Source organism: Pimephales promelas, chromosome 12, assembly GCF_988280905.1.
Source record: "Pimephales promelas chromosome 12, fPimPro1.hap1.1, whole genome shotgun sequence".
Lineage (NCBI taxonomy): Eukaryota > Metazoa > Chordata > Actinopteri > Cypriniformes > Leuciscidae > Pimephales > Pimephales promelas.
In genome coordinates, this window is record NC_142780.1 from 23,192,719 (window position 1) to 23,456,850 (window position 264,132).

The 264,132-nt window shown below is 36.9% G+C and overlaps 20 protein-coding genes and 2 long non-coding RNA genes across 40 annotated transcripts; 11 read left to right on the top strand and 11 right to left on the bottom strand.

Moving 5' to 3' along the window:
* Positions 1–14,930: 14,930 nt before the first annotated feature.
* On the top strand, positions 14,931–20,655 carry hapln2 (hyaluronan and proteoglycan link protein 2). Of its 3 annotated transcripts, XM_089117739.1 has the most exons (7): positions 14,931–15,042; positions 15,121–15,218; positions 15,353–15,712; positions 16,462–16,578; positions 16,970–17,152; positions 17,723–17,996; positions 20,561–20,655. In XM_089117739.1, the coding sequence occupies exons 2-7, from the start codon at positions 15,125–15,127 to the stop codon at positions 20,571–20,573; spliced, it is 1,041 nt and encodes a 346-aa protein (XP_088973865.1). In that variant the 5' UTR covers positions 14,931–15,042; positions 15,121–15,124; the 3' UTR covers positions 20,574–20,655. The 3 variants fall into 3 exon arrangements, with proteins under 3 accessions (XP_088973865.1, XP_088973864.1, XP_039535680.2); XM_089117738.1 differs by lacking the exon at positions 14,931–15,042 and having other exon boundaries at positions 15,110–15,218; XM_039679746.2 differs by lacking the exons at positions 14,931–15,042; positions 20,561–20,655 and having other exon boundaries at positions 15,110–15,218; positions 17,723–18,000.
* bcan (brevican) lies at positions 19,310–40,041 on the bottom strand. Of its 3 annotated transcripts, none has more exons than XM_039679741.2 (14): positions 38,708–40,041; positions 31,661–31,743; positions 29,228–29,605; positions 28,390–28,564; positions 27,483–27,610; positions 27,018–27,311; positions 25,431–26,411; positions 23,290–24,264; positions 22,207–22,314; positions 21,905–22,063; positions 20,580–20,662; positions 20,230–20,374; positions 19,969–20,151; positions 19,310–19,841 (listed from the first exon to the last, which is right to left on the bottom strand). In XM_039679741.2, exons 1-14 carry the CDS (start codon positions 38,710–38,712, stop codon positions 19,717–19,719), a joined length of 3,822 nt encoding a protein of 1,273 aa, XP_039535675.2. In that variant the 5' UTR covers positions 38,713–40,041; the 3' UTR covers positions 19,310–19,716. The 3 variants fall into 3 exon arrangements, with proteins under 3 accessions (XP_039535675.2, XP_088973859.1, XP_039535677.2); XM_089117733.1 differs by having other exon boundaries at positions 19,969–20,154; XM_039679743.2 differs by lacking the exons at positions 31,661–31,743; positions 38,708–40,041 and having other exon boundaries at positions 19,969–20,154; positions 29,228–29,325; positions 29,397–29,436; positions 29,523–29,603.
* A 3,162-nt stretch (positions 40,042–43,203) lies between these two features.
* Positions 43,204–46,338, bottom strand: isg20l2 (interferon stimulated exonuclease gene 20-like 2). The gene is made up of 4 exons (XM_039679373.2): positions 46,180–46,338; positions 44,782–45,456; positions 43,837–44,037; positions 43,204–43,603 (listed from the first exon to the last, which is right to left on the bottom strand). Exons 2-4 carry the CDS (start codon positions 45,400–45,402, stop codon positions 43,460–43,462), a joined length of 966 nt encoding a protein of 321 aa, XP_039535307.2. The 5' UTR covers positions 45,403–45,456; positions 46,180–46,338; the 3' UTR covers positions 43,204–43,459.
* A 546-nt stretch (positions 46,339–46,884) lies between these two features.
* mettl25b (methyltransferase like 25B) lies at positions 46,885–50,911 on the top strand. Its single transcript, XM_089117737.1, has 8 exons — positions 46,885–47,164; positions 47,373–47,491; positions 48,272–48,476; positions 48,612–48,674; positions 48,773–48,906; positions 49,149–49,961; positions 50,153–50,337; positions 50,514–50,911. The coding sequence occupies exons 1-8, from the start codon at positions 47,039–47,041 to the stop codon at positions 50,606–50,608; spliced, it is 1,740 nt and encodes a 579-aa protein (XP_088973863.1). The 5' UTR covers positions 46,885–47,038; the 3' UTR covers positions 50,609–50,911.
* A 713-nt stretch (positions 50,912–51,624) lies between these two features.
* On the bottom strand, positions 51,625–53,067 carry s100a1 (S100 calcium binding protein A1). Its single transcript, XM_089117740.1, has 3 exons — positions 52,909–53,067; positions 51,948–52,115; positions 51,625–51,848 (listed from the first exon to the last, which is right to left on the bottom strand). The coding sequence occupies exons 2-3, from the start codon at positions 52,086–52,088 to the stop codon at positions 51,699–51,701; spliced, it is 291 nt and encodes a 96-aa protein (XP_088973866.1). The 5' UTR covers positions 52,089–52,115; positions 52,909–53,067; the 3' UTR covers positions 51,625–51,698.
* Positions 53,068–54,003: 936 nt separating this feature from the next.
* Positions 54,004–62,004, bottom strand: tlr18 (toll-like receptor 18). 4 transcript variants are annotated; one of them, XM_089117735.1, is made up of 5 exons: positions 61,845–62,004; positions 59,464–59,918; positions 58,132–59,102; positions 56,037–57,213; positions 54,004–55,355 (listed from the first exon to the last, which is right to left on the bottom strand). In XM_089117735.1, exons 3-5 carry the CDS (start codon positions 59,079–59,081, stop codon positions 54,912–54,914), a joined length of 2,571 nt encoding a protein of 856 aa, XP_088973861.1. In that variant the 5' UTR covers positions 59,082–59,102; positions 59,464–59,918; positions 61,845–62,004; the 3' UTR covers positions 54,004–54,911. The 4 variants fall into 4 exon arrangements, with proteins under 4 accessions (XP_088973861.1, XP_088973860.1, XP_039535837.2 ...); XM_089117734.1 differs by having other exon boundaries at positions 59,302–59,918; XM_039679903.2 differs by lacking the exon at positions 59,464–59,918.
* Positions 62,005–63,846: 1,842 nt separating this feature from the next.
* LOC120484286 (semaphorin-7A) lies at positions 63,847–79,982 on the bottom strand. Its single transcript, XM_039679368.2, has 14 exons — positions 79,749–79,982; positions 77,558–77,697; positions 77,159–77,215; positions 76,467–76,562; positions 73,826–73,922; positions 73,181–73,288; positions 72,115–72,254; positions 71,862–72,037; positions 70,928–71,036; positions 70,546–70,747; positions 68,674–68,789; positions 68,279–68,451; positions 68,125–68,180; positions 63,847–66,958 (listed from the first exon to the last, which is right to left on the bottom strand). The coding sequence occupies exons 1-14, from the start codon at positions 79,825–79,827 to the stop codon at positions 66,612–66,614; spliced, it is 1,896 nt and encodes a 631-aa protein (XP_039535302.2). The 5' UTR covers positions 79,828–79,982; the 3' UTR covers positions 63,847–66,611.
* A 2,381-nt stretch (positions 79,983–82,363) lies between these two features.
* lingo4b (leucine rich repeat and Ig domain containing 4b) lies at positions 82,364–95,879 on the bottom strand. Its single transcript, XM_039679369.2, has 3 exons — positions 95,383–95,879; positions 87,194–87,317; positions 82,364–86,622 (listed from the first exon to the last, which is right to left on the bottom strand). The coding sequence occupies exon 3, from the start codon at positions 86,608–86,610 to the stop codon at positions 84,796–84,798; it is 1,815 nt and encodes a 604-aa protein (XP_039535303.2). The 5' UTR covers positions 86,611–86,622; positions 87,194–87,317; positions 95,383–95,879; the 3' UTR covers positions 82,364–84,795.
* Positions 95,880–102,452: 6,573 nt separating this feature from the next.
* On the top strand, positions 102,453–116,929 carry LOC120484668 (cathepsin K). Of its 3 annotated transcripts, XM_089117741.1 has the most exons (12): positions 102,453–102,593; positions 102,997–103,134; positions 103,747–103,869; positions 104,519–104,671; positions 104,971–105,189; positions 111,428–111,553; positions 111,794–111,916; positions 112,508–112,660; positions 115,592–115,816; positions 116,060–116,225; positions 116,302–116,404; positions 116,556–116,929. In XM_089117741.1, the coding sequence occupies exons 2-12, from the start codon at positions 103,003–103,005 to the stop codon at positions 116,653–116,655; spliced, it is 1,623 nt and encodes a 540-aa protein (XP_088973867.1). In that variant the 5' UTR covers positions 102,453–102,593; positions 102,997–103,002; the 3' UTR covers positions 116,656–116,929. The 3 variants fall into 3 exon arrangements, with proteins under 3 accessions (XP_088973867.1, XP_039535920.1, XP_039535921.1); XM_039679986.2 differs by lacking the exons at positions 111,428–111,553; positions 111,794–111,916; positions 112,508–112,660; ... (2 more) ...; positions 116,302–116,404; positions 116,556–116,929 and adding exons at positions 105,716–105,881; positions 106,001–106,109; positions 106,315–106,794; XM_039679987.2 differs by lacking the exons at positions 102,453–102,593; positions 102,997–103,134; positions 103,747–103,869; positions 104,519–104,671; positions 104,971–105,189 and adding an exon at positions 108,857–108,997.
* Positions 108,945–123,072, top strand: LOC120484670 (cathepsin S). Of its 2 annotated transcripts, none has more exons than XM_039679989.2 (8): positions 108,945–108,997; positions 119,729–119,854; positions 120,130–120,252; positions 121,167–121,319; positions 121,545–121,769; positions 122,004–122,169; positions 122,302–122,404; positions 122,800–123,072. In XM_039679989.2, the coding sequence occupies exons 2-8, from the start codon at positions 119,732–119,734 to the stop codon at positions 122,897–122,899; spliced, it is 993 nt and encodes a 330-aa protein (XP_039535923.2). In that variant the 5' UTR covers positions 108,945–108,997; positions 119,729–119,731; the 3' UTR covers positions 122,900–123,072. The 2 variants fall into 2 exon arrangements, with proteins under 2 accessions (XP_039535923.2, XP_039535922.2); XM_039679988.2 differs by lacking the exon at positions 108,945–108,997 and adding an exon at positions 117,667–117,799.
* A 2,954-nt stretch (positions 123,073–126,026) lies between these two features.
* Positions 126,027–131,024, bottom strand: onecutl (one cut domain, family member, like). Its single transcript, XM_039679985.2, has 2 exons — positions 129,882–131,024; positions 126,027–126,464 (listed from the first exon to the last, which is right to left on the bottom strand). Exons 1-2 carry the CDS (start codon positions 130,927–130,929, stop codon positions 126,154–126,156), a joined length of 1,359 nt encoding a protein of 452 aa, XP_039535919.2. The 5' UTR covers positions 130,930–131,024; the 3' UTR covers positions 126,027–126,153.
* Positions 131,025–146,232: 15,208 nt separating this feature from the next.
* Positions 146,233–159,654, bottom strand: hormad1 (HORMA domain containing 1). 4 transcript variants are annotated; one of them, XM_039679355.2, is made up of 16 exons: positions 159,500–159,654; positions 152,376–152,471; positions 152,178–152,239; positions 151,381–151,525; positions 151,230–151,290; positions 151,029–151,065; positions 150,895–150,915; positions 150,723–150,749; positions 150,504–150,571; positions 150,175–150,326; positions 148,943–149,100; positions 148,742–148,834; positions 148,585–148,636; positions 148,405–148,469; positions 148,236–148,316; positions 146,233–146,619 (listed from the first exon to the last, which is right to left on the bottom strand). In XM_039679355.2, the coding sequence occupies exons 3-16, from the start codon at positions 152,214–152,216 to the stop codon at positions 146,539–146,541; spliced, it is 1,080 nt and encodes a 359-aa protein (XP_039535289.2). In that variant the 5' UTR covers positions 152,217–152,239; positions 152,376–152,471; positions 159,500–159,654; the 3' UTR covers positions 146,233–146,538. The 4 variants fall into 4 exon arrangements, with proteins under 4 accessions (XP_039535289.2, XP_088973872.1, XP_088973871.1 ...); XM_089117746.1 differs by having other exon boundaries at positions 152,178–152,245; XM_089117745.1 differs by lacking the exon at positions 159,500–159,654 and adding an exon at positions 152,756–153,157 and having other exon boundaries at positions 152,178–152,245.
* ensab (endosulfine alpha b) lies at positions 153,214–158,864 on the top strand. Its single transcript, XM_039679362.2, has 3 exons — positions 153,214–153,372; positions 156,008–156,127; positions 156,310–158,864. The coding sequence occupies exons 1-3, from the start codon at positions 153,325–153,327 to the stop codon at positions 156,481–156,483; spliced, it is 342 nt and encodes a 113-aa protein (XP_039535296.1). The 5' UTR covers positions 153,214–153,324; the 3' UTR covers positions 156,484–158,864.
* Positions 159,655–159,962: 308 nt separating the features above from the next.
* Positions 159,963–162,065, top strand: mcl1b (MCL1 apoptosis regulator, BCL2 family member b). Its single transcript, XM_039679361.2, has 3 exons — positions 159,963–160,428; positions 160,649–160,899; positions 160,997–162,065. Exons 1-3 carry the CDS (start codon positions 160,089–160,091, stop codon positions 161,111–161,113), a joined length of 708 nt encoding a protein of 235 aa, XP_039535295.2. The 5' UTR covers positions 159,963–160,088; the 3' UTR covers positions 161,114–162,065.
* Positions 162,066–162,217: 152 nt separating this feature from the next.
* On the top strand, positions 162,218–181,942 carry vps72b (vacuolar protein sorting 72 homolog b). 3 transcript variants are annotated; one of them, XM_089117743.1, is made up of 9 exons: positions 162,218–163,845; positions 174,269–174,569; positions 174,671–174,763; positions 175,015–177,778; positions 178,339–178,491; positions 178,690–178,813; positions 179,541–179,717; positions 179,809–179,953; positions 180,688–181,942. In XM_089117743.1, the coding sequence occupies exons 4-9, from the start codon at positions 177,662–177,664 to the stop codon at positions 181,109–181,111; spliced, it is 1,140 nt and encodes a 379-aa protein (XP_088973869.1). In that variant the 5' UTR covers positions 162,218–163,845; positions 174,269–174,569; positions 174,671–174,763; positions 175,015–177,661; the 3' UTR covers positions 181,112–181,942. The 3 variants fall into 3 exon arrangements, with proteins under 3 accessions (XP_088973869.1, XP_088973868.1, XP_039535684.2); XM_089117742.1 differs by having other exon boundaries at positions 174,671–177,778; XM_039679750.2 differs by lacking the exons at positions 174,269–174,569; positions 174,671–174,763.
* Positions 181,943–181,957: 15 nt separating this feature from the next.
* Positions 181,958–195,549, top strand: tmod4 (tropomodulin 4 (muscle)). The gene is made up of 10 exons (XM_039679322.2): positions 181,958–182,068; positions 185,505–185,667; positions 186,762–186,918; positions 187,137–187,259; positions 193,035–193,127; positions 193,269–193,399; positions 193,612–193,719; positions 194,675–194,818; positions 194,892–195,036; positions 195,162–195,549. Exons 2-10 carry the CDS (start codon positions 185,560–185,562, stop codon positions 195,182–195,184), a joined length of 1,032 nt encoding a protein of 343 aa, XP_039535256.1. The 5' UTR covers positions 181,958–182,068; positions 185,505–185,559; the 3' UTR covers positions 195,185–195,549.
* A 1,306-nt stretch (positions 195,550–196,855) lies between these two features.
* On the bottom strand, positions 196,856–199,385 carry scnm1 (sodium channel modifier 1). Of its 4 annotated transcripts, none has more exons than XM_089117748.1 (8): positions 199,185–199,385; positions 199,018–199,088; positions 198,846–198,934; positions 198,636–198,769; positions 198,297–198,397; positions 197,703–197,824; positions 197,490–197,607; positions 196,856–197,270 (listed from the first exon to the last, which is right to left on the bottom strand). In XM_089117748.1, the coding sequence occupies exons 1-8, from the start codon at positions 199,233–199,235 to the stop codon at positions 197,165–197,167; spliced, it is 792 nt and encodes a 263-aa protein (XP_088973874.1). In that variant the 5' UTR covers positions 199,236–199,385; the 3' UTR covers positions 196,856–197,164. The 4 variants fall into 4 exon arrangements, with proteins under 4 accessions (XP_088973874.1, XP_088973873.1, XP_039536155.2 ...); XM_089117747.1 differs by having other exon boundaries at positions 197,490–197,616; positions 199,185–199,383; XM_039680221.2 differs by having other exon boundaries at positions 197,490–197,616; positions 198,672–198,769; positions 199,185–199,382.
* Positions 199,386–199,857: 472 nt separating this feature from the next.
* Positions 199,858–201,952, top strand: lysmd1 (LysM, putative peptidoglycan-binding, domain containing 1). Its single transcript, XM_039680240.2, has 3 exons — positions 199,858–200,580; positions 200,689–200,999; positions 201,286–201,952. The coding sequence occupies exons 1-3, from the start codon at positions 200,401–200,403 to the stop codon at positions 201,431–201,433; spliced, it is 639 nt and encodes a 212-aa protein (XP_039536174.2). The 5' UTR covers positions 199,858–200,400; the 3' UTR covers positions 201,434–201,952.
* Positions 201,953–202,492: 540 nt separating this feature from the next.
* LOC148977020 (uncharacterized) lies at positions 202,493–262,035 on the top strand. Its single transcript, XR_016145747.1, has 4 exons — positions 202,493–203,059; positions 203,141–203,268; positions 261,469–261,639; positions 261,732–262,035. It is a non-coding gene; the product is annotated as an uncharacterized LOC148977020 (long non-coding RNA).
* tnfaip8l2b (tumor necrosis factor, alpha-induced protein 8-like 2b) lies at positions 205,325–214,393 on the bottom strand. The gene is made up of 3 exons (XM_039679924.2): positions 214,188–214,393; positions 208,540–208,859; positions 205,325–206,178 (listed from the first exon to the last, which is right to left on the bottom strand). Exons 2-3 carry the CDS (start codon positions 208,855–208,857, stop codon positions 205,936–205,938), a joined length of 561 nt encoding a protein of 186 aa, XP_039535858.1. The 5' UTR covers positions 208,858–208,859; positions 214,188–214,393; the 3' UTR covers positions 205,325–205,935.
* Positions 217,804–228,906, bottom strand: LOC120484632 (soluble guanylate cyclase 88E-like). Its single transcript, XM_039679923.2, has 16 exons — positions 228,718–228,906; positions 228,495–228,627; positions 227,292–227,466; positions 226,092–226,183; positions 225,730–225,987; positions 225,425–225,566; positions 223,475–223,600; positions 222,667–222,787; positions 222,126–222,255; positions 221,781–221,927; positions 221,433–221,579; positions 220,522–220,678; positions 220,259–220,368; positions 220,008–220,097; positions 219,053–219,165; positions 217,804–218,629 (listed from the first exon to the last, which is right to left on the bottom strand). Exons 1-16 carry the CDS (start codon positions 228,843–228,845, stop codon positions 218,275–218,277), a joined length of 2,424 nt encoding a protein of 807 aa, XP_039535857.2. The 5' UTR covers positions 228,846–228,906; the 3' UTR covers positions 217,804–218,274.
* Positions 262,036–262,231: 196 nt separating the features above from the next.
* Positions 262,232–263,358, top strand: LOC148977021 (uncharacterized). The gene is made up of 2 exons (XR_016145748.1): positions 262,232–262,484; positions 262,583–263,358. It is a non-coding gene; the product is annotated as an uncharacterized LOC148977021 (long non-coding RNA).
* The last annotated feature ends 774 nt before the right edge of the window (positions 263,359–264,132 follow it).

The following is a 264,132-nucleotide window of genomic DNA, read 5'->3' on the forward strand; positions in this document are numbered from 1 at the left end:
GATGTGGGCTGTAAATAGAAATCTAAAGGTAAGGCCGTGTCTTAGTCATTTTCAAACATAGTGGTGTATGTTTTATCCACATTTAAAGCTGTTAATTACTAAGTTTTTTCTTTTTCAAATTCACTTTCAAATACATTCCACACTACACACATATTCACAATTACAATTTAAAATAAATGTTTTTTTATTTTTATATATTTTAGAATATAATTTATTCCTGTCCTGTGATGGCAAAAGCTGAATTTTCAGTGCCATTATACTCTTCAGTGTCATATGACATGATACCGGTACTTCTGAAGTCTAATATGCTGATTTGGTTTTTATTAGTATCAATATTAAAAACTTTTGCTCTGCTTAACATCTTATTGATCCCTAACTTCTGAGAATTTGTTTCTATATGTATTAAACATTAATAATGCAAACAGTGCTATGGACTATACATTTTGTCAACTCTCACCATTACAAGGTGTAGTAAAAACCTTGGATCTTGTATACACATACATATGTGCATGCGTAGACAGGAGAAACACTAGACAATGTCACAAATTGTTGACATTGTCGAATCCAACAAGAATCCCATTGGCTGGTTTAAACTGTCTCTAGATTCACAGAAATCATTTACACTGTGATGTTTATACAACACAACTGATAAAGGCCTACAAAGAAAAGCTACTAATCCGGCTCTCTGACTGACAAGGGCAACTTAAAGAAAAGAAAAAAAAAGGATTTCATTGCACTCCTAAGTATGATGAAGTATGATAAGAGGATGAGAGGTAATTCTACATGCTTTGGAAACAAAATAAACAAACAAGAAATTGAGATTTACCTTTTCGTGAAAATTAGATACAACATCATAACCTCAGGGAAAAAGAACTACATGATGTGAGGCAGGTCTGAATCAAATTTTACATTAAAGGACATGACTATTCTTGGCAAATATACTGCATATTACTAGTTCTAAACAATGATTTAGTCAGAAGTTTAAAGTTCATCGTGAACTGGAAGTTGCGAAGTACTTTGCTTCAGTCTTATTTTAGACATTTAAAATGGAAAACTGAATGAGGAAAATTAGGGGAGTGGCTAATGATGTTCTGCCCACACCAGCAAACTGATGTCATCAGGGAAGAGGAATGCCATTTCAGAGGTGAAGAATTTTTTTTCTGTGAATTAACTTGTACAGATTAATTGTTCACCACAAGAGTAAGTAAATATGCCGAATTGTGATATTATGCAGATTTTAACAAGCTGAAAAAATGTTAAAACAACTTTTAGGACTAACCTTAAAGCTAAACCCATCAAGTGTCAAATTGACGAATCTGGCCAACAATGCTTGACCTTTGATCTCTTTCACCTCTGCTTTATGAGGTGCTGAAGAGTGCTGGGCTTACAAACAACTTTGCATGTGTGTACAAGTCCTTTCTCAAATCTCAATTTTTTCTTTCAGCCTTAGGTAATGGGTTGGACAGAAAGTATTAAAAAGGAGATGGATACATTTTTCTAAGACATGATCCTGGGATATGTGTGCACTCTCCTATCTAAAGTGCTTTTGAAAGAAAGTGAGAAAAATATACTATGACAATGACAATAAAAAAGAAACATAGCTCTTATGAACAGCAGTTTTAGCAAAACAACTGCTCTCTGTGTGAACCAGCACAATGTACACCAGAGGGAAATTCATGGTGCAGAAAAAATCAAGTCAAACCTGTGCTCCCACTAAAGTCTGTCACTGCTTTGAATTATTCTTGAGGGTTCTAAGAGGTAAACTTGGTAAAAAGCCCGTAGATAGATCTGTATGAGATAATGCTACTTCCAAGACTTCGCCATCAACAAAGCTACTGCCCAGTGGGGTCTGTTGAAAGATCTCAAGATTAAAAATTCCAGAATACCTTTACATGCAGCTACAGGTCCTGACACACACATCCATCATCTGATATTGAACAGGAGGGGAAACACTTAACTTAAACTATAAGCAGTGAACCACTAACTGTTTTTGAGGCACTGCATGCCATGTACCATTTTATGTTACTTGCATGAAGAAATGCCAAGTCTTTTCTTTCTAATAAGGGAACTGTAAGAAAACAGTTTTACATTGTATATCAAATGATGAAAAAATGCAGTAACAGTTAAGAATAAAAAAGAAAGCAAACATTATAAATTATTTTGTTGTGTCACTGCAGGACAATAGTCAAAATCCTGTAAAGGCGAGACAAGGCAGGCAAAAACATAGATTTTTCATGCAGTGATCATTTTGAGATTTTGGGCTAGTTTAATCCTTCAATATGTGTTATTTCAAGCTGCTATAAAGAAAATGTTGAAAATATACATTAAGATGTCTATTTTATTACATTTTATTTACTTGCAGCCAAATTGCGACCAAGAAGTTAGCATTCCAACACATCATGCCGAGCTTCGCTTGTTTACTGAAGTCTCTCATGACCGGTCTCGTTGTAAAGCTCTGAATCTCATGCACAGCACAAAGCTATGTTACCCAAATATGGGCATTTCTTTTCTATCTGTAACCAATCGTGAATGTCAAAAGGGTGATTTAAAGCTAATGACGAAATCTCATTGGCTACTGCTAGTTTCTTCTAACGTGATTCGCTCAGACATATCACGTGGTGTACTCTGCCAATGTTAAGTCATTGAGTTACTGTTACTGCAGTTGTAGGCATAGACAGTAAAAGAAATGGACACAGCGACCCCATTGATCTCAGCAGAGAAAATTGAAGCCTGTTAAAAGCTGATCACCAGGTGTACTGCGCAAGCTCAAACTGAGCCTGTCACGTGAGCAACCTGTATGTCTTCTAGTAGCTGTGCTGAGTGAAATCTGAATAATTCGTTTCCGAATCTCACAGAGACGGAGAGAGTGAGTATTAGCTGTCCATGAGCTAGCAGCAGGATCAACTTTATTAATCTCTATGGGCTTCTCCCTAGACTTCATGTCTCCACGACCCACCGATTGCCTGCAAACTTCTCCTCCTGTCTATACGGTGATTTCTCTTCTGTGCAATGGAGAGTCGATTCGTTAGGACACAATCGTTAGCCTATTTTTACAAAAACTGCTTCTATGGGGCCATAACGTAAGATACATGGTAATGGAGCCTTTTATACATTGTCACGTTTCTTTAGAAATAAATAATGGACAAATGGAGTCTTTGAACGCCTCAGATGTAAAGTTATTCGCTGTCAAAGTGACGCCAAAATGAATGGGAGTCAATGGAATGCTAACAGCAGGTGAAGTTCTTCTACAACGGCGGCTCCCGCAAGGCTTCAACTTCCGGCTGATGGATTACCCCCTTGGTTGTAGGCCTTATATGCCTGCCATGTTATTAAATAATCAGTTTTCATGAGCTTCAAATATTATATATTATTATTATTATTATTACTAAGGGCCTAAGCATTTATTCTATTTTTGTAGCAATTTTTTTCCTGATAAAACTGAATTAAATTCCCTTTTATTTTATCTTTATATGTCTTTTTCTCAAAATAAGTTTTTGTAATTCTCCAGTACTAATATGTCAGCCTATGTAGCACCTATGTCCACCAAACTTTCAAGTTATAAACTTACCAGTATTCTGAAGATATTTTAAGATTTTCTTTCCTGGCCTCATTTATGTGACATTTTAATAATAAAAAAAAAAATTGTTGGAAATTTATATTTTAAGGCTACAGACATTACATTTTGATGTAATAAAAGCATATATCCTGAAATCCCTCTGAACTTTTTTTTTAACTTTTAAATTTCCAAAACTTATAATACATTTTGTATATACTTGTGCTATAATCAACTGAAGAAGTTTCATGGTGACATATATTATTTAAAAGTTTTACCCAATTTACCTGTAGTGTCTCGCCTTAGTCAAATTATTTTACTGACAGAAAGATCTACCAGTATATTATATTTTTTAATATATTAAATATATCATCTATATATATATATATATATATATATATATATATACTGAACCCATTATTCCGAGTGTAATAACTGGAGTAAGTGACCTCGTAAAAGTATTTGGAAACATCAACAAATATCATATATTGACAGTAAACAAACAAAGGCCTAAGTGCCCCTCTTTTTCTCAAAGAGCAGCCTGAGGGTGAGGACAGAACTGTTACCGGGGCATGGCAAGTCATTATTATATACAGAGATTTTGGAAGTTTTACCTTTCACTGTGAAGATCTAAACATATTTAGACATATCAAAATCATCTTCCATTGTGATTTCCTGTCATCTACTTATGTTTAGATCTTCACAGTGAAAGGTAAAACTTCCGAAATCTCTGTGTAAACAATGAGTGACGTACTGTACACACGCAAGAGATCACTTCCGGCGCATGCGCAGACCAAAGCGCCAACAGTAACGTGTCATTCATCCTCCATTAATTCATCTCATTTCATATCAAATCAAATCACGTAACAGTTACAAATGAACGTGTTCTCGACACCTACTGGTGGACAAAATATACTAAATGCTATACGGTAAATGATGTAAATTACTATCTACCAGTATGAAAATCAATTTTTTAAAGATGGCTATTCATCTTATCACGTTAACCATATACTAAGCATTTATCATTCAAATAATCAATATTTAAACTGTTTGATTCTGACCAGCCATGAAAACAAAGTAGAAGTTGTCTCTAATTGGTCAGGTAGGATGGGTCTGACTCTGCATAATGAATTTCATGTTTTTAATTTTTACTGCACATTTTTGTGGACATTAAAGCTTTAGACTGGCATTAGATGCATATTTTTTATATTATAGTTTTTTTTATAATTTACTGTTCACACCAAGGATGATAATAATAATTATAACTATAAAGGTTTGAAAGAATAATCGTTGTTATTTTATTAGAATAGCAATGTCTACACCACAAATATAACGATAACACACAACAGGAACAATATCATTGGAATCACTTTGAAAATTTTCTTCCAGCTGATGAAGGATAAAAGCATTTACAACCAATCAGAATACACCTGACTTTAAAGTCGGTATGAAATAGAAACTGCTATAGTATTTTGTTCCCTATTGTGACATACAGTATGTAAAACGGTTTCTTGAACAAGACAAAATGTAGGGTGGCCTGATTTTGTCCATGAGGAATTGATTGGATTGTTGGATCATTTATTTTAGATTATGAGGGCAAATAAAAAAATAAAACAATGATGTATGTTTAAATCATTTAGAATGAATACTGCAATTTTCCACAAAACAATAAGAATAGTAAATCGAATTTCATGATGATTATTAAAGAGCTTGAGCTTTTACAGTGGCAGATGACAGCAGCACATGCTTGTAAAAAACACAGCGGTATTAACTGATTATGTATATACTGTAATAGTTATAATATAGTTATCTTCGTTCTTGATGTGAACAGGCCTTCTGTTATATTTCTGTGTGCTGATAGGATAGTCTCCCTTTTTCTCATTATTCATTTTATAGAAATTGCTAGGGCACATAAATAATAAATTAATTAATGCACATTAATTTTATACAAATATGCCCTATAAGCAGGCCTAGATTAAAATCTGAAGAAACACAATAGGGTTTGAAAGTAAAAATCCCATTAATTTTCTCACCTTTGTCTTTTTCCAGAAATGTATTATTCGGTTTATTCAATAGAGTTTGTAATGTTAACTTACATCTCAGAGCGGGTTATTTGGGGTAGCAGTAGCTTTGTAGTCTTTAGTGAAGTATTTTTGACATTCCTATGGAGAAAATGAATGGAAAAATTATTCCGGAGTAATACGGCAGCTGAAAAAGTAAAAACCACCACAACGTTAAGCGCTAGCACTAGCTAACTTACAGTAATTAGCAATGAACGAAAACAGAACAATCCATGGCAAACCACAAGATGTTAACTGTACTTGTGTACACAATTTGCTTAAAATAAATAAGTAAAAGGACTAGACTCCATCCTGGTGCAATAATATAGGCTAACGTTAGATTGGATAAATAAGTTAACGTTACAGTGAGGGAGATTTTCAACTTTAAAACTCAGAATTCTAAATGAAATGTACAATATAAGGTTTACGTAGGCCTACAGTATATTTTACACACTATTTTATTTATTTTACATCAGTGTTACAGTTTACTTGCCTGACTGGAAAGGTAGAAAAGGTTAGCGTTCGTGTCGTGATATTTAATGGGGGAGGGGCGCGCACTAATCTAACGTAAATCTAATTTTAAAAAAATCTAACCATTTTTTCTCAGCATAGCCTAAATGTGTTCATTTTTATTTCTCATTCTCTGATGGACACTTTCGTATAGGTGCTTAAATGTGCAGTGATGAGTAACTGATTTAAATTCAGCATGAAATCGAAATTCTTATTTTTAATGCTATATTGGTGTTCTAATTTTAAATAATTTATCCGCGTACACATCACTATCATTATTATTTTTTAATTAATCTGCCCCTGTAATGTTGACATTTTTTAGTGCAAGGGTGGAGCCAACCTGTCCCTAAAATGAGATCACTGCAGTGCTGCAGGGATGGCATATTTTGACAGATTCTTCTAATCTACTACAAATAAATACATCAGTAATGCTACCCCCTTGTGATTTTTTAAAACGCTTTTGCAAATAAGTGGCTAAATGGGACAGAGGTTGTCGGGGACATTAAACGTCATCACAATGAACAGGTAAACTCATAACGTTACACTAGTTCACAAATACTAGCAACCTTGCAAACTCTTCGCAAAATTGTTGGGAACATGTTTTTAAAGGAGCATTTCCCCCATTTCATCATTAATCTTTATTGAAAGTGGATCAAATATGTAGCCGAAATGTGAAAGAATTTTTGAATTTGGTGCCCTCTTGACCAAGAAAAGACAGAAAATAACCGAGGGGCACATTTGTAGCCTATAGGCTAATGCATAATGGTTTCTGACTCTATTTGGGTCAAGACATTTAAATGTACATTTATTACTTTTACCTTCAAATTCAAGATGGCCGCCAAACAATTGGCTCTTTAAGGTGAGACACCACAGGATAAAAATTTTAACTGATATCACCATGAAACCTTACCAGTTGATTACACACATGAATAAGAGAGAAAAAAAATGTATTGCAAGTTTTCTGTAATTTTATGTTTAAATATTCTAATCAGACTATATCTAATTAAATATGCACTAATTTGCATATATTTTGAAGTGACGAAACTCACCATTGAAAAAACAAGGTTCAAAATTATTATGTTGATATATTCAATGAAAAGACATTACCAGAGGGGATTATCAATATTTCTTTGTCATCCATAAGTGAAACAAGTAATGTAATTATAAGTCAGTCTTTATTTTTGTGAAATAGTCTAACTTGCTTTAGACTAGTCTATGAGCAAATTTTAGACTTTTCTAACACTATAGACCGGTCTAAAATAGCTTCGTGAAACCGGCTCCAGAGGTAGGACCCATGTTAACATCGGAGAAGCTTTCCAGCACTGGAGAGACCAGCCTGAAGGCCTGAATACGGACGTGGAGGTTGCTTTATTTCTTCTCGATACGTGAGTAACTTTTTTTGAAGTAAGATATATTTTGCTTGAATATTCTCTTGTGTTATTTTTTGCTTGTTTTTTCATTTGCATTTATATTGGTAACCCTAGAACGTCTAAACCTCCAACACCTGTTTGCATCGGCTCCCAAAGTGTGTCTGAACAGTGAGATTTTTTTTTCATTTGGTTCCCTTTTTAGTGAATGTTATAATCTCTTAATCTTTGCACATTTGTAATAGACCTATATTGGGTACTTTGACTATTGTGTTGGGTAGGGAGCTGTTCATGAAAACTGCTTGTTATTTGGGTTGAATGTATTGAAGGAGTAGCTAGAGAAAAATTAGTCATTTAACCTGAATTATGACACTGATTTCACTTATGGATGACATTATACCCTCGGGCAGCAGGCACCTCAGACTGCGCCATAGTTGTTGCCTGTGTTATGTTGTGTTGCATACGTGAATGTGGGGGCGGAGGCATCAAGATAGTGGAGTGGAGTGATCCTTTTGGGTATAGGGGCTTGTTTGTTTTGGTGATTTCAAATAACAACATCGTTTACGAGAAATCGCTTCTGCACCTTTAAATTTTTGTCGAGGGAACCAGGGTGCTAACTTTGGGATGCTAACTTTTGGATTGGCCTATATATCACTGCAGCATCTCTAGCAAATTACAACAATCCAATAGATTCCTGATGGAAAAATCAAGTCAATTCTTTCTTGTTAGAGAAGCCGTTTTATATGTCACAACAGGGAAGAAAAGACTACCAAATTTTATTTTTGTTGAATTATTTTAAAGAACGTGTTTTAAGTGAATATTTGAAAGAATTGAAATATCCTAATAAAACCTGTTTATTTTACTTGTAGCCAGTTACCTCACTGCATGAAATTTTCACTTGTGGAAAAAAAATCAATAGTTCTATATGTCTATGATATTGTAACAGTTTTGCATGATATGTGTTTAGTTGTGTGTCCTGTGCAAGTAAATACATTGTCATTCCAAAACCACAGTGAAGCTTAAAAACGTGATAATCACTGAGTTCTTAAAATCCTGACCTTTTTACTGACTATATATATCTCACAAATGTATTTAAGTAAATTATTTTAGTTAATTTCTCCAAAAGGGAGATTTCCACTCTATAGCACGTAGATGGGCAACTTCAGTCCTGAAGGGCGGGCCATTGTCCGACAGAGTTCAGCTTCAACCCTAATCAAACACACCTGAACAAGCTACTCAAGGTCTTCAGGATTACAAGTTACAGGCAGGTGATTTTTTCAGGGTTGGAGCTAAACTCTGTAGGACAGTGGCCCTCCAGGACCAACATTGTCAATACCTATATAGCACAATGAGGAATGTTCAAGCATTGCATAAGACCCCCTTCCCCTGCCCTGTCCCAAAAAAACAAATTCCTGCCAAAACTGCTTCAAGCATGCCATGTATGCAGTTTGCTGTGAAGTGTGAGTGTGTGTCACCTGATCTTTTCACTTCATCTTGTGAGATAACAAAATCAAATGATAAGTGAGGGGGGGTATATATGGGAACATATAGGTAACAGGAACAGCTTCATGAGACGCCAGCCAAGATCCCACAAGATAGGACATGACAAGACCTGCCTGTTACATAACAGATACATACATAGCTTCTAGTTGAAATAAACAGCAGGATATACAGCAAAAGGAGAGAAAGAGAGTTCAGTTATTATATGTTAAATTATAAATAATCTAAGACTTTCCCCTCTGTTCTCTTTTTCAAAGTTGCGCAATCCTCCACTCATCATGTGCATTCTGCTGGCACTCTGAAGGAAAATTGCTTCAAGGAGCTATAAGTGAGCGTTTTAGTGAGATTCCTTTCATGTGTGAGCGAGAGAGAAAGAGATGTCTATCTAGATGTGTGACTGTCACGTGGAAACGCACTGCCAAAAATTTCTCCGCAAAAATGTCAGCCATCAGCAAGTTTACAATCAGAGGTTTGACATCAGGACAGAGAAGATAGGCTACTAAAAGAATTTACACCATTATAACTATGATAATTGCAACTCTGGAATCATAATTAAAGTTTATGAAAGTGTGCTACTTGGCAGAATCATTAGATGTACAGTAGATGTGGGCCAAAGCACAGCAGGTGCTGTTTTAGTGCTGGCAAGAAACTTCAAACTGTGATATGATATAATCCCAGTCCAGCAGGTGGTTTTTGCAGCAATGACATAGAAGAACCAGTTGTGGTTCTCCAAAAAACCTTGTGAGCATTTGTTAAAAGAACATTTTCTTTTCCTTAGTGAGGAAAACAATTTTCCATTAAACATTTTGTGCAATGGAAATATTCCATGGATGTTAAAGGTTCCTCATAGTACCAAATGCCAATGAAGAACCCTAAACTTTCATGAAATGTCAACAAAACATTTCTAAAATAATTCAATGTTGAAAATAAAATCATCCGAATAAACTTAAAAAAAGAAAAGTAAAAATATTAAAATAAAAATTCTCAAAACCATGAAACCGATTTTTAAAAAGATAATGAAAGATCATCACTAATATGGATTTCATAGATTAAAGTTGAATTTAATTATATTGTAATATTTTTTTTTCCATGAAATTGGTTTCAATTCCAATTTTAAATGTTTTTTTTTAAATATTTTTTTGACTTCATGATTTTATTATTTATTTTGTATTTCTTTTGCTTATAATTTAATGTGCTTTAAATAGTGGGGGTGGTGATGGTGCAGTGGCTAAGGCACATGCCTTTGGTGTGAGGGACTCGGGTTCGAATCCACTGTGAGACACCAATGTGTCCCTGCAAGACACTTAACCCCTAGTTGCTCCAGAGGCGTGCAACCTCTGACATATAGCAATTGTAAGTCGCTTTGGATAAAAGGGTCAGCTAAATGAATAAATGTAAAATGTAAATGCTTGTAGATGAGCACATGCAGAAAAAAAAAAACTCCAATTCGTCCAAGGTGTTCAGAGCATTATAAATCAGTGATGCAGTACGTTTGGTGCTGTAAAACCTGAGCAGGTGTGTTCTTAAACTGCATATTTTGCATGTGAGTGAATGACACAGTCACTCTCCAGAACTTTATCTGATCAGTAAGTGCCAATCTGCTCTGAGAATCTCAAACTAGCGGCAGACAATGAACATATGACCAAACAGAGAATGAAATGGCTATTCACAGAGGAATGTGTAAAGACAGCCAGTCTTATCAGTCAGCCCATCAGCAGGGACTGCAGACTCGATTGCAAAGAATAGAATTCCTACTGATAAAAGGGGAGTAAAACTGCCCAGAGATGTTCCTGTCAGGAGTTGTCAACGGCTGTAACTCAAACAAAGTTCTGTTATTTCTATTATTCATGTGTTTAACTATGTACACAAAAGACACACATACGTGAAAAAGGAACATAACATGCAATGAAAAGAGAATTCTTTCTCTCTTATCAACATTTCTGAAAAGGTCAGTAAATACAGTAAAATATAGTTTACTTTAATAAAGAGGCATAAAAACACATGATGGAAATCCAGTTCTCTTACAGAGTTTTCTGAATTTTTACATTGCTTTGGACACCTGAAAAGCTCTTCTATCATCTTATTGAATCAGTAGTGTTTGACTTCAGTCTGACTCCAGATAAAGTGAACCTGGTCTGCACTGTGTCACATGTACACATTGTCACGCTTCATGTTGGTTAAAGCTCGATTAACCTGCTACTGTCCATACAGAGAGAGTAACGTGTTTGGTTATACATAACTGATCTGCCTTGGTGTTGATCATAACACCTAGACGACACACCTCTTAGTCTACAATTACACTCATTAATCTATATAGAGCTGTCTAAACTTATCATTAGTTTGTCTAAATTAAAAAAAAAATCATTATAAGCCTCATGTCAAATTTTTTCATGGAACGCACAAAAACACAATAAAAGTAGTCCATACTTTAACTCTGTTCAAAAATGTAAGGGCCGGTATAGATTAAAAAAAATCTCAAATGCTCACCAAATGCTCAAAAAATCTGTATCTCTGTAAAAGTAGTATCAGTGTGGAAAACTGATACAGTATGAAATAAAATTTATATTTTAATATATTTTACAAATGTTAAGTTAAATTGAAGTTCATTCCAGTAACGCTTCACTTGAAGGGGTGTGCATAAGACTAACATGACGCCTTCATAATCCTGACATGACACATGTTATGAATATGAAGGAAGTTTTATGCATGTTTATGACAACTGTCATTAAGTGTAATTCACTCAATTATGACACTTTTAATGCAAATATGACATTGTTTGAGATGTCATGACACCTTGACATAAACCAATACATCATAACCTGTCATTGTCTTTGTCATGACGACTTGACATTACTAAGACAACACAACCTGTCATAAACATGACATACATAGCAGATTAATTATCAAACTTAAGAAACCACTTAGCTTTATTGGTTAACATTACATTAAAATGTCAGTTGGTTGGTTTTGAAATTGGCTGTTATGAAGCCATTATAACATTTTAATGACAAATTCAATTTGTACCACTGTATTTGAGGTCACGAAAAATATTCATGACACAGTTATGACAGCCAATGTCAAAACCAACCATGACAGTTTAACTTAATTTAATGTCAAGTTGTCATAACAAAGACACTGACTTGCTATGGTATATTGGTTTATGTCAAGATGTCAGACCAAAGACATCTTAAACAATGTCATATTTGGATTCAAAATTACATTATTGAGCGAAAGACACTTCATGACAGTTGTCATAAACATGCATAAACCCTATTTCATATTCATGACATAATGTCATGGTTATGAAGGTGTCTTATGCACACCCCTTCAAGTAAAGTGTTACTTTATTCCTGTAATAGAAAAGCTTAATTAGATGCCATTACTTTTCAGTGTCATATGATATTTCAGAAACCTTTGTGGTATATTGATTTGGTGCTGATAATATTCTTATCAACGGTGAAAACAGATGTGCTGCTAAAAATTATTTGTGCAAACCGTGGCACGTTTTTCGTTTCAGGATTCTTTAAATAAAGAACAGCATTAACTTGAAATAGAATGCTTTTTGCAATAATTTTATAGATCTTAACTGTCACTTTTGATCAGTTAAAAGAATCCTTGCTCAATAAAAGAATTCATTTCAAAAATCGTACTAACCACAAACTTTTGAACAGTACACACGAAACCTAACCTCTTTTGAATAATCAGATTTCCATGAACACACAGTCGTACACTGCTGCTAGAACTTGTTTGGTGGTTCAAAAGATATGGGATCCAAAGCAAAACGATATATGAAGATGGAAGTGGGGGTGCTGAGTCACAATATATCAAGCCTGGGCTTGACATCAGAGTTAGGGAAGACGGTTATTCTCTGGGGCGAGTCTATCATTTGTCAACCACTGTCTCTTGCAACTGATAGCGAATGCATCATTGGAACTACACAACCTTGACTCAAACCTTTCCCAGGGGCTGGGTTAACATTAGGGTAAATGGTGAGCCTGCGTGTCAGTTTGTACAGTTCAGGGGTGAGAGAGGGGTGAGAATTGTTTTAAGACAGGTGTGTAGTGTATCTGCATGCATGCATGCATGGTAGATTTAAATAAATAACAATAAATGAAATGGAAGTTGCGATAGTTTAGTCACTATTGTGATGTGCATATCCGAGTGAAACGGCTTTCTTGAACAAGGCAAAATGTAGGGCTGGACTTGATTATGCCCATAAGGAATTGATGTGATTTGCAGTGTGATCGCATAAGGGATAGGTTGCCCTGCTCTTATACCAGTAAACACGTCACCAGGAGATGCCGCTGCAAGAGGAGGGGGACTATTTTTTTTTTAATATAAGATTATGAAGGTACATGAATATTCATTTTTAAGTAATGATGTTCAAATAAATATTCAAATAAAAACAAAAATAAAAAATCGTCTTGATTTCATGGTGATTTACGAGTGTTTGAAATTAGAACTAATTTAGAAGACTGCAGTGAATGAATTTAGATTATAGTCAGAGTGAGACAAAGGTCACCTAGACATGCTTTTGTGAACACACAGTTGTGGATGACAGAAAGAGCCATTGATGGAGAAGCACAATGCAAAGTACACTGACAAATGCTTGAATTCCATTATAGGGCTTCTCCTCCAACTGCTTGTTTCCTTTTCGTGTTTGCATGCTCACGCTGCCCGTGGGTCAGTGCTGGGGGAGTTTAGTGACAAAGCTGTCATTGTGCTCCCAGGTTAGAGAGAGAGAAAGATTGCACAAACTATGCCTCATTCCACTTCCTCTTTCTTTTCCGGCCATGCAAACTGGTCAGCTTAGTTTATAAGACTAAAACTGACTGGTCATTTTTCACTGAGAGCACAACCTAAGTAGTCTAGTCAGATTTAAATAACCATGTAGCGTAACAGGGTTATTATAATGAACTGAAACCATTAAAAAAGTATCTGAAAGGAGATTAAACTATACAAAACTTATTTTATTTAACCCATTCGCCAAAGAAATATTTATCATTTTTATTTAGTTTGACTCGAGTTACTAAAATAACTGAAAGATATTAAAAGACAAAAAAACTAATTCAAATTAAAATATATAAAAAATATAAACTAATTAAAAGCATTAAGAAAAAATGGTTATTAAATGGTTTCTGGTTATTAAACATTAGTGGATCATGTTCATTGATGTAAATGTAATAAAGTACACACGATGGTTGAGAAAAGAGCTCTGTCATCATACAGAAGGTTTGCAGGTGCCTTTTAGTTTGAAAGGATATTTTCTATCTAGTGCAATGAAATATAAAGTTATCGAGTCTACATATCACGTCCATTGACTGGTTCCTGGGAGACATCAAATGAGCATCTTAAAGGGATACTCCACTTTTTTTGGAAATAGGCTCATTTTACAACTCTCCCAGAGTTAAACAGTTGGGTTTTACTGTTTTCGATTCCATCCGGCTGATTTTCTGATATTTAGAAGAATATCAGTAACCAGACAGTTTCTGGTCTCATTGACTACCATAGTATATATTTTTTTCCTACTATGGAAGTCAATGAGACCAGAAACTGTCTGGTTACTGATATTCTTCTAAATCTCAGAAAATCAGCTGAATGGATTCGAAAACGGTAAAACTCAAATGTTTAACCCTGAGGGAGTTGTAAAATGAGCCTATTTCCCAAAAAAGTGGAGTGTCCCTTTAATTCATCTGCTTCATCAACAAAAACACACTGTGTGGGTTGGAAAATGATATTTTTTCACCTCAAGGCCTTTTATGACCACACAAAAATGTGAAGTTGCCTTCATCATCTGAGGTTTACTGGTTTCGGGCATTCCTGGTCTGTCCTTCAGAGGAAGGAACAATGAGAGTCTGTGTGATACTCATTAACATCTGGAGCAGAGGAGAGAAAAGGCCTGCGTCCACATCCAACACTTGTCAGATGACCCTGATCTGTGTGTTTCTCCACTGCAGCCAGAGCATCTGCGACTCTAGAAGAAAAGAAGACGAATGTTATGGACTTTCTCTGGATGTCCTTTTTCAATTAAGTATGAAGGTTGAAGACTAAGGTGAGACTTGTCTTTTCCTCGACGGCTTTCAGTTTTAATATCAAATATCAATTCAACTTTAACCATCATGTTGTTTAGGGAAATGATGGAATCCACAATGAACTACTTTGCTCTGCTAGTGATTTCAGCTTGTTTCATCTTGTGTACCTCTGCAAAATACCACCATCATAATCAAGGTATTGCAGTTGATATTAGAGATGTTGTGATTACAATGTAAACATGATTTGAAAGCTATTACAAGACGAAAAATTACAAAAATATATCTTTACACATTTTAACAATATTACATTACTCAATGATCTTTTTCTAGACAAGGGCAAAGAGCTAAAATACCTCATGGAGCCTCTGGTATATGCTGAGGTCACTGCTCGTCGTGGACACACAGCTGTTTTGCCCTGCATGATGAGGCTCAAACCACAGCAGTACAGATTAAAGTGGACTAAAATCGACCCCCCTAGTCAAGGAGTGGAAAACATAGTGTTTATAACAAATGGACATGCAGATAAGCAGTATGGCTCACTGGGGCCTCGAGCGTCTCTCCTGCGTGCGCATGACCTGGATGTTTCCCTCCGTTTGACCGATTCAAAGCTTGAAGATGATGGCAGCTACCGCTGTGAACTGATCAACGGCATTGAGGATGAAAGTGTTACTATTACGCTGAGGATTGAAGGTAGGACAGGGCGATAATCGGTAATAATCTTGATTTTTATAACAACCGTAAATAATAATAATAACAAAAGTTATAAAAACATGACTACTACTACAACTACTATACTAATTTATGATTATTATTATTATTAGTAGTAGTAGTAGTAGTCTTCCTGTCGTTTTCCTGTTATAATTAGGTTTTTATTAGGATAATAATAATCAATAATAAAATGTATATAAATATTTTAGATAATTTATAACACTTAAAGCTGCAGTTTTTCCTCTTTGTCGCCATCTCTGTTCGAAATCTGCAATTGCAGTGATTCGTGGAAGTATCAACTTTACATGAGTTGTACTTCGACATGGCACAGCGTGGATGAACACAATGTTTGAGGAGACTGTGAGGCTGTTAGTCACCACGCCGTTGTGGATACTGTCATTCAGAATCACAGATTATTCATTTTGGATGTATGACCAATATAATCATTTTCACCGGAAAATGCCATCTGAACTAGTAAGAAACATCCGCTTTTTTTCTGAGCAATTAAGGGGAAAAAAGCATTCGAAAAATCGCTTATCATATCACGCAAAACCGTGCAAATTATCTTTGTTCTCAAATTGTTAATGTTAACAACGTCAGCATTGCGCGACTACATGTAATGTCCTTCCGATATGTGTCCTTGTTTTCGCATGGGCCAGTTATGCGTATATATTGAAATATATTGTAATATATTCATTATGATGTAATTATTAATTTGCCATGTATTTCAGGGGTTGTATTTCCTTATCAGAGTCACCATGGTCGGTACAGATTCACTTTCTTTGAAGCTCAAAAGGCCTGTGCTGAACAGGATGCAACACTGGCCTCTTACAAGCAGCTTTACCGGGGTAATAATAACATTTACACATTTTGATTGTTTACTTTTATGAGCACTTTTTTCACTTTTGAGCAATATTGTCCAAAGTTTCATTAAAAAGATAGTTCGAGTAAAAATTCTGTCATCATTTAATATTTTTTCGTACTATGGAAGAAAATATCTTCTTTTGTTTTCAACAGAACTCATTCAAGTTTAGAAAAACTTAAGGGTGAGTAAATGATGACAGAATTTTCAGTAAATCTTTAATTTAGGGTCCTATTCTCATTATTTGCCAGTTTCTTATTGGCATTCATATTACTGGGATATTGGCTATTTTGCCTAAATTTAAATATATTGGCCTAAATCCATTTAAGTTGACTGTTATGTGTTTACCTGTATCCATGTATGATCCTACTTTTCAGCCTGGACTGAAGGGTTGGACTGGTGCAATGCTGGATGGCTGAGCGATGGAACTGTCAATTACCCAGTCCTGCACCCACGGCCGGCTTGTGGAGGGGATCTTCTATCAGGCATCCGAAGTTATGGACCTCGTCACAAAACACGGGACCACTATGATGCTTTCTGTTTCACCTCTACCACTAAGGGTCAGTGAATAGGGAATCTGCTGTGCCTGGAATTACAATTGTATTCAGATGATGAGAACATATTTATTACCAACCCCAAACCTTTAAACAGTGGTGTATATCATTTTTTCCCAACATCTGTGTGTCTAGATCTGTGATCCTTTCCTGAAACAATAATTGTTACAATTTTCGGATAAACTGAATCAGCTTGAAGGCGTCTTTTATGGGAGAGATCTTAAACTGTTTCTGTTTAAAACAAATGGCCATTATAAACAGTTGCTGTTTGTTTCCCCAATAGACAAAAGAGACACACCCGATCAGATCTCTTGTTTTTGTCTTTAGGAAAGACTAAGTCTGTTACTCTGTAGAAAGACATTTGAGCTTTCACTATGCCCACATGAGACTGTTGAATATGGCACTGGAGACTTGAATGTCACTAATGACAGATATAGGAATTGCACCGAGAACCGACCACAGTTGTTCACTAACACATGGGGTTATTATTTCTATTTTCATCTTATAAATGTAAAAATGTGAAAATAAAAGATAAATTAAAACAAACAAAAAAAACTAACTTTTTTGCTTCCCCAGGCTCTGTTTTCTTCATTCCTGGGCAGTTGGATTTTGTCGAGGCTGAACATGCCTGCAGACGGGAGGGTGCCGGTCTAGCGAGGACTGGTCAGATCTTCTCATCTTGGAAGTTTCAGCAGCTGGACCGCTGTGATGGAGGCTGGCTGCAGGATGGTAGTGTACGATTCCCCATCATCAACCCGAGGGAGCGTTGTGGAGGGATTGCAGAGCCAGGGGTTCGGAGCTTTGGGTATCCCAGCAAAAGTTTGCGTCTTTATGGGGCTTATTGCTACAGGTAACTGGTCCAGATTTTCTTGCCAGGTAAATTTTGTGTACTTACGGCACACACCTAAATGTGAGGTCCCTAAAAGGTGCCGAACGTATCCTTCATATGTACGCATTTGTACGCATTTGTACGCACCACTAGAGGCTCTCTGGACTGTTGAGCTGCAGGAAAGAAAATGTATGCACTATACAGTACATAGCATAGCATACTGGGTTACAGCTAGCACAGGGTTATATACAGTAATAGTTCATTTAATAAGCTTGTTTTAAAGCAGGAAATATTAGATCCTTCTGTGAAAACTTCAAACTTCTGGAATGACACAGAAAGTCTTTAGCCTATGCTTGAATAGCTGCTAGTTTGAAATGTTAACTCTTTAGCTCTGACTAAGGCTGTGCAGCATATTTCAGTGGCAACATGTATTAAATATATAGCACCTAAATGTTATATTGTGTAGCACCATATACTGGATGGTACCTGACGGTTGGATTTTCATTTATTTATTTATTTTAACAGTCAATGAGCAAAATAGTAAGATTGCAAGATCAAATATTAAAATTTGAAATATATCTGCTAGATTAGGTTTTTTTTTTGTAACAGTCCTAATGCGTCATTTATAAATTACATGCACATAGTGTTTTATATTCTTCACAAATCTCAACCTCGACGCTAGTTAGAATATGAACCAAAGAGTTTTTAATTCTTAATCAATACTAATCAAGAAAATTCATAAACATATTTCTCATTGTAATAACTTTTTTTATTGTGATTGCTCTTTTTGCTTGGAATGTAATTCATCCATTCAGTTTCTAGAGTGATGAAATACGCCCTGTTATCAGGCTATCAAACACTAAAATATGATTTTGTTAGTGATGCATCTTCTGAAACAAAATGAGTAGTCCACTAAAAATGGCCATCCTTCAGAGTAGCCTACAGTACAGACCTGAATAACTGAGCACCAAGTTTAATGTTTTCCCATAATTAGACTCCACGTAGGTCTTGAAATCACAAACATTTGTGGATTGCATATCTACCCTGCTTTATAGAGGTATGCTGACCCAATAACTTTTTTTGTATATATTTTTTTTTGTAGAAAAAGTTGACATTTTCATGCATTTCACTTCTAGAATATTCTAAAACCAACGTCATGAATCAGAATATTCCTGTTTATTAAGTTAGGTCACTGTTAGTCAATGAGTTGTTGATCTCAAGTTGAATCTTGGTTGGCAAGGAAAATCGAGGAAAAACACAGGAACCTCTTGTGTTTAAGAATTGATAAGCAATGCTAAAGTGCAACAACATAAAACAAAGTAATTCAGACCAGCTGATGTTAGACAGCACGTGTTCATAGGTTTATCTTATAATTTATTTAAAAAAAAAACACAAACAAAAAGTAATGGGAGCCTGGTCCAACAGTTACGAGCTTTGTTTGGATGTTGCTTTTTATCAAGTGTGCTTTGATCTTAGAATTACAAAATGTAATTCAGTGTCATGGTCTACACAGAAAAAAAAAAAACATTAATGAGACTTAAGTCGTCGGTTACAGATATTTGCCGTACTTAAACTGTTATCCGATTTTACCATTAAAAAAAAAAGTTAAGTGGGACAGATTTCTATATATAACATTGAACTTTGTAGAGTTGGTCGATGAACGCCTTAAAAGATGATAAAAGAAGAACAACATAAACAGGAGAATAAAAGAAATAATGAAATGCTATGCAGTGTGCTTGTTTCAAAAGTTCCATTTTATATCCTTATATTCAGGTGTTGTTTTTATTACGGTGTCTTCTACGACTATTTCCTTGTCCTGACCTGTGGGCCATGTTACCAGTTCTCCATTTAAGTATGCTGGTCCCACTGTGAACAAAATACATGAAATAAACACGGCACGAAAAACTTTTGGGATTCATCCTTTAATTTTGCAACACCAGTGATGCTTAGAATAATATAATATAATATAATATAATATAAAACAAATTTTCACCTGGTGTACAAGTGATCTTAGGTTCCTCCCACTGTCCGTTGCTCTGACATGTGATGACAGGATTCTGTCTCTGGAAAAAGCCGGGCTCACAGTAGTAGCGCACCTGTGAGTTCGCCCTGTACTTTAGTTGACGACGTCCAAACATTTTAGCGTGCAGCACAAGAGGGGGCTGGCCACAGAACGCTGCTAAAGAGAAACAAACAACGATGATCTTTTGCTCTTTCTGGGCCAACGCACCCCTGCAGAAGGTGATGTACTCACCAATGCCCTTCTTGCAGGTGTAGGAAAGCTGGTAGTTACAAGGGATATCACTCCAGCGGCCATCATCATACCACACCATGACAACACAATCCTCCCCTGACAGGAAGTAGCTGTCTGGTTGTCCACGATACCAGTTCTCAAACAGCTGAGAGAGAGAGAGAGAGAGAGAGAGAGAGAGAGAGAGGAAAAACAGGGGAACAAAAATAAATAAATTGAATTAAATATTGGAACTTGCAGTTGCAGTCTAGAAAACCCTGCTTAGTGCATGTAATATATTCAACTAGTAAGATACACTTGGTTTTGTCTTTTTTTCTTTCCTTTTTTAATACAGAAAGCCAAAGTAGGCTCACCAGAGGGCTCCCATCTGACCAACGGAAATCTCCCTCGATGGTTTTGTCATTGAGACCGGTCCACTGATATTCCCTGTACTTATCTAAGGAAAGAGAAAAGCATAGAAATGCCAAATAACCAGCATACACTGTCAGTAAGACATAACACAGACTCCAGTTTAACACCCGGATGCATCATGTATGACAAAAAAGCATGGGCTTCTTTAACACAACCCTCATTCACTGACATGAATAAGGTTACATGTTCAAAGCCCTTCAACGTTTTGATGATTGTATAGAAAGGCAGAGGAAAATGCTGGGCCCTTCAATGTTATGTCAACAAACTTGGTCCTTTATGAATTCCTATATGTACTGTAAGCTAAACCGCTTCAGCAGCTTGACATACCTTTTTTTGACTCTTTATTTAAAGGGATAGTTCAATCTGAAATTAATTTTTGATATGTTTTAGCTTACCTCAAGGGCATCCAAGATGTAGATGTCTTTGTTTCCACAGTATTTTCAATTTTGATATTTTTAGGTCAAACCGTTCTTGTCTGTCAGTCATATAATGCATGCTCTTTGAGGTGGACCCTATATACCTCCATTATATGACTGACAGACAAGAACGGTTTGACCTAAAAACATCAAAATTGACAATACTGTGGAAACACCTTCATCTTGGATGCCCTTGAGGTAAGCTAAAACATATCAAAAATTAATTTCAAAGTGAACTATCCCTTTAAGCAATATCACTCAGGCAAGAGTGCTGCTTTTCTGATTCAGTCATATGGTCTCGGAAAATATTGCTTTTATGTAACAGTTCAGTAAACAAGAAGTTAGTATAGGCTAACTTACAATATTGGCATTAGCTTAGTTCCTTTTTGCTCATCATGAATATAGCTCCAAACGAAGCCAAAGCAGATTTATCCAGTGCACGTATACAAATAAACAGACTGTAATGTTTCGTTCCTGAATAAATTAGTTTTTTAACAAATTGGCGGAGTAAAAAATGCAATGACTTATAATAGAGACTTAACTTTGTTTATTGCTGATTGAATCAGTGTTTTTGAACAAATTGGTCGAACGAATGATGATTCACTTATCAGTTATCACTCACTATCGCGCCACCTACTGGCAGAAAGAGTTACTGAAAAATCAACACCACTTGTGAAGACTGACATCATCTACAACCTAAAAAATGACACCTGCTTAAACACATTCCATCGGATTCAAATCAGGTCACATCAAGATTAAATTTTTGACATCATATGATGTTAAAGTCAAACTGATAGGATCAACAGGATGGGGCCACCTCTACAAACAGCTGTTCATAGCATGTGACATACCATTGATAAACTCCTGTTCCTCAGGTGACATAACAGAGACCAGGTGACCTCCGCACATGCGACAGTGCTGCTCTGCTACCTCCCATTTCTGCCGTTTCGTGAAATGTTTGTAACAAAACCCTTGGAACTTTTCCCATCCTGGTTCACAGTGCTCTAGATCTTTTTTGGAAGAGAGAGGACAACATTAAGTGCATTAAACGGTCTAATATAAGGCCGTTTTGGTATTAAAAATAAATAAATAAATCCTCCAAATGCTAACTTTTTACAGTGTAAAAGTATAATAAGTCATAAAGGCAACTCACCTGTCTCACAGAAGTCACCTCCATAAGTGGGTAGACAGAGACATCTACGACCTGCTCCACTGTCCACACAAGTCCCTCCATTTTTACATGGGTTCTCCAAACATGCATCTAAAAGGCCATTCATGTTTTTATTGCTGACTAAAAAAATATTGCACACAAGTGAAGGATGTAAAATCATGTATGATTATAACCACAAGGTGGCGTTAATATGCAGTAAAAGCCATATTGAGACCATATATACTGTACACAACTTGTGGAGCACAACTCAAAGAACATGCTACAACTAGATTCCTGATTGGCTCTGTTAATCTCATTCTATCTAAAACATGCCATAGCAGAACCGAATCCATTGCCTTTTCTTTCTGATTTTTCTGTAACTTATCAGTTTCTAGTCATCATGGCCCCACTAAACTTCTCCTTCATGCAACACTGAAACTATTTGTTGTGGTGGGGGTTACACATTTCTGATAAATTCTCTCTATCTATCTGCACTGTAGTCTTTGATGGACGTGCTAATCAGTTGTTACAGATTAAGATTAGTACATGTCAGTTATCAAGTTTCTAGGTATTTTAAAGAGATGTACTGTCTCTGCCAAGGTTTGGAAGATAAACAGCGCCCCCTTTGGAGATGTGTTGCTCAAGTGATTTAAACAACCAATAAAAGGGGTTTTAACTCCCAGCTGGCTTATTTGTTATTTCGTAAAAATTGTTTTAACTGTATTAAACATTATTATTTGAATCCTTAATTGAAATAAAGCCGAAAAAAGTTACTGTAAAAAATTAAATAAGATTCTAAAATGATCAAATATGATCAAATGATCAAATAACAAGTACTAAAATTATCAAATGAAATAATAATAAAATAAAACTGAATATTATTTTTTAAATAAATGTTGTTGTTTTTTTAAATGGCAAAAGCACATAACAAAATGACTAAATCCGAAGCTAAATATAAATATAAATGATCATTCAAAATATTAATAAACACTATAATAGTATAACACTGGTATAAGGGGCCTAGTTTGATATTTTATCATTAAATACCCCCCACCCCACCCACATGCAGTAGAACAATCTGTTTACCTGAAATGTAGCCTGTCATATCCAACACTTTCTGTGTAGGGCTGGCAGATAGAGTGGCAGACTCAGGTGTGATTTTAACATGAGTCTCATCTTCTGTATTGGCTGTGTTTGCTTTAGTCATGAGATCATAATCATTATCATCATCATCATCATCTTCATTGTGAGTTGTCGTAGTGGATGGTTTCTGGGTTTGCTCCATGTGCTCATTGATGGAGTCAGATTCACTTAAGGTTTTGATGTCTGTGGTAAGTGCAGCTTCTCCACTGAATTCAACATCTGCTCTGAACTCTCCTGGGTTTGTGGAAGAGGCCACAGACGGCCAGGTGGGACTTTGGGTCCCATGAGGAAGAAATGTAACCTCCAGACTTGTTGTGGGTCCCACAGTGCTGTTCTGATTATCTTCATTATCACTATTGGTTTCATTATGCTCCTGCATATCTGTCAGGTTAGAGGGAGTGATGGTGGCCACTTTTGTGTATGGAAGCTTAGTAACTGACCAGTTTCCTGGAGGTTCTCCTTCTCCAGAGGACTCATCCTCATCGCTGTCTTCAACGTTGAAAGTTATAGTAGAATTATTAAGCTCAGTGGATGTGGTGATTAGGTGATTAGGTGCTCCTCCAAGCTCTTCCTGTTCCACCTTCTCCAGTTCTTCTTCCACAATCCCAAGGCCAAATGGAGTGGTGCTTTCAGAGAGGACTCCTTCCATTTCCAGTGGAGAACTGATTTCTACTTGTGCAGGCCCATGTGTGGTTGATGTGCCAAACAGATAAGGCATAGGGCTGGTCAGCAGTGTGACTGGGAGGTCATCATCATGATCGCCAGAACCTTCTGACGACTCCGTTTCCTTCAGTGTTGTGCCCACAGTCGAATAATCACTGACATCATCATCATCTGCACCAAGAGACACAGGAACAGCTGAGGTCTCCTCGGTATTGTGATGGTCTGCAGAACTGTTTTCATGAATGGGTTTAAAAGCTGACAGTGAACAAAATCAAAGAATTTTTATGCAATTTACAACCATGATCAATACATGGAAATCAATCAATCAATCAATCAATCAATCAATCAATCAATCAATCAATCAATCAATCAATCAATCAATCAATCAATCAATCAATCAATCTGTTTAACATCCTTCCCTTGTGAATTAAAAAACGCTTATAGTCATTGAGGGGTTGTCCAAGACCCCAGGACTATTGTTTGCCTGAAACACGAATACAGATTTTTTTTTTTTTTTTTATGGATTCAAGGAGTTTTGAGGTTGAAATTTAAAAAAGTAACAAATCCTTTCCTCACAGGTCAATTTAACCAATATAGGAATGAATGGAATGCGAAGAATGCTTCAGTACACATAGAAAAGCCTAAAAATGCTCAATATTCAAACTAAAATTGCTACTTTGCCCAAAAATGATATTATAAATGTCTACAAGTGTATCTAAATGCATACTGAATAAAAACTGACTTTAGGACCCAGAACAGCTCATTTGTTCCAAATAGTGCTATAAGGCCATCTAGTGACTAGAGTCATGAAAGATCATTTTATATATATTTTTTTCCACAAGAGGTCGGCAAAAACAACCAATGTAAGATATTTTGAGGTGAATTAAAAGGTTTATGCATGACATTTTGAGTTATTTTGAATTTAAGTTGCAATTGAAAATAAATTTGAGGAATGTGCTTAAATTACTATTTATTTATTTTTATTAATCAAATATAGTCATTCAAAGGTAAATAAAATAAAAAATTATATATCCCAAAAAATTGCATTAAAAATAGAATATTATCAAAATGAAATAAAATAAGCCTTCTGGACAAAAATAAATTAAGTATAATTTTAGGGCGACCCGCAAGGGAAGGATTTGTTACAGGATGCAAGGGAAGTTTTGTCCATAAAGCCTCTAAACCGTCAGAGTTTAAGGCTTTTTCCAAAAACTTTCCAAACATGGTTTAACGAATGAATGAATAAATAAATAATTCAATTCATTTTAACTAAACAATTAATAGTTAAACAATTTTAAAGGCATTTTCAATTCAGTTCTGAATGGCACACATCCCTGATTTTGGTATATTTTTGGACACAAAAAACATTATTTGCTCATACACTGTGTGAATATTTCTAAACTGTGTTTCTTTTTACTTACTTGTGCTAACAGTGTTCAGATGCGTTAATGAGAACCTCTCAGTCTCAGTCTCAGTTGTCGATGCTCCATATGTCTCTGATATCTCCTTTTCTGTGGATAAAAAGGACAAATCCTCACCGGAACCATCCAACCAATCTTCAGTGCTGGATGTTCTTACTGAGGTGGACTGAGTTGTATGTGTAAAAAGACCTTGGTCTTCATCTGACCCTGGAGCTTCTGTGATATTTCCTGCATTTTCCTCGACTGTAGCACCTTCAGGAAGATATGTTGAGGGACCCGACTGGACTGGCGGATTGTAAGTTGTGGTGTCATTGCTCGAGTCATATTTCATCGTAGTGCCCTCGGTAGTCGTAGAGATCTCGCTAGTCACATGATCTTCATCCTCATTCTCTACGTTGGTGTCAGGCATGGCTTGGAAGTGTTTGGACCCATCTATCTCCTTTGGTTGAGAAGACGGTACCTCTGTGGTCTCAGACTGAGCCTCTGTAAGTGGGACATAGTCAATGGGCTCTCCTGGCTCATAGTTGGCATCTGGCATTGGTTGGTAGTGTCTATGATTGCTGCTCTTAACACCATCAATTGCTGAAGCTTTTATCTCTGGTTCTCCTTCTTGCATGACATTTTTGTGTTTTGGATCCATGTAAATCTCTGGAACAGACTCAACTTTTTGCCAGGTGACCTCAGTGGGCTCAAGATATCGGTCTGTGCTGGCAGGGGAGCTGATGTCTTTTTTGGTGCTAGCAGTGACATCTTCCTGAGAGCTTGGGGTATGGTTGGGTTGCTCAGGTTCTGAAGTAGTCTGTGTACTGTAGATGGAGAAAGACTCAACAGCCCCCATAGCTTCATTTTCGGACTGTTGAGTGACCTGATCCATGCTGTACTCCTCTTGGGGATCTGTTAGAGTCACAATATGCTGCTCCGTGTCCTCTGGCACTGTTGCCATATAATCTTTAGGTGGGACTGTCTGAGAGTTGCTGTTAGCTGCAGAGGAAGAGCAGAAGAGATTTATCCAAGCATTATGATTGTATGGTGATTGAATATGATTAATAGTTTAGGTCATGTGTAATTTGGACTTCTCTGTGCATGCTCTATGAGGTGGACCCCATATAGACCATTTCACAAGATGTAAACAACACTGGTCCAGAAACACTTCCTGTTTGTAACTGTTTTCTTTATTTCACATGTAAAGAAAACATCTTAAAGATGTGCGATTAACTTTTTGATTCAGTTTTAAAATGTTCTGTTGGTTGTATTTTATCCCAGCTTTTATGTAGTGTTAAAAGTGCTTCAGTGCTTCTGGACCAGTGTTGTTTACATCTTGTGAAATGGTCTATACCTGCATTATTTGACTGACAGACAAGAACGGTTTGCCATAAAATTATAAAAATTTAAACTATTGTGGAAACAAAGACACCTATATCTTGGATGCCCTTGAGGTAAGCTAAAACATACCAAAAATTAATTTCAAAGTGAACTATCCCTTTAAATACGGGACGATTCTGTATCATACAGAACAGTGGCAGACTGGTAGCTCTAGTATGTGCAACACTCAAATTTTGACCCGGATTCAAACCCATCTGTCAATACCTCTGAAGCAGTAGGCATCATAGGGAGTATGTGGTTCCGGGAATCCTGTTTGATTGCTAAATCGATAGACTGTCTTGACACCAGGTTCAGAGCCCCCACACCGTTCACGAGGGGTCACAATGGGGTAGCGAACGCTTCCATCAGCAAGCCAGCCAGGACTGCAGTGATTCAGACCATCATTCCATGCGGCATACAGCTGGCCAGTGGTGGCTAACTGAGCTCCCTGCTGTTCACAGTATGTCTTAGCTTCTGACAAGCTGAAACGCTGTGGGGTTGACCCATGAAAAACCTCCCCTAAAAACAGTTACATCAATGAATGAACAAACAATTTTTGCTTTCAAAAGTCATTGTAAACAGGTTGCATTCTTTGAATTGGGACTTCTTGCCAATATCAAGAGCTAATTTGGAGCATAGATAGCATTGTTTGTAAAAGTGAATGTTAGCAATGTTTTGGGATTGGTTTACCATGAATGTTCTCCACATAGCAATACACATCAAAGAGTTCATCATTATCCATCATGCCATAGTTCCGAACGCCTGGTAATCCATCCATGTCTCCAAAACAGCCTTCACGAGGCATTTGGATTGGGTATCTAAGAAGGCATCGCAATAAAAATTTTAATGGACTTTAAAAATGCATGTATTTTTGTCATTAGTCAAAACCATCTAAGCTTAGTCTTGTTGTTACCTAAAATAATTTCACTATTTTATAACATAAATACAGTGGCAGGACAATGTTGCCCTGGTTAGTGTCTGCCCACTTTTTCAGCAGCCAGAAATTTTTCCCAAATAATCTTTCTGATAGAATGTTTTCATGTAAGCCACAAGGCAAAACAATCAGCTATGTGGTGAATAACAATATTATAAACTTTGATTTGAAGAAAAAAAAATTCACAGTCCTTTATAGGAGTGGGAAGACTCCTTGTGCGACTTGCTTGTCATGAATCATTGAGATTTCTTTGCAGAATTATTATGGGTAAAATATAGTTTTTCACAAGAACTTCTTCTGTTAAACATGATTATTTAATAAATAAGTTAAAATATTATGAGTTGATTGTTTTAACAAAAGCATATACCTCTGATTAACAACAGCGTTGTTTGCAGTAGGTCTGTCTTGAACGTTTTTTATGTTGTTGTTTACAATCAATTTCCTTATGAAGAAAATGAATTAGATTGGCTTTTGTTGCACAATATTTGTTCAGAAATCTATTCCAAATATTAAATATATATGGTATATATACGTATATTTTCTTTGCTTTACGTGTTAGACAAATTGCTAGCTAGTCCCTGGAAACTTGTCTGCATTACATTTAGTGCAAGTATACATCTCACAGGATGGCATAATTGGTAATTTGATGTGTCTGTCACTCACCTAACAGAGCGATCTGAAACCCAACCAGCGTCACACTGCTCATAGCCACTGTGGTACGCAGCCACCAGCTGCTCTGGAGAAGCAATCTGAGCACCAATGTCCTCACATGCATCTTTGGCCTCATCAAAAGTGAAAGCATAGCGACTTGAGGTGTGGCGGTAGTGGAAAACAACACCTAAGAACACATATTAGCATATTAGTGCTCTCATTTATCACAGCTTTTGAACTGTTATAAAGTATCAGTAGCCATTTTCTAGAGTGGAAAATATCTGTCTTACTAAAACACTGCATTTGAAGAAAACAGTCACCGTAATTTATTATTAGCTGTAGGAATATTGTGCAGCACAAGTGCTTTCAACACTGATAATAATAAAGATTTTTTCTTAAGCATCAAATCAGCATATAAGAATGATTTCTGAAGGATCATGTGACACTGAAGACTGGAGTAATGGCTGCTGAAAATTCAGTTTTGCTTTCACAGGAATAAATTACTTTTCAAGTTATTTTAATTTGTAAAATAAAATAGGCCTATACATAACTTTTTTACTGTATTTTTTATTTTCTTTTATTTTAAACTATATATACACGTATCTTTACAATAAAATATACTACAGAAGTCTCTTATGTCCAACGAGGCTGCATGTATTTGATTTTTTATTTATATATAATATATATACACGTATAATGAAATGTTCTGTTAAATGTATTTTATATACATTTATTTAATGCATTTAAGCAAGACTTTACATTACAATCTTATGAACTACTTCAAAACACTTCTGATTATCATCAAAATCTAAAGTTTTGTCACAGACAGAGACTTTCAAATAATAATCACCTTTTACTTTGACTTGGGCCTGGTCGTGAGCATCCTCCAAGCCATGCTGGACTTCACAGCGGTAGAAGCCTGTATCATTTTGCATCAGCCCATCCAGTCTGAGGGTAAGATCAGCTGAAGAGGCAGCATAATTCAGCAGTGAAGCCCTGCCTTTATACAACTCACTCACCTTTACCCGCTCACCACGGGCCACTAGGATCTCTGTCTCTCTGTTTGATGAAAGAAAGCTCCATTTGACTCGTGATTGGTTCAGTACGGCATGCCGACCCAAAGACACGGACCGGGAGAGACTCACCAGGCAGGGCAGAGTCAGGGAGCCCCCCAAAATGGCAGACACTGGGCTATCAGGAATGGCCACTTGTAAGAATGTATTCTCATCTGAGGAAAATACATGAATGATTGAGGTACTAAAGAATTGTCAGTTTAATACTGAACTGAATTGGATTTCCATATTAAGTATTTAAAGCTTAAGTCCTATTGCAAGACCTTAGGTCCTATGACTTTTATTCATTCGCAGGATATGAATTCTTGATATCAATAATGACGTCATCACTCGCAGAAATACGAATTCTTGATATCAACAATTCAATTTCAGCTAGTAAAAAATATAATTCTTGATATCTGTAATTGTATTTTTACTAGTTAAATGTAACCATATTTAAATTCAATTGTTGATTATTTCTTATTAGTTGAAATTACAATTTCACAAATCAGAAATACAATTCTTAATAGTAAAAACCATAACTGTTGATATCAAAAATTGTATCTAAGAAATGTGAATTCCTGATATCAAAAATTAAATTGTCACTAGTTGAAATGTTAGTTCTTGATAACTGTAAATGTATTTCAACATGTTACATTTGTTATTTCTGTTATCTGAACATTTATTTATGATCAATATAATTTCAGTTATCTAAAATAGCTTTCTTAAAAGTAAAAATCACATTCATATCAGAAATTAACCATGTGTGGTCAACTAGTGACAAATTACTGATGAACTAGATGTTTACTAAATGTAATTGTTGTTGACATCAAGAATAGACATTTGCACTACTAACAAATTACTATTAATGATGCCCGTAAGAATTATATTTATGATAATGTGAAATTGGAATTTCAACAAGTAAGAAATCAATTATTGATATCAACAATTGAATTTGAATGGCAGCCTATGGTGACATTGCACTGGTGAAAATATAATTACAGATATCAAGAATAAAACATTTTAATAGTTGAGTTGAAATTTAATTTTTGATATCAATAATTAACATTTTTTTTTACTAGATGAAATGTAATTCCTGGTATCAAGAATTAGGATTTTAACTTGTGAAAATTGAATTGTTGATATCAAATATTCATCCTGCGAATGAATAAAAGTCAAAAAGGCTTGTCGGTCCCACTTTACATTAAGTGACTTTAACTATTTAAATGTATCATTTGACAATGCAACAATGACAACAATGCACTTATTATGTTTAGAAGTTTTTACATTGTTAAATAAATAAAAAAATACCTGCATGTTATTTCAGCTTTAATTAATTTAGGTAATTACATCTATAATTACCAGATCACAAAACCTGTTCCTTTAACTTTACCCATATCCCACCTCAAAAGCAGCAAAAGATTTTTGGGTTGCACTTTATTTTACAGTGTCCTTGTTATACATTTAAGTACTGAGTATCATTAATTAAACAATATGTACTTACTATGGCGTATAGGGTTAGGAATATGATTTGGTTTAGGGTTAGCTGCATGTAACTATGAATTAATTACTGTTATTACTACAGTAAATACATGTAACATGTAACAAGGACACTGTAAAATAAAGTGTTAAAGGGATACTCCACTTTTTTTTGGAAATAGGCTCATTTTACAACTCCCCCAGAGTTAAACAGTTGAGTTTTACTGTTTTCGAATCCATTCAGCCGATTTTCTGATATTTAGAAGAATATCAGTAACCAGACAGTTTCTGGTCTCATTGATTTCCATAATATATATATTTTTTCCTACTATGGAAGTCAATGAGACCAGAAACTGTCTGGTTACTGATATTTTTCTAAATATCAGAAAATCAGCTGAATGCATTTGAAAACGGAAACTCAACTGTTTAACTCTGAAGGAGTTGTAAAATGAGCCTATATTTCCAAAAAAGTGGAGTATCCCTTTAACAAATTTTCCAATTCAACATGGGCACAATAAGTATACTGTACCAAACATTAGTACATGGTAGTTACACCAATATAAAGTATAACTAAAGCTTATAATTAAATTGTACTGCGCATTTACAGGCTTTGCATTTCTGGAAAGCAATAAAAGTGTAATAACACACTCTATAACTTGTATCATAGTGTGAATGCTTGACTCCAAGAGCTGTCTGTGACCTGTACTGTTGTTTATCATTGATCATATCCTGTGTCTAGAGGTGAGACAAACCTGCTGCAGGACGTTGGGCGGCCGAAGATGACAAGACAAAGAGGCAGATGGTACGCAGCAGTATATGCAGGAACATCGCTGATCTGAGACCGAACAGAGGGAGAGGGAGAGAGAGAGAGAGAGAGAGAGAGAGAGAGAGAGAGAGAGAGAGAGAGAGAGAGAGAGAGAGAGAGAGAGAGAGAGAGAGAGAGAGAGAGAGAGAGAGAGAGAGAGAGAGAGAGAGAGAGAGAGAGAGAGAGAGCATAAATAGAAACAAAGTCAAAGAACAGAATTATAAAAGTCAAACTGGAACTGTGACATACCACAACAAAAAGTCTTTGAGTTGAAATGAAAGAAGCAAACATTTATTTCCAGTACAGCAATTTAGCTAATTTATGTCATTGAATTGAACTGCATTATGTTTCAGTGTGAGTTCATGGATATTCATATGGGAAAATGACACAATGTCTTGTGTGAGAAAGTGAGAAAATGAGAAAAGAAGGAGAGTAAGTTCTTTGTGTGTCTGCTGTTGCCAGATTGTGTGAATTAACATACTAAATATTTTAATTCACATTCTGAATTCTTGAGTCTTTTGAAATCAGACTGTTTGACTGCAACATTTCAATATATTATTAGCATTAGCATTAAGACTAGATTAGCATTATGTGACTAATTAAAGTGATTTTTAATATGTTCAATTAAGGAAATAAATAAGAGGTTTTCAAACTTTTTAGGACAGGGGATCTCCACCTAGTCACTCAGCAAACCTAGGGACCACTAAAAAACAATAATAATAAAACATATAAATATATAATTAAAAAAAATTATCATCAAGACCATTAACATTATTACGTTATATAATCTATAATGTAAAAAAAAAATCACATTTATATATATTTAAGAATAATATGCTCCCTGAACTACTTACAACTTATACCATATTATAATATGGTATAAAAAAGCCACAAGATTAAAGTTCAAACTGGTGTTTTCATAAACAATAGTAAATAAACATAGATATTGAACAGTGTTATCCATGTGAATTTTCCCATAAGAATATAATTAGGTAATATTATATGTAAACCAATTATATGTAAACAAGAAAATGTTCTATTTTTAATAGTCTTCTCCACAGATCCCCCTTTGATGCCCTTCGGTTTTAAAGTTATGAGCCTGAATAGAACAAAACAGAAAGGCTTGCCTACATTGTCACTGCAGACCCACAGCATAGTCTTTAGAGGGTGTGTTTATTCTTTACACAAAGAGACGCTGCAAACTTATAATTTGTTCTGAATAACATTTTATTTGTTTATTTGGCTTTATGTGTGGCTTTGCATTTTTTAACAAGCCTTTGTGAATCAGAGGTTAGTCGAGAGCTTGCTGGGCAGAGGATTTGGCAACCCTGCGCTATGTCCAGCTGGCATGATTCAGATCTAGAGTCTTTGGAAGCTCTTGTATGTGCCTTGAATTCTGACGAGTCATCGAACAGACTAACTATCCTTTTCTAGACATGAGCATCTCTTTACCAGTACATCCATCACTGCTAATGTCATCTTTATGCACCTGTCTCTGTGCAGCCCTTAAACTACACACAGAGCACAATATAGACTGTGTTTAGTTTAAACGGCCCAGTGAAAGGGGATGTTTTTAGCAGCTAGATGGTTTCTATGTGAGACAGGCCGAAATAAATAAATAAAAGACCACCTGCTAGATCCACTGAAATACTGTTTGTAAAGACTGAATGAATTGAATAGTGTCATGCCTCAAAGAGTGAGCCAGAAAAGCAAGTGGACATAACAGTGGTCTCGTTTATTCTAACAAAGTTTAAATATCTCAATGATTTAAAAAAAAAAAAAAATGCAAATATTCAAATAAGTTTTAGCAACACTAAACAATTTTCAAGTAGGACTCCAGGCACAGTTTAAATGAAGTGGAAGGTAATGAGTTGATTACATCAGTTTCACATGATGACATATTATTGACTTTAACTTATTTTAACAACAGGATGTTTACGGTGATGTTTGTGAAAAATAAGGGGTCATTTAAGTATCTACAGTAATTGTTACTCTTCTCTGTTTACATGAAACCTTTTACAACCAACCAGATGTGAAATTACAGACTACATCCCTAAAGAAAGACCATCATCTCTGATGTGTAATGTTCCCTAATAGAGCGCACGCTGATGTAAAGGACATTTACAGATGCAATGTGAGTTTTAATCAATGAGACAGACATGGAAGAGGAGTTTTTGTCTTCTGAACAATTAATCTCCGATTTACTCCTCTGATTTTGGACAGCAAATTCAGCAAACGTACCTTATGGATTTACAAAACAAACCTTTCAGCTGTGCTGCCATTCTGGATCACAAAAAAAAATAGTATGCAGGAGAAGTTCAACATTCACTCACTTCAGAAAAAAAACCAAATTTAATTTTGTTTATTAGTAAATTTGATTTGGATCATCACAGGTCAGCAGCAAAGACACTGGTTAATAAAATTAGATTAAATAGCAACATTAAGTATATTTGTGATAAAAAAAAGCGATAAATTTTTTTTTCTTTTTACAGAATCCACATTTTAACAGAAAAAATAAACAGTATGATCTTCTTGAAAAAGCAACAATTCCACAGCACACTTCCTTGATATAACCTTTTTCTCCTGTTTTCAATTTAAAAGTTCACCAAAGATATGGCCCATTAAGCTCTCGGATCCAGAGGTTCAACAGAAGTGGTTTACTGTAAGTATAAGACAGGAACTACAAAGCCCAGAAAAAGCTGAATTCTGGGCACAAAAGCCTCAGACGCACCAGAGCAGGAAGTTCTGACGCTATGGTGCATTTTTTAGAGATGTAGAGTAATGGGTACATGGAAACGGTACGCCTGAGAGGAAAAGAGAGAGAGAGATGGATGGAAACTGGCATGAACTGGTTGACCAGTAGCTGGATACACGAATGTGTGTCACCGCCATAGAGGAGGAGTGTGTTTGCAAATTCACTGTACCTTCTCTAAAAGTGCACTTGGGCTTTAATCTCCAGGATTAAAGAGGGAAGCACATAATTTTGTGGCAGTTTCGAGAAAGGAAACGCCAAGGACTGAACAAAGCTGCATTGCTGCTTGAGCAAGAAATAGATCTGTGTATCTTGTAACCTGTTGTTCCCGAGAAAATAATCAAACAGACGCAGCAACATTTCCATATAGGCCAAAAGTAAATCCAGATGGCTGCAAGGGCAAACATGGAGGACAGGGCCCAGCAACCTCAAGAGTGCTTAGGCAAGCATCTGCTGTCTGGAATACAGAATGACTTCATTTATTTCTCTTACACTGATTGTACAGAACGTATAAGAAGCTCACAATTCCCTGCTGAATACTTGGTTTTAGTCATGGACTAGTCTGCCATATTATGCCTATGCTGGATCTTTTGGATCAACTCTCAGACAAGGGATGGTAAAACAAAGCAGACATACTTTCCCTCACACACTTCATTCTCTGTGGAATGCTGCGATTTTTTGCATTTTCCCCATTTTTTTCCTTTACTTTTCCATGTGTTGTCTGTCAGCTTGGTCATGGGCACTATATAGCCTTGCTCTTTCTTCTCTCACAGTGACACACCCACCCTTAAACTCAAGCCATTTCTAACCTCGCATTACTCTCTGTGACTTCGTCCATCACCCCGGGCAACAGCACTGTCCCCAGAAACACAGAATGACCGGAACTCACACAGAGAGAGATAGAGAGAATAACTCTCCCAGGCTGCAGAGGTCTGAGGTGTTTTTAGCCAGCAGGCTGTGGTAGATCTGGCTAGCCAAGCATTCAGCCATTCTCTGAGCTCTGTAAGAATCTACAAGAACAGATCTGAAAAGTGGACTGAGCCTCACTAAACCAGAAAACACTACTGTCACTTTTGAATAATTTAATGCATCCTTCCTGAAGAAGGATAAGTAAAGATAAGGATTGCTGAATAAGGAAGTTTCATTAAAAAACGGGCTTTTGAACAGTTTATTAACTGCTAAATTAGCTAAATTAATAAATGTGTTTCTTTTTAAAAGAAACTACAATATAATATAACATAATACAAAATTATATATTATTATTATATATAATTATTATATTATTATATATAAAATAATAGTTAAATAAATACTAATACTGAAATAAATACCAATACTTAAATAAATGAATGAACGGTAATAATGGATAAAATAAACCTAAAGATAGAAAGACAGAAAGATAGAAAGATAGAAAGACAGCCCGATTTTGTTTTTTTACCAGCTGGAAAAGCTGAATTTGCTTTACATTAAGATTTAAAATAATCTACTCAGACCTGAACATAGTAACATAATTAATATATATATATATATATATATATATATATATATATATATATAGATAGATATATAAAACATTTAAACTGTGACATTAATGTATGAATCAAACGAGGAATCTGCAACAATCCCATCCTGTTTTCCTTTCTCAGTGGTTTATCACAAGTGACCCTTTACTCTTCACATTGGGGTGATCAGGACAGGACATGAGTGCTGTACCGTTAAATTAGGTCAGATGTGTCCTGCAGGGGTTCAGGCGAGTATTTTGGCAATGATGATTGAAAGAGAGAACACCTAAATAATTTGAGAGGGGAAATGACAAAATAATTTATTTTTATTCCAAAGATACTATAAGTGGATGCATAAATGTATATTTTTGTTCACAATGTCTTTAAAGAAAAGCAGCAGTGGAGATGCCTGATTCGACTCAAACAGTTAAACAATCTGACAGATGGTATTCATCCGTTTGACTTGAGCGCTGTTACACCTATTTGAGCGATGGGTTAATAAACAAGCTGAGCCACTGTGTGAAGATTAAAGGCTGAATAAAGTGCTGTAATTTTACATCTGAAAACACACTGCAGACATTCCCACTCACTGTCTCAATAGAATAAAGTTCAAGTAAGCACTGGAATAACTGCAAACCAAACAATTATTCATGAATCATGTCTCTCATGCAACATTTGGCACCTGGATTTCTGCTTATTTTGCTCCACAAAGCAAAATCATCCAGCAGGTGTGCTGCAGATATCTCTTCCCCACTTGTACAACCACCTCATGTATTTACAAAGCCTTTAGTCTCGAGCACAATTTTAAGATCTACTTAAATTTTCTATACAATAAAATCAGCACAATGTTAAAATGGCATTTGACAAGACTGAATTCAACCTTATATCCACTTCCAATAATATAATAGTGCTGGGTAGATTACTTACAAATTGTAGTTCTTTACTGAATCGTATACTTGCTTACTAGAGCCAGACCGATATATCGGCAGGCCGATATTATCGGCCGATATTAGGCATTTTCTAAAATATCGGTATCGGCAGTTATAATGGCCGATAAATGAATATTTCAAAAATAAAATAAAAATGGACGAATCACGCATCAACCATGTCGTGTGTTGTCAAAAAGTGCAGGTAAAGGGATAAGCAAGCTGACATTGTAATTATAAGGTAGCTTATAACTATTAGGCAATGTAGGGACTAATTATTATTTTATTTATCAGAACTTTAATATATTTTGATTTTCCTCTGTTCTGTTGTGACAATAGAAACAAGTTTCTTTTTAAAATGCATTATCATATTATTTTAGTTAAAACTCATAAATAAATAACTAATGTTAGGGAAATCTGTTAATATTTTGTTGCACGTTTCTGAAATAAAAATAATATCGGCCGATATATCGGAATATCGGATTTTAAAGCCAACAAATATTTGTATCGGTATCGGCCTTCAAAATCCTTTATCGGTCTGGCTCTATTGTTTACATTACACATTTTAGGTAATCTGACTACCTTTTGATTACTTTTGTTTTAACTTTGTTTGTAACATTAAAATATGATAACGTTGTACCATTTTGATATAAAAAACAGTAATTTTACCATGTAATTATAACCACCTAGTGGCTGGTCTGTGTCTGTAATTTCACAAAACTAGAAGATTTTGTAAATGTACATAAGCAATATGCTTTTATAGAAAGTTAGATTTAAAACATGAAAAAAGAAAAACATTGTGTACAACACTGACATTGTGTAATTTTTTTAATCTGATGTAATCCAGATTAAATGTAATCTGTTACTATCCAGCACTGTTTATATAGATTTAAATGTATATGTGTCCCAAAACATAACACTTATGTGATCTGATACACAAGAACAAATTTTGTCATGTGATTATATTAGCAGTTCTCAAAAATATTATATGCAGAGTTAAATAACTGACTATTTTTGTGCAGTATTTTTTTTTTTTTACTATGGTTGCTGCAAATTCATTTATCACGACTGCAGGCTCAGTTTATGCTTATGCATATAAGACACTCATTCACTTTGAAATGTCAAGAGCAGGTGTCATCTCTTTGAAGGCTCAGTGAAGAACACTTACACACCTTCCAACACTGACAAGCTTTCAAACACATTCTAAACAAATTCTAAAATTAATTCTCACTACAAGGACTCCAGGAATAGATACATGCTCAAAATTACAGAAATGAAAAGGGCTTTACAGCCTGATGCCATTAAAGAACCTTTTAGTTTCACTCACACACACACAAAACTGTATGGTGTTTTAAAAATACAGATGCAAATAAACTGATCTCAAGAACGAAACATCAAGAATTATAAATCTCAAAGACCCATTTGCAGCCAAAAAAAAAAAAAAATTCATAAAAAGAAAAAAAGGTTCTTATGAAGAACAAGAAAATATTCTAAGACACACTTTATCAATTACTATCTATTAAGTAAAGTTATAACAATATTCTGAAAAGATACCGCTCTGCATAATAGTCTGTACCAGACTAATGTCTAATTCACATGGGATGATGCAACATGCATATTCAGCAAAGTAATGTCCTCTGCTGTGTGCTCAAACTTGAAAACTTGCAAGGCAGAAAATAGTCTGCATAAGCAGAATAGCCTACACCTCCTAATCCTAAAAATGATCATCAAAAAGTCAAAATCCAATTGCCATGAATCCAGTTTTCTAAATTGCAACTGATCACAGAATCATAGTCAATTTAAAAGCCACATACCTCATTCCAAAGGATTCCTCTTGAAAAGCCCCCGTTTAGATGGAGGATTGTATAGTCTCAGAGTGCAGAGACTGGAGATGATGGATGCTGTGAGCTCGACCAGAAGAGGAGAAGAAAGAGAGAGAGAGAGGATCTCAGAGAGATGAATAAAGGCGCAGGGGTATCTCCGATCAACCCACTCTCTTTAACCAACTGGGTTCATTTTCCCATTTGTCTCTTGGCCCGATGAAGAAAGTGGGAAGGGACGGAGAACAAAGTTAAAATGTCCTAAATTAGAATGAGCAGAGAGAGAGCGAGAGCGAGAGAGAGAGAGAGAGAGCTCGTCTCCTAGAGAAAATGAGAAGATGCGTGCCAATTGTTAAACGCACAAAAACGAAAGAAAGGAAAAGGATTCTGTTGGTTTAGAGTTATCTCCAGATGACCGTTGTTGATTTCATAATTGGGAAACCGTTCTCCGTTTAGCCTACTGATTCTGTCAAAGCCTGTTGAGGTGAAGACAACTTCAATTTCTCAATTGTAAAACAAAACCAATTTTTGTTTCAGTATCTCATTATTTGCGTGATTCAATATATTGTTTAAAAGAGTAGGCCTACGCTATAGCCCCATGAATCATAAACGAAATTAAATGTGATAGCTAACACGTTCACGCCATGTTGTAGGCTAATTACCGTAAATGAGAGACGACAACACGTGAAGCTGCAGCATACAACACAAGGGAGCTTTTCACATCCTCGGATTAGGATTTATGTTTCTCTGACTTGCATTAAAAACTCCAAAACAAATCTACAGTAGCCTAGTCGTGTGGTACAGCGGTCACGTGGTACATGTAGCTCTCAGAAAATGACTAGTCTAAAGTTAGCTAACAAGTTTTAGGATCACGTAGCCTACGTTTTACAAATCAGAATATTTACAGTAATTTTACGACGCGCCTTAAGATTGAGAGGTGTTAGTTTTTCATCTAAACGAAACATTTTCATAATCAATTTAGCTGTGGGTCTGTCGCACAATTTCACAATTCATTAATTATGCATAATTTATAATTCAGTCATGAATTAGTCTACAATGTAGTATCTGTTTTTAACTAAAAACTTCAGCTTTCATTTTTGTGTCGTCTTATTTGTTCAAGAGATATTCAACACAGAATGAAGCTGCTTGTGGCAGTTATGAGGAGGGAAATATAGGCTAATTTTTGTTACAGAGATCAACACATTCACTCTCACTGAATCTACACGTTGTTTAAAAGAAGTAGCCAATTCCTATTTAAAGGGATGATCAACTATGTATTGAGCAGTCCAAGAGTGCCACAATGAATGCTTAGGTTCACATTTGCTAAATCACAAGTAGGCATAAATGAGATTCACAGTAAATGGTTCTGTAAGCATTCAGTTCTGCACAAGTCCTGGCTAAATAAATATTGTCATGGCCAAATATAAGCTGCACGATTCTGGACCATGATGCAGTGCAATATCTTAGCATGCACCGTACACCTTCCGTGACTCGCTCAGCTCTCCAAGCGAAGGGAAATTTGTGTCAATATTGGTGAGCTCTAATAACCAGATCACCCAAGTAATGATGAGACAACTGCTTCACAGAAATTACCAGTCTGAAATGGTTTAGAGGCATGAGTCACTGCTGATTCACATCTGTAAGTTTGAATCCGATCCATTTGTGAGTCATGTCTGTGAAGTTAACCGCATTTGCAACAGAACAGTGTCTAGTCTGTTAAAATGGCAACGTTCAGAGATGAGAGGTTGGGTGAGGTGGTGATTTTTTTCTGCACAGAGAAAAGAGAGGGTGAATATGGCAACACAGCATCAACACAGCTGACTGTCACATACTAACTCAGAAGATGAAAAGTCAGGTATCCATCTGAACATATAGGCCTACTGGAAATTACTATATGCAAAAAACAAAACAAAAAGAGTTTACATAAAACTACAGTACATTATTTATTGGCTCTTGCATTATGGTAATCCTTTAGTAATGAGCAAGGGTATTTATTTCTGTACCACAAGATTATCTCAGCCTGCCAACCATTGAGGATTTGAACTTGATCCGTTTTACAGACATTACTACCATCCACATCCAAGCCACAAGTGGGAAAGTATGAAGTCACTGGTTGCCACAGCAGACCATTAACCCCAATTTCATCAATGACAATTTACAATAAAGTTCACATTGTTAAGATAAGTAATGCAATGGGTGTAATAAACTAACAAGAAACAATTTATAGCATTTATTGATATGTAATCATATGATTGTGTAGTATGCCTATTTAAAAAACTTAATATTAAGCTATTATATATTTATTTTTGTTAATTCATATTTGTTTGTGTTACATTAAATAATGTTCATTTATTCCTTCCTTAAACTTCTAATGTAAAAAAAAATATTTGTACATGTAGAATTTAGTTAGAATGAGTTTAATAAATGCTGAAAATGTATTATTTATATAGCCATTGCAATAACTAATATTAATGTAACATTATAAGGTATAACTAATTCATTCCAGATTTACCATTAAATTAGCCTAATTAAAAGACAGATTAGGTATAAAATAAAAATGTTCTCACAGTTATATACAAAATTCTATATATGCAGTTTCCAAAAAAAACAACAACATAATATTTGATGAGATTTTTTTTCTTGAGCACCAAATCATATTAGAATAATTTCTAAAGGAATATGTGATACCGAAGACTGGAGTATAAATGGCTGATGAAAATTCAGCTTTGCCCTCACATCACATATTAAAATTTTATATTGACGCAGATTTATACTGTTATTTTCTTAATTGGAGGGGTTAATTAATTACTAGTCTAAAATAGCCAATTTAAAAGCCACTTACCTCATTCCTGATATTAACACTTTCACCGCATATGAGACTATAGTGGACAGCTATTCAAACCCATTTTTTTTAGTGCTGACACATGGGCTTTGATGGCATAGTTGCCCATCAACTACTACAATGGACACTAATACATCATCCTATACACTGCCACCAAGTGGCAAACTGTTGAATTTGTATTTCTCCAAACAAATGGCCAGTCAGAAATGCCATAATCTTCCACAATATACATCCATTCCTTCTATAGGAGACTCTTGCAGGTAAAAAAAAAAAAAAAAAACTTTTTTTTTTTAAGGCATCATATCATTGTTAAAATTTCTAAGTATTAATATTATTAGTTTGGGAAGAAGTTCTGATTTATCATCTGTCCAATAAATAGGACATCATGCATCACTAGCATCACTATTTTTCATTCATACTATACTGCAACTGTTGTTCTTGAAAATACTTAATCTGCAGTAATTTTTTGGGCCGTACATAAATGTATTTGTTTTTATTAGAATGTAATGTAATGTTTTTTGCAGTTACATTAAAAAAGTAATCTGATTACATAATGTGCATTACTTGCAATGCATTACTCATTACATCAAAAGGTAATTGTGTTATGCATTACTTTAGATAATCAGATTACTTTTTGATGTAATTAGTAATGCTATACCCCCCAACACTGTTCATTTTAGAAGAGAGTTTGAAAACACCTGATCGCTAGTTTATCCAGTCTGAAAACATCAATAGATCAATGTAGATTTCAGTCTGAGGTTTTCACAGAGAGGTGAGGTATAGAAATGTGTCCATTTTTAATATAATCTGAATTACCAGCTAATAATGGTCTAATAAGGTTATATCGACGTACTCTGGTAGACTAGAGGGAGCGTTTTAAAAATAGTCAGAGTTGGATTTCCAGAGTTGTACCTTCATCGGTTGTAGAGGTCTTTTGAGGAAATCACATCCTCATATTTTTGGTATATATTGTAGTTTTCACATGATTTTAAACACACAATATAAAGGTGTTATTACTGTATTATGTTTAATATAAATACCGCACTCAAATCTGAATAACTCTTTGAAAAATGTGTAAAAAAAAAAGTTCTAATTCTTGTTTGTCTTTTTTTCAAGAATACTTATTCTTAATCATGCAAAAACGAGGTTAGTTCATGTATTTTAACTATTGTTCTTGAGTTTTAAGCATGTTAGTTAGAACATTTATGGTTGTGTCACAAATTGACAAAGGCTTGTTACCAAAACATCGGTGTGCAATCACATCTCCTTTATACAAATTTGTTTTATATGACCTGCACCGTGGATGGTGTACGTGCGCTTTAGTGAACTGGGCAAAAGAGAATCCCATATAAGGCTAAATCACAAGCTTGTCAGTCGCTGGGAAACTGGTGGGCAAGGAAGATCTGACTGCTTCCCAAACATTACCAAAGTGGTGCGACCAGATTCTTAAACACAGACTGACTGATAATTGAGTGGGTTTGGAGGGAAAAGAGCTTTGACTAATCTCAAGGATGGCAGACGAGGTACATTTGGACAGTTAAATACAGGAGGAGGAGTAATTCATGTGGTGGTGTTGAATTCAGGAGAAGCAGAATGCTGACTCGTCCTGTTCGTAAGGCTTCAGAAAAACAAGCAAGCAGAGAGGAACTGCGAGAGCAGTTTTTCTTTTTACTTACTGTTAAGATTCAAAACAGAACACAATAATGTGTAGTTAGCATAATATCCCAACTCTTTTGCATTTTAACACTTTTTTTTAAAGCAACTGAACCAATAGTTAACTTAAAATACCTTTTTTTTTAACACAGAAACTATAGAGCCCCCTAGTGGTATTCCAAGCATTGCCAAGAAGTTTCGCTGATATAAAGGTGTCAAGTTAAAAACGTTATCTTTAAAAAAAAATCGAATCATTTTTGATTCAGAGCTAGATCCATTGCTTTAGCTGTAAGACTGAGAGCTGTGAGTTTTTGCTCCCATGTATTCTCCACTACTTTGTACAGTTCCATCGTGGCTTTGGCATCTTCTACTGATGAGTGGCCTCTCTTCCCTGTCTGTAAATGTAAGAAGAGTTTCTCAGTGGAAAAAAACGAAAGCCTGTTCTTATTTTCATATATAAAAATAGTCTGACTCTCAATCCTAGGATTCAAAAGCTGCTTCTGAACTGACTCCAGATTTACTTTGTCTGACAAGTCTGACAGCTGAACTTAAAGAACTCTTTGTGGCACAGGTGAAAATTACATCCACTGTGCCACTTTAAACACGTTCTGTGCCGAGTTAAACCCACCTGTATGTCCCTGTTGAAGATGGCTTTAGTGAGTCTTTTCAGAGACACAGTTTGATCCTCGGGAAATCCAGCTTTCTGGTTTAACAGCGGAATCCGTGCTGTGTCTCGTGTTTGGCAAGCAGGATGGAAATATTTTAAGGCCTTGAAGTCATTATGGATGGCATGGCCCACAACCATTTTCCCTGTTAATATCTTCAAGATCTGTGTGCAAAACATATATAAGACTAATCAGACTATTACTGGTTTGTCAATACTCCATTTGTTTATTTTAAACACTGAATAAATTAAATGCAATGCAGTTAGTTAAGCATTTCAATTAGGCATTAACTGATATGAAAATTTGGGCTGATAATTATTTTCATATTATAGTCGGTAACCAAAACAAGAATATTTTGACTAAATAAATAAAAATAGGTAAATAAAAAAAAAAACACACACAAAAATAAAATAAATCATTTTAAATGCTACTGATGAATTTGGGAATTGCAAAATATTGAGATTTACTAAATATTACATTAAACAGTGTTTAATACATCAGATGATGGCAAATGTGATCTAAATGTAAAAATAGGGGAAATGTACATGAAGAATTAAATAGACAACACCAATCAATCAATTAAAAAATATCTGATATTGGCTGATAACTGACATAGTACTATTACAACAGATATATTGTGGATGCATAATTTTAAATCAGAAAACGATTTTAACCTTTCGATATGTTTTTATGGAGATCATTTTACTGACCCACTAGGAATATAATATGTCCACAACAAATACCATTCTGTGCTTTATAAAAAATCTTTATATAAAGCTTTCATAACCTATAATTGCCTAATTGGTGAGTTGCAATGTTCATGTAGCTCAAAAATGGCTAAAAAATTTTGTCTACTATAAATAAATGTACTGGAACATGATCATTTGAGGAAAGATGTTATTTCATACCTCTCTCTGAGCCTGATAGAAGGGTGTGGCATTGAATAAATCCTGCCTCCTGATCCCACTATAGCGAGTGCGGAAATCTGTCACATGATTGAGGGGTTTGATAAATTTATCAAAAATAACATCACCGTCGTAGGAAACAATACTGCAGCGTGCGAGTTCACCGTTACAACCCTTCGGTCCTGTTCCCACCATCTCACAGTCCAATGCCACGTATTTTAATGGTCCAAGAGTGCGGGGTGCCGCTTGGTGTGTCGGGTCCCTCTTAGATGTGCTGGCAGTGGATGGAAATGAAATTGTGGACTGCTGGGTTGATGTTTTTGCAGAACTAGGCAGCTCATTGGTCTTATTAGGCAGACAAGAGGTAAATTTAGGGAAAATAGCATCTGGGGTTGATCTATCTCCTCTGTTGAGCTGTGCATTTTTTGACTTATTTTGCTTTTTCTTTCTGCTTTGCTTTTTATTTTGTTTCTCTTTTAACAAACCCTTGTGCTCCATGTAATTTCTCCTTCCAAGGAAACGATCATGTCTGGCATTTCCTTTGTATTTCCTTTGTTTGGAATTTCCTTTGAATTTGCCTCCAGGACCAGGCTCACAAACCAGGTTCAACGTAATTGCTGACATTATTATTCACTCTCAATTGTTGATTTTAACAGTTGTCTTTTTGAAGTTGTCACTCTTGAATAAAGAAAAGAACAATGACTGTTAAGACAACAACTAACAATGTTGTAATGGGATCACACAAAATGATTTGATAACATAATTTGTCTGTTTAAGATTTTAAACCAGGGTTTTTTTTAAACTAGGGTCTGTAGAACGGTTCAGAGGAAAAACAGTATATAAAAAAGCATTTAAAATAAATTAAAATAAACATAAGATATAAATAACTAAATATAAAATATTATAATAAATACATTAATAACAAATATTTGAATAAATAACAACATTACTGCACTGAAGCACCGTACTAAATATTTTCCAAAAATATTTTACACAATCATATTTATAATATTATATTTTCACATTATAAACTGGATCATTATACATTAAAATAAATAGCTGCATTTTAAGGATTGGAGGATTGTGGTATCTAAACGATTGAAATCCCCTGTTGTAAACAATGGGTTTTAAGTAACTAGCATCTAAATGGGGAGATATGATATTTTAATAACCAGGTAGATAGACGTGACATTTTCACTTTTGTTCCCACTAATTTCAGTCCGTGTCACTTAATCAAGGTCCACAAGTCTTGTAAATTAAGGGTTGGAAAGGGAAACAGGTTCGTAAAATCTTAAACACATTTCCAAGATCGAGTTAGCTTAGCTGCTAGTTAATTATCACACTGTGTACAACGAAATAAATTGTGTGACTCTATCATGGATAGAATTGCCGGATACATACCATCATTTAGTTTCCACCAAAAAGGCGATCTTTGATATTTTTGTTCAAGCCAAGCACACCGCATGAATACATGTGCACTTCCGGGTCGGAGGGTTATGGGGAGTTCGAATCTTACGGGCAACTCACTTTAAAGAACCGGCTCAAACCTGATTCTGCGATTCTGTGATTCAATTTAAACGATGAAAAAAAGACAAGGGGAAAAAAGCCACGTATAATGGTCCGTTTTTGTAATAAAAGGGGTGTGACCCAGTTCAGTTTGTTGCAGGATTTAACAGGAAGCCTAAATATAACTACCATTTACATTTTATGGTTTTTGCTAAATCCAAACAAACAAACAAACAAACAAACAAACAAACAAACAAACAATTAAAAAACATGTTCGTTACTTGAAATAAAATAAACTTTAAATGAAATCAACTAAATTAAAAAAAAATAACATTTAATTTCAGATAGTGGCCAAGCAAACGTTTATTCATTTTCATGAATTTAATTCACTTTACTAAAATAAGTTAGCTTAAACTTAAAAATAATAAAACATAAATGATATGCATTATGTATTTTTATTTATTATAAAAGAACGAAAAACAACACAATTTTCGAAAAAGTTTTCATAATCAAGAAGATCAAGTATGATTCAACTCTGACTCGCGAACGAATTGTTCAGGCCTGTTTTTTGAATCAGTTCAACCGATTCATTGATTTGTTCACGAATCGGGCATCACTGGTAGGCGGCGCTGTTCGCGAATGAACACATGTTGTCGGATTGCTACATGTAAACAGAAAACTAATTTTATATTCTAATTAAGTTTCTCAATTCAATGACTATTCGTAGTATTGAAGGGCACCCAGTTTAATCTGCATGGTGTTTTCTAATGTTATAAACATGTTTGTGGCGACTTTTTCAGTGCTGGAGCAAAGAGAACTTGCCGAGAAGCTGACATGGCTTCTGTCAACCTACAGACGCATATCAGACTCCTACATAATAGTAATGAATCAATTCATTGCATTTTTGTTTATGCTTTATGCACTTCTATGCTTAGCGTTTGTCCAGGTTCCAAGTGTGAGTGAATAAATGTAACAGTAAACGAATAACCCCCCACATTTAAGCCGTGGGTTTTCTGTCAGCTGAGCATGCGTGAGTATACTGAAATATATATGTGAAAGTGTATCGGTGTTTCTCTCTGTCCACACAGGAGTTCTTCAGTGAGAGTTTGTGGGATACTCTGCCTGTGAGCTGGCAGGAAGCCCTCGGTGATCTTACACCCCCACAGATCGCTGATCTGCTGCTGGATAAAGATATTAAGGACAGACGGTAAAGTTATACTGTGTATCTGTCTGTAGTGCCTTAAGATAACTTTACAAATTCAGAACATTGCTTTGCAATTTATTAAGAGCATTTTCATTTATAAAATGCTTTGAGATTAACAGATGTACACAACAACTAATAAAGATTTGAACATGACTATTTACACATCAGTAAGTCATCAACATAATAATAATAAATGTAGGCCTGAAAATAATAATAAGTTGAAAAGGAAAGTCTCATATTTCAGTGTAGAAAATGCCTTTAGCAACCCCAAGGTCATGGTTTTTTATTATCATGGAATGCATGAAATGATAAAATGTATCTCGAATGAAATGAAAAGTCACTTTGGATGAAAGCATCTGCCAAAATTGGTTTTGTTTTTTATCCCATAGTTTACATTGGACATCAAGTTCTGAACATGATACCTATTTTTTTATGAGTGTTATTTCGTATCATTGATGTACAGTTTTATACTCATTTTAATTCAAATTAAATTTTTTTAAGTTTAGTTTTTAACTTGTCTGTATATTTTTTAATGTTTATTTCAGTTTTAGCTATTTTATTCCATTGTTTATTTTTTTAGATAACTATGATAACCCTGTATTGTACAAATGTAAATTCCCTAAAATGAAACATTAAAAATGAATTGAACTGCATGAGTAAAATTAATAAGTTACTTCTTTTGAAAAGTTCAGCATATAAACTTTTATCAATTTTTTAATACAATTAATTTATAGAGTTAACCCATTAATGGAAGTAATTTCAAAATGTTATTTTGTCTTTTAGGTACCCATCTGTGTGGCCTCTGTCTTTACTGGCACTGCGGACAGCAGCACATGTGCTGTCGTTTCCACGTAAAGCACCAGGTGTGGACGCTGGTGAAGCAGTGCAAGAGTTTCAGTCCAACCAGAGTCAGAGCTCTTTGTTAGGACACATTTTCCGTAAACACGTCAAGCCCAAGAAGCAGCACGAAATCCTCCGCCTAGGCAAGGTATGGGCACAATATAATACAATGTCAATGTGGAAAGATTCTGTTTGTCATTATAAAAGAAACAACACTCCAATAAGATGATTTGATACACTAAAGACTATTTAAAAATGTTTCTTCTGTTGTACTCTCTCCTAGCTGGTTAAGAAGTTGTGTGATCAGGCTAACTGTAACTGTGTGGTTGATGTTGGGTCTGGACAGGTACAGTAACATCTTGCTTCATTTTGTTATTTTAAATATGCCAATTTTTATATTTTGAATATGCAAATGACCTACTTTAATTAGATTCATCCCTCCAGGGCCATTTGACACGGTTTCTGTCTTTTGGACTCGGCCTAGATGTTACTGGAATTGAGGCTGATCCCAACCTTGTTTCTATGGCTAACAAATTTGATAGACAGCTCCTATTGACACTCACCAAAGAGAACCAAAGGATATGACCCACAGAAATATTATATATTAAAAATTACATTTATGTTATATTTAAAAAATATCCTTAAATGATATACATTGTTCTTTTAACCTCTTTAGATATCGATATTACTTCATATTGATATTACATTTCAGCTTGTATGATCACTTACTTTGTTTTGTTTTTTCATGTCTTATTACTGTGACCCACAGTTTGTTTGTTTTTTGGATTTGCTGATATTTCTAATCTGTGTTACTGTTGTAGTCAGGAAAAGCTCAAGGTCTACATACTGAACCTGGTCCTTCTCCTCGTCATGTGGTGGGCTGGGTCAATCCACAGGCTTCATGGGATGTCTTCATTCAGCAACTTGTGACAGCAAGTGATAGTAGTATTGGACCAACCACTGGGCCATATGAAAAGAAACAGAGGGTGGAAGATCTGCATCTGAAGCTGCATTCATGCCAAACCAAAGCAGAGTTACAAAATACTCTTCAGGCTCAAAAAACTCCCATAAATATTTCAGACACTGTAGCCCAAGTAAACATTGGGGCTTTTCCATCAGGAATGGCAACCGGAATTCGTACCTGTGAAAGCATCCCAGTTACTGATTGTGGTGCCAAAGAACTGGGTAGTTTTGTCCTTACAGGTCTTCACGCCTGTGGAGACCTCAGCTCCACACTTCTGCGCCATTTCACCAACTGCCCTTCGGTTCAGGTTATCACATCTGTGGCTTGCTGTTACATGAAAATCTCAACCCAGGAGAACCCAAACCCTCCAGGGGTATTCCGGCCCTCGTTTTCTTCAGACATCCCTGTGGCGGATTCCTGTTCAGAATATGGTTATCCAATGAGCGACTGGGTACGCGGATTACCAGGACACCAATTGTCCTACAAGGCACGAGAGGGAGCGTGTCATGCAATAGAGGACTATCTCCAGCGGTTGAGAGAGGAGAGCGAGTTACTGCGGACACACTGCTATAGAGCCATCTTAGAAAGCATCATCAGAGCGGAGAGGCCGGATATGCGCAGACCTGGAGTTCAGACCGTTAAGAAAGCCCACACACTGTCATTTTCTGAGTTAGTCTTTCTTTATCATGACATTTGATAATATTAATATTTTTACAGAACTGGCAAATCTGTGACTCACTCCTGCACTTCAGTTCCTGGAACAGGAAGAAATAGAGTGTTAAAATTAAAGAGTCAACATCTCAAATACATCTGAGATACTAGACTGTTCCATTATACTAGTGTTTTTTGTTTTATCACAGGTATGCTCGTTTGGCATTGCCACGGGTGGGCCTACCCGCTGATCTCCCATATGACTCTGTCTGTGTGGATACAATGCTAGCGCACCAGGGTAAAGTGGTGGTGTATTTCAGCCTGGTTCTTCTCCTGGCACCTGTGGTGGAGACTCTAGTGTTACTGGACAGAATGATTTTCCTGCAGGAGAGAGGTATGTGTCGCAGAGCCAGTCATTCATACTGTATGAGAAAATGGTCTAATGACCAAACAAGCTTTATTTTATTTTGACACCATTGTTCACATTTTTGGTTACATAATTAAAAATATTGGATTATATTATTTATATTCTTCACATATTGGGTAAAACCTTTGTATTTTCACATTTAGGTTTCATGAGTGAACTCATCCCACTCTTTGATGCTGCTTTTTCCCCACGAAACCTGGTACTGGTTGCAGTCAAGCCAAAAGAAGCACGAAGCTGAGTGAAATAACACACCAAGATATTCAAACCAACGTTCTGTATCAACCACGTAATTTGATTTACAGAAATGAATTGCCACACAAACTGTCAGACATTTGGGAACTGAAATTATTGGTCTGATTTTCCGTTTTTCAGAGAGACCCATTAATGGACCATTGTTCAGTAATTGTTTCCCCTCCCATACTTTTGACTCATAAGCAAAAGTTGTCACATTTTAAATGAGTTTTTCTGAATCACAGAGAGAAATTCTTTCAAATTCTAATCTTTTAATATGTGAATATAATAAAGACATGACTCAAACTTATCTTTTTGTCATAAAGATGTGCTGTACAAGGTTGTTTCTCTAGTTAATGCACATGATTATTTCACACTGGGAAAAGCTGCCATCATCTGGTGTCCACCTCTATTACAAAAGACATTTAAGAATCAGTCGGACAAGTGTATGAATATTATATATAAAATGTCTCTTTAGACAAAATTCAGGACAAAATTTCTGGTACTCCCTGCTGTAATAAAGATGCTCATTTTCAAAAAAAAAAAAAAAAATTATAGAAACTAGAAACGAGTGGCAATGTATTAAAAGTTAAAGTTGCAAATAATAATTATACAACTTAAACCCATAATCCCAAAAGTTTCAACAACTGAATTTTCTTCTGGGTTTATGCTTTTATAAGACCTTCCTAGCAATTTGTGATTGCAGGGTTTAAAATGATTCTTCATATTATTCAAAATATTTAATAAAATATTGAGAACTTGCTTGACCTTTTAGAATTTTACTTCCAGGTCTAGAACTCACTTTTAAAATTCCCTTGTAAATCAAGGTTTTCCTGGGAATCCTGTTGGTAAGATTGACATTCGTAAAAGTTCGAATTAATATAATATATATATGCGCGCGTTTCAGCTTATATTAAAATGGTCATTTCAAGTCATCTTATGCCACACTAGTTGAGAAACACTGCTCTGAGCAAATATTCAATCTTGTATTGATAGTTTGCTTCCATACACATTACATTAGTCTGCAGGTCACCAATATTTATTTTTTGATAAATGACACTTACAAAATGCAGCTGAAGGGAGACATAGAAGAACATTTAATTCTTCATGCTCTCTACAAAGAATTCATTACATGCCACTGTGAGAGCAGCCACCAGCACAACAAACTCCTGAAAGTCCACCTCTCCATCTCGGTTCTCATCCAAATCAGACATGATCTTCTCCACAACCATGGGGTCTTTACTCGCCTGCAACAGGACAGAAACAGACACAGTCATTCACAAAGTTCCTTCAATTATGCATGTCAGCCATAAATGTTAATGCTACTTAATGTGGCTAGAACTTACTGCTAAAAAGTCACTGAGTTCTCCCTGAAGCAAGCTCTTAAGCTCAGCTTTGCTTAGCTTGTACTTGTCTCCTTCTTTGGAAGAGTATGTGTGGAAGACATTAATGAGGCCTTCCATTGCGTTTTCCAGTTTTGAAACCATGTTGTTGTTTGTTTCACAAAGTGTACTCTACAAAAACACACACAAAAATATGCAAACATAAGCATCTAACATTTCACTTTTAAACATCTGAAGATCTACGCAGGTGTGTTAGTGGACTACAAGTTAATTTTAAGTGTATTGTCTATTCATCCAACAAATACATTCAATTACGGTTTTGTGAGATTGCATAGCCCTTTTTGATTGTTAAAATGCATTTGCACTGCAACTGCTGACCCCAGGAGCCCCTTCACCCCCCCCCCACGGGACCCCAAAGACTGGAGTTACACAGCACTGAGGGATCTAATATCGGTGAACAAACAGGCCTTTTGGCACTTGCAGGCTGATGACTATCATTAGAGAGAGGGAAGACAGGTATGCATCAATTATTCAATTAGCTTTTTGTATGAACTAAAGGCTCCGAGGCTGTTAAACCACTATTAAGCCACGAAGACCTTACTTTTTGTGGAATTAGACTGCCATTAAATCTTGCATACAATCTGTCAGTTTTGCAGACATTAACACTAACATGTGAAATTAACATCAGATCACAAGCTAAAACAACTGTAATTTTAAAAAATGCAAAAACGATAAAAACAACCTGTAAAAAACATTGAGAGTTATTTATGTTTTAAGTAATCAATCTTAAATGAAAAAAACTCTCATGACATATTAACATTTGACATCATTAAACAATTATCTTAAGGATTTTAAGCTTGAACGACTCATTTTCAACAATGGCGTATTTAAACAATATTTTCAGAAAGCTATTATAATCAGCATAACATTTGAAGTCTTAAAATAGTTAACGTTATTAACTTACCTAAACAAGAAGAAGTGGTACCTAGCGCTTGAACAGATGTGCTCATTAAATAGCGTCCATTCACCTGTGCGTAGTGTGCGGGGGAATTAGTGAAGGCGGAGGCGGAGCCTCTTTCAACCGCAGCAGCCCGCACGTCTAATGATGTCACCACGCACGCTCATGCAATCGAAGGTCTTCTCATGAGGATCTGTTCAAATAAATCATGTGATATCTCACGTTTATTTAATTAAATCAAGCTGCAACTACGCAAAAATATGATCTTTTTTATTTTATACATTTCAGGTTGATTGGGACACTTTCCCCCAGTCACCTCAATGGTCTCAATCAACCTGAATTTAATAGATAAATAAATAAATAAATAAATAAATAAATAAATAAATAGATAGATAGATAGATAGATAGATAGATAGATAGATAGATAGATAGATAGATAGATAGATAGATAGATAGATAGATAGATAGATAGATAGATAGATAGATAGTAATTGTATTGTTTGACAAAATGCTTTTGACTGGTATTACTATAGAAATATAGCCTATAAATTTCATTCACATTGATTTGGATGATTCGTGACTTGTCAAGGAAGGTATGTGCTGAAACTTGAAACCTGGCTCTCTTGAGGCCAACCATTGGTGAATTCTTGGCATCATCTCTCAATCTCACTTGCGTACAAATGACTCATGTTCATTACAGTCTAGGTTTAATTCATGTGAAATGATATTTGTCAGGCTAAAGGAATTTGCTGTTGTATATTATGAGGTGGAATGAGTTATAGTAGGCTATGTTTGTGGCAGCACAAGCTGGTATTTCATTATCAATTAAATTGTGACTAGAATCAATCTATTAATGATATCTTAAAATTGTATTCAGTTCCAATTTTTTTCTGAAAAAACAAAACAAAAAAAACAGTATAAGGTTTGCAGAGAAAAAAAAAAGGATGATAAAAGCAGTAACAACCACAACACACACACAAAGAAGTGATGAGTAAACATCCGTGACATTTTTTACTGCTCTGAATGTTTCCACTCAATAAAATTTAAAGAATCTAAAAATCACTTGAGAAGCTAGAAATGACGTGCGAGATACGCTGGATGTGTCATAGTTTCTTGTTTATTTGCAAGCATCCATCTGTTCGGTGTTATAATTTTTATGACTAATGCTTTACAACTAGATAGAACAGACATAAAATCATTGTGTGGCGAAATAAATGTATGTGACATGTGTGTAAGAAAATAAATACATTTAAGTGTCTGGCAAAGAAGGGATGAAAATAGAAGAATTAAAACTGAATAAAGTCTATATTTACAAATTCATTTAAATATTTTAATCTTAAAACACGATTTAATGAAATAATATGGACATAGGGGATTGAACAGTGTTGCAGTTCACTACCTTAATTAAGATAAGTACGTTTGCATACTAAAGTAAATAGAACTGTATTGATTATCGGAGTGAGCTTTTTCCGTGTATACCATGGTCAAATGTGCCAGTAAATCACTGTCTAGGACCTATCTGGTTGTTTGTTTTGCTCACTGACTGAATCAATGAGTCAGAATGAACCTTTCCAGTGCTTCTGCCACCAATGAGTCAGACAAACCGGTTTAGACAAACCTTAGCTGAACATCATTGCAGCAGACATTGTTATTATAATACATGTCATATTCTGAATTTATAGGGAAAATAAAACCATTTTCTATCTGTACATCTTAGGCCACCACAGGTAGTGGCTCAGTGGTTCATGTAGGTTGTCTACAAACCGAAAGGTTGGTGGTTCAATCCCCGGTTCCACCTGACCAAGTGTCGAGGTGTCCATGAGCAAGACACCTAACCCCGGCTGCTCCCAACGAGCTGGATGGCGCCTTGTATGGCTGCCGTCGGTGTATGCCATACAAGGCATATGAATGGGTGAATGTGAGGCAAATTGTAAAGCGCTTTGGTGGCCATTGGGTCTATGAAAGCGCTATATAAATGCAGTCCATTTACCATTTACCATTAATGTATTTCAAGGAAGTTCTCTTAAAGTTTGTTGACATCTATTAAAGGGCTGATCGCTGGCATGGTGGTCATCTTCATCTGTGTCATTCTTATCTGCAGAATTCTGGTTCTGCTCCAGCTCCATCAGAGAAACAGACCTCACTGAAGACAGACGGCTATGCTGACTGGTTGTGCGCCGTCTTATTACGTTTGGTTTCCCCAAAACACTCCTCAGCTGGACCCAGAAAAAGCTCTGTTCTGTGGGTTGAAGGGGCCACTCCAGGTAGGTTTTGGTACTGAGCATCTTTTTGAGCTTGCAGAATTTACTGGGAAGAGAAGTGGGATCAATGGGCTCCTTCACGATCAGAATCACATCACTGAACGTCTTTCCAATGGCCCGTTGTTGGGCGAAGTAGAGCTCGTAGTTGCACCACACGCTGTTCACAAAGCTCCGCGATAACACGAAGATTACCTTGATAATGAGAAAACAAATTAGGATGCCGTCTGTGTTGGTCTAACATATTTGACAGTTTTGGGAACTGATCAAATGCTTCAGCACTTCAGATTTGTCTTTTTTATTTCATTAAAAAAATTGTTTATTTTATATGGAAGCCCATTTGCACATCAGAATAAAAAAAAATAAGATGATTTGTTATAAAGTTAGAATAAGTAATACATTCACTTTGTAGATTGTAACAAAAGCTGCAATTGCAAGATAAAGATACACTGCAAAGTAATATCTCAAAATATTAAATATATTTGAATATAGTGTGAAAAACAACAGTTCAAAAGTTTAAAAATAAATAAATAAATAAATGTGTATTTTATTCTGCAAGAATTCATTATTAAATAGATCAAATGTTACAGTATAAAGACTTTGTGTTCAAAGACAAAATGTTCTTTTTAAGTCATTAAGTTATTCCTGAAGGATCATGTGACACTGAAGACTGGAGTAATGGCTGCTGAAAAATATGTCAAAATAGAAAACAGTTCTTTTAAATGATTATATTTCACAATATTTACTGTATTTTTAAACAAACAAATGCATCCTTCTATAAGAATTTCTGGCTTTATTTCAGTTTCATGAAATGTAACTGAATCTATGTATCTTTTGGCATCTTCAAAGAACATAAATATGTGTGTGTGGACGTACCTTGCGACTACTTTCAATGTTCTCAATGATGTTGTCAATGATCCACTTCCCTGGAATGAAGTCTCTTTCATGGATGCAGAGGCGGTACGGAGGCTTAGCATTCTCTAGACAAGGGAGCAGCTGGTCTCGGACCCACTCGGCGTCCGAGTGGCTGTAAGAAATGAAAGCATGAAAGGTGTAGTCCACATTCTGACCTGAACCTTCTTTATGGGCCCTGTACTTGGCTCTGATGATCTGGTATGTGGCTTTAATGTACCACGGACCATTGGAAATGTAGCACAGAAACATGATAGCTAGAACAACAACTGCCGTTGTTGACACGGAGATGATAATAATGAGTGTAATATTACAGGTTAAATGACCAGGGAAGTATTGGGATACCCTTGTGTTGAGGAGGCGCTCGGGGTGGTAACACTTGTAGTTGTCCGGCCAGTCTGTGATGGTCACCTTCCCCTTGCTTGTGGTTTCCTGTATGAAGGTGTAGAGATCACAGATACAGTGGTAAGGGTTGTTGCCTGCGGTCAGGATACGTAGACTAGGCATGTCCTTAAAAGACGTCAAGCTAACAAGTCCAAATGAGTTTCCATCTAAAGCGAGTGTCCTCAAATATGGATTCCTCCAGCCGGATGGGATGAACTTGATCTTGTTGCCGCTGAGAAGAAGCTCTGTTAGGTTGGATGCCTTGTTGAAATAGTCCATGTCCAGCTGGTCTAGGCTGCTGTATGAAAGGTCGAGGAAGATTGCAGAAATGGGGAGGCACTTAAAACAGTCGCTTGTCACACTATTATGATGAGCGATCACTTTGGTTATGGTCTGTCTCCAATAACAGATACGCTTCCCCATGTAGTGCAGCTGGTTGTAGCTCATGTCAATTGTTGTCAGCTTGACAAAATCTTCTGTCAGAGATGCCAAGTCACTTAGGCTGGTAAGTTGATTACGGCTGACGTTAAAGGTTTCGAGCTTGTGCAAAGTGTTTTTAGTGTCGCATAGTGGGTTATAAAGATAACGGTCTCTCAGCTGGTTGTTAGAGATGTCCAGAAGCTCAACATTTTTCATCTCCGGCCACGAGTCGCACGGCACACTGTTGAAGTTTACATTCGATACAATGAATTGGCGTACATGATTAAGCCAGGTAAAGCTCCAGTCGAAGCGCATTATATCTGGATTACTGATGTCCCTGTAGAACAAAACAGCAAGAACATAATTATAGATGAGATGATATTTTTGATACATATAGATTTATAAGTAGGAATGAGAATCGCAAACAATTTAGTGACTCCTGTTCCAATTTCTAAATGATTCTGATTTCTTAACAGGTCCTAGGGATGCCCCTAGTTTTCTAAAATTAATATCATTTTACATTTTTAAATAATTTCTAAGAGCCTGATAACAAAAAAAAAGTCTCACCATTAAAAGCCATGTCCTAAGCACACAATTATAATGCTCTCATTATAATTTTATGTAGCTTAGCTTATATGACAAACTTTATTATATACAAACCATTATTTATCGGCTTTAATATTTCGGATAGATTTTCTTATTGGGCCGATAATGACAAAATTAAAAATGAACATATATTGGCCGATACCAATATGATGGCCGATATATCGTGCACCCCTAAAAGGTTCATTAACAATTTTCATTGTACTTTTTAAGGTATAAATATTTGAAACATATACATATATATATAGATATATATATATTAGGGCTGTCAAACGATTAATCGCATCCAAAATAAAAGTTTGTGTTTATTTTATATATATAAATACATACACATGCTTGTATACAGTATATTTAAGAAATATTGTCATGTATATACTGTATGTAGAATTATATATAATTAATATTATAAATAAATATAAATATTTTATATATAAATAATATTTTTTCTTAAATATACATGCATGTGTGTGTATCATATATATATATATATATATATATATACATACATATATGCACACACACAAAATATTTATACACAGTGCACCCACATATATTATGTAAACACAAACTTTTATTTCGGACGTGATTAATCACGGTTAATCGTTTGACAGCCCTAATATATATATCAACAGGAGTATTAAGTATAACTTACGAGAGAACCAGCTGTTCCAACGTCAAGTTCGTCACACTGGATCCCTGCGTTTTATTCTGTGAACGAGCAAAATCGATGAGCAGCAGGTCCAGGGCTTTGATTGGACTGATTTGCATATTTACCAGAGCCATTCTCATAATTTCCTCATTGAATTTACCTCGATAGAATGTTAGGCGTTGAGTCTTTACATACTGCAGGCCATGAAAAATATCCTGTTTACCCGTATAGTACTGAAATTCAAAAAGGTTTCGAAAACGTAGCACATCAAAAGTCTTGTTTTCTATATCTTTCAATATCTTTAGAAGCACATCTGGGCTTTTGTCGATAGCTATATCGAGCCACAAGTTTTTTGTGTTAAGGTTGCTGAAATACCCAGGTTCATAACTTTTAAAACCAGTACCAGTTTTAATAGCAAATTTGTCCAATGAGATATTTTTCAGCACGAAAATATCTCGGCTTCCTAATCTACTGACCAGAGATCCACCAATGGACAGTACTTTTAACTGGGTGAAATTCAAAAAAGCAACATCCAGAGATGCTTGTGTGTACAAATTATTGGACATTTCTAAAATCTTCAAATTTGTGAGCAACTTGAGAGCTTTAAAGGGAATTTCTCTCATAGAGTTATTAAATAAGCTTAGCTCCTCCAGCAGAGGGTTTCCATGAAAGGCATCATCCATAATCAGAGAGATGTTGTTGAAATTAATCTTGAGGACTCGCAGATGACTAAGTTTGGAAAAATCTTCTTTGCGGATGACCTGTATGGTATTGAAAGACAAGTCAAGCTCTTCCAGTGAGTCAGGCAGTGTTATAGGCACATTATCTAGACGTAAACCTTTACAGTCAGCTACACTGTCTTTAGATGCTATTGTACAGGAATGCTTGGCTTTTGTTGGCTTAATTTGCAGAACTGCCTGGAAGCTGAGAAGTAGAGCCAGTGAAAAAAGCATTCTTACAGTCTTGTCTTAGATCTGCAACAGAGGATAGAGAAAAAAAAATGTTATTGGGATCCTAATCATGGTTTCATTTTTTCAACTTTTGTAAGAATAGAAAGGATGCTTTGCTTAATGACATGGACAAGGTTCAGCAAGCAAATCAAGATGCTAATGCTGTGTTTACATAAAATAATAATCATATGACCATTATATATATCAAAGAAACAAGTATTACTTTTTTTTTTTGGTTCAATGTTTTGCTGTTTGTTTTCTTATTGTAGTAGTTTTTAAAAAGAAGAAAATACAGGGGTTGGACAATGAAACTGAAACACCTGGTTTTACAACACAATAATTAGTTAGAATGGTGAGGGCCTCATTTTGCATCCAAATACAGCACCAATTGACAGATAGAAGTCCTTCACAGTGACCAGAGGGATTATGAGCCGTTCCTCTTCCAGAACAGTGTCCAGGTCACTATATGATGCTGGTGGACTCGCTCCTCCAAAACACCTCAATAATATTCAGATCTGGTGACTGTGCAGACCATGGGAGATGTTCAACGTCACTTTCATCTTCATCAAACCCTTCTGTCACAAGTCTTCCTGTGTGTGTTGGTGCATGATCATGCTGATACACGGTTTGAGCATCAGGTGCTCATGATCCTCCAGAAGGGTTTGGTAGTCCTCGGCAGTGTCGTGTGACTCATGTCCATCAAATACAATCAGGATTGTCGTGATATTGGAGCTCAAACCATCACTGATCCACCCGTGCTTCACTCTGAAGATTGGCCGCCAGGCATATAGATGTGAAACCTCCAACATTGGCCAGTGTTTCAGTTTCATTGTCCAACCCCTGTATGTTTGTAATAATAAATAAATACATTTTACTTGAAAGGAGAAGTTTGTAAACCATATGTAATATGTAAGCATGTTTGACAAAGAGGAAATGGGAAAAGAGTTGTTGGCAGAACATTACAAATTCTTTATCATAGTGTCAGTTTTTTATGTTCTTGGAAAAATGAAAGGATCTTATTTCAGCGCATTTCGACATACTTTTTTTTCCTTCTAAATGTGATCTTCAAAAATCCATCCTGAGATGAAAATGTCAAATATCCTGTTTAATACCTCATAATTATGTACTTTTATTTTATTTACATTATTTCTTTTTGCTATAAAAATATAATTAATATTGTAAAAAATAAATAATAATAATAATAAAAACAATATTGTGTACTACAAATCAATTAGCTTATTTAAGAAGCACATTTTATCTTTTACTTGAGAACTTGCAGTTTTTCAAAGTCTGTGTTAGTGGCAGATGCAGGAATCCACAATGAACCCTCCAATAAGTGCAATAAATATACATATTTTTGTGATTTAATGCTCAAATGAATATTTCTGCCAAAGTCAGATAGAGGAAATGATTAACTTAATGTCATGCCTCCCTGAAGAACAGACCCTTCATTGTTCCCTCAAGTTGCTTGTTGAGTTCCATTATTCAATGTTTCACCATCATAGCAGGATTTTCCTATTTTTTCCTTCAAAAGTTTACATTTGAGTTTTCTTTTCCATGTTCAACAATGTTTTGAGTACTGAATATATTTTCAAAACAAGATAAATAAATAAATAATTTTATGGCATTTTCTTACCAGTGCTCTGTTCTGATTTATTAAATCATCCTAAAACATGTTCCTCAAACCAAGGATATACATTGATTAAAGACCAAAAAAAGTAACAGAAAGAGGTGTAATATAAATGTCCTTTCTAAAAATATTTTTTTTTTCAATAGGCCTACATGTATTTTGTTGCTCCCATGTATTTGAAGAATCCAAACTCTGGTCCAGTATACTATGCTATCCATATATATATATATATATATATATATATATATATATATATACACAGTGGGTTTGCACTCCTTCACAAATGGAATATATATATATATATATATATATATATTCCATTTGTGAAGGAGTGCAAACCCACTGTGCAAAATAAGTGAAAGTTTGAGATAGGTTTTCACTTATAACTATGAGAAACTGTTTCACCAGACGTTTACTTTATCTTAATCCCAGGTTCAATATTATCTCAGAATGCCAAACCAAACTAAATATTTCAAGAATTTCAGGGTAAGCATGTCTCAATTTACACAGTTTGATATAAAAGTAATAATTAAACATTGGTCTAAATTTAAAGATTTGTAAGTACATCATTACACATGTTTAGTAAAGCGGTACGCTAACTGTTTAAAGCTTTAAAACATGTTGACATTCCTTTTAGCTACTCGGCTGTGGGTAGCCTACTCAAGCAAACACGAAGTACAGTTTGGAAGAAAGTAGGCTACACCTGGGCTTTATCCTTGAGCAGTCAATAAGTATTTTGGAGATATTCTGAGATGCCAAGCGTGCAAAAAATAAAAATAAAATAAATAATAATAATAAAATAATAATCGCTGTTCACCCCGGTGTAATATCTCTGATCAAAATTGTGGCAATAAAAACGAGCAGGAGAGACGAGGAGGGGAGAAAAAGATGTTTACTTCCGTTAGTACACGAGTCATAAGATTTGATTAATTTGGTAAACGTTTTAAGACAAACATACCCACATGCTACTATACAAACACAGGTGGTGTGTCCGCCCACAGACTATAGGTTTTTAAATCGGTTGCTAATTTTGCAATAGGCTGTATCATTTTCATCGTTCTGATTTAATGCTTTATGAAAATAATCCTAAAACATGTACAAGTATAGGTCTTATCAAATTAAAGATAGCGGCTTACCTCAGACGTTCCCGCAGTTGACTCCGGAGATATAACAGCTTCTGAGGGAGTTCAAGCACATGCTATCAAATTTCACCGAGTTCCTCGCTTCAATCTTGCTCTGTGCCTGGTTGTACAACCCAGTACAAGTTGGACTGTGGCGATGAACCGCCCAGTTAATGGTTCAGTAGCTGTGCAGATGAAATGATTGTTGGAAATGTATAATTATAGGGACTTTCATTTCACCCAAATATTTTGAAGAATGTTTTGGATACCATTGACTTCCACTTCATAAATTCATTACATATACATTGCAAAAAAAGGGGCATTATTTAAAGATTACAAGGGCTCATTAATTAAAACAATTGATTGAAGGGGTGGTTTAATGCTCCTTTTTACAATATTTTGAATGGAATAAATATCATTTATTTATTATAAATGAAAACTTTCTGTTGTCCCCAGAGTGTGTATGTGAATTTTTAGCTCAAAATACATCAACGATATTTTTAATAGTGCGGATATTACCTCATTGACAGGCGACAAGTGAACAGGGACGAGTCATTATTTAAAATTGAAATGTCTCTGAAACTAAAAATCTTTGGGAACTTTTGGGATATTGTAAGTACAAAACTGCAGGAAATACTAACTATATCACACTGTGCAAGTGATTTTTGGATATTTTTTCACAGAAATCTTACATATTGTTTCTTTAAGCTCTATCCTATTTATGAGTCATAAGACACCTCTCTTTTACAGTGTTGTAACTTGATTGATTACTTTCACTCAACTATCCATGCACTTCTCTGACCTACACCAACTTACTAACACTATTTTCTATCATGTATTCCCAGCCCGTTCTCATCCCAAGGCGTCATATACTGAAGCTTTCCAACGCACATGGCACCCTATAGCGTCAATATGAGACGCAGATATGGGCCAGAAGGCGCCTCCTAGTGGTCTAACCCTAACCCTACCCCAGACCTAAACCTACCATAACCGAAGCCTGTTATATTGACGCTAAAGGGTGCCATGTGGGTTGGATGTAGACACATTGGCAAAAGCGTAATATGCAACGCATTCTCACCCCAAGGCGTCACCTTTGACCATGCTTCAATATTTGACGTTTTAGGCGCCCTTTAGCGTCACTTACATGACGCGATCCTACGGCGTCATCTAACTGACGCTAAAGGAAAGCGTCAGTTAGAGGACGCGGTTAGGTTTAGGTGTGGGGTGGGGGTAGGGTACACGCGATCCTAGGGCGTCATCTAACTGACGCTAAAGGGCGCCTAAAGCGTCAGATATTGAAGCATGTCCAAATGCTTCCCAAGGCGTCAGTTAAGTGACGCCTTGGGGGTGAGAATGGGCTGTAATATGTGACGCCTTGGAATGAGAATTTTCCTATTGAAGATGGATGAGCCAATCAGAGTAAATGCTGGTTGCAGCCAGGTGTACTTGGTTTCAATTCCTAAGCCCTACACAGCCTCATGGGCCTCCGAAAATGTCACTGCAATTAGTGCACTGTCTGCCTTTGCCAAAGACATCTGCTATATTAACAGGTTGAGACATGATGGGTGCTTCTTGCCAAGGTAACTCCCAAATTGATTTGCCTTAGTAGCAGCAAAGTTAACAGCGTTTTTAATAGTTTTAACATGTTTCATAAATCAGAGGGGTATTTTTTTTGTCTGTTTTCCCTGTTTGAACTTATGTGAGTATAAATAAAAAAATATTTAATAAAGAAATACTTAACTTTATACTGTATAAATTTTCTTTTCACAATCGAAAACATCTTGCTATGTTTACCGTTAAAAAAACCCCATTCTGTTTCGTTTTGGTGATTAAACCAATATTTTCATTAGACTACATTTCACAATTTTGAAGGAATGGTTTGGTGAAAAGCAAAATTTACAACCACAATAGCGCAAACTGCACAATTGCAAGTTTGTTCCATGTACTGTACATGTTAAAATAGTAAATACATATATCTTTACAAAAAAAAACATAAATATAGTAGACATTTTTGTTATTTAATGCACATTTTCAGGGAAACATTTAATGTATAATTATACGTTTCTGTATTTTATAATGTCTTCAACCCCTTTAGAAAAAAAATTGCTGACTTTTGTTAACCAGTTATAAATATGAATTATTAAGTGCAAGCTTACACAACTGCAAGATGCTTTGAGCAGTAAACCGTGCTGAGCGTCCCTATGAGAAAACACTCCCTGCCACAAGTCTCGGGCAAAAAACACAATGCATTGCAAATGACAGACAATAAAAACACATTGGCCTCGCAACACTTACAGAGTACAAAAAAATAAAATAAACATGTAACAGTTGTTTACAGTATTTGATTTTGATCTAAATCGAAAGACCCTGTGTCATTTACACTGCCACAAGTGATTTAGTGTGTGTGTGTGTGTGTGTGTGTGTGAGAGAGAGAGAGAGGTAAGGTCTCGGAAAGGTAAACGTTTGGCTTTGAAGCACAGTGGAAAAGTTAGAAAAGCTCTCTGATGAAAATGACACAACATTGGTTTGGCACTACAACGTTCCTGCATTTAGTTTAGTGTAAGCACATTAGGCCAAGAGACAGAGGTACGAGTACACAGAGAGGGCAACAGTACTGTGGCATTCTGCATGCAAACAGAAGGTTAGCACACACTAGCATAAATAATGTGTAAAGCAACATTGCAGTTAGTCCCTGGACTATTTACATGGCTTATAGGAAACTTTAAATATCTTGTGATGCCCAAACATCAACTCAGAGATCCATATGGAAGTACAAAACAAACTTTTGATTAAATTGGCAGATTATGTCACCAATAGAGCAAGAAAATGAATGGCACAATACCTAACAAAAAAAAAAAGTCCATCTTCTGAAAACACAATGCACTTTTGGTTAGTTACTAATCAATTCATTCATAACACCATTGTTTCATCCCTCCTCCCAAAATACAGTGTGGAAAGAACAAGGTTAAAGACAAATTTGGCATTTGGGGTAAGTTGCTTCGAGAGAGAGAGAGAGAGAGAGAGAGAGAGAGAGAGAGGTGCATGTGAAGATTAGAGACGATTATGTGCTAGTTAGAAAGTTCTTGTACGAGTATCTTATTTTTCCCTTTTTGTAACGTGTATAAGATAAAGTTTTATCGCTGAAGTGATGATCAAATAAAATGATATGACGTAATATGGTGACAGATTTACACTCAGAACACCTTAGTGCAGAATGACTGTTTAGATCCATCAGGAATGCTTTCTATTCCCATAGGCAGCAATGGTGAAAAACAGCATATGCAGAGCTTTACAATTAAAACAACATTATAATTAAGCCTCTTTACACTGCAACTACAAAATGCAACTCCATTTCACGTGTACTGAAGCTTACTAGAATGCAAAATGTAATGACATGAGCATGAAAATCACAGGCGTCAAGGATGCAAGAGAGTTCATGTCTGTTACTGTAAACACAGTGGCATACCGAGATAAACTATCTGGTGTTATGGATTCTGGTTATTCTTCCTGTTCACGCTGACCAAAAAAAGTTGAATCTGTATTGGTTTTGTATCGTTTATGCAGTTCACATTCCTAGCAGTGACTGAAAAGTTATTTCAAACATCTTAAACAGGCACAAACAAATCAGCTGTACTTCTGAAATCATGCTGAAATAACATTCTGTGTCAGGTGGAAAGACAAAGCCAGCAGATTCTGCAGGTTCTGCTCAGTTTGCAGGTTGTGCTTAGAATGTGACCCTTACGGACTCATCCTTGTTTTAAGGCTTCAGAAATGTTCTAATGGCACACAATGGAAAAATAAAACGATTTATAACAACAAATTCATGTTTCAGCATGTTCTCACTTTTTTTAACGAATAAATAACACTTTAAAATAAGGTTCAATTTGGTTAAATCATTAGCTAATGTGAATTAGCAATGGTCAGTACACATAATTAATTGAATGTTAATTTCTTACATACGCATACATTTTTAGCATTTTAAGCTGTATAAATGAACACTAGTTCATGTATTATGAACAAACATATATTTACAATTAATAAGGGTGTTTAATGTTAAACAGCAGTAAATTAACATTAACCTAGTTAACAAAATATTGTCAAAAAAATTGTTAGTTCATGATACCCAATGCATCAACTAAAGGTGATGATACAACTTTTTTGAGCAATGTTGCTGCTGGGTTATGTTGCTGTCAACAGGCAACCAGATGAGACACAGGGCCCACAACCAATCTAAATTATCCAGATAGAAATGCATTGCCCATTTTCAATTTTCAAGATTGCCCAGCAAAAAAAGTTGCCTTGTGTATCATCACCTTAAAGTGAATTGAATCTTTCTATAAAGTGTTAACGAGAAACCTAACCAAGTTAAATAACTGATCTGGATTCCATGTCTAAGTGTAGTTAGCAAAGCAGTCTTTTGAAACATCTGAAAGATGGCACTAACATTTTGCAAGCAATGTACACATCTCATGTATTAGATATTTGAATATATAAGTCTAAATGCTTGTTTTTAGGCTGATGGGCATGAAACAGTACACTTAAGTTCATGTAATACATAACACTGGTGTTTGGTATGATAAAGCATTTTGCAAACTGAGACAATTTCAGGCATTTTCTCGGCCCTTCAAAGAAAAGAATTGCTCCGAATAAGAAACAAGAAACACAGTTTATATAGAGACCAGCTGCTCCCCTGCAGTTTAGTAGGACCGGTCTAGGTACTCATGCTCTGCTGACCTTCGCATAAATTTGTTTTTCCTTCCGACCCCTCAGGATTCACTGGATCTACAGGAGCCAGTGTGCCGCGGCAGCCAGCAGCAGAGCCGACCCCAGGGTGGAGGCTAGCGAGGTGGAGAGTGGTCCGCCGTTGAACACTAGCTTGTAGGACACCACCTCCTGTTGCAGGCCATTCTCCTCCGCCAGACAGCGGAACACACCCTCCTTTAGAGGCAGGTCAGGGGTGGGTGCCAGCACACAGGAGGAGCCGGAGATGGTGCAAGGATACTCCTTGACGCAGTTGTCTTTCTCCCAGCGGTAAGTGGCATGGTAGGATCGCACTGGGCACGGTAGCAGGACCGGTCCATCTTTATCCACTAAAACTTGTTTGGGGATGGTGCTACGTGCCTTATGAGCTGTATTCCACAATTATAGGAAACATTTTTAGTTTATTTGAAACCATTTTTAATAAAAAATACTTTTATTTTTAGAGTTTACAGTAGATTTGTAATGTTTTCATGTCTCTCTTGCTTGCCAAGGCTGCAGTTATTTTATCAAAGATACAGTAAGATTGTGAAATATTTGTACAATTCCTACTGTGTTCTATTTTAAAAGATTTAAAAGATAAAAATGTAATTTTTTCCTGCGCTGGCAAAGCTGAATTTTCATCAGTTCTTACTCCAGTGTCACATGATCCTTCGGAAATCAGTCTAATATGCTGATTTGGTGCTCAAGAAACATTTCTTATTATTATCAATGTCAAAAACTGCTGTGCAGATTGATATTTATTTGGAAACGGAAATAAATATTTTTTTATTCATTGATGAGTTGAAAGATTTTTTTGTAAAAATGTAAAAATATGTATTTATTTTATATTATAAATGAATGTACAGTATACAGTATGTGGTGAAGTGCTGTTTAAAGATAGCTCCGCCCCATGATTATTAACCGGGTGTAGTGTATAAAGGGCATCTCCAGAGTTGTGGGATATTGCGTCATTTGCTTTTATTGCTTTTCTTTTTTTTTTTAGATGGTTGACCCAAAGTGGGCAGATTGGCTGTGCTTGGAGGATGTATGGAAACTGTCCTTTTCCAAGAGTGTGCGGTGTAGGTTTTCTGCAGTGGATTTCACTGGAGTGTGTGTGTTTTGAATTTGTTGCATGCGTTGACCACTGCTTAGCCTGCCCAACTACTGGTGCACCACAGTTCAGTGACGAGAGCCTGTTTTTTTCTGTTTCCTCTGACCAATTTGCTCATAAATTGGTGGCCTTGTTTGCGACCACTAATGTTTTACTGTACCAGTAGTCTTTTAAATGATTTTTGAACACATCCACGCCCCTTAATTGGTGTTTCCCCTGCTAGTTCAATGCTAGGGTTGCGTAGTTGTTAATTGCTGTGGCTCTGTTAAAATATTATATGGCAAGTGATTAAAAAAAAAACTATATTTAGAAAAAAATGCAAAAATGGGTTTCATTGGGAAGAAGCTGAAACTGTTTTGAAAACTTTCCAAGGGTTCAGGCCATAAAGGGTTCAGAGATACAACAAGAAAAATGGCACCTTTAAAAGTCTCAAAGACAATTTACCTGGAGCATCGCCGCAGACTGAGGCACTGGAGTGGTCAAGAGTCTGAATAAGGGTCCTGATTTCAAAAAAGAGAATACATTTTTAAACTTAGGTTACTTTGTCAGAAAAAAACAGTAATGCATCATTGTGTGATATGTGTGAGTGCATATGTACCCAGTGCTAATGTTGTGGCCTGCTGGGATAGCAGTACACTTCCTCTTGGACTTGTCCCACGCACAATATGGATCTCGTGAAAGGATGCATTCCCTGCAGCCTACTCCATATCGACCACAGTCAGCCAGGGGGATGCGCTGCACTTCAAGCTCTGTGCCAATGTAGAGATGACCCTGGCAAAAAGCAGAATTCAGAGGTGAAAGGAGCCATCTGGATCCTATCAAAATCTATTTTAAATATCTATGTGAACAGCCTTTGAATGATTTTCTCAGTGCAAATAGTAATTCAAAGCTATATATAATTATATTTCAGTGGAATAAAATGTCCTACCACTGCAGGCTAAAATTATTGGCCTGTTTTAGTGAGTTCACATCATTAAAAATGTGGGTCTGTACCTTTTTAGAGTCAATTGCCATGTTAATGACGGGGCTATCATCGTGGAATAAAGAATACTGTGCTATGATAAAGGCTCCTTCTATGGCATGGAGCACCTTCAGGACTTTCCCCTTTTCTGTACAGGAGACACAGGAAAATAGCATTAGAAAAGATAGAAAAACAATAATAGAATGAGAATAAATTATATGGGTGCAAGATGTTGGTGCAAATTAAATATTTGTCTATCAGAGATTTGTTTTTGTTTACCAGTATCACTCAATATTGGATATTTAATTGTTGTTGTACTTCTACATTTTCAGCCATCTAACACTTAACCTTCAAAAACACTAATAAATGAATATCACTGTTAAATATCATCTTTAGTAATTTCCATTTTCATACTATATAATGTTGTGATGCCTAATTTCACTTGTACCATTTAAAAAGTTTTAGGCGAAATAGTATAGAGTATTAAAGGCAAACAGAGGGGTTAAAGGCTTCAGGGTAATTTTGATGGTAAACAATCTCATAGTAGGGCGAATCATCCTGGTAGTAAAGCTTGGGGGGACGCCGCTGGAAAAACCAGCAATGCAAGTTTGAGAGGAGCGCCCGACAAATGCTGACCGTGTAAGGAACCAGACAAGAGTCCCACTCGGTCAGGCTTTTCCATAGATGGGGCTTTTCACTTGTTGGCATGAGCTAAAAAGCAGCACTGGATGCAACAGTGATGCTGACCTGGTGATCTTGTTGATGGACTAGTAAGTAAATATCTAGTAAATTTCCAAGTTTGTGTGCATTTTATTTTGTGATTTTACCAGAATGAATATAGAGAGTCCGCAACAGCGATAGATAGAAGAGTGCGTCCAAGTGGAGACACACCAGACGTCCAAATCTTGAGTAGTTATTGTCTGATAAAATTTTAAAAACTGTCCGTGGAGGTTGAGTCAGCCCCCGCTGGCGGCTCATTGGCTGCAGTATCTTTTCTTTTTCTTTTTTTAAAGTTCTACAAAGATGTAGGTGTGAATTTAGATATATAGGCTATACATTGATAAGCAAATTTACATTCATTCATTTTGTTGACATGGCTGGCGTACTGAAACCACAACATGCCGTTTTTTAGTGGCAGACTAAAGAATAATGACAAACTGTTGATCTTTGAAAAAAAAATGTTTAGTTCAGGTTTGAAATTCATTATCTTTTATCATAGACCATGATGTAGTCTAATATCATAGTAGGCCTACCCATAAACACCCCCTAGATCTCTTATTTAAAAGCACACTATGCAAGATTTGTACCTTAATATAACAGTTTCAAAGGGGTATTTGGCTGTGAGGGCAGAAGCGCTCTGCGTGAGTGGTATTTACGACAGTAAATGTAAGAACCATTTAGATATTCACCTTTTTTGGATAGGTTAATATTGCTATTACTCATACTTGCCACTTGGTGGGAGTGTTGCACTGGGTGTGACACATCACTGGGAGTTAGATATATTTACAGGCGTGGCAATTAGTTAGGAAAAAGTGTGGATGGTGTGGACTTTCAGTAGCCGTGAGCACCAAAGTTTTTTACCAACAGCACGACAGCACTTAGCACTGGGTGAAGTACCATTTTATGTAAATTATTCCATTTTGTACCTTTATAATAAACGGGAACACAACCCAAAGAGAGCTCAGAATTTTCAGCTACTCGCTGGGAAAACCATGCCGTCTATGCAGAGGCCTATTGAATAGCCTCAACAGTAAAGTTAAATACAAGTACTCCACAGTGACTCTAGGGGTCGCTGTTTGACAAAAACATAATTCCAGCATAGTGTGCCTTTAAAATCGGCCATTTCTAAGTATCAGCCGATGTTACAATATCAGTGCACCCCCCACCCCCATGATTCAGAATACCTGTGCCAAGATAAATGACGCTGTAGTGTTCATCATTGACAGCCAAGACTGTGTCTGCCACAAGATGTGTGAAGTGGTCATGAACAGGCAGTTCCAGAGGAGTTTCATCAACCGGACTGATCATATCCTCAATCTCAGGGTAATCTCTGATCACAGTCAGGATCTTCTGGTTGTGAGCCTGAGTATTGTTCCTGAAAGCACACTGGATAAAGGCGAACCACACAAATGAAAGATCAGGTTGTGCCTTTGTATTATGAAATTGAAGGATAGTATTTTAGGATAGTATTTTATCGATACATTCAAAGTTAATTTAATAAATGTTTTGAATGTAATATGTATTACAAAATGAATCTGCACATAATTCTGCATTTGGTTGATGTACCGTTCCAGGACGAGGGGCCGCTAAAGGTGAGTTGTAGCCCTTCAGTTTGGATGTAGAAAAGGCACTGTCAATGTCTTCAATGGAGTACGCACACACTACAGTGGTGTTCCTGTAGGAAGATATAAACATGGAAAACAAATTTTAATCAAGTATGGATGTTCATTCTGAGATCTGTTAAAGATTGCATTCATCAGAGTAAAGAAATAATGTTTTAAACGATTAGCTTTCAGTAAATGTTAATGTAAAAACAGGAGAAATAGACATGCACAATTAAATATCCAACTGATAAATTAAAAAAATAAATAAATAAATGTAATATTAATCAATATAGTACCAATACGGTACCAATATGGTTTATATAAAAGAAAGCTTGAAGTAAGCACAACTGACAATCTATAGAGATGTATTTATTGTGAATAATGAAGTCTTGCCAAAGGCATTATCCAACTGCATGATGTCAAATGTCTTTCTACTCACTTTTAGACTTCATATATAAACCCCGGACCACAAAACCAGCCACAAGGGTCAATTTTATTTTCAAATTGAGATGTATACTCTCATGAAAGCTGAATAAATAAGATTTCAATTGGTGTATGTATTGTTAGGATAGGACAATATTTTGGCCAAGATACAACTGAATATCTGGAATCTGAGGGTGCAAAAAAATCAAAACATTGAGAAAATCACCTTTAAATTTGTCAATTTATGTTATTGATGGTGCTGCATTCACTCACAAGAAGAGAAATGTTTTATATATTTACGGTAGGGAATTTACCAAAAATCTTCATGGAACATGATATTTACTATATATTCTAATGATTTTTGGCATTAAAAAAATCGATAATTTTAACCCATACATTGTAATGTTGGATATTTCCACAAATATACCCGTGCTGTGACTGGTTTTGTGATCCAGGGTCACATATCTGCTTACCAGGCATTGGAGAAGAGGCCATATATCAACCCAGTGCGGAGATGAGAGGTCAGAACGAAGGCCTGTTTGAAGTTGTTGTACTGCACAGGAGTTCCGGCTTTCCCACACATCACACGTGCCTTCAGGAATGTGGTCCAGGAGTTTTGCAGCACATTCTGAAGCCCACCCTCATCAACCTGAGCCACAGATGCAAAAGGTTATCAGAAACCTACAGCAGGGTATCTGAAGCAGGACTGAATTAAGAGCGTGTTACCATGCAGACTCGTCCTATCCGAGCCCTGTAAGGCTCTTCATCTAGATTGGCTGTAGTGTTGACCTCACTGAAGAAGAAATAGATCTCATCTTTGAGTTTCTCTTTGTGTGGTATCACAGCGGCTCCTGCAAACTGGGGATCTGAGAGACAGGTTGAGAGCAGAATGAATGAATCTTTATTATTGTGTCATGCGTATACATACTGTACACCCAGCCCACATGGGCTTACAAGGCACCACAATAATATACAGAAATATGAGAAAAATTCATAAACAAGATAGCCAAGGGTACATCATATACCTAACTAACCAAATAGACACAAGAATTAGGAACAAAGTGATAATAGTACCTGTATATTCATAGACATACATGTATATAATCATACATAAATGTATATATTGAAATAAACATCAACCTAAACACATAATCCTATATAAGACAAAATTAAATCTAGTTAAACAAACTACCTTGCCTTCTTTGCCACGCCTTCGGAAAAAAAAAGTTTGCAACTTATGCTATTCTGGTTTATTATGTAGAGATTTAAGTAAACCATTCATGAGATATACAGTATAGTGTTTAATTATATAGAGATATATAGTGTTTAATTACAGTAATAATTTGCATGAAGATTTCTACATTATAACAAAAAGTATATACATTTCAAACAAATGTTATTCTTAAAAAAATAATAATAATTCCACAAAAATATTAAGCATTATAACCATTTTCAACATCAATAATAATAAGAAATCAGCAGCTGATTTCAGTATATTTTCAGCATAAAGCAGCAAATCAGCATATTAGACTGATTTCTGAGGGATCATGTGACACTAAAGCTAATGAAAATTCAGCTTTACCATCACAGTCAAGAATAACAGAAAATGTAATAATGTTCCATCATATTACTGTTTACATAAGAGACATGTTTTGAAAACATTTAAAAAAAAAATACATATATATATATTTTTTTACCAGGTTTTTAAACAAACTCTGTTTTAAGCTGACATACATTTGCTCAGTCCATCAAGTCTGCTAATGCACTATATATATAACAACAGTCAACTCACTCAGTAGCCATTTATTCTCTGACTTCAGCTGTTTTTTGGAGCCATATGTGCGACGGATAGAGCCAGGCTGTCCTGCAACCGCTGACAGAGCAGAGTACAGATTCCCATCTAAATAAGGAGAAAGATAAGTATATCCATGAGTCAAACCTTGGTGAGTCCTGTCAAATCAAAGACTTGAAACTTTCTGAAACTTTGATTTAAATGTAACAATGTTTGCAATACTTTGATACTCAAAGTTAAAAAGAGGGCAGCAACACACTGTGATCTACTTCTGACTGACAGATGGAGACATTGTTGAGACATGCAATTTCTTTCAGAATCAATGTTGACCTTTCAGCTCTGCTAACTTACTGTACATGGCATGTGAAATACTCAACTTTGTATCTGACATTTAAAACACTAAAGAAAAGGGCAAGATCTCTTTTTGTCATATGCTACTGGGAGTGTCGATCTTTTTGGAATCAACCTCTGAGATACTGTATTTTATAAAGAGATCTGACAAGATTTGAAGCTTTGAGCATGTCACATTACAGTGCTCTACTTCAGAAACTACCTATTCAACTGAAAGAACTAAATAAAAAAATATGAACAAAACATTCTCTCCTTCCTTATCCCTTCCTCCATTCCTCTCCTTTCTCTATGTACCTGCTGACAGACTGATGGAGCGCTGAGAAGGGAAAGGTGCCAAGATGTTAGAGGCTGCTGTTTCCGCCGGCATTTCTATCAGTATACTGTCATTTACCTGGATGAGAGAGATGATGTGATTATTCAGTAATTCTTAGACTTTAAGGAAACAGCAGTAACACTCTACCACTTGGAGAAATCATACCACTTTTAGCAGAACACTTTTTTTTTTTTACAAAATATTATTCATCTACTAATTGTGTGTCCCACATTTCAGGATGTCGAACTCTCATTTTATTGTACTACTTTCAGTTCTGTCGTTTTAATCTAAGCACTGATGGAACTGTTAAATGATTCGGTTATAAATCACACTCACAGCATAGACACACAAAGGGTATAAAAGTGTTCACAATAATACAGAAGTTAACAGCCTGAATTTTGTCAACGCAGCTGAGCTCAGAAGGAAAACTGATCTTATTTCCTTCGCTTTCTCATGTAACCACAGAAAATCCTAAAGCGTATGAAATATATTATGAGTAATATTGGATAAGTGTCTTCGCAACATAATTTATTATTTTAAATAAACATGAAATGTCTGCATTTAGCAGGTGTGGTGTGCACATCTATTTTTTGTTCGTTTCTGCACTTTTAAGCCCTTTTTTTCCCTCCAAATTTCCCGGTTCTGTTGTCAATCCACGTTTATGAGTCCGCGGTGACGCTGATGATGTTTTATCTGGTGCGCCCGTGTATTCAGGTTCAAATAAATATGGCTGGGCAAAAAAATCCAAGTCTTCCAAATCTTCGTCAAAATCCTTAGACGTGTTTGCAAAGATTGTTTTGTTTACACTGATAACACCCCAGCAGCGTCTTATATCATCAGCATCACTGAAAGCGGCTTGACAACAGAACCGGAAGACAATACATTTCTGAATAAAGTCGTAGTTTTTGTTATTTTTGGACCAAAATGTATTTGTCATTTTAGGTTTCAGTCAATTCTCATGACTTAAAGTCTCTGTCAGAAAAAAAGGTACAAAAGCTGTCACTGGGGTGGTACCTTTTTAAAAAGGTACACTTTTGTACCTAAAGGGTGCACATTGGTACCATAATTGTACAAATATGTACCATGAAGGTGCCAATATACACCCTTTAGGTACAAAAGTGTACCATGAAGGTACCAATATGCACCCTTTAAAAGTGTACCTTGAAAAGGTACCGCCCCAGTGACAGCTTTCGTACCTTTTTTTCTGAGAGTGTTCTGAGTTTGTGACACCACAGAAAAATATGTCATTAGCCACCCAGCCAAATGATAAAAAAGCTGCCAAGCTAATAAAATAAACTATCAAAATCTTAAAAAAAAAAAAAAAGAGCATTATTCTCAGCTCTCAAACGCTCGGGGCGTGTTCGCTGGCGGCACCCACTCGCGGGAAAGCTGCCGATGGTGATATCAGGTGATACTGCTTTCGGAACGGGAGGATGAAGACCGAGGCGGGAGATAGTTGGTTGTTTCGGCCCCATTCAGCAGTAACAGTGGATTATCAGTGAATCCCAGTTGTCTCCGACGAAAGTTTATAAAACTATCCTGTGTAAAATGATCACTACAGAGGCGGGTTTTGGTGGTGGATTAGATTTCCATCAAGGTTGGCCTCTTCGTATAATTATTCCACCTCTTTGATGTGATCATTTTTAGGAAAATGAAATAAGGACACCGATCTACAGTATTTTGTATGTGATCGCATCCAGGTAGTAGCCAAGGTATTTTTTTTGTGACAAAGGCATACCTAGCTAGCAAACTGTAGGCTGTAGTAACTAATAATATTACTACTGACTGTAACTCACGATTTAGCGTCAAACTTATGTGAATGTTCTCTATTGTTAGGGGAGGGGCTCGCCTCAGTGCGTCATCAAGTAGGGGCGTGTCCACGAGCTCAGGGGCTCCAGTGTATGGGCTATATGCACGCATAAGTTCCGCATTTGACGCAAGGATGCTCGTCTATTTCCGGTTGTGGAGATTAAAGCGGAGGAGAACCGAGGAAAACGGGATTATGGCAGAGTCTTCAAAATTTACTGTCCTCCCGTCTTTGAAACGAAACGTACATACGTTTAGATGTAATTTTAGTTATGTTTATTTAATATAATTTTAAAAAGAAGCATAAACACAACGAGGGGTGTCTGTTTTATCTGTTTTTGCGACTAACGTTCATTTAGTATAACGTTCATTTAGTATAATTTTATACATGGAGTATAAAATTTAATATAAATTCTCGTTATTGCATTGGACTCTACGATCGGTGGAAGTTATCGAGCATCCTTACACCTTCACCGGAAATACCACCGTGCATAGAGCCCATTATCGAGCCCCGCCCAAAAAACACAGCAATGGTGAAAAATGTTTAACGGTCTAACTCCACAATTCAGTACTACTTCAGTTCACAGTCTTTGTAATAAGTTTTAGCAATACATTTACAATGTGTTTATTGTTAGAATTGCCTTTAAGTGAGTGTTTAGGGTGCCATTTGGAACAAGGCCTTAGACTGTATCTTGAAGTCTAACAAAGAGGAACATGTCCTAATCTTAAACACTTTTGTGGTTTGCTTACAGATTGAGTTTAAACTGCTTCTGGATTGTGAGAGTTGCATATGCAATGGCGGGTAAGGCATCTTACCAGGAGATGACATTTAGGAGAACCCGCTGTTGTCCCACACACAACGAATGAATCACCGACTTTCTCAATTACTGAGATGAAATTATCACACTCTTCCTAAAGATGAAAAAACACGATAAATGTCAATGCAAAACATACAGACATCACATATTATAAATTATAGAAATAATATAGTTGCTAAATACAGTATGCCATCTAATTGTGGGCTTGGAGAGGCTCTTTCCTTTTCCTTTTTCTATACTAATTGTATTTGCAACTTCAACATGAACACCCCAACAACCTTCTTTTTATTTTATTTTAAAGGAGCCCATCACTCATGTGTTGGCTTTCTGTCTGTGCCATTACCCTTAAAAAATAGCCTCATTCAGTCAACTCTGAGTGATGACCTGCTCATCATGGATGACTATTTCTGTAGATGTTGAACCAGGGCAGTGAATCCAGCCAGGCTGAGGAGCGTCTGGGAAATACGTTCATAAATGTTCTGATTAAAGTCATTTTCAGAATTCACTATTTAACCTGATGTGTGTAATTCACACAGTGGATTTATGAGAAATGGATAACTGGACACATTGTGCAATTCACTTCTTGTGAATGAATTGAATCGCACGGTTTAAATGAGTTAAGATAATCCTTTTCTTCGCTTGAAATGCCAGGTCTGAACTGACTGAATATTGTGGGATTGTCGATCTTACCTTCCATGCTGATGAGACACACTTCGCTTTTGCATTCTCATCCATTCCCACAGGGATCTGTGAGCACATCAACAACATTACTAATCATGCAGCCTTGCATAAAAATGTGGGGATGAATTGTTCTCATCATTTCAGAGCTACTGTATATTCTATAATTACAATGAACATAAAATGTTATGGCTATAGTAAAATGATAAGAAGCTGTAGCTATCCATCATTGCGAAGAAAAGCTTGGTTTTATCCAACCACAAGTATTACCTCCATTATAAGACATTGTTCTGCTCCATAAATAATACCACAGTTTTGATACTTGCCGAGTACCAGCTACAGTATCTAGGTCAGGATTTAGAGCAGTGATAGATCTACTTTAGCTCCAGGTTATGGTGTCATCCCCCCTACCTGTTTGTCATGCACTCCTTTATCACTGAAGCTCAGCTTATAGATGACTCGTTGGCCCCCCACATACAGGACATCTGTTTCCTGTTGGTGGTAAACCGTGGTGTAGTTCTCTGGTTTCATGAAGCGAAACCGAGGGGATTCTAAAGACAAATGAAATGCAGAAATGCAGTGTATAAACAGGGTGGTGTATATGTTCACATCTTGCTCGAATGAATAGTCCACTAAATCAGTGGTTTTTAGATGGTAGGTTGCAATTAAAAAATGGGCCACAGGGAAAACACAATACAAATAACACAAGTAGCCATAAAAATGTGAATAATAAAAAAAATAAACGCTTCTTATATGAGCCCATGTAAATGCAATAAATGCTTCCTTTATCTTTTTTTGTTTAGATCAAAGGCTGTGCATTCAAAATCTATAGTGGTTTGGTCCAAATCATCACTTAGTTTTAACAGTTAAGTATAACATAGTCCAGTCTTGGTCATCACATTTTTGCAGTTGTGTGCATAAACAAAATTGTCAATTTTCCTTTTATACTGCTCTATATATTGTTGGACCTGTGCTTTTGTTAAATGTTGTGGTAAATATTATGTCATATTATTTAAATGCTATCCCTTGATCTTCACAGTAAAAACTGTGTTTTAGAGCAAAACCAGTTGAGAAATACAGATCTTAAATGATTAGCTCAAATGCCGTAGTCTCTATTGTGGGCGTTTTTCATTTGACCTGAATGGAGAATACTGTCAAATTTGGTTGTCAGGTAACCGTAAAATTAAAATTGTTTTGATACAGCATTATATAAATAGGAGCTTCGATATTATTTCATAAAACTACACGTTGCAACAGGCGTTTGTCTCGGTCTGCGCTGGTAGATTTCAGCACAATCAATAACTGGCTATTCGAAGGGGGGGGCTGAAGAGGTCGAAAAAGCCTGCAGACCAGTCTGAGCCGGTTTCTATTTGCATATACATGCAGCTCTCGTTTTCCATAACACTTTATTTCATCAGACAATTTGTCTCCCGATCGCATCCTTGGTGATTCAAGAAGACGTGCGCTGAATTGAAGAGATTGCTGTCCGTGGTGCTGAAGTGCGCGGTTAAAACAAGCTCAATGGTGTCTCATATGCTCTCACGGTTTCTCATTTCTTATTTGTGAGAGGTTTTAGTATCCCGTAACACTGAGGGGATGGCCGTGAGACATGCTGATGTTTTTTAAACAAATACATGATACTGTTTGTATCCATATAGAAGTCTGTGAACGTGCTTGGAATGAATAATAAATGTGGGTTTCGTGGAATTTTCCATGGGCTATTCTACAATGCGAGTGTGTTTTTCTCTGGATCGCATGTTGTACCCCTGTGTTTTGGAAATGTATCAGTTGCTGCAGTGCCATCATTCCCGTTAGCTCACGCACCTGCATTGCAGCTCTGTATATTGCGTCCTGCTTTTCTTAAAACAAACCCACTTGCTGCGTATTCTACGGGAAAATTGCTTCAAAACAGCAATGTCATTCGATGCATTTACAAGTTTAGATAGAAAACGAAAGGTCGTTTTAGAAAAATACGTATAGGCTATAGCCTCCAGGAAGATTCAGGAGTGTGTTTACTACAACCACTCACTCTTGACCAACCCATAAAATATCTTCGGAATCGGGAGTTGTTACTATGACTACACAGGCAAAAATCTTTACAGCATCATTGTATGAACCATCAGTTCTATTTAATAGGCTGCATAAGCTATATGTTGGCATTGGCACTATACGCTTCATTTTTATACAGCGTCAGTTGCAATGCGATGCATTTACTGTATTTTTTCATTGTAGCTAGTCTAGGCTTGTGTACTCTTAACTATGATTAATAGCACACATACGTCATGATGTGAAGTCATGACGTGCATGTGAGCATCAATTGTTATTTGTTTTCAAAACAGCAATGTAAAGCAGTCAGAGCCTCATCTTAGCTTGCCTCATTTTACTAACATTGCAACTGGACTTTTTTTTTTTTTTTTTTTTTTTTTTTTTTTTACTTCCAGGCTTAATACGCAGCATTTTTTCTTGAAGGGAAATTAGATTTGCAATCCCTGCTTTAGTAAGGGTAAACGTAACATCAGAACCCGAGAACGAGAAAATTTTTAGACCTCTCCACAGAATCCGTCGCAGAATTAAAATATTATTGAAGAAAATAAAGCCTTACCCATCACGGTAAATTTTAGCCGGGGTGATTTTTCGGCCAAAACCACAGAGAACAGAGTCGCCAGAATGAGTAGATTCATGTTGTTGAGAGATGTTTAATTAATTTGAGTGACGACACGCTAAAATAAGCCTCGTCTCAGATAAGAATGTTGTTGTTTAGAAGCGGGCGCTGCCTTGTCCCTCAGACCTCTGTGAGAATCTGAGCGGTAATTGCCTTCCCCACGTCACACCTTCTGAAAGAAAGAGAACAGGGCGAACAGACATGCGCTCACGCGGATTGACAACATTTTATTTATTAATTTAAAGCATTTTAATGCTTGTATTGACATCACAATTTAACACAATTCAGTTTGTAGATCTCATAGATATATAAATATTATAATTTACATTTAGACAGTGGTGTTGCTAACATTATAATATTTAAATATTTAGAAATTATTATAGGGCCAATGTCCCTCCATTTCTGGGGAAACATAGGGTTCCCCAATCTAGGTCCTGGAGGGCCATGTCCCTGCAGAGTTTAGCCACCCTGATCAAACACACTCCCTGTGAGTTTCCTGAGGACATTGATTAGCGTGCTCAGGTGTGTTTGATTAGGGTTGGTGCTAAACTCTGCAGGGACAGTGGCCCTCCAGGGCCGAGATTGGAGAACCCTGCGTAACGTTACGCAAATAGCCAGTGTAGCCAAATAGCCAATAACCTTCACAAAAAAATACCCTGAGAGAGATGTGCGTGCAGCGTGTGTGTGTGTGTGTGTGTTTGTACTTCAGTGAAAGCAGCGCATTAATATAGAGGGGTGGTTTGACTGACTGGAACTCCTTGTGCATTACACTATTTGAACGCACACCTTCCAGCCAATCACAATAGAGTATTCTGAAAGACAATGATGCGTATACATATTATAGAATATTTGTAACAATAATCATTATCTTGCAATAATTTCCATTGAATTTGTCACTACACTTGGCTATTTTTTTTATACCAGTTGAATCGGTATACTTTAGACCTATATGTCCCTTAACAACATTTACAACAACCATTTACTCAAAAGATCTTTGCTTACCATCTGATGAAAGCTTCCTGGATTCCATTTTTTCTTGGTCAGTGAAGCTATGTCCTAGTAATGTCTATCTGTAAGATAGTCATATTCATTAGCAATACCATGGCTCTTCCATATTCCTATAAGTGTGGGAACTGTTGTTACAGATTTTTCCAAGATACACTGGAAATTGATTAACTTTCCGAGTGATTAACTTTCCGAGTAATCAATTTTCTGTTTTTCCAGTGAACTGTTAAGTTTGCTGTGTCAGTTTTGACAGAATCAGCTATAGGAATCTTCTCACTCTGCATCTTGTCCATGTTATTGTCCTATTCCTATTCATCAGGTTCAGGCACCATGAAATCTGTTACATTTACACATTTATCACAAGATTAAATTATGTCTGTGTATCAATTCAACTGTATCAACTGACATCAATTTTAAAGCTTCTTATGCAGTTTTGTATAGTCCAGGCTATTGTCTCTTTTATTTATCTTTCTTTGGCTCCAGCTAGTGGCCAAAAGGCATAAGCGACATATTTTGGTCAAAGTGGTGGCACAAATAAGTCCTCACATCTGTGAATACAAAACAGGAAAATTTGAACATACTGTAATAGCTGTAAATGTAGGACTCCAAACACACACACACACACACACACACACACTTTTATATCTGTGCAGTAGGCTATGTGTATTATTTGTTTATTGTGTATATATTACAAAAACATGACAAAATTCTTATCTTAATGAAATGATTATTTAACTGTTAGCTTAGTTGTAGTTTAATTGCAACACATTTTTGGAGAATAAAAAGCATTTTTATTTGATCAGTACGCAGTAGCCAGACAGACCTATATAACAGATTGAGATATCTAGAGGTAATCCTGAAGGGTTTAAACCACTGGTCATACACGTGATTATCATCTTTTTTTCTGGGTTATTCTGGGCAACAGCAGAAATTATTTACTCTCACTCTCTCGCTCTATTTCTCTCTCTCTCTCAGCAGAATCCAGTTAAAGCTTGAGAACTGTCTGTCCAACAAAACGACAGCCTGACTAAAACACCACTGCGAGTTCCCCGTCTCTTCCTGTACTCTCAGACACTAATCCGTCATCAGTGTAATAAAACATAACTATCACGTATCAATTTGACTTTGTTATTAGACTGAATGAATGGCATAAATTCTGTAAAATCAAACATTAATCGTAGGTAATCAGATGAGAGGCAGCAGGAGACAATTATTTCTCCGTTTAACAAACAAGACAATGACGGATGCAAATAATTATACAGATTCTTCTCTCTTACATCTCATGTCATATATCCTCCACAATCAGATGAGCTAAAGAAAAACTGCAGCCACTCAAGGTTATAGGTGTGCCTTGATGAAACAGATGGAGCTTACATCTGGACAATTTCATACTGCATGCACCAGAGTAACAAAGGGATATGATCACAGTATCTAAATTCTTCAGACTTCCAGGACTCGGAAATTAATTTTTACCTAGAAATGTACTTGAATTTTTAATGAGGAGGTTTAAAATGGAACCCCTGTGGAGTAAAAATACTGAGACAAGATGGTTTTCTGAACAGGCAGACTTGCATAGTCTTTAATGATCCAATGCAAAATATTATAACTTACAAATGCATTAGCAAAAACATCAAAATGTAGAAATATAACTTATATACATTACATAAATTCCAAAGCATCTTAAGTAAATAACCATGTACTGTATGTGTTCAATCATGACATTGCCATTTGTGCATAAGACTCACAGGCATGGCATAACATTACTTGATGATGTTTATAAAAAAAAAGATAGGCCTACTGAAAAAAAGAAGAAGCATAAAAGACATTTCTGAATGACCTTCTTACTGCAACCTATAAATATAACATCTGTAATGTACAATATCACACACAATATATAATACAGCAATCCATTTCGATAACTTATCGTCCATTTAAAATCCTTAACTTTCTAAAAATTATTATTAGTTAAATTCATTTATTTCCTGTTGCAATGTTTTAATTTCTACAAACTACAATAGATGTTAATAGGCTGTTAAGAGATATATAGATCTATGTTTTTTTTCAGTCTTTTGCATATATTTTGTGCAACAATATTACAATATCTAAAACTGCATTGTAACTGTTGTCAAATGCATCATCGCATGGCGTGTTCTGGTTTAATTTGGCAGTGAAATGAATATCTCTAAAGGCTAACTGTGCCTGAGCCCTTACAAAGGAAGAGATTTAATTCATTATACTAAGAGCTGTGAGCCTAAAACATTTACAAACCAAATCGAGGGCACACCAAAATAATATCCAGCAGCTGCTTAATTATTTATTAGTCACTATACCATGTATGTATGTATGTACATATGAAGAGATCAGATGCAAAAGCCTCTAAATGCCATTTGAAATTTTCTTCTTTAATGATGATTTTTATCAAACTTGTATATTTAAGTTCAGTAATTTCACTTAAATAACAAATAGCTTATTATCATTGCCATTTAAGTGAAATCACTGAACTTAAATATACAAGCTTGATAAAAATGATCATTCTAGAAGAAAATTTCAAATGGCATTTAGAGGCTTTTGCATCTGAACTCTTCATATATATATATATGTATATATATATATATATATATATATATATACTGTATATACACACACACACTACACACACACACATATATAACATATATATTAGTAAATAAATGTAGTTTACTATTAATAACAGTTAATAGTAAATAAAAGTTATATATAATTTATTATTCATATTTTTCTTAAATTAACTTTTACTATCAAACAGTAAGAACATGTGTTTGCTGTTTATCTTCAGACTTTGGAATTGCTCAAGCTACTAGACTACCTTACTTATATAAAATTTGACTTCTAACTTCTCAGCTAAAATATTATTATAAAGAGAAGTTAAAGCTGCAGTCCGTAGTTTTTCCTCTTTGTCGCCAACTCTGAAATCTGCAATTGCAGTGATTCGCAAAATTATCAACTTCACGCGAGTTGTGCCTCGGCACAGCGTGGATGAACACAATGTTTTGCGGAGAATGTGCTGCTGTCAGTCCCCGCGTCGGTGTGGATGCTGTCATTCGGAATCACAGACTCTACTTTTTGGAAGTATGACCAACATAAGAATTTTCACTGGAAAATGTTGTCTGAACTAGTAAGAAACATCCACTTTTGTTCTGACCAACTAAGGGGAAAAAAGCATTGCTGTAAAGCGTGCTGATTAAATCTAACGATCGCTTATCATATCAGGTCAAATTACACTTTGTTCTCAAATTGTTAATGTTAACAATGTCAGCATTGCGTGACTACATTTAATGCCCTTCAGATATTTATCCCCTGTTTTAGCATGGGCCCGGTTGCAGTCTCTTTTTTTCTGTAGCCACTCCAAAGTCTTTTGCATTTTACAGCGGGTAAATCAGTAGTTGTCACTGGTGATTGTCGTTTGAACCTTTCTGGATCCGCCATCAAATTAATACGTTTAATTCTATCAAGTGCTGTGAGAAAAGGTTATAAATCTGCACCTCCAACATCCTCACACGCAATATAGCCTACTAGCCGAGACTCCTTCTATATATGTACAGATGTGATGTAATGATGCAAAGACATGCTCGAATCTCCCGCGGAAATCCACCAGTACCACTGGAGTTAAAAACATTATTACAAGCTTACCGTTTTGAATCCAGCTAAGGCAAGCAGATAGTTTTGAACACTGGCTGATTAAGTACTTAATCATTTTAACCCCAAAAATTACGGACTGGAGCTTTATACCTACTTAGAATAATGTCAATCAGACCAGCACGATATGAATGAGATTATTACAAAGATAAGTTGCTATGCCTATTTACATAGTCAATCAGGCTTGCAAAATAAGTTATCATAAGGCTTTGTACCTTGCTGTGATGGCAAGTGGCAACTTTAACAGTTACTACAGTTTTAAAGGCTCAACTAATTGTAACCATGACCAATTATTCTCTATTCCAGCTCAAATAAGCTTCATTGTGAATCTCCCAGTGTCCCCACCATCTCCACCTCCACCCATGGATGATCGTGGCACGAAGTCTATAGTGGCAGTGTGTTTTATCTGTCCTTTGCTCTGACTCCAGAAGAACATAAACACGAAACAGATCGCCACAGAGCTGAGGAAAGAGAGAAATCCCATGGTGGTAGCAATGATGAGGGTTTTAGCATCAAACGGGTAAGGATTTGACACCCGTGTGGAGGAGTTGGTAGAAGGAGGCAATGAAGTTTCCATCCATCCCTCGTCTGAGAAATACGATGCGGTGCGGTTTTGTGGGAGCCCCTCAACTTGCAGAGTCATGGAGATGCTGTCGTTCCCCGCTGCATTAGCTGCAGTGCACAGATACGTTCCACTGTCTTGTACTTGGGCATAACGCACTTCTAAACTCCCATTAGCAAGCACTCGTATTCTCCCGACAGAGCTAAGTGCAGTCTGCTGGGCTGACATCCAGGAAATAGAAGGCGACGGATAGCCCTCGGCTCTGCAGTCAAACCGTATGCTCATGCCTTCCACCACACTCGCATCCTGCAGCTGGCGGGTCACAATCTGTGCTTGTCTGCACGTAAATATAACCGGAAGATCAGCCTCCGAAAAGTCACGAAATGCCTTCTTGTGCTGATTCTGAGCCGAACAGCTGGGTTGGCGGCCATCGAAATCCAGTCTTCGACGTCGTCGCACAACCCAGAGTAGCCTGCAGTCACAAGCCAAAGGGTTCCTGTCCAGCCGCAGTGTCTGCAAGTTCCCTACCGAGTGGAAGACACTTTCTTCCAATGTCGTCAGACGATTCGAGGACACGTTGAGCAGACGAAAGTGGACCAGACCCCTGAAGGCAGCTGGCTCAATACGTAACAGGCTCCCACCTACCAGGTGCAACTCTTGCAGCCGCAGAAGCTCCCCCAGCAAGTTGCCTTGGATGGAGGTGATGGGGTTGTAGGACAGGTCGAGGTACCGCAGGTAAGCGAGATGGCGGAGTGGAGCGTAAGGTACAGAGCTAAGGTTACAGTTGCTTAAAACTAAAGTGGTAAGGTTGAGACCAACCAAGCTGTTGCTATTTAACGTCTCTAGAGAAGGCCAGTGGAGGATCTGCAATGTGCGCAGCTGGTGCAGTCGGCGAAAGGCATTGTTGGGCAACGCGCTTATGGTCAGCTTGCGCAGGCGCAGCTTGGTCAAGCTCTGAAGTTGCGACAGAGCCTCAGTGGGGATGGAGGTCAGATTGCTGCGGTCCACGTTCAGCTCCTTCAGCGCCTGCAGCCCAACAAAAGCCCGTTGCGAGATAAACACCAGGTCGTTTTCTCCTGCATCGAGCTGCTGTAAGTTAGTCATGTCCTGGAATGTGTAATCCAGGAAAACCAGGATCTCATTCTCACTGACGTCCAGACGTTGAAGGTTGGCGAGGCCGGAGAAGACCCCGACCGGGAGGATCTTCAGGCGGTTGTTCTTTATCCTCAAGTATCGCAGGTTCTTCAGCCCCTGAAATGTTTCCACCTCAATCATGGAGATGATGTTCTCACTCAGGTCCAGGTCCTCAAGCTTTGACAGGCCAGAGAACTGACGCCTAGCCAGCGTTTTCAGTTGGTTTCTTGAAAGGTCTAAACGTTTGGCATTGCTGAGTAACACCTCAGGCACACCCGTCAGGTGTCTTGAGGAGCAGTTGACCTCCAACGTGTCACGGTAACAAGCGCATTTCTGCGGGCAGGTGAGGTCAGCAGCTGATAGGTTTAGGCACCACAACAGCAGGACTGACCATGCGCCCCGCTGGCCACACAGATCCATGAACATCTTACCTCCTTCCTGCAAAAAAGAAAATTACATATAAGCGTGTCCACAATAAGGAAAAATCTTTTTAAAATCATAATGTCAAGATCTTATAAATGTAATCGGTGTATTCTTGTTGGTTTCGTGGGGTTTTGAAAAACATTTTGAATCACTTTGAAGAAGTTTAGGAAAGGAATACTTGATGGTTACACCAGTCATTAAATAATAATAAAAAAAATAATCATTGATTTGATGTAATAAATTGCTATTTTTAAATATATGTATCAAAGTTAAAAACTATCTTCTTAACCATTAATAAGCATTGAATCAATTTTGTTAAAATATTTTTTCTAAGAATGAATAGGAATATATTATTACAAACTATACACAAGGTGTTTTTTTGTTTTTTTTTGCAAGAATTTCATTATTTTAATTAGGCTTTTTTCCATTATGACATTATTTTCATCAAGTTTTATTACCCTGACATATCAGACTTTATCTCTCCCCGAAATTTCAGGGTTCATTTTAATTTAGAAATTAAAAATATGCTCATCATGTTGTTGCTTTACCCATTACTCATATTTTGTATTTGTCTAGTTATACTTACCAAGGGACTTTTGTAGTGCCAGTTCTCATAACCAGATATTTTCAGGATGGTATATATGTTGGGCTCAGGTTTCCTTGGAGATGCATTTAGTCACATTTAGACGTTACGTCACACTTCCAAAAGCCTAAAGCAGAGAGAAGAGAAAAAAACACCAAAATTTATTGAGACTGATTTATGATTATTTGTGCTAACAATCTCTTTAGACAGAGCGACTGATAAAGACACAAATGAATTTGTAGAACAGCTTTTTATCCATTTCCGATGAAGGACAACAGTGGAACAATCTAGACATGTTTGGGTACGAGACAGCAAAATGTATGCGTGTCATTTAAATTCACACTTATTAGGATAATGTAACGATTAGGTATGGCTTAATGAGATTAAGCCATTCCTAATCGCATGGCACAATGAGATTCAATGATATAGTATTTAATGAACTAAACAATCACTACAGAAAAGCCACAGGAGATATAACAGGTCTAACCACACTTAAACATAAACATAAACGGGACCAAACACTGAACAGAAAGAATTTTGCATAGAAACTAAACTAACTAGGGAACACATGCAGGCAAAATGGTAACAACTGACTGAATATGAAACTAAACAGAACTAAACATAACCCTGACTAAATAAATGATGAGACAGGTGACAGCTGCACGGTAACATGCTTATTTACATCTCTAGAGGGTCTGATGTGAGAGGACAGGTGTGTGCAGGGCACTTTCACTATTGTCAAGCTTCATGTCACAGGGTGCAGGTGCAGAGACCTGAACACAAATTAGGAATTACCCACTCAGCATGGACAGACGTTGACTCTGCTTCAGTTTAATGGACAGAGCTGAGCCAAACGACATCAGAGCCCAGATAAAAACACTGGACTGCACAATAATATATGAATTCAACATGCAGTCTTAATCAAGAGCAATTCATTCTCTGAACTACATCCACTGAATTAAGGTAAAACTGCACAGTAAAAAATCAAAATGAAACAAAATATTATAGCAATGTGGTTTTTGAAAGAATAACACACCTAGGATGTTTAGCTTTGTACTGAAAAAGGACGAGGCAAAAATCAAGGCAATGTGAAGGATTGAGATGTCTGAGAATGAGATTTGTTCTTTCAATAAGTGTAATTATCCTCAGTAATTTAGCCTATTTGGATTTGTCTGTTGGCTGAACGTTGACAAATCTGAAATGTCTCTAGTCAAATGTCAATCAGCAGCACAAGATTTTTTATTTATCTTTATCATGCACAGTTTTTATTTATGAATCACCTCTAAAGGGAAAGAGCTTGCGAGTCTTTGCCTCAGAAAATATTTTGCATCATAAATTTATTTGATCATATACAACCTCAATACTTCACACATTAACCTCAGTAAAGGTGACAATTAACAAACAACTTAAAGGTTAGTTTTGGGTTAGTTTACCCAAAAATGTAAATATTGTCATCATTTTACTCTCCTGTCCTGTATGAGTTTCTTTCTTCTGTTGAACACAAAAGAGAATGTGGGTAACCAAACAGCTGATGGTCCCCATTGACTTCTATGAAAAAAAATATATATACTAAAGAAGTCAATGGGGACCAGAAACTGCTTGTTTTTTCAAAACACCTTCTTTTGTTTTTAACAGAAGAAAGAAACTCTTTAGCAGACCTGTTTTTCAATATATAAAAAGTCTATAAAAATAAACTAAATTGCAATTAAAATGGTTAATATATCATAGTTCTACACAGTATTTGCACACATTTCTGGTATACTTAGCATACGAAGAACTGAATGAAACGGGTAAAACTCCTACCTTGTCGTGACAAAGTCCTAACAGCCTTGCATTACACCTCTCCCACTGCTTGCTTGCTTAATATAGCCTATTCACATGGGTCACTTCTCTTGTTCTCCTGTTTACACACAAAGCTTCTATTTTGAACCTGATCCTGCTAAAAACCACTTAAAATGAGGTTTCCCTGAGTACTCCAGTTCAGTGTTGTCCCCAGTCTCCACACAAAGGCCTTATACTGGCCAATAAGCTGACTCCTAATGCCGTATCTAGCCAAAGGAGGGAGAGAGAAACACTATTGGCTTGGCAGTTTTGACACCATATTGGTTTTCCACACAGCAGAGAGCCTGGCTTACACAAATTAAGGGTGTGAATCCCTCTCTGTCGTCTTGTGAAAGACACAGTGCAGCAGGTGTACGAGATCTGAACATCGAGGTGACAAAATTCTTGCTCTGTGTCTTGCTGCTTGCCTATATGGCATTTTCACACTGTCTGACAACCAAGCTCATCTTGATTGCTATTAATAAGAGCAAGAAAGTGATTTTGATCTCACAATTTTAATGCTGAAACATCTCGACAGCTGGCTTTGAGATTGTGTAAAATATCCATATTTTAATATATATATATATTGTGTGTTTATTTTGCTTTATTCCTACTGTATATTAATATAAAATACATTAAAGTAGTAGTTCACTTTTAAAAAAACGTTTGCTGATAATTTACTCACCCCCATGTCATCCATGTCCACGTCTTTCTTTCTTCAGTTGAAAAGAAATTAAGGTTTTTAATGAAAACATTCCAGGATTTTCTCCATATAATGGACTTCATCGGGAAAAAAACAGTTCAAGGTCCAAATGAGATTTCAGTGCAGCTTCAAAGGGCTTTAAACGACACCAGACAATGAATAAGGCTCTTATCTAGGACCCTTCGAGTCATGACTCGAAAAAAGATTTCTTAAATTTTGATGAACGAGTTTGAACAGGAGAGTCATGAATGCTCATCACTGAACAGAGCAAGGTGAGCATTTGTGCTTATAAAACTTAAACTTTTTTATTTATTTTTTTAACTCTCATTTGGACCTTGAACTGTTTGGTTCCCATTGAAGTCCATTATATGGAGAAAATACTGGAATGTTTTCATCAAAAACCTTAATTTCTTTTCGACTGAAGAAAGAAAGACATGGACATCTTGGATGACATGGGGGTGAGTAAATTATCAGCAAAAGTTTTTTTTAAAAGTGAACTACTACTTTAATATACATTTATATAAAATATAAATATTTTATATTCATTTTAAACCATAGACACAAAATATGTTTATATTTTTTTCATTAAAATTGTTAAAATTAAAACTGCCAAATTTGTGGCCCAAACCCATTAAGATGCCTCAACTTTTGCATAATCACATACAGGACTGTCAACATTCCAGCTTTGGCAATGCTCTTATCTAACAATCAACACTCTGCCAAACATTGAGTGTGCCCTTGTCGATCTGATGCAATGTCATCACAGTTAGACAGCCCTCACTAAGCTGAACACCCCTAAATAATATGTTGTTTATCTCATTTCAGGCCTGACTTTCATACTTTTAACATGAACAATCAAAACTCATCATGGTCAGACAGGCTTCATTAGGTTTCAATAACTGACATGGACGTCTGCCAGATACTAAAAAGGGGGGGGGGGGGGGGGGGCGGCGTGCAAAAGCTTTCCACTGCTGCTGTAGCCTGTAGCTGTTCCCCTGACTCCATTAGTAAACACAACACTTAAAGCCTCTGCAGGCGGACTCCAATTTGCACTTCACTGGCTCTAGGCATGCAGAAGGGCTTATAACAGTAAGAAAATATGTATTATTGAGCTTTAACTGTGTATTTTACTGTGAGAGGTCAAGGGAGGGACGTGCAGAGCAAAAGGATCCAGGCATTTTGAAATTAAAATGAGCTTTCAACATATAGGATATTCACAAAATGTCAGCCAAAACCACAAGATATTTTATATAAAACCACCCTTTATTTTACCTTACAACAGTGTCTAAAATTTCAGGACCTCTTCAGTAACAATATAAGAGGTCTGCAACCTGCATGTTTAGCATGACCTCCTAACCTCCGAGTGCAATGTGGTTCACCTGCCTCTTGGAGCCTGTGCTATTCTCGTCCCAACCGGGGGGGGGGGGGGGGATGGGGGGACTACTCACCAATCCCCAATTAGAATTCCTCGCATCAATTCTTCACAGCAACAATTGCGACAAAGTAAGAAAGAGGCTGGCCCCTGGCCTTCCACCCCCGGGCACAGAATGAAGCCATGGGAATAAACACAAGTATTCAAAGCTTTCAGAAACAGGTGTTGTTTAGCTATGGGATATGATGACAGATCTTCAGGACATGGAGTATCTGTTCCCTTTCGAGTCTGCCCGGGGAATGGAAAAATAAATATTACAGAGAAGGTGAGGTTCACACTTGGATGCACCACAAACCACAGATGCTTCCTCAAAGTGTTTGTATTTCAAACCCACAGTGAATTTACAAGACGCTTCTGCTCATCCTTCTGTAATCAACCTTTGCTGAAAGCCATAAGGAAAAAAACATATCCGTTGTGTGTTTGCATGTATAGCATATAAAACAAGCATTATAGTCTCAGCCTCTGTTGAAGTGTGACTGAATTTGCTGCTTTATTGGCGGTTGTTTGCCAGTGTCTTGCTTTTGTGTATAACGGCATTAACACCTTATCAGATTATAGTTTCCCTGGGAACAGCAAACCACCATCCACGCTACTGATTTAATTATTAAACTATTGACTGAATTATGGTTAACGACTTATAATGTGCCTGCTCATTTGACTTATTTTTACATTTAGATTGCCTTTGCCATCATCTAATGCTCACTTAAGGTTCAACTTTAAAAACATCTAATGACACAGTTTAAAATTAAAAAGTGAAACGTGAAATAAAATATCAGATTTTCATATACTGTATATTATAATTTTGTAATGGCTAAATTTCACAAAAAAAAAAACAAAAAAAAAAATTAAATATCAAATTGTGTTTTGATATTGCAACATTTATCTTTTATCAGCCGTAACATGAAAATGATTATCTCGGTGCATCCCTTGAAATTATTACTTTTGAATTTAAACATTTGTATTGTTATTGTGTATTTTTATGCATATGTCATGTTATTGTAATATATTCATTGTTTAGTTTTGTATCAGAAATACATTTTTTTTATTACTCTAATTGTTATTGGTATTTAGCACAAATATTTTGTGTATATTTTACATGGTCAAACTAATATGAATGTTCATGCTTTCACTGTTTTTCATGATTATGTGGAGCAGCTGAGAGAGGTCACGCTGGGATCACAAACGTCTGAAGGACAGATTATGATAATTCAGCTTTGTGCTGGTCACTTCAGTCAGTGCGTGTACATTGTGTAACCCAAAGACAATCAAATGTGATGCAAAATAAATGAATAAATGTAAATTATGGAAAATTGAACATGAGATCATCATCTCACATGTTACTGCCTGCCAGAAGGGAACACACATACTGTATGTGTTTTAAAATGACTTTAACAGTAACTTTTCAAGGACACACAAAAGAGGTCACCTCAGGCTAAACTGAATGCATTAATGTAACTAGGTCACTGTGCATTGCACAAGTTAATTGTTAATTTTAAGCAAGTTTTTAATAGACAATAGATTACAAACATATGCATTTAATTTTACACTGTGTATGTATAAACCTGTGAAACATGCAGTGCCAAAAGCATCTGAAATTCAGTAGACAGACATGCTGGTGGGATGGAGATAATTTGTTTCTGAAGGCCCAGATTCAGATTTCATTCCATTGATGCAACGTGTCTTGAAGCGGAGTATAAATCAAGTCTGAGTCCATTGATTTTTTTGTGTGATTGTGGAGAGTTCACACATATGGACATGGTTTAAGCTGTGAAAAGCACAGGCTCTGCTTCGCCCATGTGTGTATTAGACATCCATAGATTTTAATCCATCAATTGGCATTAAAACCCAGTAGTGCTGACAGATTGCCTACCGTTCAGGGTCACAGATTCAGAAACATTCTTTACAATAAAACAAAACAGCACAGCTATTGCGTAGTTAAAAGATGGGTCTGGTCTGTTGGGAAATTTCACCAGTGAGATCTCGATTCTCTTCATCTGGCTGTGTGCAGTAATACAGGACACCCACTGGCAGGGTCAAATGGTGGCCTGGATAGTTTACAGTCTAAGCGGTCCTAAATAGGTACGTTTTAGGGCAGCAGGATTACACAAAGATGATCTGATGCTCACAATGTGAGGCGGACCTATCAGGGCCACACATCACAAATTTAGTTCAAAGCTAACTGTGCATTATTAAAAAAACAAAACTGGTCAAAACAGGGCACCTGCACCTGTTCAATGATATTAAACCCTGCTACAAAATGACTTCATAGCGACAGACCTCATAAATCACATACCGATACATATGAGGGCATGATGAGAATGTCAAGTGACCAAGCAAAACAAACCAGTGATCAAGTAAGTGCTTTTACCACTCCGCCCCCATCAACTGGTGATAAATCAAGCCCTGCTGTGCATTACAACTCTTCTGATTAAAGTGCTCGTCTGGACCGGCCCCAAAGCTTGCGCTCCTTCAGCGCTGGCTCACGAGTGCGCAACAGGAATTTGCAGTGCTGCACATCACACGGGATGCTGTTTGAAATCTCATTAGACATAACTTGCTCAGATTGATTAGTTCTAATTAAGACAGCCATGACTGGCAGGGACCTCCGAAACCTCAGTGACCGTGGGGGCTGAGAATGTGAATGCTGCGCACAATGCCAGCTGACCACGGGTGCCTCTGACTGCTATTTTTGGTGTTATGTTTGCCTCCCAACACAAAAAGACTATGATCTTCTTGTCCTAATTGGGCTTAAACAAACTAAGAAACATATCTATCAATCAATCAATCAATCAATCTATCTATCTATCTATCTATCTATCTATCTATCTATCTATCTATCTATCTATCTATCTATCTATCTATCTATCTATCTATCTATCTATCTATCTATCTATCTATCTATCTGTGTCATTGAGTCTAATTGGTCAGTCAAACAATCATCTATCTATCTATCTATCTATCTATCTATCTATCTATCTATCTATCTATCTATCTATCTATCTATCTATCTATCTATCTATCTATCTATCTATCTGTGTCATTGAGTCTAATTGGTCAAACTATCGTTCTATATCTATTGTCATTGAATCTAATTGGTCAGTCAAACAATCATCTATCTATCTATCTATCTATCTATCTATCTATCTATCTATCTATCTATCTATCTATCTATCTGTGTCATTGAATCTAATTGGTCAGTCAAACAATCATCTATCGATCGATCGATCGATCGATCGATCTATCTATCTATCTATCTATCTATCTATCTATCTATCTATCTATCTATCTATCTATCGGTGTCATTGAGTCTAATTGGTCAGTCAAACAATCATCTATCTATCTATCTATCTATCTATCTATCTATCTATCTATCTATCTATCTATCTGTGTCATTGAGTCTAATTGGTCAGTCAAACAATCATCTATCTATCTATCTATCTATCTATCTATCTATCTATCTATCTATCTATCTATCTATCTATGTCATTGAGTCTAATTGGTCAGTCAAACAATCATTTATCTATCTATCTATCTATCTATCTATCTATCTATCTGTGTCATTGATTCTAATTGGTCAGTCAAACAATCATCTATCTATCTATCTATCTATCTATCTGTCATTGAGTCTAATTGGTCAGTCAAACAATCATCTATCTATCTATCTATCTATCTATCTATCTATCTATCTATCTATCTATCTATCTATCTATCTATCTATCCATCCATCCATCCATCCATCCATCCATCCATCCATCCATCCATCCATCCATCCATCCATCCATCCATCCATCCTTCCTTCAATCATCAATCCATCTCTACTCAATTTACTAATCCAGCTTTATACACTACCTGATATTTTAAGAAAATTATTTTGAATCATACTTTTTAGGGGTTTTTTTTAAGAAACGTAAACAGCCTATGTAAGAATACATCAAATTGACCATAAGCTACATCTACAATATCATCTTTACCTTGGAAACCACAGTGTTAGAATGAAACTACCCAGTCACATTGTGATTACCCTCTACAACAAGAGTCGTTTAACTTTAATGTCTGTTGTTCAGGTTAACTTAATAGACAATGCTGGGCTATGTTTTGACGTCCATGAGTAAGAAGTCTGAATGTGACGAAATTAGGAACTTCAAAATTAGTCATAACCTTGAAGAACACCAAACAAAAATCGCTTTGAATATAACCTAAGTAAACTATTACAACAAAACACAAAGCGGAACTCACCCGCTGACCCGCTCCCTTCACATTATCTGCATGGCAGCGATTTCAAAGCTCTCCAAGTCTTTGTCCATTTAGGTTCGCAGTTCCTCACTTCTGCACAATGTCCTCTAACATCGTTCACAGAAAGACGACGAGCCTGTCTTGAGACAAGACCCGAATGTTTTTAATCGCTTTGTTTCTTCATTAATTCCTCCTGTCTACGACACATCCCTCCGGGGTCTAGAAGGATAATTGTAACCTTAATTTAGGTTGGCTGTTCTCCGTATACTGACTGACGCTCCTCTGCACTCGCTCTAACTTCCAACTCCCACCTGCCCGTTTCAATACGAGTGAACATCCAAACCCCAGCGGTTTAGATAGCAGATCGGTGTTTACTGGTCTATTCAGCAGAGCTGATAAAAAATAACACTCGTGAGGGCACTTCGAGTGAATGACAGATATTTGTGAGGCTTGGCCAAATCTCCGGATTTAGGTAAAGCAGCAGATGGTTGCCTGAGTGAGACTCGTGGCTTGGAGATGGTTGAAAACATCTCATGGGACACATGTTTAGTTTAGTCCCTTGATTTATACGATACAAATGTTCACAGTGTGACTTTTTGTGGTAAATTGGTTTTAATTGCTTGGTATTTTGTAGAAAATAGAACAAATCCCAAACTGAAATTAGTAGCCTACTTTAAAAATTAAAAAGAAATAAAAAAATAAAATAAATAAGGCAAAATGCTGGCATCAGTGGTTGACAGAACTTTACTGTAAAAATGTGTCAATATTTCAAGAATTATTGAATGACTCAGATTTAGCCATAAAAATGCTATAAACATCAATTAAAAAACAATAGGGCACAGAAATTGTCAACCAACATTTTAAATAAATACTGTTTGCAGTGCTTGGACAGGGAATTCTGGGAATGCCCATTTCCAAGTGCAATTCACTTGGCTACGTGTAGCATATAGCCTACTTATTTAAAAATGCCTATTATTTATTGCTATTTATTACACTTATATATTGAAATGCTGCACTGTAAAAGTAAGTAGGCCTATTGCCTTGTTACATAACCTACTGTATTGAGTACATTCTCTCTTGTATTTACTTTTAATACATTTCACAAATAGCCTACATTTTACTTTTAGAAAAAAATGCCATTGTCTTTTGAAATATAATATAGGCCTATATTTTTAACTGTATATAGTAATGCTTTTCTTTATTTTTTAATACTTTTGGTTAAAATAACTATATATTTTTTATTGTCTTTGCTAAGTACAGTGCAGATAAGATAATGATAAATCACACTATTTGTTTTCATGAGATTTTAAGTCAGACGTGTCCAAGCCTGCGAACAAGATCCTCTAAACAGGGTCAGATCTCCCAGGGACTAAAATAGATTTTAATTCATGATTCATGAAGACCAGCCATTTACCTTCATTTTATAATAGACAAAGTTTGAAGTTCACCATCTGTGGAGAGACAATTTGCCTTGAAACATCACTGTGGTTAATTTCATGATGAAAAAAACCTGAAAAGCCACATAATGCTAACATTCAGAATGCATTTATTCTTAAATAACTTTGGTGCCTTTTTAATGGACATCACACAACATTAACCAGCACCATTGATGTGAAAAGGACATGTCATCCTTTATTTTATTCTAAATTTTTGAGTGAGGATGACAAGGATTGTACACCCAATGAACCATAAATGTTAATTTTGGCACCAGTGTACAAATGAATAACAGGGGTGTGATATTTAGTCTAAAAAAAAAAAAAAACAATGAATCATGCAGGTCATGCTATTGACATGTGTTCAAGGATTTCCTAAATGGCAACAGGTTTTCACATGGTTTTACTTCTATTACAATGCATAGATAGTGCAAATAAAATAGAAACAGATATCTGCACTGGAATATCAGATAGTGGTTTGGGAGAACAATGACACTCTCCACATTGCCTGTAGGATTTTAATTAAATCTGGCCACTAGAGGGAAAACATTTCAAATGAAAGAAGGGACTGAGTGCAGAAAAGTCTCTAATATATTGGAAGCATTCACCTTTATCCTCATTAAACAGCTCTAAGTTCTTTAAACTTCACGAAAGTAATCCATCACAACAAGACTGGCCTATTTTATTTAAAAAAAATCTAATTGTTTGAATTAAATGCCTCAGACACTGGGACAGATGGTTTAGATTTCAGGTGTGGAGATAAAGGTCTGGGGCGGAATAAGGTTTGAAATGTCTGTGTTTTATGTGTTGCACGTTTGTTTCAGAAAGTTTGTCCTTGCATGTTTGCATGTTCGGCTTAAGCTTGCAGTTCCATGATTGTATTGATTGAAAGATTGAATTTATTTCTGCCATACCTCTACAAAAGTTCTTATTAAGAATTAACATGGTTTAGAAAAAATGAAAATGGTTCATTTGAAGTCACCGTCATGGTGATCAGTGTTATCTTTAATTGGGCTCTTGACCCTTGACTTATTGTTAGACTTTTCTCACTTTTTGTAAAAGTGTGTTTAAGAAAAAATATTAATTGCTGTTGGTTTTCTTTAATTCTGTTGATTTTCAGATTCTCAATGTAGCACTGTTTAGTTTTTTTTCATTCCTTATTTAGTGTATTTGCATTCATTTTAATAGTAATTACTAAAATATTTAATTTAATAAAAATAATTTAATAGTAATAATGCACCCACATTACTAACACAGTATAAATATTAATTTTAACAGACATTGTTTTTTTTTAGCTATCTTTAGATATTTATGTAGATATTTTAGCTTAAAATATTTATGTAGATAGTTTAGCAAAAATTAATGCATATTAATCTTTTAATCTAATATTAAAGTATAACCAAAGATGTTACCACTGTCTAACTGTGAACAGTTTGCTTTGTCAGAAAATACTTAATATTAAGCATTTTCTCCTTTCTAACACTTGGTATTCAGCCAGGAATTGGTATTATTTGATTTTAGGCTTTTTCTTCTTCCATGTTGTAAACAAAAGCCTTACTGCTGTTTATTGTACATTTAAAAAGGATTGTAAAATGATGTTAATCTCCTATCCCAGCACAGCCTTCTGAAATCTACTAGATCATTCCCAGCAGAATCTCTCTCTCTCTCTCTCTCTCTCTCTCTCTCTCTCTCTCTCTCTCTCTCTCTCTCTCTCTCTCTCTCTCTCTCTCTCTCTCTCTCTCTCTCTCTCTCTCTCTCTCTCTCTCTCTCTCTCTATAACCAACAGAACATATAAAACTGAATCAAAAAGTTAAACAACTATCTTTAAGATGTTTTCTTTACATGTGAAATAAAGAAAACAGTTACAAACTGAAACAGGAAGTGTTTCTGGACCAGTGTTGTTTACATCTTGTAAAATGGTCTATATATGTATATTTGTTTTTTGTTTTTAGCTTAGACCTTGGCTTGTCGCACACTGATTTGTATTGGTCAAATCCTGCCATCCCAAACCCTCAAATCCCTGTGCACGTGGCAGATGGTACAGTTGTGAAATTGTGAATGTGCTCTTGCTCTCCATAGACTACTGCAATAATGTATAGTTTTCCAGGCCCACTCAACTTTAATCCCCAGCATGTTGACCTCTATGCATTAATGGTGGTGGCACTGGAAAAACAAAAGCAGGCTCCAACAGTGATGGGATTTATGAATGGAATGCCTCAGCAGCACTTTTCTTATAATATAATATAATATAACATAATATAATATAATATAATATAATATAATATAATATAATATAATATAATATAATATAATATAATATATACACACACACACACACACACACACACACACACACACACACACACACACACACACACACACACACACACACACACACAAGTAAAGATATAATATATATAATATATATATATATATATATATATATATATATATATATATATATATATATATATATATATACACACACATGTAATGGTTATCAGTTGGAGTGCCATTGAGAGCCACCTGAGGGCACTCCACATCAGACTAGCATTGTTCACCACTCACAACTACATTTCCCATAACTCACTGCCCGGACTCATCACCCCTGATTATCACATTCACCTGTCTCTCATTATATTATTTAGTTCACCCCATTCACCTCACCATTTCTAGTCTTTTACGTTATACTACTGCATTTCTGAGCGTTTCCTTTGTTTTCTTTGTTAATAGTTCTTGATCTCTGCCTGTGTCCTGCTCTTCCCGTTCCTGCCTCACGGGCCTCACCCTCTGGATTTGTCTGTTTGGATAGCCTGCCTGTGTATGACCTTTGCCACGATTCTGATTACGATTTGGATTAACTTTTATAAACTGCAGTTGGATCCTCAACATTCTTATCTTTAAGCAGTTCATATGTATATATATATATATATATATATATATATATATATATACTGTACATACACATACACACACATGCGTAATGAAAGTCTGATGTGGTGTGCCCTCAGGTGGCTCTCAAGGGCACTCCAGCTAACCATTAAATATATATATACACATATATATGTGTGTATATGTATATATGTATGCATATATGTGTATGTATATTATATTATATTATATTATTATAAGAAAAGTGCTGCTGAGGCATTCCATTCATAAATCACCATTAATGAATAGAGGTCAACATGCTGGGGATTAGAGTTGAGTGGGCCTGGAAAACAGTATTGCAGTCTATGAAGAGCAAGAGCACATTCAGAATTTCACAACTGTACCGTCTGCCACGTGCACAGGGATCTAAAGGGTTTGTGATAGCAGGATTTGACCAATACAAATCAGTGTGCGACAACTCTAAGCCAGTTGTGATGCTAGAGCTTTTAATATATACACACAGTATGAAGTGCATTCTATAATTCTCTCTCTCTCTCTCTCTCTCTCTCTCTCTCTCTCTCTCTCTCTCTCTCTCTCTCTCTCTCTCTCTCTCTCTCTCTCTCTCTCTCTCTCTCTATATATATATATATATATTAGATATATATTAGATATATATATAGAGAGAATTATAGAATGCACTTCATGAGGTTGGTTGAAAAAAGCCCAGTGTAAAGCTTAACAAAAGTTTACTTCTTCAAGGTAGCTTTGATTTGTTTAACATTTTTCAGTCATATGCATTTCAGTCATTGCTAATTTCATAATTTTGAGGACTTTACTCTTTCTATGAAATGTAAAAAAAAAAAAAAAAAAAAAAAATAGGTATAGCGACTTATGTGCAAACTTTTGTCTGGTAGTGTATAACCCAGTCTATAGAATAGTGTATACAAAAAGGGAAGTTTGATTCATGGTTCTGTTGTTCTCATTCTGAACAATAATCTGTAAAAAAAAAAAAAAAAAAAAAAAACTTTGAATCAAAAGTCTCGTGATAGTCATGGGAACAGACATATGACTGCAGCAAGGCATTCTGGGCTTCTTTAGCTACGTGGTTAGACTGGAATGTTATAGGAAACAGATGTTTTTTGAGTTTTGAACAGATGAGTCTGCTAACAGCTACCTGAGGGAGAGATTTTTGCTGTTTAACATGACTCAACAGTTGTGCTGCTAGAGCTTTGTAATTCAATATTAATACAATATAATGTTTATTGTACATTAAATAATTTCACAACAATTTAATTGTGTTCACATCGACAAAATCTGCACTCACAAAACGTCTAGAAATATAAGGCTTAATCCTTAATCCTTTAGAAAAACGACACTTAAACACGCACACACCACAGGCTCCAATCAGGATCAGATTAACCCCCCCAAAAAAGTCAAAATGTTTGTAACGCACGAATGAGCAGGTGTGTATTACTGAAAAATGCTTCATTGATTTATATCTAGGTCACAGTCAATCCTTCCGGTCAAATTAATAGTCAACAGTGTTTGACCACAGCAATTACATTAAACGAGATGCACAGAAGGATCTGAAAGTTTATTTTTAGTGTACATTCATCTTACTCTGCTTAAATGCAGAAAAAGGTACTGAAAGAGAGTCTTGTTACACTACACTACAAAAAAAGTGTTGAGTTCATAGAAGTGCTGTGTTTTAAAGTTGGGTATTGATCAATTAATTTAAATTAGTAGCAACTACACAAACCATTTGTGCAAATGGTATTGGTAAACTAATGCTAAATGGTAAACTAATCCAGTCAGTTTTTAAAGTGGATTGAATAAATCTAGCACACGTTTTTTGTTCCCCATATACTGTACAAAAGCTGAAATAGTTCTTAGTCTGATCAGTCTTGTCATCATGTCAGCAGGCTATGATGCTTTTGGCCTGTGATATTTATGGATTTGCTTGTATGTTTGTGAGTAATCTGCACATATCATGAGCAACGAACACTAAGGGGACTTTTCTCGACATACATTTGTATTTTAGTGCTGCTGACCGCATGCCTACATCACGGGATAATTTCTATGTAGACCTACACTTACACATTGTGCAGGGAACTCAGGTTGTTGACTAACAAGGGGAAGTGTTCATGACAAGCTAACAGGGCCACAGGAGAATGATGTTCAGAAAGAGGTGCTATTTATTGACACCATCATATCTGTTGAGTTTTAAGTCATATTGTCTTCCAGCTAAAAAAACAAACAAACTGACCTACAGGAAATGTAAGATGAATGAAGATGTAGGTCCTGCTTACTGAAGAAGGTTATGAAGATGAGAAAATGTGCATCCTTTTGCAGGATCCCCAAAAGAAAAGCAATTACATGAAAACCTGGATGTGACGGTTTCTTTTGTTATAAACTAGCATGGCAAAAGTATAAATGCTAATGAAAATCAATGGAAAAAAGTAAAAACTGGCGTCAATATAAGGCTACCCAAAACATTAGGAAACGTTGCACCAAATTCAATATGTAAAACTTCTTATTTGTGCAAAATTATGGATCTATCTGGCAACTGTAGGTTTTAGTTGGTTTAGTTTAGATCTCTATTCAATTATCTTGTTGTGGTGTTAGATAAATGAATTTTAATTTCATATAGAAATCTCTTTTTCCCGACTTTGGTAGGATACACTATTTAGCCTACAACTTCCCACTTTTCCTAAAACTGTAACTCGACACCTGACATCATCATCATCGTTCTTGTCTGATGTTTTAGCGATTCCAGATGGAGAGGGACTTCTCCCCTTTCCTGCAACAACAGTAACTTCCTCAAAACTCCAGCATATAAAAAAGGTCGTCGTCTCGTCGACTAACCAGTTGTAAACCAGCATCTTTTGTTCTGAACTTCTGGACATCCAGGTAAGCGTTCCTCATTGTCACTCTGTAGCTTATTTTTCTATCATATTGAATAGAGTTAACATTGTTAATGTTTTAACATTCGTAAAATAGGCTATTGTCGAAACATTTGACGTAATGTGTGCAGCTTTGCTATACTTTCGCTTTCTTTTCTTTTCTTTTTTTACGAAACGTTTAAAATGAAAACCTTTTAAAGCAATTTTTCTTTGTAGACAGTAATTTTCTTCTTCCTCACTTCGGATACAACCACTCGACCCTTACTTCTCTAAACTGACCTAAATAGTTTACAGTGGGGGTTTCGTTTTTGCAAGTGGTTTACGTTTAACAGGCACGTACTGTAAGTTGCACGAGCATGTTATAGTACGCCTAGTGGGTTTACACCTCTCGCTGTATGTCTGTTTTTCAGGGCATCATGCATACATTTGGTGGAATTCCTCTTCTCGTGGTGGTGTGGTGTGGACTAGCTCACAGTCTGGACAATCTCTCACTGGATGAAGCATGGGAGAGCTGGAAAATCACCCATAGGAGGGAGTACAATGGCCTGGTGAGTACTAAGACTATCAAAATAGTCAAATTTTCTCGGGGTTATAAAAGAGTTAAAGTCCCTTTATAGGCAATAATTGTATCCCTTAAAACTAATCTTTGATCACCAAAATTATATATTTAAATGTTTTTTTTCCTTGAAAAAAAAAAATCCTCATGCCTTAATGCAACTCTACACCCTTGCCTCATTTAGTTCTATGAATATGCAAATGAGTCCGCCTCCACTCACACCAGCTGTTTGTGACCTCAGAAACACCAGCGATTTCAAACTGTTTTTGAGATAGTCTTTAGTTCAATCCAGTTTTAAGCATAAAATACTCAGCAATTATTTTGACTTATGCATTTGTTCACGATTTGTCTTAAAGCATATTAAAAACACCACATAATCATAAAACAGTTTAATTTTCACTACATAGGGACTTGAATTAGGTTGGTGAGCTAGTTTGTATTGTTTTTGTTTTTATGACTACATTGATTGAAATGTACTGGGCTGGCTAAGTCCCTTTCTGATGGGGCTTTGTTTTTACATGCAAATTATTTCTACAGCAATACTTTTATTTGGAGTAGTCATTGTTTGTGTCAAGTATTTACACGTGTGTTTCATGGCGGACAGGATGAAGAGTCTATTCGACGGACGATTTGGGAGAAGAACATGCTGTTTATTGAGGCCCATAACAAAGAGTATGAACTGGGGATTCATACTTATAATCTGGGCATGAACCATTTTGGAGATATGGTATGTATACCGGTATATACTAATATTTGACTGCTGTGAAATGCTTAACCCATATATATATATATATATATATATATATGGGTTTTAACATTCATATATTTGTATATATATATATATATATATATATATATATATATATATATATATATATATATATATATGTGTGTGTGTGTGTGTGTGTGTGTGTGTGTGTGAAACTGCAAACTGTCAGAACTTCAGTAATACATTCAGAATATACATAATACATAGTAAAACATTCCACTATTAGTCCTATAGAATGATAAATAATATTTTATAAAATGTATTTTATTACACATTTGCTAAATGTGAATCAATCACATTTAAGTTCAGTTTGTCTATAGATCATATTTTACATGTGCAGTGCCAAGTGTCAGGCCCAGTTGTCAAGATTAAGGTGTCAAAATTCAACATAATTTAGCTGTTTTGTTATCTTACTTGCTAAACCTGTTTGCAGATAAGGAAGCTTATGGCAACAGGAACATTCCATCAACAAAATATGTTTTTTTAAAAGCCTGTTTACTGAAACTAGATCTAACATTTCAACGTTTTGGAGGATTGGTCAACAATTAGAAGTGAGATCCTTTTTGTCCAATTCTTATCTCTCTGCCCAATTCTTATCTCTCTGCAGACATTAGAAGAAGTGGCAGAGAAGGTGATGGGACTCCAAATGCCCATGTACCGTGACTCATCAAACACATTCGTGCCTGGTGACACAATGGAGAAGTTGCCCAAATCAATTGACTACCGTAAACTGGGATACGTCACTTCTGTCAAGAACCAAGTGAGGAAATAACAAAATATTCCAGTAATATTTCTTGATTCTGAGATCTCTCACATGATTAACCTTATCATCATCCTCACATCAACTCCTGGTTGTAAGAAATGTGCATTCAAATAATTTTCCATAGAATGAGTATTATCATTACAACCATTGGCTTCATCTGTTTAGATTTCAAGCCAACTACAGTTATCATTGTACTTAAGCACCATCTAGTGGTTCAAACGATTAAGCTTGTATTTTTAAATCAGAAGAATAGTCTGCTTCTTAGTAAAGTGCTGTTTTTCTCTTGCTCTCCTCAGGGTTCGTGCGGCTCATGCTGGGCCTTTAGCTCTGTTGGGGCTTTGGAAGGTCAGCTGATGAAGACCAAAGGTCAACTGGTAGACCTCAGTCCTCAGAACCTGGTGGACTGTGTGACTGAAAATGACGGCTGTGGTGGAGGATACATGACAAATGCTTTCCAATACGTCGCAAAGAACCAAGGCATTGATTCAGAAGAGGGCTACCCCTATGTTGGAACGGTACGGGTCAGCCTTAAAGACATTTTTTTTTTTGACAAATCTTATTTTTTTATGGTATATTGCAGTATTTATTTTAAATCCACATGCTCTCATAACATTTATGGATTTTTTAATAGACATTTCAGTTTATGTTTATCTAAAATGTTTAATATATAACAGTTTCTTAAAAATAAGAATTAAAATAAACTAAAAAAAAAATGACAACTAAATTCATAAAATGATCCAAAGATGGGAAACCCTTAAAAATTCTATGAAATGTCTAAAAGAATCCTTTATGGTTCTGTATAGAACCTTTTGTTCTAAGAAAGAAGTGACATAGGCAGCACTGTTCACACACTTTTAAACCAAGCAGTTGGTCAGCACAGCAAATTCACGTAACCAATTTAAACATAATCTGCATTGGGATTTTTTTTTCAATGATTAATTTAAATGATTGGATTAAGGTCACACCCAACCAATGATTTACCTATTGACAGTCTTAATTTTAATTTTTAATTTTTCTTCATCTCACTACTTCCCCCTGCAGGATCAGAATTGTGCCTACAACAGTTCAGCGAGAGCAGCCAGTTGTAAAGGGTATAAAGAGATTCCTCAGGGTAATGAGAGGGTACTGACTACCGCGGTGGCAAAGGTGGGACCTGTGTCAGTGGGTATAGATGCCATGCAGTCCACCTTCCTGTACTACAAAAGCGGTACTTAACATCTATATACCATCTGATTTGTGTTGATTTGCTGAAATCTTTCAAATAAAGGCTACTAATAAGACTAAAAGCTTGACCTTTACTATATCCAAAACCCATTTCTACTGTAGGTGTGTACTATGATCCCAACTGCAACAAGGATGATGTCAACCATGCAGTGCTAGCTGTTGGTTACGGAGTCACACCGAAAGGCAAAAAGTACTGGATTGTGAAGAACAGGTGAGGAAAATCTGTTCTTCAAGAGAGCAGATTTGTTTAAAATAATAAATAAATCATTTAAATAAAATTATTCCATTTAAAATAAAATAAATATGTCATTTATATTTAATTTGGAAATTTAAAGTTAATTTAAAAATAAATTAATAAATGTGCATTTAGTAGTGTCTTCTCCTAATCCATCTGGTTTTTTTTTCTGCTTCTGAAGTTGGGGTGAAGACTGGGGAAAGAAGGGGTATGTCCTGATGGCTCGTAACCGTAACAATGCATGTGGTATTGCCAGCCTGGCCAGTTACCCAATCATGTGAGAGCTGGAAGCATGGAGCTCAAAAGGGACCAAACCAAACTTGTCTGATGCTGACCAATAACAAAAGGGACTCATTATCACTATCAATGACCTCTCAGACACTCTCTAAAAGAAGCAATTCATTTAAAATCACAAGGTTGTGTTTTTTTTTTCTCTTGTGTGTTAGATGTCTTGTTTTTAATCCCATGCAGTTGAAACTGTTTTGTGCAATATTTAAAATTCAAAAGGGAAGTTTTGATATTGTGTATATACAGTCCACTAAGTTTTTTTTTTTCTTACTCCCCTGGTGGGATCTGAGATCTCTGTTTTATATTTTGATTATATAAATTACCAAGGGCTTTTTATTACCATATTAAATAAAACCGTTAATTTTGAGTATCATACTTGGGTGAAGGTCTCTTAGTGTTTACCTCAAAAGGATAATTTTCTAATGTAAAAAAGGTCACACTAACATTCTAATAAATACAAGTCAGTATCACACCTCTGTAAAATTCAGAGAATAAAACATCAGTGCTAACGCCTTTATTTTGAATTCTGAGAACGTTTTTATAAACCATGCAAACGTAAGACGTTCCTGTGTTTATGAAGACTTGGTTTTAGTTTTGCTGAGGAGGAAGAGAAAGCATCAGAGAATTTATTTGGGGAAGTTGAAACCAAGAGAAGCCAAGTCAAGAAATCAAAGACCATAGAATTAAGAGCTAAACTAAATGATGACAGTTATGTTGTGTAGCAAGAAATCATATGACCATAACTGAAGCACTTCCTCATCAGATGAATGACTCATATTTCCCCTTTTGTGTTCACATTCAGTCATTTTAACTTAAAATCTTTTCATTTTGACTTTATTTAAAAACTCAACCTGAAAACAAATAATACAACATCAGAACTTCAGTAATACATTCCCACAATTCTGCAAACTAAGCCTAGCCAACTTTCTGGATGACTGAAATCTTCAGTAATTATTGTTCAAAGAAAATTTCACAATGTTCCATAAAGGTGACCTGAGATGATATTGTTCTTAAAACACCATAACAATATATTAAATTTCTGAGAGACAAATACTAATTAGCCTATCTCTCAGCTTGGATTGTAACTTAAGTTCAGTTATTGTTATAGAAGATGTCACAACACACATTTAATCATTTTAAATATGATTTTTTCATTCCATCGAAATCAGCACCAGTTCAGCACAAATATTGTTGAATCATGATGATGACTCATTAAGTGATCAGCAAATGAATCATGAAAGGAAAGAAATGTCTCATTGTTCCTCTACTCAAAGTGATTATGTAGCTTTTTAACATTTGGGCAAGAAAACATGTTACATTGGGTAAGAAAACATGTTCTTCTAGAACCTATAGCCTACATTTTCTGAAATACGCCAGACAGGTGTTTGTGCTTGTGTGCTCAAATGATGTTGTTTTTAACCACATGAGTTCCTCTGGCTGTCTTCCTGTTTCCTGTGTAATTTCATATATCATGTAATACATGATAATTATGGTTTTAGGCCTCAACTACCACATTGTTATCAAGTATTCTATATCTTGTCTGAAATAATACGGTGCATCAAGAGATTCGATTTTCTTCCGGTGTTTAATAGCCTACTAATTTCGCTAGATGGCGATACAAACACGACATGAGAAAACAGAATAAAAACCTAATTGTTTTCAAAGCGTTGGAAACTCTTAGAACCTATGAGCTGCCTACCTAGATAACATTTTGGTAACAATTTCTTCTACTCAACGTAAATTAGGCCTAGGCTACTTTTCATTTAGCAATTAGCAGCTCAGATGTAAACTGTTGGTATTTCTTTAACAGTTTCAGAGTAAAAGGTGTTCGCTGTTGGAAAACCCCTATCAAATTATTATTAATCAAAGCACATCGCGGGCACATTTTTACAACATAAATCTATATCTAATTCGTCTAATTGTATATAATTAGTTTGATATTTTAAACGTATGTTTATTTAATTTTTTTTTACATAATTCGCCTAAGGATTAATAAATAGTCTAATTAGTTATATATATATATATATATATATATATATATATATATATATATATATATATATATATATATATATATATATATATATATATATATATGAAGAGTTCAGATGCAAAAGCCTCTAAATGCCATTTGAAATTTTCTTCTAAAATGACCATTTTTATCAAGCTTGTATATTTAAGTTCAGTAATTTCACTTAAATGACAATTAATAGGTAATCTTCATTGCCATTTAAGTGAAATTACTGAACTTAAATATACAAGCTTGATAAAAATGATCATTTTAGAAGAAAATTTCAAATGGCACTTAGAGGCTTTTGCATCTGAACTCTTCATATATATATATATATATATATATATATATATATATATATTATAAGCTATAAACGTAAGTTTACTAGCCGATTATTTTTTTATTATTATTTTTTCAACATGTAGGGCGAAGAAAAAAGTAAACTAAGACAACAGTGGTGCCATATGACAATAGATTAGCACGTGATGGAACAAAATAAAAGCAAAGGAACCAGGAAATTACAGACGCTCATCGCTTCCTCGACAAACGACAAAGAAGTGCACAGGTGAGACGAAACTGATCTGAGTAACGTTAACGTTTCAGTGATTTCTTGTTCACTTTCACCTCGTGGGATATATTTTTGATAAAAGTCGTCTTTTTCGGAGGTTTCTCTCAAAATGTTTCTCTTTCGGTTTTAATTAAGGTGGTGACTGCGGTTTTATGAGTGCTTTTCCTGAAATATTTGAAATGTTGTCAGTGTTGTATTAGTCGTCTGTAGTAGCTACTAACTGGTTTAAAGGTAAAACGGTAAAAAACGCCCATAAATTAGAGTTAAATATGTTGTTAAAAGAAGGATCATATGAAGTCGATCAAACCCCGTCTTAGTTTAATTTCCGTTTCTTCCTCAGACTGGTAGCCTTCATGTGTTCTCTTGCTCCGTTATGTGGTTAACTTGTAAAATTGGCTTCCCTAATCTTGCTTAACGTCTTATAGTATTATAATATTCATTGATTTACTTAGATTTGTCTTTCTACCAATTTCTCTTTAACTTCATTTCTGGTCTACTTACGTAATGCGTTTCCTTCCTTTCTAAATCAGGATGTTAAATGGTAAATGGACTGCATTTTCACAGACCCATGGCCACCAAAGCACTTTAAATATCACATTCACTCACTCACTCACTTATACACCGACGGTGTATTCAGGATGACAGCATTTCTTTTAGATCTGAACATTTAAAATAAATAAACAAACAAAACTTTCATAAGTCTGCTTCACTGAACTGATCACTTCTGTGGTTGTCTGGTTGATGTAACATTTAGGCCATGTGTCAACATATTAAAGGGATAGTTCACTTTGAAATTAATTTTTGATATGTTTTAGCTTACCTCAAGGGCATCCAAGATGTAGGTGTCTTTGTTTCCACAGCATTTTCAATTTTGACATTTTTCGGTCAAACTGGTGTTGTCTGTCAGTCGTATGGGGATCTCCTAAAGAGCATGCACAGAGAAGTCCAAATTAAACATGATTTAATGACTGTAAATGTAAGTACACACTGATGGCCGACACGAGCGGTTTGTGTGAGAAAACGAACAGTATTAAATATAGTTTTACCTCTTGTTAACAGCCGTCGAACTGATCTGAATCAGATGTTCAACTGAACCGAACTGAACCGTCTCCAAAGTTACGCCAGAAGTGATCTCTCGCGCGTCTACGTCACGCATTGTTTACACCAAAGCCCGTCTACATTCTCTGTTTACAGGGAGATTTCGGAAGTTTCACCTTTCACTAAACATATTTGGATATACGGGAAACGCAATGGAAGACGATTTTGATATATCTAAATATGTTTAGTGAAAGGTAAAACCAGAGAATGTCTAATTGAAGAGAATAGGCTCTATGCACAACTTACTTCCGCATTCTGTTTGAACAGGTCTCATCGCTTCCGGTCCAGGTCTTTTGCTTCATGAAATTTTTTGCGGTTTTACTCAAGATAACTTGAAAGGAGCGAGCAAAGATTAGCATAACCAATGTCCCTCACATATGCAGATTGATATTTAAACGTTTTATATTTTTCTTCACAGTAACGTTTAGATATTTAAATGGAATAAAACGCCAATAACAAAGTGAACTAGGTAGGTTAGCTGATTACCTTAAAAATCCATAGATATCGTAGTCCGTTCTTACGCTCTAACACTTATGACAAGCGGATGCCATGAGACCTGTTTTCCGGTTTGGTCACGTGACGCTCGGCTGATTACTTCCGGTTTCTGAACTGGCTGCAGTAACACGTCTCTGTCCATGCGGGGGCGCTCGTGGTCGAGTGCAGGATGAATGGGAGTCAATGGGGTTTCACCCCCAGAAATCCACTTTTCTCAGGATATAATTTTTTGTCAAGTAATTTTAAAGTTGCATTCAAAGGGGAGGGCTAAGATAATACACTCAGCTGAAAACTGCATTTTTAAGTTCACTTATCTGTTCTAAAAATCCGTTCAAAACTGTGATGACGTCACACAATAGCAGAATGCTAGCGTGTTCCGGCCAACAATGGCCTAACCTGTAAGAAATCAAAAGGACATAAGTACTCGTACATTTGACTTTTGGCCTATAATCTACAGTATATTGAACTTGCAGAATCAACAATAAAATCTATGTTTATTTAACGACAAGCAGGTGAAAGAGACAGATTTAGCTGTTTAGCCCCATAGACTCCCATTCATTCTGCACTCGCCTGCAATCACCTTTTATGAGATCCCCATAGACCTCCATTATATGACTGACAGACAACAAAGGTTTGACCAAAAAATGTCAAAATTGAAAATGTTGTGGTAACAAAGACGCCTACATCTTGGATGCCCTTGAGGTAAGCTAAAACATATCAAAAATTAATTTCAAAGTGAACTAACTATCCCTTTAATTCATGAGAGTATATTAACAGAAACAATGATGTTTTAATGCATGCCAGTAACTTTTTCATTGACCGTTTTGTTCACAGGCCATGATGTTCGGGAGCTTGCTGTTTGCCGTGTGTTGTAGCGCAGCACTGGCCCATTTTAACTCGAATCTAGACCAGCACTGGGAGTTGTGGAAGAAGACTCATGGCAAGTTTTACTCCACCGAGGTGAGAACATGAGCTTCATAAGCATTGATCTGATGATCCCACAGACAGCTGGTCTTTCAATCTTCTTTAAGATTTCGGCTGATCTTAATTTCACGATTAGCTTAAAATGATGGAGTTACATTGATGTAAATATATTGAAATATTAATGATTTTAAAATGGAAGCATTAACAAGGATAATGCAGTGACCGTTGTCTCACACAAACGCATCACACGTGTGATCCCTGTAATATGTATTGCAGGTTGAGGAACTCGGCAGGAGGGAGTTGTGGGAGAAAAACCTTGAACTTATCACCCTTCATAACCTGGAGGCCTCCATGGGCATGCATTCATATGACCTGGCCATGAACGACATGGGTGACATGGTGTGTGAGTGCGCACACACTCACTGATATGTCTTTTTTCTTCATCTTCCAGTTTTTACAAGAGAAAAAAAATCTCTCCTGGCATGTGATACTGCTTTATTTATCTAGCTAATGAGAGATTTAAAGGAGTAGTTCACCTTGAAATGAAAACACTGTCAGTAATTACTCTCCCTCGTGTTGTTCCAACTCCGTAAGACTTTCGTTCATCTTCAGAACACAAATTAAGATGTTTTTGATTAAATCTGAGAGCTGGATCACTCCTCCATAGGCTTCCAAGGGATTGAAACTTGTCGTCACTAAAAAGTTATTAAAGACATTGTTAAAATGGGTGTCAAGTTTCAATCCCCTAGAAGCCTATGGAGGAGTGATCCAGCTTTCAGATTTAACAGTTGAAATGAACAAAAGTCTTATGGGAAACAACATAAGGGTGAGTAATTACTGACCGAATTTTCATTTTGGTCTGAACTATCCCTTTAAGATTTGTTCACAGATCAACTTTTTTTTTCTTCTGTTTTCCTTACTCAGTTGTACAGCTATAGTGTTACAATTTCCCGTTCAAATATTTCTATTTTGTTTCATATTGATTCACAGACAACAGAGGAGATCCTTCAAACATTAGCCATGACTCGTGTCCCTCCTGGCTTTAAGAGGCAAACCGCGACATTCGTGGGCTCTTCTGGGGCTCCTATTCCAGACTCTCTTGACTGGAGAGATAAGGGATATGTCTCCAGTGTGAAAATGCAGGTATTAATGTATTAGACATTTGATTGTATGATCTCTGCTCAATTTGCTTTGCTTTTGTTTTGTTTTAAATCTATATAAATGTATTATGTAGCATTAAGGCAGTTTATATAGCTTCTGGACTGCCTACATTTTAAGTTTGCCAAAGGAAAATTGTGCTGGGTATTTTTTGATACTGGTGCCAAATCGGTACTTTAAAAACTGTACCGGTTCCTGAATGATACTTTAAATTTGTTTTGAAAAAAACCCCAAAAAACCCCAACATTTTTTCATAATATACGTTTGCACATCACATTTTCAATGATTCTCAAACGACTCATCAGATCAAATCAATCGCATTGAAAACAAAAATGCCAATTCTTGCCATAACGTAAGCTCTGCCTGTCCTGAGGCTTCATACACCATAAACTAAGCACAGTAACGAAAAATGACGTCGATTTTTACCTTATCAATCCGAGCACGAGTCCAATAATAAAAACCCTGGAAGAACTAGTTATTCAACTTGAACCTCCATCGCAAGGACGACTTGAGCAGGGCATATCTCAGTGATGCTCTACTCAGTTTGAGGCACATTATGAGATTTTGCAACTGTAATTCCTCACCATCAGATTTGGCGTTAACAAGTAACAATCTTCATTAACAAACCAATTATTTTACTTGTTCTAATTTCTTTACAATCTTTATCAATAACAGTGCATGTATGCAATCAATGTATGCATTAGCCAAGCTCTAGTGTGAATGACTGATGCATGCAGAGGGAGCATGTGGAACCCGGGGAGCGGTTCTAGCAGACCAATCACATCTTTTGAAGTACACGTAGAATTGATGCGTTGTTATGTTTTTGGAGAGGTGTATGACACGTCAGGGTACGCGCGCTACACACAGCCTACAACTGGAGGTCAACGCAGAAGTATAAATTGGGCTTTAATCTTTCCTCAAAGCAGTGAGAACAGAAAATATGCATTAATAGACACAATTTTAGGTAATGGTGTCCCACAGCTGACGGGCAGAAGTATTTCAGTAAGACAGTAATGCGAGTTAACCAGTTAACAGGAGGTCTATGCAATATAAAACTCAAAACTAAGTATTTTGAACACCACCATCTTTCAAGAGCAAGCGGTTTGCGAATCCTGCATTGAACTCTGAGATTTGAGAAGCAGTCATAAGTAAAATAAAGGGAACACTGTTATACAGTTGTGGAATCATGGTAAATTAATTTTAACAACGGATTTCACATGCTCATTCTTGGGCCGTGAAAAAAAAAAAAACCTGGCTTTACCTTCACATTGTAGAGCACAGCGTCTTCTCGACATGATGCTGTCCAGCATCCACAGGAATCAGCTGCCAGTTTGGGGTTCAAATTTTCCCTGGTGTCTACATGTGCAAAAGTGGGCGGGCAATATGCTAATGTTTCATCTTGACATCACAACAAAGTGGTTTTTGACTCATTTTAAAAACGATTCATTTCATTGATTCAGAGTTGACTCTTTCTTTTGAAAAATAATAACTTTACAGTGCACTTTCTTTGCAGGATGTTTTCATTCACTACATCAGGTGTGCCCAGCCCTGCTCCTGCCGATCGACTGTCCTGCACAGTTTATCTTCAACCCTAATCAAACACACCTGAAGCAACCAATTAAGGTATTCAGGATCACTTGAAAACTAAAAGCAGGTGTGTTTGATTAGAGTTGGACATCATAGATGCACACTAGACCTCACCTTGGCTACGGCAGTTCATTGGAACGAATGCGTCAATAGAGCCGCCATCTTGAAACAGGGGAGCCCCCCCACTTTAATGCATCAGCGTCAATGTAGTAGACGCAGGTCTAACGGAAATAAAATCACCATAAATCATCATTAATGCAATTTTTCTTGTTTTTTTTGGTTTGTTCCAATGGTCAGACATGTTTTTATCATTGATTCCTGAAAGAACTTTTTTTTTTAAAACATTCTTCCTAGTTCAGATTTCATCCGTGAACATCATACGCTGCACAAAAGTCCGCCACCACCAATGAATTCGAAGTAAAGGCAGAGATAGCAGCGTTACCAAGATGGTGGCGGTTTTGACGCATGCTTAGAACCCCAAGGTGAGGTCTAGTGTATATGTCTACGGTTGGACATGAACTGTGCAGTACAGTCGATCGGCAGGAGCAGGGTTGGGCACCCCTGCACTACATTAAAAGGTCATTTTCAAAAATCCATAATGGGGACTCTTTTAAAAAAAACAAGGAGCATTAAAATGATGGTGAATGACATTAAAGAATGCTTTATTGAAAAACGATATATATACATTTTTTTAAAAGTATATTTAAATGTATAAATATTAGTAGCCTAAATGCAAAACAACAAATTTACATAACCTAAGCCACCTAATCACATCAGTGTGTATTTTACACAATATGAAAGCACATTTGAATTTTACATCACACGATCTGAACGTTCTAATCACACCAGTGTGATTGATCGCACACTCAAAGGAGTAACTAGTGATGATACGGTGATCCGTTTGGTAGAACCAGAGGGCAAATATTTCAATCGACAGCTCAGGCATTTAAGTGGAACCAAATATACGTCTTTGATTCGGTCCGGTAACATATAGGTTACATGGGTACCTGTTACATATTGGCACCGGGTTTCGGTACACAACCCTGGGAAAATTGCTGAGACATTGATTGTGGTTTGGCTATTGCTCATGATGTCAAATGAATTGGCCCCATTCTCTGTCAGAGAACATGCATACATACAAAAAAGAAAGTTTCACTTCCTTTGTTTTTCTTAATGTCCTGTCAGTGTCTGAGGACATTTATTTCCCCTTTTTTTTTTTTGTAACTTCCCTGCAGTGAGTTGGAAATTCAAAAATCATCAACTAAATGCATTGTCAGAACGATGTTTCCTGTTTTAGTCGTTTTATCATGTTTTTCTCTCTGCTGTCAGGGTGCATGTGGCTCTTGTTGGGCGTTCAGCTCTGTTGGGGCTCTTGAAGGTCAGCTGATGAAGACCACAGGGAAGCTGGTCGACCTCAGTCCTCAGAACCTGGTAGACTGTTCCTCCAGATATGGAAACAAGGGCTGCGGTGGTGGTTTCATGAGTGCTGCTTTCCAGTATGTCATTGATAATGGTGGAATAGACTCAGATTCATCTTACCCTTATGAAGGAGTGGTAAGTTGTTTGTGTGGATCCACATGAAGAACAATTTACATCTAATAATTACACTTGAAGAAACGTTAAGCACACAAATGTTTGGTTGCGTATTTGAATTGACAGGGCCTGTTACCACAGATTCTGATCCATACATTTACAGTCTCTACATTGCTGGATTTATTTTGTTGGAGCATGCAATATTGTAATCCATTGTCATTTATAGGTCTAATGTGTAATGTAATAAATAAATGTGTCCTACAGCAAGGGCAGTGCAGATACAATCCATCCCAGCATGCAGCAAACTGCACCAAGTACTATTTCGTCCGTCAGGGAGATGAAGAGGCCTTGAAGGAGGCTTTGGCCAGTGTCGGGCCGATTTCAGTGGCTATTGATGCCACCCGTCCTCAGTTTATACTGTACCGCAGTGGTAAATATATATATTTTTATTTTCAGTTCAAATTCTTGTTGTCAGGGCTGTGATGTTATCTCACATCTGTCCGCAGGAGTTTACAATGACCCTACCTGTACCAAAAAAGTAAACCACGCAGTGCTGGCTGTGGGATACGGTTCGATTGCTGGAAAGGACTATTGGCTGGTCAAAAACAGGTATAATCAGAATCATTGAAGGTTTGTGATTTATAAATGGTCTCATTTTGGAAATGTACCCACTAATGAGAGACATTTTTGTAAAAGCAGACCGTCTTTGTCAAAACATTGAAAGGAAGAAATGCAGATACTTATTGTTTTCTTTTAACAGTTGGGGTACCAGATTTGGAGATGGTGGCTACATCCGTATGGCCAGAAACCAGAATAACATGTGTGGCATCGCCTCATACGCCTGCTTCCCGGTTATCTAAGTGAAACCCTGTTGAAATGTGTGAACATATCAAATAAGATATTTACTGTTTTATAGTCTAATTTCTTGTATGTATGTGTGTGCTTTTTTTATTTCCTTTTTATATTGACAAATTTATATCTTTTATAAAATAAATATTGATTTTTTAATGTTTTCTGGCTTGTGAAGCTTTAAAAGAATGTAACTTCATTCAATTCAGTATGTTTTACAAATGGTCATTGGAACATCACAATAGTTTAACTTGAGAGTTATTAAAGGTTTTCTTCATGACTGGATCTTTGTGGTTTGTTATTGCTGTTACTTCATGCTATAATTGATAAATACTGCAAAATTGTATAAACTAAAATTGTCCATTTTGATTTAATGGTGACTTTAATGAGACCTATTTGTCTCAGTGGGTAAGTTGCGCATTTGATCCAGAGATGTATTGCTAATAATTATGTAAAAAGTCATAAATTAAAGTGTGCAACTTATCCACTAGCATGTCTCAATCAATTGTTTTACTGTACAAGTTTGGAATGTTTTGACTTGTTGATGCTGAGTTCACCACCAGATGGTGGTATTGCACGTACATTTAATTTGCTTATGGCTGTTCAGACCGCCTCAAAAATGATAGTCTAGTGTTTTATTAGCGATGTTATTAGTTTACATCACTAATTGATGTGTAGTTTTCGATGTTATTCAGAAACAAATATGCAAGACCATTTGTATATCAATTTATACGAATTGGTTGGTTAAATGGCCGTAACAAATGGATTTGGAGAAAAGCTTGACTTAACTAGACATCAGTTAATGATATTTTAGATTAGTTGAAACAAATCTCTTTTCAAACTACCTTTTCATTTATCTAATCTCAACTATCTCAAGATGGCAAATATGTAGCCTATGGTTTTCTGGGGAGAGCGAATGCTAGCCCATGTGGTGATCCAACAACTATAGCCTATCTTTTTTCCTTTGAGTTAAATCGATTTTTTACTCATGTAACAGGGGTAAGCATAAATTAAGACTGTACCACATGACAATGGACAGAGATTAGCACGTGATGGAACTAAATAAATGCAATGTAACTACCAGGAAATCCAATTCATTATCACTTCCTCTATTGACGACGAAGAAGTCTAGCTTAACGAGACGAGAGTGCACAGGTAAGACGAGACACGTCGGAGTTAATTTCTTCTTCACTTTCATGTGTCGTTTTAATATGTAGCCTATATATTTTGTATCGTATCTTCCTCTCTGATAGTTTTTCTCAAAAGGTTTCTCTTTCAGTTTTAATGTAGCCTATTGACCATGTCTGTATTAGAGAGTTATAAAATGCTGCATGGATTTGATTCCTTTATAGAAAACTCAGGTGTGTTTCACTCCATAGACATCTGTATGTATGTAAATATTACTGTTCAAAAGATTGGGGTTGGTCAGATTTTTTTTAATGTTTTTGAAAGAAAACTGTTAAGATCACCAATACAGCATATATATTATTAATAATACTGAAAAAATAGTAATTGCTTGATTGTGAAATATTACAATTTATTACAGTTTAATTTATCTTTTACTATTGTAATATGTTTTTAAATGTAATTTATTTATGTGATACAAAGCGGGATTTTTTAGCAGTCATTACTCAACTGCAGTCTTCAGTGTCACATGATCCTTCAGAAATCAGAAATGCTCAAGAAAAATGTAGCTATTATTAATGTTGAATGTTTTTTTTTCAGAATTATTCGGTGAATAAAAATATCAATATCAATATATATATATATATATATATATATATATATATATATATAAATACTTAATTTAATAGATACAATATTTCATTAAAGAGACTTATTTTTATACCATTGAATAATATCATAGTATGTACTTATAATCCTTAAAGGGATAGTTCACTTTGAAATTAATTTTTAGTATGTTTTAGCTTACCTCAAGGGCATCCAAGATGTAGGTGTCTTTGTTTCCACAGCATTTTCAATTTTGAAATTTTTTGGTCAAACCGGTGTTGTCTGTCAGTCATACACTGGAGGTTAAGGGGGTCCTCCCTCGGTTCACCTCAAAGAGCATGCAAAGAGAAGTCAAAATTAAACATGATTTAATGAATCGTAAATGTAAGTACACACTGATGGCCTAAGACACGAAACGAGCGGTTTGTGTGAGAAAACGAACAGTATTTATATCGTTTTTACCTCTTGTTAACAGCCGTCGAACTGATCTGAATCAGATGTCCAACTGAACTGGACTGAACCGTCCAGACGTTACGCCGGAAGTGATCTCTCGTGCGTCTACATAACGCATTGTTTACACAGAGATTTCGGAAGTTTTACCTTTCACTGAACATATTTAGATATATCGAAATCGTCTTCCATTGCGATGTCCCGTATATCTAAATATGTTTAGTGAAAGGTAAAACTTCCTAAATTTCCTAAAAAAAACTTCCTCCGTGTAAACAATGCTTTAAGGCAGGAACAAGGCAGGAAGTGCAATAATCAGGCTTCAGTCTTCTCTGTTAAAATCAATGGGATTGCTATGTCTATTTCTTTTACTGTCAATGTGTAGCACACATCTTGTTTTAGATGTGTGCTTTCATGATGTTGTCATGTTCTGTGTGAACAATTGTGGCTCATGAGTGTTCTCATTGTTCTTCATGTCACATTGCTTGTGATTTGTTTTACTGGCCATATGCAGTTTTTTGTCATGTTTGTTGTGAGAGCATGGCTTGTCATGTGTGTTTCTTTGTGTCATCTGCTCACCTGTCGATTGTGTCTCCCATCTTGTTTTCTGATTATTCTGCCTTGTTACCTGCCTTGTTTTCTCCTTGTCTTTGCAGTCCTGTGCTGGTTTGTAGTTTTTGTTTGTATTTTGTTTTATTTTATTATTAAAATAAAGCCCATCAACAGCCTTTCACCATCCCCACACCTGACAGTTGAGTTTTAAAAAAAAGAGCTTCCCCTCTTTGAAAGACCAGCAGTCGCCACTGGATTGTATATTGCATTTCTGTCAATAGATCTTCAAAAATATTTTACATTGCACCTTTAATGCATGCCAGTTACTTTCATGGACCGTTTTGCTCTTGTCAGGCCATGATGTTCGGGAGCTTGCTGTTTGCCGTGTGTTGTAGCGCAGCACTGGCCCAATTCAACTCGCATCTAGACCAGCACTGGGAGTTGTGGAAGAAGACTCATGACAAGTTTTACTCCACCGAGGTGAGAACATGAGCCTCATAAGCATCTATCACAGCTGATCTTTTGCCCACTGCTAGTATCGTATTTTGTTTATCAATGTTCAGTGAGGAAAACAAAACTCTTCCTTGTTACCCAACAAACTGGTAAAGCTTGTTTCATGGGCATTTTTGATAGATAATTTATTTGCATTCATGTGAGACTTAATAAATAGTTATAAATAGTTTTGACAAGTGATGTCAGTAGTTTAATATCTTGCTGCATTAAAATGTTGAATCATCTTTTGTTCATATTGGCAGTTTGAGGACCTCGGCAGGAGGGAGTTGTGGGAGAAAAATCTTGAACTTATCACCCTTCATAACCTGGAGGCCTCCATGGGCATGCATTCATATGACCTGGCCATGAACCACATGGGTGACCTGGTGAGAACATGAGTCCAATTAAACTTTTTGCCTTGTCTTTTTGTTCATGATTTCTGTCAGACAAAAATCTCCTGGCATGCAATACATTTGCATGATTTGAACATTGTTTACTATATTAGAGAACAATATACATCATCCGAATACAATACAGTTAATGTAATTTTTCGTTATGTTTTACTTGCAATAAGTTCTTGATCTAATTTGTCTAGATTTTATACAGTCATAAAGATAAGCATAATAATAATAATTAGTGACATTTATATAGTGTTTTTTTGGGGTACTTAAAGCGCTTTACATATGGGGGGGGGGGGGGTCATCCCACCTGGATGATGTGATGGCAGTCATAGTGCGCCACAGCGCCCACCACATACCAGTTTATCAGCCATTTATTGGTCATTTAGGGGCGTGATCCTCGTCAAGACAATCTCCTGAACTCCAAACTGAATGTCAGAATGGGAAAGAAAGGTGATTTAAGCAATTTTGAGCGTGACATGGTTGTTGGTGCCAGGCGGACCTGTCTGAGTATTTCACAATCTGCTCAGTTACTCACACACAATCATTTCTAGGGTTTACAAAGAATGGTGTGAAAAGGGAAAAACATCCAGTATGTGGAAGTCCTGTGGGTGAAAATGCCTTGTTGATGCTAGAGGTCAGAGGAGAATCGGCCGACTGATTCAAGCTGATAGAAGAGCAACTTAGCTGAAATTTCTTGGCACACTTTAGGCCCATTAGTGCCAATTGGGCATTGTTTAAATGCCACGGCCTACCTGAGCATTGTTTCTGACCATGTCCATCCCTTTATTGCCACCATGTACCCAGCCTCTGAAGGCTGCATAGGCTAAATGCTCTGCAAAGCAAGCAACAAATTGATCATCTGTAACTCACAATTCTCTGTTTGTCATGTTGAATCACAGACAACAGAGGAAATCCTGCAAACATTAGCCACGACTCGTGTTCCTCCTGGCTTTAAGAGGCAAACAGCGACATTCGTGGGCTCTTCTGGGGCTCCTATCCCAGACTCTCTTGACTGGAGAGAGAAGGGATATGTCTCCAGTGTGAAGAACCAGGTATTATACCATACATTTTGAGATAATACTATCTGATATTTAGTCATTTAGATTTGTGTCTACATAGCTTTTCATTTTGTTTCTTTTGATAGACGAGACAAAAGCAATTTTAAAAATGTCAAGTTTCACATTGTAGTATTTCCCATGAATCCAACCTAAAATGCAGGTCATCAGGTCATGTGTTTCCTGTTTTAGTCGTTTTATCACGGTTTTCTCTGCTGTCAGGGTGCATGTGGCTCTTGTTGGGCGTTCAGCTCTGCTGGGGCTCTTGAAGGTCAGCTGATGAAGACCACAGGGAAGCTGGTCGACCTCAGCCCTCAGAACCTGGTGGACTGTTCCTCCAGATATGGAAACATGGGCTGCAATGGTGGTTATATGGACCAGGCTTTCCAGTACGTCATTGATAATGGCGGAATAGATTCAGATTCATCTTACCCTTATGAAGCAGTGGTAAGTTGTTTGTGTGGGTCCAAGTGAAGAAAAAACAAGTGATAATTACAGAAGAATGAATATGAAAAAACAATCCATACTAGAAGTGACTAGAACGGTTGCTGTAAAATTTTAGCAATATATATCAGGTCTCTACATCACTGGATTTGTTAGTGTTTGGTACATTATTTAAAAGCTGCAATCCATCATCATTATCATTATGAGTATAATCTAATAAATAAATGTGTCCTACAGCAAGGGCAGTGCAGATACAATCCTTCCCAGCGTGCAGCAAACTGCACCAAGTACTATTCTGTCCATCAGGGAGATGAAGAGGCCTTGAAGGAGGCTTTGGCCAGTGTCGGGCCGATTTCAGTGGCTATTGATGCCACCCACCCTAAGTTTATATTTTATCACAGTGGTGAGTATTTCTTTTCTACACATTTCAGTCATAGCGATTACCAGATTAGGTTTTTAAGTTGGAAATTGAAGGTCGAAATTCTTTTTCTTTTTCTAAGAAACTATTATGATATTATCTCATATCTGTCCACAGGAGTTTACAATGATCCATCCTGCACCCAACATATAAACCACGCAGTGCTGGCTGTGGGATACGGTGCACTTGAAGGGCAGGACTATTGGCTGCTCAAAAACAGGTGCAATCAGAATGATTGTGAAATTTTGTTGGCATAACCTGACTGGGTCTTTTTTGGAGGAGGGGGGTAGGGGTGGGTGGAAATAGAGGAGTTTCAAAACAAAGTCTTGTAAAAGCAAAACATGACAAAACATTTTCCCTTGGTTTCACAGACCAGGCTTAAGCTAGTCCAAGACTAAAATGCATGTTTGAGCTGTTTTAACTGAAAGCAACTTGCTCTGATATATCATGCCATATAATGTCACAATGGCAAAAAGCATGCTTAAGATGCAAACCAGTCATGTTATTTTCTAAGGCATGTTTATACAAGTCTAAGGCATAATCTAGGCCCTGTCTGTGAAACCCTGCCTTAGATGAATAAATGCAGATGCTGATTGTTTGCTTTTGCTTTAACAGTTGGGGTACCCCATTTGGAGATGGTGGCTACATCCGTATGGCCAGAAACCAAAACAACATGTGTGGCATCGCCTCATATGCCTGCTACCCGGTTATGTAAATGAAACCCTGTTGAAATATATGAATATATCAAAACAAGAAATGAACATTTTTATAATCTACTTTCTTAACATTAAATGTGTTTTTTGTTGTTGTTTTTACATTTTCTTTAAAAAAAAACCCAAATCTAATCTTATGAGTGTCTTACTAAATAAATAATGAATTTTAAATGTTTTCTTTTCCTATTTCTGATGCTTTAAAGGAAATATGCTTTCACTCTATTCAATATGTTTACAAATGACTTGGTTTTATTCAGTGCAACATCACAACAAACAGTTTCACATGAGGTATTAAAGGATTTCTCAAGATCAGCACACAATGTCCAGTTATGATTGACATTTAGATTGCTGTGATTTTTACACCTTTGGTTGATTAGCCACATTCATAAGGTAACACAAGGGAGAGAATGGCATAAAATGACACGGATGATACACCAGCAGAAAGAGATTTCAGATGAGTGATAGGTAAAAGAAAACACTTGCTACCTTTTCAGTCTGCTTATCTGAACTGTCAATAAATGGATCTCCAGATGCAAAAAAAAAAAAAAAGAAAGAAAAGCATTGAGAGTGAATTCTGTCAGCCTATGTTGTGATCCAATCAGGTTTACTAAAATTAGATATTTTTTGGGTGATTCATATGATACAGCTAGAACATACTTGCATCATATTTGTAGAGACAAACATATTTAACATTTATTTTTGTCTATCTTCACTTTTACATGGTAACACTTTGGTTCTTTTTTTTCTTTTTGGAGGGATAAGCAATCATAAGATCAGCAAGATCCCCTTTCTTGCTCCGATTGTCATTCCCATTTGGTCTTTAAATTGATAAATTGTTCTTCAATCGCTCTTTCTCTCTCTCTCTCTCTCTCTCTCTCTCTCTCTCTCTCTCTCTCTCTCTCTCTCTCTCTCTCACACGCACGCACACACACACACACACACACACACACACACGCTCAACACACAAACAAGGTTCTCTCTGCCTGCAGGTAGGGATGTGATTTAGTTGTGTTCACGGATTGATTCCAGCACATTTGGCTATAAAAACTTAGTAACGCACAGACGCTCCCTGAATGGATGGGATCTTTGGTACAGTTACATCTCAGCTACACTACACGACACATCACACACAGTTGAGGTAGATGAAATTAGAGCTGTCGGGTAGAACAAAAAGGGCCAAACGGGTTCCCCTCGTTGGGATAGCGGAATGGAACTATCACTTTAGATTTACACGTTGTATTAACTCTTCCAAATATATCCGAAGAGGTTAAAAACTACGCGAATATGCCGCGATTTATGTGTGCCCCTCTTCGTTGACAATAAGTCTGTGTGAACAGTGTATGCACCAGGAGGCGCCAAACACTAACGTACGTCAACCAGCATCTGCTAAACGTGATTTTTGGGACGCTACAGGTCATCGAGTGACCTCTAACCATCTACCGCTGTAATTTTGCAAATTATAAAAACCTAAATCCTTACATCTCCATGAAAAGAGAGGTCCACCCAGTTAACTACTAGCGCTGCAACAGGGTGACCTGGAGAGTTAAGACGCACAAGCTGACACCCTTTGCCCTATGCACAGCACGCTTACAATTGTCGCTCATTAAACTTTAATTCCCATCCCCAAACTCCAATTCACCACCCCTCCCCTTCCTCTGATCTGCCACCCCTCCTGGTGAACGCCCTAAGCCCATGGGCCTGGCTGAGCGGCGGCCCCAGCCACCGAGAGGACACAGATAAAAAGGGCCTCTTTGAAGTCGGCAAAAGTCGATGGCCTCTTTCATGGGCCCTCTTTCAAGTGCGTGCTGCGAAGGGGCCTCACTACATGCCCTGCAAAGGTTAAACACAGGGGAACGAGAAAGAGCATTGAAAAGGGGACGATCTCTCCCTCTACTGCCCACCCAAGAGACTTCAGCGCAGCATGTATGATCGTCGTACAGTAAATGTGGACTGCGGTGAGGAGATCACAGTTCAACACAGCCTAAATACAGAAGCATCTCGACTTCATAGCCACTTGTGTGCTGCTGTACGATCACGCTGAGTCTCAATCTGTTCAGTCAGGCTGTGGCCTAAAGGGTCTAAACATGCAGCATGAACATGGATGGGTACGGTAGTCTGTCTATCGAGATACTAACACAGCGGTCATGAGACGAGAAACGTTGGACATTCAGGGAGGACAAATATTCATCTTTGGTATTGGGACTCCTATCAGTGACAGGGTCGTTTTTCACGTACAAACAACAAATAAATACTGAAGGTAACTAGCAAATAAATAAAATAAATAGCTAGAAGATTAGAAATAAATACATAAATAATTATAAATACACAAAGTGGTTCTCATTTCATATTCAATTCAAGCTTTTTGTAAGTATTTTTCATCAGGATCATTGAGATTTTGAGCTTTTTACGGTACGAACAGCCATCGGCCAGATTGTGTGCTTGAAATTTGTACAAAATACAAAACAAAAACCAGATTTCTCCATCTCCATATCTATAGAAATCATTTTTGAAATCAGATTTTGCAAGAGAAGAGAGCGTTCTGGATTCTTTTTGCAGCCATTCTGTCAGCAGAAACTCAAACAAGTTTAAAGTCCGTTGCAAAAAGTGTCACGGCTGCACTTTCCCCACCATCTTGTTTTGAGTTCTTCCTAATGTTGTCTGGGTGCGACACCATCCTGTGCATTTTGTAACGAAGGAGTATAAAAAGAAAACAAGCTCTTGAAAAATGTTCATATTTTGGTTTCAGCTTCTTTGTCCAGTAGTTTTTCCCTTTAAAGGAATCTCTGAAATATTCGCTTGCATCCTTCTTGGTTTCTTTGGTCAATAATTGTCCATTTGTTGCAAAATCATCTCTCTCTCTCTCTTTCTCTCTCTCGAGAACCCTAAAAATATCATTTTGCCACTTTCCGTCTGTCACGATCAACAAAGAAAAACCAGAAACGTTTGGACCTTGCACTGATTTTAGACGTTGTAACAAATTACAAAATAAACCGCTTCAATATCTATTCATAACCCTCAATATGTTGATTTGTGAATGATTTCATAAGCCCTAATGTTTTGGGCTCCTCCTTCACGATTAAAGCTAAAATAACCAACGCTAAAACTACAATCAATGCCTGTCTCATCTAGACATTGCGGACATCACCCTCTTAAAGACTTCATCTTTGGTTTCATATGCTGTTGATTTGTATTCAAAAACACCCTTGATTAAAAACTCTAGGAGCTACAGGTAAACCTGTGCCGGCTCGTTTTCCCATCATGCCGTGGAGCAGGTCACAGCTGGAGATGCGGTGCTGGACCCCGACGAGCCGGTGGAGGATGGGCGGCCCTCTTCGGTCCAGCGGTTGACGTTTCTGCGGCGAGCGTTCATGAAGAAGTTGCTTACGGTGGAAAGCTCAAGGCCCAGCTGCTGAGAGATGGTGATCTGCAGGTCTTTGGTCGGTCGGTGGTTCTCTCTAAAAATGGCCAAGAGAGTGCGACGCTGCAGGTCTGTGAAGACTAGCCGTGTGCGTTTGGGCCCCTGGTTGCGCTCTAGCTTGGACTGCTCCTGCTCCTTGCGCTTACAAGCTGAAAAATAAGAGAGAAAAATATTAGTCTAAAAAGACCTGGAAATATAAATAGGGTAGGTCTTTTCAATTATTATTAGCTATTTAAATTTGTTATCTAATCTCTACACTTTCTTAATTGCAGAGAAAATAAAGAGCGCCTGTTTCAGTGTAGATTATTTAACAAGTGGCTTTTGTCTTTAACAATCATATAAATCATTTCAAAACTGAAAAAAAGATAGGGCTGTCAAACGATTAATCGCATCCAAAATAAAAGTTTGTTTACATAATACACACACATGCTTGTATATATTTAAGAAATATTTTCATGTGAATAGATTTATGTAAAATTTATATTATATGAAAATATAAATATTTTATATATATATAAATAAAAATTTTTTTCTTAAATATACATGTATGTGTGTGTATTTATATATATATATACAAAATAATTATACACAGTGCACCCACATACATTATGTAAACACAAACTTTTATTTTGGATGCGATTAATCGCGAGTCCCTAATGGCTGACAGTTTCAGCAAGTGGAAAATCTCACATTTTAAAGAATCTTAAACATTGCAACCAAATTGAGAGATGACGATTAAGGTCTAAAATATGCAAACAAAATCAGGAAATTACAGTCAAAGGCTAAAAAAGGTCTCAAATCTTTGAAATAGAAAACATTGCATGTACAATGAAACTGAATAGTCCTGCACACTCCAAAAAAAGATGGAAAAGATCAGTTAGAGCTAATGTTATCAAGACTCTGCATTTTTATGTTATATTTGTTATCAAATACAGCTATTATTGTTATATAATACACGGCTTAATTAAATACCCCACTGGGTGTTGACCAGACTATTGCCCGAAAACCAGAGAGTCTCTATCAGACAACTGCCAACTTGATAGATAGATAAATGTACTTTATTGATCCCTGAGTGGAAATTCAGGATAAGGGAGATTAAGTGATATGAAGAAAGACTGTAAACGTGCTGAACAATAACCATCTAGCTATATCAAATAGATGGCGAACAAAACAAAAGAAAAAGACTGTTGTCCTCAAAATGCACATTTTAATGTTTCAATTCAGCATTTTAGCCCTTTTAGTCTCCAATTCAAGCAACCCCCGATCCTCTCGATCGGCCCAACCTGCTTTCGGCAGTACAACGGCGACCATTAACTAAATGCTTCTTGATGTTGTAATCATGTGTAAAAGGTAGGAATTACCATGCAATAAATCCACCACACTCTGAGACATAAACCTCCCCCCATAGAGTTCTTATGATCGTGGGAGCAGGCCCTAATCATGATGTATACCACTTGTCTCATGTAGCTGAAACGTGATCGAAAGCCTTTTTCATAAACCACCCCCCCACCCCCCAATTGCCTATCACCCCTCTCTCCCCCCGAAGCCGTACTCCCTGCCTACTCCACCCCCTGCTGATTTTTTTTCGGCCACAGGCTGATAGAAATTATTGATTAAATCTGTGCTGCTCAGACTCCCCGACCTATAGAGGAGCTTTAACCCCTTTAGTGCTGGATGAAAGGGGAGCGTCTGCGTGCCAAACAACATTTGTTGTCAATCTCAGCAGGGCGACAGCAGAGATCTAAACGTAACTATGCAATTTTAAATAAAAATAGTTAGGGGCTAAAAATGTAAAAGTAACAGCATCAGTGAAAGAGCCTCTGCTATTTAAGCCGATTATATCTCTGTGATTCCTTAAGTCAAGAGCTTTAGGCTTCAGTGCCTGTGTTTGAAATCCCAATGCTGTCCGAACACCGAGCTTTAGAGTAATGATCTCTACCCTGCCCTGCGACTGAATTTCTCTCTGTTCGTCTCTCTCTCCCAATCAAAGCTCAGCCAGTTTGCAAAAACACCAGGCACAACAAACAGAACACATCCACACAAAAGACCTGAGGAAAAACTGAGTGAGAGAAAGAGATATCTAGAAAAACCAACCTGGATATGAACTGTAGGTCAATTACGAAACATTGAAAGATGCATTTATTGTACAACAAATGCAGTGTAATCTCAGGCACTGTTTGCAATATGCATGAAAGCCCCTAAAAAATATAATAACATGTATCTGAAAAGTGCTGATGGATTTTAAAAGGATGGGCATTTGTTGTATAAATACTGGTTAAAAATCACTGCATTAAGCTGAATCATCATTAAATGTGTCGGTAAGTTGAACTCGTCCTGGCTCTGAGAGAGGAGGCGTGTAGCCGCATGCATTCTAATGTTTGCTCATGCCGTCTTATTCACAGGAGGTGTGTTCAGGAGCCTTCTGCGTTGCTTTCCCAAGGAAATCAATACCAGCTAGTAATTAAACAAAGGGCATGGTGAGAAAAGTCAACACTCATGGAAAGTGGGTTATATAGGGAAATACAGAGGTGTCCACTTATGCTGTGCTTTTGTACACAGAAGCTGTGAAAAAAAAGCCTCAAGAAAAAAATCCATCCAATAGTAATTGTCTAACAGAAAATTCAGAGTCAATATCAATTCAAATTTAGGAAAAAGAATCAATCCGAGCCTGAATTATGCATGAAAATAAAACAAAAAATGACAAACAACTCAAAAAAAACCTACAAAACACTGTTTACAATTATCATCCTGTATGAACATTTATTGCCAATCACGAAGATTTCCATAATGGCATGTTTAGCGACTACCACAAAAAAACAACAACAGCAGGACATGGTACCACTCAGGCCAACAGGGCATTGATTGATTCCATGTATTTCGTTGCATGGAACACCCCTACGACTGAGGACACAGTGGTCACCAATCAATATCTGTAGTGGTAATGCAAGCAGAATAATTCATTCTGAAGCGTATTTCATGCTTAGGTGATTGATCGCTTGGGATTCGGAAAGATTTCGGGAGAATCTGCGTGTCTGTGTTTGACTCCCACCCCACAATCCTCAGTGGCTGCTGCAGCACGCCAGCCGACATTTTGAAAACCGCCCCATCCCTGCATCGCCAAACGCACCGCCTCCCCCCCCTACCATCGTCCATTCTCATGTTACTGTTTTTCTCTAGATCTCTTTGTGTGCTTTGGACAACAGTTAAAGTTTCATCCTCTTCAATGTCAAAACATTGTAACACGGCAAGATGCACTGGGTTTGAGGTGAAATCTCACAGTAATGTCTCTCAATAATGTTTATTTAGCCTTATTACAACAAATTGATATATCAATTTTAACTGTAATTTGATCAAATGTTGGTCAAAAATACTGTTGTATCTATTTGTGGGTGGTACGTTTTATTCAGTATTGTGACTGAATGAATGTAATGGAAAATTTCACTCATATATGTACCAATTGTCATTGTCTTAAACAATATTCGCCCAGATCAGCTTGTTAATTTGTTTTTTTTTCTGTTTCACAACAACACATTTAAACTACAATTCGACTGAACAAGCTCTTTTACCTTCCAGACGTAAGGAGGCCATCCTCTGAAACTCTGGCTCCTGTAGCCAGCGGGACATCCTCTTGAAGGTTTCGCGGCCAGACTTGAGTTTCCCCCAAGGTTTGGGGTTCCTGAGCAGGTCTGACAGAGTACCCTGAGACCTGCACAGAACCCGCTCTGCAAAAATGGCCTGTGGGATGCTGTACCTCTTCAGTTCAGTGATGATTCTCTGAGCCACGTCTTTAGTGTTGATCTCCTCCCCTCCGCCGCCATTCTGTGAGCCAGCCAGCATGCCCTCTCTTCCCAGGCTGGAGCCGGAGGAGGAAGGGGAAGAAGAAGGGAGCTCCCCGAGCTTGGAGGCCTGTTGGCTGGAGAGGTGGTGCTGATAGCTCTGGTTGTATAAATGGGGGTGGTAGGTGGGAGTGTGCTGGTGGGCATCCATTTTATTTAGCTGGTGGCTGATCCCATGCTCGCCCCCCAAAGAGGGTGGTGACATCTCCCTCACAAAGTCTGCCGCTGTTCGACAGATGTTCCCCCCGTTGCTGCCCATATGGACCTCATGGCCACCTGGAAGCATCTGGCTACTGTGTCCGTTCTGACTTCCCAGGCTACCATAGCCATGCATGGCGGTCTCCAGGCCTGCACTGCCCAGAGGTGGAGACAGACCTTGTCCCAAACCAAAGTCTTTTCCATACGACGTGTAGTAGTTTCCTCCTAGGCCTCGATCTTCTCGCATGAGAGTGAAGCTGCCGATGACGTTGCTGACGGGCAGGCAGGGATGGTGGTGGTGATGATGGTGGAATTTGTCATCAAAGGGTTGTAGGGGTGTTAGTGTGGTGTAGGTGCTACCACAACTGGTTGGTGCCTCCCTACTATACCCCAGAGTTGCCATGCTGTGATCGTAAGTGGAGCTCTGGTGGTCGGACTCCAGGCCCATGGCGGGGCCTCCCAGAGAGGGACGAGGGAAAGCAGCCGCGAGATCGCGAGAGTGCAGCATGGCTCGGCTGTCCTGACTGTGCGCCAGCTCTACGTGGCTGTGCACGGACATCCCACCCATATTACCATCCATGTCGTTACCTTCCTCACTCCGCTTCTTCCTTAAATTCCAGCTGATGTGTTTTTCTAACAGTCTAATGTGTGGTTACTGTAATATAATATAAAAACAGTTCCTGATGCTGTTTATATCTCAAAATCTGATTTCAGTGTACTCTCAGAGACATTTCATCACAGTGGCACCATCTTGGGTCATGCAAGCAAATTCTGTGTTCCATAAATGCACCTGTATTTATCCATGTGAGTCTTGCTTTTGAGTTGGCGACCAATGCTGAAAAAAGAGAGAGGACCATGATCACTGATTTGTTATTGATCATTTATTCAGCTGTATTGATTCGTCACAAATATTAAAATAGCCTAGCTATTTGAACCACCTAATGATTAATTCCGTTATTAAGTAATAAATGTTTTGTCTATTAATACCAAACTTATTTATTATAGCTTATTTAATAAAATTATTTCAGTTCCAAACTAACTTCAACAATCATATCGACGTTTAGGAAAAGGTGGAAAAGAATTAAGTTAGAATTGCTTACCTCACAACGCAGCTTATCCGACTAGATGGAGAGAAGCGAATCAGCCTGTCCAAAACGCAACCAAAAGCCGATAATGGGATGGGATATTCTATAGGCTACACCTGCAGAAATTCCGAATTTACAATCACACAGCAATTGGTTTTGTGTAACAGCGACTTTTGTTTGTCATCAGCACATTTCAGTGTTAAAAAAAGAAGAAAAGAAGCAAAGGCTCGGTCCTGGTCCGTCACCGCCGTTATCCGCTAGATTCTCGCTGGACCACAACTGTCGAGGATGCAACAAAAATGATGCGTAAGGCCGTATGATTTCGCCCGATGTCCGGACTTCGCTATGCAGCAATCGTGTCAAAAATAGGCGCCGATCTATGTCTAAGCATCGCGCTCAGTCGCTGTCATTATCTCTGTGGTTTTGCCCTTCTGTATCCTCATCGATCTCGGCCCCAACTCTTTCTCTCCTCTCTCTCTTCCCCCAGCCCCCCTCCTCTGTACGTCACACTCTTAAAATCTGACAGATGTGGGGTGAATTTACAACCCTCGTTAACTCCTTCCCTCCTGCGGACCTCAAGAAGCCATTGTCTTAGCTCGTGTCAGTGAACGAATCATACAGTTTCAGAGTTAGTTGACTTAAAAAAAAAAAGATTTAAATTAGAACATTTTAGGGCGCAATCTGCTGAGTTTCTCGAGTAGCCTAACCCAAAGTCTTTGTCATACATTTATGTAGGCTATTTAATAAACTGATGGATATCTATGTTTTCTACGGTTACCCCTAAAATCAACGCGATTTTGCAATTGATATTATAAATAGGTGCAACAATAAGTTTGATATAATATTTTGTATTTCGTTCTAGGCTATTAACGTTAACTGTTTTTTTTCTTTTGATAGCCATTTAGATTTCTTTTAAATAAACAGGAGAATATGCTATATCGAACACAGTTTAATCCAATTAAAAGGCCAAAACGTTTATGTAGGCTACTAACTACATTTTTATTTTCCCAAGCAGAAGGCAATTAACTGAAGCAACAAAGCGCATGGACTGAGAGTGGTCCTTATCAGCTGTCAGCTTAGAGAGTGTAGTGGACAATTAAAATAAGAGTTTGCTCCTCAATCACAGAAGTGCTAAACAAGATCAATGCACTTGATCCAACGTGCACCGATGACCTCTTTCATTCTGGGAGTAGCCTATACGCGACCTTTCCTAAAACACGGGACCTAATACACAACAAAATTACACTTCTGTCATATTTCTATTAAAAAATGCATTTAATACCCTGTGAGTTTATGTGTGTCAGGCAGAGAGAGAGATGGGAGTTGATGCGAGTAGGTGTTTGAAACTTGGAATATTAATCATATCTGTCTGTCAGTTTAATTTTTAGAGATGAGCAATTCTAGCGCTTGAAAAAATTTCCAGTGCGATGTGGGACCGCTGTCTTCCCGCAGCAGATGCTGCACTATCGATCCGCGCCGAGCAGGGCTGAGGGAGGGAGGGAGGGAGGGAGGGGTGTGCGTGTGTGTGTGTGCGTGCGTGCGGAGAGTGTGTGGCTGGAGGTAAAATGGTCAGCTCTTACCGCAAAAAAAGGTCTGTTTGAGGGTCGAGGTGAAAGTTCACTCACTGCGGCTGGAGAGCTTGATTGAAGATAGAACACTCGAATGAAAACAACCGGATCCAGAGTGCACTGATAACCCTTTACACCCTTCATAATTTGTAATTTTAATAATTGTAACATACATTTTTCCCTAAAAACCTTTTAATAATGCTATTGTGCATTTTAGGGCATCTAAAAAGCAGCATAGCGTTAGGGTTAAATTGGAAAATTCAGTTGTGTCAGTAGCTGCACTCACGATAGAATATTATTAAAAATAATAATAATAGACTATGCTAAACATTAGTCAATGATCAATAGGCTATTATGTTACAGTGACGTTTCCTCTATTCGTTTTTTATTTTTTATTTTTTACCCTGTGGCACTAAGAAGATTTAGGCTATTAGGCTAATATTATTTTAATATAATTTAATGTAGCAACTCTTAAGATTTTGCATGAATTAGAAAGAGCTTATCTGAGAGCAACATGTTAGGCTTTGTATTATTATTCACCTATTCTTTCCCTTTCTCTGTCTGGGACGCGTATCAATGATCAAACATTGTTCAAAACAAACCGTGGAAATCAAAACAGCGGCCAGCGAGTTAGTAAATTATTTATACCTGTCTATTGAGTTCTTTGAGCCTTTGGTCGAGCCACGTCCTCCTCCCGAGTGGTGTATCAAGAGGCCTGCAGGTTAACACGTACATGAGGCTAAACGTACAGAGCTAAGCAGACAGATACTAACAGTGTGTGTTCTTAGAAAGTTATTGCAGATTTTAACCCCTTCACATTATAATGTTAGGCCTAATCTCTCGTCTTTCAGACGTCATAAATACAGTGTTAACTAGCTCATATCATTCAGTAGGCCTATAACATCAGTTAAAATTTTATTTTGGCCTATATATTATTTTATGTAGCTAGTGGCCTAAATGCGTAAAACTGAATAGCCTATTGGCTACATGATACATCAAATGATGAACATGCGACAGAACCACAATTGTTGCAGAAAAAAAATAAACACACACGCGCACACACGTAGCCAATGTAAAAATATTTGTATTGTTTCTACGGAATAATTTTACAATTCAATGCAACACATGTAATCTGCATAACGAGATTGCCTTTAGGCAGATCAGTTAGCATGCTTGGGATTTTCGGCCTCCTGATTGATAACTCTCATGGAGATAAATGCTATTGATCACATTCGCAAACTGTCTTGTTTGTGTCGTTCTTGAAACCTTTGTGTCAGAATATTAGATTTTTTTTGTTCATTTATTTTGGTAAAAAAAAAAACATACACTATCTGTTGAAACACTATATAACAATACATATTTATATAAACATTTAATAGACATTTGGAGATATGTGTTTATCGCCTGATTGCAGATATCATGGGAAAAAAATTATTTAAATAACATTGTTAAAAACATTCTTTACAGGAGTAGCCTATAATTAGCCAAATCTAGCTTTTCATCTCCGTCTAAGTTTTTCTGTTTGTCCTCGGATTGCAGCACCAATGCACTATAATATAAACCCTGAAAAAAATATTACACTTAATCAAAGCCCTTTTTAAAAACCATAAGCAATCTAACCAATAAAAACAACTAACACAAATCTTTTAATGCACTGTGATGAATGCGTCGTGCAAAACAATACATGAAATTGTGCAACAAGCTTAAAAAAATTAAACAAATATTTTACTACTGTTAACCTACAATTACGTCGCTTATTCTTATAACCAATTTCATTGAGGAGTGTTTAAGTATAGGCCATTAACTTGAGCAATATTATTTACATTTCAGCAATATTTGTTATCATATGTTTTCATCTCCTGTTCATGTTTTATATCAATATAAATATTTTGGCTTCGGAAACACAGGCCAATAGTACAAGAATAAATGAAATAAAACGATCCTACAACCTAAAACGTGCATTCAGATGCGAGGGGGTAAAGAAATTAATTTCGTCCAAAAATAATAGGACGCATGGTGAATAATAAAAAGAACACGATCGATAAAAAAGTCAATAACTCAATTAACATGCTCAACCTCACGGAGAGCAGGCCTTGTGAAACAGAAAAAGAAAATCTTTTGAAAAATAAAACTTTGTGCGTCTGTCTGTAACTTTACAATTACAAACTTCTAACCGGGGATTATTAAAAAAAAAAAAAAAGTTAAACAAATGTAATATTATATCTATAAATATGTGAAACTATATATTTATTTATTTTGTATTATATTTTATTTTCTGGAAGAAAATATTATCAAACTGCGTCAAAATAATAATAATAAAAAAATAAAAAAAAATACAGGAATTTATTAATTATTCTGGGTGTCCAAGAACCTTAGCGCATGGGTACACTTAACTTTCTTTGCTTGAATTTGCGTTTTAAAGTTTAAAATTAAGCTTAAATCTTTATTTTTAACTGTAAAACAAATAAGAAAATGTACAGTCAGTAGCAACATCTTTCATTAAAAATGATCTTACATCTAAGAGCATATTCATAATACCGGTGTTTATGTCCACTGGATGCATTATTTTGTTTTAGGAAAAACATCTGATTATGCATATGCAACCCGATCTTTGTCCCGCAAATCAATAATGAAATTAAATTCTTCACTAGAATTCACAATGAAGAATGCAATAGCCTATATTATAGGCCCACCTAGACCTACATACATGTTGGCCTATTTTATTTATGTAAAGGTATTTATTGTAAAGGTTCAATAGGAGAACCGTTTTCAGTCAAACCCTGAGAGAGATTTATAATTCTCACAAATATGGAGACAAGACTATATTAGGGAAGTCTGCTGAATTATTATTAAGGTCATGCTCATATTCAGCTTTCAGTAACGTTTCACTAGTCACATTCACAAACTCAGCCACAATGTTAAAGGATAATCTTTTCTATGATTTTACGATTTAACCTCTGCGCCACAGCAAGTGTTCAGCCGCATTCAAATGGGCGCGCGCCCGTGTATTTGGTTCTGTTTATCGATTGGTAAACGTGGGCGTGCTGCCAACATGCAGGATGGCAATCTATTATTACCATTGTGAATTATATTAGATCGGTGTATAACAACTGGCCATATATAATAAAGCACGTTTAATATAAATTGTTAAAACATTTTAATTTCTTTTTACACACTACTGCAAAGCGCTTAAATTCAAGTGAACCTATTAAATTATACGCATTAAACAAAGTAGCCTATAGCATTTTAGCCCTTAGACTTTGACGCAACACGATGATGCAATCCAGATTAATCAGAGTGGAATCATTTTTTTTTTTTTTAAATCTAACCACATTAAAATTGAGTTTTATTTTATATAATTATAATAATAACAATAGCGTTAGATTTTAGTTATTCAAATAATTTAAGATGCAAGGCCTCCAAATCAAAGGTAACACCATTAAATAAAGCAGCAGCCATTTCCAAAAAAAGAAAGAAAAAAAAGTCTTGCCTCTGCCTCACAACACTGAACATACAAGCACTTTAACATGATTCTGCAATATTTCCATTGCACTTTCGTTCCAATTAAACAGCAACAGCAGAGTACTTCAAACAAACACCCACATGCATTGCACAATATAAAAACACATCTATGCAAACACAATGATCTGCTTTTTGTCCATGCAGAACAGCCACACATTCTCAGAAGGTCTCACAGCATTGTTTGTGTATTTATAAGATGTGTTCTGCACAAGGGTATATCCAGTCTAATAGATGCTCGGTGGGTGGGTGGAGGGTCTGAAATTGCCTTGCAATCGGTTAGCATCCTTTTCCCTGCCCCTCTGTCTTCCATTTTTTTTTCCTCTTCCCCTTTTTCTGTTTCTCCGTTACTCTCTGCAGATGCTAGCATCCATGCTCTCCGTCACATCTCCAATTTTATCATAAGACAACGTTCTCCGGACCTCAGAAATCCCTCATTTTGCAAGTCCCACTCAGTGTCCATCTATTTCCACACAATTTGTCCTGTATCCATTTTGCTTTCCTGCCCAGCGATGTGGTGTCTTCTCTGTCTCAGTGTGCGTGTGGGTAGATGCGGTTTCTGTTCCTGCTCTTTTTAATCAGCATGTTAATAAGAAAGGTAACTAATCAATACGTTCAATGGCCTGGCGATTGATACCATCTCAGCCTCCCTCCCCTCTCTCTTGGACGTACACACACACATACACACACTACACAAGCGCAGAGGCTACAATCAACAGAAATAAATATAAATACAATGAGAGAATACTTTCTCTAGTTTTAATTCAGTTATCTTCCAGTGATTTGTCTGATAATGTTAATGAATCTGAAGAGCAAAGAGAATTGAAATGGGTATTTCAGAGGGAATTCAAGAACTTGCTTTATTAAATGTGAGGGATCTGCAAACACAAAGGAATGCTTTTTTTCCCTTTATATCAAAGCACAAAGTGATACCCTTGAATCCTAACATCAACACCAAGAGTAAAAATATCTCTTAGTGAGTATGTGTGTTCCTCACCCCAGGGTAAGGTCTTCTACTACAAATGGCCAAATCCAACAGGGCAGAAAGAGAAAAAATGGCAGAGGATAAAGAGAATTCCCTCACAGAAGAACGTGTTTGGAGGGGGGGACATTAAACACACATGCAAACACTGAATGCCCTTTAAAGCTGACATTCTGCAGACCTGCGGTCTTGCTTTTATTTCATGGTAGTTTCTTTGCAGTGTGTACACAGCAAAGTTCTCTTTTATGTTTGCATTTGGTTGACCTTGACTGTTTGCATGTTGTGCTACCAGATCAGAGAACCTAGATTGTACATTCCTCTAAAGATAAAGTGTTTTTCTTGCATTCTAATATAGCATGCATTTTTTTAGATACAGCATAAAAGGCAACGCTTTTTAAAAAGGAATATTCTGTTCAATGCAAGTTACGCACACACAATCTAAAGAAATGCAAACAAATTTTGCCTCACAAATCTGAACTTACACTTTAGCATGATTCTGCCTACTTTTACATTGCACAATCATTCCAAATGAAGCACAAAATTACAACAGCAGAGTACATGTTTGCATTTGGTTGACTTTGACACAGACACACACACAGAAGCAAAGAAGCAAAACTCAAGGTTATTGTAAAACACTTACCTACACAATATAACTGATTAGGGCAAATTTGGAGGATTTACAATAAGAAATGTGAAGCTTATAATATTATAAAAGCATGTAAATTAATTATTCTGGTTAAACGTATGTATTATTTGAGCTGTAAAGTTGTTCTTGTCATTAGGCATTCTGTCATGGCAAAAAAAAAAATATTAATAATATAACTTTAAACTCAAGTTTAGTAACATATAATATACATATTGTGGCTAAACGTTTGAAACAGTGAGTTGTTTTTAATGTTTATGCATTTATGCATGTGTTTTTCTTCTTTCTTTTTTTAAAGAAAAGGAGGAACGAGTCAAAATATATATTTTCTGAAATCCAGAATATTCCTTTAATGTGATATCCGAAAAATTCTGAAAATGAAAATTCTGTCTTTATTAACACACACTCACGTCGCTGTACGACTTTCTTCAATGATTAAGCTTTACCCATCAAATGTGGCTTATTTACATGCTTGGAATTATTAATGACTAATTGAAGAAGCCTAAGTGCCATGTTCCAGAAATCTCTGATATAACAGAAGCCCTATCATATTTCTGGCACTGATGCAAGCTTGTGTTTCAGCTCAAAGCTCTCTCCGAGTTTGACGTGCGTGTGTGTGAGCGTCCCTAGAGAGGTTTAGAGTGACCACTGCCCCCTGACCCCCCCTTTACACTGTCACCCCACAACGCAAACCTCCATCAGAGATGCTCTAGTCACCTAGCAACGCAGGCCTAGTAGTCAGAGGTCAAAGACCAGGGGCTATCGCAGACATTACACGCACTCCAAGAAACGTTAATATAGATCCCCAGAATTACAGTCATCCATTTTAAGAATTATGTCATGGCATCATTTTATACTGCCTCCATTTAAGCATTGTAAATTGACTGTCGTGGTTGCACATGCACAGGAAATATAATGAGCCTCTCAGCATGAACATATAAAAAAATGTTAGGGATAACTAGTGCCCCCGCACACTTTTGACACCAAAATCTTTGTTTCTCACTGAATGACAGCAAAGGGCAACGATGACCATTCCATTTCATCCAATCAAGAAAAGGTCACTGACCTCTGACCCCAGCTGACCACGAGGGGAGGATGGGCACGATCCAATCACCTTAAACAGTCCGAGGCAGCACGTCCAGTGTGGAAGGAGGTAATGAAAAGAAGGGGGGTGGAGAAAGCGACCAAAGAATGGATGGGTGCAGATGCAGCATTAATCTGTGCTTTGATTTGGGCCTGCAGCACCTTGAATGAAGGGATGAAGAAGAAAAAAAGGATGAAAAACAGATCCACCCAAGAGTACATCTGCGCTGTATTTTAATCTGATGGCGATGCGACGAAATTCACTTACCTCACTTTCACGCTGACATCATTCGAGAGGAGTTTAATCATCATTTTCGGCATCACAATATGAGAATTTATGACCCCGATGACCTAATCCGCTTGTTAAGTAGTGACGTAAGGAATACTGTTTCTGAGTCTCATTTAAATTGAGAATGCTATCTCAACAGCAGGTTATGAGCACTAAATATTCATATCATGGCATCATAGACAGCAATGTTTTAATGAGTCATAAAAGATGAATCACCGACTGGCCATCTGAGATTTTGTATGGAGATACATTAGTTTCGGTAGTATCACAGCAAGTGCATATTAACACTGTTTGTTGTTTTGCTTTTGGACTTGGAAATGGTGATGCATGACGTCAGGCCTAAAAAGAGGAATACCGTCACCTTCCAAAGCCCATTCAAACCAACGATAACGATAAAGAGTTATTGCTGTATGATTTATTTTTTTATATTAATTTATTTTATCCAGTTATAATGAAAAATGAAATGCTGATAACTATAACGATAACATTTTCATAATTGTTCTAATTGTACAAGACACATTAACGAATCACTTTCACAATGACTTTTTCCAGCCGATCAGAATCTTTGAGAGCTCGAGCATTCAAAGCAGCAGCATGCGCGTATAACAAACATTATGGTCTGTTGGTGTGTATCCTAATATAGTTTTTGCAGTAAACGGGGCTTAATGTTTCCCTCTGAACGATGACACTAGCAATGCTTTATAGACATTTTATGAAGACCAAACAGGCCAGCTGCTCACAAAAATGCTCCGAGATTAGGCAACTGCCACTCCATTCAAAAAGAAAAGACAGTTCTGTACACACACACACACACAGATGGTTGGTCAGCACGTGCCCGAAGGAGGGCAGAGCAGTGACCCTCAGCTGGACACTATGGCCAGGTCAGTGACACTCAATCCCTTCTTTCAAGCCAGCTGCTACTAGTTCTGTGCTAATGGCACCTCCCCAAACACACACACGCACACACCCTTAGGCCCCCTCAATCTGCCTACACTGACCAGTGAAAAGGCAGGGAATGGGGTGGGGTGTAGGACAGCTGGACACTCGCCACTCTTTTGCCTCCTCAGGGGGTGTCCTAGTGTGTGTGTGGGTACATGTGAGAGAGAGAAAAGCTTAATAGCCTGGTGCGGATGAGAGCAATTGGAAACAAGAAGAGAGAGAGAGAAAAAAAAAGAAGCGGGTCTGGCACACATAGACCCCACAGAGAGGCAATTAGCAAGTTAGCAATGGCTGACTTTGGTTGGCTAGCAAATTTCCTTCTTAGATTTCATTTTCTTGTAAGCACTGTGACAAAATCACCTGATGGCAAACTTAGTGTTGCGACTACTTTGGCAAAAGTACCCTAGCAACCTCAGGTCCAATGATCCACAGCTCCAGGCTGTCCAGTACCATGGACCGGGCTGAGCCAGACAGTCAATAAATCAATAGGTCACTCACTCACGCACACACACACACACACACACACACACACACACACACACACACGCACACACGTCACTGCAGGGCTGAAGGGCCACATGAAACTACCATTGATTGAAGGGGGTAGGGAGAGCGTTGACGGTCAGAACTGTGGATGTGTGTGAGGTTATGGGACTCACCTCAATTCCTAGCACTGCAATAGGGAGTTCAAAATGGCCTCAGTAATGCTTACACACTTAAATACACACACATCAGAAGCGAAAGATCTTGGTGTGCCGGGCCTGGTACCCTTCTATTACACAATTCGAGAAAATGGAACCCTTTGAGTCTATTGTATCTCAGACTACATTTATCCAGGGATATAATATATAAATTATCGGTTAATATTAGTATTTATCTGTGTCATTCACATTAGAAATGTAATTGTGCCCTCACTTAAAGCTAGTCTTTAAAAACACCAACATTTAATAACACTGTCAAAATGTATTCACATGTAGCATTTAAAACAATTTTAGTCTGTGAGAGTTTATTTTTAACACTGCTCTTTATCAGTTATTGGTCATAAAATTAAAATGTTTATCAGCTTATATTGCTACTTTTAAAGATGTAGATTTCTTCCAATGCCTTTTAAAAATAAAGTTTTTTTTTTAATTGGTATTGATATCGGAACCTTTCAAAAGAACAAAAATATCTAGTAGAAAATGGTCCTTTAGATTATTAAAATGTTCTTTAATTGCTTCTTTTAATAACTGTTCACTTTGTGAAACTCAAGGTGGTTCTTCTAAAGCATTGCTGTGAAAACCCCCCTTTTGGAATCTTTATTTTTTAATAAAAGTGTAGGAAGATTATCTTACAGAGTATGTTATTTCAAGTCATCATAAAAACTAATGTTCTATGACTAGTTAAGCTATTTGACTCCTTGAACGTGGCCCACATTCACATAGATTACGTCTAAGAGGATTCTTGTGTTAAGTTGTCTGCTGATCTGCTCTTTGTTGCAGCGTTTTGCTCACTCATGCGCCCATTGAAAAAAAAAGCCTTAGCCTGTTCTTCTTGGCTTTTCTTTTATGACCTCATCAAGTCAACGGCTGCAGCATTGAACATGTTTACTTGACCTGCAAATTGGGGTCAACGCAAAGTAAAGTCCCGTGCAAAGAACAAGGAGAAATAGTAGCCAATGAGACAAAGATATTGAACTCCTATGTTTTTTAGACGAAGCATATGCAAATAGCATTGACGAAAACAAACTGTAAAATACATCAAATGTTAACCCTTTTTAGATGGCACTACGAGGTGGCAGGGAGTAGGAGACAGGTGTAAATAAACGCTGGGGCTCTGTCCTTGCTCTTGTTAGTTGCCATGGCAACGGCTGATAGAGCATCCTATCGATCGCACTGTCCAGTCTGAATTGTGCAGCCCCTGATCCCACATTTTTTCCCTCTGTGTGGTGATTGGTGTGGATCAATACCTGATATTGTATGCCTCTTTTGCCTTGCGTCTCTCATGGCCTCCATAATAGTGGTAATGATAGTGAGAGGGAAGGAAAATTAAAGGAAGAAGCAAGATTGCTTCTATAGAAATAGAAGGCTCTATTTCGTTACAAGTGCAAAGGGGGAAAAAAAAGCATACAGTTCCTTCTAGGTTCGAAGGCACGCTTTTAAAAAAACAACAGAGAGCCATCATGACACTTTTGCCTGTATTATTCACAATCATTGTACGGCACTCCAGAACTGCCGTAAGCTGCACTGTGTGCGGCCCACACAGAATCCGCAGAAATGTCACATCTGATTTTTCCGCACATCTCCCTCTCTCTGCATATGCGAACAGCCGCACGGCATTTACCTAATGTAAGGCCGTTTAGTCCAGCCATTGCTTTGACTGTTATACAAATCAGACTGGCCTGGAAGTCCATACTGCTCCGGTTCAGTAAGAGCTCGAGTAGGGGAGCGAGGCACGGAGGAGGACCTGCGGGAGCTCGTTTAAATCTGGCCTGAGGGATCCCTGCAGCTAGAGGTCACGGTTGGAGCCACCGGCACTGGATTTAAAGGTGGGGCTCCTTAAGGTGCCTCTGTTGCCCTGAGGCACAGCCATCACAATTCCTGCAGTGCTGGAAATGAAAGGCGGTCTAGGACAAAGGCCCTTTCCTTGCTTATGGCCACTGCTCAGAAAAATTACTCAAAATGATTGAGATGTCGGTTCCATCTTTCTTCTTCCATCTGTCCTTCCCAGTAACACCCTAGTGTGAGTTTAAGAATAATTATTAGCGGTATGACATTTTGAGTCAAAATATATTATAGTACTAACCCTGGTTCCTGAACATTTAAACATCTATTAATTTTGTATGCAGCCTACATTCAATTCGTCAGTACAGTTCTATGTGTGTTAAAGCAAATATTTGCTGTGTTTCCAAAAGCCACTGTTTACTGATACTGCAAAAAGATTAGTTTTTTTTTTTTTTTTACACATACACTTCCGTCATCCAGGCTGAGGAGTCCTCGATCTCTAGAGATCTGACTGAAGTCGCTCGAGCTGTTTCTGTGTTTCTATCAGATTTGGCTGTTCGCCTGCAGTACTGAGAAACTGTGCAGCAGTACAAATGTAAATCTGTGTTCCGCGGGGAAGGAGTGTGAGGGGGAGCGGAGTGGCTGCCCTCGCATCCCTGCGAGATGAAAACCCATCCACTCGGAGAGGCACAGCGGCTACCGGGGCAGAAGTCAGGCGCGGTGGGGCCGGGCATGTGGGAGAGAGGAGTGATGGAGGGAAAGTTTTCTCTGCCTCCAGCGCTCTGCATATGTTGTGAGAGTAAGAGCCTGCAGTGAACTTGGCAGCACACTTCAAAACTTTATGGAGCAGACGTGCACGCTGCATCCTAATACGAGCTGTGTCTTGATGCGTGATTCGGGATTCTTGAGATTTGTCAGACGCGGTGCCTTCTTGAATTCTTGGCTCCACGATATGAGATTTTGCTCGCCTACATCTTGTGTAAAGAGTGGCTTCTCATTGGGTATGCTTTGTTCTCAAAGCACACAGATGCATTGCTGCTGAATTAATCATAGTTGATGTTTATCACATTTGGGTACACAGTGTAAATTTAGGTACCAAAGTTTTACCTCAGGCCAAATTACATAACCACTTAGTGGGTCATGTTTAATTTGAAACGAGATACGAATTTTCCATATCATTTACTCCCCTTCATGTCGGTCCAAACCGGTATGACTTTCTTTCTTCTGGAATAAAAAAAGTCACACAGGTTTGGAACAACATGAGAATTTTCATTTTTGTAATAATTTATTAGTATTATTTTTATCAAATCATTGATTAAAAAAATCAAGTGATTTGTTACTGACCCCAAATCAGTTTTGTACTTTCAAATACTGCTTCTAGTCTAATGTAAGACAGATAGCACTGGTCCTGGATCTATGGGTGGGCAGCTCCTGTATTCAATTCGAAGTCCACGTTAGCTAGCCACTCCGTCCTGTCCAGGAGCTCCATTCACTTCACAGTCAATAGTTATTTATCATCCAACATATTAGGGATTGCAGTGTCGATATGAAGTCCAGCACTGAAATTAGTCAGTGCCAAGTCTGTAACTACAGCCCAAGGTCAGACACGCACTCTATTGACAGGAGTGATGGTCCGCAGCTCACAGGCACATACATCCAGCCCAAGGTCAAGTGTACGGCACTGCTATTTCAGAAGGGACACGCGAGTAAAACACTCTGTCATGTTGAGGGATGCCAAGCATGAATTCAGCTTGGTCTAGATGCATTTTATCTCATGTTTTGGATTCTAATCAATATGGTAAAACTGGAAGCCACTCTAAAAGATTATAACTATTGTTATGTTTGGTCAGCGATAAAGTTACAATTTGCATCCATGCGATTTCTCTCAACATATCAGATGATATGCATGATTGCACTGCAAAAAGTGCCTTGATATTTAAATTATACTCTTTCAGATCCGAACAATGGAAAAGCAAAAACAAACACACGACTAAGACTATCAAGATATCAGACTACTTGCTGTATATATTAATTTGAATCAAACTGAACTATCTTCTGTATTTTTATTAAGATGTGAACTTGTTTAAACAGTTTTGTTGGCAATTGGCATCCTTTAAAAAAAATACAATTGCACGTAAAGTTTAGCCAAGCTGCTAAGCTGAAGAATTGCTAATCAGCAGCAAAACATTTTCTACCCTTCTGGCAAGGTCAGGGGATCACAGTCCCCTGCTAAATGTCCAAAGCCCCCCCTACCAGAAGCCCTGAGGGGAGATATCACCCCCCGCACATAGATACACAGCCTGACAGCAGCTAACTTGGTTCGATTGCTTGGTCCAAACTCCAGAATGACTTCCCCTACCCTCCCCCTTCCCTACAGGTCTCTTTTTACATTGTACATTTTAGGTCCAAACTGTGCTGTTTGCATCACCACTGTTAGAGCAAACATGAAGAGGAGATGCTAAACAGACCAAATTCTGATGTCAAAAACCGAAAGCTAGTGGGAAAGCAAAAGGGAGAAGAGGCTTCGGCTGTCTCTGTTCAGAGACAAATCAAGTCACTAACACAGTGTTTCACAGTCAAGCCTGAAACTGCTGATCTGGAATTGGAGTTTGAGACACTTTTGTCTCTAGGCAAATTCTTAGTCCACTTAGGCAATGAGCCAACAAAAATTCTGGAACTAGATATAAAGTAAACACTGTTATCTGGTATTTATTGTTTTCAAAAAATTATGAATGTTTTTTCCCCATGAAAATTCTATTTTTTTTTAATGTTTCAAAACATTCAAAAGTAATATTCCTATAATGTTTTTAAACTATGTTAACTTAATGTTCACACAACCAAGAAAAAATATTTTGAAAAAAACATTAAAAAACCTGGACGATATGAACATTCAGTGGAAATAAATTTAACTTAATGTGAACGTTAGCAAAACATTCTTAGAACACATTTTTGTTAGCAGTGTCCTTTGTATGATGCTAATAATTTTTGTTTAATTTAATTTTAGTTTATATTTTTTGTATTTAATTTACAAATTGTCACAAGAGAGCAAAAAATATTTCTAAATATCAGTGTCTACATGTATAGATTATTTTAGTATGTCACTTTGGTTCTGCAAGTCAAAGTAACCGTGTAGTAAATATCACACACTGAAAAGGAAAATTTGTTGCTGGCCTGTACAGATCAGCATCAGGAAACAAAGCCAAATCTAGCTCACATGTCTACCTGTAGACATATATCCTAAAGTGTATTATTTATCAAATTATATCACTCGAATATCCACAAAACCGTGTGCTTCACCACAAAAAAAACATGTTTTTATTGGAATCACTGTTTTGATGCAATGTGCATGCTGCCATCTAGTGGACTAACTATGCCATCTACTAATTAAAATCAAGTCCTGGCACTGAAAGCAAATTATGACTAATCAAATGCATTTTAACATATATAACAAAATACACAATTTAGAACTGCCCTTGAACCATAAATGTTTTACAAATCATTTCTGCTACTGAATGAATGAAATAAAAATACATTAAACAGCATGGGTAAGTATGTTGCTGTGTGATTCTACTGGAAATATTGTGTCCTAGTCAAAGTGTTATTTGGATACACTGAGTTTGCGCCTCTTTGGGGCACATGGCTGGGGATCTTGGCTTAGCGGGAACTGCAACTGAGAGATCTGCAGAGATACAGGAAGTGCATTTAGTCAAAACTTGAACACTTGAATAACCCATTTTAAAGTGATAAACTCGTCTGGTTACTTAAAGGTCCCCTGACATGAAATTTTCACTTTCTGAGGTTTTTTTAACATTAATATTAGTTCCCCTAGCCTTTATTTGGTCCCCTCGTGTCTAGAATTTTGATCGGTGTAAACCGAGCTTTGGCTATCTTTCTCTTCTCTGCAGCTCAGACGAGCTGATCTTGAATCTCCTCCTTATGACGTCATAAGGAGGAAAGGTAACCTTCCCTTTCTCTACTTTGCCCACACTGAGAATTTGGCCCACCCATGAGAAAATGAGCTAGGAACAGGAAGTACGAACCCGTAGGCGTGATTTGAGTTTTTCCTCGAGAGATATCATGGCTTGCAAACGAGCAAAGCATGGCAGTTGATCAGTGTTCGGATGTACAAATGAACACAAATGACACAAACAATTTTTTAGCTCCTTCATTCAAGCCTCTGAAGAAACAATGGGTTAATTTTATTTTCTCTGGAAATGCGCCAACACAACTTCTCAAAGTTTTGTATGGTCCAAACATTTCACCTACGACTATTTCCTCAACGTGGGCCAATACAGAACTGGCCTCGATGAACGTCCGAAAATAAATCGATCGAGCTAGCCAGCAACAATTTCTGATGTGTAAGTTAGCCCAATTGTTCAAATTCAGACAGGTAATCTCTCTCTCAAAATCATTCAATACTGTTTATGCATCAGTCAAGCCAGTGACTAAAATATCAACTTCATATCATTTCTTTTAGTAGGATGAAAATAATCTTATTTAAATTGTGATCAAATAAATTATACAGAAAGCGATCAAAGAACAATCTTTCCATACAGCGCAAGTTTATCTGGACAACTTGTTCTGAAATCAATGACGCACATTACAATGCACAACGAAGCTCTTTCTGTATGTACATCATCGTGTCTGCATTGGTGAAAGCATTAGAGAGTGCAGAAACTGTGTTACAATGATAAGATCTTCATTCTCGCGATCAACAGACTGTCCTCTGCTTGCTCAATGCTCATCACAGCAACATTTTATGTGAAGGGAATAGATCTAAATACTTCAAAAACTTCTCACGATTCAGTAATCTCAATAGCTGTAAAAGTAAAAATGTATAATAACTGTAGTAAAAGTATTCGAGAGAGTTTCAAATGTAATATGTAGCTATTTCATATGCAAGCATGTCAGCCAATCACAGCAGTAGCCGGTTGCACTGAATCCCACAGCAAACAGAGCATTCAAATCAGAGGCTAAAATCAGGTTAGAAAAAATGCCTTTTATTACTAAATTATGACTATTTTTTTTATCTAAAAATCATACTAACACTATAAGGGCAACCCAGGAAACATTATAAAATAATAAAATAACCCCATGTCAGGGGACCTTTAACAATTTCTGCGATTCTGATTGCATGATAGAGAGAATGAGAAATGTTGCATGAAGCTAAATTTGCATTTAAATTCAACGACTAATAAAAAATACTCACAAAGTTCCAGTTATTATGCTGGTAAATGTGATAAAAGTCCAAAACATGACAACACAAACACAGGCCATGGACATTGTATTTCCCACCTGAGGCTCAAAGATGCGTCCACTTCTGGTCTTCCTGGCGTCCACCTTAAGATCAACAGTTTTCTTTACACGATTGTCCATCTAAAATAAACATCACATAATTAAAAACAACTTCCTCTCATACACAGACCACTAGAGCAGACTGTGATGGGGAATTGTGCAGCGCTACCTTTGCAATTGCTGTAAGATCCTCCTTGCTGTTTCTGTGAGGCTGTTGTGAGTTCTCCTGAGTGTCTGTAAATGTGACAGACCATGAGTAATGGTTGCTGGCCAGGCAGTTAGTGGTGATTACCTTGATTAGGTTCATTCCAATGTCTTTAAACTGGCAAACACAGAGTGTAACAATCACCTGAGATTTCAATGCCAGCATCAGTAATGACATTCTCCTTTGTCATAAACTCCTGTGAGCAAATAAGTCCATCATTTAAGACAAATACTCACATTTTGTAAAGTTAAGGCAGAAAAGGAACTGAGGAAATATCTGATAATTATTAAAAGGACCCCACCTGCTGAACTGAAGTTTCAGACATCGTCCCATCCTCAAACATTTTCAAAGACCATTTCGTACTCACACATACTTCCATATCATCTTCATCAGGCTGTTCACACACATAAATACATGTATAGTATTGATCACATCTTTACAGGACTGATGTTATAATATTTCTGCCAAACATATCAGTAGGCACCTAGCTTCTTTATCTCACCTCATCAACTCTCTTCCGCTCAGTGGTGACGTTCATTCTGAGGCTATGAAAAGGTGTCACCACCTCTCCTATCTTCAGATTTACTGGTTCCCTCTCAAATATCAGTGTCCCGTTGTCATCCTCCTTAAAGCCAGGTGGCTGATAATTCTGGGGAGTCACTGAAACACAAATACACGCTGAATAATAATAAAAAACAATACTAGAGGTGCCCAAAAGATTTCCTAAGAAAAGTTAAAAATCAAACTCCACTGTGGGTTACAAGTAAATGTTTTGCATTCAAATATATTATATTAAAATGCAAATTAAAAAACAAACAAACAAATGAACTTCTCTACATGTTCTCTACATTTCAATGTAAAAATTAAATAAAAAATTTAGAGATGCACCGGTCGACCGGCTATAAGTTTTATTTTGGCCGATCTCTATTCTGGACTTGCACACAAAAAACTGCATTGCAATAATTGAGTAAACAAGACATTAACACAGGCCAGAGATGGAACACACCAAGGACGAACACAAAGCTCGAAAATAAAAAGATAAAATAGAAATATTAAATAGGGGTGGGGGATTATATGAATGAATCTCTGAAGGGAACTGTCTTCAGTGTTCAGAAGCACCACGTTGCTTTGTGTTCAGATGTACCTAAAGAAACTGATGCTGCTTCCGTAAGCGCCTCATACTGTCAGAGAGACAATTTGCATTTTCATTCAGTCAGCCTGCTGTTTTTGTTTTGTAGCATAATTTCATGAAATGATCTACTTCAGGTATCTAATTATCTAAAAATCTAATTCAAATAAAATACTATTGCTCATGCTACATGTGTGTAGCATCTTTGTTTGGATTATGATTAAAATGCAGTAGTTTACTTTAATTTCAAATGGATACATATATTTTTGTTTAAGTCCAGTTTGCAAATAAACAACACATTATTTTGCTTAAACAAAGAGAAAAAAAGGGAAAAATATTGGGCAATGGGCAATTTGCTTGTAAAAAAATAAAAATAAAAATGGAATTGGTCATGAAAAATCATGATCTATACATATCTAAATCACTACAAAAATTTTAAATAATGAAACAAAAAGATAAATTCGAAATTAAGAAATGCTTCGGGGATATGATATGGCCAAATCAAAAGTCATCACTGGCCAACATTGGCCAATGGGAAATAAAATGCAAACAATGCCCTTCATGTGCATGGTACAGTCTGTAGCAGACAGTAAGCGTAGATTTACCCTCATCATAGTAGAAGAGTTTCATGTTGAGGCAGACGTCATCAGGCAGAGGGCCGAGATGTTGCATCAGCATGTAAAGTTTGCGCACCAGCAGCGTACTGGATTTCTGGGTGTTGTCACCGACCATTTTAGTCAGGCTCTGGCCGCTTTTGCTGAAAACAGATATTCATTTTCACAAGAGGAAACATTAATATGTGGTAGTAAGTAATACTGCTTGAAAATTATATTAGGACAGGTTATGCAAGTAATGTATTTGGGCTGTAATATTTAGTATTTTGGGGTTGTAATCCATCATCTAGTTTTGTTAACTACTCAAAAAAACACGGCACCTCTCAAAATCCATCTGAGGTCCATTCTCTGTGTATGTGACTTTGAACTGGTAACATTCAGTCACTTTCTGCAAAAAAGCAAGACATAAAAATGCACATTCAAAGTCTGAAATACAAAACACAAGGTCGACGTGAAATGACTTAATGAGCATTATATAAAAAAATAAATTAAGTAACACTGTATGGCATTCAATCAAAAAAGAGAGAATGTCTGATCACCTCTGGATTGTCTGGATCACAGTAAATCTAGAAGTAAAAAATAGTCTTTTTTATTTATTAAATTAAATTTTTATTTATTATTATAAGCTATATAAACTATTATACTTCTGCATGCAATATATAGTCTTAAATTGATTACTGTTAGTTTTCAAATCAATTAGTAAATACTCACTGATAGAAGAACCATGCGCAGCTGATAAAGCAACAAAGAGGCAAAAAGGTTACTAACAGTGTTGATGATCAGTCATAGAACTGGTTTAGAAATGTAAAAGAAAACTGCATAACCGTATAAAAGCACAGACTTACGTATCTTCTTTGAAGTGCATCAAAGCACCCCTGCAACCTGAAATAGTGGAGGTAGATAGTCTTCATGTAGTTTTGACCAGATGTTCTCTAAACATATTACAGTTACAAACGAATATATATGTAGTTTAACTTTTAATGTTTAAAAAAAAATTTCTTCATGAAGGGAATGTGAAAACATGAGTGTGTCAACAGTCCACTTACCACTGAACAATCTGCTGAGCACCAGGGCAGCTATGCTCTCGCAGGATCAGGACTTTCAGCTCTATGAAAAAGAAAGGAGAAAAAAACACTAAATGTATGTTACACTAGTAATATAAAATCATAAAGGATGTATGACCTGCTCTACTTTTACCTCCAACATATTTGCGTCCATATGCCTTTTCTGGGAAAAGACCCCTGAGGTAAGTGATGCTTGAGACAGCAATGGCTAGAAGTTTTTTCACAAGTACCAGCGACTGCTGTTCGGTGGACACCACATCCGGCAGCATCTGGCAGTTCTGGAAAAACACATTCAGTAAGCAAGATACTTGCTGTGTCTGAAATCACCCACTACTCACTACATAGTGGACTATATAGTGAGCTCCCCATTTTGTAGTGCTGTCCGAATGTATAGTGATGATTATTATACCCTGGCCTATATAGTCAACTCGATGTATCCCAGAATGCATTTTGAAAAGTAGTGTACAACCGATGGTCACTAACCCAAGCCCTACATACCATCATGCATTGCGCTGATCGTAAAAACAAGTTACTTATAATCATGTGTGGAGTAGCGCATTAACAGAAACAGCCAAAAATTACTTTTAGTTTTTAAATTTTGGAGAAATAAGCTCAATATAATGTAATGTATTTATTTAAAAAAATGTATTTAGCCCAGGCTCGGCACCAGCTGACAGATGTTTTAATCAACGGCGCCGAGAGACGATCGAGTAGTGTCCGAAAGTGGTGTTTCTATTATGCTGGTGGTGAGCTCACTATACAGTGCTCTCCTCCCTACCCCCATAATGTTTGAGTGAAGATTTCGGACCAGCGACTGTTAGATTTACAACTTATGGACATACTAGCAAAAGCCTAGACAAGTTAATGCTAAATTCGTTAACATTAGTTGGTGGTATTGTGAGAAAACAAATAATATGTAAGTTACGTTACCTGAACAGCAACAGGGCGCAAGTTCTGTTCACACGCCATGATGGCTCAATGCAGCAAATTTTCTGTTACTCAAAAACATAACCGTAAAAAGTTTTTAATTATCTTTCCAAATAAAGTAGGTAATAAAGATGAGTTTCTAGGACAGTTAAATTGTAAAAAAGAAGAAATGTCCTAAAGATAATAGCAGGCCTGTCTTACCTCAACCGACGTTCTAACTGTCAATCACTCTCGCGCGAACGCGCGCCCTCTCCCGCCATAAACTCCAATGACAACGTCATGAAAATAAAAGAAAAGCTGTCGAAACATTATAAGTACTAGGATAACACCACCATGTGAACTCTCTTATGAATTTCTGTCTAATTATGTCTACGTACCTTATAAAAAGCAATCAAATGCTAAGTTATTTAAACAGAAATATAAAATTATGCAAATAAGTATAGCAAAGCATTATTTTTCATTTGAAAAACAGAAACTCGTACTGATTTATGTAACTTTTTAAAAACTCGCTCTTCTCAAAACTTTAAAAGTATTATTTTAACAAAAATACAGTTATATAAACTATTAAATGTTATGCTTACCTCCGCAGTTGTGCAGGGAAAATACTATAATATTATAATAAATTTAGTGCAGGAGATCATAGCAGATTCAAAGGCATTGGAAATCTAATAAAAAAGTCTATACTTAAAATTACCATTTCAAAAATAGTAATTATATGGTCTCTCCTAGATAACAATACAGTCACAGGCTTTTTCCACATTGAAACCCTATTGGGAATTTTTTATTAACATCCCAGGAGATTTTAATAAACGTTAACTGTTTCAATTGCCTTCTTTAATCTTTAGTAAGATTAAAGCAAGACATACATCTTTAGTGAGATGTATGAGCTCGCAAAGGCATCGTAGCTTACCATTGGTCACTTGTTTATTTTGATATGACTATTGGAAATCTATTGGCTGGTTCTCCGGTCTCTCAAACATCAAACCAGATTCCTATAGGCTGTTTTCGCTACGTGACCGCCCCCCAAAGTGACGTCGCTGCAGCGAACGCCATTTTGATACTGAACACCGTGGGTGGATCGGATCGGGCACGAAGAGACAGCAACATTTACTCTTCAACACATTGATTAAGCAGCAAACCCCGAACAGACATGTCATCAGATAACCAGGACACGGAGACGCAGATGGACGAGAATCAGGTGGGGATTAGATTGGGGCTGCATAGATGAGATGAGACGAGGCATTATTTGCAGTCTCTTACGGTGTCTGTCAATTTAATCCACTATAATGTCATTATATATGCCTTAATTCCTTATCATAAAAATGACTTCTTATTGCTCACTGACAGCTTAAACAGACATTCTCTGATTCTTTTTTATTTGATTGCTAAGCTGTCACCTGCATGAGTTGAAAAAGGTGATAGTCGAACATTTCGCAAGCATGAGCCTCCTTTTGATTGGTTAGTGAGCTCAGACGTCATGAAAATAACAGCGTTTGATTGGTACATTATGTCGGTTTTCAGTTTTGCTACACCTACTCTAACCTGATGGTGTCAGTTGGGTTGTATGCTATGAACAAAATTAACTGCGGCGCCTAATTTTCATATATTTCCGGAAAAGTCAAGCCATACTATAAAAGCAATTGTAGAAAAAAATGATTCTGATATTTTAATTTCTTTGTTGATGTTCAATTTACTAGTATGTTGCTGTTTATTGATAGTGTTGTTGTGCTAAAATGGCATGCACTGACTAGATAAGAAAATGAGATTCAGGATCAGGACATAATTACGAGTATCCAGGTGGTGCTGAATATAGCAGCTCATAACAAGTAACTCATTACTTGTTAAAGATCCCAGTGAATCAGCATATAATGGACCTTATCAGAAGACCTTCTTCTCCAGGGGCCTGTTCAATAAAAAGCTGTTATGTTAAAGGGATACTTCACTTTTTTTTGGAAATAGGCTCATTTTACAACTCCCTCAGAGTTAAACAGTTGAGTTTTACCATTTTCAAATCCATTCAGCCGATTTTCTGATATTTAGAAGCATATCAGTAACCGGACAGTTTCTGGTTCCATAGTGTATATTTTTTCCTACTATGGAAGTCAATGAGACCAGAAACTGTCTGGTTACTGATATGCTTCTAAATATCAGTAAAAACTCAACTGTTTAACTCCGAGGGAGTTGTAAAATGAGCCTATTTCCAAAAAAAAGTGGAGTATCCCTTTAAGGCTCTGTCTTAAGACCTAGAATGGCCAACTAATAAAACTAAGCCAAGGGGCAACAGGGCTTACCTTCCTGTATCAAATTAGACCAATCTATGTTTTTAAGTAACTGACTCAAAAGTTATGAACAGTCTTAAATAAAGAAAGTCTAGCATGTAAGATTTGTCGCTTTATGGTAAACTGAATTTTAAACCCCTTTGATGAAAACCATTGGGGGAAAATGAAATGCCATTTCCTGGGTCCTTGTATAGTGGAATAAACTTATACAGGATTCTGACTTTGTGTTTTCAAATTCTGTTTTATGTAGACTCACAGAGACTCAAAGGGTGTAGCATGTAGAACATATACTTAGTCCTCCTGAGGACTTCCAAACCTGTTTTTCTACAATCTGCCTTTATGCTACAATTGAATGCAAATGTGTCTTTTAGCCAGCGTTATATGCAAGAGTTGCCCCTATTGTATTGACTCACTGTCTAGTTATTTGCAAAATCGTCTTAATCTCAAGTCATGCATTCATAATGGAAGCATGCTTAAATACTGCAGTTTATATCATTATGTGTTTTGTTCTTTACAATTATCCAAGCCTCAGTCTAAACACACCACCACATGATTCCTCAGCTTAGGGCGAAGCAGAGGATGATTCAACATGCAAGCACACCAATAAGAGGGAAAATATATGTTGGTTCTCAAATATTTATCTTTCTGTAACCTACAGTGTCTTTGTACATTTTGCTGTACTATACAATTTACAGATTTAGCTGTTTTACTGATCAAAACAAACCCTTTTTAAACCAAACCAAAACAGAAACGTGAAGATGTTTACAAACCGCCTTGACTCGGATGTTGAATACTTTCATTTATGACAGAATTTCCAAGTCTTTGTTTATTTTAGCTTGCATTCAAATTGAAACCAAAATTCAATTTACATAGCTTTTTTTTTAAGGATGTTTCGATACGCCACTAAGTAGGTGGATTAATAGTGAATTGAGAGAGTTGTTATAAACAACTGGTAATTTGATGGCAAACTAAACAGGCTTGTTGTACCTTGCCCTGAAATGTTTAAAGAGCCACACCTTTAGGGATTTACAGGAAGAATGATATGATGAAAGGGGTTTTGTTTTTATTGTTTTGCTTTTATATTGCTATTATATTGTGAGAATGATATTTATTACTTTGAGTTTTTAATGTTAATTATTAGTTTGTTCTCTCTTCCATCTCCAGTGTTCAATAAAGATTGTGTATTTATTTCTGTTTTGAAATGAGTTAATCAAAAGTAAACACTTTTTACATTATTACAAAAAATACATTTTATACACTGGAGTAATGATGCTGACAAATTCAGCTTTGCCATCTATCACAGGAATATATTACATTTTAAAATGTTTTAAAATAGAAAACGGTTATTTTAAATTGCAATAATATTTCACTATAATACTGTCTACTCTATTTTTGATTAAATAAATGCAGCCCGGTTGAGCATTAGAGCCTTCTTTCAAAAACATGAACATTTTTTACTAACCTCATTGAATGGCTGTGTATATAAGATTTTTTTTCTATGAAAACGTTTAAACTGATGTCTAATAACTACAGATGGCAATAAATGTTTTTCAGGAATCTCAGGACACAAACTCAAACCCAGTGCGGAAAGAGGACAATTTGAAAGTGAAGTATCCCCATTTGGGTCAAAAGCCAGGTGGCTCTGACTTCCTGATGAAGAGACTGCAGAAAGGAGTATGTTTAAAGACTTTTTTACTTCAATTGTTCAAGTAATAAAACACATTTTATACACAAGGCATATTCGTACAGTTCCTTCCAGGTGCTTGCAACATAGCCAAAACAAACAATGCCCTTCATGTACCCTTAATGTAACTTCTAAATTGTGCATTTTTTTTTTTTTTTTTTTTTGTCTCCAGCAAAAGTATTTTGACTCAGGAGATTACAACATGGCAAAGGCAAAGATGAAGAACAAACAGTTGCCTGCCGCAGCCGGTCCAGACAAGAACATCGTTACCGGGGATCACATTCCAACCCCACAAGACCTTCCGCAGAGAAAGTCCTCATTGGTTACAAGTAAACTTGCTGGCTAACATCACCCGGAGGTTTTGAATAAATCCTCTTAGCAAACTTCCAAAACCTCCCCAGCCCCACCAGACCAGCTTCATCAGGACTGGTTATCAATTTATTTTGTTTCATTTGTTTTCATTTGGGTGTTGAGTTTTGCTGTCACTTTCGTGTAACTTCAGTAGGTCTAACCAACCCAGCTCTGTTACCCTCTTCAGTGTCCCACATATGGTAGGGAAAAACTAAACCCTCTGTATTCCAGACCCCAGTTGAGCATGATGCACTTTAATCCGTGTACCCTGTACATCAGTCATATTATGAACAAAACCCTGAAGACTTCACACATCAAAATGATGTTTGATGCTTTTAAAAGTGTCAGATAATTTGAAAATGATTTAAGATTGTTTTAAAAGGCATTATTTTACATAGATGATACTTAGATAATACTTGACTAATAATTAGATAATACTTGACAGCCATTGGCCCCAGATGTACATTGGCAGCCCTCTAATCATTCGCAATGACAAAAGAATGAATGTTTTATGAGAATTTCTTTGAGAAAGTCAGTGAACAAGTGGTTAGAGCAAAAGTTTTAAAGAGTGGCTGGTAGGGTGTGTAGCCTTCATCACCTCTTCTACCTCTCGCTCTCTAAGAATGGCTCAGTTTAACCAAATAACAGCTGCTTATGACTGAATGGTCTTACTATTCTCAGCCTTACCTTCCATGGTAGGATCTGAGCAAGCGGTTCCACTCAGGCTGATTAGATTATTGTAATCATAGCTTTTGGGTGCAAACAGAGAATGTTGTAATTCACTGATAGTAGCCAAGAGCAGAAACGGTCTTTGTATGTGGCATGATAAGGAAAGGGGCTTAAGAAAATTGTTGTCATAGCATATGTTATGCGTCAAACTTTTTGGTATGTTTATAATAAGTAGTGGCTATTTGTGTTAATTAAATCTCACTGGCATCGGGAGTCAATCTGCTTTCATGTACACTATCAGCAGCGTGTTTATTAATGGGATTATTTTGTTATATCCAACACGTATATAGTATGATGCACATGACCCTTTTGATCATCAGAGATGCAATCATCTTGTCCGTCTTAACAATGTGAGTCTATTTGGTCCTAAATATCTATATTTGAAGGATTGAGGTGTAGAAGGAAATTTTCAGAATGGAGCGTCACCATTGGTTCAATATTTGTAAAATATGTCAGATTTAAATAGTAAAATGCTCTATTTAAACTTGGACACAGTAACATGTTTAAACAAAAGAATTGGAAAATATTAGGCCTACCCATATTGCTTTGACATGCAGCTTATTATTGTGGTTCAAACCAACATCAAACCAACAAATGACTGACTATCATATCCTATGACTCATTTTTGTTTGTATTATCTGTGGTTTTTAAAGAGATACCTTTTCTCATCATTTAGCGAAGTGTTCTTCTCCAGAAGGCATGAGTCGATAAACCTCTGTAGTTTCTTCAAAGTTTGTAAATCATTTGGAAACTTTGTAGTGGATCTTAACTGCTCATTTATTCCAGGTTATAACTTATAAGTCATTGTGCACTCTTAATAGAGTCCTAGTATGAATATAGATACCCTTTCAGGGAAATCTAGACTCGACCTAGGCAGTTTTACAGTCCAGGTGTCTAATTCAGGATTTGTCTAATCAAGTTGCCCCTTCTAAAACCATACCTGCCTACACGTGGCCTGAAGACTTCAAAGAAAATGTGTTTAGCCATATGAAGCTAACAATAAAACATGTATATTAATGCATGTTATTCTTGGTACACACACACACACCATATATATATATATATATATATATATATATATATATATATATTGTACCGTCACTATGTAAATTTCACAAATGGTGAATTACATTTAAGGGATTGAATGTGTTTGTTTTTTTTCCATATATGGTTGAGGTGCTGGTGGCAGTTGGCAATACATCAGGGAAATATGATGGTCTTGCACTTAGTATTTGTCACTCAGTGGTATGTGTGGATGTACAATGTTTCCTTTGAGGAATGCATTATTGCACAATGCTAGGAGATAATCTTATTTTGTGCTGCAGCCAAATTGTAAATAGTCAAACTGTGCATCTGGTGTCATATTTGTGCAATTTGTTAATATCATGTGTCTGAATCTCTGCTTTTTAATGCAACATGACAGGAATATCATCCAACTAGTGTGAGACATGTAAATATGGGGGTTAAGGATTCTTGCATTGTAATTAAAGGAATCTTCGTAATTGAATGGATTAGATTCAGACAGGTCTGAACTGAAAACCTTCCACTACTACAATGTGATGTTCATGTAACATTAACTGTAAGCATTTAAGACATCAATTTAAGGCTTTCTCGCTATATAAAAATATATTCATGATTTGCATACTATGAAGCATTTGATGTTTAATTATTTCTATGTTTCATCCCCATATGCATTATTATTTCAGATGTTTTGCTTTAATTAAGTTGTGTTTGATAATGGATTTCCAGAGTCATCAGGTTCCTTATTATATTTACACAGAATGGTGGCTAATAATGAAGCAAAGATAGATGTTTAAATCAATATTGGAGCTGCCTGAACTTCAAATAAAGTTTTACATTAATAGCAAAAACAATGAGTGGTACTTTTTTTCTAACGAAAGGTTTAAAACGTCCACGTGTTGACTTTTATTTAACATAAAACTTAAAGTAAAATCGAATAAATGATCACGGGCTACAGACATCTTTTTTAAGGTCGTGTGAAGGTAACAAATTGTCAATTTCTAAAAGCATTTACGGCAATTCTTGTTTGCTGTGAAAAGAAAGGGCATTGCAAAACTGATGTAATCAAGGAACAGTTTACACAAGTGTGACACTCAGAATCATGAATCATTCACACTTTTTGTGTGTGCAAAATATGTGATGAACATTCTCTGATTAGTTTCCAGTGTATCGATTTTAATCTCGTTTGTAAAATGCAAAATGGAGCTCTCTGAAAAATACACCCTGGACCGTGAGGAATCTGAACATTTTTAGCTACTTACGTGTATTTGGGTGTCCTACACGTTGTAAATTCTAGCAAATTCCCCAAATTCTGTTGTAGCCTACAACTACTCCACTAGGGGGAGCGCCGCTCATTGAAAAGCTGAAATGGGCGGATCTAAGAAAGAACAACAGGGACATTTTTTCAAACCCACACATCTTGTTTTCATAAACATCTCTGGTCGTTCATTTACAGAATGGTCGTTATAATCCTACCACACTCCTAACGGCGAAACATTTTGATACGACATGAAATTATTTTAAATATCGTTCCTGAGAATGTAAATATTCTCAATGTTATATGAGGGGGTGAGACACGAACGTGAGACGGGTTTTACGTGCAGGACGTTTTGGATGTGTTTCGAAACGAAAGCGCAGTTCGGTACGTGTGTCGTCGGTGATTAAAGCCCCGCCCTTTCAGACATGAGTATGGTATAAATTCACAACAGAAATTTCTAGTTCCGCGCTTCCGCCTTGCACATGTACAATGTAGGTTAGTTTTCGGTTTAAATTGAAATCTAGAAAGACGACGTTTCCTCTTAAATGCATCGTCGATTTACTGGATTAAACCATTGATGTAAAGTTGCAAACATGTTACCTGGGAGTAAAGTTTCTTGGCCATGCTTGGGAATAACAGCTCTTAACGTCAACAGTGGGTTTAGTGACAAGCGACTGGTAATGCCAGAGCTGAAAGCTCAGAACCAGTTTACAGAGAACGGTCTCCAAGGCTCGGTCCCATCATCGCCTGGGTCGGATTGCGAGGAAATAGATGATTACACGTCCCTTGAAATGGAAACAAGAGAAACTATTGACATTTTCTTAAAAAACTTTACAGGACTCCCTCATTCTAAAATTGGAAAAAAACAAGTTTTGTCAACGATGAAGCGGGTTGTGGAAACTCTCGTGGTAAAGCACGAAATCGCTTACAAAGGTAACTTCACAACTTCTCACTTTATTTTAGCATGTAGTTTTCCACTGTTCCCCTTTCGCTTCGTTCATAATGCTTGTTGATGATAAGAACAGGTTAAATATTGTTAAAGAGCCTCACCCTCTAACACGCACCTGGCCTGGCAGGTTGCTCCACTTTATGCCACGTATTTTCACATTTATGATTCCGCAGTGATCTGATCTCTAACATTTGACTCTCTTAGGTATGATTGCACGTTTGAATCTGGAGCAGAATGGGGAAGATATGAGTTTCATTACGATTGTGGCAACGGAAATCTTCAGCGATGGCATCACAAACTGGGGCCGTATTGCAAGCTTTCTGACATTTGGGGCAATTGTGTGCAAATATCAGAATGACAGAGGACTTGGCAAGTGTGTGAGTCTGGTGGCGGATAACATCGCTTCCTATCTTCTCACAGCCCAGCGGGACTGGCTGCTCAAAAACAAAGCATGGGTGAGTTTTAATTCCACCCTTCACCGGACCGCATACGTGCTTGTTTTCTTTATTTGTAACCTATAATCACCTTGTGTATGTGTATTCTTTTCCTTAGGATGGCTTTGTGGATTTTTTTCATGTCCCGGATACAGAGGCAGCTGTGAGAAACACACTGGTGGCCATTGGTAGTGTGGCTACATTTGGAGCTGCACTTGCTTATTTGATACGATGAATCGATTCCATATGGACTTTTTGACATCTGTTGAAACAAGAACTCTATAATATATTTTTTGAGAGCGAACGAAAACAGTTTCAATGCACGTTTCCCCCCCCTCCCCCATGTTTTCATTCATCCTGTTTATAAAAGCTATTCCAACTTCTCTTAAAATCTAAACTATTTTTTTATTAAAAATAAAAATGTAAAATAATTTTCAGTGGTCAGATCTGAATTGTAGGTTATACTATCAATGATGGATGATTTTCTATGTGGATTCATATTTGAAATGAGCACTTCCAAGCAGTGTTCTCTGTACAGACATGATTTTCATAAACTTGGCTGAATTGCGACAAAAGCTCCTTTTGTTGCAATTGCTGTATAGTTTTGTGTAATAAGCCTAGCCATTTTAATACGTCACCTTCACATTTTTATGGTTTCACTTCCTGTTTCAGAAATATTCTTTTGCAATATAACACACATATATAATGTCAGGTGCTGGCTATAGCTGATTTAATACGCTTTAAAGCTTTTGTCTAAAAGCTCATAGTTCTGTTTTGAGTCCTATGACAGTAGTTAAAGCGATAGTTCACCCCAATATTTAAATTCTGTTATTTACTCTCCAAGTTGTTTCAAACCTATATGAATTTTTTCTTCTGCTGAAAGCAAAATAATATATTTTGAAGAATGTGAGTAACCAATATGATAGTTGATGGGTCCCATTAATTTCCATAGTATGGAAATAAAATTACAGTGGAAGTCAATGGGGCAGTTTGGTTAGTGCTGTGTTCAGCAGAAGACATTCATATAGGTTTAGAACAACTTGAACTCACAAGGCTGCTAATTGTTTTCTTCACTTGCTGGTTAACCTACACTGAACTGTTTAGAGAAGTTTGAGAACATGTTATGATCATTAAACTTTTTCTGTGAACACTGTTCTCTAAACAGCAAATTAAAACCAAAAAGCTGATACCTGTATTTTCTTTTCTTAGGTGATTGAATTGAAACCTTAACTAGTACAAATAATTTATTAAACACTTATGGCAAGGTCATAACTTAATAAGTATATGTGTTTTATCTGGCCCATTATTATTAGCTTCAAAGATTTTCTAGCTTTTCTTCTTTACATTTTATTGCAGCAGAGTTGTGTAACTTGCTAAAGACTTTACATTTCCTGTGTACTCTTTCATTTCAGCCTGAAATGGTTTAGGAGGTTAGTCAGAGTGAAACTCACTGGTACAATGAAACTCATTGATGAATACCATTCATACATGTATCTTATTTCAAAGAGTTCATTGTGTTCCTTAGTCACCTTGTTGAATCACTACTCAGGGGACCCAAGGATATTAATACTTCATTATACATACAAACCCCTCGCCATCCTTATGGCTGTCATCACGAGTCACTACTGTGACTACTGTAACCAAACCTCTCAGCCAATGTGAATGACTAACTGTAATCTGGTTTTGTCTCAAATTGAATTTAAATTTTTGAACCATAGTCTGACTGAGATTATACTTCGAAATATACATTAGCACAAATTCCTTTTGCTTTTTAACTGTTTAAGGTGTTAAAATTATGACTCTGTATTCGTCATCTTGTTTGCTTTTGCCCAAAGGCACTGGATTTAGCTAGTTTAGCTTGCTTTTTTAATGTGGAAGTAATGTTTGTTTGACTGTCAAACAGTAGAACCGTGTGATTTACTTAACTGGCTTTACACTTCCGTATCCATGAGTCATTTTTTTTTAATGCTGAATGGCCATGGTTTTAAAATCACATGGGGTAAAAACTTTTCTGGATCAAATCTCTGTGAATGAAATCAGATGTTAGTGGTATATCCACTTCCTTAATGAATGACTGACAAAAAGGGCACAGGAAATGTTTCCATAGCGAAATGGAAATCTTAATATTTTTGCATGTGTGTGTCATATATTAGTGATAAGGAAAGGTTAGTTGGAAAAGTCATTAAACCCAAGCAAGGCAATGAGGATCCAATGAGAGGGAAGATGTTATTATGTCTAACATCTGCCAGAGAACATGCTTGGTTTGTATTTCTACAGCAGGGGTGTCCAATCCTGCTTCTACAGGGCCACCATTCTGCAGAGTTTAGCTCTAACACACCTTCCTGGAAGTGTTTAGTGATCTGGAAAACCTAATAAACGGAAATATATTAATGCCTTAAAGCGGTATCATCCAAAACTGAAAATTGATCAGTGATGCCAATGAAAGGCAATGGGGTCCAAATCAACTTGGACCCTATTGAGATTCATGAAAAAAAAAAAAAAAAAACGATACATTTTTTTTCACAGAAGAATGATAGTCAAACCGGTTATTGACATGACAGAATTAGGACTATCCCTTTAACTCAAATAACCAGGAATTTCCTTATCAACGAACATTTTTTTCAAGATCTATGATGGGCCTATCCACTTGCAGGATGTAAAACAATTGTCTACTTAAAAAGTCTTTAACCAATTTAAGAAAGAATTCCCTGACAAGAACACCTGTCCTAAAATCTTTTAGACCTTCATTAGGAAGTCTATAGTTGTTTTTTTCTGGCTAAGCTAAACAATATTTGTGTGAGTGTGCTTATTTGCTCAGATTGGCTTCGTATCTGGTTACAGGCCACCCGTGGAGTCTAATGAGGACTATGGTAATGACACACACAGGGCCTCACCTGATCCTCCAGTTCACCTGCTGTGGTTACGTGAGCCAGGAGGCACATGGCTGTTAAACTCTGTGGAATACAGGTAAAGCCATGTGACAACACATGTACTAATCAGTAGTCTTGTGCTGGTAGTCCTGGACTTGTATTTTTTTTTTTTTTTTAAGTATAACAAAACAGACATCTTTAATAGCCACTCATTTATAGATGTATTTTTGTTTGGCCAGTGTTGGTTCTTTAAAATAACTGAAATTCATTGACAAAGTGATATCAAACTGTAATATGGTCAAGAGTGAAACTACTTAATAGCCATGCTGTTATTTGAAAAATATTGCAACGCCCGTCAGCCAATCAGTATCAAACAAGAATGCAATACAATGGGCTACTTGGTGTGGACAAAAACCCAGTGGAACATACAGTAATATTGCAAAGAATAATGTTCAAATAAATATTGAGTGTCAAAAACAATCTGCATATCCTGACTGCATTTAATAGTAGAAACTGCTTTGTTAGATGTAGGCCTATTGTCTATTTACTTCTGTGAATGTGGAACCATAGGAGGAGGAGCATACATTAGCATGGGTTTTCAAGTAGGGATCATGGAATACTAAGAGGTCCGTGGAAAAGTTTAGAGAAGAGCAGTGTAAAAAAATATTTAAATAAATAAATCATAAAAAGATTAAACTAATTAAGTGGATAAACAAATAAAATTGATTAAAATTCAAAGAATATAGATAAATAAAATATTAAATAAAAACATTTGATTAAAGTAAATAACATTTGTAAAATATATACAATAAAATTGATTTAAATTATACAAATAATAGTACAATAGAAAAATGCATTGTAAACAATAAACACATTTATATACATTTTTTCCACAGTATTAATTGAGTCTTTATACTTATAAATATTTCAATCATGAAAACTCTCTGAAGATTTTTGCATGGTAATAATGGTTATGACAATGTTTGTGTACTTGACATCTGGCTGAATTGCTGCTGCTGTTGATTATTGCTGTTGTTGTGGATTATTTCAGCTGTTGTTGATTATTGCTGTTGTAGATTATTGCTGCTGCTGTTGATTATTGCTGATGTTGTAGATTATTTCGGCTGCTGTTGATTATTGCTGTTGTTGTATTATTGCTGCTGTTGATTATTATTGCTTCCGCAGAGCAATTGTGATTGTGATTATGTTAGACACACTGCTGCTGCACAAATAGCATATTTATACATAAATTACCCATAGCAGATCTATTCAGGTGGAGCTTGGGAAGGTGGATGTTTTGGAGGAACTCTGAAATGCAAACCAGCCATTTTAACATTGTGAGCAGCAAGCTCATTGGCTTGCAGATGTGACATGAACCAATGAACCAATCAGTTTGTGTCAAGTAGTAAATGCAGTAAATATCATCATGAGTCTCTTTAATGGAGTAGTTAGCTTTATAATGAAAATGACCCCATGATTTACTTACCTACCCTCAAGCCATCATATATAGGTGTATATGACTTCTTTCAGATGAATACAATCAGAGTTATATTTATAACTTGACTCTTCCAAGCTTCATGATGGCAGTGAATTGCAACCAACAGTATTATGAAGCTCAAAAAAGTGCATCCATCCAACAAACTCCACATGGCTCCGGGGGTTATTGCCTTCTGAAGCAAAACGATGACTTTGTGTAAGAAAAATATTAATATTTAAAACTTTATAAAGTAAAATAACTAGCTTCCAGTCCGACTTATTCGACTTAAGTGTAAAGTGCAACCTATTCGAGTAAATGCGATGTACTGCTGATATTTACGCTAAAGCATGACGCACTATACTACTTCTGATGTCATAAATTAGCGTAAGGCTTTTATTAATCCCCTGGAACCAGGTGGAGTTTGTTTATAATGGATGGATATATGGATGCTCTTTTTTGAGCATCAACCTGAGAGTTGAGATGGTTTCTCGAAATCCATTGCCATTATAAACCATGGTGTTTGTAATATAACTCAGATTGTATTCGTCTGAAAACAGAAAGTTGTATACACCTAGGATGGCTTGAGGGTGAGTAAATCATGGGGTAATTTTCATTTTGAAGTGCCTGTTCCAGCTGATCTAAACTATGCAGCCTAACATTGAATTAGAAGACTGTGTTATGCTAGGACAAAGAAATGTGTTTTTAGTCTAGATTTGAACTGACAGACTGTGTCTGCTTCCCGGACAATGTTAGGAAGATTGTTCCAAGGTTTTGGTGCTGAAAAGGATCTACCGCCAGCAGTCGATTTTGGTATTATCAGCTGACCGGAATTTTGAGATCGAAATAGACGTAAAGGACTATAATGTGTTAAGAGCTCGCTCAATACTGGGGAGCTAAACCATTTAGTGCTTTGTAATCAGCAATTTTTAAAAATGTATACGATGTTTAATAGGTAGCCAATGCAGTGTTAAACATCTAAATATCTATAGATGGGATCCCTTGCATGAGGATGATCATAAATGCTGGTTCGTGGCATTCAAAAACTCTAAAAGCCATTGTATAAAATTAAGCAGGCAGAAAATACCTATAGTAGCACTTAATGGAAAACATTTGGGTGTATAAATAAAAGTTATTTTATCTTAAGCAATTATTGTATAATCTTTATTGTCATCTTTGATTCATATTGTAGTTTGAGATCTAATTACTGTAAATTATTATTTTTTCTGTGTTTATTGTGTGAAGCATAGTGTTTCCTCAAGAACACTTATTTCAGTCATTAAATATCATGCATCTTCAAAACTTTGGCAATAAATCACATGTTGTACAGGGAAGCAGTGGCCCTGCTTGATAATTTACCCTGCTGTTTAACTTTATCAAGGTTTTCCTCTTTTTTTTTTTTTTTTTTTTTTTTTTTTTTGTATCAAGTTCCCAATGTAGCTTAGCTTTCATGGTAATCTTGGTAAAAGAACAATTCTGCTAGTCATGGTTGTTGCTGATTCATCAGGTCTCTGACCTTTCCCCTAAAACACGTCACTTCCACAATCTATCATAAAAGATAACTAAAAAATCAAAAAGTGTGTGCCAACCTCTGACCCCTCAGGTGACTATTTTTAATGCGTAATAAATGTATTTAATAAATATTTCAAATAATTCATCTTCAGGATAAATGGTTAAACAATTCCCAGTGTAGTCTATATTAGGTAACATGGAAAAAAGATTGTCCTGACTCACTTTTGCCTTTGAGTCGCCTGACTTGCATCTTGCAATTAGTGCTTCATACACAAACAAAGGAGCAAAGATTCACAAGTCACATGTAGAAGGCTGCCGACTAGCATTCATCATGTAAATAAAATCTCCTTATCTGATCTGATCTTATTCCGGCCCTCTCACGTTTTTCCTCTTTATGGAGGCTTCCGTCCTGGATCATTAATTCCAAGCACATGTAAATGCATAATTCAAAAGATCTTACTCTGTTTGGGAGGGCTTATAGCAAAGATGATACAATATAGTGATTCCATTTGAGAAGAAACTGATTTTGAACATATGGAACTGTTGCATTTTGCACTTTGTGGTAATGCTGTTGTAATGCAACTTTTAAATAAGCTATCTGTGGTCTTCATGTGTTAGTATTGAGAACTCCAGTGATAGTGGTTAAAACAACTGTTTACATAGAACAGTATTGAGAAATACTGAGAGTGAGTGTCAGGTATTGCCATCATGGAAGGCCACTTCTTGGATTCAGACACCAGTATGTTTGTGTAGAGATTTTACTCTAGTCACCATGTTTACAGTCATGGGGATTTATTCAATGGCGTGTGGTCAACAGGTCCAGACTAGTTTTAAGTGGCAATGTGGTCTGTTTTGATGTTTAGACTTTGTTGAACAAAGGCCAGAGGGTAATTGACCTATGACACACATTCATTGTCAAAATTATTTAATGGTTCCAACTATATATGACACTGACTGGTGTTGTGAAAACGTTGTGGTCCAAAATGTTGTGCAATCGGTATGATTTTTTTTTTTTAGAACATAGAAATTCCTGCGGTATGACAGTTACATGAGTCAAGTCCAGCTGTTTTATACCAGTTGTATGTCTCAATTCCAGCTGTATGACACCAGTTGTATGTCTCGAGTCATGCTGAATTTTGTATACCATCAGGTTTGAGAAAAAGTCACATATATAGAGCACATTAGCATAGCAATTATGAAAAAAGGAGTTCAAATACTTTTGTTGTTATACCATAAGTGTGATTTCTGCAGTCTATGAATTAATAGTTTTTCTATAAAAAATCACCATATCACTGTAAAAAAAAATTCAAGATTTGTTATCACGGCATTTTTTCTTTTGTCAAATCAACTTAAATAATTTATTTGGTTGAGATAACTTATTATTTTGAGTTTCTGATGATTAATTTAATCTCCTTCATTGTATTAACTCACTTTTCTCAGTTCAATCAACTTAAAATTTTAAGGCTACCAGGTTACTTACTTTTTTAAGTTAAACCAACAATATTTTTTTACAGTGATGCTACAATATCCTTATAATATGCCGCTTTATCATTCCATAGTCTGTATATTTTGTACGAGTCTGCTTTTATCAATTTTTAATATTCTGTATAAGCTCACGTTTTCTAGTTTTTTTTTCTTAAAACAATAGTATAGTGTCCAGTCCCTTTTTCTTATAGCTTTTATGTTACATTTCAGTTCCTACAATGATCTTAGGTAAATTCCTTCACCCAAGTAGAAATGGACTACGTTACTTTCACTTTTTTTTATTCTGGTAAGGGATTATTAACTTCTTGGTACTTTTGCCACTAAACAAACAAACTGCATCAGACCTGCAAATGCAAAAGAAAGTTTACAAAGGATTGTATTAGTAAGTTTAAACAGGTTTCTTTTTGAGAGTATAATTTTTATTTATTTTGTTCTCCTACACAAGAATATTCAAAGAAATAAAAAAGATGAATTGCAGATTAAGATAGGCCTATAGAGCAGATTGCTTCAATACGATTGACCAAACGATAAAAAAGATGATTGAATGCCCTACAACAGAAATAGACGTCATAGAGATGTGACGTTTAAGAATGGTCCATTGACTGAACACACTCTGAATGTGGCTTGTACTTTGATCTGTCTATAGGGTTGATCTTTTTAAATCTTACTACCCAAACTGTCCAATCAGGAATCAAATGATTAGACAGTGACTTGCCTGGTTAAATAAAGGTTAATTAATTATTACAAGTCATCAAATCAAAAACAGTTGGTAATCACGAAGTACTGGAATTTTTTTTTTGTTTTAAGGGGAAATAGAGTCTGTCCTTTGGAATTTCTCTATCAGTGGAGTTCTTCTTTCTACTGTTTTAAAGGTTGAACATTTCTGGAGTTGTCACATGCTTTCATTTAAAAATAGAGAAACAGATCCCTACAGTAACATTCTCAGAATTTTAGTTTACTTTCAAAGTTATGAAACATTAAAAGAATGTTGATTCAAAGGTATATATATATTTAATAAGGTTTGCAGAATATTAGCACGAGAACATCTGTTACAAGATGAAGGCATTCAAAATATAAAGGTTTAATGTAACAGACACACAAACAATAACCAACTGAGGAGAGAACGGAATTTAAGTGCAGATTCAAACAAGGTAATTCATCAAACACAGCTGAACCCAACCAACTAATAATCTGTATATAAACAAAAGGAGAAGCAGGAAAATTAAACAAAGGAACGGAAGGAAATGAAAACAAACTAGCCTAAAAGTCCATGGAAACCGAAACTAACTGAACATAAGCGTGACGACATCGGGAGCATTTTTTCTAAAACGTTGTGCAGTAGTTGGGTGCCCATTTAACGTTTTTCTTTTAATCCTAAATGTACTTAAAATGTAGCATTCCAATAATATTTGCAAATGATAGCATGGAATGTTCCCTTAAGGTTTGCATAAGTAAGACATTTTTTTTTTAAAACATAAAAAAAAAACCCTGGAAGATGGAACATTCAGATATAATATATTTTTTATAACTTAATGGGAATATTAGCAAAGTGCTCTTAGAACAAATTTTGTTAGCTGGGATGTCATTTTTCGTGGAAAATCATGTTTCTTTATTAATTAATCATGACTAATGTATGCAAAATAGAAAGATTGTTGATTCTCTTTGCAGCTTATTACATATCTGTAGCTTTTAGGAATGTGTAGGAAACAGTCAAAACCACACCCATTTATATCCAGGAAGTTATTTATTTATATCAGGAAAAATTTGCAATTATTTTGTATAATGCATCCCTGTTGGGAGAGATTTTTATTTTTTATTTGTTAATTTTCTTTTGTGTCTATACATTTATACTTCTTGTATCATGAATGTCAAAATACCCACACATGTCTGTATGCAGCCAAAATGCAAAGTGTCATGAAAAGTGTCTTGCTGCAGCATGTTTCTTCCTGGGTGTGGAAAACTTTCCCTGAGAAGAATTGTAAATGAAGGAACTTTTCACGTTGACTAACTCCTTTTAGGTTTTATGTTGATTATGAAGATTAAGGTTTTATGTTGCAGATAATAAAATGTAAACACATGCACAACACAGTATAAAGGGATCATTTTTCACCTGTCTGCTGTTTTGCATGCTGTATTTGTAAATAGGCCAAAGATTCTATGCAATTTGCAGGTGTCCATGTTTTTACTCATTCATATATCAAGATACAACATTGTATTGAACATTTCTGTTGCAAAAACACTTCCATCAAATAGGGGTTTTGTACATTCCAAAAACTTGCTATTGCAGGTTTGAATACCTACGCAAATTCCAAAAATGTTCCAGAGAACTGCTGTCAGACACTAAATATTCTGCATACAGAAATATATAATCCACAAGTACTTATATAACATATTCAAAACACTTGTTTTTTATTGATCCCCTTATCGACGTGATTGGAGGAGTGTCAGATAACATTAGAGTCTCAGATGCACTGTTGGCAAATCAGATTAAAGAGGTTAAATGTTCATGCTGTAATATGATCTCATTATGATTTATGTTAGGTGTGGTAAAAAATCTTTAGTATATAGTAACTAAAATTATATACATTTGCTGTAAATGTATCTGCCTGTTGCATTGTTTTATATCATTGAGGAACGGTTATGTTTAGGATTGGGTTAGGCTTAGGGGCTCAACAGTACAGTGAACTCATTGTTATGTTCAAGAAACCAATTTGAAATGATTCGAGCTTTGTGACATCATGGTGCATTTTCCTGCTGGAAGTAGTCATCAGAGGATGAGTACATGGTGGCCATAAAGGGTTGGACATGGTCAGAAACAATGCTCAGGTAGGCTGTGGCATTTAAACGATGCCCAATTGGCACAAAGGGGCCTAAAGTGTGCCAAGAAAACATCCCCTATACCATTACACCACCACCGCAACCTGCACAGTGGTAACAAGGCATGATGGATCCATGTTCTCATCCTGTTTACGCCAAATTCTGACTTTACCATCTGAGTGTCTCAACAGAAATCGAGACTAATCAGACCAGACAACATTTTTCCAGTCTTCTACTGTCCAATTTTGGTGAGCTCTTGCAAATTGTAGCCTCTTTTTCTCATTTGTAGTGGAGATGAGTGGTACCCGGTGGGGTCTTCTGCTGTTGTAGCCCATCCGCCTCGAGGTTGTGCGTGTTGTGGCTTCACAAATGCTTTGCTGAATACCTCGGTTGTAACGAGTGGTTATTTCAGTCAAAGTTGCTCTTCTATCAGCTTGAATCAGTCGGCCCATTCTCCTCAGACCTCGAGCATCAACAAGGCATTTTCATCCACAGGACTGCCGCATACTGGATGTTTTCCCCTTTTCACACCATTCTTTGTAAACCTTAAAAATGGTTGTGTGAGAAAATCCCAGTAATTGAGCAGATTGTGAAATAATCAGACCGGCCCGTCTGGCACCAACAACCATGCCACGCTCAAAATTTCTTAAATCACCTTTCTTTCCCATTCTGACATTCGGTTTGAGTTCAGGAGATTGTCTTTACCAGGACCTCACCCCTAAATACATTGAAGCAAGTGCCATGTAATTGGTTGATTAGGTCATTTCATTAATGAGAACAGGTGTTCCTAATAATCCTTTAGGTGAGTGTATATCCAAATGACATTTCTTGTTCTTTCAGTTCTTGCCCTCAAATGCATAGAAAAAAGATGGATTCTCAAATAGTCATGGTTTAAATACGTCTTGTAAGAACGGCCAAATAGCATTGAGTACAAGTTATTTATACTCTGATAGGACATTGACCTTGACCTTGACAGCGAACTTGACAGTAACTATAAACACATGAGAACTTGTCACAGTTCTGTTCCCACGACCGACTCTTATTTCAGCTGATCTCTCTGAACTCTTTTTCCCATGTAGGCTCAGTTACTTAGAAACACATTTCAAGTTTCAATTGTCATTTTCACCTTAAACATCTCAATATCTTTCAAAGTTTCAAACTCTTAAACCCCACAGAAATGTACAATGTACACAGTGCAGACACACGGCTGTAGCTACAGTGGCTGTTATGTCACCTACGGCATGACACAGCTTGTCATGTTTGTTTTTGAGCATACCATATGGCATAGTCTGATCCGTTGGCAGCAATACCTGATCTTTTGATGTCATCATGTATGGCATTCATTGATCTTGTTCCCACACCTTTCTGGGAAATAAAAGCTAGTTGCTTCAACTGGGGGTTTTTTGCCAAACAATATCTTGGCAGTGACATGCTAAAACTACAAAAAATCTTGTTTTCGTTTCATTGCGTAAGTTTGCTATAGTATCGATTTTTATTTTTAAGAAATAGGATGTACTTCCTGTGTGACTCCACCATTCGTTCTTTTGTCTTGTTGTTCGTCATCATTATTGTCAAACACATTGCTAAATAGCTTGGCTCTAAATAGATTCTTTGGTGTAAAGCTTTTTATAGAATGCAAATGTATTATTTTCAATTAATAACTCATTTAGACACTCTGTCAAAAGAACAAATGGCAATCACAAAGTTTTAAAGCATTGCCGGAATTTGTTTATATCAGAATGTGATAAACACCGCATACTGATTGATAAGTGCATGCAGAGGCATGCAGAAATATAATCTTGTTACTGCCTTATAGTTTCGCTCTGTAGGTGAAGAAGGATACATGGGAATTGAGTTTTGTTTTGACGGTACCTGCCTCTAAACATTAATCTGATAAGTCATGAGTATGATTGGTATGTGGTGCACCCTTTTAACGTGAATTCGTTTCATGCCTGAATAGAAGGAGAATACAATTTGGCTTCTTTCTTTTTGAGGACCAATCGCATATTAAACCGAAGTTAACATTGAAATCATATCTTAATACAAATAAATCCATTTATCCCTTTGGTGCTTTGTGAAGACATTTAAAATGTTGCACTTTTGGTTTAACTTGTGTTCACACAATCAACTGCAACACATGAGGCATGTTTAAGAACATGAAGTGCTTTAGGACATGCTCTATTGTCAGTGTGTGTATATCAATGTATGTTTGTTTGAGGTGTATCTTGTCATTTTAACTGCCCACCTTTTAGTCACATGTGGTGGTGTTTATTTATGCTGAACACTTTTAAACTGATTTATGGCATAGCTTCACACTTTGACGTACAATTTAATGAATATTTATGCAAACAAAGTGATGTGCTATATGTGAATGAGTTTGCTTGGCAGGTTCAAATGTTTGCAGTGATGTGTTTTTTTCCTCCCTTTTTCTCAGGGATGTAATGAAGTGTGCAAATATTTTTAGCCTGTAGTTGCCCTTTGGTCACATAACCATTTTAATGATTAGCATGTCACTGCCATTTATGAACTGTGTCCCACGAGATGCATTAAACTGAATAAAAGTGACAGACTTATTTCAGATATTTTCTGTTCTTTTAGTTTTTATTCATCAAAGAATCATAACAAAATGAATGACAGTTTCCACAAAAATATTAAACATTACAACATTTCCAACATTGACAGAAACTAGAAATGTTTATTGAGCACCAAATCAGAAAGATTTCTGAAATATTATGTGACACAGACTGGAGTCATTAGATTATACATTTTAAAATATTTAAATAAACTGTTATTTTAAAGTGTAATCATATTTAAAAATTGCCTATTACTGTTCTTACTGCAGGAAATACATTTTTTGGAGGAAATAAATGCCACCTTGGTGAGCATAACAGAGTTATTTAAAATATTACAAACCCGATTGCTCAAGTGAGTTTATTAATAACTTCTGTACAAACCAACTATAGGTCCTATTGAGTGACAGTTTAATTTTAGACTAAATTTAGCCACCTGGTTTTTTTGTGGTCTATTTTGAATTTGGTGTCTTTATTGCTGGGAAATATATATTAAAAATAACTCGTATACTGGGTTTTAAACTGTATTTATGTTTTTGAAAGCAGTAGTGAACAATTTTCCAGAGGACTGCTGTCAGACACTAAATATTCTGTAGAAACAGTACATTCCACAGGGACTTATATAACATATTCAAACAGTTGTTTTTTCTTGATCCCCTTAGCAAAAGGCCTACTCTTCTCTCGGTTTCAAGCTAAAAGAGGTCATGATGTGAGCGGTGGGCTGGACGTTTGAGACGTTACGTCACCGGACTCAGACAAGAACATTCTGTTCTGAGGTCAAAACATCAGTCCTCAAACATGCTCAAACAGAACCCTGCCTTATGTAATGTCACGATGTACTGTAATGCTTTTGACATGGACACTGATGCAGAAGGGAATGACAGCCCAAACAAAAGCAGACTCAACCTAAATACCTCAGAACATACGTGTCCCATCGAGATGTACTGTTCCTTTTCTAATTGGGTAAAACTGGATTAGTAGATGTTTCTCTACACCCGCTGATTAACGCTGGACACAATCCTTTGAAAGGAAAGAGTTTTTTACCCACTATTTCTGCATTCCAGATGCCTGTAAGGGGAGGGGAGGGGGATATGGGATATGTAACACCCCCACAAACCTCACTTCCCAGCAGCGGCGTGTTTTCACATTCCAAAACTGTGAGATCATTTTCCACTGTAGCCCTCAGAATAATGTCTATTCAGTGGCCCTAACAACAAGGTCCTTCATATGGTACCAATCGCACAGCCTACGATAGAGCCTTTGAGCTCTGTACCGCACAACAACAACAACAACAAACAGACTCCAGTCTGTAAACTCTACTAATGCCATATTGTCAGGGGGATCTTTGATTTCATCTGTGAATGAGCGTGTCCCTTCTCAGTTTCACAAATGTTTTTGTATTCTACAGAGACTGCAGGAGGGAGAGAGGGAGACAGAAACAGGGAACACTAAAGCCAGATATCAAAGGATAAAGGAAACCAAACACCATTCTGAGCACAAAGCTCTCATTGACGGCATCAGCATTCTTTCTTAAAAGCCGAAACCTGTTCATTCTCATTCTCACAGAAATTCTAGAATCAGCTGTTTTAAGATTCTAGGACTTTTTGTACAACTTCATGTTCTGAGGCAAAAAAAATCGTTGTAATCTGACAGAGACAAACTTTACATCTGCATTTCATTTCCATATGTCAGAGGAGTGTCCTGGAATTACCATCTTCCTTATTCCTTATGGCTCAAACAATGCTAGCACACCCCTATATAAAAAATACCTTTCAGCGTGGGAGGAAGTGAACGCATGCCACCGTCAATACAAATCTACTTGCTTTATGGTTTAACACACCAAGTGTTTGAATTTGAAGCATTTAAAGAACGTAAACTTTGTTGGGTGTGCTCGCGCACCTTTGGTTTTCAAATGAATGTAAATGGGTTGAGAAGGAATGACATTGAAAGTTTGCTCAGAACATACACTGCAGCTTTGTTCCAAGGACAATTGTGTTCTGTCAGTGCTGCATTCATTATGTTCCCACTTCCCAGAAACGACTAGTGTTTTGTCTATGAAAAATTCAGTGATTAAAAAATACCAAAAGCACCATTTTGGTATACATACTTTAAATAGGCCTATTCCTTCTTATTGGCCATCAAAGGAAATTTGGATATGGGAATTCTCGTGTGTCTGTGTCTGTGTGTGTGTGTGTGTGTGGGTGGATGAAAGAGAGATCTGCATGGGTGGCCTTTCATAGACGTGTACTTTAACCTTTATACCACACCAGGAGAAGGGAAAACAAGCAGAACCATGGCATTCACATGATCTTGACCTCTTGGGGAATTCTTCCTGCAACCTGCAAGTTTATTTTAATCATTGCCAAAATACAATGAATTAAGGTATTGTTAATTTCCAGCCCTGTAATCAGTCCATGTTATCTCATTTAAAGGAATGGAGTTTGACAAAGTGTTGTTGTTTTGTAGTGAATTGAATTTCCCATGTAATATGGTAATGAGTTTCCTTTCTCTGTTTTTCCCCATGGACTTTTACAAATTTTTTTAAAATGATTAAATTGGTTTGGCCTTGGTATTTTCCCCTCAGCTTCTCAAAGGTAAAGTAGACATGGGATTGATGATTTTGATGTTCAATTTCATTAAAATATTTTGTCTTTAAAAGGTATGGCATATCGTTTGGCAGCAATTCCGTATCATGTTAAAAAATAACCAGAGCGTTTTTGGCTAATCTGTCCCAGATTTATCCTGCAGTGGTGCAGATTCAGACTTAATCAACTCAACAGGATCGATTATTGAGTGACACATTTCTGCAAAACATAATGAGTCTATCAGTGTAACTTGCATTCTTATGGGTGAAAAAAAAAAAGATTATGTTGAAGACATTTTTGAAACATCTTTTGGTTCATGACATGCCAAAAGGCAAAATGATCAAGTTGGAATGTTGTTTCCGTGTGTGCTTAATATGTAGGCCTACAGTAGAAATATTTGAAAAATGTTATCTGGTGTCATTGAGTTTTTTGAAGGGCTATGTTCAAATGAGTAAGCAAATGACATTGCAAATTATTGATACATATATGAGTTATGAAGTTCACAACATTTGACAAAGTGTACTAAACAGTTCTCAGAGTTCAAAAGTTCTCTTAACATTCACAATTAGTTTTTTTTAATGCTCAACAACATTCGTCAATATCCACTTTGTCACATAAATAGATGGTGTTTATTTTTATTTTTTTCAACCATTTATAGAAACATATTGCTGACCCTTGAATGCTAATGATCCATGAACACAACTTTAACAACAAGGAGAACAGCAACCACCCATCACACCTTTTCACAAATGATTAATTTTAACAGCTTTGGTGAATATATGTTTCAGGTTATGCCCGACATTAAATGTAGCCAATCATTTGGAAAATGCTGCTTTTTGTAAGTGCAGATTTAAAATATAACATTATTTATATCCTCTTTATCCAATTGGCTAATAGCTATAGGCTAGCTAAGTTAGGAAAAAAATACTCATGGCAAATCATTGGTGAAAATGTGTAGGAAAACTACATTACTATATATTTCATAGAATATATCTTCCTGATGTCATTTGACTAAGCTGTGTGACATCTGGTGTCACAAAGTTTCTAAAAATGAACTTATATAATCATTTCCCAACACGAGGACGAGGGTACTTTAGTTCAGACGTCCTCACTTAAGCTCTGTCTCCACCTGGTGGCAGCGGTATGAATTCTCATCTTCCATTTCTATTAGTTTGGTCTGGAAATAGACCCCTACATCGATTACTCTCTTAATGCCACATTAGACTAGTGAGTCTAACGTTTATTCTGTCATGCTGGCATGAGCTGATAATAATTTGAAAACCTTCAATTTATTAACCTGATGATACAGTAATATTTTGCTTTGCTCTACAGATTTGAGTCCTATCCTGAAATCTGGTCTCAATTTAACCCTGCTCTATTTGAACTTGTCATGTCATTCATTTTATTATAAATACGTATCTTATTGTCTTTACATATCTGATTGATAGTGAAATATATTTAGGTGTCAGGATGAGTTTAGCTTTCAGCAGGGCTCCTCGAAAGACTGCGGGAAACCGCATGTCCAGACTTCTGGATGCAGAAGAGGAGGATGAGTTCTACAAGACCACCTATGGAGGATTTCACGACGTGAGTGATGAAACATCACCTGTGCGGCTTGTCGCGGGCTTGTGTTGACATATTAACGCAAATGTAATACATTTACACGTTTATGACTTGTTTCTGTGAGAATGTGCTCTGCCACCCTGATTTTTATTGTCTTGAGACTGTCAGGAAATCATCCCATGACTCACGAGTCATTGTGCATTTGTGCTTTGATTTATCCCACCTATGCTAAAAATTCACTAAAAGTTTAACTTCATAGAGTATAACACTTATGCATTTTTGTATATAATTTGGGCACATTTCGAATATTTCACCTTACTTTTTTTTTGTCAATATATTGTATGGAGATGTTTACATATTTTTCTTATATATTGTATGAAGCTTTTCACAAAAGCTTTTAAAAATGAACACATTAATTGGGCCGACATAACCCTCATTCGAGGGTGATCAGATGCTTACATTGACGGTTAAAATAAATTAGACATTGTATTGGATAAATAATTCCAATTGAACGTAATCTATGCAGTAGTATGTAGTCATTTGCACCTGTCTAGAGTCTCATCTTCAAAACTTGATTTGTGTAGGAATCAGGTGATGAAGAGTATAAGGGTGATCGGTCTGAAACAGAAGATGAGGTGGACAGTGACTTTGACATTGATGAAGGGGATGAACCTGACAGCGAGCAGGAGGAGGACGGGCCACGTCGGAAGAGCAGAGTGGTGACCAAAGCCTATAAGGTATATGAGAGTTATTCAGATGACTGGGAATATAATGCACGTGTGTTGTATGGACTAGTTTTATGCTTCTTTGGCATCTTTTTTTGAAGCTAGACATTGTATGGAAAAAATGACCATTACATTCTGTACCTAAAGTAAATAATGACAAAATGTTAATTTTTACACCCCTTTTAATCCCAGATCCTTGTGTTTGTATAGGAGCCCGTTAAAGTGGTGCGGCCCAAACCAAAACAACGTAAACTGGCTGAACTGCCTAGGAGGACAGACAAGACAAAGATCGACAAATACAACCCCCCTGAACTACAGGAGGACATCAGCAAGAGTGAGAGTCTATCACTTTGTTCACGCATGCACAAGTGACTTAACCGAACATACATAGCTAACCTTTTTAATGATCAGTACAAGTATATTCTATAATATTTTCATTTGTCCTTCCCTTTAACAGAAAGAACTAGTCACTTCAGTTCATTGCTCAAAAAATGTGTGGAACTAAATCAATTAATCAGACTGATACATTTTTTTGCATTGTGCGAACTGTTAAAGGTCGTTTTGAATGCTTGAAATTTGACCATTTTTATTTATTTTTATGCGTGATATACAAACAGTACTCTTCTTTTACAGATTTACCCTCATTTAACCTTCAACTACCATAAAATAGGTTTCTGTAAAGAAAGTAAACATTATCATAACAACATTGTTCAACAGGAAGTGAGTAATAATAACAGATGTTTTCAAAAATAATAAAACTTTTATGAACCTGATTGCATATTCAATCTCAACTCATAAAACACAAACATAACAGCATCAATGTAGTCATTGTTTTGCTTCATTTGAATTAGCTGATCTCCAGTGCAATAAAATGTGTTGTTGGCTACTAAAGATAAAAAAATCCATCAATAAGTTGTCAATGAGTCGTTTTTACATCCCTTCCAGGAAAGCCAACAATTTACTCACGTGTCGACGACATCATAAACTGTGGGAGATAATAGACAGAGTGAATGTTAGTAAACATATCCAAATCAATATCTGATGAATTGTTTTTGCCTTAGACAGGAAGTCTGTTCGTCAGTCCACGACCGAACACACACGGCTGACGTACCTGAGGCTGCAAGAGAGGCAGGTTGCTCCACGTCGAAGGAAGGGTACTAGACATGAGCGACCTTTGACCCAGGCTGAACTTTTGGCAGAAGCCAAGGTCACAGCTGAGATCAACCTTCGATCGCTGGGTGAGGAATTGATAACTGATACTTTTGAAAATTGTTCTGTCTGTAAAACTTAAATGCTCATAGCTGTTTGTGATTTTTTTTTTTTTTGCAGAAAACTATGAGCGTTTGGAGGCAGACAAGAAACGACAGGTTCATATGAAGCGTCAGTGTGTGGGTTCTGTTATCCGATATCACTCGGTGCTCATGCCCTTGGTGTCGGACGTCACTCTTAAAGAGGAAAACGTGGATGTAGAGGGGTACTTCTGGTTCCTCGTCTCTTTCTGAATGTCTTTATGCATACCTCTTTTGCTTTTGACTCTTTTTTTACTTTACTACTTACTACATTACTGCTTTAGACTTAGACTTCCATTATCATAGGTGGGGCGTATATTTGATCTAAGATCGATCTAATCTTTCTATTGCCTGGCACTTAAAACTGGGCAGATAATGTAAGTATACTCTTAGTGCTCTTATGTTAATACTTTCATTCATTAATTTGACCTAAAAATACCTAAAAAGGTTATTTTTTTCTGCATCTAATGTGTACATACATTATTTTAAACATTTTTTCAAAATTTACTGTTGAGTTCTATCTTTTTTATATTTAAACAAACATGTTAAACATGCTTAAAGTTGAATATAAATAGAAATTCTAGAATGAACAATCAAAACACAAAAAGAAAAACAACTTTTAAAAAGGGATGTACTATATCATACATCATTCTATCAGCAATAAATGATACTCTTAATTATAATTAATTAATTTATAGTAATTATTTATGAAATTAGTGAAAAAATAAATACAGCCATCTTTGTTATGGTTATGGAAAATGTATTTATTTTTTATTTCCAAGGGAGACACTACAATTCATTTTCCTATGCACATTCTAAATTCTAAAATTATTTATGAGAAAAAAAAAATGAGTGCACCTTTTTATCTTAATATCTCTTATATCTTTACATTTTTTTTATCGTTACCTCTCATTAACAGTTTGGACCAAGATGCCCTGCAGAATCCAGGCCCTCACCTTCCACAAGCTCTTAACCAGTCAGTATCAACCCTTACTGCCCCACCTAGTGTCCTGTCCACTAACACAGCTGCTGTGAACCCTGCCAAATGCTCCCGCACCTACATCACATTCAGTGATGATGAATCTTTCCTGCGTTTCTTTCCCCAGTCCCCAGCTCCTCGAATTCCTGTCCAGGAGGTCTGCCCTGTTACCCATAAGCCAGCACTTTACAGAGACCCCATCACGGACATTCCATACGCTAATGTACAAGCCTTTAGGATAATCCGGGAGGCTTATAAAAAGTATGTGACTGCCCACGGACTGCCCTGCACGGGCACAGCGACTCCAGCCGATACCACTGCAAAGAATCTGCGGCAAAAGATCATTATTAAACAAGGGATGTAGAAAAATACAGAATATTCATCTATCTATCTATCTATCTATCTATCTATCTATCTATCTATCTATCTATCTATCTATCTATCTATCTATCTATCTATCTATCTATCTATCTATCTATCTATCTATCTATCTATCCCATCCATCCGTCCGTCCGTCCGTCCGTCCATCCATCCATCCATCCATCCATCCATCCAGTGTTCTTTGGTGACATGCAGCCAAAGTATTTGTAAGTGGAATAAGCTTCATCGATGTATGGAATGTGTAGATTTGCATAAGGGTTTTATGCTTTATTTTTTTTAAAAGCACTTTTAATGTGATTATGTGGTGATATGTATTTATAGTGTATTCATATAAGAAAAAACAGCAGTAACGATTGCTGTCCTGTAGCCTATTGAATGTCATTGTTATTTTTATAATAATAAAAAAAAATTGTCCATCTATAAAATGCGCTTATTATATTACATTATATGTTGTAGAGAACAGACTTCTCATTACAGCCAATGTATAAACTTTGACAAAAATTGTCAACAGAGCTATCTGAACTGAACTTCAAATTCGGGTCTCTCTTAATTGCAATACCGCGTCTATACCCTAGAGGTCAGTCCCATCTACCAAAATGTAACACTTTTAATGAGTAAACCTGAGTTAATGAAACAGATGACTACATGAACTCTCTCTCTCTCTCTCTCTCTCTCTCTCTCGCTCTCTCTCTCTCTCTCTCTAATCTCTCAAAGCCAAAATAATGAAATGCTGACCTCATGAAGAGTAACCCGTTTTCCTGTCTGCGCCAAACACAGAGAGCAGGCGAGTTATCGGGGGACAGACAGCGAAGAAGGGAGGGCTTAAGGGGGGAAAGACTACCGGTGAGGGAGGGGGACGGGGAGAGCGAGGGGCTATTCTCTGATTTCAAACATACAGTGTCCGTACAGAAGATCACAGCAGCTCTGAGTCCTAGTGAGGGTAGGTAATCTGGTTCTGTGTGTCTCTTCTAGCAACAGAAACACATATTTATAAGCTTTTAAACTTCATAAGCTTGCATTTTTATGGGTATTTCTGTATAAAATAAACGTGTTGTTGCATTCAGTTTTTAATTGCATGAATTATTATTGCATTGAAGCAATCAATTAATGGATAGGCCTCAGTGAGTGGTTCGTGGTGTATTATTAGAGTATTATCAGAGTAGTTAGAGACTAGCCTATATAGATCTAGTTAGATTACTTGTGTTCATTTATATTTTTATGTTAGAGTAAGGCTTTGTGTTTTCCAGGGTTTCCCTGTATGCACCTGTTGATAGGAGTTTTTTTTTTTTACTGAAAATATCAGTCTTGTTTAATATAATATAATTTTCTGAGATATATTTTGGTTTTTAAAACAGCCATTATTTCCCCAGCCAGCAGTGCTACTGCACACTGTAGCTTTGCAAGAGGAGAGGATTTATGCAGCTGGAAGTAGCTGACTTGTGAAGCTAAAATTAATCTGAGGTTGATTTGGAATTTTACACTTGGGTGGTTAGACTTGGTGAAGTCAACCTACAAATAGTGTGAAGTCTTATGAGCTGTGTGTCCACTGGAAAATGCTCCCAATAAAAGTCTATGAATAAACTATCTGAATAAGAAGGTTGTTTGCTGCATGTCAGAAGAGTTCTGGGCACTTTTTCTGGTGGATGATTGGTATCTGATGTGTCAGTGCCCAATATTTGCTTTGTGTCCTTTTGAAGTACCAGAGGGGGAATTGGGTTTCTGAGACCGAACCGAGGTTTTTGTCATATGGACGATAATAACTTTGTGGCCTCTGGAAGGAGAGCAGTCAAAAGATTCAGGTTGCTTTTGGAGATTTCTTTAGTCAGTTTGAAACTAGAAGGACTAAAAATAAAGGTTCCAAGGCGGGTTTCATTGCAGTTCAATTGACGCACCATTCTGTTTCCCGAAGATCCTTTCAGTGAACAGTTCTTAAAAGAACCATTTTTTAAAATTATTTCTTGGTGTGAAGATTTTAACCTTTTTCAACCTTTTGTGCAATGGAAATTTTCCATGGATGCTAATATAGAATTTTATTTTCAAGAGTTTGGAAGTTCTGCCTACATTCCTAAAAACAAAGGTTCCTTGAAGAACCTTTAACATCCACATACACTTTCCACTGCATACAAAGTTCTTTAGATTAAAAAAAAAAAGTTCTTACACACTATAGGAAAAAAATGCTCCGTTGAAGAATTGTTCACTGAAATGGCATAGCTGAAAAAAAAACCCCAAAACATTTGCAACCTTTATTTTAATGTGTAGTTCTGTCAATATTATTTTAGTCTTATAATAGATAGAATATAATAGTCTTTTGCATGATTTTGCATCACTTAAACAGTTCAAGAAACATGCCCTATCTGATTTTTTTTGTTTGATTTGCAGTTGAATCATTATAATATGCACACTAAATTACAACATCTTTAAAATGATATCTGTAACACGCATATCAATTCAACAGAACAGTTACTTTACCAACTAAAAATAAAATTGAATTAAATCAATATTTTCTCCATTGGAAATGTCAAATGTTAGCTACTGCCTTGCAACAGTGAAATAACAAGGATTCCATGTTGAAGGACTAATTTTAAAGACCCTCTTCACAACCAGCGAGCCTGAACAGGTGAAACTCAGCTAATATTATTTTGGCTTGCTTGAGTGGGTGTCACTTAAGAGTTGAGAGAACAGGTGTGCGGAACAGGCAGACGGCCGCTTACTTCTCTTGCACAACACAAAAAAGATGACACCTGGTCAACAGAAAGCATTTTGGCCTGTATGTTTATTGTAAGACTGAAGAGACAATAGTTAATAGCTATTTATAATCCCTGAGCTGTCAATCTTGTAGACTGAGATGTTTCTGAAAGACTGGTGTCAGACGCATTGTCCATCTCTGAGGGCAAGGTCATTTAGAAGATAGTCAATGTCATTAACCATTGTTTAAAACTGAGATCGTATTAAACTTAAGTTAGTTAGATATATCAATTCATAGAAATACTGTAAAGTGCTTTGGCTGAATAGGTACAATTTAATATGTTCAATACTAGCGTAGAGCCTTTACCGTTAGTCCTGCTAAAGACAAGTAAATTATTAAATTATATAATTAATTTAGACAAGTAGATAAATCTGAAAATGGTTTGAGGACTGGGTTTTGTGATGTAATGATTATTAAACTTGTACTACATGATTCAGTAAACTTATCACATGTGGTGGATTGATTGATTTCTACAATATTTTGTTTTTATTTTCTGTTTTTAGCTTTCTGATCCTGTTGTTGTGTCACTGGCTTTACAAATTAGAGCCATGCTACTCTGGCCTAGCACCTCTGAAGTACACACCCAAAAACACAAACACAAAAACACATTTGTTTTTTTGTTTTTAGATTCTTCCCACAATATAATATTAGCCATGACTAACTAATCTCCTCATTACTTTACTATATTTATTTAATTATGTAGCAAGCATTGAACTGTATGTTCATGAAAGTGTGGAACGTAACAGATCTGTGTGATTCATTGTGTGAAATTTAGCAGTAATGTTCATTAGCATATATTTAGATCATGACCTCGTTGGTCTCTCCAAATGGTTTTACATGACTGTAAACATTGATTCAAAAGTTATTTGATTAGAAATATTTACATATCAAAAGTATTTGAAAGATTACAATCAAACATTTTTGGACAAACATTAAGTTAAGAGAATTACATTGTATCTGTATCTGAGTTTAGGTCTGTTACACAACAACATGTTTGTCTGTATTGTATGTAGTTTGTGTTGCAGATCTTGTTTGGGTGTGGTGGTCTGAAACTGTTGACTAGCCCATGACTCTATCAGCCTGTTTAACAGGCGGCCACCTTCACATGAGTGTGAGCCAGTGATAACTCCTCAGTTCTAACCTCCTTCTCCTTACTGTAACCCAAAACCCAAGCGTTACTGTTGAGAGACTAAAAATAGATAAGATTCTCTCTGTGTCTGTGCATTGGAATCGAAAAGCAGCGAGTTCTTTCCTCACGTCCCATATGATCTTAGATGGCGTTGTCAGAAAGGCATATCTCTGTTCCCAAGTACACTATACCCTCAGACCCCCAAAAGCTCTTCCTGTACACAAATGCTAGCCTTGTCCTTTTAATTCAGCTGGGCTTTGTGGCATTTAACAATGTAAGCGGTTCCCAATTGTGGACTTTCAGTGTCTGGCTCTTTTGGCCTGGCTGAAAGTGACTTGGCCTGGAAATCAGGTTTTCCCATTCATTCTCAACTTCTACAGAAAGCTTTGAGGGACTGAATAAAGCAAGCAGACATTATTGTGCCTAATTTGCAAGCCAAATATATTAAAACGAGTTGTTTTTTGTGCAAGTTTCTGGCTTAAACTTTTATCTCTCTCTCAGGGCCCGCTGTCTCTGGGCAAGCTGTGTGAATTGAGAGTACCAACAAGCCTCAAGCATGTCTAAGAGCGATCCCCGAGACATTGACGAGGATGCCATCCTCAAGGGCCTCAGCGCAGAGGAGCTGGAGAAGCTGGAGTATGAACTACAGGAGATGGACCCTGAGGTATTATTTTTTTGGGAACCAAACAAGAACATTGTAGGAACATTCCATGTAGGTTATTTTTAGGTTCCATTTTTATAACGTAAGGAGAACGTTCCAGGAATGTTCCCCTAACCTTAAAGGAAAGTTCTTGGAACGTTTTGGGAACCAAAATCTAACGTTCCCAGAACCTAAATTTGTTTGCTGAGATGTTCATGGGCTCTTGCAAGTAAAGGTTTTTACTGGCATCGATGGTTCTATGAAGAACCTTAAACATCCACGGAGTCTTTCGATTGCACAAAAGGTTCTTTATAGTGGAAAAATGTTCTTTGGGATTCGAGAAAACAAAAATGGTCCAATTATATGGCTTTGCTACAAAAATTTGCATTTTTACTGTAAGTGAGTTGAGTTCAGCCCAAAAACAAATTTAAATCAATAAACAAATGAATGAATTAATAAATTAACAAACAAAAAAGCAAGCGAGGGGCTGAATGAACAAACGAAACAAACAAATAAATAAGAAAGAGGTAATGTCCAGTCAAGGTGACCTTGAGACACAAGATTGCACCAGTTGCTTTGCATAAAACAAGGGAAAAAAAGAGCCTGCAGTGTAAAACTTGAGACATGACACTAGCACTGTTTCAGCGGAACAATGGTCTGATATAAAGCGATGCTACGTGCAACTGCGAATATTTGGAAATATGTGACCGATGAATGGAGTGTTTGACCAATCAGAGTTTTAACTAAAAGTTTTAACTAAAAATGGCAGCTTTGACATTTTGAAAATACATGTTGTATCCCATTGAAAAAAAAAGAAAAGTCCTGCGAGTTTTAATGACATAGGGGTGAGTAGATGATGACGGAATTTTCCGTTTAAAACAAATGATTCTGTGAGGATTCACCGATCAAATTCAGATATGTGAAAAGGGGATTTCTGGTTGCAGAAATCATTTCAAACTTTTTACATACACATAGGGTTAACATACCTTTTATTGAAGTTAAAATCCACCTAACTCAAAATTCTACAGGAGCACACTTAATTTGTAAACAGCACACACATGCAGGAGTAGCAATGATACCGTAGCTTTAAAAATCACACACTTCTCTGGACCTTTCAGAATGCCATGCTCCCAGCCGGTTTCCGCCAGCGTGACCAGACCAAGAAAAGTCCCACAGGCCCCTTTGACCGATTCGCCTTGATGGATTACCTGGAGAAGGAGGCCATTGAACACCAGGACAGAGATGACCTGGTACCCTTTACAGGGGAGAAGAGAGGTACCACCACCATTGGACTGATAGTATTGCTTTGTGATACTCAAACTGACACGTGCATAGAGAATAAAGGCAGCATCTTAATTCATTTTAATTTATTATTTATTGTATGTATCATTTTCTAATTGTGATTTCATTATTAGTTTGTTTGTTAATGTTCATTCTTATTTTATCTGTAAATTAGTATAGTGAGCATTTCTCTTTCTCTCTGTTGTCTGTAGGTAAAGCCTTTGTCCCTAAAGCAGGGTCAGGACAAATCCCTGCGGAGGAACAGATCACTCTGGAACCTGAGCTGGAAGAAGCATTGAGGAATGCAACAGATGCTGAAATGTGTGACATCGCAGGTGGGCATCACACGCATTACGGCTCTGTTCCTGTTGTTTCTATTCACATGACATAAGACTTATGATATCCGGTCCAGAGTGCTCAAAAGATTTGCATTACAACTCTTCTAAAACTAGTCACTCGCTTTATAACCTGCAATCTCTTGTACGGCTCTGACTGGAATCCAAATTTGGATCCTTGACTAAGGACTAGTCTTTTATTTGCTATTGTAAACAGCTGATCATATATCCATTACATTTTGTCAATCAAACCCTTTCTAATTTCATCTGCTCTATTTGTACAATCAGTGTCTCGTATGACAATTTGTTTTTGAATATATGTAAAAGATCCAGCCTAGCTGACTTGTATGTGGAACTATGAATGTAGTAGGTCATGCACTGAATTATACCTCGCAGTATCTATTTTCCCAAGCTCAGCAGCTCACCAAAATAAAATGACCAATGACCAACTAGTCAACATGTGCAGAGATAGAGTGAAACTGTTTAGCTGCAACTTCAAGTCGTCTGTGGGCTTGAAAAACTCTTGTGACGGTGTGTTGGCAGTATTTAACCAAACATAAATGTCAGATATTTTACCGTTTCTATTAAAAGTGCAACATAACATTCTTCTTGATGTAACATAGTAAAGTGATGGAAACCGGTCAATAGTCTAATGTCCTTGTGCTGGGATGTGTGCACAGAACAGTAAGCCTTTGCCCTTAAGGGCATTTAAAGTTGTGGACGTTGCACACACGAGTTTTGGAGCGTGTCTCTGGGTGCAGATTATCCAGCAGAGCCCCTCATTCAGAACACAGTTTTAAATCTGGAACACGTCCAGTTCAGGATTAAACTGTCAATAGCCTTTGGTGATTTTATGGATGAGTCTGCTTTTGCTGATATCCAGCTAACTAGAAATTGTACAGATACAGATAGCTGTAATATTCCATTTCTTAAAGCAACACTAAGTAAGATTTTTTACCTTAGAATAATGTTTTCAAAATCGTTTCAGTGGTTCATCAGGACTTTTTAAGTACAACCAAGACTTTTAAAGCATAATACGCATAAATGTTTCACATTAGCAAATGAGATGAGATAAGATGAGATCTTTAGCATATTTGTGGATTTTCTTCTGATTCTGGATCAGACTCTGGCTCAAACATGTATGGCGAACATCGATTGAGGCACGACCCATAAAAATGGAGCCTATTACTTCTGAATTAATTAATCTGGCTATTGTATCTGAAAATGGCATTCAGAGCTGTAGCACAAAGGTGAGGTCTGGTCTATCACCTAATCTCAATTTTTATCTGCTATTGCCCCTCTGTTTTTCTTCACTAGTCCAGCCAGTCTGCTAATTGGCTTTATCAGAGAATGTCTAATTGAAGAGAATTGGCACTGGCTGTTTACTTCTGGGTTCTGGACTGGCTGCAGTAACACGTCTATGTCCATGCGGGGGCGCTCACGGTCGAGTGCAGAATGAATGGGAGTCAACGGGGTTTCACCCCCAGAAATCCACTACGTTCACACCGGACGCGAATAGGGCGTCAGGCGCGAATGATTTCAATGTTAAGTCAATGCAAAGACGCTTTACGCGCGTGAAAAATTCCTGCGGCGCGAATGAGGCGTGGAGCGCGGCGCGGAAGACGCGAATACGCCTCATTCGCGCGTCAAGTTGGCGCGAATGGCGCGAATTGAGCGTTGTGCATTCACGCGTTTGACGCGAATTCGCGTCTGCCGCCCGAGTTGAAAAATCTGAACTTTGGCGTGAATTCGCGCCGCGTTAACCAATCAGGAGCCTAGCTGCTTGCTCACGTGGTGAAGTCTCTGGATGCTTTAATAAATTATTTTGTTAATATGACTAAATGCATGGTGGGATTATGCACAACAAAGCAAATGTTTCATCACTTAAAACATTATTTCTATATGGAGACATGTTCATTTTGTATTGAATGTTATTCATTCCATATCTAGAAATAGTATTATGTTGTAAAGACAATCAACATATGTGCATAAATTCGTGTCTGGACGTGAGAGAAAGAAAAAAATCACAGGACAGGTTAATAACTTTTGAAGGCTTGCTCTATTTATTATCAAAACAAAAATAAATGACAGCTAGATTAGATGGATGAGGGGCCGGGCGAGGGTGATCCTCGCTCAGATGCGGGACAACAGGTCATCAAACTGGGCGCGTGACAGGCGGAAGTACCGCTGACAGCGGCCGTCATCCAGTGCAGCTCCTGGAGCGAGCAAATGGTGAAACTCGCCAAACGGTTCGGCTCCGAAGGGTCCGGTGGACACAAATTTACGGCGACGATGATCCCCACACCGCTGTTCTGCTATCCAGAGTAAATACAGAGCGGTAACTCTCTTGATGAATGCTCGGTCGACATAAAAACAATGACCGCCAACGGATTTTGATTCTGACGCGCGTCACGCGCGTAAATTTCGCTTCAAACTTTACGCGCGCCAGTTTCGCTCTTGACACGCGAATTAACACTAGTGGTCAAGCGTCAAACTAGACGCGTCAGGCGCGAATTTGACGCGCGATTCGCGTCCGGTGTGAACGTAGCATAAGGATGTAATTTTTTGTCAAGTAATTTGAAAGTTGCGTTCAAAAGGGAGGGCTAAGATAATACACTTAGCTGAAAATTGCATTTTTTAAATTCACTTATCTGTTCTAAAAATCTGTTCAAAAATGTGATGACGTCACACAATAGCAGAATGCTAGCGTGTTCCGGCCAACAACAGCCTAACCTATAAGAAATCAAAAGGACATAAGTACTCGTTCATTCGACTTTTGGCCTATAATCTATATTGAACTTGCGGAATCAACAATAAAATCTATGCTGATTTAACGACAAGCAGGTGAAAGAGACACATTTAGCCGTTTAGCCCCATAGACTCCCATTCATTCTGCACTCGCCCGTGATCACCTCCAGTGGAATTCTAATGGAACTGCAACCAAGATGATACACACTAGCCGCGTTTCCACTGCCGGGCCAGGGCCGGGCCGTGCTAGTGCGTGCCAGGGCCAGTCGCGTTTCCACTGTCACTTCCGGGGCTTGATCGGGGCTTCCTCAGGGCCAACGGCCAGGATTTCTGGCCCGTCGAATACCTTGGGCCAGAGGGGGCCAGCTCGGGCTAGAGGCGTGCTCAAGGTAAAAGGCGGAGTTTATCGGTGTTATGGAAATTATGATCTGAAGCAAGATGCACATAGGGGTGTCCATGTTTAACCGATTAACCGTTTAAAATTGCATAACATTTTAATTTGAACTGTAGGCCTATGCCAAATGCTGCGCAAAAATATATAGGCTACATATCGACGAATTTTCAGATATTTGTTTGATTTTTTTTGCCTCCTAAACATTTAAAATATTTGACAAATTAATATGAAAAAAATATATATTTTTCTGGTTTTCTGAGGCCAAATTAGAACCTGGAAATGATATTTTCCCCGCAGTGCTGAATGAGAAGAGCCGTACAGCCTACAGAAAGGTGATTTATAGGCTATAATAAATGTGTCTGATAATAAAATAATATACAATAACGAGGCATTAATTGTTTATTAATAAACTATTGTTTTCTAAATCATTTTCGGCTAAAAATCTCCATCTCCGGATGCACATTTAGAGAGAAATTAATTAGCTACATAATTACATAGTCAGAAGATATTGGCTTTCGATTCGAATTTGTTCGTTTTAAATTGGACATTTAAAGCTTTAATCTACAAAGGATATAACCCCTGTAGACTAAAGCTTTAAATGTCCAATTTAAAACGAACAAATTCGAATGCGGTGGCTGTTTCAGGTCTCGCGCTTCAGTTCACGGAGATCATGAAGCGCGCCTTGATTAATTGTTAAAGCACAACGTTTTCTTGTTATTGTGAGTTTACGCAAATAAATGTATTTGCGAATAATGTATTATTATTTTCTGTATGACCAGAAATGAAAGAGTATTTTAAGTTGTTTCCACTGAAAGAAATGCAATGAAACTGCAAGTGTTCACATGCGCGTCTCGCAGCCATCAGTGCACGCTCCACACACACTGGATATGCGTCAAAAATATTGTGTTTATTTGTGCTCTATCTTTTTTGGATAAAGGCGTCTTCTACATATGCAGCCTAATAAAATGTTACAATAATGATGATGGTTATTATATTATTATTATTATTTGCAGACAAGGAGTTTTTGACGTGAAATGGACGTTTTGCTTATTTTCAATTGGCAATTTCAGTTTGAAGGGTGATGGAAATGCGGCTTTAACTGCTCCGTACTTGCTGCGTTTTATTTCTATAAATTAATTTCGTTTCAAATGGGGTCCAATCAGTTATTAAAGGTGTTAAAAATTAACTCTGTATCTCGAGGTTGCGGCGCGCACACTAACCAAGTATTAACCGATGGGCCTCGCGGTTAGCCTAATGATAACTTGTTATATCGTGCAAAAAAATCGCTGCTTGAAATAGAGAATCGCCTGTACTGGTCTCGGGACACTATTGCAGCCACCACAGCAGGTGAGTTAATATACATGCTATCTTCCTAATTTAAAAAATAAATTAATTCATAATACCCGCTGAAAGGGGTTGGGTTTTATGACGTTTGATCCAGAAAGGCGTGTTAGGGGTGGGGTCTGGGGCAGCGCTGTGGGGCTACTGGCCCGGCAGTGGAAACGCAAGCCCGGTGCTTGAGGCCCGAGGCCACTAGCTCGGCTCGGCTCGCTGTTAGCTCTGGCCCAGCCCTAGCCCGGCAGTGGAAACGCGGCTAATGGGGCTAAAAGGAAGTGCCAAGGCTCTCCGTTAGACGGGCTCTGGCTTTATGCACAGCTGCACTACTTCCTGAACTTAAGCCAGCTCCTTGTTTCCTGTCTGCCATTATTGGCCAAATTGATTAATTCAGGTGTGTCTGATTATTGTTGCCATGACTACTGAGGTCAGGCACACCTGAATTAATCAATTTGGCCAATAATTGCAAACAGGAAACAAGGAGCTGGCTTAAGTTCAGGAAGTAGTGCAGCTGTGCAAAAAGCCCATTGAAAGATGGAGAGGAAGTTTTTAATGGTGGGTTTACTGGTTAGTCAGCGCCACCTGCTGTTCAACACAGTTCTCTGCAGTACAGTTTAAACGATTTGTGACAGTGTTTCTCACAAGCTATTCCATGAAAAGATGATCTATAATTATATATAGTATATTATATATATATATTAGTTTTTTAAATAATATTACTTAAAATAATGATTAATTATTATATCATTTTACAGTATATGATCAATTATAATGATTATTTGAAGAGTTCAGATGCAAAAGCCTCTAAATGCCATTTGAAATTTTCTTCTTTAATGATGATTTTTGTCGAACTTGTATATTTAAGTTCAGTAATTTCACTTAAATAACAATTAATAGGTAATTCTTATTGCCATTTAAGTGAAATCACTGAACTTAAATATACAAGCTTGACAAAAATCATCATTAAAGAAGAAAATTTCAAATGGCATTTAGAGGCTTTTGCATCTGAACTCTTCATTTATACATTTATCATTAAATCAAATCTAAATTATTTATTAATTAATCTTCAACATATTATTGTTGTATTTAATTTTGTATTTATTTTATGTTAAATATATATACATTGTATTATATTATTCAAAAATGTATTGCTAAGTACTATATGCGTGTATATTATTAATGATTTGTATTACGTTTTTATTAAAACATATTTATATATTTACTGGCATCCTATAACTGTACTCTGAGAATATTGTATATTTAAACCATCTACTAATGAGATGCTTATATCCTCACAGCCATCCTGGGGATGTACACGCTCATGAGCAACAAGCAATATTATGATGCCCTGAACACCACTGGCAAGATTGCAAACACAGAAGGCATCAACAGTATGTACACATACAACACATTTACCAATAAATGATTTGATGTCAACTGAAAGTTTTATATAGTGAGTTTTTTTTTTTAATTCAATGAATGTCACAGTAGTTACTTCTGTATCATAAGCTAGTTGGTCAATTCTCTTTTAGGTGTGGTGAAACCAGATGTGTATAAGATCTATCCTGACGAGCCTCCAAATGACACAAATGTGGAGGACACTCTCCGATGCATCCAGAAAAACGACAGCAGCCTGGAGGAGGTCAACCTCAACAACATCCCGGTAAACATGCTAACAGTACTGATACCTCAATAAGTATAATTATAATCACATTACAGACTTGACATAACATTAATATTATAAACAGATTGCTCACTTACACTTTAAGTATTTGTTTTCTTGAAAACTTCTAATGACCTTATTTATCATAAGAATTAATGCATTTCTCTGCTTGAGCGGAATGATGATATTAACGAGTGTTTATGTTGATGTAGGACATTCCCATCCCAACCCTGAAAGAGATTTTTGAGGCTATGAAGCGCAACACACATGTGCAAAGCCTCAGCATCGCTGGGACACGCAGTAATGACCCTGTGGCATTTGTAAGTCCTGAAGCCTGCAATTATGATGTTGTATCATTCACTCATTCCTTTGCTTCAATCTCATATTAATCTTCCACATACAAGTCTGGAAATATATTTAACATTTTTTGACGTGTGTCTAGATCAAATAAAATCTTAGTCTGTTTAAAGTTTTGGAGTTTTAAAATGCTGTAAATAAAAGTAAAAACTTTTTGAACAATTTATTGTAACTAATTAGTTTAGTCATGTACAGTAAACCGTTCAAAAGGGTCAAATTCTTTTTTAAAGAGTGGATACAAGGATGCGTTAAATTGATCAAAAGTGACAGTAAAAGCATTTATAAAGTTACAAAATATTTCTTTTTCAAATAAATGCTGTTTATTTGAACTTCCAAATCATCATTTAATCCTCAAAACATCCCTGTTTCCACAAAAATATTAAACAGCACAACTGTTTTTAACATGGATAATAATAAGAAATGTTTCTTGAGCAGCTAATCAGCCTATTAAAATGAATTCTGAAGGATCATGTGACACTGAAGACTGGAGTAATGATGCTGAAAATTCAGCGTTGACATCACAGGAATAAATGAAAACAGGGGTGTGGCCTGGGATTTTTGGGCCCCATGAAAAAATAGGTTTTACTGCACCCGTTCAATCAATAAAATCAATCTCTAGGGCCCCTAAAAGTGTGTGAGGCTTTAGAATTGTGCTAACTTTCCCCCCCTTAGCGGCGCCCCTGAATGAATATATATATTAATAATATTTCACAATATTAATGATTAATGATTTTACTGCATTTTTGATTCAAGCCATGTTGAGCATAAGAATAAAAACATTTTTTTTTTAAATTATCGATCCCAAACTGCTCACAATGCAGACATTCTCAATGCTCAATTCTGTCTGCATCTGTATGTATTATGGAAATGAGGTCAGTTGACATCAGTTGATTCTCTTGATCTGTTCTTTTGAATCAGGCTGTAGCTGAGATGTTACAGTCCAACACCACCCTGCAGAGCCTCAACATCGAGTCCAACTTCATTACTGCACAAGGCATGATGGCCATCGCCAAGGCACTGAGAGAGAACTCCACCTTGACTGAGATTAAGATTGACAACCAAGTAAGAGGCTAAAACATCTGATGGCATGTTTGTTTAACTCATAAAACTAAAGTGTTCATGCGCACTCCTACAGAGACAAAAACTGGGCGACTCCGTTGAGATGGAGATTGCATCCATGTTGGAGAATAACCCCAGCATCATAAAGATTGGCTATCACTTCACTCAGCAGGGCCCACGTGCAAGAGCCGCCATGGCCATCACCAGAAACAATGACATCCGTGAGTGTGTTGTCATCTTATTTTCTGAAATATTGCAGTTTGTACTTGTCTGCAGCTGAATCAGGAACATTGTTTTATTCATTATTGTTTCTACATTGATTTTTTTGTATTCACCCCATATTCAGTTCGTCAGCAGAGAGTAAGTTGAAAAGAAGATGGAGTTTAGTTCATCTAGGAGGTATCAAAGTTCTCCATGTGCACTCTTGGACTCCTACAGACACTTCAGCAACAGCCACAACAACAGATGACCCTGACACGCTTTTACCATTCACCATCGACCATTGTGGATATCATTATCGCCAGCTTGATAAGACTTCATTTTTTTTTTTGTGGATTTCGTCAAATCAAAAGCTTTGATCTAATAAAATTGGTCTGCTCTTTAATACCTCAGTTTGTAAACTTGAAAAGACACTAGTTTTACTAACATGGTGCTCCCGGCAAAGTTTTTGTAAATATTTCAAATAAAATATTACAATCTATTTCAAATAAAATATTACAATCTATATTGTCTAATCAGACTTCAAAGTTTTATTAAATTACAAAAGCATAATTTAATTCAGGTTTGTCCTTTTGGCACTGGCATACGGTTCAAAAGTTTGGGGTCAGTAAGATTTTTTAAAAGAAAATATTATAATCAGCAAGGATGCATTAAACGGTTCACAGGTGACAGTGAATAAATTTTTACATGTTACAAAATCTTTTTATTGCAAATAAATGCTGTTCTTTTGAACTTTATTATCAAAGAATTCTGACCAAAAATATGCATTAAAATGATCAAAAGTGACAGAAAAGGCATTTATAATGTTACAAAAGATTTCTAATGAAATGCTGTTTGCATTTTCTAATCATCAGTTAATCCTCAAAACGTGTGTGTGTGTGTATATATATATATATATATATATATATATATATATATATATTAATCTGCACAACTGTTTTCAGTGTTTATAAGAAGAAAATGTTTGAGCACCAAATCAGCATATTAAAATAATTTCTGATGCAATTTAGTGAAAATTTAGCTCTGCCATCACAGGAATAAATTGTATTTTAAAATATATTAAGATAGAAACTCAATTTTACAGTTTTCCCCCCCCATCATTTCTTTCCAAAAATGTGGGAAGTGTAAACACATAATTACATTCTCAAAGCAGATGCTCTCAACAGGCTCATTGTAAAAAAAAATAGCTTCATTAACATTTGAAGATCCGGACTCTGTTGCAATATAGATTTGATTTAGATTATGCATTATCAAATTAATAGAGGATCGAGATAAAATTATGCACGAGTCATTTCATAACTTTTATATGATTAACCTGTGCATGATGACCCAAACCCAAAGGCACAAAACAAATGGCACAATCCTATTTATACACGCAGAGCACCCAGTCATGAAACCCTGGCTGATGGCTTTGAATTACAAAGCTCCAAATATATACCGCCTTCCTCAAGGAGATTAATGCTCCCCTTTGGAACAGCTGCTATCCTGCTACGAAGATTCCCAAGCGTCTCCAATTGACAAGTACAGTTTTCAAAGAATTTATAAAAAGGTACAGCAGTCGCTAAAGTGAAATTTCGCTTTCTGTGGGTGATTAACTTCCCAGGTCTATTGCAGTATGTAGTCCCACTCTGCCAAGATCACTCTGATGTCATTTGGCAAAGGAACCGCAGTACGAAGCAGCCGTTCCACATTCTGTTCTTGATTTGGAACAGATTTCCACTTATTCAATCATGCAAACAACATTCACACATGGAAAGTAAAATGATAATGATGTATGTAAAAATACACCACATGAGATTGAACAGACTGAGGAGGACTAACTAACAGACTTAACTTGATTTATTTTCCAAAACATCCTCTATTCGATCAGAATCAGAAAATTGATTAAACCAGATGGCAAGTACACAGTACTAATACAATTTGCAAAATGCTCAATGCAACAGCACAAACTCTTTTTCCAGAAAGAATGTCTTATAAAGTTTCAACCTTATTGTATATAAAGTGGCTCACACATAAAGGTGTCATATGAGAGCTGACTATCGATAACATTATCGTCATCTCGCACACAGTTGTAGCCTGAAGCCTTTTAAGCAGTTGCTGAATTGTATGGAGCTGTTTCAGCAGAGTCTGCTATGAAGATTCAGGAGGCAACAGAGCCGGTTCTTCTTCATCCGAGTCAAACTCGACATTCTCATCTTTTACCCATTTTCCACTTCGGTCCTGCAGCCACCCTGAACTGGAATAGTGGAGAGAGGGGGAAAAAAAGGAGAAAAAGAGAGCGGTCATCTAAATATTGATAAATAAATAATCTCACTGTGATCTTCAAATGTATTTTGAATACCTACTTGTATGCTTACATCAGTCCATTTGCATAAAATGCTTGAACTAGTCTTACAAGTTAGTCATCATTTTATTTTCCTCAAACTTTACAAATGGTCACAACGTTAAGTCATACCTCTTTAATTTGAGGTAGTGGTCCAGTTCTCTACGTCTTTGCTCTGTTAGAGGTTCACAATCAGTGGAGGTCACAATGCTGGACCCCTTCTTTGTCGTTCCTTTCCCTTCAGTCTGGCCTTGATGCACTACAGATGACAATTAACGAAAAAATGAAAAGGAATTATAAGCACAAAATGTATCTTGCCTCAACATAAAGAGACTTTTGCTGTACCTGTTGTGCTAGTTATTGACATGGAGTCAATACTTCCTGTGCTCATGGACGTATGAGAGTTGATATTGCTGACTTGATCATTTCCATCTTCTTGACCACATCCCAACGATTCCGCTCGTTCACTTCATGAATGTAGAAAATGATCAAATAAGTGCAAAATGAAGATAAATTTGTCAAGTCACTTTTATTTATATAGCGCTTTATACAATATAGATTTTTTAAAGCAGTTTCACCATAATTAACAGGAACATTATGATTTCATTAAAGATGAGACAAATTCATCTGTAAAGCAGCTCTACAGAAGACATTAGTGTCTTTATTAGCTCAAGTCGATTTAATGTTGATTCAGTTGAGTTCAATAACTTTGTAAAGTTCCATCAATTAAAAAATAAGTTCAATTCAGCTATAAGCTCTACAGATGACAATAGTATCATCATTTAGCTCAACTCAGTTTATTGTTGTCGATGTTGCAAAATTCATCGGATATGAAGCGTGGTTGAGGTCAAAGTGACTAGAAAGACACAAACAGTCTATAAAAACACTGACCTATGACAGCAGAAGGTTCATAAAGATTGTTCAGCTTACAGACATTACCTGGCCTTTCTGTGGCAGCTACTGTACGGAGTAGTTCTGAGTAAGGCATGATGGGTAATTTTGCGTGTTTGGCTCAGTAGAGGAGCTGAACTGGAGGGTTCCTGAGGGCAAGCAATAAAGTACTGAGTACATAACCTTGTTGTATCTAAATATGTACTGTAGGGTCTGAAAGTCTGGGACTACACTGAAAATCTGGGAATTAAAAAATAAAACTTGGAAATAAAAATGAACTAAATTAAATCATTCTGCACACTATTTTTAGGTCACTAATCACTGACAAAAGTGATAATATCAGCAAAATACAAGAAGGATAAGACAGAAGGATAGACTTTAGGATACCACTGTAAACTGATTGAAGAAAATGCATTCAGAGACCTGTCGAACATCATCTTCTGCTTTGACATAGTCTTGATGCCTTCTTTTATCAATTTCACGTTGCAGTTTATTCTTTTTGCCGTAGAACCATTTCATTCCTATAAATGAATAGACAAAGAGGACTTTGCTGAATGCCAGTTTATACAGAGGCTGGTTAAATGTGTAGAATTTCACCTTCAAGATGTCGCTTTCCCTTCCTGTGCACCATGAGCATATCAACAGTGTCAAACACAGGACGGTGAGAACACACAAGGCAGCTGTATCTACAAGGGGAAAAACATTACTCAATGAATGGGATAAATTCAGTCACCGACTTCTTTCCAACAACCAGCAATACAATAATCACCTCCCGTTTTTCATCAGAACAGCTTCATCGTCTGAGATAAAATTTGACAGAAGATCTGCAACGCGTCGTTTCTTTTAAGAGAAAGATAGACAGAGAAAGACAATGAGAAAAAGAAAAGGGAAAGGTGAAAATATGATATATTTGTCAGTTTGCTGTTTTTGTTATACCTTTAGAACATTTAACTGACTTTGATCATCACCCTCCCGTTTGAAAGACATATTTGGTGACCTGTAGTCTTATACTTCTAGGAATTATAATTCATTTACTTTCATATTTCTCTACAACTACCGATTCTTTTACTGTCTCAGTCTTACTAAACACATCACCTTTCTTCCTGTTTTTGTCTGTGGAATTGTGGGTAGTGATGTCCGAATGAATGAAAGAATCGTTCATTTGAGTCAGTTCTTAAAGGGATAGTTCACCCAATAAGAAATATCATGTCTCTGTCATCGTTTACTCACCCAAAGTTGTTCCTTCCAAACATATATTAATTTCTTTGTTAAAAGAAGATATTTTGTCATGTTGTATTTTGTCGGGGACCATTGACTTCCATAGTATTTTCCCCTCCATGGATGTCAATGGTGCTCCACAACTGTTTGGTTAACGTTACATTACAAACATTGCACTCAATATCTTACTCTTGAGTTCAACAGAAGAAAGAAATTCGTGTTTGAGGGTGAGTAAATGATGACAGAATTTTCATTTTTGGGTGAACTATCGATTCCTTTAAGGCTTCTACAGACGGGTAAATTCGGACTGATCCGAAGAGCTGATTCAGTTTTTGTCATGTCCAAAATTAGAACTGATGAATCACCAATTTATTGTCCGAAAGAACCGATTCGCCAAAATGAGTGGAACAAGGGCAGATCTTACATTTAGCCGACGCCATGGCAACAGAAGCTAAGCTAATCTGCTAAAGGCTTGTAACAAATAAGTTTTATGATTGTCAGAAACTAGAATGTAAAGGCTACCGTGTATGTCTCTTTGGGTTATATGGTTTATGTATTATTTGAATTGATAATTTTGGGGGCACCGCTGCTAATCGAAACACGTTAACACCATGGTTAACACTCTGTTCAAACTTATCTGGGACTAACGTTACGCAGGACTGAATAATTATTTCTCACAGTGTGCTGTATCATGCTATGTGTATCTACCGGTTAAATGGCGTTAAATGCCTTATAGCGTTGAAACGTTTCAGAGTGCGTGACAAGGAAGTCGGGGATTGTTTATGTTAACTTTATTTCTCCCATATAATTTGACTAACAACAAAAGCTGTTATGAGTCCTGCCGTCTTGCGTTCAGCAGCCGCCGCAGATGGTCAGCTGAAGTTCATCTTAAAAAATGATTAGCTAAACTATTTATCCCGTTGGAGGTCTGGCCATGTCCGCGGATCACTCAGCGACACAGACCGGGACACACGGCCTCCTCCGTGGCCAGCGCACCCGGTCCTACGGCAGCCTGGTGTCTTCTTCATTATCACCCGTGAGACAAAGACGAATTGAGCACAAAGTTCAGCCCGGGGAAACTTTGCAAGGACTATCACTGAAGTATGGCGTGTCTGTAAGTAATCAGAAAGCAGGTATTTGAGGAATAAGGTCTTCACTATTTAAACGTTTAGTGTTTTTTATAATTACATATTTATCAATATAACTTGTTATTGCTTTATAGATGGAGCAAATCAAAAGGGCAAACAGACTGTACACAAATGATTCAATATTCCTGAAGGAGTCTCTCTTCATCCCTGTACTGCTGACAGAGTCTGTGTCTTTCACTAATGGAGTGGAATTGACCGAGGAGAAGACAAGTCCTGCACAAACACATACAGAGATTTCTAATGAGACCCCCAAAAGCCAAACAGACTCCAGCAGATGTGAAGCAAATGCTGATTTGTCACCGGTGGAGTACCTAAAAAAAATAGACAGCTTGATCAGTCAGTCAAAACAAGCAGCTGTGAAGACCTGCCAGGAGGGAGAGAAACAGTAAGTTGTCAAAATGAAATTATATGACTGCTGACATTATTGTTAGGGTGTTTCAGAGTTCAGTTATTGCAATCGTTGTGTTTGCTGCCAAATGAGTCATTCAGCAAGTTTCAGTTCCAATGAACATCAGCTGATTCATTAAACTGGTTACACCTAACTAAATAAAAAGCCATTATCCAAAGTGAGGAATCAGTTCCGATTTTTTTTTTATTCATACCACGTAAAGCATAACTTTTACAGCAATAGTAATTAAATCACCAAAAAATGTAATTTTTGTATTTTAAAGGATCTCTACTATGGAGCAACTCTATCACAGCAATCTGAAGTCCAACACTGTATCCTCCCAGCAGGCCACATTGGGAGCTGTTCCCATGACCATCACCAGACATACCAGGAATTTGAGGGATAGGGAGGATGAATTCTTCCAGCTCTGATGTAGGCTTTTATTTTGGTGTAGGACTCCTTTGACTGTTTTCTTTTTTGTTTTTTTATATATAGATATATAAATGGAATGTTTTAGAGGGCTCCCTCTTCTGGTTTCATGCCTTTAAAATGTGATGGTGATTGTTGGAGTGATTTGCAATAGTCCTGTTTTTATAAAAAGGCTACCAGCTTTAGACTTGCACACATAGCACTGTAAAAACACAAGCCTGATGCCTAAAAGTAATAATGTAAATTATAATTCTGCTGTAACCAAATTTTTGGTGGACAGTTTTAGGTGTGATGTGGAGGACTGCATTTGAGGAAAAGAAATCAGGAATGTAGCTTAAAAAATAGTTAATTTGCTAATTAATATTTAACACTACCTCACAAGTAATTGATAGAAGTACTACTTTTAGGAATATTGAACAAGTATTTGGGAATGTGCCATTGGACAGCTGCATCTCAATGCATAGTTTTGCACTGCAGTGAATGTAATATGAAACCGATTAAATGCCATAAACACAAACTGATCTTGGTCTTTTAACCTGGTCTTTGAAATCTTGAGTGGTAATCAGTGTACATAAAGATGATCTAATGGTACGCTTACATGACAACAATGTACTAAAAATGGAAAAAAAAAAAATTCTCAAATTTTTTCTTTTCTCACTGTAGATCAGACACCTGTGAGATCAAAAGCGGAACGGGTTTCACACTAGTGCACGGTGTTGCTAATAAACTGGATGTAATTTAAATTGTGTTGCTTGTATATGAAAATAAATATAATGAACAAGACACCCAAAGTAATTATTAAATTCTAAATAGGTCTATGTGTTTATCAATCATTTTTTTTAATACAGTGTTTTTTTTTTATTAAAAAAATACATTACATAGATCGCACTGTCAGAGAGTTTGGGAATATCCACACACAATTTATATACACACAAAAAAAAACATGATCGAGTTTTAAAGTCAAACATTTTAAAAGAGAACAATACATCACAGTTGTTTAAACCAATGAGTGTTAAGCTGTGTTGTCAAGCAAGTCATTTCCCATCATGCTTTTGGTCAGCTCTGTCGGTGGAGAGCATGCAGCGCGCGACTGCAGAATCCGGCAAGTGCGCCTTGCGGTCGCGAGAGTTTTTTTTGACATACGTCAACGTGATGTCAGAGCAAGATGGACCGCACGGCACTCGGACACATTTCTTACCAGCAGGCATCTCGCGCTGATTACCGGTCACGTGATTGGTTCTGCGCAGATTTTGCTCATCTCAAACAAGCCCATTTCCTTCCGAATTTTGCAGAGCCGGAGATTGTGAGTATTCGCTGCCCATGAGCTAGCAGCAGGAGCTTAACTTTACAACAATAGACTGTAAAAAAAAAAAAATTGGACGTAGTGTCCGTGACGTCACCGGTAGATTTCTGAAGAGCGTTTTTGAAGCCTAAAGTGAGCGAGGCCGGACGTCCAGCGTCTACACCGCCGGAATCATAGAAGAAGAAGAAGAGGCCGGCCGTCGCCATCTTAGCACCTCGTGTCACTACCAGACAGTAAAAGAAATGGAGAGAACGACCCCATTGATTTCAACGGAGAACATTGAAGGCTGATCGCCATGCGTACTGCGCAAGCTCAAACTGAGCCTGTGAGTAAACTTCTAGTAGCTACCTGTCTTCTAGTAGCTGTGCCGAGTGAAATCTGAATAATTCCCTTCTGAATCTCACAGAGACGGAGAGAGAGCTGTCCATGAGCTATAACAGCAGGATCAACTTTAATCTCCATGGGCTTCTCCCTCGTCTTTATCGGACTTTATGCCTCCATGTCCCCCCGATTGCCTGCAAGCTTGTCTATAAGGTAATTTCTGTACTGTGCGACTTGATTCGCTATGACGCAATCGTTAGCCTTTTTTTTTTTTTTTTTTTTTTTAACAAAAACTGCTTCTAAGGGGCCATAACGTAGGGGTAATGGAGCCTTTTACACATTGTTGCGTTTCTTTAGAAACAAATAATGGACAAATGGAGTCTTTGGACACATCATATGTAAAGTTATTTGTTGTCAAAGTGACGCCAAAATGAATGGGAGTCAATGGAATGCTAACAGCAGGTGAAGTTCTGCTACAATGGCGGCTCCCGTGAGGTTTCAACTTCCGGCTGATGGATTACTGCCCTGGTCACTACTGGATAAAATAAAATGGGCAAAGGCAAAGAACTACAAGGGAGACTGTGTATTGTGATGTATTATTATTTTGCTATAAAAATGTATTATCATGCAGTAACTTATAATATTGCCTTGAGCTTGTGCGTGTGACAGTGAATCATACATGTGAGTCAGCATGGCATCGATCGCACGTCAATTTCGTAAAGAGCTTTATTCAGTCCATTTTAAAACATGATTTTGGCCGCCTCTCAATTACTCAAACGTGTTAAACTAAAGTATTACCTCAGAAGTTCAAGTAAATGCACTAGAAATCCGCGCTCATTCAAGGGTGTGCATCTATTGCACGGACGGAGAGAAAGCACTGACACCTACAGGATTTCATCTGCGGTCCTTTTTATTTAACACTAAAAAGTTAAATAAGCATATCTGTTCTGTGAGAGCAACAGTACTGCAAAACGGGTGTGGTCTCTACATCTATAGACATTTTTAGCAACAAAATTGTCAGACATCCATTTACGTTGGAAAACAATTGGAAATACAGCGCTGGTTGTTCTCTCCATACTCGACAACAACGGAATGCAACGGCGTGGGTAGAGGTATACGTGTATAAAATTGAATGAAATAATCCAGAAAAAAAGCACAAACATGGCAGAGATGGCAAGTACAGCAGTGGCTGGAATTAGCTGAGAGTGACGTTAACAGACAGCAGACTGCTCAAGTGGCCATGTCCTTAACGATGCAGGCTTAATATAATTGAAACGGATAAGTTGTAAAAAAAAAAAAACTTTATGCCTCCACATCCCCCCGATTGTGTGCAAGCTTCTACTTCCTGTCTATACGGTAATTTCTATATTGTGCGACAGAGAGTCACGTGCTATGACACAATTGTTTATGACGCAATCTATTTTTACAAAAACTGCTTCTACGGGGCCTTAAAAGGCTGTATTGAAATTTGCAAATCCTCATTGCCAGAAAAGTCCAAAATAGATAGTTAAATACAAAATGCAAAATACATTTTCACCGCTAGATGGGAGAAATTCCTAAACATTGTCCCTTTAAAACCTGTTTTTAAAAGTTTGCTTTTTCAGGTCCCCAAAATGCTGCTGTTGTGTAAATGAATGGGCAAAAATGTATACAAAATTTCAGTTTTTAGTTGAAAACATGTCATGAAAACGGCCCCTACGTTGTAACGGAACTAAAGAATACAGTGTGTTTGTTTATTCAGTTAATGTAACAACTGAATCACAGCATTCCATCAACTTATGTGTGTTTCAAACCCAAAACACTTTTAGATGTTAATTGTTTATATTAGGGTGTGAATTATAATAAATATGTATGTGCTCCAAACAACAAAATGTAGTCATACATTTACAAATACATTTACAATACAAATGCATTATAGTAGCTCACAGTTAAAATTGTGTAAATGAATGATTACAATTTAAAATAACATTTCTATTTTTAATATATTGTAAAATGTAATGCAAGCAGCCAGTGATCAGTCTTAAGTGTCACATGATCATTCAGTAATCATTCTATTGTTCTGACTTGGTGCTCAAGGAAACGGTGCTACGTTTTCCCTGGATTATTTGATGAACAAAGTTAAAAAAAGAGCAGCATTTATTTAAAATAATATTTTCTTTAAAAAACAAACAAACAAACGAACAAACAAAACCCACATGTACTGACCACACGCTTTTGAATGGTATAGTGTATTGCAATACTGAATGCAAAGTACATAATAAGCAATGAGTGAGGGCTGTAAGTAAATATTTATTCAGTGGTTGTTCCATTTTAGAACACAGCAGATCCCCCTCAGAAATGTTCATGTCAAAATATAGTTGCTGAACGTGTAGTGCCAAGCTTAGATTTGTTGCCATAGCCATAACCACAGGGTAACACTAGATGGCAGCGTGAAGAGACTAAAACGTGTTTGTGAGTTTGTGTTATGTTGTTGTCCTAGGAGGTAAATATTCAGCTAAAAATGTTTAATAGTATTGAACAATACAATGAGCTCTAATTTACAGCAGAGTGGCAGAACCCCAGTGGTTTATACATCATTATTAAAAAAATAAGTAGTCTAGAAAACCTCCATCCAACGCAGCTGGAGTATCAGAACTTAAAAAAAAAAGTTGTTGTTGATCTGAGCTCGCTCAGGCAGTGGTTGTGGCTGTGTGTTAACACTATCAGGCCACTGATCTAATATTCATTAAAGGCACAGCAACACTGTTTCAAAGGTTGAACTGAATTCCGATGCCTTCAGTCAGTCACGTTCTGCCTTTTCGGTTGCATTGTATGCAGTTTGAGATCACGGGTGGCCCTCCATGCCAATCCTATAAAAAGTCTGTCAGTACATCACCGTCCTCATAACGTCTCGTTCTCCAGCAGTTTGTTAAGCCCGTTGCAGATTTTGGTGAGGTGAGGTTTGAGGGGCCCAGCTGGGTTGTAAAGCTGGGTGAGGAGCTCAGGGTCAGCGTAATGGTTGAAGACGTGATTGATGCGTCCGTGGGATTTTGCTGTGAGGTGAGTATTTACAAGCTTCAAAAGCATGTCCCGACTTTCTTTCAGGATCCCCGACATAACCGCCTTGTCAAATGTGAAATCTACCTGAAAAGGGAAAGAAGAGACTTCAGTGAGCATAAAGTACAAAAATATGGCTTTGTTTAGAACTGCACCACTTCATTTGTTAAAAAAGCTGGAAGCACATTTTTTGCCACTTAATTGACAAATAAATAATTAACAAATCAATCAATTGATCCTTTGATTTCTGTAAAAGAAAGTAATATCTTATGTCGTATAATATCAGATCAGATCAGACCACATCTTATCAATCGTATATCTTAAGCCAGAGGGTGGCACCCAAAACATAATCATATGAGTTGTCAACCCAAACAGTAATCATATTAATTTCCCGAATGTTAGTTGTCAATGGTCAATGTATGTTACAATGTTGTTCATTTAATTGTTTTACCACCTTATACAGTGCCAATATATACAGGGTTTGGACAATGAAACTTAAACACCTGGTTTTAGACCACAGAATTTATTAGTACTGTTGTAGGGCCTACTTTTGCGGCCAGTCAGGCACCACTTTGTCTTGGGAGTGACAGATGTAAGTCCTGCAGAGTGGCCAGAGGGATTTTGAGCCATTCTTCTTTCAGAACAAAGGCCATGTCACTATGTGATGCTGCTGGAAGAAAACGTTTTCTGACTGGCTCAAAGTGGCTCAAAAATATTTAGATGTGGTGACAGCCACGCCATGTGAGATGTTCAACTTCACTTTTATTTTAATCAAACCATTCTGTCTCAAGTCTTGCTGTGTGGATTGATGCCTAATCATGCTAATACACGGCACACCCTTTAGGGGACAATGTCTAAACCATTAGGTGCACATGGTCCTCCAGAATGGTTCGGTAGTCCTTAGTTAGCAGCACAGGATAGGGAATGCCATGATATTGCACCCCAAACGATCACTGATCCACTGAACCACCCCAGTGCTTCACTCTGGGCAGCAACTTGCTCTAGCAACTAGCACCACAAAGACTTGCTCTCCTGGTCACAGATGAGCCAGCAAGGCGCTCACAAACAATTTGTCCTCTTTTGAACCCTGATATGTCTCCCCAGCCCGTTCTCATCTTTTAACGTCATATAGAATGCTATATGCAAAAACGGCGCTATACTACGCACATGGCACCCTTTATCGTTAAAGGGTTAGTTCACCCAAAAATGAAAATTAAGTCATTAATTACTCACCCCCATGCTGTACCAACCCCGTAAGACCTTCGTTCGTCTTCGGAACACAAATGAAGATATTTTTGATTAAATTTGAGAGCTGTATAACTACCAGATTGGCTCCTAAAGGACTGCCTCTTGACGGCCCAGAAAGTCAATGAAGAAAATGTTTAAATATCCCAAGTGACTACCGTGGCTCAACTATAAGTTTATCAAGCGAAGACAATACTTTTTGTGCGAAAAAACAAACAAAAATAACGACTTTATTCGACTATTCCTTTTCTTCCTTGTTGGCCTGAAACGAGACTTTTCAATACGATTACGATTTCCACGATGCATGCGCGAGAATTGCGATCTCCTTTAACTACTTCAGTTCAGTTCTCGCGCATGCGTCGTGGAAATCGTATGGAAGTCTCGTTTCAGGCCAACAAGGAAGAAACGGAATAGTCGAATAAAGTCGTTATTTTTGTTTGTTTTTTCGCACAAAAAGCATTCTCGTCGCTTGATAAACTTATAGTTGAGCCACTGTAGTCACATGGAATATTTAAACATTTTCTTCATTGACTTTCTGGGCCGTCAAGAGCCAGTCCCTTAGACAGTCTATGTGGTAGTTATGCAGCTCTCAAATTTAATCAAAAATATCTTCATTTGTGTTCCGAAGAAGAAACAAGGTCTTACGGGGTTGGTACAGCATGGGGGTGAGTAATTAATGACTTTTAATGAACTAATTAATGAATTTTCATTTTTGGGTGAACTAACCCTTTAATATAACACGCAAATCCAAGACGTCATAAATCCTTTAGCGTGAATATGACACGCAGACCCTACCCCACACCTAAACTTAGCCCTCACAGCGCGTGTTATATTAACGATAACGGATGCCATGTGTGTAGTAAAGCGCCGTTTTTGCATGTAGCGTTCTATATGACGTTAAAGGTTGAGAATTGCATTGGTCTCCCATTATGTTATGAAGATTGCAATATTTTATGTATGGACCAGTGTGGGACTTTCACACTCTGCTCTTACTGATGGAATGTAAAATCAGAAGATCATTGGCCACCAGGCCGTACATATACAGTAGAGGCTATACATACACTATATCAGCCAGTCTTTCATTTATTTGTACAATGAAACTGAAACACTGCCAATATAGTGTTGGAGGTTTCATACCGTTGAATTAATTTAATGGAACATAAATTCAGAAAATACTGCTCAAAGATGTTAGCTGTTGTGTACCTCGTGGAAACTGATGGCTGTCATGGCTCCTTGGCGCAATTTCTTTTGGAAATTCTGGGCAAGCTTTAGCTCCTCATCATTGAATCGATTGTGCCTGAAAAGTACTGCTATTTTCACCACCACCTTAATGAGGTCTTTCACCACTTTCTGGGCCTCTGAGCGGTTCCCACTGTACTCTTTTGACACACGGTAGAGCTCATCTAGAATCTCACTGCTGGTGTCGTCGATAAACATCTGTACCACAGACTTGTTGGCCATTTGGCTCAGGATCTTTTTCTGGGCCTTGAGAGCCATTTCCTTGGAGCTGAATGCCTCCATATCTTAAAAAGGAAAAAAAAAGATTAATAGTAAAGCATGAGACTAGCATAATAACAATGTCATGTAAAATGGCATTATCACATGGTGAAATTTCTGAAATATTCTTATGATTAACTGTGAATTTTCCATTGAATTTTATTTCTGTTTGTGTATTGGTAAGAGTGTCAGCCTTGGGAGAACTCCCACCATGGGGAAGTCCCCTTACAGTGTAACTTTAACACTTTCTTTTCTTCAGGGGAAAGCTCATGCCATATAGGACCTCATCATTGCCCACACATCTCATAAACAACACTAATTGTTCTCAAGACTCTCATGACGTGTCATCATATCCAGCACTAGACTCAATGCTGTTCAATGTCATCCAAACATCTGTGATCAGTGTGACTTATAGCATTCTGTATTTCATCATGTTTAAATTTACATGATGTTGTTGTGCAGTATAATTAAATGCAATAATATTAAAGGGTTAGTTCACCCAAAAATGAAAATTAAGACATTAATTACTCACCCCCATGCTGTTCCAACCCCGTAAGACCTTCGTTCATCTTCGGAACACAAATAAAGATATTTTTGATTGAACCTGAGAGCTAGATCAGTCCTGATAGACTGCCTAAGGGACTGGCTCTTGACGGCCCATAAAGTCATTAAAGAAAAGGGTTTAAATATTCCATGTGCATACAGCGGCTCAATTATAAGTTTATCAAGCGACGAGACTACTTTTTGTGCGAAAAAAACATAAATAACGACTTTATTCCACTATTCCTTTACTTCCTTATGGGCGCATGCGCAAGAACTGAGACGAGGACGTTCTCATTCGTCTACTTCTTGTTACCGGCTGCTCACCGCTCAGGAGTTTTACCGCCACTTACCGTATAAAATGATGATCCATATATAAGGCGCTCCGGATTATAAGGAACACTGTTTTTTTTGAGAAGATTAAAGGCTTTTAAGTGCACCTTATAGTGCGGAAAATACGCAAATTGAAAAGCGTATGTACAGCGCGCATCTTCCTCTGCTTGTAAACAGAAAGTTTTGCGCTTCCAGCTATATCAGCACATCATCTTATACGGTAGGGGGCGGTAAAACTCCTAAGCGGTGAGCAGCCGGTAACAAGAAGTAGACGAATGAGAACGTCCTCGTCTCAGTTCTCGCGCATGCGCCCATAAGGAAGTAATGGAATAGTGGAATAAAGTCGTTATTTATGTTTTTTTTGCACAAAAAGTAGTCTCGTCGCTTGATAAACTTATAATTGAGCCGCTGTATGCACATGGAATATTTAAACCTTTTCTTTAATGACTTTATGGGCTGTCAAGAGCCAGTCCCTTAGGCAGTCTATGTAGGACTGATCGAGCTCTCAGATTCAATCAAAAATATCTTTATTTGTGTTCCAAAGATGAACGAAGGTCTTACGGGGTTGGAACAGCATGGGGGTGAGTAATTAATGACTTAATTTTCATTTTTGGGTGAACTAACCCTTTAACTGAACTTTATGCATTTTGGCTGATGTAGAACACAGCATAGCTTCGGATTGCTTCACAGATTGCATAGTCAGGAGAACGTGCAAAGACATGTATGGAAAAAACCCTCATTGCATTGTACTCACAAGTTCCTACATGACTCTTCAGCTTGTATCATGAAACAGGCGTCTATGTGCTTAAATATGTTCTTCGATGTATTAATGCAAATTTGAGGTCTTATACTTATACTTATATATTTTCTACGCTCTAGAGCTCTTGCATTGTTGATTATCTTTTTGTACAGCATTTACTAAAAATTCTCTACAGATATACAAATGCAATAACTGCAAAGTATATTAACATGCAAATGACATGCACTGTTTTATTTTAAATGAGTCAAGACATGCCCAAAGTGATGTCATATTTCAAAGCGTATTAGCTCTGTTTTGCTTTTTAAATCTAATTCTGTTTATGGCGAACCAACCTGATTAAATTTTAATGCAGTTAGAGTTTCATTTCCTAATGAACTCTATTCAATTAGAGTGCATTAGAATAGCCATTATGTTCTGTGACATGGAACATCAAAACAACTACATAAATACTGATTTGAACAAATCTTCAAAACTGTGAAAGCAGCATAATCCTATTTAACACCCACTATACTTCTCATTTACTCTAATTAGAGCATAAAACGGATCTGCTGTCTAGTGTTTGACCATGTCTACTTTTTTTTATTGGATTTTTTAAGAAAATAGATATAAAAAGTTGGTTCTGCTCTGGACTTCAACCTGTTCCTGGTCAGATCAGGCTTACTGGGCTTGATTTTCTTTGCTTTTTTGACTCTACATTACATAGTATTCTAAAATATAGTATGAAATACTATTTAAAACATAATTTTAAATAAGAAACCACAGTTTGTGTGTGAATAGTCAATCATGTGCGTCAGGCAAGAGTTCATATAATTTGTTTTGAAAAATAAAAGTACAATTATTTAATAATTGTAACAATTCTTCATATTTGTAAAATATTTTTTAATCTTAATATTATTTGAAAAAATACATTATTTACTAAAATAACATTTATTTATGAATAATAATTGGTTAATAATTGAATATTAATATTATTTGATAAAAATGAATTTAATACAGTGTAAATACTGTATATTTTTTAGGGCCCACACCGAGCTCATTCGTATCTGACAAGATGAGATATAAGCAACTTTACCTTAATTTGATTACAATTGACTTTTAATCCAAGAATCTTAGCTAAAAAGCATCTAAGGCAATCTAAGCTCAAGCAAATTCATTCATTTTATACCTGTTCAGTTATAATCAGCTGAAATTACCATCTGTATCAACTCTCCTGATTTAAAGGTTTGTCCCAGATAAGGTAAATATTTAGCATTCCTCAGATGACTTTCACGCATAGCCTGAAGCTCTCTCTCTCTCTCTCTTTGTGTTTGTGTGTGTGTTCACATGTGTGTAAAGCCCAGGGGATTTACAGGATGTGAGGAATCATGTTGTTCTTCCAACCTAAAGACCACAGTAGTCACCCTGTCATTACAAAGCAGCAAGCCACAGCACAAGCTCCAGTGACAGCATAGAAGAGACAGGTCAAAACCTGCATCTGAGATCCACAGCCTACTCTTTGGGGTTTTTGATTCAGAGGGGTATAACGTGATGTTTACAATAAAAATGATAGTGTGGAAAGTCATGTTTTAAAGAGGTAGTTCACCCAAAAATGAAAATTCTGTCAGTATTTACTCGCCCTCATGCTGTTCCAACCCCGTAAGACCTTTGTTCATCTTCGGAACACAAATTAAGATAATTTTGATTAAATCTGAGAGCTGGATCACTCCTGCATACAAGTCCATAGGCTTCTTGAGGAATTGAAACTTGCTGGCCTCAAATTTATTAAAGACATCGTTAAAATAGTCCAAGTGACTAGGCTACATCTTAAATTTATCAAATGACGAGAACAATTTCTGTGTGCAAAAATAACGACTTTATTTCAACTATTCATTTACTTTTCTCTCTGGCCCGAGTCAGGTTACTAGTTTAATAGCGTAAGCTTCTGTTATTGTACGTCACACGCATCACACACATGACCAGCGTCGGCCAATAGTGAGCCTACGTGTGACGTAGCCCTACGCTATCACACTACGTTAACTGACAAGAGGCGCATAGAGAAGGAAGTGAATAGTTGAAATAAAGTCGTTATTTTTGTTAGTTTTTGCGCACAAAAAGTATTCTTGTCGCTTGATAAAGTTACGATTGAGCCACTGAAGTCACTTGGACTATTTTAACGATGTCTTTAATAACTTTTCGAGGCCGGCAAGTTTCAATTCCTCAAGAAGCCTATGGAGTAGTATGTAGAGTGATCCAGCTCTCAGATTTAATCAAAAATATCTTAATTTGTGTTCCGAAGATGAATGAAGGTCTTACGGGGTTGGAATAACATGAGTGTAAATACTGAAAAAAATGTCATTTTTGGATGAACTAACCCTTTAAGTGTGTAAGTGGGACATATAGACATTTTCTGAATGGCTCTTGGCTAATTTAAAATGATTAAAAAAAACAACAACAACAACTCCTGCTTAATCCAGTCTAAGATGGTGTACTGATCTTAAATTTAAACATTTTTTAGGTAGGCTAAGCTGGTCTTCAGATAGCCTCCCTCTAAAACCAGCCAACAGACCAGCCTGGGCATCCAGGTGACACCAGCATAGGTTGATGGTAATTTTAGCTGGGAGAAAACTACCTAAATGATCCGAAACCTGCATGGAATTAAACTGGTTTATAATGATGTTCTTCATTAACAAAAAGACAATGGTCTTTCTGATTCAGCTGATTGACTGCGAAACCCCAGCTGGTTTAGCTAGTTAAGTTGCCTGATCAGCATCCAAAACACAACATATGCAGATCTTTTCAGCCTGGTATTCTCTAATAACCGGTTTAGACTCATTATTCCGAGAAAATCATTAAAGAATCAGGCCTTGTATGCGCATGTTTTAAACAGTTTCTACACTGACATGCATGTAATACGGCGAGTGTGTTGCTTGTTCTTGTGTAATGTGTCTCCCCCTCAGTATATCCCCACAGCACAGTAAGTTTTGAGTATGTGATTATTACATACCCCCTTATTACCCAATACAACCTGTATGTTTTTTTAAATGTGCATTTTCATTCTATGCATGGGGTAAAGGTCTAGTGTTGTTTTTCTTTGTAAAGTTAGCACTCATATGCATGTGTGAGTCTCTCACTCATCCTGAGAAGTTGTTTTGTAATATGATCAAACAATGTACAAACCTGATCAGAAGGGAAGTGAAACTCTGGGCTTTTTGGCACAACTTTCCCCCCAAATTTTTCAGTTAAACCCACAACAGCTTATTTCTCTTGACACATGGCACATGCTGCTACAAAAAAGCTCACAATCTATCCATAGCCTGAGTTCACCAGGGTTAAGACACTGTGACCCTGAAGATGAGGCATCACACTCTTTATTTCAATACGAGGTTCTTCAGATTATAACAGAGACTGGACGTTGTTTCGTTTATAAAAGGTCCAGCGAATGAAACATCAACTACAGTGTTTTAGTTGTTTAACATGGGAGTGGTTGAACAGAAAAAACAAGTTTCAACTTGACATTATTGTCTACAAACCTCCATATGTTTAAAGCAGACACTTTTAACCAAAGCAACTCTGTACAATTAAAGTCTTTCTTGCTGTTAAAACAGAATATTGACCTCTTTTTAATCTTAACAACTTCTGGAAGAGCCCCATAATCCATTGAAGTAACAACATCTCGTGTACATAATCACAGAGCTCTCTATGATGTAGGAGAGGGCAGAGGTCAAGACCAAGACAAACTTACCTGGCTTTTCTCTCGTTCAATCTCCCTCTTCTGTTTGAACTCTCTTTCCTCCCTGAGCGCTCAGATCAGGTGTTTGAAATCCAGCATGTGAGTGATGAAATAATCTCCTCAGACAGGTGAAATCAAAGAAAACTCTTCTACAAACTCTTTTGTGCTGTAACAAGCTCTCTGTAACAAGATAATTTGACTTGTACTTCCTTGAGGAACTAAATGTATAAGACACACCCATGAGTGTGCCTCTCTCTCTCTCTCTCTCTCTCTCTCTCTCTCTCTCTCTCTCTCTCTCTCTCTCTCTCTCTCTCTCTCCACCCTGTCAGTGAGTTAGCTGCTGACATGGTGTGTCTGCTTGCCCTGACAAGTGCAACCCTTGTAAAGAATTCAGCAGTAATCCTGGATGCGGCCTAGTGAAAGGAGAGGTTTTAGCCTCTTTGTGATAAGTAGAACGGGTATGCAGCCACTGTCATCACAAACACTGCTGTTTCTCAATAAAATGTCCATAAACATTATTATTGGATTCAAATTGTGATATTTCATTTATTATGTTCTATATTAAGTTATATTTTCTAATCTGGAATGTCGCTAGCAAACAATGAGTCGCTAGCCAACAGCAGCACTCTTGGAAATGTGGCCAATCAGATTTGAGGACTGGACACTAAATGAATAAATAATACATTATTTATATATAATTTTTTTCAAGAGAACTGGGGTGTGTTTTCCATGATAGTGTTGTTTGCTTATTGACCACTGTCTCAATGTTTTGCACCTGCAAAACCACGATATTATTTTGCACTGAGTAACACTCTCACTTTGCATGACCAGTTATTTGTTTATACAGTAAAACAACAACAACAGAAATATTATTGATTTTATGCAAATTGGATAATGCTCAGTTCCTAGATTTTTTTTTCTTTTTACGTTTATGTGCCAACTAGGTCCAGCTTTATTTCTTTATATTATGAAGTTACTAACTTTTTTCAGTGCCATCATAATTTTTTGGCTACTTTAAAAAAACCTTTATATATAGTTTTAATTCTTTGAGATTAAATCTTAATCAGATATTATTATCACTTTGATAATAACAGACGGGAAAGGCTTCCTTTCCCACACTGGCTTTGCATATTCACTAAAGCCTTAAAAAAGCCTTAAAAATGTGTTTGCTCCTAATAAAGATTTATTTATTGATTTATTTGTATACACATATAATCACATAATATAAGTAGGCATATATATATATATATATATATATATACATATACAAGGTTAAAACACAAAAGTCCCTTTATAACTGTGCATATTATTTTCTAAAGCAGCTGATTATTTGATATATTCCATTTCATTTTAGAGGCCTAACAACCAATTACAACACACAGAGAGACTGTTGAGAGAGCTGGGTGATAACATTATTAATATTATTTGCCTCTTTCTTGTGCAAACTTCATTGTTTATTCACAAACATTACAAATCGCTGTACAATTAATTGGTCCTGTGTCATAGAAAGACACCCTCAGGGCTAATGTCTGTGCATTGGTAATGTCCATTCTAAAAATGGCTGCTTATCTGCCTGCTATCTGAATGGAAACCATCTGGACTTAAGCCCTAATGCATATAATAATGGACTAAAAAAGGAATCGATGCATCTGGCTCGACTCTTAAAATAAAAGTTTTTTTTTTTTTTACAATCATAGGTTAGGTCTATCAGCTGAATTCTCAAGTTACAACAGCTTTCTCTTTCAGTTGTGAGATTGAGGCTGAAAACATGACATGTGTTTTTCTGCAAAGCTAAGAGCATTCGGGCAAAGTAAGAATTAAGCTTGTCTCCAAGGCAACAGACAGGAAGTGTCGCTTAAGTGGTTTCCTGATGGCTTCCTCTTTATCGCTGAATGATATCTGACATGTTGTGTGTGTGTGTGCAAATGTTTAATGTGTTTCAGAGATAAAGCAATGAGTATCCAGTGCAGTTTGATGAATTTAACTTGACTGCCTTAATCTTTTATTCTTAATCTTAATCTTTTTTACATGTTTGATCAGTATCAACACATTTTCAGATTTCTGTTACATTTTCTTACATAATTTGTGTTCTTCCTTTTTTAAGTCTGAGCAGACTTACTTGACCGTAACAATGAACTTGTGGCATTGGAATATGTCGCATGTCACATTCTAAGTATGATGCTAGTGTTTCCTGGTTTATCTGGTATCTCATTTTGTTTGTGTGTGTGTGTGTGTGTGTGTGTGTGTGTGTGTGTGTGTGTGTGTGTAGGCCTGTCTGAACGTAGGTGTATGTCTTCGGGTGAATGTGTTCACGTGCTTTATTTAGGTCACTTGAGATTATCTGATATGTTTGCAAGTATGTGTTTCATGGCAATTTTACAGTGCTCATCAAACAATAAATTCAAACATAATCTGTAAACAATTACATTTAACATTTTAGATATACAACAAACTCACTGTTGTTACAGTAACCGAATGAATACAGGGATTTGGCACATCTGTATCATAGTGAAGCTCTCTAAAGTTCAACATAAATATAGTAACTGTATACATGCAAATGTTCTTATATAGTCAAAAGATAGATTAATTTTAATACATCACATCTGTTAACTGTCACCCTCCTGCTAGCGGGATATTTAAGGTTACTTCAATATTTTCCTACTAAATCTTAATCTAATCATGGCAAACTATATCGTTTGAAAGGTCTAAGACTCAAGAATACATATTTGTTGATGATTTAGCAGAAAAAAATATATGTTGAAAGAGTAATGGATTAATATATGGCGCATCAGAAAAATCTGTATCATTACAGGAGTTTTCAACTTTGTAACAAAAAGTCAACCACACTTTTAATCATTCAAACTTTGATTTGCTAAACGTTCACAATAAAACATATATAATCTAGTATTTGTCAATAAAAAAAAAAAATATTATCCTCTTATCACTTAAGAGGATAATATTCTTTATTATCGTATCACTTATCACTCTTTTCGTATCACTTTTTTATTACATCACATTTAGTAGTTATTATAAATTAGGTATCATTTGAATGCTTACAAACTCAGAATTCATCCTGTGAAAACTTTTGAAATTGAATGTTGCGTTACCATGGAAACGTTACTCTAAATTATTTTATCAGGCTCCGTCCCTTTTGGGCATCATCATGTTTCATAATTTACGATCAAAACCTTTTCTAATCATGTCAAAACACATATTGTTAGAAAGGTCTCAAGGTTCCATATTTTGTGACAGAAGTGAAATTTATCTTTATTTTATGGCAGAATGCACACTATTAAATTCCATGGATTTCAATGTCACCCGGTGGCTATTTTTGACATTACGCCCAAACAAAATCTCATGGGAACTTACATTTTTGTGATATCAACTTCAGATTTGGAACACAACTTGGTTAGATATATAGCTTGGACTTTCTGTCATTTTTAGGCTGAAACCTATATTTCATTTATATATATATATATATATATATATATATATTCTAATGAAATAAAAAATATATATTTGATTTAATTTTCATAACAATAAACTTTATATTAATTTAACTTAATTTATATTAATTTATTAAATTATATTAATATAACTTAATTATATTTAATAATATTAATTTGTTCCACTTTTATTCCACTGCCAATAGTCTTCTTTTAAAAGAGACCAACCGCAAGTCTTCAGGGTCCACAGGGTTCACGAATTACAACCGTTTAAGTTTGGGTAGTGCATTTACAAGTCAAAGCTCAAAAAGGGGGGTGACAGCAAAACATTCAAATACAATTATTCAAACTATTTAAAGAGGAAGTAGCAGCCGAACTGCATTTGGACATCCTCTCTTATTTTCGATTTACTGTCAAATTGTGATCCAAATACATCATGGAATTTAGTTACCACCAGTATTTTATTTGACACTAAGAAGTATCTTATCATGGCAAGAAGACATCTAAGAAGGAGTCTGCATGAAAAAAATAAGGTTTATGTACCACAGTCAGCATTATTCACCAGATTTATTCCCAAAATTTACTTTTAAAATTCAAGCTGTAAAGATTCACTAATATAATAAGTACTATTTTATGAATCTTCCCCTGGATATTTACAGCAATTTGCAGGCTGTGCTTCGCATAGGGATGTTCGCTGGTAATCGTGAGTACTGGCTTCTGAAACTGTGCTTTGTGTTGTTAAGCTCTGTAGCTGCATTCTCCTGGCCACCAGCAGGCGGAGTGCTTTCCTTTGCATTTTCTACCTTCCCTTCTTTGTTATTCTTTGTCCTTTTAACCTTTTCTTTGTCCTGCTGGGACTCATTGGTGAATGTGTTTGGGTCTGGAGTGCCCTCTAGTGCTGGCAGGGCATCAGGGGGCAGGTCAGTGGGAGTAGGCTTGCCCTCAGCCTGCTCCTCATTGGGGGTGTTCAGGTTTGATGGGGAATGTTTGCTGTTGGAGCAAGAGGACCTGGACGAAATTACATTTAAGATGGAAGACAGAAACACAACTGTTAAGCATGATGGAAAGACATGATCAATTGAATGTTAAGCATGATGGAAAAACATGATCAATTGAAAGGCATAAGGTTATGGCCTATGGCAGGTAATTCATATCATCATGTTTAAGGCATCAAAATGATTCATTATAAATGGCAGAGAATATGAAGTGAAAGATATTCGCTTAACAGCAAAACCAGCAACTTGCATTATGTTTTGTGTTTTCTGGTACAGTATGCTAAGTGTCATCCTCGACTAGCAAAACATCCTTGGTTACCTACCTTGCTTTTCAACCAGTTTTACCAGTTTTGTAAACTTACTAGAATTCTGGTCTTTTTTCAGCTGCGTAGATCACATAGTTGTTGTGCTTTGACTTGTGTTTTTCCAAACTCACCCATTTGAGCTTCTGTCCTCTGAGTCTTTCTGCTCATTGCTGTATCTGAGCTCTGCTGGAGTCTTAAATGACAGATCTTGCTTCAGCCAATATGTCTTCATATAACCTTTACCCTGAATCAAGAGGGATTACATTTGATTTCACACCACTTTATTTGTTTGCAGTATGAGTAATATAATGTCATATACAAAAAAAAAAAACAGTATTTATTTGAAAAGTTTTACACAAAGTATTGAATGGTACTTTTAGACATAATGCAGATAGATAGATAGATAGATAGATAGATAGATAGATTGGTACCTTCATGGTACATATTTGTACAATTATGGTACCAATATGCACCCTTTAGGTACAAAAGTACACCTTTTTGAAAAGGTACCGCCCCAGTGACAGATTTTGTACCTTTTTTTCTGACAGTGTATGAGGAAACACATATAACATGTGACACATATCCAAATACATATACAAACACACATCAAATGTGAAAACCTCTTTATGTAACCCCTCATTTATATTTATATGTAACCCCCCCGCATTTATATTGCTCAATGCAACTGTTTTTGGGAAGACTTTGGTCCATGGATGTCTTGGATTAAACTGTGGTTAGGCCCGGACTATGTTATGCTACGTTATGATTGTGAATTAATTTAAACACTACCATTGGAAATTTAGGGTCAGGAAGATTTTTGTTAAAAATGTATTTTCTTTTGAACGTTCTTTTAATCAAAGAATTTTGGAAAAAAAATTATCACAGTTTCTAAAAAAATATTAAGCAGCGCAACTGTTTTCAACATTCATAATAATAACTAATGTTACTTGAGCACCATAAAACACTTCTTAAAAGAAAAAAAAAACATTGTTTCATTGGTGTTTCATTAGTTTTGGAAGTTTTAAAGTGCAGAACATTGTTGATAATGACAGTGAAGATGTTGGTGATGATAATTATGTACAGTACCTTAACAAAAATCTTTCCACGTTCCTCAATGATGTATGGCTCATGCTCCAGATGGTCTTTGGTGGTTTGACTGATGTGAATTTGCATGCCCTAGCCAGAGAGAGAGAGTAAAATTAGCTGTTTAATTAACTGTATTTCCTGTAAAATATCATTTAAAATGACTTATTATTTATTTCATGATAAGACAGTTTTGTACAGTTATTTGAGGCTGTTCATTTCTAGTCTCAGTACAGCATAAGAAAGTGGCCTACCACGCCATTTGACTCCATCCGGGAAGCCGTGTTCACAGTGTCTCCGAACAGACAATACCTGGGCATTTTCAGACCCACCACCCCTGCCACCACCATTCCAGAGTGAATGCCTGTGTGAAGACCAAAACAAAAGCCTTTAGCTGGAGCATGAAGAGTTTAAAACATTGTGTGGCACTGGCACGCATACAAATTATGAATACTTCAGATGAAAGGGTTGTTGTTTTGTTATGCATGGAATACTGTGTGAGTCCGGGTGCACATACCAACACGGATCTGGATGTTGTCCCCGGTGGAGGGGTCTTTTAGGTGATCAATGGAGCTCAACATATCTAGAGCCATGTCACAGATGTGGTGGGCATGAAATGTGGTTTTATTGGGCACACCTGCCACCACCATGTAGGCATCCCTAATGGTCTCCACCTGAGTGAGCAAGAGCGTTAGTTGAGTTTTATTACGCACTCAATTTGAAGCGCTTTAATAATGACAATAAATATGGAAGGTACTGTACTTAATTCAAAATTAGAACTTTTTATTAAAAAATAGGGATGATATAACAATTCTGGCAGATATTTTCTGGTATTTACCAATATTTACATCTGAAATTATTTTTAAGGCCATGGTCGATATTAAAGACTGATTTATAATGGACATTATAATAAATGGTTATTCATTTTGAGATTTGACAAATATTACAAATACTTATATTTTAAAGTTTGGGGTCAGTGCGATTAAAAAAAAAAAAGGGAAATACATTTTTTCATTCAAGGATGCATTAAATTGATACATATAATGATACAAAATATTTATATTTACAATAAATGCCGTTCTTTGGGAATTTAAAGAAAAATGGGGAAAAATGTATCATGGTTTCCACATGAAGCAGCACAACTGTTTTCAACATCTATAAAAAAAAATTTCTTGAGCAAATCAGTAGAATGATTTCTGATGCATTGTGTGAAGACACATTTCCATTTTAAAATATATTAAAATAGAAATAGCTATTGCCAATATTAGATTATAGAATAATCTAATTTAGTGCAATAACCGATATGGTTGTGATAAATATCGTGCCTCACTTGTAAAAAAAAAAAAGGTTTTGTTTTGAAGGTCTTTTATGTCAAAGAACATGTTGTGTCAGTGGAAAAGTTGCCTTTGTTGGAGTTTCTTATGTTACCTTATAAACATTGTGCTTCTCGCTGAGTGTGTCAAAAACGATGTAGATCTCGTTTAACATGTCCACCACCTGCATGGGGCTGATATGGATACAGATCTCATTAAACTTCACCACATCGCTGAACAGGATGGTCACGTCTGGGAACACCTGGAGGGAGATAACAGATCAAGAACAGCGCTTAATAACAGCAGGACAGCACTAGAGGAAAAAAGAAAGTGCTTTTCATCATAATTCATTAACCCTCTTGAGATTTTGATCTCAATGGTCAGTCTATACTAAGTGAAATTCATCTCAACTGTGTGTTCAATTGTGTTTAGAAGTGTGTTTAATGCGTGGTTTGGCATGTACCTGACACGTCTCCAGGGCTGTGATGCCCTTACGCAGTCTGTCCGCCACTGCTTTTGGTATCATGGCATACAGCAGGGAGTCTCCTCTCTTCTTCTCCTCGTCCAGTTTTTTAATGATCTCCTGCAGCTGTGCATATTTCTGCTGCTCCTGTAGGAGGCACAGTCAGAGATCGGCCTGTCATTTCTAAATGCAATAACAACAGACTCAACTGTGTTTAATAATTGGCTTAATAGACTTGAGTCAGTCCATACTGGAAATTCTGTTATAAACTCCTGCATTTTAAATATAATGTGTCTCTTTAAGGATGGGATTTTGGGCCCGGTTGCATCAGTGTGACATTTATACCTGGTCAAGTGCCAGTTGCAGCTCTGCTGATTGCTGTGTTCCAGCCAGGATGAGCTCTCTGCTTGAGTCGTGCAGGTTTAAATCGTTGACGTAAACACCCATTTTTATCATATCCTCCACTGTCTCAATACTGTACAAAGGAGAATATTTTTTAATAAAGACTACAACATATGCAACTGTAATCTTTTTATTAAAACTATTTTTTTATGCCGGTAAACTGTTTCTACAGAGAGATCTGACAATTGTAATTGTTTTTAAGGACATATTTGTTGCTTTTGGATGCTTAGCATTTTTGCTGCAGTGTTGGATGCTGTCCAATGTAAATGTAGAACCTGTTTTATTCTCAGAGGTCAGAGAGAGAATGGAAAATGGTCATTTTCAAACTAAATATTGACTAAAAAATCTACGAGAATATAGGATATGGTCCCTTTGAAATGACTTGGCAGAGAACTATCGATTGCCGGTTTAATGTGGCAGTAACTAAACTAATGTATTAGCTCAGACTACAATGTTGCAAAAGTGTGAGATTATGAAATCTTACATGGGAGTTCCTAGAAAGATGAGGGAGTCCCACTGAGGCACGTACTTCATCTGGCCCTTTAGATGAAGAGGCTTTTTAGGGGGCTCCCGCATGTCTTCAAATATTGTTTCACTGCATTTGCCTGAACAAGAGAGAAGTTGAATTTTTCATTGCATAGACAAAAGATTTGCATCGCCAGACTGATCTCATGAAGTAGCGTGTGTGACACGGCAATTCGTATTTCCATTTTTGGCGTGCGATCAAGACGCATAATCGCTTTTCAGCGTGTTTATGAAAGCCGTTGACTTAACGTTATTACTGTATATATAAATATATGACTTACCTCAACCCCGTCCCTAAACCTAACCGTCACTGGGGTTAATGGGAAAAAAAAAAAAAAGGATCGCTCCCCAGACGTAGATCTACATTTTGCTTCGTTTCGCACAGACATTTGATGGCGTGTACGGACACGCGGAATCACTTGGACGTTAATGGCGTAGACATACACGCATACACTCGGATACACGCGGATAGCTCAAAATGCGTAGAGATAACATGCCACTTGACTCGAAAGTGGCGTGTATGTTAACGCAAAAGTCATGATGTCATGTTGGCATCCCTTTGGATGATCAAGACTAGAGACACTTTCTGAGGTTCCCAAAACACTTTAAATAATGATTTTAATCTCATTGACTATAGAATTTCTCAGTGTTGTCTTGGATCAGAGTTATGCCACACAAGTGTTCTTTTCTTGAATGTTTTGAAACAATGTCTAGAAAGATGTCAGTGGAACTCATTCAGACCATCACTTTTCTGGATTGTGTCTTACCGGTGACAGTCTGAAAAGCCAGCAGCTCGATGTCCTCTCCTCCAGAATTAGCTGAGCTGCTGTACTGAGTCAGAGTGCCGCTGTATTCCTGATCTGTCCCCTTCATTTCCTCCATCACTTTAATATCTGAGAGAACAGCAGAGGCACAGTCACAGAAGTCAGCATGAGACATTATCTGCTTTAATCCGTGTAGATCTGTGTAGGCTAGAGGGTTAGATGGATTTCATCCACCAGCTAGAGTACCCTTGATTTGCACTAGAGGGCATCCCATCTTCTTTGCTTTCCCATCATGAACTACACTTCCCATAACCCATTGCCTGGACTCATTATTGATTTATCACTTCTACCTACGTGTCATTACCCTTGTTTACGGAAGCCCTGAACCGCAACCTAAAAAAAAAAAAAGTCGGTAAAAAAAAAAAAATCTTAAAAAATAAAATAAAAAATCTAGCATTTCAAGATTAAAGTCGAAATGTTTCGAGATTAAAGTCGGAATTTTTCGAGATTAAAGTCGAAATGTTTCGAGATTAAAGTCGAAACGTGCATTCATAACAGTGCGCGTCCACGGGCTCAGAGCGCGCGCGTGTGTGTGAAGTCGAACTGCCATGGATAAAACAAAAAGTAGCTTTTTACTTTTATCTGGGCTTTCAATAAAATTCTACACACGTCACACGTGCTAGTGGCAGTGTTTCTGAGTTGTTTTCGTGCTTGTCTAGTCAACACTATCTGGGTCGAGAACACAACAGTAACTGTTCGGTCTCCCTCTTCACCGTAAATACGCTCTGGATACATTTTAAGTGCATCATTCTGTATCCAATCATTTGGCCGGATCCTGTGATTTCCTACGATTTAATAACCACTTATGGTTGAGGAGAGATTCTCTGATATGATTGTAAAGCACTTTGAGTGTAGGCATATATGAAAGCGCTATATAAATGCCCTATTCATTCATTCATTCATTCATAAAACTGGATTTCTCCATCCAGCACGAAAACACCTCAGAAACACTGCCACTAGCACGTGTGACGTGTGTAGAATTTTGTTGAAAGCCCAGATAAAAGTAAAAAGCTACTATTTTGTGTTTATCCATGGCAGTTCGACTTCACACACACACACGCGCGCTCTGAGCCAGTGGACGCGCACTGTTATGAATGCACGTTTCGACTTTAATCTCGAAACATTTCGACTTTAATCTCAAAAAATTCCGACTTTAATCTCGAAACATTTCGACTTTAATCTCTAAACATTTCGACTTTAATCTCGAAATGCTAGATTTTTTTTTTTTTTTGATTTTTTTTTTTTTACTGACTTTTTTTTTTTTTTTTTTTTAGGTTGCGGTTCAGGTTCAGCGCTTCCGTACTTGTTAACTCTATCTATATAAGCCCTGTTTATTCAGTCATTCATTGCAAAGTCTTGTATCTTGTCACACTGCATTCTGTGTGTTATTTTCTGGTTTTCTGTTTCATGGTTTTGAGATCTTCTGCTTGTTTCCCTGGATTTGCCAGTGTCCTGGATTGTTTGCCCTGTGATTCTAGACTGCTCAAATAAAGCTGCATTTTGATCCTCAACCCCTTGTGGATGTGGATGCTTACATGCTATTAATGTATCTGATTTCTGATGTCAACACCTCTACGGTTCTTGTTCTGATTAGTACATTATAATACATTTCTTCAAGATTCTAAAAGAATAGAAAGTAAAATAGATTTTTTTTTGTAACAGTTTTTGCCTTTACTGTAACTTTTAATCGATTTACTCAAATGAAGAATAATTTCTTAAAAATATCTCTCTTGCTGACCTTTGCTTGAGTGAATCGTGTCACTGACTTTATTATTTTTATTTAACGTGATCATTTTTGCTGCAGACTCTAATATAATGTATTCTGCAGAATTCCACATATGACCCCACAGTGAGTGTAAAAATGGTTTAACCAAAACAGAATACACACTGTACCTCGCTCTTCTTTTTTAGGTTTTTCACTCTCCTCTTTCTCCTCTGGTTCTTCTTTGTTGAGTTTAGGGATGTTGACCTTCTGTTTGCTCTCCACCACAGCCTTAGACAGCAGTTCAAACACATTGTTGAGGTGGGTGTAGATCTGAAAGAGCACACACCAACAAAGCACCTTTTCAGGACCCAAATGGCAAGAGCATGAAAAGGAAGCATACAACATTTTTTTTTTAAAACGCCTCATCTCTAAGTTGTTGGTTGTTACTTTTATAGTGCTTTGGATCTATCCTCCAACCTTCCAGCTCACTCACATTATCCCAGCTGAATTCCAGCATGGGTCGCACCAGGGTAAACTCCTCATCAACCTTTTTACCCTGCAGATCAGAAAACACCTCTTTCAAACCATCTCCTATCCGATACATGGTCATGTCCCTGCGGAATATTACGCTGAAGGGGAACATGTCAAAAAAGATTCCTCTCTTCATGGGCAGTTTCTCATAGCCTGGAGCTGTTTTCTGCTGGGGCATGCGGTGCTTAAACGCAGCGTTGTCAAAATTCATCTTGTACACCTTCAGAGAGAGTGAGAAGATAAAAAATGTGAGAAATAAAGAATAACAGAGCAGGGTTTGTGTATACAGAGGAAGGTAAATGTCTCGTCTGTTTGGACTCTTACCACATATGTCATTTTCTCTGTTTCCTCTTTGGATAGAATCTCCACCTCAATGTCTGTGTTGTAAAACTGTCGACCCACCTGAGAGAGCTGCCCTACAGAGGACCCACAACAGATTAAAAAAAAAAAGGCTGACTAGCTTTTATTGTCTAAGATCTAGTCGAACATTATTTTATCACATCTCATTGATTCAACTTTACTTTCAGATCATTATTTTAACAATAATGTTGCACATCTCTCAGGAATTTTAATATGCAGTTTAATATGCAGCAAAGAACGCATGCAGAGATCACCATTATGCTCATCCTGTTAATATGGTAACTGTTCATTCAGTAAATGATGTACAAAGCAGATTTAATAAGTAGGAAACAATTTGTCTCAGATGTATCATTTTTTAAAATGTAAATTATATTAGTTGTAACTTGGTGTAATCGGATGGAAATCTTAATACTTGGCCTGTAGTTTTTATTGTTGTTAAAAGTTCATTCTGGGCCTTGACTTTGCATTATTAGTGACTATTTCTTCAGGATACGTTTTTACGTCAGTAGGTGGCAACAGGATACTGTTTGAATGACTGTTAGTGACTTATTGAATCATTCAATAAACCAATTTGTTCTGATTCATTTAGGAATGAAACAAGCAAGGGCTGCGTTTACACTTGGAATGAACATGCGACCACCGTGATCCGATCTAGCAGATCATTAGCCAATCAGGACATGGGACCTTCTTCAGATAATGTTGTACAATTAAAATGAAAAATGACACACACAGTATCATGAGAGACTAAATAAACTGTTTTAAAGGTTGATGTTTATTGTAAACATCAACCTTTGTCAACCTTCCGATCAGAAACGTATTGTTTACACTTGTCTTTTCAATGTGTAGACAACATCCTGATACAAGCCGGATGTTAATGGCAAGTGTAAACGCAGCCTTAGCCTATATGTGAATCATATGATATAATCATTTATCCACTCGATTCAGTCAGCATTGAGCGAAACATCACTTTCTGTTTCTCTGAGATGCCCAATATTTAATTCTAATTTAAATTTCATTTGAATTCTTTTTTTAATGAAGTAACTATACTGTGACTGAATGTATTGATTTGTTGTTTATTGAACTGTTTAAAATCAATGTCACACTTGCAGTCATGCTGCTGGTCTGAATATAATATACGCTCTACACTTACAGTAGCACTATTACCTTTGACAAACTGTGTGAATCCTTTCCTTGTTGAACGGTAGTGCAGGGTAAGACTTGTTTCACATTCTTCCTCTACACAGAAACTGGGAGGCTGGACTTTTGGGAAGGAGAAACGGAAGTACTCATGTAGGTTATCCAGCTCATTGATGAAATCTCGTACATTACGCCCCAGTACCTGAGACAAAGACATTAAATGAGATTTAAAAGCTGTGTAAAATGTGTTCATTGAAAAAAGCCCAATAAACAAAAATAGAAGAAAAATGTCACACACTACCTATAAGTTTGAGGTTGGTAAGATGTTTTCGTTTTTTGAACGATATTGTAATAGAGCAATTCTTTTTAATATAGGCAGTTTAAATAAACGATATGACAGTTTATTTATTTTGAAAACAATATATTTAAAATAATTTTATTATACTATTAAAACCTCTTATGGTCATCAAAGCTGAATTTTATTTAATTAAAAATACAGTAAAGACGTTAATATTGTGAAATGAAATATAAAAATTTGAAATTACTCTTTTAATTTTAATATGTTTTAATATATTGTAAAATGTAATTTATTTTTGTGATGGTAAATTATTATTATTATTCAATGTTTAAAACTGTTGGGCCGCTTAATATTTTTGTGGAAACTATGATACATTTTTTCCCTGGGTTCTTTGAAGAATAAAAAGTTTAAAAGCACATTTGCTTTTTTTGCAAAAGCACATTTTGCAAAAAAAAAAAAAAAAAAATTTAAATAACATTTTTGTATAAATGTAAAAGTCTTTTCTTTCACAATTGACCAATTAAAAATAAATCGGTATTTTGATGGTCCCTTTTGAGCATTCTGTTGACTATAACGTTGCAACTATACATGTCAACTAACTCAGATTAGAGTATTAGACTGTCTGCTTAATATCGGCTAACTCTTCATTGTTATGGTCCTTCAAAAGATTTTTCACTGACTATAAGTAACTTTGCAACTACAGGTACATGTTAACTTATTTTAACTCTAACCCTACCAGCCTACTAATACTAAACTAACACCAATGAGAGTTAGTAGACATGTATACAGGTGCAACATTACTTGTAGTCAACAGGATAAAAAAAAAATAGAAACCAAAAAATCTTACTGACCCAAAACTTTTAAATTATAGTGTATATGTTTATCTAAATTAGTACCTGTCAGATACAGAGTCTACTATGCTTGAAAGTCACCTTTAAGATCCTCTCATAGCCATAGTTTCCTATCCGCTTGACCATGTAGACACCGAAAGCATACATCAGCTCATCGTGAGTTTTTCCTAAAACCTCACCAGCTGCCTTTGCCAATCTTAGGATCAGATTATCGCTGAAATAATAAACACAAACATTGTTAAATTATCCAGATGCAAACTATAACACTTTATCAGATATGTGACACTGCACTTTCAGGACTTACTTGTACATCTGGTGGCGAACAAATTTGAGGTGCGGGATCTCCGCTCTGGCCTCGATTAGCCTCCATACGTCCTCTCCATATGATTCATTAATGTAGTCATTCACCGCTTCCAAATACAGGCCATACATCTTCAGGGGGTTTGGAACCTCCAGTTTGCTGCTAAAAATATGATCAGTCTGCAGCGAGCTCAACCTGGATCAGAGATGTGTCATGGACATCAAGAGGCTTTTAGTCCAGCTTTTAGTTAGGCTTTTATGGCAAAAAATCAAGATGCAAACAAGTAGAGATTGAGTCGAAGAAATCCTATAAAAAGTCCTTTATACAAATAGATGTTCACTAATATTATATTGTTACTGACAGTTTTGTGTAATCTATGAGAGTCTGAGTGTTTATTCTTGGCCTTTTTTTGTCTGCATGTGTAAAATGCTACTTTGATCGATGGGTTGTGCTGTTAAAAAGTCTCCACGTGATTGAGGCTATTTAATGTAGCCTACAACATCTTCTATAACATCTATATATTCACATTAGAATTGTAACAAATAATATACCACTAATGACCACTAAATTTGATAGATCTAGTAGATCATGATAGAAAAGTATGAGTAAATTTAAATGTATGTGACTTACCTGCAGACCTCAGTCCAGTAATGTGTAGAGGAGTCTGAATTTGGCTAGAGCTACCCCCCTCACCCCCCTTCCCCCCTCTCTCACTATCTCTATCTTTAAACACCTGTTTTTGGCACCTGAAGCACTTCATACTCATTTCTGTCAGTAACAATAGCAGTAACAATGGACTAAAACAAGAGAGTATGTATGTTTGTGGCAGGTGCTAAACAACATGCTATTATAATTAACCCTAAAGTTTTGCATTTTTTTTGTGTGAAATTAGATTTTTTTAGTCTCTTAATAAATCCGCTTTCAAACAAATCACTGAGACACACACACACACACACACACACACACACACACACACACACACACACACACACACACACACACACAAACACTTTTGTTTATGACTTGTTTAATAGTGCTTTAAAAGAAAAACTGTGATTATCGTTGTATATCCTTGCTATATTCTAGTTTTGGCGAATAAATTATGCGAATAAATTGATCCATTGTTGGTTGGGGGATTTTAAATAACTAGTAAATAACAGATTTCATTAAAAACTTACAAATTATTAACCTTTCTCTTTTAAAAATACGACTGTCTCTGTATGCAGTACTCTCAGTATCCGCTAGGGGCCACTGTTGACACAGCGTCGTTACGCCATTGACTCAATGCTGAAAGCAGCAAAATGACTAGGCTGTTGCCCTTTATTTTCAAACGACTTATTGCCATTGCTTTGCAACAAAATAAAATGGCTTATATGTACTATATATGTCACACACACACACACACACACACCATGGTGCGTGGTGGTGTTTTAAAATGAGGAAGAAAAGGCTTTTTTTTGTTGCACTTGCAAATTTATGTCCCTGCTACTCTGAATTGTCCTGGTTAAATAAACATTAGCCTACATAAAAAAGAACAAATGATATTCTATTTTGTATTTTTACAGGCTACAATGTTCTATTTATTCAAGTTAGTGGTTTACGCATGTTTACATATTATTCCAAAATAACTAAAGGCAGTAACAATTTAAACAATATTATTTGTGACCTAATGTTTAGCTTTTCTTTTTAATGGTCAACTTATTTTTTGGCAGTCATCAGGTTTGGACCAACTAAAACATAGTTGAATTAACTATAAAACTAGTTGAGCAAACACACTTTTTTAATTTGGAGTCAAGTGGGCCAGTAAAATAATAATTGAAGCAACAATATGAAGAGAGAAACTGAGTGAACGTAAAAATTCTGTGGAACTAGTTACTAAATAATAATTAGTTGAGACAACTTACATTTTTTTTACAGACAGCGTATTTCCCCAATCTTGATCAATAAAACCACCCCAGTCATCATGCTTTCAGGCCATTTCAAGTTTGACTTTGACGTTACATAAAGCGGTGATATCTAAATGGTTGAGTTGTTTAGTTACTTTTTAATTAATGCTCTCATTAACGCCTTCATTGTCTTGCATGCAGGCAGACTGGCGCACGAAGAGGCGGGATTTATCGTAGCCACGAACCAGTCATATAGTCATAACCGATCATATCCAATCATTGCACGATGGAGGCATATACTTTATATAAACTGAGCGCTTGACACAGTGCAATTAGTGGTGTGTGGGGAATGAACCTGAAAAGCGTGAATTGTGCTCATGTAGTTTCATCACAAGCCAACAATTAGCATGTCTTTGTTTCCAGTCACCCAAGAAAAACCTCTCAGCATATCAGCCACTATCTCACATAGTCTATCTGTAGGCTGTTTAAAAAAAAAAAAAAACTGAACTTATCTCTTTGCATGCTATATAGCAGGCTACAACTGTATACAGGACACAATGCCATAAACATGACTGAGATCAGGGGTAACAAGGACAGGCTAGCTGTATCACAGTGACGGTTATGTGTTTTTTAAATGCCTTGTTCAAAACTCTTATTTAAGAATATTTTTATTGTATGAACCTATTTTTTTTTTTTTGCAGTAGCCCTAGCTGTTGAGTACACAAGAGAACACAATAAAACTTCACTAACAAACATTTGTATCCATGTGTAACGGACCCACTAGAGTCAAGTATTTTTTAATAAACATGACAAGATTTAAACATAAAACAAAAGCATGACGTGGCAAGAAACAAAACCATGGACAAAGACTGACACAACAGTGGTTAAAGGAAACAATACTTGACACAGACACATGGCAAACAAGAGGGCTTAAATACACAAGACTAATGACAAGACAAGGGATACCTATGAACAATGAACAAACGATTATCCAATGACAAGACACATGGCAGGATCACATGACAAACAGGGAATCACATGACAGACATGGAACATAACATGAACAAAACATGACAGAGACAAGACCATATCGTGACACACCCTAAAAAATGCTGGGTTGTTTTAACCCAATTTTGGGTCAAATATGGACAAACCCGAAATGTTGGGTTAAAAATGTAATGTAAAAATTTAACCCAGCGGCTGGGTTAGTCCATATTTGACCCAAAGTTGGGTTAAAACAACCCAGCATTTTTTAGAGTGCACCATCCGTGACAGCTTGCCCTGATGTAAGAATTCAAGTGTTTGATAATTTGTATCTTTTTCTGTGCAATAACAATTTTATTTATTTATTTACCAAGCAAATTGTACAAACAAGAGTACTTTCTATATAGAAAAAAAGCCTAGGGGAGCGCGGGGCACAACCTTTGTGCCCCGCTCTCTCCCCTATACATAGAGAAAAAAGAGCATTGTACATTTAGATCATATTTTCAAATTCGTCTTAATTTTAAACTGTTCAATGGTATTCCATTTGAAATTATGAGTATGACGTTTAAATCTAGCCACAACTTTTAGGGATACTGAAATTAAGATTCAAACATAACTTACCCTGCAAAGAGCCCTGACCTCCCCATATGCACAATAATTATTCAAATGAATACTTTAGAGAGATTGTCTCCAGAACCTTCCCTCTTTTTCATCTGAGTTACTTTTACTCTGGCCTCTGAGGATTATGCATAACAAATACCTCGATCATTTGTTTGCATTAGCATTTCAGCTTCATGCTGAAGTCTTTCGAAAATCCCATGTCAGTCTATCTGTGAGGCAAATCAGGAGCTCTCAGAGGAGCTATGATGCGGTGTGTGTGTGTGTGTGAATGCAGCTTATGTGAATGCATGTGCATAGATGTGTGGGAGGACGGCATGCTTATGGTTCCAAAGCCAATGCTCTGAAAACCTCTGCAGAACTGCTGTTTTATTTTTATGGCAGGTTAAAGAGTTGCATAAGATGTTTTATTGATTTGTTGTTTCGTAAGGAAAAAAATCAGAAAGATGGAATATTTTAAAGATGCAAAACTCCTTGAAACATCTCCAGCATACAGCTGGTACTGTGAACTCGAGTGCTATGACACGCTTTTATGTTTATCGGCCTGCATGTGTGCTGCTGCTCACTGCTGAATGATGGATGAATTGTGTTTACAATACAGTCAAAAATATTACTAACGCATGTACATGGCAGCACATCCTGTGGTATGGCACTGATGGATTTTCTGCATAATAAAGCCCGATAGTTTCAGGACCAGGTCTGTGGTGAAGAATGCAAATTCCATCATCATATCTAAAATGTATTCACTCATAAATGCTAATTCAATGAGTGTGACTATTTACCACCAGAATGAGTTCACGGAAATATTGCTACATTTTCAAATATGAACTCACTATTTGGCAAATCATTTGTGTGGTCCCTGTAGATAGGATTGAGTCTGCAGCTTATTTAATAGGAACGTGACCATACAAAGGCAATGTGGATAATTCACACGTTGTGGAAATGGTAATTTCTTGGCAGACAAGCCCGAAGCCATTATGCCCCATAGATGAATTCTGAATACCCGTCTGCGTCTGTTTCCTATTTCTCCTCTTTCTTTCCCCCGTCTCAATCCACAATTCTCACAGAGACCTTAACGTTCTTGTCTATCAATTCAATAGCATAATTTTATTCGGCCACGGGGGTTCATGTCTAACCACACAAGCAGTTAAAATGTCTATGATCACTTCACTTCTAACTCTGAAGCCAAATGCCTGTTTCATATTCATGGATTGATCTTCCACTAATGTTGAGATGTTGGAGTGCTCTATTTTACCATTTAGGGATGCAACTGCAAAGCCCCAGTGAAGCACAGACGATTCATCTTGTGTTTTTAATGCTATTATTGATATTGATTCAGAGAGGTTGGTGTGACCTTCACATTTGCTTTGCAGGCTTTTAGAAGGATGTAAAACAGACATTGTTTTGATTTATATGGCCATAACATTTCAAGTCAGTTTTTTTTTTCTGGGTTGATGGATATCAGATTGATGACATGGACATGTAGCAGACAGCTTCTAATAAAATCACTTTACTAAAATGCCATATGTTCTGTGCTTTCAATTGCACTTTAAATTATAGGAGAGACTATACATCTATATTAGTTGAAGATTGATATATCATTGTTTTTTATTTTATTGTTTTCAAATATTAGTAAAAGTTTCACATGAGTAAGCAGTGTTACAATTTTAAAGTTAACTTAATCTTCTTCGATTAAGTTTTGTTTATGCCTGATATTTCTGTAGATATTTATTCAACCGTTTACTATAGAAGTAAGTAAACGGTTGAATTAGATCTTTCATTACCTCAAATATTGATAGTTCAGGAAACTTATTACAGTTGCACTGGAACACCAAATTCTATAATTTATTATTGTTAGGCCTCTCAAACGGAATGAATGTACAAAAAGCTCTAACTTCAGGCGCTCATTGAATTATTTAGGGCCTACTGGTATTTTTCAAACTAAAAATCAAAGCTCATCATAGACTTTAAAAACATGTTTTTGGGGTAACGTAACACTTTGTGGAATCACATTTAATGAAAGGAGTTTTGACATCGAATATTAGATCTAATTAGTTTCAGAAACATTATCACTTTTGCTGAGCCCTTGAACTGTATTCCTAGGTGGGAATGTTGATACTGATAACAGGGTTCATTGCCTGCTCTGGGGCAGGTTATGTTCTAGATCACAGATCTCAAACAAACATGATCAGCTGTGAGCAGTGTGATGAATCTTTTTATGCACTGAAGTTATTCGCTCTGTATCTCTACCCCCAACCTAAAATGCACTTCACGGAAAAAGGCTTTCGTAAATCCACATAATCAGCTTACCATAATAATTATTTGAGAAATATAAATTTTCAGGGGAGAGACTCTCATACCTCTGTCAGCATTTTGAGCTGCACAATTAAAAATGTATGGCTTTGTATCTCTTTGCAAGTGGCATATATTAGGTGATGCTGCATGAGAGCCTCAGAAAAATACTTTTTTTTGTAGTAGATTGTAAGGTATAGAACATTGGTGGGGGCGATTTTTTTTTTCTTCAGGTGGCTCTTGGTTGCACCCCAGTAAGTGACTGAATCATTAAATTATTAATTTAATGGATGAATGGAGGAATGGATGAATGGAGGAATGGATGAGTGAATGAATGACTCATAAAGATTGAGACATTGAATTACCAACGTTTAATTAATTCATGAAGTAAACTTTACTCCTGAGTGTTGCTCTACAGAAATATTTCCTTTGGTGGAGCAAACATACTAAGTAACTGGGAATATTATTCATAAAAACTAAGTTTCTAACATTTTGTTTATTGAATTGTAAGTAATTTCACATTCTTAGTCATTCTGATTATTTGAAAATTAGCAAGGATGGTTAGGTCTCATGTGTGCCTCGAATCACAACCATGCTGATATTCGGAAGAACGCCACTCTTGCTCGTGTTTTGTAAATAGGCTATACATGTAGTCAGTAAAATATTTACTATGATAGTTCAATACAATGCTGTCATTAATGTTTAATAAAACAATTAATCACTCAAACAATATAGGCATGAATGCAATGCAATAGATTGGCAATGCAGTATAATGATGGATTTTTGTAAAAAAATGTGGAAAATTTTTCATTGGTTTTTGGATTATTGCAGAAAATGTGACCATCTTACACAGTTTGTTCATCAAGAAAAGTCTTCACAGATGAATACAACTTATGTGAAATTTGAATCCTAAATACAATCGCCAGAAGAAAAAAAAAGGTAATTAAAGTGTAAACAACGTAAGAGCGTTAAGGCGGCGCCCGCGCCATCAGTCAATGGATTGTCGTGATTCTATAGGCTTCAGAAAATCAGCACACTTACTCTGATGCGTAATTTTATACGTGAAATTCAGCCAAACCTTGGAGCGTTTTGTTTTCGACATCTTCATTAATCCCCTCGCTATCAGATGTTCCGGGAGTCTCCCGCATATTGACAATGGCTCCCTGATGCCCGCAAATTAGAGTGCGAGATTGCAAGAGTGCGAACAAGGATGTAAAAGCAGGCTAAGTAGATGAGATGTTCGGTGTAATGATTTTGGTTTTAGGTGTTCGGTTTTATTTTTTCTTAATTTTTATATATATATATATATATATATATATATATTAGGGCTGTGCAAAATTAATTGCGATTAATCACATCCAAAATAAAAGTCTGTGTTTACATAATATATTTGTGTTTGCTGTATATAATTATTTTGTATATTTAAATACACACACATGCATGTATATATTTAAGAAAATGTGTTATTCATATATAAAATATTTATATTTATATAATATAGATTTTGTATTTATATATATATACAGAATTTAAGCGCAAATAATTCTTAAATATATACATGCATGCATAGGTATTTATTTATACAAAATAATTATATACAGCACACACAAATATATTATGTAAACACAGACTTTTATTTTGGATGCGATTAATCGCAATTAATTTTTGCACAGCCCTAATATATATATATACAGTATATATATATATATATATATATATATATATATATATATATATATATATATATATATATTTTTTTTTTTCTTTTTTTTTTTTCTTCACATTTATATATAAGGCTATTCTTGGTGTGCTACCATCCTACTGTTCACTTCTTACGAAAAAAAGTGTTGGTCAGTACTCTCTCCGTTCTCAAGATGTTGTCTTGTTTTCTGTCCCACATGGCCTTTGTTTATTCTGCTCCCTTTACATGGAATTTGCTGCAGAACAACTTATAACTTAGTAAATTGATTCCTTTAAGTGTTTTTAAGTTGAGAATGAGATGTTTTGAGTTGGACTCCCTCACATGTCAATGTTTTCTTTGAAATTTCTTTGTAAGTGCATAATTGGCTCTTTTTTTGTGTCTTTGTACGTATGTAATGATGTGATGTAATTTTGCTGTCTATCTTGGCCAGGTAATCTCAATGGGTTTTTACCTGGTTAAATAAAGGATAAAAAAAACCCCAAAAACATTGACTTCGAAGGAACCAGAACTGCTAAAATGCTTATTAGTTTCCGCGTTTTGGCCTACAAAAATACGTTCTCCCTGCAGCACTCTATTGACTCATTTTAATACTGTTAACTCAGAAGTGACACATTTCACCTTGGAAGAAGTAAAAGTATTTAGAGTAGCAGTTTTACTCCCTGCGAGAGTCGAATGACACATTATCAATACACTGGAAGACATTTCAGGTCCTTGGCAATGGGCAACATGAATATTGGCATTTGAATTTATTTGTTTGGAAGTGATTTGTAAAACCTGGACTACATGATGCTTGCAAAGCTAGGCCTTAAACGGCAAGAAGAAACTCACAAGTCCTCAGTCTAACCAAAAGCCATTACTACAGTGTTGGCTAGCACCTCCCTTTGGGCCTGCTATACAGCATATCTCACAGCTCCGAGCCATAGGCAGGAACACAATAAGATTACAGCGTCTGAATGACAGCTAGCACAATGCAGGAAGGATAAAAAGTGAAAAGAAAGAAATACAGACAAAGACAGACAGAAGGCGAGACGGAGAATGAGAGAGAGAGAGAGAGAGAGAGAGAGAGAGAGAGAGAGAGAGAGAGAGAGAGAGAGAGAGAGAGAGGGGGAAGGAAGCAATCAGTGCATGAATATTCCATTTACTGCACTGGAGCACCATAGCAGTGCCTTTATACCTTCAGCCACCTGATCTGGAAATGAAATTACTACAGCCGATGCTCTTTTCTTCAATTTCTCACTCTTCCCTTTACTGTCCTTCGTCTTATCAAGGCTGACACTAATCCAATTTCAGCCCTGCTGGGGCCACAGCTTGCTCAGTTATGTATACTGATGCCTCCGCTGGTGTACACACACTCTCTCTCACACACACACACACACACACACTTGCTCAAATGCACCTTTGTGTTGTCTGGATGCAACAGCTGCTCTGTAATTGCATTAGTGAAGTTCATTTGGCCGCAGCTGTTGTGGACACGATGAGCAAGGTGGGCTTTATACACATACCGATTCAAGCACATCTGCCTTTAAAATGCATGTGGACACACACTCGCATACTCAACTCCTAAACTCCCAGCCTCTCATTTTTAATGGACGTTTTTAATTACATTAAATCTGAAGCAAACTGCCATGTGAAAATACAACCGTCCCCCATAATCACCTGTGGCAGTTCTGGCAGGAGGGATTAATCAATCATAAGAACCTGTTTTTTTTTGTTTGTTTTTTTGCATACTAGCTTAGCAAAGGATAAAGAACACTTCATTCACTTTTCACTTTTGATTCACTTTTGGTGTGAAACATTTGTCCAAAAATATAACTTTTCTGTTACAAAAAACAAAACAAAAAAACAAACAAAACAACAACATAGCCTTACACACAAGTGCTGAATTAATACTCACACAGGTCAGTTTATTAGACTAATTAAACTTGAGGTAACCAAAGTCCTTTTAGGCAAGACATGCCACTCAGCTGCCATCTTGGGAACGCTATTTCGGACTAACAAGACCAGGCTCCTATCTAAATGAATGGGCAGAGAGTCAGAACTGCACTTTCACTGGTCACCGGGACATCAAAACTTCATGTTTCGAAACAGCAGTAAAATATGATAAAAATCTCTGAAAAGTTTGATGACTTTGCCCCAAGGTTTAAAATGCCTTTTCCCCCACAGGTTATACTTTTACTACGCATGCGCAAGGGTTCACGACACCAATTTCATTTACGTCTCTATCCAGAATGTCGGTGTTGTCCCAAGCACTTAAACAAATGCTCAATGTCATTTGTTTTATCACTGTGTACAGTACAATATTTTTTTTAAATATTATTTTCTTTTGTCTTGTTCTCTTTGTCTCTCAGTTTTCTTTTTTGAGTGTCTACCCCGATATGGACAGACTTTATGTGTTCTGTAAAATAAAATAATATTAAAAAAAAAAACCTTTAACTAACTGTTATCTGGGTAGTCCGTTGCCTTCGCGTTGTTATCGCCCTCTGTACAGACAGGGCTGTCGCCAAATTGTCTCCGCTGTCGCAAACCTCAACCGTGCGCATGAGTCAGTGGAACCAGACGATAGGCTTAAATGTTTCCCGGCTGTACTGATTTAAAAACAGACAATTGGCTTTCCAGAAGGAGGGGCGGGGCATGTGCATACAACCACCATCTTTAACGTTATGGGTTTTCCCTATATTCTATACTCCTATATTTCCCTATATCCCTATATATAAAATTCTCATTTCACTCAGTGTCTGTGAAGTAAAGCAGGACAACATCCTACCAATGCTTGATATTCTCATCTCATCCATTTATGATAAATATATGCAGCACTGCAAAACGGTTCATGCTCGTCGTCTCCAAATCATGACCAGAGACGGCTAAATATCCAAGTCTGTTGTTTAAAACAAATAAAGAACCAATAGAGGAGAATAGTTATGCGTAACCAGTGGCATATCCGTGCATTGTGCGCATGTCAAAAAATCAATTCCGATTTGAATCTTGTGACATATAGACGCGCACATCAACCCGATTACTTTATTTATCATTCACCTTGATCGTATTCATCAATCGTATTGATTTCATTCCGATAGTGTCCATGTAAACGTAGCTATTGAGGCTTGTGTCTGGGAACCACATGTTCATTTTCTCGTATTTGAGGCGTGGTTTACGAATGTCCAGAGCCGTTTATTGGGTGCTAATTAGAATGTCAATCAAATGCGCCTGTACATAGCACATTGCCAATCATTCCAGATACCAGATGATGTATGTAGAGTGACAGAAATTAGATTCAGAGATTTATGTTAATGTTACTGGTTTGTATAATAGGATATAGTGCACTTAGGTGGCAGCAATGCAACTTATTGGATGCCGGCTGCTGTAAAACCCCAAAGAAGAAGAAGACAAGACAGAACATAATTGTGAAAATTATACATATACAGACATATTTGGTTGTAACTGTTACGTGCTTAGGATTGCATTGTAAATGGTTGAAATATAGTGGAAATAAAAATGGTTATTTTACTCGAATGTACAAGCGACCCGTCTCCTCCTATCATCTCTGAAATGACTGACTGCACTGTCAGAATTCCTCTGTCAGTTCATCTGGTAAAGCTGTTGAATATGTTTGCAATGTAAAAAATGGAACATCTGAAATGCCCTTGACCAGACTTGGTAAATGGAGGGAGGTGAAATCCGAAATCCCCCTCCTCAAAAACAGTTCTTTAAATCAATTGCTCTTTGGAGCAATCATTGCACCCCTATTATTCCTCCTGCTGTCACCAACAACAGATAGTGTGTCTGAGTGTGTATGTGTGTGTGTGTGTGAGAGTGCTGAGTAATGGTAGGTGTAGGAAGGTCAGCCAGTCCTTGCAGAGCGACTACATGGAGTATGGACAGAGATATTTACAATTTCTAGATATATTTTTTAAGAATAGGGATATTAGATTATCCACACATGCAAATCACAGGCTAAAAGAAAGATCAACTTACAGATTCCAATCACAGCAGCAACAGGCTCACAGCAGAGTTGTGAATGTGTTTGGGTGTTTCTCTATTAAAATGTACCCCATAAGGAATAGTCTGAGTTGAGTAAAAGTTAAAGGTAGGGTAGGCAATTTCTGAGCGGCTTTTCTGAGCAATAGCAAGCTAGCTTTAAAAGCAATAGATGCCGTATTATGCCCCTTTTCACAAGATGTAAAATAAGTCTATGATGTCCCCAGAATGTGTATGTGAGGTTTCAGCTCAAAATACCCAACAGATCATTTTTTACAGCATGTTTAAATTGTAATTTTTTGGAGCTCAGAAAAACGCGCTGTTTTAGTGTGTGCCCTTTAAACGCAAATAAGCTGCTTTCGGCACAGGGGGCGGAGCTTCATGAGCTCGCGCTCAGGCTCTCAGGACAATTTCATCTCACGGAATGATGATAATATCAGAAACGGTGTTCACTTCGAGTCGGACAATAATGCCTACAAAGTCAGAGTGCCGGAGTTCGACCCAATACTTCAGAAAATCACCGTAAGCGCTGAGTAAACACAGTAGGTTATAAGAAGTGCGCAAGTTGGGGGAGTTGAGGGAGCATTCCTGTGGGGGCGGACGTTAGTCAAACTTCTACTGACGTCATTAAAGAAGGAAGTAGGGATGTAGTCCAAACGGGCCGTTCAATGTAGACTACTTCTGTTAAATAAAATATCTCGCTTGGCAATGAACTTTGAGCTTTATAATTTTACGTGTATTATTTATACTCTAACAACAATATTACACACTAACTAAAGTTTGAAACATCGGATCATGACGAACAGGACCTTTAAAGCTTCTGAGCTTTTAGCGCTGAAGTGTTAGCTGCTCTTTCGAACTTAAAGAGACAAAAACTATGCATTCATATTTACCTCCCGTAAGTCCCTATTGGGTAGAGCACCCTATGCTTCTTTATATAAATGTATAAATTTAGCACTGCGATAAAAAGCTGAGTTTGACACCGAACTCCTGAGATGAAGGGCTCACTCGTGTCTGTGTGTGTCAGTGTGCAAGAGTGTGGGATTGCTTACTTCGGAAATGAAGGGTTCCCAAGAGTGTTTGCTTAGGTAGACTTTTATAGTATAACTGAAAAAATGGGCTGCGCTGTCATCTTTTACCCCTTAGGCAGAGAGAGAGAGAGAGAGAGAGAGAGAGAGAGAAGGAGTTGTCCCCCTGCTAAGCTGCAACTGCTTCGGCAATACAAATGTAAACTGGAACTGTGAGTGAGAGAAATTTTCACTTTCAACACTTTTATAGCTTACATCAAAGACTCTGCTGTAGTTATTCAGACTACTTTAGTATTCAGTGTACCAGGAGTTTGTAGCTGCATTTAATTGGCGGAATGGCCATCAGTGAAATAGAAAATGAATTACTATGCAACGCTGATGAATGTGTGAATTCATTTACATATATTCTACTACCCTGTGTCATCATGATCACGTCTGTCCTAATTTGGCAAAAGTGCTCCGACTGGGTAACTCTGGGACTTTTGTTGTGACTTTTGTATGTTATTAAGGTAAAAATTTGTTTGTAGTTAATATTTGAATTTGAAATAGTTAATCATGATAAATCATGTAGTTAATAACAATGTTTTTTTTGTTTGTTTCTTTGTTTTGGACTACGTTTAACAGTCAAGTTTAAAATGCTGTTTCTGACTTGTCAAGTCACATTTCTTTAACCCTTTATACAATATAGATCCTTTCAATGCAGCTTAACAACTAATAAACAGGAAAATAATTTGTGAATTAGCTTAAGTTTCAGTTGAAAAGCAGCTCTACAATAACTTGTCTTAATTTGTGTAAAGTGTTGAGTAATTATGCAATTAAGTAAGCAACTTTACCTATGAAAAACTATGTGTCCTGTTGAATGCATTGTGGTGTACTGGCATTAGAGACTTTAGGCAACTGCTGCTGACGGAACAGCGTTTTGGTGCTCTATTGCACATGCACTCCAAAACAACATTAGATAACTTTAAAATAGCACAATGGGGCACTTTACCTGCTACTTTGTGACATTATACTCTAACCGTTTGCCACGGGAGAATAGCTTATTTTCCATAGTCATTATTACGTGACAGATCAGTTCAATTCATTTTAAGTCTTGTCCCAGAAATGCATGTTAGGCCTGTCTCTTCTGAAAGCAACTTGCACTGATCTTAAACATGTCAGTGCCCTTGTTTTGTCTCAAGTTCCACACATCAGTAATGTTTTTTTTTTCTTCTAAGGCATGTTTATAAAAGCTACTTAAAGGGTTAGTTCACCCAAAAATGAAAATTCTGTCAGTATTTACTCACCCTCATGTTGTTCCAACCCCGTAAGACCTTCGTTCATCTTCGGAACACAAATTAAGATATTTAAGATATTAAGATCGCTCCTGCATACAGTCCGTAGGCTTCTTGAGGGACTGGCTCTTGCTGTCCCCGAAAAGTCATTAAAGACATCGTTAAAATAGTCCAAGTGACTACAGGGGCTCAATCTTAAGTTTATCAAACGACGAGAACACTTTTGTGCGCAAAAAAACAACAAAAATAATGACTTTATTTCAACTATTCACTTCCTTCTCCATGGGCCTGTAGTCAGTTAACGTAGTGTGATTGCGTAGAGCTACGTCACACGTAGGCTCACTATTGGCCGACGCTGATCATGTGTGTGTGATGCGTGTGACGTACAATAACAGAAGCTTACGCTATTAAACTAGTAACCTGACTCGCGCAGAGGGAGAAATAAACGAATAGTTATTAGTTATTTTTGTTGTTTTTTTGCACACAAAAGTGTTCTCGTCGTTTGATAAACTTAAGATTGAGCCCCTGTAGTCACTTGGACTATTTTAACGATGTCTTTAATGACTTTTCGGGGACAGCAAGAGCCAGTCCCTCAAGAAGCCTACGGACTGTATGCAGGAGCGATCTTAATATCTTAAATATCTTAATTTGTGTTCCGAAGATGAAAGAAGGTCTTACAGGGTTGGAACAACATGAGGGTGAGTAAATACTGACAGAATTTTTAAATTTTTGGATGAACTAACCCTTTAAATGTACTTAATTAATTAAGGCTTACTCCTGGCTCAAACTAAGATATAAAGGTAAAACACCTGTTTTGTATAGCATCCAGCTCACTGACTGTGGCTGATTTTGAAATTCCTGGCCATTTGCATTTTCATCGCATTGCTGGCCATGTGTGACAATTCATGATCGAGTCTTTGGTTAAAGCGCTCAATCTCTGGTCTTCCACCCACCAACCAAAATCACCAATGTTTGGATACGCATATCTGCTTTTCCACCAGAAGCAAGCAGTGCTCCGGGGAGGGAGGAACCAGAGACAGACTGATGATCTCTCCTGCACCTCCCGTCTGTGGTTCGGGTTCCTACTGTTGCTTCGCCTGCAGGCCTGTGTGATGTAGTGTAGAAGAGCGGGGCCTGTGAAACACTGTCTGCTGTGAACTAATGTGCTTGTATTCTTCCTGCAGCAATGTCTCCCTTTCTCTCTCTTCCTCTCTCTCCACAGCAATTTGCCTCATCTTCTTCTGTGAGTTTGCCATCCAATAGATCTCCTGCCTTTATTCCCCTGCTCAAAGAAGGCATCCCAGAGAGAAAGACATAATGGAGTGGAAAGATAAAGAAGAGATGAAGTGAGATGAAGAAAGATAAAGGTCAAAGTGGGAAACAGAAAGAGAAAAGGGTGGTTAGAGAAAGAGATGGGAATATTTATAGGGTGTCATCAAAGCTGAATCTTTCTTCGTCAGTGCATTTTGGTTGCATGGTAGAAGCTCTGGTTCTCGGCCAAGCACGCTGAGTCAATGATGCTCCTAATCTGGATTCAGGCACACATTACTGCGGTCCTGGAGGAATCTGGACCCCACTCATCCATTGAGGGGCTCTTCTCGGCTGATCTCTCCTCCTGGCAAGGAGCATTAATGTGATGTGGAGGCTTCTAATTTCTCTGCTTCCAGCAGGCTTACACTTCACCCTTTGTCTGGCTGAATTCAGCTGCTGAATGATTACAATGAGCACCTGATTACTTTTGTAAATAAATAAATAAATGTGGAGGCTGTTTGGTGAATAGACTTGTCCAAACTGACCTTAACCCTGGAAAACCCAAGAAACTATGCATTAAATTACAGCTATAAGTTCACTGAACACCAAAATATCCACTTTTTCAATTTTAACCCTTTATTCCCAAATTTAGGATTAGGGCCAAATTTTACCCATTGGGTTTTAGGTTTATCATTTCAAAGAATCACAATAACAAACATTGCCAATGACTATTTTAAAGGGGTGATGAACTGAGAAATAAAATTTTCCTTGACCTTTTTACATCTTTGAGGTCATCATATTATAAGAATATCCTGTATGTTTCATAACTGAAAACGTCCTTGTTAGTCCAATAAAAGCTTTTATTGACAACAGCCTCAGCAAACGACTTGTTTTTCAAAAGTAGGAAACTATGACGTCAAATAGGATAAAACACGACTCCCTCAGAAGAAGATCAACGCCTACTTCAACACGGCCGGTTTAGCCCCGCCCACCGATTCGCGCAATACACGCATAGCTAAATAACATAGATTCCTACCTCGTGATGACAAACTGGATCGAGCTACCGAGCAATACAAAATATTGTGCAGTGCCTGGTTGTGGAAGAAGACAGTGGCTGGATATGCTTCCTCTGGATTCCGATAGGACTGCATGGATAAACTTTATTCTTAATGACGTTCCACTACAGCTGATGAGGTAAAACATCGTCCGTCTGTTCGCTTCATTTCACTGAGGATTGTTTTGTAAACAAGACTGGGTTTGCATACCGATTAGGAGTAAAGAACGGTGCTGTGCCGTCTATATTGGATCTGACCGGAATTGTGCAACACACGGACTCTGGGTCGAATCATTCTGGTCGCTATTTTACAACATTGGAAGTTTTCAAAACAATTTCCCCCAAGTGTATTGAGGGGTGAGTTGAAACTCATTATAATGAACTGAATCCTGCTGCATACTGTGATCAGAGAGCTTCAGTCACTGGTAAATGTGTTTATGATGATCCCTGGCAATAAGCAGAACCATTTCTCAGTCGTTCGCAAGACAAGAGTGACACTAATTTACTTTGCAAAGATCCTGTTCACTTTGTTACTGCCCCACAAATCTGTGTAATTCTGTCACACTTGGATTAAGACTAGCTCAAAATCTCCTTCAACAGGGAAACAGTACGCACACACACAGATTGTGGCGTTTGGGGGTCTTTGTCTTCTGAAACACTGTGGTGTGATAAATCCTGCTTGACTGCTGTATGTTAGACTGAGCTGGTTTTTGCCAGAAGATTTAGTTGTGCCAGTCCAAATGTGGGCATATGCCCTCTTCCTCTTGCTTGTTCCAGGACTCTGACACCATCTGTCTGGATGTCACACTCCCATTTTCCAGCCCATTTCTTTCCACTGTAGGACGCTGTCAAGGTGTTTAACATTTGTGAGCTTGAAAAGGAAGGGAAACCATTTTCTTCATTGCTGAGCTCTTTTATGGCACATTATTCTGGGCCAAACACTCAGTCATTCAAAGCGGGAAAAAGGGATCAAATCTAATTCCCTTCAGCTGGATATGCGGGGAAACCAATCAGTTTATGATACTGCTAGGCTGTGTAGGAAAGCTAACATTAAAAAGGGAGATTTACAGCTCTTCTTGAATCACTGGCATTGCCTGTGACAGAGTTTTCACTGTACAGTGGCCCCAAAATATTTGGATGCTTATGCTACACTGAATGCCTTTGCAGTAGATAACATGATACCATAGCAAATGGGTTATGCAAACAAAAGATCCTAGACCCTTTCTCATACATATTTTTTAGCCATGCTTTTAGCTTTTTTTAACTGTTACTCAAATCATTTTTAAGTAGATGTATATTTTGTCAGTTACCCTTAAATCCAGTGGTGGAGTTCATCACGTTAACTATTATTCACTAATGTGATTCTCTAATGCTTGACAATCAGAAATTGTCCAAATACATTTTCCCTTTAGAAGAAGAAGAAAAAAAACAGCCCAAAAGGTTTTGCTGGTGTTAACTTGTTTGATGTGGTTTAATTTGGTCAACCAAGCTTGGTCAAGCTGGTCTTCAGCTGGTCTCTCAGACTGACCAGCTGACAAAAAAACCTCTTTTCACAAAACAAAACAAACAAACAAACAAAGCTGTCAACTTACATCAGTAAACTGGCTTAGGCTTAGTTAAGATGATTTTTCAGCAGGGATGTTGATTATTTATTAATTTAAAATTCACTTAATTTTTTTTTTTCTGAAACGTTTTGATTGAAAAATATGATATTTTATATTAAAGTAAATGCCACCCGGTATTAAATTTTATTATTAATATAATGAAGTTTATAAATGTTCTATTTCAGGCAAACATTATGTAGTTCATTTTTCTATGTGAGTTAACGTGAGTGTATATATCTATATTTATATGTCCTACACTACACATATACAAATATGTACATACAGCAGTGACCAAAAGTGATGTAGGCCTATGGAAGGTACGTTTGTTTTTAACGACTCTACAAGTTTGAGTAAGCCATGACGGTATGATGATGCTATTTATATTTTAAAAATGAGGAAAGAACAACAATAAATAGATAATAAATAATAGTATAACTATAGGTTTTGACTAAAAATGCATCGAAAAACAAAACAAAACAAAAAGCTCACTGTAAAAAAGCATTGACTACAACTGTAACGAATCAGAAGGCTGAGGCAGATCCATATGCAACAACTTTTAATAACACAAAGACAGTCAGTGAGAAACACAAGAATTCTTGAATAAGGATGCGCTGACTGCGGGCAGAAACCAGGCTTGAAGTAGGCAGGCGGCGTGAGTTCGGTTAACAGGGACAGGCATAAAGGTCTGGGCAGGCGGCTTGAATCGGTATCCAGGTCAGGGTGTTGGTCGAGAGGCAGGCTGTAGACAATCAGATAAGGTTAGTAAAGCGACGATCAGAAATACGGGAAATCTTGAGATACAGAAACGGTTCGGACATGCACACGTAGAGAGGCAATAATTCGCACTGGACGCTCAGTTAATGAGGCTGATAAAGACTGAGAAATGAGTAATGATACAGAACATGTGACGGGTAATCACAGCGCAAATGATGCATACTAATGGGAAAGTATGCAACTGCCCCAATTCCTGTCTTGTGTGGACTTTTGTTATTTCCTGTTCTGTGCCATGTTTTGTAGTCCTTTGTACTTGTTCTTGTTTTATTAGTCTATCCAGGTGTTTCTAATTAACCCCACCCCCTTGTTATCTTGTTTAGCTTGTTTGTCTGTGTATTTAAACCTCTGTGCTTGAGTTGTTGGTGAAAATCCCAGTAACTGAGCAGATTGTGAAATACTCAGACCGGCCCGTCTGGCACCAACAACCATGCTACGCTCAAAATTGCTTAAATCACCTTTCTTTCCCATTCTGACATTGAGGCCCCGTTTACACGAAGTGAAAACTCAGATATTTCCCTGCGGATTGGCCTCTCGTTTACACGAAAACAGTTTTTATTACAGAAAGTGGAGCTTTCTGAAAACGCTGATTATGTGTTGTCGTGTGAACTGGGAGAAACGGCGTTTTAGGTTCTCTCTTGTCGATTCTGAGGATTCTGATTGGCTTGCATGGTGTTATCCTTCTCTCTACACTGCCGCCAATAGGTTTGGCATAGTAATGAAGGCGCTCGACGGCGTATTTATGCGGATGTGTGAACGATGTTATTTTTGAAAATGGAGAGGGGGAAAATATTCGTTTCGCCAAATACCCGGCTTTGTGTAAACGTGGCCTCAGTTTGGAGTTCAAGAGATTGTCTTTACCAGGACCACACCCCTAAATGCATTGAAGCAACTGCCATGTGATTGGTTGATTAGATAATTGCATTAATGAGAAATTGAACAGGTGTTCCTAATAATCCTTTAGGTGAGTGTATATATGTGTATATGAGTGTATCTGTGTATGATAATTTGGCTATGATGATGCATAAATGTCAACCTTCTATATCTCAATCTCCATCATGGATAAATGAATGAAACATCTCTGAGACGTTAGATGAGCCAGTCGGCATATCATACATTGTAATTCCTATACCATTGCAAATGTCATGCATAATTATATGCATAATATATTTTTCTCATTTTCCACAATCAAGTTTTTGCTCAAGATTTCAGGATTATTACTCACCAGTAATAAGTTCCAATTGAATTGTAATCATAGCCAGCAAGTGTTCAAAAAGCAATCTTACAATGTGAGAGGAATAATTAAGTTCTGCTTTATTGTAATTCTGATACAGATTAGATATTCTCTCTTTGTCTTTATGTAAATACAGATACAAAACCGCTTTCTTTCATTAAAGATGAGCTGCCCAAGGGGGAAACATATTAAATATTTCATCCGCAGATATGGGGCTCATTACACGAGACTGTTTTGACATTATTTAATGCTTGGGGCCAGCCCAGCTTAAAGAACAAAACACACACACACTCACACACATACACATAAAAACAACATTTCCCTTGATGGCATTTTAATCACGGGGAATGCTGGATATGTACAAAACCTTTTGACACTAATATTATTTACACAATATGAAAAAGAAACAATGTTCACCTCTACCACTCAAATCGAATTTCCAAGGCTCTGAATAATTCAGAAAAAAGAAAGGATTGCAGCAACACACATTTTAACCAGTTTCTGTAACATAACTCAGTTGTTAAATGTTTTGTTCAGGCTAATTCCTGAGTAACTCACTACATTGCTGTTCTTAATAGTGGAGATAATGAAGCCGTGTCACCTGGCCTCATTTCATGCAGGAAAAGATGAAAACACCAAAAATACTGCTGTCATTTATTAACCCTCAGTTCAACACCCACGCTATAAAACATTCACTATTTTATTTCAGTGCGTATGATTATTGTATCATGGATAGAGCACTTTTATGATGGGTTTATTAGGACTAGGTCCTAAAAAATATATATTTTTTTTATGGATAATGATAAACACTGTACTAAATTTTTTTTACTAAATTTTACTAAATAGAACTTCAAATCAATAAATCTATTTTTGGTGTTTTGGTTTATGGTATTTCAGAGTTTATGGTGCTCCAGTTCTCATATGTTGTAACTGCATGAAAAATGTTTTGTACTCCATTTGAATAAATGTTACACTTTTTATACATTTAATTACTGAGTAATAACAACTAACTGCACTGACTAAAGGGTTAGTTAGGGTTTGGTTGCATTATGCATAATTTATAGCTATTGCAGAAACTACATGTAACGTGTAACAATGACACTGTAAATAAAGTGGTATAGAAGAAGGAACCACATGGGGGTGAGTAAATGATAACAGACTTTTCATTTTTGAGTGAATAATCCTTTTAAGGCACAATCCCTGTCTTTCATGCTCACATTGGCATCAAGAGAGATAAATGCAGTATAAATGGTCTTTCACTTTGTTTCCTTGTCTCTTGTCCCATCATTTCCTCGACTCAGTGCGACCGCAGATCTCTCACAAGGTTGAACTGTAAAGGCATTTGTTCAGTAGAAAAGCAAGCTCTTTTCCATCTTAACTGGTAGGCTATATTAATATACCGTGTGTTTCTCCTGTGGGAGCTCACAGACGCTTTGCCAACTGAGCTCCAACATGCTGCAAATGACCGGCTGCATCCCACTTATCATCTCAGGGGTCCGTCTGAGAGTCCTTCTCTTTGCTCCTACACAGCCTTCTTTTAGATAGGCTTTATCCTGCGAGAGCTCTGACGTCTGAGCGTATGTGTATTTGTGTGTGCTGGGGCTTTCTTTTTAAGCTCTGTCATTGGACGTCCTTGAGCTGTTATCTCCCCTGGTTTAACGTTCATTGGCCACACACCACTATAAACCATCTCCGAATGCTGCATCTCCCAGCTGACGGGACATATTGAAAAAATGAATACAGCACATTCCCTAGACCTTGCATTGTAGCACATATGGCTGTGTGCCATTCAGGATTGAATCGACAAAGTCCTTTTAAATTCCGGTTGACAATAATCTTTTATGGACCAGTGTGGAAGAACACTTTATTTTGCAGAATGCTTTTCCTGGTTGAATTTCTTTGAATTTACTTGCAGTTTAGTATATTAATCTTATTTTTTTTTTATTAGCAATTACTTTCCAGTTCCTGTGGCCAATTGAACTCAAATTCAAACGGATGATTCTTTAATTCTGAATTTTGCCCTACCATGGTAATAGTCAATCAGATTGTAGTTGCATCAGACAGTCCGTGAGAGGTTTGCGGTCGAAGACTGAGACTCTGAATGTCCTTCTTTGTGTGAACACTCTGACTTGATCACAGTGTAGTCCCTATTTTGTACAGACTGCATGTGTACAGAACTGAATGTTTAATACCAAATTGATCCTTATCAGTAGCGTATGATCTGTAAATCCATGATATTGATGTCTCCTGGCTCTTACATCTGGATTGCAGAAGCATGAAGGAGGGAAGAAAGTGAGGTGGATGAAAAGGGCAAATTCTTTCTCCAATTTAAACCCCAAGAGGCATGTGCAATGACCTCTTTGTCTGGGTCCTGGAAGAATGTGGGATTTGCCAACGTTTACCTACCCACAATCCATTATTTAGTGCTGGAGAAAGGCTGGCGGGATGGAACTGGGCTTTTCTCTTTCTTTTGCTCATGTTATAAGAGAGCCCTGAATTGGTATTGCATTTATTCTAAGGTTATATTTGACTGGATCTTATGCATCATTCAGCTGTTTTCAATGTGCAGAGAGGAGAGGAGGAAGCAGACGGCCATCTTAGCGCCAGAATGGCTCTAAGTGGGATTTATTTTTCAGAGATATAGCCCTTCATGTTCTACTAAGGGAATGCTAATCCTCATTTTTGTTTATTCAGGTTTTTTAAAAGGATGAAATAAGATATTTTATAACAACATTTTTTAAGCATGTTATACTTGGCCCTTTCCTCACTTAGCGAGAAAAAAATCATATGCGAATGGAAATCATAATGTATCATATTTACTCTGAGCACCATATTGTTATATGATACTTTATAAACACAACGAGCACAGGCTCCCCATGGCTTACTTTGGCCGAGAGAGATCTGCAAATTAAACTGCAGTGGGCAACAACAAGGGTTTTATTTGTATCATTTTCTATTTCAAATCTTGCATATGGTAGACTCTACATTCAGCTTTAATGGCCATTGGTGCAGTGTCTTTTCAGCAGTAAATTAGTATGCCTTTTTTACACTTATGTGGCACATTTCCTCTTCATTGGTTACAGCTCTATAATAGAGCTGATTAAAGGTCATTGATTAAAGGTTTCAGAAGATTCACTGTCAGCTTTAAATGCAAGCAACTGTCAATTGAGAGAGTTGACACTTTAGATTACAGCCCGAAAAGTACTGAGTAATTAAGACGAATTTACAGTATAACTTTCGGAAATTATAGTGTACCTATAAAGTACTTACATGTAAGTATAAGGTAACAATATGTACATTTTGGGGAATAAAGGGACAACAACCAGGAGAATTAAAACATTATTAATGTAAGTAGCTAAAGCCTGGAACACACCAAGCCGATGCCGGCGAACTAGCGCTGATGGAAGCCGACTGTGTTGTCGCCTCTCGTCGGGGTAAAAAGCTGCACTTGAACACACCGAGAGAACTACAGGCGACTGTCAGCTAGAATGTGCGTTCTGCGTCTGCGTGTAATGAGCCAACTGTCTATTTCTGCAGATATATTAGTCTATATTTGTCATTCAAAAAGGAAAACCGACGCTGCCGGCTGCAGATACATATACTGTACCCTAAACAAAGCAGCGCATGCTTACCGTTTTGAATATCAATCCTGCTAAACACTTTCTTTATTCCACTCCGCTCATATTAAAGGAGTAGTTTACTTTTAAAAAAAACTTCTGCTGATAATTTACTCACCCCCATGTCATCCAAGAAATACATGTCATTCTTTCTTCAGTAGAAAAGAAATTAAGGTTTTTGTCGAAAACATTCCAGGATTTTTATAATGCACTTTAGTGGTATCCAAAAGACAGTTTCAGTGCAAACGATTCCAGACGATGAATGCGCGTTTGTGACTTTCCTGTTCGAATTCTTTTATCAAAATGAACAAATCTTTTTTCGTGTCATTTGGTTCATTCAACGAACGAAATGAACGAATTGACTCGGGAAAAGAGTATTAAACTAGTATTTAAACTGAGTACGTTTATTGGTGTGAATTCTGTAACTAAGGCAAATGTCACAAATTGTGTTGGGAAAGTTCACTTTCTACATGAACTAGTTCAAAGTTCAGTTCACAAATTTTAAAATGAACCTGGAAGGCTCTATAGAAATCTTGCACCCTATGAGAGAAATGTAGTGATATTATATTAAAATGTTTAATTTAGGTTCCAAAACAATAGTATTTTAGCTGAGAAAGTTCTGCACACTGTTCCCCATTTTGAGGCAATCAAGCTGTCAGACATTAAACTCTGTCGGACATTAACCTCAAAGGTCAGCTGGGCCTTTGTTGATCTTATCAGGCTGAATGGATTAGCATCTCAAGGGTCTGAGTTACACTGTTATTCTGATGAAATCAGGTAACCAGTTGAATCAACATGCTTTGTTTCAGAGTGTCTCCACGTCTGTGTGTGAACCCCCTCCCGAACACCTCTATTGTATTGTATCTTTTGTAGGTTTAGAGCAACATGAGTGAGTAAATGATGACATGATTTCTATTTTTGGTGAACTATCCCTTTAAAATGGTTCATCATCATGATGCATTTTTAGTTTTTGTTATCGTGGACATACTATATATATATATGAAATTTCATTGACAAGATTACCCAATTACCACTGATTTGAACAACTCATATTTTATGTACTGCTTGACGGGGTTAGAGATGGGGTTGGGGTGGACCTGCTTGTTTTTTTTTACAAAGAATTTGTTTTTTTTATGATTCACTTGAACTTCACTTCACTTGTATAGTTCACTTAAACTTATACTCTTATATAGTTACGTTTCACTCTGCATACTATAGAGAATTTGGATGCAGGGATTGTTAGAAATCTGTTTGGTGATGCTAGTGGCACACAAATGACACATTAATCCTTGTTCTCTATCATGTAAACAACATAAATCTGGTTTGTGCAGCAACGGAATGAATATATTTAGAGAATGTGGCAAATGGAGCAAAGATATGTTATTAAGCCGACTGACATTACAGTGAGCAATTCTGTGATTCTCTCAGTGAGAGCCCAGATTCTGCCTCCTTTTTCTTCCTTAGCATTTGGTTGTAACCTTTCCAAGAGTCCTGTGTGAGTCATTGAGACGATATAGGTGCCTCTGCTCGTGCTGAATGGTAAGGGCACCAAGCCTGGGCCTTTATGACTCTGACCTTTAGCAGACAGCTGTGAGGATGAAACCACAACAGTGAAATGAACAGCAAGTGTGCTACCTTCGCAAAATGAAAAATCATACACTGTATTGCACAGATTTGTTTTCCTCTTTTTTTCTTTTTTTTTTTGGCTAGAGGAGGTCAGTAGTTTAGGCTACGTGATGTGTTAGGTGTCAAACAAATCGGGTGGTCCCACATGGCAACAAATGGAAAAACATTTCAGCTGAGGCTCGGACACATGTAGTCTTTCAGGGGAAGATTGCTTGAGTGCTGAGCACATTACTTACCTGTGGGTGTGCTTCATTGTTTGTAAGTCATAATGTTTCTAGCAGATTAATTTCATTAATTTTAAGATTTATTTATAGTACATTCTATTATTAGATCAGTTTCAGGAGTTTCAGGACCCATGGCTGGATATGCAAATGGATGCCCCATTACTTATCAGCCACCAATTACACAGCTTTGAAATTCTAAACCATGTTGCTGTCAAAACAGTGACTCTTCAAACCCCAGTTGACCATTAAATCGAAAGCCACTTAATTCCATTTTGGAGTCCTCTTTCCCCCCCATTGTGATTGAATTCATAATCGAAAGATGCTCTATTTGTTTGTTGGGGTTGAATCCGGTGGGAAAGCAGTACTGAGATTAATATTTGATGGAGCATAGCTGCACCAACCTTTCCAGCTTCCCTCAGGTAGGAGACTCCTCACTGACCTTTCAATACACACCTGTCACCATACTGCTGTTAGCCCAGCTGCTCCTCTGAATCTTAAAGATGAACTGAGATCAATATGGAGCACTAACTGTAACCACCTGAGGACAGAAATTTTGACTTTCCATCAATACCAAGCAAGGTTCCATCAGCCAGAATCCATTGCCACCATGATTTCACGTGTTGCATAAGCCAGAGTATGCCTTAATTTAGCATTTAATTTAGTGCATTTCAGCCAATTTACGATGTCACCATAAAATTTTTCATTATGATAGCATGAAGGAAAACATTTTAGTTTATTTTAGTTGTTGTTTTTTTAATTGGAAGAGAAAGTTTATTGGTCTATACACTTTTTTTGTAAAAAAAACAATCTAACCAGAAGGAAGTATGATTTGATTATCTATTTTCAAAAAATGGTTTATGTACAGTTTACAATCCAATGTTGCACTTATACCACTATGCTTGCAAAAGCATATGCATTTTGCATATGACCGAAGCATTGAGAATTTTGTCAGTGTCCATACAGTTTAATAAGAAGATATTTTATACATACAGTCAACTTCGCAAAAACAGGAAGAAACCATCTTTGAAAAATAGTCTCTACCAGTCGATCTACGAACGCCGATCCAAGTGCGCTGAACTGTGCAGAATCTCATGTCCATTATTTCCGGAAAAAACACAAACACGAACCATTTTCTTCTCTTTAATACGTACATGTAGACTACTGTTCGCGCTCACCTTATCACCTTATTCACATCTCACCAGCGCACATGGATCGGCGTTCGTAGATCGACTGGTAGAGACTATTTTTCAAAGATTGCTTCTTCCTGTTTTTGCGAAGTTGACTATGTATAAAATATCTTCTTATTAAACTGTATGGACACTGACAAAGTACTCAATGCTTCGGTTTGAATGCAGGGACCCTTATTATGCTACCGTGTTACTGTGGGGCTATTTTGAGCCTTGTTAGTGGTAATAACAAGCGATTTTTATTTGTCATTACTCTATGCCCTATCTACTAGCGTTATACTAGCATTATAGGCTAAACTGTTTTTAGAGATAAAACTATTTACATTCGGCAATCATGAAAACAAATCTCAGATAACGGTTGACTAGGTAACAATGTGTAATTAGACCAAAGGTTCCTTTTGCGCCGGAGTTATTCATTTTATAAGTTAGTGAATTCATTAGTGAATTAATTGCTAATGTGTTCACGACCTATTCTGTCATTGATCAGGTCCATACGATAAGGGACAGGCATGTCAGACTGTTAACCTCAAACCTCAACCAAATCAATTCTTGCCATCTCCGTGCTACTTTGTAGACTACAAGGACAACATAATAATTGGATTTGCCATTTTTCACTGTCTTTCTAACACCTGCATTTTCTCTCTCTGTGGGGAAAGTTTAAATTAGGATGCGAGTTTGCTAGTCCTGAATGAGGGCTGTATGTCATGGCACTGCCATGTGATGGAATATTCTAAAATTACCAGATGTACAAGCTTGCTGTTTCTTGTTGTCCCTTCCTGTTCATCTGCTTTTTCTATATTCTCCCTCTCTATCTCCTTGCCGCATAGGGAAAGTTCATTCTGTAATGGCTCTTTCAGACTGCACGATCTTCAAAGTAGTCAGGTCGTTGCTCTTTTCACACTGCATGACTATCTTGGCCAGCATTCAGTCGCTGCTGTGTTCACACTGGACGATGGATCGGTGACAGAAGGTTTCACACTGCATGACTTTAGAAAAATCGCCGACAGACTCTGTCTAGCACGCTGCACGCAAACTACATTTCACAACAAACACGCGTGAGATATGAAAAGGAAACAACGCGCGACACCCAGCCCGATCTCATGAAAGTTCGTGTCTATGGCACGAATGTCATTTCTCGTGGCATTTATACGCCAAAAACAGTTTTTGCGTGTATTTGGCACGCGATTTTCGCGTACATATGATACGCACTTTTTTGCGTATAATACGCACGAACTCCCCACCCCCCTCCCCCCTAAACCTAACCCAGGGTTTTTTAGTGCGTACCATATAAACGAAAAAAACACTTTTGGCGTATAAATGCCACGAGAAATGACACTCGTGGTATAGATACGCATCTTCATGAGACTGTGTTGCGACACCACACGTGCAAGACCGGAGTTCTCACGTGAGACTTTTTTTTTCGACCCGGTTGTGGTACAGCTGGTGAAACAGACACGAGTGCTCCTGCCAAATTTCTACTAATTTTTCTTCCATTTATTGTGTCCAAATAGACCGAGAAGAAGCTTTTTTTGTTGAAACAATGCCATATCATGTTGATATGTGATCTATAACTCCTCCCCGAACTCCCTGCTGCTCTGTATCTTGCTCTCTCACTGGCTGCCGGTGATCGCCGATGTAGTTTTCAGTCAAAACACTTTTCACACAGCAGGATTTTGAATCGCCGACAGGTCCAGATATTTAGCATGCCAAATATCTCACGGGCGTCGGCGACTCGTCGGTGATTCTCTCAGTTCGCGTCTTTGTTCATTCACACTGCGTGATTGTCACTCGCGTGAACGAGCGCCGATTTGCCTGTGATTTCGGGCATTTGTCGGCGATTTCTCAAAACCTGTCGGCGAGCCAAAATCGTGGCTAAAATCATGCAGTCTGAACTCGGCATAAGGTGACAAAAGAGAAAGATGCTGCAGACTTGGGATCTGGGAATGATTTCTTCTGACAGCTTGGATGTGCAGCACTGTGAAAGTTATATAGATAAATTTTAACATTTCATTTTGTGTTTGAAATAAATAAAGTCCCCTGGTGAACCCTTAATAATAACTTTTGGTTTCACTAACAAATACTGTACATCACATGTTTCTTTGAGTAGAGCTCAGGCTTGTGTAGAAAGTAACTAAAGTGTCCAGACGGAAACATTCTCGAAATCTCAACCTAATGTGTATCCTTTTGTTTTATTTTTATACTCATGTGAACATTGGCATGCATTACAAAGATGTACACACAGAAAATTCCATTAGCACTGAATGAGTTGCCAATGGAGAAATATCAAAAATTGACAATGCTCATTAAATTTGGAGCCAATGTTGACGGCCTGGATGACCATCCATCCATCGTCCATTTGAGTAATGTTGTAGGGTTACAGTATGCCTTGAATTATTTTATATTGCTGTAAACTTTAGGTTTACATTCTACATTATACTTTGCATTTGGTTTTACTGTGCAGCATTTTTGGGAAATACATTTTGTTGCTTTGTTGTTGTTTTTTTTGTGTGAGGGATTTTTTTCTTTGATTTTAGTCTGCATTTTGCTTCAGTCATTCCTGAGTCTTTGAACTTCAGTGGTATTTGACCCAAGGCTAGAGTTGTGAGGACTCCCCATCTACCCTGTGCACCTGTGTTTACACGCATTTCATTAGAGGAGGCAAACAGCTCTCATGGATATTTAGGCATGTTTAGAGCACAGTTCAAACAATCACCATATTTGCTCTAAACCACCGTTAGCACCAAAGCGTCTACTCTAGTGGGGTCTGTGTTGCAGAAGGTATTAGACATGATTTGTACTGCACTTTTGTCTTAAAACATTCACTTAGCACCTAGTGCCGCTGATGAAGTGAAAAGCACGTACTGTACAATAATGAGGAGGTTATAGAGAGCTCCACGCAGCCTTTAATCGCTTCTGCTGCAGCTCATGTAGCTAATGAGAATCCCTCTCTATTCTCTCTGATGCCTAATCGCTTGGAATGGACAGTAAATCATAGATTGTTCCCCTCAATGCACCTTTTGAATCCTTTGCTCTGAGAGAACAGATGTTCACCACTCATAGAAAATACTCTGATGGTTTATAAGTTAAAACTCAACTGTGCGGACAGATTGTGTAACGCTGAGCAGTATTTTGTGTTTTATTATAAATGTTTGCCTCTCTTGACACAATGTTTAAATTTGTCTAATCATTGACATCCAGTTTACTGGACAGTATGTGCCTACGTTTTAATAGCCTACTGTAAATTCATGTGACACTAAGAATTGGTGGAAAATTCTGCTTTTCCATCACAGGAATAAATAAACGTTTTAAATATATTAGAAAACAGTTATTTAAATTGTTATAACATTTCACAAAATTTACTGTGAAATGCAGCCTTAATCCACACAAGAGACTTTCTAAAACATAAAAAAATAAAATAAAATACAATCCCCAAACATTTGAACATTGTTTGTTATACCTCGAAGGTTGTATATTAGACTTTAAGGTAATAATATGCACATTTTAGGGGAAGATAAGAGACAAATATGTACTTTTGAGGGTGGTGGCCGGTTAATAAGCTAATGGTACAATTTATTTCTGAGACTTTTGAAAAATTAATTCTGTCCTGACTTACCTGGGTACCATTCACACTTGATGTTTTATTCCATTTCGTTTTTCTCTGAAACACAAAAGACGATGTTTTGAAGAATGTTGATAACCAGTTTTGGTTCCCATTGACTTCTATAGTATTTTTTTTTTGTCTGTACAGTGGAAATCATAGGGAACCGAAAATATTTGGTACCAACCTTCTTCCAATTATCATCTTTTATGTTCCACAAAAGAAAGTCATACATTTGGAAAGACATGAGGAATAGTGACAGAATTTTCATTTTTAGATAGACTATCCCAGCCCGTTCTCATCCTTTAGCGTCACATAGAACGCTATATGACAAAGCGGCGCTATACTACGCACATGGCACCCTTTATCGTTAATATTCACGCGAACCCAAGGCGTCATAAATCCTTTCACGTAATATGAGACTACCCTACCCCACACCTAAACCTAACCATCACAGCGCGTGTTATATTAACGATAACGGGTGCCATGTGCGTAGTATAGCGCCAATAAAGCCAAAATAAAGCCTTCATTTAAAGGGTTAAAGCAAAGTGATGTAAAATACAGGTTAAAGATTCTGAAAAGAGAGAAAGATGAGAAAGTTTGCTGTGAGAGAAAGGGTAGCTAGATGTGAGTCAGAGAGAGGGCTCTATTTGTTCTAGGGTGCATGATCAAGCCTGTGCTATTTCAGAACTCTTCATCTCCACCTAATGCCGAGTTCAGACTGCATGATTTTAGCCACGATTTTGGCTCGCCGACAGGTTTTGAGAAATCGCCGACAAATGCCCGAAATCACAGGCAAATCGGCGCTCGTTCACGCGAGTGACAATCACGCAGTGTGAATGAACAAAGACGCGAACTGAGAGAATCACCGACGAGTCGCCGACGCCCGTGAGATATTTGGCATGCTAAATATCTGGACCTGTCGGCGATTCAAAATCCTGCTGTGTGAAAAGTGTTTTGACTGAAAACTACATCGGCGATCACCGGCAGCCAGTGAGAGAGCAAGATACAGAGCAGCAGGGAGTTCGGGGAGGAGTTATAGATCACATATCAACATGATATGGCATTGTTTCAACAAAAAAAGCTTCTTCTCGGTCTATTTGGACACAATAAATGGAAGAAAAATTAGTAGAAATTTGGCAGGAGCACTCGTGTCTGTTTCACCAGCTGTACCACAACCAGGTCGAAAAAAAAAGTCTCACGTGAGAACTCCGGTCTTGCACGTGTGGTGTCGCGCGTTGTTTCCTTTTCATATCTCACGCGTGTTTGTTGTGAAATGTAGTTTGCGTGCAGCGTGCTAGACAGAGTCTGTCGGCGATTTTTCTAAAGTCATGCAGTGTGAAACCTTCTGTCGCCGATCCATCGTCCAGTGTGAACACAGCAGCGACTGAATGCTGGCCAAGATAGTCATGCAGTGTGAAAAGAGCAGCGACCTGACTACTTTGAAAATCGTGCAGTCTGAAAGAGCCATAAGCGAGCTCCTCTTCCACAGCGAGAAGCTTCATTTTTTGGTTTCGTTATCGGCCGGGGCAGGCTTCATTCTCATCACACAGGAGGAAGAAATCTGATTTGAGAAGCACATTTTTTTTCCCCATGCCTCATTAAAGGGAGGGTGAAGCTACTTCACACTCCCTCTGCTGTTCACCCCTTCTGTCGCCAAAAACCCTCTCATCTGAAAAAAATTCTAGGTTGGAAAGAGAGGACAAGATATGGCAGTGATCATGCCAGGCAGGATGGATTAGTCTTCCAAAAGGGGTCCAGCATCAAAGAGACCCATGAGGAGAACACTAACTCCTGCCAACAAAAGATGGAGATGGAGAAAGAGAGAGAGAGGGAGAGAGAGAGGGAGGGGGGTATATATCTCTTTGAAAGGAAACTATACAATAACAATATTAAGACTGCAGACCAGGGAGACCGCTAGCAACTTTCAACCTTTGAGTGTGAGATAACACCGCCATGGGAGGTTGTGTCAGGCTGTGGATGTGTGTGTGCTTTCATATGGACTTGTGAGCCATACTACAGCTGTCCTTCAGAGTTCAACACCTTCGTCTGTGAAACACTAAAAGAGGCGTGGCATTCAATTACTGTATGCTAATTCAGCCTGGTTTACAATCATGGCCATAGAGTTAAGTAAATTAGACAGTCTGGACAAATTATCATAAAATTATCACTATTTAATAGTGTCCATAGTTTGAAGGGCATCAAAATAAATGAGGGTAGTCAAGCAAAGCATATAATTAAAAAGATATGAATGACGAACTTGGTAAATAAATATGTTTAAAACTTTTTGCCAGGTACTTGATTTCGACTTTCTTGTGATCTCAACATACCAAAAGTCTTTTCGTAGATCAGAACATGATTTTTCTTGACACATCTCTTTTCTTCACACATCTTTTACTTTCTTTCTTCATTTACTTATTTATTTATCCAGTAAAGGGATAGTTCAACAATAAAAAAACTAAAATGGAAAAACTGAAGTTAATAGGGTCCAGAAACCCAAATCCTTCAAAATATCTTATTTTGTGTTCTACAAAACAAAGAAACTCATTAAAATGATGACATAATTTTCATTTTTGGGTGAAATATCTCTTCAATATCTAATTTTAAGTATATTTTTGTGTTGCATTTTTTTCCTGGAGTGTTTTTATTCAATGAAATTTTTTTGGGAAGTATGATGCCTCTATCTATTCCTGAGTACACAACAGTTCAACCGATTGAACAGACATCTCATTTTAATTCTCATAGAAATTAAATATGACATCTTCACTGACCATGGTCCACTCTTAGTGCTGCGTTTTATTCATTCGTACTTTGTTTTGTGTTTTTTAGGTCCAGATCCAATTTCTGAGATGCCTTTTCATATTTTTGATATGTGAAATTCATAGGGCTTCAGAAAATCATAATTCAAAGACTTGTTTTTCCCCTGGAAGCATAAAATCCTGAGCTGATCCCAGACGTCTCATGGATCTGAGGCAGAAATGACGGAGGAGCAAAGTTGAGGTGGGAGCGATGCAGACAGAGTTACAGAGAGGGAGGAATAATGCCAATCAGATCGTAAAATTGTGTAACCTCCTGCTGCTTCTTCCTTGCAGCTGTCAATTTCACTTACCACCAAGAAAGAGACAGCGTATGCGTGTGCCAGGGAGCTGTTTGTTCTGCCTGATAATTGGCCAGTAACCCCCGGGACCATAATGATCAAAGAGGGACTTCTGCGGTGGTCACAGAGTTGAGGTTGTTTTCTGTTATGAGTCGAAACCCTTTCTCTGATTCATTCACTTGTGCCCAACATCATCTGCAGACCTGTGATGGACAATAATTGTATGCTCTCTGTTCAGGTTTGTCACTCATGACTCTTATTGTATTCACAACCCACGTCACAATTAAAGCTTCTCAAGATTACTTCACATCCATTTGACGGAAGCTCTTCAGCTTTGAAACATTCACTCTTGAATCACTAAGTAATGAAACCTTAAAATAGGTGATATTTTAATGGCATTTAGAGTCATTTTTACTCTTTTTTTTCTCTCCATCAAATGCAGCTCTTAAGGTGTTGAAGGAGTCTGCAGTTATCCAATAATTCGACGTTCAAAATTGCGAATTTAAAAAAGCAGACAGTCTGTTTTTTATGTTAAGGTAATTGTCGAAAGCAATTGTTTTAATGGCTTCTTCAACCTTTCTTCTAATGGCTGACTAAATTTTTCTGGTTGAAGTCACGTAACTGCACAACAAAGGAAGTCTTCGCCTGCACCGTGAATCCCTATTGTTAAAATATCCCATTAAGCATCTAAAGGTGACTTTTCTTTTCACAGAAAAGACACGTAGAAGCGCGCAGAGAGGCCACAGGGGTATTGATTGACTATATTCACCTCCATCTCGCTTCTGTTGTCCACTTCCTTTTTGTTCGGCTGTAGTGATCAACCTTCCCCTCTTTCTGTCTCTGCAGGAATGTTTTGCTCATTTAACTTCATTACAGTGGCTGACAGCCAGAAAGTCAACAAAACAGCGCACAGCCTGGTATGATCACCTGCAGACCCCGTCCCTCCTCCCACAGGCCCATCTCGGCCCCTCCTGGGTTATTCAGGCCCGTTTCCCTGCAGTCCGTTGCTCAATTGCATTGATAACAGTCTGACAGGCCGCAGCAGAAGCCAGGAAACATTGTCCCTCCTTCTCGCCGGCAAACCCGTTCAGCAAGGTCACCGATCCCCAACTGACAGCCAAACTGCCAGCTACAAAACTGCCTCCAAATGAAAGAATTTCTCTGAAGTGTCGAGCATGCCTGTCTGCCAGCCTCTTTCTGAAAAGAAGAGGAGAGGAAGCAGGCCACCGCGGAGAAAAAGTCCAGGCATCTTTCCAGCAGAATTCAGTATCAACAAAGCACCATTTCTACCCCCATAAAGAACCTCCCTGAGTCAACATTTGCACAAAACTGAATGTCCGATCCATGCAGACCCGCGGGACTAGGGTGAATGTCAACGTTATGGTTATGAGTTATTTATAAGATCACATAATACCTTATTCATTAAACATGAAGTCCTCAATCTGGAACGAGGAATTGACAAACTGCAGTTATTAAGGCCCTGACATAAACCATGCGCTGAGTGATTTACACCTCAGCAGGTTTACAAATAGACGGACTAGGGCATGCTGGGATTGTGGACTGCATTTTTCGAATGTATTTTCAGATGTTTTTGTTTAGCTTTACTAAAATTGCATGAAAAACTCAGAGAGAAGACTTGTTTCGTGACTGAGAAGTTGCTGTTTTTAAATTTAGAGATGCTGTTACTGCAGATCTCACTTTTAGACTTTGGTACGAATTCGCAGCCATCTGTTCTGTCGTCAAATATTTATTTTATATTTTTTAATAACATTGTTTTGTAACATTGTCTAATTCAGTTAAAAGACAAGTTCAGTATTTTACACATAAAGCCCTGTTTTAAAGGTGCTATGTGTAACTTTTGCTTCTAAAATGAATCCTTTTTTATTGCATGTGTGTGAAGGGGTTGTAATCACACATTACAATGATCCACTTGTTGGGTTTTGCTATTACATCTGAAGGCCAGTATTCCTCTTTCTATGTGAAGTCTCCGGGTCGGATTTTCTGCGAAATCACAACGCATTCTCACCCCAAGGCGTCACCTTTGACCATGCTTCAATATTTGACGTTTTAGGCGCCCTTTAGCGTCACTTACATGACGCGATCCTATGGCGTCATCTAACTGACGCTAAAGGAAAGCGTCAATTAGAGGACGCGGTTAGGTTTAGGTGTGGGGTGGGGGTAGGGAACACACGATCCTAGGGCGTCATCTAACTGACGCTAAAGGGCGCCTAAAGCATCAGATATTGAAGCATGTCCAAATGCTTCCCAAGGCGTCAGTTAAGTGACGCCTTGGGGGTGAGAATGGGCTGGAAATCATGTGCACTCCCGAGCCTCTCTCCTTTTATATACAGTCTATGCGACGGCAATGACTGCAGCTAACTACATGGAGTCTGATA

Excerpts from the sequence above, each read along its gene's own strand:
- hapln2 (XM_089117738.1), top strand. The coding sequence starts at position 15,110 with ATGTTGTTTAGGGAAATGATGGAATCCACAATGAACTACTTTGCTCTG. Across the intron at positions 15,713-16,461 it reads TATTACGCTGAGGATTGAAG|GGGTTGTATTTCCTTATCAG; the intron begins GTAGGACAGGGC and ends CATGTATTTCAG. Across the intron at positions 17,153-17,722 it reads TTTCACCTCTACCACTAAGG|GCTCTGTTTTCTTCATTCCT; the intron begins GTCAGTGAATAG and ends TTGCTTCCCCAG.
- bcan (XM_089117733.1), bottom strand. Across the intron at positions 29,606-31,660 it reads CGCCCAACGTCCTGCAGCAG|ATGAGAATACATTCTTACAA; the intron begins GTTTGTCTCACC and ends TATTTTCCTCAG. Across the intron at positions 22,315-23,289 it reads TATGACAGGCTACATTTCAG|ATGCATGTTTGGAGAACCCA; the intron begins GTAAACAGATTG and ends ATGGCCTTTTAG.
- isg20l2 (XM_039679373.2), bottom strand. The coding sequence starts at position 45,402 with ATGTCAGCAATTACGTTGAACCTGGTTTGTGAGCCTGGTCCTGGAGGC. Across the intron at positions 44,038-44,781 it reads TCTATCAGGCTCAGAGAGAG|ATCTTGAAGATATTAACAGG; the intron begins GTATGAAATAAC and ends TTTTGCACACAG. Across the intron at positions 43,604-43,836 it reads TCTTCAACAGGGACATACAG|ACAGGGAAGAGAGGCCACTC; the intron begins GTGGGTTTAACT and ends TTACATTTACAG.
- mettl25b (XM_089117737.1), top strand. The coding sequence starts at position 47,039 with ATGGTGTTTTCTAATGTTATAAACATGTTTGTGGCGACTTTTTCAGTG. Across the intron at positions 48,477-48,611 it reads AAATCCTCCGCCTAGGCAAG|CTGGTTAAGAAGTTGTGTGA; the intron begins GTATGGGCACAA and ends ACTCTCTCCTAG. Across the intron at positions 48,675-48,772 it reads TTGATGTTGGGTCTGGACAG|GGCCATTTGACACGGTTTCT; the intron begins GTACAGTAACAT and ends TCATCCCTCCAG.
- s100a1 (XM_089117740.1), bottom strand. The coding sequence starts at position 52,088 with ATGGTTTCAAAACTGGAAAACGCAATGGAAGGCCTCATTAATGTCTTC. Across the intron at positions 51,849-51,947 it reads AACTCAGTGACTTTTTAGCA|GCGAGTAAAGACCCCATGGT; the intron begins GTAAGTTCTAGC and ends GTCCTGTTGCAG.
- tlr18 (XM_039679903.2), bottom strand. The coding sequence starts at position 59,081 with ATGCTTTTTTCACTGGCTCTACTTCTCAGCTTCCAGGCAGTTCTGCAA. Across the intron at positions 57,214-58,131 it reads TTGGAACAGCTGGTTCTCTC|GGACATCAGTAATCCAGATA; the intron begins GTAAGTTATACT and ends TTTGTTCTACAG. Across the intron at positions 55,356-56,036 it reads ACATTGAAAGTAGTCGCAAG|GTAATCTTCGTGTTATCGCG; the intron begins GTACGTCCACAC and ends CTCATTATCAAG.
- LOC120484286 (XM_039679368.2), bottom strand. The coding sequence starts at position 79,827 with ATGAATCTACTCATTCTGGCGACTCTGTTCTCTGTGGTTTTGGCCGAA. Across the intron at positions 77,216-77,557 it reads AAGGAGTGCATGACAAACAG|ATCCCTGTGGGAATGGATGA; the intron begins GTAGGGGGGATG and ends ATGTGCTCACAG. Across the intron at positions 71,037-71,861 it reads GGCCTCTTCTCCAATGCCTG|GAACACCACTGTAGTGTGTG; the intron begins GTAAGCAGATAT and ends ATCTTCCTACAG.
- lingo4b (XM_039679369.2), bottom strand. The coding sequence starts at position 86,610 with ATGTTCATGGATCTGTGTGGCCAGCGGGGCGCATGGTCAGTCCTGCTG.
- LOC120484668 (XM_089117741.1), top strand. The coding sequence starts at position 103,003 with ATGCATACATTTGGTGGAATTCCTCTTCTCGTGGTGGTGTGGTGTGGA. Across the intron at positions 103,870-104,518 it reads TGAACCATTTTGGAGATATG|ACATTAGAAGAAGTGGCAGA; the intron begins GTATGTATACCG and ends ATCTCTCTGCAG. Across the intron at positions 111,917-112,507 it reads TGAACGACATGGGTGACATG|ACAACAGAGGAGATCCTTCA; the intron begins GTGTGTGAGTGC and ends ATTGATTCACAG.
- LOC120484670 (XM_039679989.2), top strand. The coding sequence starts at position 119,732 with ATGATGTTCGGGAGCTTGCTGTTTGCCGTGTGTTGTAGCGCAGCACTG. Across the intron at positions 120,253-121,166 it reads TGAACCACATGGGTGACCTG|ACAACAGAGGAAATCCTGCA; the intron begins GTGAGAACATGA and ends GTTGAATCACAG. Across the intron at positions 122,170-122,301 it reads GTTTATATTTTATCACAGTG|GAGTTTACAATGATCCATCC; the intron begins GTGAGTATTTCT and ends ATCTGTCCACAG.
- onecutl (XM_039679985.2), bottom strand. The coding sequence starts at position 130,929 with ATGGATGGTAATATGGGTGGGATGTCCGTGCACAGCCACGTAGAGCTG. Across the intron at positions 126,465-129,881 it reads GGCCTCCTTACGTCTGGAAG|CTTGTAAGCGCAAGGAGCAG; the intron begins GTAAAAGAGCTT and ends CTTATTTTTCAG.
- hormad1 (XM_039679355.2), bottom strand. The coding sequence starts at position 152,216 with ATGGCGTGTGAACAGAACTTGCGCCCTGTTGCTGTTCAG. Across the intron at positions 150,327-150,503 it reads CCTCAGATGGATTTTGAGAG|CAAAAGCGGCCAGAGCCTGA; the intron begins GTGCCGTGTTTT and ends ATCTGTTTTCAG. Across the intron at positions 149,101-150,174 it reads ACTCTTCTACTATGATGAGG|TGACTCCCCAGAATTATCAG; the intron begins GTAAATCTACGC and ends TTTGTGTTTCAG.
- ensab (XM_039679362.2), top strand. The coding sequence starts at position 153,325 with ATGTCATCAGATAACCAGGACACGGAGACGCAGATGGACGAGAATCAG. Across the intron at positions 153,373-156,007 it reads CGCAGATGGACGAGAATCAG|GAATCTCAGGACACAAACTC; the intron begins GTGGGGATTAGA and ends AATGTTTTTCAG. Across the intron at positions 156,128-156,309 it reads TGAAGAGACTGCAGAAAGGA|CAAAAGTATTTTGACTCAGG; the intron begins GTATGTTTAAAG and ends TTTTGTCTCCAG.
- mcl1b (XM_039679361.2), top strand. The coding sequence starts at position 160,089 with ATGTTACCTGGGAGTAAAGTTTCTTGGCCATGCTTGGGAATAACAGCT. Across the intron at positions 160,429-160,648 it reads GCACGAAATCGCTTACAAAG|GTATGATTGCACGTTTGAAT; the intron begins GTAACTTCACAA and ends TGACTCTCTTAG. Across the intron at positions 160,900-160,996 it reads TGCTCAAAAACAAAGCATGG|GATGGCTTTGTGGATTTTTT; the intron begins GTGAGTTTTAAT and ends TCTTTTCCTTAG.
- vps72b (XM_089117742.1), top strand. The coding sequence starts at position 177,662 with ATGAGTTTAGCTTTCAGCAGGGCTCCTCGAAAGACTGCGGGAAACCGC. Across the intron at positions 177,779-178,338 it reads CCTATGGAGGATTTCACGAC|GAATCAGGTGATGAAGAGTA; the intron begins GTGAGTGATGAA and ends TGATTTGTGTAG. Across the intron at positions 179,718-179,808 it reads GATCAACCTTCGATCGCTGG|AAAACTATGAGCGTTTGGAG; the intron begins GTGAGGAATTGA and ends TTTTTTTTGCAG.
- tmod4 (XM_039679322.2), top strand. The coding sequence starts at position 185,560 with ATGTCTAAGAGCGATCCCCGAGACATTGACGAGGATGCCATCCTCAAG. Across the intron at positions 185,668-186,761 it reads TACAGGAGATGGACCCTGAG|AATGCCATGCTCCCAGCCGG; the intron begins GTATTATTTTTT and ends TGGACCTTTCAG. Across the intron at positions 194,819-194,891 it reads AGATTAAGATTGACAACCAA|AGACAAAAACTGGGCGACTC; the intron begins GTAAGAGGCTAA and ends GCACTCCTACAG.
- scnm1 (XM_089117747.1), bottom strand. The coding sequence starts at position 199,235 with ATGTCTTTCAAACGGGAGGGTGATGATCAAAGTCAGTTAAATGTTCTA. Across the intron at positions 197,617-197,702 it reads GTCAATAACTAGCACAACAG|TGCATCAAGGCCAGACTGAA; the intron begins GTACAGCAAAAG and ends TGTCATCTGTAG. Across the intron at positions 197,271-197,489 it reads CACTACCTCAAATTAAAGAG|TTCAGGGTGGCTGCAGGACC; the intron begins GTATGACTTAAC and ends CCACTATTCCAG.
- lysmd1 (XM_039680240.2), top strand. The coding sequence starts at position 200,401 with ATGTCCGCGGATCACTCAGCGACACAGACCGGGACACACGGCCTCCTC. Across the intron at positions 200,581-200,688 it reads CACTGAAGTATGGCGTGTCT|ATGGAGCAAATCAAAAGGGC; the intron begins GTAAGTAATCAG and ends ATTGCTTTATAG. Across the intron at positions 201,000-201,285 it reads TGCCAGGAGGGAGAGAAACA|GATCTCTACTATGGAGCAAC; the intron begins GTAAGTTGTCAA and ends TGTATTTTAAAG.
- tnfaip8l2b (XM_039679924.2), bottom strand. The coding sequence starts at position 208,857 with ATGGAGGCATTCAGCTCCAAGGAAATGGCTCTCAAGGCCCAGAAAAAG. Across the intron at positions 206,179-208,539 it reads CAGCCATCAGTTTCCACGAG|GTAGATTTCACATTTGACAA; the intron begins GTACACAACAGC and ends TTCCCTTTTCAG.
- LOC120484632 (XM_039679923.2), bottom strand. The coding sequence starts at position 228,845 with ATGTATGGCCTGTATTTGGAAGCGGTGAATGACTACATTAATGAATCA. Across the intron at positions 222,788-223,474 it reads GGCTTTTCAGACTGTCACCG|GCAAATGCAGTGAAACAATA; the intron begins GTAAGACACAAT and ends TCTCTTGTTCAG. Across the intron at positions 220,369-220,521 it reads CAACATCCAGATCCGTGTTG|GCATTCACTCTGGAATGGTG; the intron begins GTATGTGCACCC and ends GTCTTCACACAG.